At 33.2% G+C, this 267620-nt stretch overlaps 4 protein-coding genes across 8 annotated transcripts; all 4 read left to right on the forward strand.

Annotated features, from left to right (window-relative positions):
• The first annotated feature begins 21764 nt into the window (after positions 1–21764).
• Positions 21765–129866, forward strand: LOC129217605 (inactive pancreatic lipase-related protein 1-like). Of its 3 annotated transcripts, none has more exons than XM_054851930.1 (8): positions 21765–21898; positions 103644–103954; positions 107996–108142; positions 109798–109903; positions 112283–112402; positions 119110–119223; positions 122571–122840; positions 129692–129866. In XM_054851930.1, the coding sequence occupies exons 1-8, from the start codon at positions 21820–21822 to the stop codon at positions 129757–129759; spliced, it is 1215 nt and encodes a 404-aa protein (XP_054707905.1). In that variant the 5' UTR covers positions 21765–21819; the 3' UTR covers positions 129760–129866. The 3 variants fall into 3 exon arrangements, with proteins under 3 accessions (XP_054707905.1, XP_054707906.1, XP_054707907.1); XM_054851931.1 differs by lacking the exon at positions 21765–21898 and adding an exon at positions 102714–102851; XM_054851932.1 differs by lacking the exon at positions 21765–21898 and adding an exon at positions 103130–103264.
• An 8456-nt stretch (positions 129867–138322) lies between these two features.
• Positions 138323–170533, forward strand: LOC129217607 (inactive pancreatic lipase-related protein 1-like). Its single transcript, XM_054851933.1, has 8 exons — positions 138323–138445; positions 148783–149075; positions 152077–152223; positions 154803–154908; positions 156471–156590; positions 164328–164441; positions 167638–167910; positions 170379–170533. Exons 1-8 carry the CDS (start codon positions 138391–138393, stop codon positions 170444–170446), a joined length of 1176 nt encoding a protein of 391 aa, XP_054707908.1. The 5' UTR covers positions 138323–138390; the 3' UTR covers positions 170447–170533.
• Positions 170534–185703: 15170 nt separating this feature from the next.
• LOC129216749 (inactive pancreatic lipase-related protein 1-like) lies at positions 185704–193672 on the forward strand. Its single transcript, XM_054850966.1, has 5 exons — positions 185704–185793; positions 186793–186898; positions 189987–190106; positions 192929–193041; positions 193604–193672. The coding sequence occupies exons 1-5, from the start codon at positions 185704–185706 to the stop codon at positions 193670–193672; spliced, it is 498 nt and encodes a 165-aa protein (XP_054706941.1).
• Positions 193673–219589: 25917 nt separating this feature from the next.
• Positions 219590–255462, forward strand: LOC129217608 (inactive pancreatic lipase-related protein 1-like). 3 transcript variants are annotated; one of them, XM_054851934.1, is made up of 8 exons: positions 219590–219726; positions 227999–228294; positions 231096–231242; positions 232835–232940; positions 236738–236857; positions 239151–239264; positions 250059–250325; positions 255262–255462. In XM_054851934.1, the coding sequence occupies exons 1-8, from the start codon at positions 219672–219674 to the stop codon at positions 255318–255320; spliced, it is 1164 nt and encodes a 387-aa protein (XP_054707909.1). In that variant the 5' UTR covers positions 219590–219671; the 3' UTR covers positions 255321–255462. The 3 variants fall into 3 exon arrangements, with proteins under 3 accessions (XP_054707909.1, XP_054707910.1, XP_054707911.1); XM_054851935.1 differs by lacking the exon at positions 239151–239264; XM_054851936.1 differs by lacking the exon at positions 232835–232940 and having other exon boundaries at positions 236770–236857.
• The last annotated feature ends 12158 nt before the right edge of the window (positions 255463–267620 follow it).

Consider the following 267620-nt stretch of genomic DNA (forward strand, 5'->3'; position numbering starts at 1 on the left):
CAATACGTTCAATTGAAAACTGATTATATTATGATAAACTGTTTGCCAAAAATTTTGTTCCAAATTGGTATGTCTAACCTAGACTAAAATATTGTATTTGGTATGTACACTATTATTTGCAGTATGTAATAATTATTTTATTTAACCAATATGTATGTACATATCCTCGTACATATCCTCGTCCCTTTTGCTCTTGTAACACGTCCCTCTGAATTGTAAGGCATTCGCATATCTCACCTCACTCCCTATTCATACGTTCACCGTGCACCCGATCTGGGTCCGATTGGCTTCCGTTTTTGTTTCAAAAAAAAAAAAAAAAAAAACTCCGTTTTGTAGGGAAATGTGGTAATGCCACATATTCCTATCTCGCATCGGGGTGCCGTTAACCGCATTTTCTGATGAACGGAGCCCACACTCTCGTTTCCTTATAACATCGCCATGGGGCTCCGTGGTCCTCCCCTTGACCTTGTTCGGCTAGGGGTGCGTTTGTTGCGCTCCCTCTCGTTGGTTCCGGTTCCGGGCTCTTGGAGTCCCTTCGCGATCTTTCTGGAGGGTTCTTGAAAGTTAGCGGAGCGGAGATGACTTCCGTTTTCTGGGCTTGCAACGCCTTTTTCCGGAGCTCGAGCGGCAGTTGGGGATGTGAGAGGTGAGTGCGCGGTTGCTGGTGTTCCTCGCTTCATCGGATTACTATGATGGCTATACGGGTGAGCTCTTTTTGATTATGTTTCTGAAATAGCAAATTGGATTTACATGTTGATGTGCTTTATGAAGAGTCCATGATAATAAATGACACGGCGGATAAGAAACTGGTCTTTTTTTACCCCCCCAACTTAACACCTTCACAATTTTTAACCCCCTTCCCCCCTCTTTCGTCACAAATTTCGTTTTACAAGCTACTTTTCATAAACATATTCGTTTAAAAAGTGCTTGATGTCACACTTCTTACTCTTTCCTTCTCTCTTCTCACAAAGTCACCATTTCACCCCCCCCCCCGCCTGAACATCATTCTTGCTGTAGTAATCCACAAATACTTCTTTATTGCCCACCAGGATTGTCGAATTCGTTGAGGAAAGAGGAAGTGCGCGATTCTTTCGAGTCAGTTTGAATTTTGTGAATGACAGCTGTTCCATTTTTTGCCATGTAAGAGCATGTTTGTAATTCTGTAACTTTTGATTGGTTGAATAAAATATAATAAAATAGCATATCAAATTGAAGGAAATTAAAAGCTCCACAACTTCGTCACCGACAATTTTCATGAATACTGGTCCTGGGTGGCACTAGGAGCAAATGGTTGACAGAAAGAGAGAATTTTTCCGAAAATCAACGGAGTTTTCTTACATATACCAGGAAAGCTATTGGAAATTTGACAAATATGTGTAGAAAAAGTTTAATAGGAATTTTATTTAACTTGAATTTTTATTTTAATCTCATTTTTTGAGACATTTTCTCGAAAAACCCAAAGTTTTCTTCCCACTCACCTCCTGCCTTTAGCTCACCCCTAGGGGCGGGGACTTTTAGTATGTTTACTTTCTAACTGCTCCTAACAATATTCTGAAGCCAAAAATTATCGCATATTCCAAGCACGCTAAAATGTGTTCATTGACTGGACTATACAGTTTGACCAAGGATTATATGGAATTGGCTAACGCCCAGACAAGACGACTCAATCTGAATGAGGGGGAAAAGTAAAAAAATTGACACGTGTTCTGTTCATTTGAATGTGACTCTGCTTAATTTAACGGTATGCATACATCCCTGAAAACGAGTAGATCCATCCATTTCCGCCTGTAAAACGGAAGTTTGCTTTTACTTATGGAAATGCCTACCCGTTTCTATGAAAATACGTTCCCCTATCTCACATTGCGTAATTTTATCAATGGATGTAAAGCACAAATTTTACTGACGACACAATTTTATCCATCAACCTGTACTTTAAAGCACTCAATTGCAAGTCAATTAGAACCAACAAAAAAATTATTCACTTTACAAGTAAGAGAGTTTAATTAGGGAATAAAATTGCCAAACACTTTAATCGGCTTTCAAAATAAATGTGAACTTTCGGAGTTAGAAGTAAGAAGTTGAAGCATAGGAATGAATACAGAAAGTATTTGTTTTGTTATGTATTGTACGTTATTTGTTTGCACTTACACAAGAATTAGATTCGTCTTTGCCTTAATTACACTTTAACTCTATTTAGCGCTTAAGAGAACAATTTATTGCTTTATGTTTGTTTAATACTAATGTTTGTTTGATGTCTCAACAGTTGAAAAACTGCCTGAGGGGATATTTAGACGCAGGATGTTATTAGATTCAAAATTTTTTAATGAAACAGTATGAAATGAGCTTGAAGAATATTATAGAAGCAATAGTTTCTCCTAATATAGAAATAATAGTTCCAATCATTGCCTTTTATTAGGCTGAGAGTTCGATTTAAGGTCTTTCAAAAGATTGAGAACATAACATAAAGTAACTGTTAAGACAAAACGTTGAAAATATGCTTCCTTCATCATTTAATATTCTTCTTTAGTTATAAAAATGTTAAAATTACAAACGTAAGCAGTCTCAAAAAGTTTCGTGCTTTTACTTTCTACAGCAATAAAATAGTTAAAGATGTTGTAAATCAGCATATTTCATATATCCAATCCAGGAAGGCGCGAAATAGATTTGAACGAGGATATCATTTTTCGTTCGGGATATCGGTATCCCATCCAGGGTTATTCGAATTAGAACTTAACCAACATTGTTATTATGTTCATCATAAGGTACCTGTGTTTAAAGTCAACAAACTTAATCATTCATAGCTTAAAATTATTTTAAAATATTGTTACGAGTTCAGCCACTTCAAAAATTCTTTAAATGACGACACAGTTCTTAAAAAAGCACAGGATATTTATTTACAACTATGTACAAGAAATATCGTTAGCAACTGCTAAATTAACCATAGCATTTAGGCAAATATCAATTAACACCGTAAGCTCAGCGGTTACACACGTATTTACATTCAAATACGCGAAAATACAGCGCAAAGGCTAATAAACACAATAACAGAGCTAAACACTCAGAGAGTTTAAAAAGCAAAACTAACTCTCCCATTCACATGCCAAACGCCTTTTATACTGCGTTGGAAAGTTCTAAGAGCTAAAGAAAAATTCTACAACTTTCTCATATTTATTTTTTATTGTATTCCCAAATCTAATAATTCAGAAATGGAGGGACCGTGAACTTCAGTCGAATTTTAGGGGATTATATGTACATTACAAGAAACTATTTACAGGTTACGTCACTAAGACAATTTTAGATGAAAGATAATGGAATAAACGCCAAATTAGTCAGATTACAACAAATTAATCACAAAAATAATTACTATTTACAGAATTTGTAACAATATTAATGATGAATGGTATACGTACAAGATGTCCCAGCATTACTTCTCAGATTAATAGCGGAGATAATGGTACACCAAGAGAAGCCAAAACCCCACGTCACTGAATATATGGTTCCTTAATCCACCTACATCAGAGGTTTCCACTAAATGTCCCGCGGGCCAGATGTGCCACGGGAAGTCAAATCATGTGGCCCGTGTTTTTGTTCAATGATGCGAAACGAAACCACATATTCCGGAACCTTCGAAAACAGCAGATAGTCTTTATTCGGCACTACGAATGATTTGTGCAAATTTGAGGCCAAATAACTATAAATTTGCTTCTAAAAAGCAGACGGAAATTTCGTATTAATAAAATAAGCATGTAGTAATGATCAGCTCTTGGTATGTAATTTTTTATCCTTTTCTGCGTTTTCCCATATTATCCATAAAAAGTGATTTTCATACATTTTAATTTCATACGTGTTCTGGATCCTGAGATTCATTATTGTATGAGGTGCGGTCCTCGGATAAAAAAAATGTTGAGCACCACTGATCCATATAAATGTTATTTAACACAAAAAAATAGGCATTAAACGATTATAAAAACTGATCATTATTTATTTTTACTCTAAAATTTGAAAGCAGTTAAGCTTCTCAAATTTTTTTAAACTTTCTTAATCTTCTTGAAAATCAGCAATAAAGCACATTTTTGCAGAAAACAGTAATTTCAGAAAAAAAATAGCTTTTCACTAAAGAACTCAAGTCTACTTTTGACAATAAGAAAAAAGAAAGTTAAATCCTCACAGGCGAAACTTTAATTTATATGAATTTTTAAAGTTGATGTTTCCTTTAAGGAACATTGGTGCTTAAAATGTTAATAAATAGACAGTGTTCACAAAGACAAGATCTAAGCTTGAAGCAATTTGAACCGTGGAATCACATTTATTTAATCAAACATATCCGATCTGATTTGTCGCATTTTAGAATTTATTATTGATCATTGGGAAAATTCATTTTTGCGGCAGGTATTTGACATCTTAGACGAATATCTGCAGACATTTTCCTCAAAAATATTTCTTCACTTTTGTATTATTGTTATGTGATCCGTCGAACGAAAGCCTTGATAAAAATAATGGAAGAGATGGACAACAATAAATTTCATTTTCAAAAAAAAAAAAAAAAAAAAAATCACGATTTGTGATGCATCCAGAAACAAAAAGGTATGTTAAAAGGAGAAACTTGAAACAAAACCAATTATTCTTTAAAAGTAAGTTTACCGCTTTGTGTTTCATATTCCACTCATCTTTCTTTTCGACGAATTGAAGAAATAAATATGACATCCTTTCTGCGAATTCGATACCATATTTTTAAGAATGATTTCGAAACTTTCGATTCGTGTATCGTTTGGATTCTTCAATTATTTTTTTGAAGATAAATCACGTGATAGCATAGAGAAATCATATGATAAAAAAGTTGATTTTTAAATAATTGTTTTTAAAGTTCACAAACAATATCACAAAATTTTTACTGCTGTGTAGTAGTAATTTAGTTTATGTTTTCCTTTTATGTAGATAATACATTTAAGATGAGTTTTTGAAAAATTCTAAAGTAACTACACATTACGTTTCTATTCTAAAAAATAATACCGATAAAGTTGTAACATGTTTAAAATTGATTTTTAAAGTTTTTTTTTTGTAAAACATACTTCTTTCTCATTTTTAATTTGACATGAGACGAAACCAAAACTTTTATTTTGTATTTTTGAAACTTTTAATTGATATATTGTTACTAGTGGGAAACAAAACCTTAAGAACTGTCTTCAGTTTACAGAACTATAGGTTGTAATCTAGATGTATACTTCCAATTGCAAAAATGTTCAAAATCAGATGCAGAGTTAATGTATTGAATGTTTAAAGTAAATATTAAAATGAGTCAAAAATACAAAATTTAACTTTTTATACGGGCCCCAGGTCCTCTAACTTATACTTCGGGAAATAATCACCATTGAAAAATAGTTCCAACACAAAATGGTGGAAATTAGTACGACCAATATTACCCGGGATATGAAACGTAGCTTTTTGTGACTTACACCAAATTTCACTCGCTGTCAATATCACCTTTTGGGGGGAAATATAGCTGTTAACACGTGTTTAAAATTATATGTGTGCATAGAGTGGTTTTTTAAGTTGTTCGAGGTTCTGTAGTGTATTTTTGCGTATATCACTGCATAACATTTGCATTTATTTTTGAATAGCAATTAAAAATGTAAATACCTTGTTTTTTTTAGTTTGACGACCTGCCATTCTTTTAAAAGGGTGATAAGTTCCAATCTCATCTTCCGTGTGATCCCTTAAAACAAATGTCAAGTTTTTTGTGTCAGTTACAGTTTTCAGTGGAGATTCATCATCATCATCATAGTTGGCTCGACAGCCCAGGGTGGGCCAAGGCCTTCCTTTGGAGAATCTTCCAAGCCGTCCTACTTTTTGCCTGGGTTTTCCAATTTTTAACTTTGAGAATATCGAAGTCAGATTCAACAGAATCCAACCATCTCATTTTTGGTCGTCCCCTTCCTCGAATTGTCACAGGTTTTGCAGCAAAAACTTTTTTTACTGGGTTTTCTTCGTTCATTCGAGAGACATGGGCCGCCCAGTTCATTCTCCTAATTTTGGAGATTATTTCCCTAAATATAAGTTTAAGCACCTAGGACCCGTATAAAAAATTAAATTTTGTATTTTTTGACTCATTTTTATTTTTGAATGAAACTTTCAAAATCTTAACTCTGCATCTAATTTTGAAGATTTTTGCAATTTGATGTATACATCTAGGACTAACAGCTGCGAAAATAAAGGTCTTGCAGGTTAAAACGGAACACCCTGTATAGCCCGTTACACAATTATTTTGCTTGTAACAGTTTTTTTACTCTATTGAATAGCACACAGTTTTCCATCCTACGTTTACAACAAAAACTGCTAACGAAACTAAAGATCATTGAAAATAAATATCTCATAAATTTAAATGCCAGTGTACAGTACGTAACCTCTCTGTTATCTTTACTAATAATAAAGCTGAAAATCTCGATGCCAAGATCTCTGTCTGGATGTCTGGATCTCTGTGACTTGCATAGCGACTAGACCTTCCACCAATTTTCATGAAGTTTGGCACACAATCAGTTTTTAGCATAGGGATGTGCACCTTGAAGCGTTTTTTTTCGAATATTCGATTTGTTTTTTTTTATTCCAATTTCAAGAAAATTTTGATGAGCGAGCAAATTACCATAACATGAGCGAGAAAATTAACATAGCATATTGGCGAGAAATTCATCACCCATTGTTAGTAAATATACAAGTGAACAGCAAATGACCTTTTAATTTTCTATTACGGGCAAAGCCGTGTGGGTATTTAAATAGATAAACAAGCGGTATTGTGTAACAGAAGGCACAATTATTTACATTCAAGACTGATGTTTTCTATTCAGAAATTTAATTAGCTTAAATACTTGAAATTGTTTGATTTTCATTTGAAAATAATTTCTAAAAGCAAGTATCTCAATTGAAAAATCTGTTAAATCAGCATTCATTGAAACAAGATTTCCAAATATCAATTAAATAAAAAAAATCATGCAGAATATTTTTGATGTATTCTTACAAAATATCAAATATTTCCCACTTACTCCATTTTGCCCCACATTACACACACTTTTTTCTAGTACATCCTGTATAAGTTTAAACTACGAAATAAAAGAATTTCAAAATTTTTAAAAAGGGCAAACCATTCTTACTGATGAAGTGTAGTCTATTAAATTGATACTCTCTTGTGATAAAACTTCTTTTTACTGTAATTTTATGAGCATTTACAAAGAAGAAAAACGAACCAGCCCAGAAGAAAGTACGTTTTTGATGCATTATATCGAATTCAAATTTGCACCACCTGTTATTTTTCGAAGAAATAGAAAAAGAAACAGAATAAATGTAGGAAGAGATTCTTCAGGGAGAGAAAAGAAAGTCAATGAATGGCTTAACAGTGATTTAAAATATTTTTTTGAACTTTCGCTCTCTTTATCTTTTGTCTAAAGTTACTGTTTTTATTATATCTCGTTTTTGCATCTCGTGGACCGTTTTTTTTTTTCGTGATTTTTTAAAAAGAAAAATAATAACTTAATTTTGATTTAAATTATGTAAAGTGTAACGTTGAGCAAAACCTTAATTTTTCATCTTTTAAAATGCCAAAAAAAAAAAAAAAACCTGTCAAATATTAGAATTTTTTTATTATGTATGAAAGTATGATCTCCACCAAGGTGTTGGCAGAAAGAAAAGAATTACGTAATGCATGTTTAGCTCACATTTTGCAATCGGCCCAACTGTTATCTTACTTGTCAATTTTTTAGTATGAAGATCAATTTTCTTCTTATAACTAATCTACGTAACAGAAGTAACAACTGTTCTTGGAATTTTCTAATTATCCATTACCTTAATGTATTGATCCCTTTTTGATGTCTATTTTATTCTATGTGGGAGTTTAAAGCCATGATCTCTGATTCTTCCTACTGCCTAAAAATTATAGCTTATCAATATTTTCCATTGAAATATATTTATACAGTCAAATTATTACCCCTTTTACTCTATTTTGCCAGACACTATTCATCTAAAGTATCTTAAGTCAAAAATCATTATTTGAATATAGAAATCCGCTTACTAGTCTAGCATCCCTGCTTTTGAGCCTCAAAACTCGGGACACACCCACTTAGTGATAAACTCCATAGATTAGCCCGAGTATTCTCGTACTTGCAGCCATTAATACTTTTTTTTAAGGTTACTTAACATATAGCGATAAGTCCATCGGTTTGTAAGTGTGTAGTGAGATGCTTAAAGTAAGGAAGTTAATGTCCCGTAAAAGGAAGAAGTGTATTTTCTTTACAGTCGGTGAACCATTTACTAACTTCAAATTCAATTGCAGTAGACTTGAATAACTGAATCCTTATGAGTCTTATGGATAGATTCAACACCAAATTGAACCTCAATCAGATACAAAGTCTCGATCGAAGGCTTTTTCAAAATATCAGATGGCTTTGGTGTCCGGTTGAGGTTCAATTCGGCTGGAGAATATGACAGTTACAGTGCTGCAAGTAAGATTGGTAACTGATACATGTGACTGATAAAGCATGATCGTGAGCTTCACTCCACACGTACCGAATCGAGTGACTCAATGTCAAGATTTAAAATGAATCTAATCGTACTTACTCTTTACTTTCAGTGTTGTGACAAAATAATGAAAAAGTAGTTTGTAAATAGACTAAATAATCATATCCATAGTATCTTTAAAGAAATGACGAAGTATGACTGGTACTTCTTTGCTCGAGACTACGCATACTAAGCCTCTTAGAGTGGTACTCATAATCTAAATATAAAAGTCCACTCACCTAATGTAAAAGTTTCCCATCCTTCAACTCTTTTCTAATATGGTGATTCGACATAAAGTTCTAAGTCCGTTGATTCGAATGAGCATAATGTTCGAAGTAAAGCATTTGATATATTCAGAGCTAAAAAGAAAAAAAATAGAGCATTATTTATATAGTTAGAAAACAATAACTGAAAGAGCAACGTTAGACAACGATGTACAATGCAATATATTTGATGCTTCGTAAAAGCCTAAGCAATGAATAAGTATCGAAAAAAAAATATGCATCAGAAAAATAAAAGTGAAGAAAGATTGTAATCCTAGCAGATTAACCTTTATCAAGAGGATTTTGACTTTTCCCTCGTACAGTATAGTTAATTTTCAACCATAAGGGACATTTAGCAGTGAGTTACCACCTCTAAGCCAGGGCTAAGCCACATGCAAAAGAGCAGACGACCCGATTATCCCGTCCAGAGAGTGCTGTTTCATACTTGTTATAGAATAATCCATCTGGATTAGTGAAAACCGAGCTGGAGGTAGATGTCATCTCATTGAAGCTGAGAGCACCTACGAAGTAGTAGATAAAATTAATTTATCTCAACGCACCATGGTGCGGACACTCGCTGGTGAGATAAATTTATTGTATCTACCAGTTTGTCAGCGCTCTCAGCTTCAATGAGATGACATCTGCCTTCGGCTCGATTATGCTCTAATCTAGACTGAAGAGGTCTTATAAAAACGAAACTGTCTCTGGATATGGTAACTAGGTTGTCTTGGTATTTTATATGTCATAAGGGACATTTAAAGACATGATAAGAATTTAAAAATTTATCAGTTTGAATGTTGTTATAGATGGCATACTAAATTTCATGTACATCAGCTTTCAGCTACAACAGCTTTCATTTACACATTAGCATTTTTTTCATGGCAGTCACACGATTTCGCAATGAAGTGGGAATTAATGCTCAATACCATGAATAAAACTTGATACGCATAGTTTACTTGTAGAATTTAGTTTCATATACTTTCAATTCCTAAATTTCATATCTTTAGGCAATTTCTCTATTAATTATACGCAAACGTAATCATCTGAAAATAAGATCTAATCATCATTTTCAATCAAATACAATTAAAAAAATAAATAAAACGATATGGATAACTACTTGAAAACACTACAAAGTGAGTTAAGAATAACAGATTAATTCTCAAATGTATACGGAAATTCAATAGTATTAACTCTTTTAAGATAAAACTTTCTTTTAAACTTTCCAAAACAAACGCAATTTAATCATCTCCAATCATATACAGTTTTTTTTTTTCAAAAAATAAAACGATGTGTATAACATTTATTTTATGACAGTATGAAGCCAATTGAGTTTAGCAAATTCATTCACAGATCAATATGGAAATGTAATAGTATTAACTCTTTCAGGATAAAAGCTTACTTTTAAACTTCCTAAAACAAACGCAAGAAAAAGTGTAGTGAGAATATGCTGTACTATTTCTTCTTGCCCTATCATAAATTGAGCCTTGCAGAATTTCCGGAAGCGCCAACAAGTGCCACGTTCAGCTCTTTAAAAAAGTGTTTTAACATTTTAGGGGAAATAAAGAAAAAAACCCTTTGTTCCACTTTAAGAAAACGTGAAAATTGAAAATGAAATAAACTTTTTGACTTTGCTTTTCTTACTTTGGGTTCAAGCTTAGGTAAGAAAAAGGAAAAAGAAAAACTTTTGTTGCAAAACATTTTTAATGGAAGACGGGACAAATCGGAAAATCAATTTTTTATCTAAAAATCTTAAATACGATATTTAAGTTTGGACTTTAATATTGATAATTAATTTTTATTCCTCTAGAGTCTAGACCGTGTCAAATTAAAACAACTTTTTTTTTGTTTTAAAAAATTTTAAAGCAATGTTTCTTGCCCTTTTTTCTATTTTATGGTACTTTACTTCATCTAACAGAACATTTTAGAGACATGGTGTTTATTTATAAAGTCTTATCAGTATTTATTAGTTAAACAACATAATCTTACAAAGCAACATTAACTCCATCAAAAGAAAAACTTCATATATAAACAAGTAAAATAATGCCCAGAACACCATCTATTATTTGTCTTCAGTGGAAGAATTACTCCTTGATTTATTAGTTTCTCTAAAAGAATCGAGACAGGAATAAATAACAAAATAAGGTTCGAAATAATCTGGAGACAGTGTCTGTACTGTGCTCAACATCGTTTCCTGCAAGTGTTCCAAATCATTTCCATTTATCTTCATTGAGCCACTTTTCTGTCGCTGTTCTTACTCCGTGTCACTGTTTTTTCAGTTCTGTAGTTATTTTTTCTAGTTAAAAAAATCATCATGAGATTCCTTTCAGTTTCTTACTTTTTTTATTTTTATCTCAGAGAATCACTTAGACGTAGTAACATCTGAGCCGGTAAACCCGTAGCTAAAGGAAGATTGGGATAAAGTTCTCAACTCAGTTTAGTGTACACAGTGTTTTCTCATATTCATAGGGCATATATACTTGTGAAAATAAGTGCGTCATTTTATTTAAGTTTTATCAATTAGTAATGAAAAAAGTTTTTAGAGTAAAGGTGAAAATATGGGCATTATCTTTAGTTTTCGTTTTAAAGTTCATTTCAATTCGAAAACTTCTAGGTTTTTGTCTTTCATACACAACTATAAAAACTATTCTAAATACGAGGTCCCAAAACAATGATTAAAACCAATGGTTTCATTTCAAAAACGAAATTAACAAAAAGCTTTAAAAGAAGCCTCTGAAGAAATAGGGTTCAAATATGGGCCTTCTTTAAAAAAGTCACCAACAATAATTTAAAATAGGAAAAAAATATACAAAATGGTAGAGAACTTATTTATTACAGGATAAAAAAAATCACTGAAATCGTAACTGGCTTTTTCAGCCCCGTCACAATCTAAGGTTGGACAAATTTGGTATACGACACATTTCCCCAACACCTCTCTCTGAGTGTCTTTACATATATTTTCATCACGAACGATGCAAATTGCTTTACTTGAAATTTTTTTTTCTTTTTTTTTTTAAAGGTGGCTTAACTAAAGGCACTTTTTACATGGGGGCACGCATTTACACTGACTACACATAAGAAAAATGGCCACTATCATGTGTCATTTAGTCTTCTCCGACAGTCTTCAGTACCTTTCGTAGCTCTTAGTTAGGGATGTTTATTTTTACACCTGTGCCCGTTTTCACACCTTTTCCTCTATTGAAACAGATTGGATTAAAAAAAAAAAATCTGACTATTACAGTGCACCCAATTATCCGGACTAACTGGGACGAAAGACAATCCGAATGACTGAAAATATTGATAATCCGGACAGTATGGGCAGTACAAAGCAAATCCTTCAATAAGACCAACTTTTTATTCAAAAAACGTAGAAATATGAATGGTTTAAAAAATATAAAAAAATATCTTAACAATTTATAACAGAATTTTTTAACAAAGAGTTGGTCGAATGTCTGCTGCTTCAAACACGTGTGTCGTTTGAATAAAACACGGTCAATCTAATACTTTATTACTATAACGGGGATGCAGTGGTGTTTGTTAAATCACCATAATTTACTGTACAAACTAAGCAAGAGCTGTACTTTACATAAAAATAAAAGCAAATGTTCCTCGTATTTGCAGTTAATTTCCTGCTCTCCTAATTTAACATTATTTGTATGAACATAAACTTTTATTAAATAGCTACAAATTCGATCCAGATAATACAGAAATCCCGAAAAACAAGGGCCGGATAAAAGAATTTCTTCTGTAGTTGTAAAGACCTGCATTAATCAAAATTTACAGTCATAGCATTTTTTGCTGCAAGTAATCAAATAAAGTCTGTTCCAACCTACCTTTTTTTTTTTTTAATTTTTCTCTCAGTTACTTCTAAAAAGAATTATTGGCGATCGTTATTAAACAATTAATCCTTTATATTTTTTCTGCACCGTTGCATGCATGAATTATTCATCATGGTTTTTATTTCCAGTTATTTAGCTAGAAAAATAAACTTCCGTCTTTTTTGTGAAGCATTATTTTCATTTATATGTCTCTTTTATTATTTGTTTTAGTCATCCTGATGGAGCTAGTTTTTTCATTTCAATTTCACATTTTTTAACTTATATAATTCTATGTTACATTAATAACAGTTTGCCTTGAATTAAGTCAACGCTCACATTTTTTCATTATTATTATTATTATTATTATTATTTTCCATCTATAAGGCAAAAAATATCTATATCTTCGGTGTTTCTGATGCTTTTTTGAGCGAAAGGTTTTCAGCTTTTTTTTTTTTTGCATTTAGGGGAAATTAATTATTCAGATTTTTGATTTACTTGATTAAATAAATATTACATTTCCCTTCTTTATAAATGCCGTTAAGTGGGATTCTCTAGAAGAAAAAGACTTTACGATCTGATAACATAAGGTAGTAAAAATTATTACTCTAAGAAACTTAAGAACCGTTAAAAATAGTTGTAGTTATGTATTACTACATCAATCATACTTTAAGAAATTAAAATATATAACAGTTGATGCAGAGCTTGCAATATTAATAAATTGAGGAATTGTTCAATATTAATAACTTTATGCAGAAAAAAATCAAATGCATGTAGAAAAAAGAAAAGAAACAATGCTAAGTTTTTTTTAGTGCAAAAAAGAAATAAGTATTTAATTTGTGTAACAAAAGATAAAATCAAAGTAGTGAGAGCAAGTATTTACAAAGAAGAAAAAGATCATATTCTTCATAACTGTAGTTTAGTATTAAGTGCTCAAACGTGTTTCTCTACTAAAAACGAAGATCTTCGTTATGAAATCATTCAGGCAACATTTTTTCACATTAAGGCTTTAACAACGAAAATTTAATTATTTTGTTTTATTCTGTACAAAAGAACGCATCTTCTTTTCAACATGTGATAAACAAACAAAACGGCAATTGTATAATATAATAATGAATACGTTACCCGCAAAATTTGAACGTTGGCAGTCTATAGAATGCCAAGGCATTGTATATAACGCCTAACATTCCGTGCAATGTATGAAACGATTCTTATTTCACGCATTTCCTAGTCATTTTGCAAAATGCCAAATGAGAAATCAGCAAACATGAAATGCATCTCCGATTCGTATCTAATGTCACATGGTAAGGCATGTGATTTTTAATGCACTCCTCAAGCTTGAAATATGTCAGCTACACTTTATAACTTGTTTATAAATGTCAAAAGACGAAATTTTATGTAAATTTCTTCGACAAAAAAAATTTTTTTCGGTGTGCAATATGAATTTTTTCTCTACTGCCGAATAGTTTTAGGCATTACTTACAATTTTTAAGCATTGTTCAGAATGCAGAATTTTTCTTTTAGCCGGGCAGTGGCTGCCGGTAACCCGTCGTTCGCGATCAACCGGTCGATCTCGAGCCACTTTTCAGTCGATTATGACAATATATTTTCCTTGGTTTCTATCGGCGTACCATTTTTTAAAACAGATTTAGGTTTGACGTCCAAATTATTTGAAAAATTTCCAAACTTTTTATGTTTAGTGGAACTCAAGACACTAAACATAACGGAAGACTTAGTCTACTTTGTTTGTAAAAAGTTAAATTTATTTCTGTCGTAACTTCTGGTTCAAGGCTCAATAAAAATTAGTTAAAGATAAAGACAACAAAGTCGATTCTAAGTGCTTTAAGAGTCTCAGCGAGTGCAAAGTGTATTTATTCTGAGGGCTCTAAAAGCTTCGAGGAGAGTGTTGAAGTGGGTCATTGTTGTTGGAAAATCACAACTTCCTAATTTGGTTACTGTTAAGCCGCGATTACAGTTAACACCGCCTGTACGGCAATCCAACCCTAGTCTTTGAGACCAAGATTGGTTAAAGTAGCGTAGAAACTACTTATTGGTAAAACCATGTAATTTTACGTCTCTTTAACGGACTCTTACAATCTCTTTTTTTTAAACTGATACTTTTGAGGCACTATTTTTGAATCGATGTATTTGCGCTAGGTAGTACAATAACTGCATGTTTCAAAAACATTCCTTATTTTTGTATTTTAATAGACTATTTCAGAAAGTATACAGTACAGGATATGGCAAAAAATCAGCAGAAGCAATTTTACACACATTTTTATTGAAAATAAATAAATTAACAAAACACAACCAATGATAATTTGAGTAGACCTTAAGTAATCAATAAATTAATCGTTTGCAAACTGGTCGCCGTTTGCAGTTCCACACGAGCGCAAACGCTTATTGAAATTTTTAGCCATTGGCCGCAAGTCTTTTACCTTTAATCTATCCTATTTTCGCCACAAAAAAAAAAAAAAAAAAAAAAAAAAAAAAAGATTACGAAAGTCCAAACTCTAGTGTGATTTAGGGCAGACCCTAAACTCTAAAATAGGCCACATACCATAATCCATGGGATTGAGATCTAGCCATTAGAGAGCCCAATCTACAGATATCATATCAGGAAATTTCACCTTGCACTTTTTGGCTTGCAATCTTGTCGTTATGGAAAAGAAAGCTGGTTCGGAGTTACTAAAAGGATCGTTCAGTCTACACTGCCAAAGTGCGTTTTGGCTCACATAAGTACAACAGCTTCTAAAATGCCCCACTGACACGCTTTTTGATTCATTTTAACGCTCTCAACCACAAAAACCAGAGATTGTTTTTGCTGCTTGTGCAAATTCCGCCGCACAATAAGGTCAACTTCGGATTTTGTCGCTTTGCAACATTTGTGAAGATGCATTGAGTGTCTAGTCTACAGACCAAATCCAATCGTTCTGAGAGTTATGAGTATGAGCTGGTTTAACAGTAAAGAGCTGTTCATCAGTGAAAGGAATATCTCCCCAGCAAGGCCGTAGCCGGGATATTTTTTCGGGGAGGGACATGGTTGACGCAAAGGTGGTTCCAGGACATGCAATTGGGAAAATAGCATAAAAAAATTATGTTTATCATGTTGTTTGCAAAAATTAAACAGCAATGTATTTAAAAAATTCGTATCAAATAATTATTTTAATTAATTACTTCATTAATATTTGATAACTAATTTATATTCCATCGGAATATTTTATTAGGGAGTTTACAAAATAAGAGGATTGCGTACGCTTTTACGGTCTATAACACTTGATACAGTGTTTATTACATGTTTGCAATTACAAATGCATGTGTCGGGGGCTTTTAGAATAACTTTCACTCAAATAAGGGAAAATAGTCACAGTTGAAAAGTAATCTACACTCACCACGTCAAAAAAAAAAAAAAAAAAAAAAAAAAAAAAAAAAAAAAATTAATATTCTTAAATGCTTACTTTATTAAAATCTACAAAATTAATCAAAAGTATGATAGGATTAAAATGATAGTTTTGATCATGTAAATATGTTACGTCTCTTGTTGAAGTGTATATCAGAAATGTTTTTAAAATGCAATCTGTAACAAGAGTCATTAGCAATCAGTAATGGACCAAGGAGTGAAAAAATGAGGACTTTTTGGAATTTAAAAAAAAAAAAAAAACTGTATGGTGGTGTGGAGGGAGGTGCGAAAAGAAGAGGAGGTCTGAATGAAAGAAGATTTGTATAATAAGGTCAAGTGATAGTTAAGGAATCCAAGGAAGAGTTTTGATTAGATAGTCTTCGTTTCTTTATTTTTTGGAGATAATTTGAAATTTCGGGGGAGGATTTGCCCCGGCGGTCCCTGCCCTGTCTACGGCCCTGCTCGACAGTGCTGACTTGCGGCCCGTCTCAAAAGTTTATATCATCTTTGGAGCAGCACGAGTTAGTTTTCTTCGGAAAAGGCTGAACTTTTTGGAACTTGTAAAGAATCTGTCTGAGCTCTGTTTTTGCTCTTAGTTGCAATGATCGGTATCATATTCCCCGTTTCACCAACGACCTCTACATGGAAACCCGAGGATTTCATTGAACTCTTATTTTGTTGGCCGTACGATCAACAGAAGTGTTCACTGTACGTTTTTGAACATTTCCTGGACGTCGATTATCATTTTCAGGCTCCTTGAAACTGCATATTTCAACAAACTCTGTTGGCCGATGTACATCAAACAAAACTCGTTCTTCTTGGTTAAACAGCTTTAAAATGCCAGCTATTTTGCTTGACATTGTAAAAATGCCTAATAAATGCCTAGTAAAAATTGTAAAACTAGGAGATAGATTATGAATTTTGTTTTCTAAGTGAAATGAGAGCCAAAACGAAATGAACACACTCAGTAAAAATAAATTAGTTTACTTCCATTCGATGATGCAAACTTTGTCCGAGGTTTTTTTTTTGCCGCACCCTGTACAAAGAAATTAAGTAAGTCCTAAATTCTAAACTTAAATGAAGCTAGCCATTTCACAAGATTATAAGTTTCATAAGGATGTAAAAAATCTCCCAAGTGTATAAATGAGGTCAAAAAATTGTTAGAAGCTCCGTCAATGTGCACACTAATCCACATTAATCATTATCATCAAAAAGATATAAAACGCTCGAACAAGTAACTATATCAAGCCATTAAAAGTTTCATTGAATTAAAAAAATAAGGTATTAAGAACAAATATGACAGCATATTAAAAGTATATAATTATGCTTCTGCCAAGATAAATAGTGATCAAGATGTCAAGTGAAATCTACAGCGTGGCTTTAAAGTTATTATCAAATTGGTGACAAATACCCAAAAGAGAGTTCACACAACAACTACCGAAGTAGCGAGCTTCGGTTCTTAACGTGTTAAAAGGTGGTTGTCAATTATGTGAAAACTGCAAAGGAAGTAAATGTTTCAAAACGGTTGTCAATTGACAACTACTCAAAATGAGTTGACAAAAGAACTAACCAAGTAGTGCACTTCGTTTCGTTACGTTTTGAAATGACTGTCAACGCTGTGACGGTTTTAAAACGTTTAAACTTTACAATTGCTACATAAGTGTAGAATATCCGTGGCCTGAAAATATCGATAAAAATATATTTAAATAACAATTTAAGTATATGTTTTTAAGTATAATTTTTTGAGTGTGCAAGGTAGTCTGACACAAAAATGTACGTGGAAGCACGTTTTAATTTTTTGAAATTAATTTGTCAGAAAAGCTAGTACGGTTCGGCTTCAGTTTTTTTTGGGAGGGAACGGGGGTATGAAAAATTTATTATTAATCTTGTCCAGTTGATGAACATGTCTAACTTTTAAACAAAAGCAACATTTTCTAGTCATTGAACACATGGAATTTTTTTTTTTAAACCTAGGTTTTATGAAGGTTTCCTTACAATCTCAATTTTTTTTGTAGACGCCTTTATATTTATGCGCTTTTCCTATTACTACACACTATTCTTGATAACTCGAACTCCCAAGGGACCGGCAAAAAACTTGGAATTATTTGTAGTTTAAATTATGGGAAGTTCCAAGTGTCTTCTTAGGAGTTCGGAGACACATAAAAACTTCAAAGTAACGGAATGTTTGAATTTTGAGGCTCGGGATTTTTGCGTGATGATTGCACTTCTTTTTTTTTTTCACTGTTTTCAAGTTTTCTAAATTTTTGTTTTAAAATTTCATTTCTTTTCTCAAACATTATTTTTCCTTCATTATTATTACTTTTTATTTTTCTAATTGTATAAGGCAAAGTTACTATTGCCCATTCACACATGAAAAAAAAAAGTTTTTTTACCTATTTCTTTTATTAACAATTACATTTATTGGTTATTAACGAACCTAGTTATTTTTGGGACGCAAGGTGCTGGATGATAACAGGATTCTTAAGCCAATCTAGAAACTAGTTTAGCTTATGTACTTAACTTTTTTGTGCCAGTTTTCTTTTTAGTACGTTAACCCATCTTCACATAGATGGTTATATTCAATAACAATTTATTCCTAATTATTTAAATTAACTTTCTCTGTTTCCTTTAGGAATCACTCTCTTACGGTTACTAAACTTTCCATTCCTGATCATTACAAGATTGTCATTCCCAAAACCATTTTTGCCAAGAAAACCAATTTACCTAACCAAGTTACCGATAAACCAACTATTCCGGCAAACCTTTTGGACGAAGATTTTGACTTCGATTTACATTGGTTTAAAACTTATTCCGGAATCCACGACCAAAGATTATTTAATTTAGAAGAACAATGGAAACTACATCGGGAGAAAAAAAAGGCAAAAATGTCAAGCCTGGGAGAACTCTTCCGGAGGTAAATAGTTTTTAAACGTTTATAAAATTACTCGATAGCATTCATTTCTACATTTTATCTCTCCATTCCGCTACTTGCTATACATGTTTATAACTTTATTATTGAAAATAATCAAGCCATGTGTTTGGTATTCATGAAAAAACTGTCTGTTACGCATATGAGTATTATTACTTTAAGACGGAGAAGTTTTAAAAGAATATATTTTAACGATACAAAGAAAAAAACACGAACTCTTTTCAAAGAATTTCTTAAATTGTCCATCTGTAATACTGATGTGAAGATTTTTTCTAAAATTCCTTGTTATTAATTAGAAAAAAATAAATAAATAAGCCTAAGAAATAGCTCAATAAATAGGAGTCATTTTGCCTTTCGTCACATTATTTTGCATAAATTTTATCTAAGTCGATTTGATTCCTATGGTCGACCTCACTTTGGTGAGAACTCGAAAAAACTACAGAAATCTGTACTTTTAAGAACGCACCGCAAGCAAATTGTATGAGCAAACACTGTTACTTCACATCTTTCTAAAGAATCCCTGTTACAACTTTGCTTTAGCAGCTCTGTCAATCAGTTTCGGAACGGATTCACTGAAAATAATGCCAACAACTGTGGGTCGGAGTATAAACTATTCGTTGTTATGAATATTTATTTTATTAACTCAAAGTATGTCTAACTAAAGTCTTTTTCATTATTTGTAGAGTAAGATTAAAACTCCAAGGAAGAGACGCTGCGTGGGACAATTGGATTAAAATGTAAGAAAAGACGAAGGCCTCAAATAAAAAGGCGGATATTTAAGAACTTCGACCACGACTCCCTTTTACTGATTATGACTACTGACTTAGACAACTAACTGAGACTACTGACTGTGATTACCGACTTTGACTCCTGACTGTGACTACCGACTCTGACTCCTGACTGTGACTACTGACTTAGACAACTGACTGTGACTACTGACTGTGACTGATGATTGTGACGACTGACTTTGACTACTTACAGCTACTTTACTGACAAATAAAAACTGAATATGACTTTACAAACTGAGACTAAGACATTACCACAGAAGATGCAATGTGCCGATCTATCTTTTCCTGTGAAGACTGCTTTTTAATTTAAATCAAAGATTTCTCTTTCTTCCAACAAAATGAAAAAAAAGATAAGACCCCACTTTAATAATATATTTAAAATATATTTAAAAAAAAATCACCGATTATATCAAAAGGTTTTATAAAAAGATTAGACCTATTATTTATTTTTCTACTTTTTTGGATTAATAAACATCATTTATTTTGGCAATTGTTTTTTATTTACTTTTTATTTGCACTTGAACGTTCCTAACGCTGTTAAATAAAGCTCCAGTCTGCGACTTCTGACTAGCAGCCACTGGACACAAAAGTCACGAAAAATGATAGCCATTTTTGCACTTTTAGGGAATTAAAAAAATACATTCGCAACGCAAAAAATTACATAATCTAACTGCTATTAGTAATATTAACTACAAATTAAAATAAACCTAAAAAAATTATAAACGAAATTTCAGTGGATATATGTTTTTTAATATAAAGATAGAAACATACAACAAAAACAAGTATTTTAAAGCGTTTTAAATATAATACAAATATAGACACTTATAACTGAATGAAAGCAAATTTAGAACGCGCACAAGTTATCTCTGATTTAGTAGTCAGAAAACTTTTGCCGACTGACGAGATTTTTTTCCTGGGAACTTGGAATTGTAAAATGTCGTAAACACAAAAACAAATCATTTAGCAAACACACACATACACGCACACAACCGTTAAAACGGGAAGGTTTTAACATTAGAATTATGGAAAAAGGTCATTTTGACCGCAAGCAATTTTTTTTTGCTAATTGCTCCTTGTATTTTCATAAAAAGCTTAATAATTTTTTGAATTTTCCTAAATCATCGTGCTGTGTAATAATATAAAGTTTTGTAGAAAATGGCATTGTTTTAAATACCCAAACTAAAGGGTTATGCCAAGCAGTCTAGGCAGCTGTCAATTTGACCCCTTTGAGGAAAAAATAAATAAAAATACATTTACTAATGCATAAAGATAGCAGAAACTCAAAAACGCTTCTTGGAACATATTATTTCCAGAACTTGAAGTATTCATAATATTTTTGAGCATTTATACAATTAAAAAAATGTTTTAAAAATTCAACAAAGCTGATCAGGATTAACGGGGGTGATCAGAAAAAACGAGGTTCTGTTCTATCTACAAATTTTCGTTTTTAATTTTTGTTCAAGCAATCAGGAATAGCATTTTGCTCTTACTTGACCGCAGTTGATGACCCTTTGATTTTTGAACCTGGTTGAACACTACATTCCACCGGAAACGGCCGGCGGACTCCCTCACGGACTTCCTCATGATCGGTGGCGTCCATGTCCTACACACTCACGCGTCTAAGCACACACCCAGATGCAACTAAACAACCTTTACTTTGCTAGAGATCATGAAAAACATAGCTGTCTGCTGATTGGCTACAACGCAAATACGTCCTCCATCTTTTATTGCTTGTTTTGCATGCTCTAGTTATTCTTTCATTTCGAAACCAAGATCTTCTAAGCATTATTCGATTGCAGGATAGGAGAGGAATTTTAAAAACATCTTAACGTAGATTCAGAACTTCTAAGGAACGAAATTTGTTCACATGCGCTGAATGACGAAAAAAAAAAAAAAAAACATGACCGATGCATTTTTGTCGGCTGATCAATCAGGAGTCTCAAAACTATTACAAGGTCCCTACAAGGTCAGAGTAAAGGTTGTCTATATGCCACCCGGATACACAAACACACGCACTACTGCCCAGGAGGAGGAACATGTTCGTGGACGTTTCTCGTGAGGTGGATGATGTTTTTGTCTAAAGAGAATGGGTGATGTCCAGAGGGCCAGGTCCACTGCAGATTCCGTGGGACAAGAGCTGTTTGTAGAAATAAGAAACTCAACAAGTAGGATTCTATCGCAACTTGTGATTAGGGAAACACAATTTAAATTCAAGATGCCACAATTCAAATTAACTTTTATTTATTGATTTGTTTATTGATCTCAAAATTATTGTTATTTACCAGTGTGTTTTGTTCATGTTACGTTACCTTTCACTTTCATAGTTTTATATCTGCAACGAATTTTCTTTAGCTATTTATCAAGATGTAGGGCTTGCAGCATTGAAAATCAGTTGTTCTATTTAGCTAATATGCGTAACATGTAAGACTATACTTTATGCTAAGCATTTGTCAAAGGGTTTCCTGAACTTATCCGAAGAGCTACTTACACACTTAGCATTGACTCAAGGTCATGACTCCTTTCATGCATTTTGGAAGACTGGGTTGCTTGGTCTAAGATGTAGGATAAAGCCACCCTTGGCAGCATACGGTGTTTGTATTTCCTACTGTACTTTAAAATAATATGTTTTAATATTGATATGAAAATATTCATTCAATAAATTACCGATTCTTATACTTTCCTTTAAAAAGTCACAAGATTTTAACATAATATTTCGAATTATTTTCAAGTCCAGCACTAAAAAAGTTCCACTGGTATAGGAAACAGTGGTGTATTCCATGCGTTTTATAGGAGAAAACAACAAAATGCTTATGAAAATCGTAATTTTATTATGTTCCTAAAATCTAAGGTGATCGATTGCCAACCCCCTCCCTGTTGATCGTCGAAATGATGGTTCAGATTGTATCACAATGCAACATTACCGCTCTATCTTTTAATGATAATGCTGCTTGTCCTTTTAATGCATAATCTGAAATGTATGGACCCAAAGTTTGTCGTAAAAAAATCCTTCGTCACGTAGTCATGCTGGAAGTACTGGTTGATATAAATATACTTACAAAAATAGTGAATAACATAATATGCGGCTATGGAGGGACTTCAATGCAGCTGGATGTGAGAAACTAGCATTTACTTTAATTGTTTCGTTTCTCCAATGTTGCTGAGGAATAATGTAAAATATTACCTTTCTTATAAAGAGAAATCATTGATGATGCATACAATCATTTTGTCAAAATTTTATCTATAGTTGTTCCTGCACTAACTCCAGTAATCAGTGCATTTAGCTAATCATTCATTTCGCATTTTTTTAATGCTCTGGTTAGGATAATTTTAAAGAAACATTAAAAATATTTAAAATTTTTTTAAAAATCAGTACTAAGAGAGGTGTGTTTAACAGCAATAAAAACGGAGATTCAAAACCGTTACAGGGTTCATACTCGATTTGAATGAAAAAATTCCATGACTTTTCCAAGACTTTTTCATGACTTCAATGAAAATTTTCATGACCTCATTACACAAAGAGAATAGCACTATTTAATCTCAAACTTGCTAATTTTTGGAAATGAGCATTATCAAAACGTTTACAGGAATGCCACAGTCTCACTGAAGCACTTACTCATAATGAAAAAAATGTAAGTGTACACTTAAAAAACTAAACTTTTCTTATTTGTCTTCATCATAAATTTAAGTAAAGTTAAAATGCAGTGGAACAAATATGGTGATGCTTAAATTTCTGATATTTTTTTTTTATAAACAGGCAGAATGATATTGAATGGGGCAAAGGTTGAATGAGTCATCACTAAGTTTCAATAAATTTGCTTCTAAAGTTGCCTTTTAGTGTCAACAGTGCATTTAATCATCCACATGACAGTATTTTGGTTCTTTAAAGTAAAGCCACATCAGAGCCGTGTCCAAGAGGAGGGTTTTAGGGGTTAAACCCCTCCCATTGAAAGAAAAAAAATCAATGAATCATTAAACGATTTTCCAAAATGTATTTTAAGTTTTAATTAATTTTAGAGTTAAACTCTGATACAGTATTCACCCTCTTTAATATTTCCCCATGTTTAACAATTAGAATTTTCCTCAATTGTAGGATTCCCAAGCCCCTTCGCTTCTAAGTACTTGAAAAAAATTAACGACGGGGAATGGCTGAAGAGTCCGGCAATGCTGTAAGAATGCAGGGGAAAATTATTTAAAAGAATATTAGACAATGACGTAGCCCCCCCCCCCCAAAAAAAAAAGAAAAAACTTAGGGGCAGGGAAAATGATTACTTTGCTTACTGTTAGGTTTTTTTTATGGTACGCCTTTAGTGTTGGATGAATTAGTCGTTTCACACATTAGAAAAGTGTTTCTATGCGAAACAGTAATTTCTTTTAAATAAAATTTTTATTTTCATTAAATTCCTGTTCAATGTTATTTGATGGAAAAACAAAAGAAAAAAGAAAGAAAGAAAGAAACTAGCATTAGTTGGCATAAAAGAAATGTGTGCTTTTACAAAATGTTCAACTGTACAAATATGATTTCATTAAAAAAACACACAAAACGTATAAAAAAAAAGGCCTAGTTATCGAACTAAAATGAACTATTCAACACGCGTAGTTAGTTTTCCTTTGACAACGTAAGTTACAAAGGTAAAAAGTTTCAACCCCTCCCTTTATGAAATCCTGGACACGGGCCTGAACCACATAGTTTTGTTTTTTTATGTTTCTAAACCACATATTTTTTGAAAAAACCATTCAGCTATGAATCAATCTTTTGTTTCGAAAGTATGCTTGTTTTGTTTACTTCTTTGCACATTTTCAAATGCATATAAATTATTAGGTTCAGAAATTCCAGAACATGTTTGATTCCTGACATTGAACATAGCAGTGGGTGGCATGGATTAGTTTTGCAGCCCGTATGTTGGGCACTACTGTTTTAGAGAATTATAATTCCTCTTTTTCTGTATTCTATCGCCTGACTAAATATCTTTATTTTCTCAAACCTTCAACAAATTAAGATAAACTCTGATAAATTTAATAATAAAGTTCCTATGAGTGATGGAATCGAACTCGGATGCAATTGAATTGCATTTTTTTTTGAGTGGGCGGGGCAAAACTAAAAACTTAAATTTTGCTACTACAGAATATGAAACATAAGAAATGCTGAAAATAACAGCAAATTCAAAATAAGTGATCTCCAAGCAGTAAAATCACATTGCATAAAAAGGCAAGCGGCTGCTACAGAAGTGGATGCAATGAGATTTCAAAATTCAGATTTGATTTTGGGATCGTTCAATTTTCCACTTTCAATAGCTTTTATGAGCTATATTGTTAAATCACTCAAGATTTCTAATGCTCCCTCAGTTACTGTTACTTTCTCTTTGTTCAGGACATTTTTCCATGACTTGAAATTAATTTCCATGACTTTCAATGAAAATTTCAATTTTCCATGACTTTTCCAGGTCTGAAATTAGCTTATTTTTTTTCCATGACTTTCCAGGATTTCCATGACCCGTACGAACCCTGCGTTAAAAACCTTCTGGATAGGTGAAAATATTTTTTGTGAACTGATAAATATATGTAGAGAGGCTTTTGCAAAGATACATTTAGTGCACTTTGAGCGTCGGCCAAGAAAACGTAAACATGGTCTGTTAAAGAAGCAGGAGTATGCACATGGAATGTATTAGTTGCATTGAGTCTTCGTTTTATGCAGCTTAAGTTATTTTGAGTGCACATACAAATATATATATATATATATATATATAGATACAGTGGCATGCACAGAAATTTTGGTGCCCGTCGCAAATGACTGTTACGGGCCCTTCATATTGTTTAACCCCTATGGTTGTTTTTAAGAACTGTCCTTTACCAAATAATGTTGGCAACCAAAGCTAAATATTTTGACCGCAAGATCACTGCAGCTGTAACAACTGATGTAATTCGAAAATAATAAAGACGAAAACGTAATCTTTAGTTTACGAAGTTTTATTACATAAAAAGCTTAGATTAATATTAAAAGCTTGCAAATATTTTATTTTACGCTACGTTTCTACACAGGGGAGGGTGGCCCAAAGCGGGTATGTTTTCAAAGAACGCTCAAAAATTGTAGTTTTTGGATTTTTATCGCAACAATTTCGCTTTTATTTCCTAGCAGGGTTCTTGAACTTTAAAATAAAAAGATTTCTGTATTATTTCAAACCCAATATTTATTTATTAACAAGTATTACAAACATTCGAAAAACCCGCTTTGCCCTAAAAGGGAACCCAAAGCGGGTAAGATTAACTAATTAAGGTTTGGTACATTTGCCGATCAATTATGAAGTTATAAAAGATTAAAATAGTTGACTAGCTGCCTCTCATTATATAAAAAAATATAAAACAGTTTTGCTTATCCAGTTTAAAGTCAACACATTTGTTTATAGAACATACAGAAATAACTGATTAAATTAATATAATAATTAATGCCATCCTAAAAAATAACTTTTTAAAGTTATACTTATCCTATTGAAATAGAAAATCCTAGTCAGCACACGACTCAAGAAATTATAAATCAATATATGATTAAATCCTATACCCGCTTTGTCCTGAAGGCACGTTTTGTGTATTTCAATAATTATAACTTTAAATTTAAAAAAGAAACAAAAATTTGTAGGTGGATAGTGTCATAAACATATTATTGAAAATCATAAAAATAAACTGGCCTTCGACTAATCAGAAGTTACGAAAACTTCATTTTTTTAAGAATGTACAATTTTTTTATTTTGAGTCTGATTGCGCCATGCCGCTTCTCTGCTGCTTTGTTGGGACTGATTAAAACTCGGGGGTGTTCATGTAAACATGACATACGTATGAACCTCCGCTTACAAACCATGGGGGAGGGGGCATACGAATGCCTACCCGCTTTGAGCCACCCTTCCCTATATTTCACCCCACATTTTAAAAATCCCGGGCCCTCTTTAGGCTAGGGTACGGCCTAACAGGTGTCCCTTCTCCTCCTCCCCCCGTGCACGCCCTTGCATAGATACCAAATATATATTGCAAATATGATCCCAAAAGTAACTATCTAAAATCTTTTAAATATTTTACAAAAGCTATAGTTTTTTTTCCCCCGCATAAAAGTGCCTTTTATGCTACCTTGCTATCCTATTGATTTTCGAGTTCTACTTCAAACTTTTTCCAACAACATTATAAAAAAGAATGCTTTTCACTAGTCGGCAAAAAGCAGCAGCTGAAATAAATTTGATTTCGATATAATACAAAAGAGAAGAACAAAAAATTTGTTTCCATTCTTATTCTTGCTGGAAAATATCAGGTCAAAAAAAGAAACTACTCTTCGAAAAGAATTTCTTTCTGTTCTACTTCCTTGGAACGATGGAAGAATGCAAAGTTCAGGGACTCCAAAAATTATTACGCACTTTTATATGATGTTCATAAATGATGAACTATCGTAAAGAATGGTGAAGAAATTTTGTATTTATTATGTATCCACGCGGATATTTTTAAGACAATAAATCAACTCTGTTCACAACTAGTTACTGGGAATAGTGCAGTAAGAATCATTGATATGATAAATGAACAAAGCGTAAAAGTTTTGCATCTGAAATAGTTTTTGGAGCTAGTGTGCTTCAAAACAATTGTTAAAGATTATTCATTGATTTTATTTTCTGAAAAAGTTTAAGAATGTTCATAACTCAAATAAATATTCGTATGCATAATTGGCTGAAGTTTATTTTTTTAAGTCATAAAATGACGAATGATTAGCTCCTTCTTTAGAAGTTTTTTTGAAGATATTATGAAGGAGTTTCAACGAAAGAACAAGCTAAGTAACAAATTGTTGCTGTAAGTTCTGGATTTTTAAGTAGATATTTTTGTTCAAATGTTCCCAAATTTTTCATCAGGGCTATTCAATTTATATTTAAAAGCTGGCAAGAGAAAACCGTGTATTTGAAGGTTTAAAGGGGTATTCAAATGAAATGTGGTCATTAGCCTAAAAAAACGGTTACGATTTTATTAACTCAAAATAAATCGCCAAAACATTTATCCCATTGCAACACTAGGCGTTCAATTCCGTCTTTGAAGAAGTTAGTAGGTTGCTATAGGATCCAGAACTGAACTTATCATCCATCATTTTCATCGTCCATTGTGATATCCGCGATATCCAGTGTATCATCTGCGAATAGCTTGTTTTAGAGGTCCAAGAACATGAAAGTCAATAAAGTGAAAGGTCTGCACGGTGAAAGAGTGCACGATGGATGTTCCAGCTCCAGCACTCCCTACTGAAACTACTGCGATGTTGTCTTCACCGCATTGGCCGTGTGTGGACGCCTTTGGACAACATGCCTGGCCGTTTTGACTTTAATGGCTCGTCTAAGGCTCTGTAAAGTGGCTTGATAATGCTGGGTATTTATGGTGGTTCCCCGTTTAAGGAACTCGACAAGCAGTGGGTCCAGGGAGTTTGCTCTTGTGGTCAAAAAAGGACCTGTACTGTAGTGGACGATAACTTTGTGCTCACCTTCTCTTCGGCGTTAAACCACACTGTCACTGTGTAACATGAAACGTTGCACATGCGTCAATCTCTCCACTTATGTATGGTGTCTCCATACATGCAGTTACGTGGCATTATCTAACGTCTAATGTAAAGTTAGAAGCATTGACCTGGTTTCATTTGAATGAACCTTATATAATAAGGTGCAATAGAAGGTAACGTAAATTTTTTTGTCCGATTTAGAAACAATGCTTACATAGGGATGATCCTAATAATGAAAACAGTAAGGTTAGTTTTTGTAAATTTTAGTATGCTACTCCAGATGAACGGGAGAAAAAGAGAGTACTTTTTCAACCAACTTCAAAAAAGAGTCGGCTATCAGTTCATACCTTATGTTTTTTTTTTCTTTTGTCCAGTTATAGCGTCTCACATAGTGGACCGATTTTAATGATTCTTTTTTTAATAGTTTGGGGATAGTCGAACTTAGGTCCCATACCTTTGATTTACCATATTTGTTCTTCGAAAAATAAGTTATGGGCAAAAACAGTAAATTCCATGTAATTTTCCTACTCACGGCCCCCCTAGATGGCGATGACATTTAAGCATAGGCGCCATCTAGTGGGGCCATGTTATAGTGTCCAGAAAGAGTAGCACGCTACTTTTGACGGAGTTTACACTAGTAAATGCTGGATAAAGTTATAATTCAGTTCTGCGTTAGTCTTGTTCCACCACATTTCGTGAAAAATGTATGAAATAGCTTGAAAACATTTTAATGGACTCAGTTAAGCTCCTGTTGCGGTATTGTTATCTCATGCCAATGGTAGATAACAAGGCCAAAGTAAGAAGACATGAGATTTTCATCACGATTAACTTGTATTTATGTGAAATATAAATTAGTTGGGGTATCCTTTTAGATGCATTGATACGTCTTTTTAAGTATAGGATATTTATATGACGTTTCGTGATGGTAACATCAATACTATTTCCGAAACACATTTACACTAAAAAGAGTAAAATGAAATAATGTTTAATAAAATAAAAAATGGAACCGACTTCAAAACTGCAGCTGGAAATTGCTCTAAAAGATAAAAAATATTTTTTTCTTTGAACATTATCGATAGTACTTTCAAACATATATGTTTGAAAGTACATCTTTTGAAGTCGGCGCAAACACAATAGATAAAATAATACTTAACCAAAATGTAATTGCAAATGTAAATTGTAATGGACCCAGGTTCTTCAGTAGAATTCGCATACATTATATCTATAAAAAAACTTTGTATAGCGGTATAAATGTTTCGTTCTACATTTTGAATGGTTTTTTATGAAAAATGCATAACAAAAAATGGTTATACATCATTTTCTCTTTCGTTCTTGCGCCGACTTAAAAATGTATATTTGAAAGTAGTATCGATGATGTTCAAAGAATAAAATTATGTTTTACTTTTTAGAGTAATTTCCAGCTGCAGTTTTTAAGTCGATTCTATTTTTTTTATTTAAGATTAAACGTTACAAAACATGTCTTTTTGCTAAGCTCTTGTATTTTCAAAACCTTTATCAATTCACATTTCTTATCCTCTTTTTTATTTAGCTCTTCTCTTGTCTAAATTAGTTCACATTTTTTAAGCTTACGTTATTACTATTACGTTATTTAATATTGCAAAGCTAGAAAAATTGTACTTTTCTTTGAGAAATTAAGTGCACTAGTAATTATATATATTTAAAAATAAGGGCAATGAAGCACAAGGCATGAAAATTGCAGTGCACACTTGTTTCAGGGTTACAAGGAAACCTTTAATCAATGTAGACAACGTAAGAAAACGTGTGATTGTACACCCCCCAAAGGAGTCCTATGTCCATAAGTTGATGTCTTCTGCAATGAAATATGCGTTCCTCTTTAACTTCGAAGCATTTTTATGCAATTATTTGAAATTTGCTCCTTTGTTAGTGTTATTTTTTAAAAATTATATATTATTAAAAAAGTGTTTTTGATTATGATTATTACAACCACAATTATAAAACATATTTACCCGACAAATGCACACATTAAATGCAACGCAAAAAATGTAATAAAAAAATCCATAGGGAGAGGGAAAAAATAACTATTTTTGGAAACTCTCATTTTACATTATTTAAGAATATGATTATCGCAAAGGTTTTTGGGTGTATCTGTATAATGAGATTAAAATGGGGAAAAAATAAAGAGAACCAATGTTTAAAAATCCCCATTTCTTCTAGAAATATCAAAGACCACTCAAACCATTGCGTTATTTCTACAAGAAATGTTATGGAGAAGAATTTATTCGTGGGGTACACCCTTCACTGTGATATTCTGATTTCATTTGAAAATCGTTACTTAAATTTCCTAACGTAAAAATGCAAAGAGCACAATGTAAAAGTAAATGAAGTCACAGACACTCATGTACTATGATAAATTGCATTACGAACCCTATACGTTTAACGGATAGTACTGCTTGTGATGCTTTAACCCTTATAACTTCTTGTTTCTATTCAGAAATTCTATTTCCTTCGAGTAGATAAGCTCCAACATATTTTGACGTAACAGATCATAATTGATTCCCCTTGTAAGGATATTTTCGGATTTCTAGAGCATTGTAAAAGAATGTTTTATGCCAGCGTTGTTATTTTTTTCGGTTTTGAAGAGAACTGTTTCATGCTTGCAGCAGAAAGAAGGGTTGTTGGAGGTAAGAATAAAAAAATGATTATCTCAAAGTCAAAGTGTAAATACTTTTGCTCTTCAAATTGGAGAATGACGGATAAACAGATGAAGAGACTTTACTTTTTTCTGACGATTTTAGTTTATTCGTTAATCTTTAATTGTTGTGTGAGAGAGGCGTGAACTTTTGCTTTGAATTGTCACAATAATTTTTCATATTAATTCTCAAGCATGCAAAAGTCATTCCTTTTACCAGAGGGTAGGAGACAAAATGCTGCCATTCTAATGAAACATTCAAGATTTAAAATAATCTTTACTTATTTAAAATCTTTAATTATTTTATTCCAATTTGAATTAGTTTGTTATGTTAAGTGTTAGATCACATGTTAGAGAACCATCCATATCGCATTTTATCTTCTTATTTCTCAGTTAAATCATATAGTAACAAATATGTCTATATCTGAATGTCTTTGCTGTCTTCTTAGTACGAGTGCAGGTCATTAAGTAGGATGACACAGTGAATAAAACGAACATAAACCAAAACACGTACTTGAAAACCGTGTTTCTTTCTCTAACACCATTGTCAATTACTGTGTTCAATTTCTATCAAATGTTTCTGAATTTTCCAATGTCTGCTGCTCAAAAAGCATTAGAATGCTGTCTCAGAAATCGTCTGCATCAGTTTTCGAAACGCCTTGAACAAGATGCAACAGACATTTCTTTATTTCCGGTTGGGTTTTCGAGCTGTATGCGACTTCGCGTTGTAGAGTTGAACACTTTTCATCGTAAACAGAAAGTATTTCTCTGTGCATGTCCTTAAACGGACTCTGGTATTATTTCCATCAGTATCTCACAACCATTTACTTATCTTCAAGTTCCGACTTCCTCGAGCCGAAATTATTAAATAGGGTCACCCGGGGTAAAATGGGTATAAAAAACAGCATTTTTAATCTCAGTGACCCATAGCATAAATATCATGAAATATAATTGTGTTTTTGTTGAATATACTATACATTGTGTATCTTAGGTCTAATTTGGGCATAGTTTGTGTTAACTTTTTGCTTTAAATTTAGTGTAAAGGGGTATACCTATTTTACACCTGTGTATACCCATTTTACCCCGTGCTTCGGGGTAAAATGGGTATACACCGGGGTAAAATGGGTATATGCTGTTTAAAGTTGAACTACATTAACTAATGGAGAATTTTTTTTTTTAATTGAGTATAATTGCATTGGAGGAGAAAAACTTTAATCCAAAACAACCACAAAAAATGTTTACAGAACCAAATTTATGAAAAAAAGGCGCATTGGCAAAGACTTGCAGTTTGACTGAGGTAGTATTTTTACAACTTTGTGATGCCTGCACAACATCAATGTCATCTTTCTTGGGAGCACATAGGATAAATTGGCAGATGATTTTCTAGTAAACTTCTCAGTATATTCACCTTCAGCTGAGATTTCAGTGATTGAACCTATGAATTCCACAAATTTAACAACGGCCCCGTCGCCAATTGCTGGAATTAACAACTAGGAGAACCACTAGTTTTCACTTTTACTTCATTAGTTATTTTATCAATTATTGTTAATGTTTTTTTTTAAATTTATTTATTTTATGTGTATTTATTTTTTCTGCTTTTGTTTGTCTCTTGCCTGTTTGTGTACAATCTTGCAGCAACATGCTCTGTAATTACAACATCTCTCACCTTTGTTTAGACTCTTACTTTTTTTTTTTTTTTTTTTTGTAAATTCTTACCAGTGCTAAAAAATGGCTGTGAACCAAGAGGTATAGTAGGAGAATTTAGTTATTCAGTACAACTTTGCTATGAAGCATAAGAATTTTGTTGTGATTGTATGTGAGGTTGTACTTAGACTATGTTCTGGGAATGGGGTTGGTGGTTTTAAAAGAAAATTAAAAAGACAGCATATTAGCTATCAATCTTACTATGTTTTATAATGTGTAGCAATGAACTATATACATAATAAACTTACAGTAAATTACTAACCTACAGTAATCATGAACTATATCGATAATAATCAAAAAATATAATACCTTTAAGTACTAATGGCATAAGTTGTAGTAATTAAAATACAACAAATAAATGAAGAGTAATTATTTATAAAACTTTTTAAAAGCATACTTTTAGTTTAAAAGATGAATAATATGTAACATTTGTCTTGCAAAGATAATTAAGTTTTTTAATCTTCATGCATTCAATGTCTTTAACTCGAAAATGTTGGCTATACCCATTTTACCCCGTGCAACTAAAAGTGCTACAAAATTTTTGTAAATATTAAAATTTACTTATTTTTTGAGTTTTCTGTTAGAAAAATTCTTTTTCTATCAAATCCAAATAAAAAACTTCCAAAACTCTTCCTGTAAATTTTTCTAGAAAGAAGTTTATCACTCACTATAAACGCATTGCTTTGTGTTCTGAAAAATAAAATTGTTGCTAAGCCTGGTAAATGAGTTGCTGGATTTTTTTCCTCAAGTCGAAATATTGCCTGATATGTAAACATTTTCATCATATTTTTTTATTTTCAAAAAATGTTGTCCAGTAGAATAAAATCAAGAAAAATGCAACTATACCCATTTTACCCCGGCTACCCATTTTACCCCGGGTCCCCCTATCTAATCTTGTGCAGTTGTTGTCTGCCAAGTTCAAGCAGTTTTATTGAGCAACCTTTATGGGAATTTTTTAAAGCAGTTTACTATTAATATTTATAATCTCTGGTTAGTAGCTTGTTTTCTGACTCGAAGAACTTAATAAGTGTAACAGTTTGGTACTTTTGTACCAAAGAAGGAAGGAAAAATATTTTGCTCAAAAAGAAATGAATATGCCTTATTTCATTAATATATTTAAGAAAAAGTTATCATCAGTTTTTCTTAACTAATCAATATTTAAATATTTTTGATCCAGTCAGGATCCAAATAAGCTCCAAAAAAATAGCCTCTAAGACAGTAACTCTAGATGCATTGGTTAATAATGCGTTGAATCTAACTTGTCATAAATCCCAAAACCGAAGAAATAGAACAGTTTTTTCTTCATCATTGCTCTTTAAACTAAAACGAAACAACCAATCAAAGCAACATAGTCATAATGCATACAACAATCATAACCAAATAGTTATGAACATAACAATTAAAACATCTTAGTCATGAACAACAGAAAATAAAGTACGATAGCTTTTCCTTCAATTTTACGCTATTGCTACGCACAAGGCTAAAACAAAACAAATAGTTCCGACTTTTAAAAAAGCAAAACAAGTAATTACGGTATTCTAGTCATGAATCACAAAACAAATAGAAGAGCTTTTTCTTCAATACTACGCACTAAGCTAAAACATAACAAACAACAACTTAATTATGATTAACAAAACAAGCAATTTCAATATCTTAGTCATGAATCAGAAACAAACAAATACAACACTTTTTCTTTCAATATTACGCACTGCGCTTTAAGCCACCAAAAACATATTTTTTTTTAAGTACATCTTCCAAGTTTTCACACGAGATAAACTGTAAAAAGCAAACAACATCATTAAAACTTCAACTAATACCAATTTTTTCAAGTCCCCACAACAGTAAATAATCTTTTACCATTCCTCTTGATGCTTAAATATATTTGATTCCTACACAATACAGTGTAAAAGGCAATGTTCAATTTCTTTTTCTACATGCATTGTTTTTCAGAGAAAAGCAAAGATTGACTTTGATAGAGAAAAGCTCTATCCTAGGTGAACGAATAGTCTCCTTTTTGATCTCATTATGGATGAATACATTACTTTTATGCGCATAGTTCGAAAGAAAGTTTTGAATATGTAAGAACTTCTTTAACAAGATTAAATTTTCTTCTTCTCGTGTTAAAAAAGTTATGTCTGTGATTCAGGATTCTTTTCATAGCAGGATTTTTACGAGAAAACTGCAATAGATTTGCTTCTTTTCCAAAAAAGCAAATTTGACTGTCATTTCTTTTCTTGAACTGTGCATTTAATAAAACTGTAAAATAGGTACAGTTTATGACAATTTAGCATTTCACAATAGTTCAAGACTTTTATGCTTATCTTTGTGAATTAAATATTAACTCTAGCCAATCTGAAGCACTGAGTAAAAGCTTTTACCCACAGAAAATATCTTGAATATAAGCTTTAAAAGAAGCAAACTCATTTTCATATGACTAGTCATTTTCATGCTTTATAAAATTCATGGGAGCTTTTATAGTCGGGGGCTACGGGGGAAGAAACTGCAAATTGTGATAAAATTATGAAACTTGGCATGCTTGTAGAGATTGTATAAAAAAAAATTTAGGAAGGGGAGGCATTCCAAAATCCCCCCCAAAACCCCCCTGGCGGCCATTTTTTGGTCCAAAACCAAAAAAGGCGATTCTTTTTAAATTTTCGTTATTTTAATTTTTTAAATCATTGGTTGTGTCATTCTATGGATGTTTATTACATTTTTTTACTATTTAAAACTCCAAAAAATGTCTAATTTCAGAAATAACTTCACAAAAAGTGTTTTTTTTTAATTAGATATTTTTAAATTGTGAGTTCCCTGAAGTGATTTTCCCCCATAACATAATTACAGGTTTCTGAATTTGAAGATACATTACATTTGTGTTACATCAAAGTAGGGCTCCAGTTATCCGAACTCTAATTCCCCTAACTGTCCAATGATCCGGTCATGATGCCCCTCGTTTTAAATGACTGAGCACACATAATTGCAACTATTTGCGAAGGGTATAATAGAATAAGGACTTGAAGAAAAAAGGGAGATATTAATTTCAAGACAATATAATTCTAATAGAAAGAAATTTAAAGTTGAACTTCAAATTTCTGTTCATTATTATTATTACTATTGTTGCTGTTGTTAATTCTCCGTCACCCAATTGATCATCAGTAAGCTTTTTCTCATTTTATATATATAAAAAAGACATATATATAAACAAATTCAAGTTTTGGAGCACCGTATTAAAGCTGGTGCTTTTAAAATTAAAGTTTATTAGGTCATAGATATCAACCAACTTTAGTATCTTTACTGAAACTTTGAAGGAGTTGATTTTGTGTGAGTGTGTGTGTTTTTTTTTTTTTTTTTTTCATTTTAATGCTGTACGCTATACATATACTTTGGCAACTCTGATGGATGGTTACCAGTTTTTATTCAAAATCTTTTTCCTTTACCCACAAACCTTCCAGACGTACACAAAGATTTTGAAAAAGAAACGTTTATTGTAAAAAAGACAATGAACGTGTTTTCTGTAATTGGATCGGACCATGCTTCGCAAAACAATGCGATAGTGGAAAGAGATGGTGGGGTTACTGGTCTTTCACAGATCCAACTGCGTTAAGAAGATGGATGTTGGCTGGTCTTTAAATTATCGATTTAATTACACAGTTTGAAAAAGTTACCTCTGCTGATTTAAAGAAACGCTGTATATGCGCAATGAAGAAATGTTAAGTTTCCAAAGCATGTTTTCAAGAAAGGTCTTGAAGAGAAATAGCTAAACATGAGATCCATTTTTAGAGTCATCGAAAGATTTGTTCTCATTGGAGACGAATGTAGCAGTAGACGAAGAATATGTGGAGCAACTGATGAAGACTGGGCAAGTTGAGGAAAAAAACAGTGCAACAAATTTATAGAGAAAAGAGTTGTGACTCAAAAGTCACTTTGTGTTCACGGGTAGAAAAACAATAACTTTTTAGCATTTCATTTTTCCAGAAAAATCAGTAAGTCCGCTCTTTTACTGAAAAGATTAAAATCCGATACAGATTCGTTTTAAAGCTTTTCATTATTTGCAATACCGTAAATTTCAACCTAGTTGAATTTCTCCTCTATGAAAATCAACCTCACCCTCCATCGATTTCAATAAATGGAGCTCTTTGAACGGGAAATAAGTCTGGTCAATAACATTCCTGCTCAGTGAATTAAATTATAGTATTCCTACTGATGAAAACAACTCGAGAGAAGAAGAAAACGAGTTAAGATGGGATGATGAAGATGCAAATGGTGAATGCTAATTTTAAAATAAATGCAATGGAGATACATTGTGACGCTATTGTCTATGATGGTTCTTTCATCGTTCACATAAAACGACTTAGGACAGAAAATTTTTCGGTGGAGTATCTGCATTCTTTTCAGGATAAAACAAGTAAGTCATATAAGAAGAATAAGAGAAAGATATCATTTTAGAGAAAATGGTTTGCTTTCTAAGAACTGGTTCAGTTTCTACTAAACGCAGATAAGAGAATTGTTTTCCATGATTGCACTAGCTATATGATCCTTTGTTTGCTCTTAATGTTGTGACGGTGATTTTCATCGAGGCATCTCTAGTGCCATAAAATCACGAAGAAGGCAATTTCTGGATCTTCGTTCATGTTTTGCATGCTGCAATAAGAGGACACATGAGCATATTCGTTGGAACTGTTGACAACGATGCTTCCATCAGCTGTACAAAAAGGGGATAAAGAAGATTTTGGAGCTGGAAAACACTTTCGACTTATATTAGTCCAAGACTTAGCGTACAAATTCGGTCAGCAAAAATCAGTTGTTCTGAGAGGATTCCACTCATTCTCAGTGGAACTCTCATGGTTACCTCTTTTCTTGCAGGTCGGAAAAAAGTGACGATGTGGAAATGATGAAAAGACTATCCCGATGTTATTGGTGAATTTTCATATATATATCCTAACCTAAAAAAAATGCACACCTAATTAAAAATTTCAAATATCTTAGCGATTCATTAATCTTTGCTACTACTCGTCTGCATGCAATTTGCCGTCCATAAATGAAGCTGGAAACTTTTTCCACCAGCGAACAATGATCAATGAAAAACTTACCACCCACAGCTGAAGCCCTAAGGCAAGTTATTTAGTGCTTATCAAAGTGGACATCAGTGGGGCAGTATGTCCAAAAATTTAGCCTTAACTTCAATTTATGATTGGGGTTTTACAGTAACTGATGAAAAGCACGTTCTTATTTGTTTGAGTTTGCCCGAACTTTCAAGTTATTTTTGAAAGCGAATTTACGTTATGCAAGTGTAAAAAAACCTGCTGTTATTTTACTTGTGGGTGCTTCAAAAATGAACTTATCTAAACACCTACATGTAAATACTGCAATGGAAAATGTTATGTACTCGTGTAAATTACTTGTATATTCAAACGTTTAAAATTGCCTTCTATATAATCGTTGTATGCATCATTTAATCAGATTTGTATTGCAATTTAGTTGTAGTTTTTGTAACAGTGAATTATATTTCAATAAATAACAATTTTATTAATAGTAAAAATATTGCTAGCTTTATTAACATAACACTAAACTTCTTATTGTAGCAATTAAATATTTCTTCCTCTTACATGGTTTAAAACATAGAACAAACGCGTCAAATCGTCGAATGAGAAAAAAAACTTGAAACTTGTTTTAAAGCGTTTAATAATAATAAAGATTGGAGTTCTGTAAAAATAAAGTCCGTGCCTCCTCCCCCTTATTTCAAGTGCGCATATGACTGATAAAACTGCAGAATGTGAGTGAAACTTCCAAAAAATTGCGTACTTCATTTCCAAGTGTTTGAAAATTTTTTTTTTCACCGATAATGAAAATTGATTACGTTTTAACTAATCAAAGTGCTGTATTTATTCTTAAACAACAATTCAAATGTTTGTTTAAAGTTTTGAAAAATTACTAGCTTTGTTTATGGTTTTTAATTTCTAGTTTTATTCTTAGTTTTGTAATCAATTTTTAATCGTAAACTCTAAAACATAGGTTCGGATTTTCTGATGTTTCGGATTTCTGGGGTTCGGACTATTGGGTTCTACTGTAAATGAATTGATTTTCCTTAACACAGTGCTTTAAAATGCATAAAAAAACATTCTTCAACGACCAATCAAGAAATGTTAAAGACTTTGATTACTTCAAGTTTTGTTTCAAAAAAACAAGTTTTTAAAATTAATTTTAAAATTAGGAGATTTAGAGATATTTTGATGACTTTTTACGCTTTAGTAAGCATAATAGAACTCCCAAAAGAAGATACAGTGGGTATTTTTCAAAAAAGAAAAAAGAAAAGTAGTTTTGGATTTTTGACCAAAAATGGCTGCCAGGTGGGTTTTGGGGGGGGGGGGGGATTTTGAATTGCCTCCCCTTCCAAAAATGTTTGTTAGTACATTGTCTACATGCATGCCAAGTTTCATGATTTTATCACAAAATGCAGTTTCCGGCTATATTTTCTATCATAGCCCCTCTACTATTATTATTTCAAAGCACAAAATTTATTTTCTTATAGTAAGCCATTTTGAAAAGTATCGGGAATAACTGATATTGTTTGCTATTTAGATGACCAGACAGAACTGTATATTTTCATTCTAATATATCTTTGACAAGTTTTTATGTTTAATCAACTGTGCGATAAATTATCCCACGTTGTGATTAACCTTTTTACATCTATTGTGCTCTAGTTTGGATTTTGTTTTCTGTACTATGCGATGGGCAACTGGACTGAAAATTTTGCTAGTTTCTACCTGCAAAGCCTAGTTTTTTAAAAGGTCACAATATTTACCTTTTTGCCCTAAATGTCAGCAACACCAGGCATCACCTAATCGTATCTTAAACTGTCCAGGACGGGTCTAGGAAGGAATTTATACTTCCTTTCTTTTGGTTGATCTTCATAAGGGTCAAAAAAATAAGTTTTGTTCTGACAACGTCAGTTCAATGGGATATTAACAGCAACAACAACATCTGACGTGCAAAATTCTTACACCAGATCGATAAAAACTAATATATTTGAAAGAAAAATAACTGGATATGGCATTTTGGATATTAGTCATTGTTATGCTTTACGTCACTTAGAAAGTGTAAAGCAATTGAAATAAAAAGAACCATCAAATACTTCTGTTTGTTTTTAGTTTTCTGGTAAGTTGAATTAGCTCTGGATACTGGGGTTATCAAACCTTAATACAATTGTTCAGTTTTGTGCACTAATATTGCTTCTGCATAATCCTAGACGAAGATTATAGTCGGGGCAAACCTAACATGGCATCATTGGGAAGGCTACGCAGATCCTAATCACAACATTAAAACGCTGTCCGGTTAAATTTGCATCAACTACAGGTTCGCTGATTTTACTCTGTACTTTAGAATTGCACAAAACTATGTTAAAGTGTTCAATGTTACAGTGTGCAAATATTTTGCCACTGCCTTTGAAGTTTAAAAATGTTTTTGTTGTTTCAAAAGATGTTGAGCAACTTTACAGTGAACTATTCTACTTTGAGAAATTTAAAAAGTGTATTGGTTATTAAGACACATAGGAACACAGTATTTTATCTAAATAGTTGTAGTTCGTTATCTTCCTTACCAGAAAGAAAGTGCTAAATATGTTCCGTTTTTCCGGAAGTCAGATATATTTTTTAGCAACCCCTTTATATTTATTGCCTTCAGATGTGGGAAGTTTCCTAATTGTCCTAAACACCACAAGAGGCAGACATCCCTACAATATATCCTGTACTGTCTGGATATAGATAATAGAGAGGTTCTGGAGATTCCTCTTCTACACTGTTAAAACCAGGAGTGCCACAGGGGTAAAGAGTTTCACCCTGGGGTGAAGAAACAGTGCCTCAGGGTGCAACAGAGGCTAGGAAGTGTCGTCAAGGTGCTTTTGGTTCCTCAGTGGGTGAACGACGTTAACAAAAGTGCTAAAAGACCATTCAATGGGAGAGCGACTCGTTGCGCATGCGCTCTGACTTATCGTCCAACGACAACTTCAGTTTGAATGGCGAACGAAGGAAGTTGCAACGAAATTTACTTTCACATTGAATGAAGTACAAAACTGAAAATTTCGTGGATTAATCTTCGAAATCTCGCGTAAGTAAAGGCATTTGATCATATTGCAGCACTTACAGCTTTCGAACATATTTAAAGTGTTTAAAGTATGTTGACAACTGCTTATTGTTCCGTTTACCTCATTAAATGTTTAATATCTTGCTATTTATATCCTGCAAAATTGTTACCTAAAACTATCTATCAGTACTATCTTGAACAACAACAACATTAAAAATAAAAACATTTAGATCAGCTGTTAATTGAATTGCTAATTCCGGAATAAAAATGCATCGACGTGAGCAGCCTATATACCAATGTCTATTTCTTCTTAATGAAATAACTACGTAGTGAAAACGAACAGAGCAGCAAAGACAGAGAGAAAAAAAAAACTGCGTGAAAAGAAATCTCTCTCACTCAGCGTTTGATTCATGAGTTTCACATCGTGTTTTGGTTAACGTATCTTTCTTAGGCGTTATTGCATGAAGCGAATGTAGTTATCTACTCGTTTTTATTTTTAATCTGACGGAAAACTTGACATTGGAAAGAAGGGCTTTTAAATTAGTATTTATCTTGTACGCATAAGGATACTCGAATATCGAATCTTATAATAAACATTGATATGTTTCGCTCGATTAAAATTTTAAACGTTTATAAAACGCTTTTATTTCCTATGTTTCTAATCTTATATTACCTAAAATTTCTGGTTGTTCAGGCAAATGATTGATAAATACCTTCCCTGTTCATTTTCAATACGGATCATGCAGTAAAAGTTGTCAACAACATATTAATTTCTGAGCAATTCAAGTCATGACACTTCTAAACTATGTTCGAAAGTTGAAATGTGATCAAATGCCTTCTTATATATAAATCAAAATAAATAAAACACAATTGTATTCAAAAACGCACACAACACGGGGGGGGGGGGGGGATCCCTATAGGAAGCAATAAAAGTGCCATTTTTCTCACCTAGGGTACCATCTTCCACCTACGGTGCACGTTGGGTGAAGGGAGCCAGTTTTTCACCTTTGTTAAGGGTGCAATTTCGGCTCCGTATTGGGTGCCGCTGGTGAACAAGCGTTTCACCCCAGAAAGGTGCCAAACGCAACCTGTAGTTTTAACAGTGTAAGAATGGGGTGTTTTAGAATGAAAACGAGCTGATGTGTGCATCACATGACTTCCTTTTGCGCCAATTTAATGATAATAGCGCCTTGGAGTAACGCTAAATGTTTTGAGAAGTTGGCGACGAAACTTTACGGTCAAAATTTTGGCGATATATCGCCAAGTGTTTGACAAATTATAATACCACTTGAGTTAGCATTGAAATTAACAATGATTTTCCCCAAAACAGTGTAAAAGACCCCCCTTATAAACATTATAATGCAACCAAAAGGGAAGGTGCACAACGAGACCCCACTAGGAGTCTACGTACTGAATTTCAACTTTTTAGGGCATACCGTTTTTAAATTATGCGAGATACATACACACATACGCACATACATACGTACATACGGACGTCACGAGAAAACTCGTTGTAATTAACTCAGGGATCATCAAAATGGATATTTCGGGTGTCTGTACGTTTCTAGGCATATATCCACGTGTGGTCGGGTCGAAAAAAAAATCTCAATATTCATTGGGGGGTGAGCAAATTGGAAATTAAGGTTGATTTTTGAATAAAATTTTTTTCGCGAATACAACTTCCTTTTTTGTAAAAGGAAGTAAAAAATCGCGGGCATCGTTGAGTTTCTCTGAATTAATGGATTAGGAAGGGGAGGAACAAAAACATTAAAACAGGCAAAAATGATTCATTAGCATGTATTTCCGTGACTTACGGCAAAAATTGAATAATTTTTTTTCAAAAGTTAACAGTTAAACATTATGGATCATTTCAGTTACTGCCAAATACGAGTTAAAAGACTTAAAGTACTAAAATATGAAATATATTTTTTTAGCTAGCAATTTTTATCAACACAGAGAAACAAACCAGGTTTAAGCTAAGAGCAATGCTTTGTGAACTACAAAACTTTTCTTAGTAACTCTTTTACCAGTTTTTCTAGATAAAGTTATGAACTCAGTGCAAATTCCAAACACAGATGATTCATATAATACATGGGCACACCACACAAAGATATAAAGCTGCAATCACTACTATTCCAGTTCAGTTACCAAATTTAATATATTTTTTCGTAACACGAGATTCTCTTTGCAAATAGGATTTCCGACAACAAAGAGAAATTATTATGCGTGGAAAATAAAGAACTCACGCACTTCGCCGAAACCCTCTTGAGGTAGTTATAAAAAGAAAAGTTTGTGCATCGATTCTCTTTAAAATGCGAGCTATATTAAACCAACGCATATTCAAAATGCAGAGGCAAAAATATGGATTTCTGACTTGTAATTGAGTTTTTGAACAAAGAAAATAGAGAAGGAGGCTCGGTGAGAATTCACCATCGTGCTAACTTGTCGAAATTTAAGTCGGAACCATGGGGGAAAACTACGTTATTCTATATTCGAAGCATGGAAATTCATTGCATGTTTTGCTGGAAATATTTCTTACAGTTTTCTACAGATTTCGAGAGATTCCCTTATGTTAAATAAATTATTTAGAGGACAAGATATGATAAAATGAAAATAAAAATTACCAGATATTTTATTGCTTGCTTTTGAAAAAGTCTGAAATCGTTTTAAGTGGATGATAGAAAGAAAAAATGTGGCGAGTCGAAAGCGATTTAGAAAAACTTCCTAAAAAAGACTAATGTAGTTTATTTTCAGTAGAAATGAAGTAAAAGTTATTGTATGATTTTTAAATACAGCATTTTTAAGAAGAATTCTGTAAACCTGGCAAAAGAAAAAACTCCTAAAATTAGTTTTTTGTTGCAATCATTATTGGCGAGTAGCTTTTGAAGAACTTATGATTCAGGGGAATAAGAATGCATGATAAAATAATCATATTCCAAGGACGGATATAAGGTCCAAGGAAAAAAAACCATTGCAATCCATCTTCGACGACGTTGAGTAAAAACACGAGCTGATGTCATCACATGACTTCCTTTTACTCCAATTTAATGTCATTTCCCCCATTATTGGCATTTTTAATATGATTTAATAGTTGACTCTCTAAATATCACCAACAGTGGCCAATGTTAGAATAAATTCGAAAAAAAAATCGCCAAATGTGTCGGCAAGTTGACGACAGGGCGACCAAAATACTGGCGATATATCGCCAATGTCCGCCGAATTATAACCTCACTTGAGTTTACATCGAAATTAACAATTATTTTCCACCAAAAAGGGACAAAAGGCCCCTTTAGAAACACCCGAATGCAACCAAATGAAGAGGTGCACAACTATATCCCACTAGCACTCTACGTACCAAATTTCAACTTTCTAGGACTTACCGTTCTTGAGTTATGGAACATACATACGCACATACATACATACGTACATACAGACGTCACGAGAAAATTCGTTGTAATTAACTCAGGAATCGTCATTATGGATATTTCGCATGTCTATACGTTCTTAGGCACTTATCCACGTCTGGTCGTGTAGAAAAAAAAAACTCAATATGTATTCGGGGGTGAGTAAAATGTAAATTAAGGTCGATTTTTGAGTGAAAATTTTTTCGCGAATACAAAATACTTCCTTTTTTGTAAAAGGAAGTAAAAATGGTATTCGTAACTATTTCAATGGAATTTTATCGAACTTGAAATTCCAAAGAATGCAATTTTAGACAATCTTTGATGATTCTTGGAGAGTAGGGGTTCGAGCCACATCTCAAATGTCTCACCTTCGATGATATTATGGATAAGGGGAAGGGATTCGGTGTCCAGCTCCAGAAACGCTTCGGAATTGATGACCGAAACATTCGTAGTCAAGGTATGTAGACTAGGAGGACATGCAGTAAAGGGTAAAAGATTAAAATCAATCATTCTTCCCTTGAAACATTTCTGGATCCACCCTTGAAGTCTTTATATGCCAATATCTAATCAATATTTGCAAAGAGCATTTGAAGAGCTTCTGATTCTGCACAGTATTGAATAAAGTCTTCAGGCACTGCTAAACCAAAGAAGCTAATGTCCGGAATTACGATGTTCGGCAAGGGAAGGAACTTATGCACCTTTGATCAGGGCAACTTTTCTCCCCTATCTAAAGCTGATTTAGAAAAGGAAAAAAAAAAAAAATAAAACATGAAATATGGGATGCAATACTGAAAATTCAGCCATAAGAGAGCAACCAGCAAGGAAGTTTTATGAAAATTCGGTGCAACTGACAAATCCAACGAGCAATAACCGGATTTCTCAGTAACCCCTTAGATCTATCTCCTTCACTAGTGCAACAAATTTTTTTTCTAATTGTTCTGAAAGCATCCACATGCAGGCATCGTCAGAACATAGCCTGGACTGTCTAAAACAGGAAAAAGAGATGCTCTGGATACTTTTTTTTCTAGTAGTGGTCTATTTTAGAACTCATGGTTATCGGTTTGCTACGGTGAAGTAGGGCATTAAGAAAGAAAAGAAGAATGATGAGAGGCTGACTACACATGCCTTAATTTCAAATTAGAACGTTGGCTTTTAACAGCTGTGTTGATAGTCAAGCCGAGTGTGGAAGTTAAGCTATACGAGGAAATGTTCTACTTCGCTTGGCTTCACTTTCTTGACAAAGATTGTCCGTTTGAAATTTGTTCCTCTTCTTGATCTCGAGTTTAAATCAGCATATAACCGGCTAATATGCAAATATTGATCAAGTTACATATAATAAAATGCAAAAAATTACTTTATAATGCCGTAATAAAGAGAGAGAAAGAGAGGAGAAAAGATGGACAGTTTTATACGCAGCTGAAGACATTGCATCTCTAACGGTAATCGTCAGCGTGAATATTAATCCTATAATCCGGAGCTGCTATGACGTAAAATGGTGAAAGGTGGAAGGTCAAACTTTTTCAAAGTGAAAGAGAAGAAACAGTTATATTATATTTTAGAAGCTAAGTGAGATGTAGTTACACCCAAGAGAGGATATTTGATTTTACTGATTAAATGATACTACACTCCTTTTTGCGACACAGTTACTAAAACTGGAGGTAAACTGAATGATGTGGTAATTCAATATTACAGTTTATAGTTTATTTAAGTAGTAGACGACTTGGAAGATATGATTTCTAATGAAAACTTATACGAAACGCAAAAGTTACGATGGAAGAGAGACTTTTGACGATATATACGCACACACCGAGTGGCGAGAGTAGAAAATCTAGAGATAATTTCCGCGAAAAACGGCATGAAAGCACCCAAATAACAGCGATTGCAATGAAGTTGGACGCATAATTTTTCAGTTTATTACTTTCCAGGTAGCACACGTAGCGTTTAAATTTTTCCTAAACGTTTAAAAAAAGTTGTCACAAAGTTAACAAATTTTTTAAAACGTTTATGTAAGGACACACGCTATTTAGGGTAGATCTGTTTTAGAACATAATATGCACTTTACCCAAGTATTTTCTCATTCAAAATCAACAGTTGTTCTCACCGGAGGACCGTTATTTGTAGGCTTTTACCAAAGAAAAAGTAATGAATTAACATAGGTCTGTTTTTTGTGTGGTCTATAATGGGTCAACAGAACTCTATTAATTAATTTAAATGATCTCTCGTGCTTCTCCGGAGGTCCATTATTTGCGTCGTCATGGAATAACGCGATATGTTTCACTCTGCCTGTCAAGGCAAAAAACTGCGTCTGATGTTAATTGATTTACACTTGCATTAATTGTCAACACAGACATAGTCAATCGTCTTGGTAGTCGGGGAATTAACAATATTGTGTCCATATTTATATTTTCAGCACATTATGAAAAAGATCATTAGATAAATTTTTATAAGGTAGCTATCATTTAAGTTTTAGCATTACTAAAAACTGGATAAGTTTGTATACATAATGGAAGCATTAAATAAACATCCTCGTAAAAATTTTAAAACCACCAGCGTACGTTTCTCATTTAGGTAATATGTTTAAGTAACAATCATCCATTTAGAAATTACACGACTTTCAAAAGGTTTGTTTGGAGAATATCTTCTTATATGCTAGCTGTATTGCTCGGCGTTACATGGTGCACCACAAAAATAAAAGTTGCGCCAAGATCAACAATAAGGGTTAACAAAAAGTAAAATTTTCCACCAACGTGTAGAAAAGAGCAATTTCATAACTCTTAATTCAAACTTAGGCCTCTTTGAATTTTTTTTAGAAATCCTCAGTCTCAGAAAAAAAAAAAAAAACAGTCATTGTTATTAATAGGCGTAACAGTCTGTCCCCAAAGACTTTCTAGCATAAATTTGTGTGTGTGTGTGAGGGGGGGGGCTATGTTACTTTTTGAGCATCAAAGAAGATATGTGCCAAAGTTGGCAAAGATTCGAAGAAAACTGGATTTGCATAAAGAAACCCCCATGTGTGTTTCGCCCCCCCCCCCATAGAAATGCAATCCGCTCTGTGACAACTCCTGAACATCTCCTCTGTATCAAATTTGGTAAAGAATCGACGAAAACTGGACTTATATAAGGAAAAGAAACATAATGGGCGATTTTGCCCCCAACAGGGGATGAAAACAAAACTACCCTTTGTGAATTTCGTAGCATCAAAGAACCTTGATGTCAAATGCGGCAAAAATTCAAACGTAAACTGTATTTGTACAAGAAACATACACAAATAAACATTAATTTTATTTATAGCTATATATAGCATATAGATTCAGCTACATTTAACCCATGCAAATTTTCGATATTAAGGAACAAATAATATTACAAATTTCACTATGTGCACAAAATGCTATTGAAACATACAGTAAAACCTGTGAAGTTCACCACCCCTGTAAGTTGAGCACCTGTATAAGTTGGCCTTTTTTTAGGCACGGAATTAGCCTTTATCACATAAATCAACCTCTGTAGTTTGACTATCTGTTTAAGTTGACCACTAAAGTAGTGCACCGCAAGTGTTCAACTTACACATATTTCACTGTGTGCTAAAACCTGCCGTTTTCTTAATCAATTCGTATTTTTACAAGCCAAAAAACAACGTAATTGCAAAAATATCGCAATGACTTTTAATTAGTACTTTATTGTTTTTTTTGTTATTGTTCTTGTACAAAAGCTAGCTTATTATTTCTCGTTTCAACTTGGGTTGATTATTGTAGAAGCACATTTAACTTAAAATAAAAAACCGTTAAGTTTTCTGAAAATTCATTCCCAAAATAATCTTTTAAACACAAGGCTCAAATGTTCTAGCACAGATAATTGAATTAATGACCTATTCCAAAAACTTTAATTCATTTTTTTTATCACCACTGTATCCCATTTCTTCCAGTCATATTCATTTTATTTATCTTGTTCCATTTTCTTTATTGCGAAGAAGAACGTTTAGTGTCATAAAGCTTTGTCATGTTTCTTATTTCACAACACATTTATCCAATTAGTTGAAATTGCCAGATATCGATAAGATTGCGGCAAGATATACTAAAAAGAAAGATGAATGGCACATCATTTTTGCCGAGATTAATTCTAGCATGAGATCATTAATTTAGTATTATCACCGTCCTATCATAACTCAATTTATTCGAAAAAGTTTTCGATTATTAAGTTTTGTTCTTCGCCTCGTTCTCGAATTAATGTACGTTCATTATTTGAAAACCATTTCAAAAAACATTTTTTTAAAATTAAAGTTGTTCAGAAAAATTTTAATTTGTTTAGTGCAATGAAAGTAGTTAATTTTGGAAAAATAGCATATGATAATGAATGTTATGAACAATTTAGAAATAAAATGCGTCTTTTGCATGAATTTTATGCACTTTCAGGTTTAATGAAACCAAAATTAAAACCAAAATTAAATCATAAAAGACCTTATTTCTTTTTATTTTGCTTAACATTAAGCATAAATGTCATTTAGTAATAAATTGGCAGATAGTTGGTGTAAAAGCAGCACCATAACTCAATTTGATTGAAAAAGGGTTCCTTTAATCAGCTTGGTTCTTTGCAGAAAATTGTCAGCCAGAATGAAAGTTTGTATTTAAATAAAAAAAATTTTTAAAGCATTTTTGTAAGAAAAAATATATAAAAATTGACATTTGTTAACATCAATGAAGTATTGAACTTGACAATGTTTTTGATGATGATGACTGCATCTCTTAGCGAAAATTATATTTTGTAAAATGATAATAAAGAATATTTTTTAAACAGTTTAAAGGTAAATTTATCTTAGAAATAGATTTTTGAACACTTGTTTTCATTGAAAAACACAAAACGCAAAGCGTGGTGAAAACAGCTTAAGGGGATCCGGACAGCAAAATCGTCAAATTTTGCATTTTTTTTAATCATTTAAAAACTTTCTCCTTTTTTTCCTGCCTAAAAGGAATTTTGAGTCTTGTTTCTACAATTGTTATATCTTTCGTTTTAATTAGAACGAAAGATATAACAATTTTTGTTGCATGGATGTAATTACCTTTTTAACTTTAAAACTTCAAACGCGTTTTTCTCCTTAATGCATTTTTTCAAGATTTTTCGCATTCAAACTCCTTTAAGTCAAAAACTGATAATGATAAACTAATGAAATTTGGAGCATATCTTTTTCAAACAGTTTAATTTAATTTTTATATTTTTATTCGGTAAATTTGAAAAAAAAAGTATATATATATGATTTTTGCAGCAAACGTTTTTTTTTCCGAATTTTTCAAAATATTTCTTCTAATATTTTCAGTTTTTTATTAATTTAATATTTTTTAAATCGCCGAATAAAAATTAAAGCTTAGATATTTGTTGTGCATGGTTTTTTGGAAAAAATTTGAAAATTAACGAAGAATGTTTCGAGTTTTAGCGATTTAAACAACCCCATTAAAAAAAAAGTGTAGAGCGACGCACGTTTACGCAGTGACCTTTTTTCAAAACGAATTATAACTGGAGAGTCAACAGCATAACAGATTGATGCTACTTCCGTAGCAAATATTCTCACAAGTTTTTGAGTATCAGTCGAGCTTCAGTCCAGCATGCAGAACGAAAAATTTGTTTTTTACCGAGTTGGGTAAGTTCTGTGTTGAACGTTTTGAAGCTTATTGGGAATAAATAATTCTTAGTTAAGGAAGAACAAATATATAAAAATTAGCAGAACTTTATCCTTTTTTGAGAATTGTACTTGTATGAACTGAAATGTTATTATTTTTTTTCACGTTAAAAATAAATTCAACTCTGGTGACGGGGCAAGTTTACGCGTTGACGTCTGAGCACCTTTACGCACACGGTGTCTTACTTCTAACCCAGGTCCCAGACAACCACAATTGTCCCTTAGACATCCAAAAAGGTCCATGGCATATCCAAATATCCATTGGATTTGCCACACAGCTGATGGATATCCATATCTGGTTATGTCTATGGATATGGATTTCGGATATATCTTCAAGACATCCAAACGGTTACATGTTTTGGATGTGGATATTCGGATAGCTTATGGATATCCAGATTTTGGATATGGATTTTCGTAAGTCGTCTAGCTATCCAGAGTTCTACATGTTTTAGACATAGATATTTGGATAGCTTGTGGATGACTGTTCAATAACCTGAATGTTTAAAATAAATATCCATCGAAGTCTCATTTACGGATATCTGCTAGATATTTGACTGTTGGATATTACTTGATTTGTTTATATTCAGGTCTCTGCGACAAAATTCTTTTAATTTAAAGTTTTGTTGATGTGAGGTGAGTTTTTTTTAAATTCATTTCTTTTTAAAGTGTGGTGAACTGAGAAAACTAACACTTCTTCTAAACTTCATTGTTTATCAACAAAATCGCGATCGCGATACGGCGTGAGTTTGGTGGATAACAATTTTGTACTGGATACTTTTCTTTGTTGTTACTACATTAATTAATGTAGATGTTCTTTTCTTAGATAAGTGTTTCAGATGTTGCTGATTTTTTGTGTTTTTCAAATTTTAGAACATTTGTTGGTCAGCAAAAGGCAAGCGTTTGTATGTTACCTACCGCTTTTCCGTTTGATTTGAATGTCGGCCATTGCTACTTTGTTTGCTGTTTTAAAAATTTAGTGGAGTATTAAACTGTTTTGACGTTTTTCTTTTCTTTATTGGTATGTTTCTTTGTTTCTGGTAAATGTATTTTTTTTTTTACTCTATGATAATTTTTTCACTAATGAAGAGTTAAGTTCACAGGTACCCTAACTTTGATTTCTGTTCGTGAATGTTCGATCTGCATTTCTTCCACAATGTTAACTTTTCATTTTTTTAAATATAAAAATCTATCTTGCAAGTAGACTAGGTTATTAACTTAAATTTCTTTGCATGTGTTGTGTTACTTTGCTGAAACAATTAAAACTCTAAAGTTGTTTTGTGGAAATGTTTAAGGCTTATTTTCTAGAAATTTTTATGTTTATGAATGTTCAGTTTAACCATTCAATTTAAGCATGCATTCCCCCAAAACATCTATCCAGTTTGTTAATTTTTTCAATTGCACATTGCTTGAACATGTGTTTGCATTATAAAGATAAAGATTGCATTTTTTCTTTCCCCTTGTTGTCGGATGGCACAAAAAGACCCAATGTTGGGTTTATTATTTGCATTCATGTTTTAGCACCTCATCGTTTACATTAGCAAGATGTGCACTACTATTAATATTATTTCTCTCTAAAAGCTATGAAATCTCAATATGCTGGAATTTTGATTTTACCAATGTATTCCAAGTGTCTCACTTACTCCTCCTTAATAATAAGCATTTTTTGGCATGATTTTTTTTCAATTTCCCAATTGTTTTATTTAAATTCAAATGGTATTATATTTGCTTGAAAACTCAGCCCACTGTTGACTAAAAAATGGTTGCGTTTAAAAATGCCAGGTTAATGAGAATGCATATGTAAAGTTTTTCTCTCAGGTGTTTTCGTCCTGCCAGAATGTAGATGAGTTTTCTGGATTTGATGGGGTTATTAAGTATCAAGTTTTTGGAAATCTACCATATTAAAATTAGCGTAATGTTTTATAAGTCTCTGAATGCTGTAAATTTTGCAACAATTAAATATGAATCCAAGTTAGCCAACTATTACTCATAAAAGTCTGGCTTCAAAATTCACATTGTATGTATTTGATGTGTAGTTTTCACTAGTGCCGTACCAAGTAGCTCTTAGTTCGAGTTCAGAGCATCAACCTTGTTGACATACACTTTACCGAGGATGTAGAATGACGCTAATACTCGTAATACAATATACAAATTATTCTTTTTCAAATATTTCATTATTTTATAGTATGAAAGAGAAAATAGAGAATGAGAAACATCCAGAGAGGAACATTTAACAGCGACTACCTAATAAAATTGACATAGTTTCTTTTTTATGTTCCTTCTCTGTCAAGCCAGTTTTTTTTTTTTTTTAATTGCAGTATCCTGTGTTTGTCAAGTATGTAAATATATAATTCATAAATTGTTATGAAAAACAAGATAGCAAATATTTATTTCTTTATTTTAGCAGAAGAAAAAAACCAAGCGGAAAAATTACTGAGAAAAACATTCAGGAGGAACTATTTAAATTAAATGTAGTTTCTCTTTTATGTTTGTTCTCTGTGTTTTCGACATCTTTTAAAATTATATCCTTTAACGCTCAAACATATAAGGTATGTATATTTTATAATTTAATAATTCCAAATGTGAAAACACATGCTTTATGCAGCATCAGTCCATTATTTTTGCAATTTTCTCATATTTTGAATTAAAAAGTTTTCTTGGCTGTTTTTCAGAACAAAAATTAGAAAAAGGAGATGTTTAATTCAAATATTTTGGAACAGTTTGGACTTTTTGGTGAAAAGGTCTTCACGCTAGTTACATCTGCAATTGTGGTTATGGCTGCAATTTTCTTGAGTATTGTATACTCGACTGCAAGTTTACTTGACAATGGAGAAATAAGATGAGACCAAATGAAGGAAATAGTTCATTGCGTCTTTTCCGATATTGGGGTGAAATTGTGCTCTACCGTTTAAAAATAAGATTTGTTCGTTAAACCCATGCATACTACCTTTTTTAGTCTTAATTTCTGTCAATCTTTAAATATTTTCAATTTTACGAGCAAAGCAGCGAGGAACATTAAAACCATTTGAATCAAACACGCTAGCCAGTAGCAGCTCATACACAGGTGGTGATCTCCTCTTATTCGTGAAGCAGGTAAGGTGAGGAAGCTAATAAGTGTGACGTTTTATCTGTTAACTCGGTTTTTCTTCTGTGTGTGGTGATGATGTCACTGTCCACTTAAGTTGCAGACAAGTATAGTTCCAAATGTCATGTTATTGTAATTGAAATTCTAAATTTTTGCATTAAATTCTAAGTATTTATGTATGCTGTAATATGTAGTAACAAAGTTCCAGATTGCATTGCCAAAATAAGTACTTTTATAAATTGGTTTTCTCCCAGTATTAATCAAAATTAGGGCAACAGGTTCTGCCATGAAAGTTGTGGTTAAAAAGTAGTTGCAGCAAATCAAAACCTGACTAGATAAAATCAAATAAATAATAATAATAAACCTGAATTTTTGACATCTTGAATTAAAATGAAGCTTTTTGCAATCATGAGTGTGCATGTGCTGGTACGTGTGTTTTTGTGTAGGTATGTGTAAAGATATGCGAATGTTTGAAGGCGTGTGTATGTGTAAAGACGTGTGTATGTTTGAAAGCGTGTGTGTAAGATACAGAAGCAACCGCACAGCAGGAGCGGATTCTGGTGGTCAGTGCTGCTGATGGAGACCGTGCTTGCTGGAGAAGCAGGAAGCTGAGCCAGTCAACAGTGGTGCTCCCGAGGCTCCTTTCCAAAAATCAAAGGACTAACATCATTCACCGGTGAAGTGAAAACAAGAAGCAATTCGTGATTGCTGAAAACAAACATAAATGTTTTGTCCCTGTCAAATTTTCATGCATTTGTGATATTTTGTTTGTATGCATTTTTTAAAATGTTAGTCAATAAAAATATTTTACATTAATTTTGATGACATTAAAGCGTTTTTCACTACGTAGAATTTAGTTTCAAAAAGTAGAGATTGCTGTGTGTAACTCATGTAAAGGAAGGAGCATATAAAGGTAGGTCATTTTGCCTAAAAATATCAAAATTTTATTGTAGTTCAGTTTTCAGATTTGAAATTCGACATCTTTTAAGAGATATGAAACAAAATAAATATTTTCATATTTGTCTTTTTTTTTTTCTAGATTATACATGCATTAATCACAATGCATCATAATATTTTAGTGTGATAGTTAATTTTTTTTGAACACTTATCAAATAAACTAAACTTTATTAAGTATTATGCATTGTGTGAAATCCTTTTACTTATAAATTATATTTGAGCCACGAGTTTCTAATAATATATTATTGGATGTAAAAGTTCAAATTGGTTGCAAATAAAGTGAATTACTAGCTGAATAAAAAAAATTTTTTGTGTGTGTATGGGTGAGGGGGGGGGAGGTTGCATATTTATTAGTAAAGCTACTTTAAATTACCAAGTATAATTTAAAAGATTTAATCTAATACAATTAATGACATAAGGTTTATAAAATATATAAAATTGCAGTAAGGAGGTTATTGCTTAGAGTTAGCAATTATGATTTTATCAAAATAAAGTAAAATATAAGTACACATTTTAAATTTGACATTAGTCAAAAAAATTGATGTAGTTATTTTTATTTTTTGATCAAACTACTATAAAGTGTATTAAACCTATAGCATTTAATATCTGAGTAAATATAGGTTGCATTTTTAATATTAAAAATGTTAAATTTGTCTTAAGTAAATATTTTAAATGAGTAGTAGTGAAAATATATAAATTTTAATAATCTCTGTTTTTTTTAAAATGATTTAGTATTTAAAATTTTAAGGATGCATTTTATGTCCAGATTTATTTTGCTTACAGGCTTAGTACACAAAGTAAACAACATGGATATTCTAGATATCTATAAACTATCTAAATAGCTATCTCCCATGGCTATCTAATGCACGTAATCGACGTAAAACGCATATCTCGTGGACATCTATCGCAAATCCATAACAACCATTGGAGATCATATCATATCCAAGAGAGATCCAAATATCCAGACCTCCCTGGGATGTCTTTTAAGTGCAACCTTTCTGACCTCTGGTGGATATGGACTTGGATATGTAGACCACGCATGGATGTCTAGTGGATTTGGTGATGTCTGCTTGCTTTATCCAATGGATATCTTAAAGATGGCTTTTGGATTTGGTTGGTTGTCTGGGGTAGCATCAACTCATCGGATTTTACTCGACCGATCATCGACTCCTCCTAAACTCATCGCGTATTGCACGCTGATATCATTGCAATCAGAATCCGAGAACGGTTTTCGATGAGCTGTTTTTTATCGGAAAACTATATCCTTACGATCAAATTTTCCTATGAAAATTTGCCGAGCTGCATTTCATTGGAAAAAGAGATCGTAACAATCAAATTTTCCGATTAAAATTTGCAGAGCGAAATTTCATCGGAAAAAGAGATCGTAACGATCAAGTTTTCCGATGAAAATTTTCCGAGCGAAATTTCATCGAAAAACGAAATCGTAACGATCAAATTTTTCGATGAAAATTTGCTGAGCTACATTTCATCGGAAAAAGAGATCGTAACGATCAAATTTTCCTATGAAAATTTGCCGAGTTACATTTCATCTTAAAAAAAGTAGGTCGTTTAAATTTTCCGATAAAAGTTTTCCCAATCTAAAATTTTAGGAAATCTCCCAACTGTTAAAATAGGATAAGTTTTATTATTCGAATATCCGACTATTGATCAAACGTAAGGCTAAACGGATCAACATTCAGGGTTGAGAATCGGAGGAAAAATGAGAGAGACTTTGACTACGAATCCGACTCCTGGATTTTGGAAGGATTTACTCCGATTTGCTGCAAAATCAATTCAACTTGAACTCCACGATTCCAACCCCGATTACCTCGCTATAATTGCGAGCAAAATGAGACTCACTCTTATAGGATTTCTCTCTATCTCCAAAACAATTCCACTCCGTTCAATTTGACTCCCAAAATCACCGACTCCGACTCGGTTTGCGGGCAAAATGATCGACTCCGACTCTTCACTAGCAGGAGCCTGGATCCACAAGTATATTCACAGAATAAAATTCTCACTTTCCGTTCAAAAATCTGTCATGGCCTTGCCCCCCGATAGATGGCGCCACAAATGATTTTCCATTTAATAGCATATGAATCTCGTATTCCGGAGGTTTAGGGTGCAATTCCCGGCTATAGCGACTTAGATTGCGCTCATGAATCACGTTCATCAAACGTTGTTAAATTAGGAATTAATTAAACAAGTTATAAAAAAAACTAAAATATATTAAATAGTTGTCCCAAAGGACGTCATCCGAAAATACCCCTCCTGAAAGTTTTCAAGATGGCGGAAGGGTCACGTGGTCATCCAAGATGGCGGACCCCCCTTCCCACTGTTAATTTTTTTCCCTCCTGCTTGTCCCCATATCGCAGTTATTACTTCTCATCGTATTTTCATTCTAAATTTATCGCCTCGGAACAGCACTGCTCGTATATTGCTCCAAATTTCATCGGTATAGGGAGTAAAATTCATCGAATTCCGATGATCGGATTCTACTATTGCCGATGAGACATATTGGAGCGATTTCCAATGAAAACTCATCGGAATCCGATCATCGCTCGATCATCGGCCGATCAAAGTTTGATCGGATTTCGATGAACGGCCGATGATCGACCGACGAGTTCCCAGACAACCACCTATCTTTAAAAGTCATCTATAAGAGATCCACTAGCTACAGAACTAGAGATGAGGCAAGTCCAAAAGATGACTATAAGATGTCCGAATGTCTAAATGAATATCTACCAGTGGTCGAAAGGTTGCACTTTTTTGACTTCCACTGACGTCGAAAATATCTAGACGTTCCGCGGCGATCTCAGAGATATCCAGGGGATATTCTGGATATCTCATAGACATCCGGAGGATGTTTCTTGCATATTCATAGGATGTCATGTCCAGATAGCTTTTGGATGTCTTAATAACTGGTTATTGATATCGATTTTTGATCCTGTAGATGTATAGGAGATATAAGAAACGATGTTTTATAGATTTAATGTTTTTAAATATATTTTTAAAACTGTAAACAAATTTACAGGTTTAAAACAAGCAACTTATTGTATATTAATAAATAAGTTATTTGTAAACATCTTAGTTTTACATTCTCAATGCAGTTATAAGATCCATTTTACTGATAATTATGAATAAAAGTGTTGATATTTGTAAATAACTTATTTCTTGATATATGAACAAAAAGTTGTGATTTTGAAACCAGAAAATTTGTTTACAGCTTTAAAATATATTCCACAAAAATTAATAAGTTATAAAGTCGGCATTCATTAGTTATTTATACTTTTCTTCTTTTTTCAAAAATCCGGATGGGTTTTCATTCTATGTGTACCAATGAAACATTTTTTTTTTGCATACTGTTCCAGATTTTCCCCAATTAACTCCGCCCCCCCCTCCTTGCTAAAAAACAAAGAAGCAAGATGCTTTTTTCTTCCTTGTTTTAAATTCAAGTCTCAGTTCTGTGACTGCTGGATTCAGTAGTCTTTTTTTTTTTAATGATTTATGTTTTAAAAAAATTTACAATTTAAAAAGTGGTAACTCTTTGGTGTTAATGAATAAATAATCTTTTAAAAACAACATTTTTGCAAATAATAATTTGGATGAATGTTGAGAACTGCAGTTAAGTGCAAAAGTTTTAACACTTTAAGTAACTTATTTCTGACACCATGAGTAACCATTTTTTAAACCCATAAAGTTGTTTACATTTTTAAAAGAATACATTTTAGTACAACTAAGTTTATTAGCAGTTTTAAATATTTAAGTTCTCTGTCAAACCTGTAAGATATTTTTTTCTATATTCCTTTACTACAAACAAATACCATACACAAGAAACAAAGTTTTACTTTTTCTAAAATAATAAATTTTGATTTTTTGCATATTGAAGAACTCTGCTGAAATTATGTAGCTCAAGCTCATCCATGTAATCATTGTTTGAAATAGTTAGCTTTCCTTCAACTTTTTAAAATATCAGTTCTGGTTAATATAAATGGGTTTTTACGAAACATTCCTTTTGATTTACATATTGGTGTTTTTCCAAATCTGTTACTACAATCTTCTCAACAAAACAATGTTTGAATAAATGTTAAGTTCACATGCTAAAAGAAACTAATATAACATGTATAAATGAACCCCCCCCCAGAGTGCATAATTCCCCGTTACTTTAAAATATCTGTGAACTATTTTTCTTCTCATATTCTGTCATTTCTGCATCTCATAATCTGGAAATTATATATCAGGCAAATGGTGAAAACATGTATTCATTTTTATCTTGAATGAAATACAGTATAACTCAAATTAACTATTGTCAAGGGACTGGAAAAAGTTATATCGAAGAGCATAGACGTTCAATGCAGTCAGATCCGGACCAGTGAAATGTATAAATAAAATTAGGAAATTGTTAAATCAAAGTCATATTGTATTGCTTCAATGTTGAATTTCGTACATGAAACTTTAACTTGAATTAAATGTTTACATTCCGATGCAGACCAACCTTTATATGCTCCTTCAAGTAGTACGCAGCAGCTTCTACATTTCAAAACAACATTCTATGTGATTAAAAAAGATGTAATGTCAACAAAATTACACTATAAAATATTTTTATTGACAAATATTTTTAAAATATACAGTATAAAAAAACATCACAATTCTTCTAAAAGTGATGAGGACAAAACATCTCCATTCCTTTTTTTTTCTCATCATTTCAAGCTTAGATATACCGTAACTAATTTTCAACTGCAACTTCCACAGCAGAATCTGTTGCGAGGAGCCTAATACTTGATTATTCCTATTTTGAGCAAAAACTAAGAAAAATATAAGTAATTTTAAAATATACATATTAAAAATAAATATAATGCTTGGAACTTACCTATTTTCTCTGAACACATCCATTTTTTCTGATTATTGTTCTTAAGAACAGTCAAGTAAACTTTTCAATTCAGAAAATAAGATTAAATAGTATAATGATGGATGATAATGTACAAAGCATGTGTTTTGCTATTTATAATGATTAAATTATGAGACATACTTACCTTACGTGCTTGAGCAGGATACAGCTCGGAAAATATAGACTTCACAGAGATGAAACATGAAAGAGATACTACGTCAATTAAACTAGTGCCTCTTACATGTTCTTCCCTGTGTGTTTTGCCGGGGCTTTCCTTTCTTACTTTCCTAAACTAAAACAGACAAATATTTTTATATGAATCAATTGCATAGCATTAGTGATAGCTTCAAAAATATCACTATACCGAGTACTTAGTGCATACTCGGCATGGTGTTCATGAGGCAATGGTTTGAAGCATTTCTGACTTTCAGTACACTGCCAAGTTGAGTACTCACCTAAAGTGCTATTTGGTACGGCACTTGTGAAATCAATTAGGAACATCAATTATGCAAAACGTGAATTTTGAAAATTTGAAAACACCACTGTTATGATAATTCATATTCCAACTTTATAAAATTTACAGCATTCAGATGTTTTCAAACATCTCTAATCTCAATGCAATAGCATCCCGAAAACCTGGCACCAGCCATAGAAACAAGAATTTAAATCTAGGTATTATAATGGCGTCTAGTATATTGGCGTCTAGTATATGTTTCTAGTCATTAAAACAAACAACCTCAACCATTTTTAATGAATCAACTATATGTCCCAAATAGAAAGCTCACTGTCAATAACCTCTCCTGTATACTACACACTACCAATAGTAGTGATGGCATAATCAAGAACTTTTGATAATCGAGATCTCGGTAATCGAGTACTTCTGATAATCGAGATCTCGGTAATCGAGTACTTCTGATAATCGATATGATTGATAATTGAGACCTTTCCAAATCGAGAACTCGAGCAATTGTTAAGAAACCTTTTAAAATCGATAACTCGAGTGACTGATACGAGAGCTTTTGGAATCGAGAAGTCAAGATGTGTCAATCGAGAACTCGAGCTGTGATAATTGAGTTCTCAAGGGATCTTGAATAATCGAGTGATTTGATTATGAGAACTATATTATGCCCATCACTAACCAATAGCATATTTCTAACATGCACAGAAAAAAATGGTTTTTTAAAAACAAAATTCGTAGCATTTGAAAGTTACTTCTACAAATTTACTCTTTCAATCACTGGTCCTAATCAGAGTCAGGAAAGAAAAGCTTTATTGAAATCCAAAATGGAGTCAAATTCGCCACCTAAGAGTTTGAAAATTAGGCATTGAATTAAAAATTTTCAGCCGCAAAATGTGACTGATGACTGCTTATTTTTAACACTGTGGTACTTGGTAACCCAACAACAAAAAAAAAAAAAAAAGAAAAGAAAACTGGACCACATTCCAGCAAAATGAAAAAAACTTGCACGCCCCGTTAAACTTTTGGATAGGTGAAATTCTTAATTTGCCAAAAAGGAATTTCAAACTTTGCTGAATTATAACATACGGTTATACACACATGCATACATTAATAATGAAAATCTTATTCAGATTCAGGCAATCAATAATGGAAATAATGTCGTTATATTTGCTAAATAACTAAACATATGCTGAAAAAATGCATAACTTCCCATCAGGGCTCCCCTACTTGCATGAAAAACTTTTAATGCCTACCCAATAACCCAGCATTTTAGAGCTACACCACTTCTTGGTCCCGCAGAGTTTTCTGGATTCGACTGTAATATCATTAAAGTGCAACAATCAGAAAATCAAACAAAATCATGATTAATACGGAGAGGTTTAATTAGAAGTATGAAATAAATACATTAGTTATTATAGGTAAAGTAGATAAAACAAAAAATTCTAACATATATGATAACATAACTACAGGAAGAAACCAATAAAAGTTACACATCGGACTAGTGTAAATGATGATAAGTAGGATATCAGACATAATATGAATGGCAAGACGAAGGGTTTTTCGGTTTTTATCACAGCACAACGACAAAATTTTCAATTTTTACAAATCAAAAGAATAGATACAATTTAAAGAAAGGATTCAGACTCTTTGATATTTGAATTCACATTGAGAGAAAACTCGAATTTGTGGAAATTGAGTTTGCTTTATCTTTTTAATGCAAACCTAATTTTGAGCAATGTATGCATTTGAACAATTTAATTAAAAGAATATACTTTTTTTTTTTGGAGAAATTTGAGCATAATACAAATCATTAAATTGGACATTCGGATACGTTGACACTTATAATATTAAACTCAATTTTAAGTTTTAGCATCCCATTTTTCATCACAGTTATGAGAGTTTAAATATAATTTACTAGCAATGTAACACAACAAAGCAACACAAGCATAGAAAACAAAGTACCTAACCTAGTTGTACATAGATTTTTAACATTTAACAAATAGCAACGAATGAAAGATTGAAGAAATGCAGACCGACCGTACACGCACAGAATCAAAGTTTGTTAGGGTTAAACTTGTAGTTTTGACTCCTCATAAATCGGAAAACAATCATTGAGTTACAAATTATGTTTAGAAAAATTAAGGAAACGCAAACTAAATAATAATGACTTGAAAACAAACCTTTTATAACTTAACACAAAGAAGCAATGGTGAAGTGATGACCCCCTATTCTAATCAAACCACTAATCATGATGATGAACACATCACTAACCTTTCATTACAAACTTCCGTTGAAAAACAAATTAACACCTGTGGAAATCAAGAAATGAATATCACCTTCACTATCAGTTTAATCTTGGGGGAAAGAAAAAAAAAGTCAGCAGACTTGAATCTCCGCATCGTCACAAGCGATCTTGAAAAAAATCAACAAAGTTTAGAAGTAGACGAAGTTAGAGTTTTCTCAGTTCACACAACTCGATTTTTTTAAAGAGTACGAATTGGGAAAAAAAAGAAATCACTTTTCTTCTATAAAATTTCAAAATAAAATAATTTCGCCGCAGAATTCAGAATACAAACAAATCCGGTCAGATCTAAAAGTCAAATATCTTGAAGTCATCCTGGAAGTAGACATTCGTGGATATTTATAATGCAACGTACGGGATATTGAGCAGTTATCTATAAGATATCCTAATATCTATATCTAAAACATGTTACTGCCTAGATCTCTGGAATACATGCACAAATCCATATCCATGATTTGGAGATACCTGGATATCCTTAGGATGTCCAAATATCTATGTCCATGATTTGGAGATACCATGATATCCTTAGGATGTCCACATATCTATATCAATGATTTAGACATTTTTGGACATTGTTCAGATGTCTAAGAAATCTAAAAGACGTCTGGACATGTTATAGACCTGTTTAGATGTCTTTGAGATATTTGTGGTTGTCTGGGTTGATGCTACTCGGGAAACGTGCCCTGACATTTTGAGACTCCGGACTGTCTCAAAGCTTTTTAGTATTTTCAGGCTATTTAGTTTTGAAAATCACCATTTATTTTTTAATTGAGTTACAAATTCGTATCTTATAAGTTACAATCATGTAGTTCTGTCTTCATGCCCATTCAGTTTTTACTTTATACACTATTCAGTTTGTAATAAATTTGCTTTATTTTAACAATGTTATGACATTATGTTCAAAACACTAGCAGAACCACGTTAGGTGTCAAAATAAATATGCGCATATGCGCCCCGTGTCCGGGGCAAGTTTACGCAACCGACTTGGACTCAAAAAAAAAATTGTTTAACGGTTAAAAACACAAACTGAGCCACAACTGAATATGCCAATTTTGACTCCTTTAACTGCATCATAAAATCGCCATGTATACATTTTTTTAAGTAAAACATAAAAATTAGAAAATTCATTGAAAAAATCCTCGTAAACTTGCCCCGGTGTACCCTAAATACTTTAAAAAAAAACATGTATTGAATAATGGTAAATCAGTGCAAAAAATTTCTAAACTATAAATTGTTTAATAGTTTTTTTTTTTTTTTTTTTCAAAATTAGTCCCGGACCCCCTTAAATTTTGACGAGCACAATATACACAGACCAGTCACATTAATATGTGACCACCACGTACTTTCCACGTCAGAGTTAAATAAACAATCACAGAAGGCAGGTGGCAGCACAGTGCAGTTGAGCGTATATAAAGGGTGTGTGAGGGCTTCGGAAAACATTGCAATCGTTGCCGTAATGCAGAAACGAAGCGATTTATCCGACGTCCAAAAGGGCATAATCATTGGCTTTCGGGCCAAGGGTGGAAGCATTTCCGAAACGGCTGAGTTTGTGAACTGTTCGCGTGCCGCCGTGGTAAAAGTGTACCGTGCATGGCAAAATGGGACTGTCCAAAATCAGCGACGTGGCAAATGTGGTGCACCACGGGCCATAGATGACAGAAGCGAACGACGGTTGCGGAGATGCGTTCGGGCAGATAGACGGGCTACCGTTGAGCAACTGATCACCAAAACGAACTAAGGGGCTACCAAAAGTGTCTCACAAACTACTATTCAGCGAACATTGCTGCGTCTGGGCCTCCGAAGCAGACGCCTGGTTCGTGCACCTATGCTGACTGCTGTTCATCGACGACGAAGGCTAGAATTTGCACGCCAGTACAGCAGCTGGACGTCCACTGAGTGGCGACATGTAGTTTTCAGATGAATGGCGTTTTATGCTCCATGGACAGATGGACGTTGGCGTATAAGGCGTGAAACCTCTGAAAGGAACCACCCTGCAACCATTGCCGGAACGGTCCAAGCTGGAGGCGGGAGCATTATGGTCTAGGGAATGTTTTCCTGGCATTATCTGGGTTCACTGATCATTGTGGAAGGCACGATGGATCAATACAAGTACGCATCTGTCCTTGTGGACCATGTCCACCCCTACATGCGCATTGTTTTTCCTCAGGATGATGGCATCTTCTAGCAGGACAATGCGAGGTGCCATACAGCTGCCAGTGTACGTGCGTGGTTCGAAGAGCACCAGGATGAGTTTACCGTTCTCCCCTGGCCAGCACACTCACCTGACTTAAACCCAATCGAGCACCTGTGGGACCATCTCGATCGAGTTGTTCGCGCCATGGATCCTCAACCACGTAATCTAGCGCAGCTGGCCACGGCATTAGAGTCGGCATGGCTCAACATCCCACAGAACACCTTCAGGGACCTAAGTGACTCTCTTCCTGCACGTCTCGCAGCAGTCTGCTCTGCGAAAGGTGGTTATTCTGGCTTTTGACAGATGGTCACATTAATGTGACTGGACTGTGTAATTGAACAGCCCATAGAATGTGTTTCTGTTGATGCCCACTTTCAAAAATTAATAAATAATAAAAATAAATAAAAAATTAATTTAAAAAAAATCGATATTAAAATCCAACGTTTTGGATGACACAAAAGTGATGTATTCCACTCCAATTCTACTGATTAGAAATGTAGTACATCTTTACAGTCCATTTCACGTACTTCCTCAAAAATTAAAATTTTAAATAGCACAATTTCAGTAAAAACTACATATGAATCATCAATCGTTTCACGATACTAAATATCTCAATGCAGATTTTAAATATATTTTACGATATTAAGTGAATAAAACAATTATAAGAAATTAAAAAAAAAAAAAAAAAAAAAAACTGTCAAATGGTGATAATAACGCATACGCAAGGTAAATTACGTTGTAACGAGAAAGCAAAAATCTTACACTAGAACCCCATTGCCAAAAAATGTAATCAGAAATATATTTGTATGTTTTCCGAACAACGCTGGTCCAAGAAACTAAGGGAAATTAAAACCAAGAAATTGGTAGAAAGAAAGTAATAGAAACGGTGATTGGATTTGTGAAATTTAAGATGTAGGTTTAAAAGGACATTTGAAACGGAACCAGTCGATTTCATAACAAGTTATAAAGTAACAGTGCGTTCACTATTATGTTTCTTATCAAAATAAAAATGTATTTTTATTTCCAAAACGCATTTCTGTATTTTTTTTTTCTTTTACAGAATTTTTCAATCAGCTTAAAATGTAATTTTGTGTTTACCTCGTGGAACTATTAAGTGTTGTGTTACATATTCCATTATTTTCAGGAAATAAAAGAACTTTAATTCAAAAAATTCTTACAAAAAGTTAATGAATAAAATTTATTTCATAACTTTTGAAAGTTATGTGTATTTTTAATTTTAAAAGTATGGTTAAACTAAAATAAAATAATTATAAAATACACTTCTGTAAATAAATGAACATAAATAATGCAGTTTTAATTCCAATCCTTCGTTTTTCAATAACATAACTGTGAAATTGTAATGCATGTCTAAAATATATTTTAATTAGATATAAATGTAAATACAGAGTCGGCAACAAATAAGTTACCCACTTCAGAAGGATCTAGAGTGGATTCCATCTGTCTAATTGAGATAAAATTTGAACTACAAATAATTTGAATGATTTGCATTAGAATTAGTTAATCGAGTATTTTAGTTAATAAAATCACCGATGGTTGATAACGAGCGCAAAAAAGCATTTAGTGTTTAAATGTTAAACAATCATTTAAAAAAATGAGCATATAAACAGCTCAATATGATTCTTATTCCGTTCAGGTTGTTAATATTAAGTCAATTTAAAGAACACTAGCTGCGTTGCCCGGCTTTGCCCGGTCTATTTTGTAAACAAAAATTGTGTCAAGTGACGTATATTCAACAATCAGGCATAAAAAAAAAATCATGCAAAATTTCAACTCCAAACAATGACGACTGATATTAAAATACTTTTAAGAAATTAAAATAAAATAAGAAAGATGGATTTAAAAAGCGTAAATATGGAAACACAAAATAAAATAAGTTTCAGAGTTGAAAATGAGAAAGATAGAAACAATGGATTCAAAAAGCGTTACCGTGGAAACGCAAAATAAAATGGTTAAAAACTTGAATAGAGAACAGATTTTTGAACTTCATTTAATTCGCTTGTAACTTTTTTTCTAATGGAGATAGAGAATTAAACTTCCGACCATAGGTCGAGTTAGATCTGAAGTGAAAAAGGTAGCTCTTTTTAATGGTGTCAAAACGAAAACTGTAGGACAAATCCTTTACTTTTTATTGATGGATTTAATGAAGAAAGTATTACCTAAATTTCAGCTAAGCCTAAACAAATTCGAGCTAAAAACGTAAATAACTCCCGCCGCAATTAAGTTAGAGCGTTGGAACAAATTGCGTAGAACGCGGAAAATTCTACCCTTTCTAACGATATGTAATATTACTAATTGCGAGTAATTTTTTACCCCCATATTCGGTAATTTATGTGAAAATTGGGCCTAAATTGGAATAAAAAAAGAACTATTCATCGAATTTGTTTCGAACTGGTCTGCAAACCTTCTCAGGACTTAAAGGAACAAATTGTGAAAATTTCAGCGAAATCGACCAGGTAGTTCTCGAGTATTGCGAGTTCAAACAAACAGACGCTTTTTGGACACTTCATTTTATACTATGTAGAGATCAGTCTTTATTACGCCATTGAACCCGCGACAAATTCTGGAAAAACGGTTACTTTTAAAACTTGCCTATATTTTTTTACAAAATAATTATTCAAAAGAGAAATTGTTTCTAATGTTTTTAGCTACCATTAGGAGCATGTTAGTGTTAATTAAAACTTTCACTTGTTGAAAAATAGTTTTAAACATTGCCTGAATTAAAATCTAGTTTTTCGAGGACAAAATAATAGATATACAGTTAGGTATACTTTTTTCACAAATGACATAAAATTGTACCTTGAAATTTTACATGTATTTTTAAAATAGTGCAACTGATGTTGCTAACATCACTTTATATTTTATTTTTAACAATTGAATTAAAAAAGAAAAAAACAGAGTTCAACATTCAAAAATGTACGACATTTTCATCATCAAAATGCGTTCTTACAAAAAATATTCATTAAAAGTTCTAATACTTTTAGGTTCACTAGAAGCATGTGGGTACTATAATTGTGCCGAATTTCAAACATATAGTAATAGTTCGATTTTTTGGTAATTTTTTTCGTCTTGGTCCCCTTACCACGTAAAGTGATTGGTACGGTGTACACTGATGCAGGGACGCATCGAAGGCTGAGATTTTGTGATATTTCCCCCTTCCAAAGGTTTAGCATATCCCTTCCTGTTTTTTCTTTATGGTACAGCACTGCTTCGGATTTTCTGCACCGTCATCCACAAAATACTAGAGCTGTTTTTTTTTCAACTTCCGATCGTGCCGCTAGACGGTAGGGCGAGCGGAATCGACCAGCAATGCGCGACAGTCGACTGCGCACCTCTCCCACTACAAACCTCACTCGTTTTCGGACGTCCGACGCCATAAGCGACGTATAAACATGGCTACCATGATAGAATCTCCTGCCAAGTGTGAAATTCACCGTAGAATGAAATGAGTATACGGTGAAAGCTTTATGAGTGACAGTGCAGTGCGTGGTTGGTGTAGGAAATTTAAAGCTGTACGAGGTGACATTCATGATGAAGGGGGCCAAGGACGAAAGTCGGTCGCAAACGAAGACCTCGTTGATCGAGTTGACCAAACTGTAAGAAGCAATCGGAGGTTTACGATTACGGACCTATCCGATCAGTTTCCTCAGATTTCAAGGTCAGCCCTATACACTGTCGTAACTGACAAGTTAGGCTACAAAAAACGCCGGAAAAACCCATCTCAAGTCACTGGCGGCAAACTTCTATGAAGAAGGTATTAAGAAGCTTGTACCCAGGTATGAAAAATGCCTCAATTTAAATGGCGATTATGTTGAAAGTAAATAATAATGTGCCTGACTTTTGATAATAAATTTATTTAGTTACTCTCTCTAGTTTTATTTTTATACCACTTCGGAAGTTGATAAAAAAACAACCCTCGTACTAGCAACTTTCTCGATCTATAGGACATTAATCATCACCTGCAAAACCACTTTGCAGTTACACACCAAATTGAAGACCGTAGTTTCTTTTTATTTTTTAAGTATCTCTATAAACATATTTAGTTTTTTCAGATGTAGTTGCTACTACTAACATGAAATTTAAACGTATTACATAATTACGTTTCAGTAAAATACTCGATTTGATACACACATTATAAATTTTATTTTAGAAATAAAGCAAATAATTTCAAAACATGTTTATAAATTTTTTTTGCTCTAAAAATATCAATTTCACACAAGACGAATTACAAGCATCATGCTCAATCTATAAAAAAAAAAACGATTTTTCAATCAAGTTTTCTTCTAGTTTCAGAAAAATGTAGGAAACATGACCTGGAGTATCGTTTTAAACTGTTACATGCCTTTTGGCATATTTTATCCGAGTTTTCTTTTAAACACAAAACCTAGAAAAGAGTTTTTCGTTACAAAATCGGAAAGGTAAACATGAAGCAGGTATAAAACTCTTTCACAATGCTTTGTAAATCTTAAAAATACTTTAGGCGACCATCAGTTATACTTTGGATGTCAGAATGTTTGTGAACTGTATATATTGAAGAAAACTGTATCTTGGATGAAAAAAAAAAGTTTATAACTTTTTATGATTTTTTTCTTAAACATAGAATGCAATTTTATTTATTTTAAACATATTTACTGCTAATACATATTGCTTATTCAATTTGTTATTGCTGCTAGATTTTCACGAGTTATTAATTTTTTTGAGTCATTGATTTTTAAAACAAATAAAATAACAAGCAGAATTAATTTAACTTATTACGGTAAAAACCTAAAGAATTATTGAAAATAAAGTTAGGAAAACAATTAAGAACACATAAACTGGTGGAAGATGATACAGTATAATTCCATACATAATGTCTTTAAAAATTTGTTAAATTTAAAACAGTAGTTTTCACCATCACATAAAAGTTCCAACATTCTTAAGATCACACAGTAGCTACTAATAAGCAATTTTAAAGTAAATTCATTTTAAAATCTCATTTTAAAAGAGGAAATTAGTTTTTTCTTATTTAAAAGGAAATCAAAATAGGGAAAAAAATAATAATCCGGCATCATTAAAAAACGATGTGTAGGAACATAGCGTCAAAAAGAAAAAGAACCTTCGCTCCTTTAAAAACGATTTTGTTTTTAAACTTAGGACAAAAAAGCAAATGAAGGCATCACGGAAAAAAAGTTTTGATCGCTCAATTCCAATGATGTTTTTGTAGGAATAAGGTCCCCTCCCCCATTAATTAGCAATAGGTTGCATACTACGACTAGACTATTGAACTGAGATGTCAGGAAACGTATAAGTCGAGAAAAGTGTTGTTGTGGTCATTTTACAAGGTATGTATTTGAAACTGTCTCATTTTGACCTTTCTGAAACCTTCGAGCAAGCTTACAGTAAACGTATTCTAATGCTTTATGCAGATTTTTTTATAAGTGTATACATAGGCGATGAGAAAATGTGTAGCTAAATGTTTAAGGGAGTTACAAGGAACGGAGCATCCGGCCGCAATTTTGACATGCACTCACAGCCAGAAACTGACGGATGTGAAACGTGTTACAAAAAAATGAAACATTATTACACTAATATGATTTTAAACTTCATTTTAGGAAGCTTTAAAGCCTTTATTGAAATATACTGTCTGCAGCTGTATTACATGAGTCGCAATGACAACGACTGGACCGTCGCAATGTTGAGTCATTCTGACAAATTATCATCGATCGCTGTGTCTTTTTAATCCAGGGATGCATTATTGTTATCTGCATTTAAATCGAAAGAGCAAAACATATCTCAAAAAATCCATTCATATATTTGCGAGATATATCGTGGGATCTATTTTCTTTAAAAAGCTGGTGTAAATAATATTTGGAGAGAAATTTGGTGGGAAAACGGTTAAGAGTACCTAAAGAACTGAGCCTGAGTTGTCTGGAAGCGAGATATTAAATGCATCTGGAATTTTTTGTAGGATGCTTTCACCAAGCAGTACCGTAAAACCGTAAAACTTTAGACCAGTGTTGCAACGTTAGACCATTAAAGAAATCTGGTAGCATGTGCCATGTTGTGGTAGTTGGAGGAAAGCTAAAGTCTTAAAAAATTCAGTAAGTTCGCAAGTGTGATCCAGCGAAGTTCATGTTGTTTACTCCAAGCTCCAGTAATATCATTCTCGTGTCAACATTCATTTGTGTTGGGAGATTTTTTGTAAATTTTGCTTCAGCTCTCAAAGTCTCCTTCGAAACCTTTATTTGCCGATTGAATTCTCCGAAGGTAAATTAATTACTTTATTAACTTTGGTATCTTAGATGATTTAGCCTTATCGGCGAATCTTGATGTTGCTTTGTTTACTTGTTTCGAAGTAAACAAAATGCGAGAATTCGAGTTGCAAATTTAGACCACATATTTTTACTATCGTGGTTCAATATTTTGTGAACATTTACGTATTGATTTGAGCAATTTTTTAGTTTCCGGATTTTCTTTGGTTTTAGACATGAATCCAGGAAAAAAAAACAGAAGATAGGCGGCGGTAATTACCTCAACTATTCGCCTGAACTGATGGAAAAGTAATTCAAGAAATCAGGAGCAACCAAGTGTCAACTTGGAAGGCAAAAAAGGGTGAATTTTGGTGTTGGTCTCATTCACCCGATGTCATTTGGTTAAAAAAAAAAAAAAAAAAAAGCCCCTGTAATAAATGATAAACAAAATGCCCTTGTAAAAAAATAATTAAATCCAGGAGTAGGTACCCTGTAATTACTTTTTCATACTATCTAACGTTCATATTTATATAGGTGAATAAAATATTTTATTTTTCACAATTGATTTTATTTAAGAGAACATGAAATTGACTTAAAAATAATAAACATTTTTACAAATCGGAAAAAGTAAGTACATTTTTTTTTTTTAAATTTACAGTGTGCGTGATTGGATCAGAACGATCTATGCATTGTAAATTTAGACCGGAGCGGTTTAGCGGCGCATATATAAGAAAATATGAGGTGGTTTAAAGTTGTCATCACCATGTACAAACTTTATACCACTATACACAAAATTTCCCCTCCCTTTGTTTGTAATTTAGAATTTTTTTCGAAGCATCACTCTGCAGCTGAGATGCATGGTAGTGTATGGTTGAATTCTCAACCTTTTTTGACAAAAAATAATGAAAATAGGAAAGAAAAACGTACATAAAGTGGTCTAAAGTTGTACAGTTTTACGGTATGTACCATGTAAGTCCCGAAGATGAAGTCAGATGCATTTGTATTGCTCTTCATGCTAAAGGAAGTATCTTTTCTTCTATATAATGCTACATTTTAGAATTTGTCTACATTGAACTATATAAAAGAGTTCCAAAAATTAGTTTGGGCTGCTACGTACAATAGCTCACGAAAACACATTACAACAGTTACGTCACATTTTAAGTATAACTAGTTTTAAGTTAGATCTTTGTTCCACTAAACGGCCTTTCAACGGTCCATAAAATAATTAATACTGGATTACAGAACGACTTCCGAATGTAAGTGGTGTCTAATCAAAATGAAGTTTATTTCAATTTGGATGAGCAACAAATCTAGCTTTCGAAACATTTTCTCACAGATCCCAAATGATATCTTTAAAAAGCATTGCACATCATCAAAAAAAAAAAAAAAAAAAAAAAAAAAAAAAACATTAATTTTCTCATTAAGTAAAATTTGTTTACGTAAGTTGAAATGATTAGAAATTGCTTTGATACCTGAAAAGCATTAAATATCTTAGCTTCTTATAAAATTGGTCATACTATGAGAACAATTATTTAACAAAGTCTATTGCTAGGAATCATAAGAGACTACTAATGACCGGTTTACCAAGGACTCAAAAAATTACAACAAGTAAGGCATGTGGATTGATTTACATTGCAAATTTCGACAACACGTTTTCAAGAATCTGTAAGCTACGGGGTTTTCCATCTCCAGAAATATAAATATACATTAATGCTACATTACAAGTATTTTTAATTTAATTTTTAATTTTACTTATATATGAAACTGTAACTTGAAAAAATATAAATAATGCTGGAAGTTTTTTTGCTGAGAATCTGCGGTGACACCTGTTTGCAACATGCGGTATTTCGAAGAATTTTAAAAGAATTTTTAGCATGTATTTTTTTTTCGGAGGTCAGGCACATAGAAGTGAGTCAGATACTTTGATTTCACACCGAAACTAAAGAGAAAAAAAATTGTAAAACACACTTGCGGACAAAAGATAGTTTTTTAAGGATTAAAAAAAAATGTTTAAGGGGGCTCCACTCCCATGCTCTCAACTTACAGCAAATGTAATTGCTTTTGAACTTTCCACCTCTTTAGCCCTTTCAGAAGAATGTTTAGTTTGAACATCGAAATAGATGATGGCAGATGGCACCACATAGAGCAGTAAAAGTATCTGAGAATAACTCGTGATAAAAAAAAGCAAAATAATAATAATAATTTGAATTCTGAAATTTTGAACTCAAATTAGGTTTTTCACAATCACGAGTTGCGACAGGACCCTACTGATTGGAGTTATTGTTTCTAGAAACGGTTCCTATCCCCCCAAACCTGCCCCTCCGCCTGTGCAGTTACATCTGTATAGATATGTGTGTGTGTAGGCGCGCGTGTATGCGTGTGTAGGCTTGTGTGTGTGTGTGTGTGTGTGTAGGCGTGAGCGTGTATTTTTGTGAGCGTGCGTGTGTGTGTGTAGACGTGAGCGTGTATTTTTGTGAGCGTGCGTGTGCGTGTGTGTCTGTGTAGGCGTGAGCGTGTATTTTTGTGAGCGTGCGTGTGCGTAGGACATGGACGCCACCGACCAGGAGAAGCGTATTGGGGGGGGGGCATTGTTAAGGACCAGAAGAGCCGGTGGGCGGTTTTGCTGCAGAGGCTTCTGGTCCAAGCTGAAAAAGGAACCACAACGCCAAGGACCGTCAAATGAGAACAATAAGCAATCGTGATTGCTCAATAAAAATCTTCTTAAAGATTAAACGTTTAAGATCGTGATCAAACAGGGTTTTATCATATTTTTCCTTTCATCAGCCATTTTTATGAAAATCACCGCAGTTATTTTATACGACAATTAGTCCAAGCTTCTGTAATTTAGACAGGTGGAATGAGATTTTTGTACGTTTTATAAATTGCTAATAACTTAAATAAATCCTTTCTATAGGGTAAAAATTCAACATTTGAATTTTATTTCGTCTAGAAACTTGTTTTTAAAATTTTGGTCACGCACTTTATTTCCAAAATTTATGAATGTGGGGAAACGTGAAGCGGTAAAATATTTTCACTGCTCACAGGGTCAACTTTTTAACGCTATTTTAGCTAATTTCTTAAACATATACTTGATTTGAGTAAAAAAAAAAAACTATATATGCAGTTCTAAAGATAAAAGAAAATAAAAACGTACGCCATTTCTAAAATTTGATACACATATTGTAATACTCTGCGATTGATCACTTTCGATTTTAGAAAATGATAATACTTTAAATGCTAAATGCAAAATCTTTAACTGAAATCTACTGCTGTCTATTGTAGTGTTCATTTAAATAATATTAGGCATGTTTTTCTTCAAATGCTTTATACAGTTTTTCTAGTACGCGCCGAGCAAAGTGAAACAATTAATTTCGCTTACTTAATCATTTATTTATTTATTAAATCCCTCATGCGTTCATCTTTTAATAACTTTATTTTCATGCATTCATTCATCAATTTACTTATTTTCTTATGCATTCACTAGTTTATGCACTCGTTTATTTTTTTATTATATGAACGTAACTAATTAATTGTTTTCCATTCGTTTATTGTTTCATAACTGTTTCATAACATTAATGTGTTCATTCATTTGATTAAAATATTTTTAATAACCAAATTAAAAAAACTGTGAAAAAATAATTTTTTTTTTCACTATGTAACATGCAAAAAAAGTTAAATTTTGCCATTTATTTTGAACGATCAAATTTACTGAAAAAAATTAAAAAGATTACTTCAATGCAAGTTTTAACACAAAACACAATGTTCCTTCTTTACGTAGGGGAACATGGGGCAAAATCAAATAGCGGGGTAAAGTGAAATGCTGGAATATTTACTCTGGCTCCACCCATCTGGTATTATTTTAACTATGTAGTATCACATGTACTCTGTTTCAGTTTGGGAAAATATACCGCCGAAGATTAAAGCCTTTGGTAATACAGGCCATTTAAAAAAAATTATACTAATATTGTAATATTTTGTTGTAAGTCAAAAATTATTTTTGTTAATATAAAAAGTTAACTTACTGTTATTAACATTTTAAATATTAATTAAGAACTAATAATATTCAATTCAGTATTAATTTAGTTAATATAAAGCTTATTTGTATTTTAAGTAATTTGTACAATATGAGTTAAGCACATGTGAAGCAAAATGGATGGGGCAAAATGAAGTAGTTTGTTTCATTTGCTCACTCAATCATTTAGTACAAATCACTTACATTTGCACTTATTAATTAATTCATTTACATTCCTACATTTAGTAATTCACTTATTTATTTATTCATTCGCTGATTTTCTTATTCATTCACTCTTTTACTCGCTCATTTATTTATCTTCATTCATTTAATTATTCGTTTATTCGTTTATTATCTTTTCATTTATTCATTCAACCTTTTATTTACTGGTTCTTTTGATGAAAAATACGCTTAGTAATTGAATAGAAAATATTTCATTGGAAAAATATTTTATTTTTCACTTTGCCCCATTAAAAAAAAGTGAAAAATTTCTCTTTTTTTTAATTCTTAAATTTACTGCCAAAACTAAAAAATATTGTTTCAACGCAAGTTTTTTTGTAAAATACAATGTTGTTTCTTAATGTACTGTAATTTTCAAAACAAATTACGAATTTGTTTACTTTAAAGAAACTCGGTCATCTCAACTATTTCACACTGCCTCGCATTCTTCTATATATCGTATTAAATCATATTACTTAAGTAACTAATATACTTGGTAATAGCAACTCAAAAGAAACTTGATTAATTTTATAAAAGATGGTTCCATTTTATTTTATTTTATTTTTTTTCTTACAAATTTATAAGTGACAAGGATTTGCATTCATCCAGGAAAAACGAAAGCAAAAAATACTCTTCCGCAATTCATCTTGGAAAAACATTTACAAAGTTCTCTCTTTTGCAATACTTCATTCATCATTGTAGGAAAGCTAGGAGGTCTGATTGTGACATATGGAAAACTTTTCTTAAAATGTGAAGAATTTTTCATAGATCATGTATTTGAAAGCCCAAAGAAGTTGTTAGTGTAATGGTCGAGACATATATTAATGATTTTTTTCTTTGCAGTAGTTTTTAAAACTTTCTTATTTGTAGAAAAGCATTTGAAAAATACTTAATTAGTGTAGGCTATTTCATCAAAACAAATTAATAATTTAGCTGAAATTTTGTTCAACAATTTAAACTTCAACAAACAAAAATTTTCGTTTTTTTTTAAATAAGTTGTTTTCAAAATAAAATAGGAAGTTGAATTTATAAGATAACAACATGAAAGATAACTTTGAATATACTGATAATATTTACAGAGGCGGTTTCGAGCATTCGTATCAAATTAAATTGTATGCAAATCGAGTTAAAACGGTTATGTTACTTTGGTAGAACTGAATTTTGAACTTTTAATTCATATTCTTAAAAAAAAAAAAAAAAAAAAAAAAAAAAAAAAAAAAAAAGAAATATTAAGGACATTTGTCATGTATATATAAAACTGCATTGAGTATACTTTTAGAAAACAAAAGGAGGGAAATGTTCAAAACGGGGACGCTAAGATGTTTTGACCTGCCAATTAAAATGACCACAAAGAATTTTTTTCTATTTCGAATAGGTCTTTGACTACGATTCTACATACAATGCACCAATGAACAGAAAATCGTAAATTTTGGATTACGTCAGTCTGGTTCCGAGTTACAGAAATGTCGAGAAATACTATCTGAATCTAAAGTATGATTTTGTCTAACGAAAGAAGAAAACAGTGCTATGACTTTGATTGCAAATGCATTTTTTCTTTTTATATCTTTTGCATTCAAGGCATTTTTTCTTTATAGGGCATTGTTCCTCCCCAAATTTTGGGATCATTTATTAATTTATTTTTTTTAATTTTTGAACATTATTTGGTGTTTTTTTTTAGTTTTATAGATTACATGGCCCTGGAAGTTTAAAGGTCGATTTTGTTTTTAAATGTTTTTAAAAACAATTTAATTGTAAAAAATGTCGGCTTTTATTCTTTCAAGCAAATTTAAGGTATTTTAAATGGGAAAAAAAAAGGAATAGAAAAATAAATTTCCGTAAGAGAACCTTGCTCTTTTTAAACAGCAAATTCTGATTTTAAACTTATTTATATAAAAATCAAAGGGGTGTATATATATATATATATATATATATATATATATACATTTTAAAATTTCTCTTTAACGCATAGAAAAGATAAATTAAAACTCAAAATTTAAATTTACACCCCTTTGATTTTTTTTAAACACCGAAAAATTAGTCACCGTCATCAAGAGGCGTAATTATTCCGTTTCACATATTTTTTGGCAAAAAATTCTTACAGGAGTCACTGTCCGTAGAGGGCAAAAAATCTCTATGATAATGCCGAGAACATCAAAGGACCTCTGTACCAAATTTAGCAAAAACCCGACGTAAACTGTATATTTGTATGAGGTACATACTCACACAAACATACGTAAGCATTCATTTTTATTTGGAGAAAACATTATAATGTAAGACGGGAATTTGCATGGACTTCAAATCGATGTTCAATTGTAGCGTTCAAATAAAATTATGGGCATTACTATTGTATATTTTACTAGTTTTTTGTGAAATAGAAAGTAGAAAACCTATAATCTTCTGACCATGGTGCAGTTTGCTCTGGGCTTTTTATGCACAGTAGATTGTTGAAATTCCCAACCAAGAGAATTTTCAAATTGTTCGGACATTCGAAAATAACCAAGAAAAGATCGTTTAGGAAAATAATGTGACATTTAATCAAGTGCAATGGTTATTTAAATATGTATGTCAATAACACCAACACAATACACACCGCTACAACTTTTAGCCACAGAAATTACATTTTAAACCAAAATTTAACTCTCATTGGTTACTGAATATAAAGGAAAATTTATAAATGATTCCTGGAGGGTATATTTAGATATCCCCCTTATGTTCAAATTTTGACCTTCTACTTTATTCCTTTGAAATAAAATTATTATTTTTTACGTTTCTAATTTTTGACGTTAGGATTTTTAACATTCCAATTTCGACGCTCTACAGTATTCTTTTGATGAGAAATAGATTTTTGACGCTTTGGATTTTTGAGACTCTACTGCATGAATTCTTCTGAAGTCAAATACATTCCATAACAAAAAAATCGTCGCACCAAGAATTAGTGATCCGATTGAGACGAAAATTGGTGGATAGGAAGACAATGCACAGAATAGTAAATAATTAAATTCTCAGAAGAATTGAATTATTTATGTCAGAGTTAGAGTAACAAGTTCAATAAGGTATTGACCCGCCTCTAGCCTGATACAAGCTGAAGCACGGTGTGGCAAACAATGATAAAACTCCCGGAGGGTGTCCTGCGGTATTTCTGACCAAATTCGCTCCAATTGTCGGACAAGGTTATCAACACTCCTTGCCAGATTCAATTGCCATCCCATCATATCCCAGACATGCTCAATAGAAGAGAGATCTGGCAGGCCACGGAAGAGTTTGACAAGCTTGCAGACAGTTCATAGCAACACGTGCCGTATGTTATCTGGCATTGTCCTGATGAAAACCTGACAAGGGTACTGCGAAAAGAACGGCAGCAAAATAGGTCTTAGGATGTCGTCGACGCACCACTGTGCAGTAAGTGTACCTCTAATTGCGACTGAAGGGATCCAGTTATCAAAGGAAATGGCATCCGAGACCATAATGCCTTGTTGAGGGTCAGTGTGGCGTGCAAAAGTGAAACCAGGATCCCTCCTCTGCCTTATGTGCCTCCAAATCCGTCTTCGATGATCGTCATGACACAGTTGGAAACGGGATTCGTCGCTAAAGACTATACGTCAGCAGTCGGTACCATTCCAACATGATCGAGCCATGCACCACTGTAATCTGGCTCGTCAGTGTGTAGGCGTCAGTGGCAGGTGGCGTAACGGTCGGCGCGAGCGTAGATTTCATTATCCCAACCATCTGTAAATGGTCATGATGGACACTGGTGTTTGGGTTGAATGTCTGATGGTTCATACAGATGAAGAAAGCGCTGTGACAGCTGATCGGACAATCACTCTGTCCTTCCAACCTGTTGTGACCTTAGTTTGACCGCTACCATCCTGACGCTGAACTATGCCGTTTTCCACCCATCCTTGCCAGCATCTTCGAATCGCCGCATCGCTTCGACTCAAATGACGAGCGATTCTCCGATTTGACAAACTGACCTCTTTCAATCCAATGATACGACCTCTTTTAAACTCTGACACTTGCTCGTAAAGAGCACGAACGATGCGGCAAGGCATTTTTAAGTTGTTGAAAGGTAATCTAAATCGCAATCAGTTTTAACAACTGTTGAAGAACTGCTCTTTATATATATCTGCTAGATGCGCAGTTTAGATGCGCAGGATATCAAACTTTTCATTCATTGGGCACCAAATTTTAATCATTTGCATATCTGGTCAAAACACTCATGCATACAAAATTTCAAAGCAATCGGATGATGGCTTCTTGGTGCGTTGATTTTTTTTTTTTTTTGTTAAGCACTAAGTTAGCCCATATCGCTCAAAGTAACTCTAAATGATTGTTGCATTTTCTCTCCATTTGGACAGTCCCTTAAAAAAATTAAAAGATTGTTCCAATTTAAAACTGCGAATGCAAAATAAGTGACATATCTTAACAACAACCTTAGAAGATACAAAGATCTTTGATTAGTTAAAAATACGGGTTAGCAGAAAATTTTATCTTTACTATCCAATTTAATGCGCTAAAATGATTCAATGTTTTTTTCTTCAGTTTAACTTATAAATTAATTGAACTTAATGGTTAACTATGTGTAGTTGCAGAGTGTTCAAAAATTATCTATATCTTTTTTGTGGTCAACTCATCATATTGTATATTAGTGGTACCCGCACGGTTTGCCCATAATAGAAAAAATATAAGGTCTTTTGGTTCGCCTGTACATTTACAAATAATGTATGATGAATTTTCTTGCCAATTGGCTTGTACCCATGTTACGGTTCCACGTTATGATAATTTCGTATCGCGCCAATTGGCTTGTGCCCATGTTACGGTTCCACGTTATGATAATTTCGTAATTCACTCGTCCATCTTATAATATTTTTGTTCTTAGAATTGAAATAGAGAAAGAACAACATCGAATTTTCAAAAAATCGCTTCGAGGTGCACATCCCAATGCTACAAACTAACTTTGTGCCAAATTTCATGAAAATCGGCCGAACGGTCTAGTCGCTATGCGCGTCACAGACATCCAGACATCCTTCGGACATCCAGACAGCCAGATAGGGAGACTTTCAGGTTTATTATTAGTACAGATGTCTCACAAATAATATAATTTTATATACAACTACGTCGTGTCTCGTAGTTTTTGTAGCATTTACATCTTGCTATGTTAATTATTTTTGAAAGAAACTTCAAAACAATGTGACGATATTGAAAGAAAGAGTTGTTTCTATTTTTGACCTGAACAGTCAATATTGAAATAAATTTGTTTTCGATAAAAAAGCTGAAAAATGGATGAAAATCGTTTTCATACTTCCTTTCAGAAAGAATATAAGTTAAAAAAGAAGACTTTTCGAAGAAAGTATCGTTCTTTTCTTTTATTTAAGGACAAAAGAAACGAGTGCTTGGTTTATCATTTGGAAAAATCTAAAGTATGCTCTAAATGTCTTTTATATACTTGCTATGTCTCTCATTTTGTTTGAAAAAAAAAAAAAACCTACGAGGAAGTTTTATGAAATAAATTAAACGGGTATCAATTTTAATAGCAAAAACAAATTTAAATATAAATTTATTTTACATTTAATTTTTAAATTAAAAGGTTTCGGCTTTTTTTTTTCTAAATCCTTATTTTAAGCATGTTTATGTTTTACTGCGTGATTTTATAATTGATGCATGAAAACTAAAATTTGAAATATGCGAGTATAATACTAAAAAAATTGTTTTGTTACAATTTCAGATATTAGTAGGGTCATAAAAATTTCCTAAATCATCATCAAACAGCAGCATAATTAATAGTAACTATCGTCACAATCGTTATTAAATTTGACAAAGAAAATACAAATTTAAACTTATTCAAACGTATTGGATTTTAGATACTTGAAACTTTTCAGGAAAAGCAAATGATGCAGGGTTTTGAGGCTCAGCTTGATAAAAGTCATGAAATGAGTTTTTTTTCTTTCTTTTCTTATACTTATTACTATCCGTTTCTCTTCGACGCGTTACATGGAAATAGAAAAAGAAAATTAAGTGCGTTACTTGCAAATTAAAAAGGAAAAACGGAAATTTAGGTACAGAGATAAATAGCTCATGGTAGTCCAACCATGTTCAGATATCCTGAAAGTGACCGGTCACTTACAAAATTAGTTACAATGTTCCTCAGCAGATGGCGCAGCAAGTATTTAGAGAAAGCTGCATGTGTGTCTGTTGAAAATTTACTATTTTTCCAAGCATCTTGCAAATAAACAGTGTAATTCTAACGCTGCCTGTTTTTTTTTTTATTGTTTTTTCAAATATACCGGTCATTTTGGCGATTTTACAAACTGCATTACCTTTAAAATACCTGCAGCCGCATCTGTTGAGGAACATTGTAACTAATTTTTAAAGTTTGTCATTATGAAAATTTACTGTTGTCCTAAGCCTATTTCAACAAACCGCGTCTTTCTATCTCTACCCGTTTTATTTAATTTCTAAAAGTGACCGATCACATTTGGGACACCCTGTATGAGACTACCAACTACCAACGTCTATTATCTACTTGGTGGAGAGCACAACTCAATGTATATCAATGTTGCAAATGTCAACTAGAGCAAAAGACTAGGGCATGGTTAAGGCTTTAATCCTGATTGTTGTTAAAGTATGATAATGTAGTTTTAGTTGATGGACATTCCACTTTTTTATCTGCGAAATTTTCAATAATTTTCAAGTATTTATATACTTTTTTGAACATAAATTGAAATACTATGCTTTCACCAGTTTTGGTCTTACTCACTTAGTTATGGGCATACTAAAACTTGTAATGGTCATGCGAGTTGAATTCAGTTATTTTCCGAAAATACACAATCAAGTAGGGGAAGCTGCTGTACCCACGGACGCTTGTACCTACGGAAGTTGGTCTGGAAATTTCGGATATTTTCGAGAGAGATCCTAATTAGGGTTCAACATGTGTGTCACAGCCGTCTCCACTACACCAGGAAGTTCCAACGTCGTCAAACGAACATTTAAAATGTTATCACATCTTTTCGGTTCTAGTAGGATCTGAGTAAAAAAAAAGAACATTTTTTTTTTTATTTCGTCCGTCGTGGATTGTATTCTTCATTTTTGTTGTAGGTATCATGATTCCCTCCATTTTGAAGGTTTTGTTTCCGAGTTTTAATGTTGTAAAACTGTGGTCCTGTCAATGTGACTGGCTTGCAAAACCAAAATGGCGTACCTTTGTACCCAAGGACGCATAACGGACGGCAATTTTTAGTCTCCTTGGGTTACACATGAGTCTTCTTACAATGTGAAGTACCTCAGAATAGTGCCATGTCATCAACGTCCGAAATTTGCGTTCAACAATGATGATGAATTTGAAGTAAGGCTTGAAGATATAGTGTGAAGTAATCCCGACCTGTTCTAGGATCTACAAAGCGTCAATTCCACCCGTTTTCATTTGAAGTCGGTTTAATGTAAGCTGATTTTTTTTTGTAATGGGTTAATTTTGGTTAAAGCTTTCAATTTGCATATAATCTAGTTATTTTTTTGTTTATAAACATATTAATTATTCATAACATCATTAACTCTCTTAAGAGTAATAACTTTTTTAGAGTTCACTGATGTTAAAAATTAAGGAAAATTTAAAAAAAAAAGGAAAAAACCTTCAATTAATTTTCAAACTTTAATTTCTATTGGATTTTTTATTTTATGTTATTTTTAATGGATGTTTGAAGTATTTCAATATAAAACGGCATATGAAAATGTATTGAGTATAATTGAGTTCCTCAGACCTATTTATATATTATTTTTTTGTTTGTCCATGGGTACAAAAGCACCTGTCCGCTGGGTGAACGGGGTATTTAACTCACGGACAAAAAAGATGGTTTTTAAGAAAATATTTTTGAAGTTGAAACTTTGAGATTTTCACTTGACACAAATTACCAAATTAGATGATAAGTTGTAGATTCTGCCAGAACATTTTTCCGATCGATTATCTATTCCCATAGACCAGCAAAAATTGAGAAGTAAATTTCGTCCGTGGGTACAGCAGCGCTCCCTATTCAATAATACTTAAACACTCTTTTTTCTTATATTATAATTAATTTCTACTAACCAATTAAAGCAACAATCAAAATTAAGAAATGGATAACGGGCTAATCGCTTTTGAAAAGTTCGTCTGAATAACAACAAAAATGAATGAGAAAATTAAACAAAACTGTTCTACTTCTACATTTTTTTATTTATCGTTTGCTGAATTTAGATTATGTTTTATCATAAATTCTAAACAATAATTCTGAGTAGGAATGGGCGAAAAATTAGTTACGGTCGCGTGTGCCCATAATTAAGATACCTAATTTTACTTAAATAGTTATGGATACATCAGCTTGAAAGGATCTTAAGTGTCTTAAGTAATGGAAGGAATATACCAATATATATATATATATATATATATATATATATATATATATATATATATATATATATATATATATATATATATATAATGCTATTCAATTAAGCTAATGAACGAGTACGTTCCAACAAAACTGAATCTGACAAGAAACAGAAATGTCAGGTTCTTAAAAGAAGATACCCTTTAAAAACGTAAATCAAAGAAAATTGCATTTTTTCCTTTTTGAACATTTTTTCCAAATAAAAGATGAAACTTATGTACTTATGTTAGTAAATATTAGGTGTGGATATTCTTAAATATTCTCATTTGAGAATCTACCGATGGTGTCCCTAAAATGTCGATTGCAAGCTTAATATTTGAAATACAAGATAAACCTGCCCATTACTAGTTGGGTGCCCATATCTAGCCATTTACCCTATTACCAATTTTTACATTTTAATAAAAATATTAGTTTTTAATATGTTACGCATTTAGTTTTAAATAAATGAAAGAAATATCCTTTTTTAGTTGTAGTTATCAAATAGTTGTTTGCAGCATAACTTTGATTCAAAGGCAATCATCCAGACTTATCAAGACCCCGAAAGAAAATGCAGTAAAAGGAAAAGAAAAAAAAAACTTATACAAAAGTTGAGTTGTTCAACAGAAATATGCTAAAAATATTAGAAGGTGAACAAAAAGGCAGCCCGGACGTGTTGAAACAATAAAATGTGGGAAAATTTCACCCACAGCGAAAATATTCTCACCGTAACATCATTTTATGTTCAAAGTCATAGATTTTCGCGATTCAGCAATATTAATACGTCTCTTCAATCGAAAAGGCATTTCATATTCAAATTTCCGAAAGGGAAAAGTAAAATATTTAGCTTCATGTTCCCCAAAATACTGACATTTTTGATTATCTTTGCAATGACGTCGGCTCATCCAATGCAAGAGCCTTTATGTGCTCTAAGAGATTTCTCATTTTACAAAAGCCACGCATAAATGGCCACGGGTGTTCACTTTTGGTGAAGTGTCCAACGGAATATCTGGAGAGCATATTTTCAGGAAAACGTGTCGTGAAAAAGAAATAAGATTAAGACATTTGAATTTCAAATATCAGTCGTGTTTTAGCACATTCAGCATTTTTACATGCTCTGGTATACTTACCCCTTTCGTTGAAGTTGTGATGTGTATAGATTATTTGTTAGGACCAGAAAAAGCTTTTTATTCGTTTCCAATATTTATTGTCGCGTAAAATGTTTGAGATCAGGATTTCAGCTTTCCCAAAACGTAGAATATTCGATTTTTTTTTTATTTAAAGGACATATTAATAATATTAAATTATCTTCTGCACAAAAATAGAATTGTTGAATTTTTCTAATTAGTTGAAAAATCTTATTTCCCCTCAAAGTTCAAATTTTCATTTTTTAGTGCTATGTCTCAGAAAATTCAATCACAACATATTTCTAAAATTTTAAAATGTAGTTACTACTAGATTTTGAAAACTATTTTATCATTAGCTATATAGATGAGAAACACACGTAGGGGGGAGGCTGGAGTTACCTGGTACACGGTGTCAATTGATAAATTGCCCCGGCGCTCGTTTTGTTGACAGGAAAAAAAAATGCTGATAACACTGGCCGACAAGGTTTCTATTCCTAATTAAGTAAGTGGTGGCTTTAATATTTTAGGCGTGCTAAAAAAGAATATGGCAATAAAAATATTCCATCATCCAAAGATTTTTGAAAAATCCAAAATCTTTAAAATCTTAATTTAACGACATTTGTTCAATACATGTACAATATTTTTATCATTTACCATTTTATGAACTCTTACAAAGCTTAAAACTAGTATAAACCACATGAAATACATATTGTTTAAAAAATTGTAGAAGAATGGAAGAGCTTTTTGACGTAAAAAATAATGATACTTGTGGAATTTTTTTTAAAATTTTCTTACTTTATGTAGCGATACATGCCTTAACGGCGGATGCTTTATTACTGGCACTAACACAAACTTAAATACGATATAACATTCTAATGAGATTCCAGCAATAATCCCGAGCATATTAGAAGTAAACGTTCCGTGATATCCTGCTTAACTTGCAGAAATATCCGGGTGGAAGCGCTTCCCATGCTCGTCGCTCACAACTCCCGTACTTGGAGGGGGAAAAAAATTCATTGACATCGAATATCCTATTTTTTTTGTAACTTTTTAACATGTCTGAAATTGATTTTTAGGACTTTATTATTTCCTAAAAACTGTGTCACAACATTTTAAAAATCAATTCATGCTGTTTTACTTAAATCACTTAAACTAGCTTGAAAGTTTGGTCCTTCATAAGCTTTTTTATCTGTGGCTCAATGAAAATACCATCCTGAATTTTTGCATAAATGAGTGATGTTCGCAGTTCTTACAAATATTGAAATCCACACTTTTTATCCATTGATTTAACCGAATTCTTCATCAATCCCAACTTTAATGTGTAAACCGTGGGGGAATATTTTTTTTAAATCGATTAGAGGAACGTTTTGCATATATTTGTTTTTCACCTGCAATATATTACTTGCGCTCTGGTCATTTCTTTTTTGATATAATATTCACGTATTGCCCTTCTGTTCCACTCACACAGAAAATAGCAGCATATTGTATAATCAAGTTTCATACCAATGAAAACGGTAATTACCTTAAAAAACTGCCCATATGCTCCAATTATGATGTGAATAGTCAATTTCATGAATTAGAGTCTTCATATTTTCGTAGGATTCTTTCATTATGCAAGAATGAGTTATGGGAACAGTTGGCAGAGCATTTTCACGCGCCGAAAGAAAATTTCAACTACCGTGATCTTGTGTAAAACCGAAATGATACGGAGCGCTTAGTCTCATCTGCTCAAAGTTGCATAAATAAAACTTTTCAAAGTGAATTCAGTTTTTTCTCTCTTGTTACATGTTCTATCGCTGTAATGAGTAAAAAAAATACGTGTCTATGGATCAAATGTATCTAAAAGAAAAATATAGTAAACTTTAATCTGCTATAAGATAGCATACATAATCCAAAACTTATGAACAATGAAATTTCTTAAAATTGGAGGGTGATAGAAAAATTTTGCAAACATATTCTTTTTAAGCACCTTGAAATCTATAAGGCACGCCCAAAATACATTGAGGAACAGAAAGTTTGTTGAAATTTGTTTTTCAGTGTAATTGGACGCCAAAAGACCAATCTACATTCGTTTCAAAAAAAAAGTGACGCATCAAGATGGAGGGGTTTGAATGAAAGGAAATTTTACGGATGTGAGGAGAAAATTGGTATGAAAGTGATTATAATATGAAAACAACATGATCATTTACTACTGATAAAAACCCGAAATGAATGATGGTTTTAGTACCTAGTTGACCCATTTCTAGCGTGAATGTTTAAGGTTATACAGTCGAGCATTACGACATAGCAATATCAAACAACGTCCAACGTCATCTCGCACCACCGTAACTATAAAAGCACCACTTATTCGATTGAACTCATAGGCTGTCCACCTTACCGTCCAAAATGATCCCAGATATGTTCGATCTGAGACATATCAGGGGATCGCCCAGGCCAGAGAAGGTGATATTGAGGAAGAGAAGGCCCCCTGACACCCTTGCTTTGCACGACCAAGCATTTTCCTCTTAGAAACTGGCTCCTTGGAACCACCCCATGAGTAGTGCCAACATCTGTTATTAAAGCCTTAAATGAAACTACTACAGTTGGCTCTCTGTTTAACGACTTTCAAGGGACCACAAAAAATCGTCCTTAAGTAGAAAGCGTCCTTAAATAGAATGTTTTTAACACTATAGTGGATCATCTGGGACCGTGAAAAGCCGTTGTTAAATAGATAAAATTGTTAAATAGAACGTCGTTAAACAGAGAGCCAACTGTATTTTTACTTTCTTCTATATCTAATATATAGAAGAAAGTATTGGATTCGTGCAAATTTTCGAATTTCGAATTTTGACGGATTCGAACGTTTTGAGGTGTGCTGAGTCCATTTCGACTATTTTTGGAAAATGTCTGTCTGTCTGTGTGTATGTGTGTGTGTATGTGTGTCACGTCTGTGTGTGACCAGTTTTTTGTGGGCCGCTCTACAGCAAAAACTACCGCATGAAATCGAACGAAACTTGGTACACATATGTGCCCATATGTGAACTTGTGCCCATTGGTTTTTGGCGCGAATTCCTCCAAGGGGGGTGGAGCAATGGGACGTTTTTTGAGTTACACGTGATTGCTATTCCTCAGGAAGTAACTGTCGGAATCAAACAAAATTTGGTCCATATGTTGCCAGTAACAGGAACAGGTGCTAATTCAATTATGGTGTCAATAACTCAAACGGGGATTGAGCTATAGAACGTTTTTTGTCGTCAATTGTGACTGCTGTATCTCAAGAAATAATGAACGGAATAAAAGAAAAATTTATCTGCAAGTAGCCCTTAGTGGGTATAAAAGCTGATTTTATTTTGGTGTCAACAGCTAAAAAGGGGGTAGCGCAATCGCCCGTTCTTTTTTTCCATTGTGAGTGCCCTATCTCAAAAAGTAATGCTACGTTCTGATTGAAATTTGGAATATATGTGAATCCATATGTAAATAGGCTTTGGTTCAATTTTGGCGCCAATCGCGCCAAGAGGTGCTGATTTATTTTTATTATCATTATTTTTTAGCGAATAAAAATAGCTTTATTAATGCAACAATAAGAAAGATAAATCGTAATAGATAATCGTCTGCTTATTTCTCGTGATTTTAATTGTATGGAAATGATCGGAAATATTATTTCAATGATTTAAAATTTTTAACCGTTGCCATCTTATGTTTGTTAACAAATAAAATATTTGGAATTAATTCAAGCAAGGCTTTTAAAATAACTTTAAATTTTCGCTCTTTGCTTTGCTTTTGCAATAATGCAGACATTGGGATGGTCGTCAAGTTTTTTCATGTGTAATTTTGTTTTTGTTGGGAATATTGCTTCCTCGTCAAGCATGGGGAGGGATCAGAAAAAAAAGAAAAACATAGAAGAAAGTTTCGTGATGGCCACAACATACTAGTTATGTCATTGTGATGGGGATCACATTAGGGGTAGGCATGTCTCGTGTATGGTAGCATTCCCACAGCTGTGGATGTGATGTGCCACTGAAAAGCATAAGCACCATTAAGGTGTGACACAACAGAGTCTCTAAGCGTACATTTGTCATCATTGGAGAAATTGAGTTCGGATTTGTCGCTGCAGATTATCTGGGTCAGTCCCGCTGCAGTCTAATCATGTCGGAAGCAGCCCCCATACAAAAGGAGGCGACTGTGCAAAAATCCTAATCGAGATTTTGTTCTCAGCGTCACGTGCGCTGGCACTTATGACAGGATTCACAGGTGCAATTTTTTAACAGAAAAATGCTTGACAACACAACAAGGGTGTCAGAGGATTTCCTCTTCCGCATTATCGCCTTTTCTGTTCTGCAATATCACTTAATTTTTTACAGATCGAGCCTTTTTGGGTTCAATTTTGACAATAAAATGGGCGTCCTACGAGTTCGTTCCAATTAGTGGTGCTTTTACGGTAAATTAGAAACGAGATAACGTAGGACATCGTACGACGTTATAGAGAGTACAATGGGACGTAGTTTAGCTTGTATAGCTATTCATGTTTCTAATGCTCATTTAATATGTTTTTGAAAAACAATCTTTTATGATTAGTTCATCACCCAGTTAAGGTAAGTCAAAATATCTCAATGCACTGACTAGCTTATAGTTACTTGTTTTCGATCTATTTAAACAAATATTTATACATATTTTGCTTTAAATTGTATTACATAATCTTACTCACATGCATTTCAAATAATCTAAAATAAATAAATAAAAGAAAAAATATCCTTTGAAAAAACTTCACTAATATAGAAAAGTTTCTTTTTGAGAAATCAAAACGGTAACTAAGAAATTTTGTTTTTGAAGGAAAACGGAACAACCGTAATTTCTGAGTTTAAATTGCTTACTTAATAAATTTTCATCAAAATTTAGAAACTAGACTTTACCACGCACACTTTCCACCATAATTTTATTTTCAGATATTTCCCAAAACTATCCAAGACACTCTCTTAGACATAGTTAGGTATCTTTTTAACAGAAATGGATTATTTACCAACTACGTCCTTCAATCTGTGGATTCAAAACATACAGCTAAGATCTCGTATCACTTTAATGCAGTATTTCAAGCTATCACACAAACAACTCAACAGCAAAACACTCCTAAAATGCATAACTTTGTTGGAGATTTGCTCCTTTACGTGGAACCAGAACTCTAATCAGGGAATTAGGACTATGACTGCTGTTAGAATTTAATTTGTGAGTGCCGACCTCAATCTGAATTCGAGTGGAGGCAAACATTTAATCTTTGCTAGGGGTGATTTACTTCATCCACTAGAGTGCAGTTTCTCAGTAAACACGTGGTGAATCAATACTTTTAATGAAATCGCTGTTGAGGCTTTCATAGATTCGGGCTTTCATAGATTCTCGTTCTGGTGAGTGGGACACGAATAGCCTCATCAGGACAAAGCAGTTGACATTGACATCGCCTGCGCTTTAGAAATGCTCAAGTTTCAATTCAGAACGGAAACATTCCTAGTGTTATGAACTACCCTATGTTATCTTACATTAATGCTTGCTAATCCTAAGGAATGTTTACAATTAGTTAAATTAATAAGAAACATATTCGATAGTACGGATTAAATGAGAAAAGTTGTGTGGTCATTTTTTAATCCCAATGGCCAAATTAAACAGAAAAATATGTTGGAGTTTACTCTTAACTCTAATATATGTGAAAATATGTATTTGATTTTTCAAGGAAAAATGTTTTGGAAACTAATTTTTATTTTAATGATATTCACAGATGTATCGATTAAGCATCGATTGAAGGCTACTTTACTTTAAGAAATACCTTTTAAGTTTTGAAGCAGTGCATACGATTTTTATTAACGCTTTATCACTAAAAGCTACAACTTTTTTTTTCTTTCTGACAGAACTTATTTCAAATAGGGCGAACGAAAGTTTAATCATTTAAATTGTACTGGACCATATATTTTCAAAAAAAAAAAAAGGCTTTGCTTAAAAGTCGACAACGTTGTTTTTTTATTTCAGTTTTAAGAGAAATTTTAATAAATTCTTCGCAATATGAGTGATTTACAACATTAACGTTTCTACCATTCATTTTGTCTGTTTGTTTTCTGTTTAAAAAGCCTTAAATTGACCTTACATTTTTTCCTTAGCCTTAAATTCATCCTGCTAATTAAAATATGATTTTTTCCCTCTAAGGCAATATGTTCTGACCAACTCACGAAATGATCATTCCATCTAGATGAATCCTAAAAGTTTTATCGAGCAAATTATCCTAACGTGGACGAATAAATTATCATAATGTGTACGAGCAAGCTACCATAACATGGGCGAGCAAATGAAACATAGCAAATTGGCGAGAAATTCATCATCCATTATTTGGGCGATGAATACAAGATACAGGCGATGTAGATATACAGGCCAACCAAATGACCTTTTAATTTTATACTACGGGCAAAGCCGTGCGGGTACCGCTAGTATATAATAAAATGAAGACCCTAAGGATGAAGTAATTAGAAAGGTAATATAGTTTTAGATTTAATCTCAAAAAGAGAGATATCTCAGATTATGAGACATTCGGCTTGGGTAGACATGATAGTATTAGGTAGTTACCTAATACAGTAGATCCTCGTTTTACACTGGCTTATTTTATGCGGATTTGATCATACGCGGTTTAAGATCTGACATCTTTGTTTCATGTTATGCGGATGAGTTCTGATTTTACGTGGATGCGACATTGCAAACATATTAAATATTCACCTCTTTCAAAATGAAAACTACTGAGGTTTTAGATAACACGTAATAATCTATTTTGGAGTACAAATAAGCGGGCTTGGGCAACTGGAGACATTTTTTGTGACCGATTCCAGAGCCCTTTCCAGAAGTAAAGTTACTAAAATCACACAATGCAGAGCTCTCTGGAAGAAGAGCCTTTAGAAGTGACAAAAGAGAATGAACCCAACGAAGATACCTACGTCCATGACACACAACCAAAAGCTTTTACACTGAAAATTTTGAGCCATTTCTTGACAATGGCAAACGAGGTAGTGAGAAGCAAAGGGATGTAAATGGACGTTTTCAAGTTTTGATTAAAACTCAATTAAAGATAACATCCTAGGTTATCTTTACTATCATCCATATACATCATTACATCCTATCATTGACTTTTTTTCTAAATCATGGCATACAGCAGCATCTACCAGGGGTACTAGTACTATCTCTTGCCCCAACACTGAGGAGAGGTACCCCTACTATTTGTACTGGTTATCTCCAAATTTTTAATTTTGCCACTTACATCCCTTTGCTTCTCACTGCCTCAAATGATCTTTCTGATTTGTTAGTGAATGCAGCTCCCGTCATGGAAACGATGGGAATGATCATGGAAGCGTTAATGCCACATAAAGAACTATATAGAAAAAAAGTCCTAAAGAAGATCATAACAAGCTTTTTTTTTGCATGTAAACACTAAGTTAATTTATGTTTTCTGTACACACGTTGTGCACATGTATCGGAATAAATACACATTCAACGTATTATAAATACGAGTGGGGACCCAAAAGAAACCGGACTAATGGCGCTATGCCAATTCTGGTTGTAGTAGAGTGTTCTCCAGCTAGATGGATCAAGTAGAGACCTTCACAAACCACCTGTGCAAGTGGCGTCAGTCTAGTTGATAACGTGTGATCGTAGTGGTTTTCTCAGGTGTTGTTTCTTTCCGCCTGCGAACTCATTATGACAGATCTAAAAAGAACAAACTGTAAAACTGAAATTTTGCTTCCTGCTTGAAAAGTGTGCAACGGAATAGCTTACCAAATGCTTCAACAAACTTTCAAGAACGATGCTATGATCCGTACACAAGTTTTCGAGTGGTTTGGGCGCTTTAAACGCGGTAGCATGAATGTTTAACGATCGTGCTCGCTCTAAGCACGCTTCAACGTCTCGAAATGATGAAAACGTTGAAAAAATCCGCCAAAAAATCAACGAGAGTCGTCGTTTTAAGATTGACGAAACTTTAGAAGAAACAAGAATGAGTTGGAGCTCGTGTGAGCGATCGGAAGAATGATTCCTTCACCATGATAACGCTCCCGTACACTTAATATTCACTATTAGCCGCTACTTGGCCTCTCAGGGGTGGCTAGTCGTTCCTGGACCCCCGTATTCACCAGACCTAGCACCCTGTGATCCTTTCTGTTCCCGAGGATGAAAAAAAATCTTAAAGTGAAGCGTTTTGCTGACCTAGAGGCTCTAAAAACTGCTTCGCAAAGGGCACTGTACATGGTCAAAGTTAGAGAGTTCCAGGGGAGCTTCTAATAGTGGAAAAAAAGAATTAACAAGTATATTACATCTAAGGGTGAACACTTTGAAAGAGACTAAAGAAATTTTGCGAATAAACTAATATATAAGTGTTTAAGAACAAAAATCCGATTATTTTTGGGTCCCCCCTCGTATTTATCTATTACAGTGAAGACTTTTTTTTAATCTATGAAACTGAACCTTTAGTTTAACACTACTATTACGTCTTAAATTATGCGGTTTTAATTTACGTGACATTACAGTGGAACGTAATCCCCACAGAACGAGGTCCTACTGTATATGCATAAGAAATAACTAAAAAAATAAGTAGATTATACGACAGGATACTTATAAATAAATACTTATATAAATATTTTTTCAAATTTCGACGATAATCGACTAGCATCGGTACAAATGTATTATTTTTATGCCTGTGACAAAACTTCACTTCAGTAGAAATTACAAACATGAGACATTTTAAGATTTAATGCATTTGGTGCATAAATTACTAATAGTAAATGAAAAAAAAACATTCTAAAAAAAATGTTAGGGTCATAAACTGCATGTTTAGCAAATCTTTAAACTATAATTAACATTTTTTTTCATACATCGTCGACAACGGTAGACGCAACAGTATCAGAGCAACAGTAAGATATCCTAGTGTTATTTCTGGGATTAGATGTCTTACTGTTGCTCTTAGGTGACGAATTTACAAAAAACCGCGTTGAAATGCCTATTCTATAAGATAACAAAATTAATTAAAAGCCCAATCCCCTCAAAGAAAGAATAATTTTCTGTAACTAAAATTGACTTCTCTTAAACCTAAGCTCTGCAGGCGTATTCAGTATAGAAATAAAACTTTCCAATCAGAAGAACGACAGGTGTCGCTAAAAGCTGCCGTTACAATTAGAACAAGATGAAAATCTCCTTCTCTCGGAAAATAATTTTAAAGACGTTTTATTAAAATACGAGTTATAGTACTATATTAATATACCCATCAATTGCGGGAAAAATAATTTATTAAAATACGCATTAACATCAGAGAGAAATTAAAACCCCTGAAAGGAAAATAAATTTAGTTGAAATCCGAATTATAATTAATGCAATAAAAACATTCTCCGAAGCTAAAAATGAGAAAAATCTCAAAAAAAAAAAACTATCTCTATTCACTAAACTAGAAAAATAAAATGGCCCCTATTGAAAGTCAGAACACGCATTGCAATTAAAACAAAATAAAAGTCAGCTCCCCTCTCTGCAGAAAGGAATTAATTAAGGTCCGGATCATAACTAGAACAACATTCTTTTAAAAACATCTCTCAAAGAAACAAAACACATTTTTTGCGCTAATTCCAACTTTTAAAAAAAAATATTTCAAAACTACCATTTTAAAATTTAGAAAAAAAGTAAGAAAAAAAAAGCTTCGAGGTGTACATGTCTAAAGTCTTCTGATCAAGAAAATTTGAAGTTTTCAGCTTTTAGATAAGACGAATGAAGGAAAGTTTTCTCTGTTAAGTTTTGCATTGTGATAAAATGCAGTGTTTTTTGTTGCTTGAAGTAAAAAGCCGTAGTCCAAGGACAATTGATTGCTATCTTAAAATAATGGTGTGAAGACAGTTTTAAACGATACATTTTTATTTCAGAAAATGAGGTGTAGTTTGTTTCAGAAATTTCACACAAAAACACATTTATTAATTTTTTTAAATGTAAAAAAAAGATTAAAAAATAGTTAAGTTTTATATTACGTAAAGGGAAAACCATTTTAAACACAGTGGCAGAGGCACCGTGAATTTCACATGACTACATTTAAGAAACAACTTTCTCTTTAAAATACGCAGCAGTATTCTCGAAAATAAAAGTTGAAGAGCTTTAAAATTTATGCTTTTTTGCTTCCTCAAACTGAGGGAAAATTGTTCGCTCACACAGTGGAACTAAAGTTCAAGAAAAGAATTTGTCAAAGGTTCTGGCTTCTATTCTATTTCCCAAATGTTTGTGTTGTAAAATGAATCACCCTGTTTTACTCCGCGAGAGATAATCCCATAATTTTTGGCTCACATTTTCCCTCTAGTTTTCCTTCTTTAATGCAGCAGGTTTCATAAAGCAAGTTGTTTCGGGAAGCAAATTAAACGAAGATGTGAAAAAATGAACAAGTTCATAAAAGAATTGAAAGAACACGAAACAGTAGAAAACGAGTTAAACTTTTTTCTCTCTCTCCAAAGCGTGGTATTCAAATTCTCTCATTTTTATTTAAAATTATATCCTCTTAAAGAAAAAGAGCACATTTGCGGTTGTTTCGAAGCTAAAAAAAAATATTTTTCTAAAGAGAAAGCTGAGATGGAAATGGATGCTGAATTAAATTCTGCACGGAATATGATTTAGCTTTTCCTTATTGTTAGTAGGTTATGCTATTTCTGGATGTGCGGTATTTTTAGCGAAGATAACAATAAAACATTTTTTTTTTAATTCCAAGGAATTTTTTTAAACAAAGTTTTCCCTTTATTCAGCATTATTTTTATACTTACATGATATCATCATTTATACTTTGCAATCTTACATTTTTTATCCACAATTATTAAATTGACTTTTGGTAGGATAATTTTCACCGAGTATTACATTTGGACTAATTTATCAAAAGAGAACATATCCATTTTCCAAAAATGCTCAGGAGGTGAGAAAAACAAATTAGGGTATCAGTAAAACAGTTTTATCAACTTCTCTGGGTAAAGAATTAGGCACAAAATCACATTAAATCATGGCCTAGAGTAAGAAATATTTGTAAAAAAAACGAGGAGAAATCACCATCTTAATTTTGGATAAGTGTTATTTTGAACGAAAACCTGAATATTGAAAATTCCAATATCACCAAAACTCTATTATTTCACATTCTCATCTTCTCTTATCGAAATACATGAAACTAAAAGTGGTGAATTAAAATTCGAGGATTTTGGACACGTGTTCATTTGGATCTAGGACTTCGTACTACAGATTTTTTTAGGATCTGTCCCTTTTTGTTCAAAATAAAACGTGATAAGGAAGGATTTGTTACATTTTGATCAAAAAGTCACACTTTATCCTTAAATAAAATAGGGTTTTCTACGCTTGGACTCCTTGAGAGTAAGTGAGTTGATAAAGGTCATCTTAAAGATTTAGAAAATGTTATAAAATGAATTTTTTTAAACAGTGGATGTGTTCCCTTTTGATAAATTGCTCCTCACTTCATCGGTACAAATAAAACTCACTCATTCATATGAATATTTGTTAATTTACTTGAATTATGATAACCTGTTAGTGAGATTAGTTTATGGACAAAAACTCGAAAGTGAGGATACAATTTCAAATTCTAATTTGTGTGCCATCTAGCCCCTTATACTAAATTTTTCATTTAACGATTAAAAGCCATTCCACAGAAAACTCGTCATGTTTTCAGGCACGCGACACACATTTACTTAAAAAGTAATAAAGTGCAATAAATTAAAATGTTTAATTAAGAAATCACACACATTCATTTGCTATTTCTAACGCAACAATAGTTTTTTTTTTTTTAATAAAATATATGAGCCGCCTTGAGCGGGACAAAATGTCTTTTCTTTCAGTGGAATGACCCTTAAGTGTCCATAAATTAAGTGGTCAAGTTAAGATGTCTACATTTTTTTTAAATGAATAAAACCCTTATTCATGTATTTGTATTTCACGTGCTTAACATTATCAAGTAAAGTTATTTAGGATAGCTTTTAAACTCTGTTAGTTAATTTTGACCCGGTTCATATTTTTTTAGAGCTTTTGATTTCAAAAGAAACTGCAGATGATACAATAGTTTTATCTGCTGGCAAGGGTATGATATTATCTTTTAACTTCGTTTTGAGACAATAGGCTGGCAGCACCGCAAACCGATTGTTGAATAATCTAATTTTTCAGAAGTAACTCTTACAGCTACCCTGAAATAATGATTTAGATTAGACCCGGTACATTGTACATTATACGCAATATACATACAGTCTGCTCCCAGAAGACGCGGGATCTGGCAAACTTCCAAGTTCGAACGATTCCGTCATAAGGAATCTAGCAGGGGAGTAGGGATTTTATGCAACTGCTTTATAATGTCACTAGGGACTTAATAATTTATTGCATTCTCCAAGTTGAAAAAGAAGGGAAACACAAGGAGTTTCTATGGAATTAACGAGAATGAAATTTTCATCATATATGCCGTGATATAACTGTCTTTTTTACAAAACAGCGTCTGAAATGTTAAGAGGCAAAAGACCATATCTGTAACGAACTAACTACCACCTCTGTAAACTAACAGATGGCTTCATTTCCGGTTATAAACCCGACCTTTGCTTTTCTCTCTTATCGGTAGTCAGATAGTACATTTTTGAAGAAATAAATGCACGAATAAAATTTGAAGAGGAAAAAATAAATTTTGATGAAAAATTCGCTAAAATTAACGAGTTTCTCAGTATCTAGAACATTTTGGTTTAAAGATGCATTACTTTTATTAAATAAATTTGTTTTAACCCTAGAGAAGTCGCGTATCCTTTTGTTACGCTAGTGCTCGCGCTTCGGTTTTCTCCCCGCCGCACAATAGGGTGAAAACGCCAAAAAGGTCTTAAAAGTGTTTTTAAATCACTCTCGCTTGTTTGTTTACACAGGCATGTTATAATGGATAGAAAATAATTTTTGTCACTATAATGTAAAGTCTAAACAAATGTCAACGAACTGTGATGTACAGTACAAATGAAAAAAAAAGCTAACTTAATTAAAATAATTAAAAATAATTCTAAAACACATCCAAAAAAGTGTTACAAATTACTTACGTTTTTACCACAATAATAACAGTTTTTTTTCCCACTTTGCTTCCAGTTATCTAAGTATGCAGAATGCGAGTAAGCATAATCAGTCCATTTGCAAGTCTATAACTCCTATACTAACAGCTGAGTATTTGTGTGTTTACTGTTATGAATTAGCTCAACTGTAAAATTTAAACTGCAATTTTCATAATAGTTCCGTAATTTCTCCTGATTAGGCATTTTGTTTGAATTAACAAGCAGGTTCATTATATTTAATTATTATTCTTAAAGAAAATGTGTTTACTTAATTAACCGTTAGGGAAGAGCCGAATTTTTTTAAAAGCAAAAAATATCATTCTCATCCTACAAAATATAGTTTGTAACGCGACATTCCATTATCTACTATGAATTTATTGATGTTTTATATAGTAGAACTTCAAATATAAACATTGTAACTGTCATATCAAAGATAACTTTTTTTTCCCGGTTTATTACTCTTCAATAGCATCAGTTTTATTTTACGCCAAGACATTTTTTGATAACAGTTTGCTTTCTACATGAAAATCGTTTTTTCTGCTACAAAACTGTCAACGCATTTGCCATCATTACTGTTATTGCAAAATATTTTATTGCATTAACAAGTCCGTTATTATTTTACTTGCAGTTTCAGCTGATTAAATATATGGTGGTTGAAAAACACATCAAAAGATGCATCACAAACAATAGCATTTCAGTGACTATATCCGTTCTGTTAGTGAAAAAACATTTTTTTTTTTTGGTAAAGGATTTTTAGGGGTTAAAGGCCGAACATTTACGTGCTGCGACTTATTACAAACGGGGAAAAAACATTGTGAAATTTTATTCAAGATTCGTTAAAATGTACATTTTGTCGGGAGTTTCAGTAAAAAGGTTTTATAAATACAATGTTCCGTTTAATTTAAACAAGAAAATAAAAACGGTCTATTAATACATAATAAAAAAATATTTACGTATTTTTTATTGACCGCTCACTTTAAGCAACAGAAAAAGGCGAGATGGATATGATATATTTTACATAATTTCAATAAACATGACGAATTAATTTAATCCTATTCCATGCTGCGAAAAAAAATAACACACGCACACAAAGACAAATACTCTCAAATTATTCTGTATTCCTTCTTCCAACATAAAATACTAAACCTGAAAAAAAATGTGCCATTTTTTTCATTGGCTAAATCAGAAATAAGAAACTTTAAGCAGCTAACATTTGTTTGGGTGAGCAAAAAATGACAGGATGTTGCTGACTGCCATTAACGCAGTGGATTGCTTTCTGCGTCTTAAGCCCTCCCTTAATCTTCATTTATATACGACGGAACATTTCTGCGTCTAGTCACACAACTAAGACGTTTCTTCTTCCTTTTTTTCTCCTCTCTTCTCAGAATTTCCATTTAAACTTCAGTTTTATTTCTTTCTACGCATCTTCCTTTATTTCTCCTTATCCACTTAGTTCAAATTACTTTTGATCTGTCTAAAGTCACTGTTTAAAAAATACAATGAAATTGATTTTTAGTAGCAATTTCCTAGCTCTAAGTTAATATGGCTTTTCAGTTTTACTCCTACATTGTTACTTTACTATGGTCATAAAAATATTTTTTTTAGTAAATAAGATTACATGTCTTTTCTAGAAGAATTGAGTTTCATTTGCTTAAAAGTATTGTTAGGTAAACCGAATTCTTTATTTCTGAAATGGAGAAGATTACAGGTAAGAAAAAATGTTTCGCAATTTTTCTAATCTACAAGCTAAGACTAAATAGTAATTGTTGCAGTTTTTGCTTCTACTTACAAATAAACAAGAAATGAAACGTGTATGCATAAAGTTTTCCACTGTCGCTATATCAATGTAAAGGTCCGAGTTTTTCATTTACTTTATTGTAAAATCTGAGAGCTGCTTGCATGAAATCATGTTGTATCTACTCAAGAGGTTATAAAAATACATAATTTGAACAATTTTTAGAAGGAAGATAAGATTCAAAAATAAATATTAGTATAAGGGTCACTTCCAGAATATTTACCAACCTTACCATCAACTGTTCTGTCATAACAATATGCGGCATTTATTATGTGCGGCACACACTTGGAGCAGCATTCCATACACTTTTTTTCTAACCATTTACGTATTAAATTGGTATTATTCTCACTGAAAGGAATTTCGCCAACCCAAGGATGTTTTCGGTCTGTTACCAAAAGCAGAATATGTCGGTCATTTCTCCAGAAAACGTAACTTTTGAACTCAAATATTTTTCAATTTTGAAACCTTTTGTTTTCTTTTTTTTTCATTCTTACATGAAAATGTTACCTACTAGAAGTAACCATAAACAATGGGCAACCAAAGTTCCCATTATTTTACTCATAAATAAAAAAATAGAAAATGCCTTGTTCACGAAAAAAAAAACAAAAAAAAATTTTAATGTTTGAAAATCGTGACCAATTTATTATCAAAGTAGTAATTTTGTTAATTGTACACACAATTAGCTGTTTTAATGATTTTTGGGAACATAATATTAAGCTTTCTTAATTAAAGTACACCTTAATTCGTAGTTTCAAATGTATGTTAAAAAATAGTATTTAGTAAATTTGAGGCTATAATTTATATTTTGGTAGAATGTCTATTATTGATGTATTTCCCCTCCATCATTTATTTTCACCTCAGAAATAATGACTTTGATAAGGTCGGTCACTGAGGTGAGGAATTTTCCATTAATATGGGCCTAACAGATACATTTTTCAGGGAAATTTTTTTTTCTTCGTTGCTACAATCTGCACATGTTAAGCATATGAAAACATGTTCACTTAAATTTTTACATTAATTTACATCTTTGAAATTCAAGTTCATGGAGGTGAGAAGTCAGAATAACCACACTAAGTTTTAAAAGCAAAATCTACTTGTTTTTCGACAAAAATCTCACAACTTTAACTATGGCTGAAAATAAACAAGGAGTATCATGGAAGATAAAATTTGATGTCATTACTGCCACGTGTTCATGAGGAATGGCATTTTGTGTTTAGGTAATGGAGGTGAGAATTGAATGTGTGACATGAATCCTTGTCCTACTAAAACTAACTAAAACACAATATTAAAAAATTAAATATACTTAAACAGTTAGTATTTGAAACACTTGTGAAAGGAATAATAAATAAATAAGTATATACTTTTAATGAAAGAAGTTATTAAGCAACATAAACAGTCACAGAATTTGTGTGACATGCCACGGCGGCGAGAATTCACATGTTGTGACCCAAAAATATACTAAAATAAAAATTATTATTAAAAAAATGTTGGTAGGTTTAATTAGATATATTTTTTAATGAAATTGAAAATCATTGTTAAATGAATTGTTCCTTAACGTTTTTACTGTAAAAGGCGTGTGACAGAACATTACACTTTTTGAAGAATATCCCATGTATGGAAAGATCCATTAATGTATCTTTAGGTGGTTACCAATAGTAGAGAAAGAACGCATCAATTTGCCATCGGTTTGTTACCGATAGTAGGAAGAAGATATCAATGTGTTGTCAGTCAAATAAAAAGTTAACACATTAATGTCATACCAGAGGAATAAATACTAAGTTAGAATAGGTTATGTCAACCCGTTAACTTCTTGTTCCAAGCAACTTTTTGAACACTTGTTTTACCCCTTTCAATAAGTGTGCGTTCTGATCTGGGGAATTAATACATTTATTTTTTCCTATTTGAAAAAAAGAAAACGTGCCTGAATGCATTGAAAAATAATAAGTAACTAAAAACAACTGAGATACGCCGTTTTATCTTAAGATAGCAGCCATGGACTTGAGTACTAGAGCATTGGCATGCTTAAAAGTTTTGTCAGTGCAGAAAATATTCTGGAAAAATATACTACTGGGCAATAAAATTTTTTGAAAAAGCTGATATACTTTATTACAAAATATGGTTAGACCATGTCTATTTAGAGTCAAGTACTTTGTATCCACCTGAAAATGGTTCTAAATTCATAAAAAAATCGTTTAATGCTCATTTTCTTTTAGCGAAATGTTATCGATTGCAGGAAATAAGAACTTTATTGCACATTTGCGAACTTCGAATGGCCAATTAATACTATTTCTCAATTCATGAACTAATTTTCAGTAAAGGTGGTAGAGAGTAAACTAATTTCGGACGACGCATTTAATCATTTAGTTTCAAGATGCAAGTAGATAGCTGTTGCATTACATTCTTCGTAAATTAGCAAACATACTTTGCCATTCACCGCAGCATATAGGCTGGAAAACAGAGCATGAGACTTGAAACAAGTGTACAATTATAGAATACTATCTGGATTATTCGGCACTTATGAATTATTGGAGTCTGATTGATTTTAGTGTTAAGTAAAAAATAAGTTTAAATTTCCCTGATATATTCTAGACTTTCATTTCGAAATTGAACTATTTATTTCAAGAAAATGCCGATTAGACATGCCGCTTTGAATCAGTAGCCATACGATGACTACGAGACTAACTGTCCGGAGACTTGAACTTAAACTAATTTCGAGGTTGAACTTAAACAAGTGTATATTTGTCCATTATTGGCATTTGAAACTTTTAAAATAATGCAGATTTTTGAAGATTTATTTGATTCAATTCGTCATCAGTTTAAAAGCGTAATTCACCTTGCTTAAGTTCAACTCTGAAATTAGTTATTTAAATTTTATTAACAAGGTTAATTGAAATTACTTTTATTTTTCATTGTTATTGAGAACAATTAAATAGCGAATTTCAAGAATTGTTTAGTTTTCCCGTTGTTTATAATCTATTTTCTTCATTGAAATATATAATTTTGAGTGTCTCCCCAGTTTCGCCGACACGCAATTCCACCCTCCTCCCTGCTTTTCAGTTAGAATAATATCTTTTGAGAGATTAAATGGGGGAAGAAATTTGAAATGTCGGTAAAACTGGGGATGAACCTAATTTTGTTCCGAATATGCCAAAGACAGGCGCAGAAAGAATAAGAGATTGGCATGAGAGAAAGCGTGCGGGTGAAGTGACAGTTCAGAATTAAAAAAAAAAAAAATAGAAAGAAAGTTTCATTTTTATCGCGTTTCTTTGCAACACACATTTCTTTTAAAATAATTATTTTTTTATGCGACAAACTTTTCTAATAACCTTAACATCTCTTATACGGTTTTTCATCAATAATTATGAAACCTATTGTTTTTACGCATATATGCGGAACTTTAGATGTTGCATATACATAAGTTTGGTCTAAAGCAGCGCATATTTATTCTGTACAACATAACCATTACTTTTTAAAATAACTTATTTGCACCTATTACACTAAAAAAAAAACCAGTCAACATAAACGGACTGGACTTAGGAGAGACTTTTGTACCTACGGTCCCTTTATTCAATTTTCCAATTGTCCCTCGAAAACTACACGATCCTAATTTTCTGTACATCAATATCGATTTTCTAACATTTCTGTCCCAATTTGTTTACCTCATTATCCTATCCAATTGTTTCACTTAGTGTTAGACAGATTGTGAGAAAGAAATAAATACCTTTGTGCGGAAAAGTAAACTGTGATCAACAACGTTTTGACGCACAAAATTAGCAGATTACTGCAGACACGTGTTTCGAGGTTTCAAGGAACTTCTTTTTTTCAATGCAAAATTAAAAAATCTTTCACTCGATGTCTTTTATTCCAAAAGCTCACTATTTGCATTGAAAAAGAGGTCCTCTGAAACCTCGAAACACATGTATGCAGTAATCTGCTAATTTTGTGCGACAAAACGTTGTTTATCACCATTTAGATTTTGAATTGCTCAAAACTAATACCCGCTTGGAAAATGAAATCAAAGATTAAAAAAAATGAAGAATTTGAAAAAGGGAAAAATGCGTGTCGAATGCTAATCATCTCTAGTTATTCATCTTATACATTTTCGATAATGCAGCTGATATAAGTAGTACATTTCGAGAAAAATAGCTCATTCTTTGATTCTGATTAGCATCGCTCAAAAAGCGGCGATATTTGAACAGAGTTTTCATTACAATACCGTGGACACGATATTACACAGAAAAATATTCGTGAAAAATATGCGTCTCAAACTACCTTTTGACGATGAATTTCCTTTTAGCTTTTCCTTTGTTATCTTTGGTTTTTAGAGTGACATCAGGTAATCAATACTAATCATGAAAATTATTACAATATGTTGTATTCGTGAATTGTGTTGGTTTATATTAGCTATTTTGTATCATACTATCTTATATGCTTCAAGTATTCTTTCAAATATCTGTTTTGTTTCGATTTAAATAATTTATTTTTCTATGTTTGTCTTCTTTTTTCAACAGCAAAACAACCATAGGAATTTCTTCAAAAATAATATATTTCATATTGTTTGTATTAGATCGGCTGCAAAAAGGAGATCGGTTATAAAATTTCACTCATGGATGGCATTTGTTCAATTGACCGTTCTATATTTCTATTAGTAAAAACACGTTAATAGCGAAAACTAAAAATTAAATTGAAATATTGAAAAAAAACTTGAAGCAAAGCTTTATCGTTCTATATTTGGCCGTTTCATTTAAAGTACTTGTAATTATCATTAAAGATTCTTTGAAAAGAAATAAACTGCTGAACATTATGTTTTCAAAAGTTCTACTTTCTGTTTAATAAATAATTCATACCGAATTTTCCTTCCGTCTTTGTCTTATTTATTTTTTTAACTGCTGAAATAGGATTTCTAAAAAACTATTTACTGTTTAATTATGACTTTCTTTTAGATTTGTTTGCTTTTACAGTTTTAATTTAATAGGAAGGAACAAAATATTCGTGTTAAAAACTCAGCAATTTTTTATAAACGTAGTTTTACATTTTTGTGCAATGTACCGTACATACGATTTCTTACCGAAATACTGTCTTCATGATTACTTAATTCAGTATATAACTCGATGCTTTACTTTTTTAGGTGATGAAAGTGATGAAGACGATGACTTTTTCAAACCTTTTCTGTCCCGATTTCAATGTTATGGGACAGATCAAACTGGTTGCAGTACAGACTTTATCGACGCTCATCCTAAACTATCGCTGGCTCACAACAAACTGACGAGAGCCGACACCTTTATGTATTTGTTCACCAACAACGACGCAGAAAAACCAGAACTGTTGCACAAGTGCTCCAACGTAACTCCACCAGAGACCAACTTCAATCCCAAATGCAAAACTGAAATCCTAATTCCTGCATCTTTTTCAGGAGCATGTAGTGTTGCCATATACCGGGTAAGTAATAATGAAAAAAAAAATATTTACTTTTGGGATTAGTAACGTTACGGGAATGCGGTTCATTGTTCTTAAAGTAGAAATTTGATAGTAAGGTAAAACTGAGTTGATAAAGATAAGACGGGAGTTTTATATTTAGAGTTGCCATTTATAGTTGGAATCAAAGTGTCTAAGGACTTGTATCTAGCTAAGGATGCTTGTATCTAAATTTCTATCCAAGCTATGTTTAAACTTTTAGTTTTGAATGAAAGTTGAAATTCTCAAAAAAAAAAAAAAAATACATGACAAAACATACATTTAAACAGCACAATTTCATGATGAAAAAAATTGTAAAATGTACTCTTTTCTTATGTTCGAAAATTAAAATTGAACCTCTCTCACTGAAAAATGCATGTATAATCCTAGTGTTAATTTTAAAGTATTGCTATAGACCTTCCTCAAAGCATGAACCTCAATTTAATTTTGTTTTAAATATTGTATTATTTTTTCAATTGAAATTTTAAAAATAAATGTCAAAATTTACCAAAGTTCTGGAATATGATTTTCAAGTAAAATTTAGGTTCAGATTATAGAAATAAGCCAGACAAATATAAAATTAAAACTGTATAAAAATCCCAACTTCAACTTCGCACCTCTGTAAATTATTTTTTAACGCTAATTTTTAGAACGCGTTGCGTATATCAATGTTTTGACACTATTCATTTACCTGTTGAAATGTGGTTATTGATTATGAAACGTAAGAAGAATTTCTTAAATAACTGCTTGGTTACATTCAAATGCTCTGCTAAGAAACACGAACTCCACCCCCTCCCGCTATTTGCTTAAGACTGCACAGCTAAAAAAACATTTAAGTGAGAGAATCGACACAGAGTTTTACTTAAAAGAAAATTGGTAGGTTACAGTTGATAGTTGGTGATAAATTATTGCATATAACTTAGGTAAAACGCGTACCTAATACAGAAAATAATAGAAGGTTTTTTCTTAAAAATATCACGAGTATTTCTAAATAAAAAGAAAAATAAATTAAAAGAACACGTGCTATTTAGAATGATTATCAAAACAAATCACTTTTGTTTTATTTGCAAGTTCATAATATATATTGAAAAAAATCTATAGTTGTAATCTGGGGCGTGCACAGAAATTTTGGGGCTCGTCACAAATGACTTTTACGGGCCCCTCTCCATATTGTTTACCCCTACATCAATATGTACATTTCATCAATCTTGGGCCGCTTCAGGTTCGGGCCCTGGCCAACAGGTGTTCGTTCTCCCCCACCCCCCTGTGCACGCCTCTGGTTGTAATCAATGCTTGGCGTCTTTTTTATACAGTTAAGACTACAAAACCGTTCATTTATACTTGCTTCAAGATCTGCAAACAGGTCCCACTACCCGTTATTGCCCGTCATGGTAGTTGAGATTAATACTATTTGAAGTTAAAGAAGAGAACACGTATATTCTTTACATCGAGTTTAGAACTTATTGGAATAAGCTTGAATGAATAATCACTGATTTTGGGAAAAAAAAGAAATCTATACTAAAATTTTGTTTTGTTTTAAGTTTATGCAGTACGTCATGAAGAAAGACTTCAATTTGTAACAACCATATCAAACATGTAAATCTTTATTTACTTCCTTAATTTATAAAGCAATTCATGTGCTTATGTTACAAATAAGTACTTGTGTTTCTTGATTTTTTTCCCGATTTTGACTGTCGGTTCTTTGATTTTCTGGACGATCTCTAAAATGGGTTAAGTATTTGGAACAATGTTACTAACACTTTAAGCCCTTCTTTAGAAACAAACTTAATTTACTATGTAATAAACTGCTAAAATAAGTTCTCCATTTTTTAACATTCCTTACAGTAACGTTTAACAAATAAATGCACACCGAAAATTTGATTTAATGATGAGACACAATATGATACAAAAATTAAAATTATACTTATAATTTACATGGTTGTAAGGTTCTTTTTACAGGTACTACTTGTTAAAAGATTTTAAAGATCTTGTACAACAGAATCTAGTTCTTTTAAGGATGTAACGTATTTTTAACATTCCAACGGACGCAACCATTGTACTAACACTACAAAGCGCGCTATCTCTCAGACACACCATTTCATACTTACAAGTTTTTGGCATACATCAGAGCTGAACCTCGTGAGCCTAGTGAACTTGTCATTTTGGATCATGATTTGAGATTTTTTAGATTTATTCAAATGTAGTACTTCAAATGTAGCTTAAATAAGCTTCTGCTACATTCGAATTAACTAACGTAGTTATCGTCTTAACCGTTAGTACGTACAACCGTTTAAACTGAGTTATTGGGCCATCCTTGAAAAATAAATAAATAATAAAATTAATCGAAATTCCAGTGAAGCAAAAACGTATGTAAACAGGTGCCCGTATTTTTCAGACACAAACAGCAAATGTGCAGATTGGTACTCTGAAGTGGACAGGTCAAGGGCAGTAACTGCAAATTTTACATCTTTATTTTTTTTTTCTTTTGCATTTTTGTCATTTATTGCAAGTTAGCTATATTGTACAAGCTTGCTTACTTGGATTCCGTTGAAAAGAAGGACTGACAAAAACGTCTGATTCCAACATTTCTCTATCGTTAGTTTTGAATCCAACACACATTTCTTCAAATATCTCGAAAACTCACATTTTTGAAGATACAGTAAAACCTGTAAAGTTGATCACCCTTGTAAGATGACCACCTGTCTAAATTAACCGCTTTCTTCAGGCACGGAATCAGCCCTTATCATATTAATCAACCTCTGTAAGTTGACACCTGTTTAAGTTGACCACTAAAGTAGAGCACTGCGAATGGTCAACTTACACAGGTTTCACTGTACTGCCGCTTACCTAACAACGGCATTACTGGTGTTAGAAAAAAAAATCACTGGTTGTAAAAGTAGGTCTAGAAAACCGGAAAAAAGCTCAAGTCAGACATAGGGGAGATCGGGGCAAGATGACGAATGTATTAATTTTTCTGTTTTCCACGAGGAAGAAGCATCAACTGGATACTACTGGCTCTCTTATCGTCTATTCGTTCAGCAATAGTATAGACATTGTATAGCCAATAGTATAGTAGTAGTAATAGTTTAGCCATTTTTTGTTAGTTCTGAAGCTCTAATTGTTTACCGCTGACACATTATAACTTTTATGCATGTGTAAATAAGCTCTGCTACAAATACAGGATTGATAGATAGTTTCTTTTTAGTATTTAATAGTAACTTAGTTTATCTACTGTGCATTACAAAGAATAAAAGTCATTTAATCGCCTTTCTGTATGGCAATGAAAACAAATCTTTTCTAACATGCAGTCGCAGCATGATAGGCCGAAACACGGGAAAAAATGACAAGACTTCCTCTTTACAAGTCCTGCTTGTAAAGAGGAATATTGTGACTCTCCAAAAGAAGGATGAATCCAGTGCTGCAATGCCAAGAGTGATGGCAGGAGGAATATTCCAATTATGAAAACGGCATTTTTATTTGTAACTGTTGTAAGCTGCACAACTAAACACTTCAACATTACGTTTCAATGCATTATTACGCTTAATTTGATACTGTATAAGACGTAAAAACACAGTTATTATTTCTTAAAACATATAACATATTAAAAAGATAAAATATATTCAACCTTTTTCAGTGTTGTCATCTCGCCCCAAGGCCAAAGTCATCTTTTCCCAGTACTGGGGAAAGATGACGATTTGTTAAGGTTATGAAAAAATAAAAAAATCCTTCATTAATTTCATTTGAAACATTAAATGGTAATATATTTAGTAACTAAAGCACTACTCTAAAAGCTCGTGTAAAATCAATTTTATTATCCTCAAAAAGAAATTAATAAACAACAAAAATTGTTAGCATAGTCATCTTGCCCTGGTCCGTACGTAGCTGTATATAGTGCATAGAAAGAAAAGTACCTCTTAGTCCACCTCGCTTGCCCGCTTGCTGGAAGGTAAAACAAGAGGAAATATTGCTGAAGTTATTATAAGGAATCAAATGCTGTCTGATATAAATAGTTCACTTTGTCCATAGGAAATTGTGAGCGAGTTATTGAAGAAGGGATGCTGCAATGTTATTCTGGTGGATTACATGTGGGGATATTCTGTTGATCTCGCAGAAGAAATGCTCAATGCAAAGATAGTTGCGAAGCAACTGGCAAAAGTTGTAAAGATTCTGAAGGTAAGTATGAAGAATTTGTGTATTCATACTGAAAAGAGCTTGTATTTTTTGTAAACAAGAACTGACCGATGCATCGGCCTGGCCGATGCATCGGTCGAGTCCTAGTGTTAATTATTGAACTTAAGTACTCGTTTTTTCGCATTTTTTTTAAATTTAGAGATGTCGTGCGTGTGATTTTGATACTTTTGCTGTCTCGTCCATACATTTTAATACCGATGTATTTCAGTGCACGTTTTTTTTAATAATCTTCTTATCGTGTCGTGTTTCCGTTTTAAATTTAAAAGTCGTAAAATCCCATACTATAGATGTATGAGAATACAGTTTTGATTCAAATTTTATTGAAGCATTAACCCGAGTTTAGTACGTTTAAATTTTTGAATGTTAGTATACTTATTTAAGTAGTAACAATTTTGGTTTGAAATGCTACGAAAATCGTACACATCATATTTGAACTCGATTTTTTAAATAACATTAAAATATATCATCGTAAGCTGGAACTGTATGGGGTTTTATCTTTTTTCGCTGTACATTTGATGTTGACTAAAAATCGTTTCGCATCTGAGGGTATTCGAGCAGGAGTTATTCAGCTTCTGATCTGGATCAAAAATCATGTCAACTAATTGCCGTCTTAGATGTCCAACTTTTTCGTGAGGTAATGGCGTTACTCTTTACTGCAGTTGAAGAACCAACAAGTTCAATTTTTACTATCAAGTATTTTCAAACGAAATTCCTGGAAAATGTTGAAAAACTCTTGTTAACGAAATTTTAGGAAACATTACTTTGGACAATTCTATTGAACTATATTGCAAACTTTAATTTGTCGCTTAATGGTACTTCAATGTCTTAACATTAACATTCTCGTTGTGCTCGATGTGTTATACCTACCATATCTATACTTCTAAAGTGTCTTTTTAGTTCTACTTTTTGGAATTATTCCTCAAATGGGGTTACAATAACTGATCATTCCCTCTCTGTGAGTGATTTTTTAACAACCACAAATGGCTTATTATACTCACTAGACCAAAGTTGATGTTGCAGTATTTTTTCAGATTGTTATGACGACGAGCATAAAATAACTCGTTGTTTTAATATTAACTAAATGGACAAACTTTCGTCGACATGGTTACACATCGTTTGCGTTTATTCTCGTTTTAACATAAGTAGATTTCACTTTTAAAAAGCGTAGGGGTGTAAAATTATTTTTTCGCTGGAACAAACCTAACATAGATAAACTTAAAAAGCAAAATTTCATCTAAATAAAAAAATTCCAGATAATTAATCCCCACCGTTTAAGATTGGTAAGAAAAAAAAACATAACATTATACGCTGCAAATAATCTTTATGATGAGTGTACTGGTGTACATAGGCCATAAAATCTTTATCTTTATTACCGCATCCTTTTTTTTTATGGATGTGCCTCGTATTGCCTCTTCTAGAAAATTACCAGTAATTCTATGGCGGGTGCAAATTTCTTGGTCATTTCCATTCCATTTGTAGAAGCAAGGAACTCAACGAAAAGGGTCCTATCATGATTGAGAAAAACATAATTTGGAAACAAGTCGTCAAAATTGAAATGGATGCTGTTTTTTTAAATTATTATTTTCAATGCAAACTTTTGCGTTTTTTACTAAATAAAGTGCCTTTTTCATTTCCAGAAAACTTATCATCTCAAGCGCAAAGATTTTATATGCACGGGAAGCAGCGTAGGAGCACACATATGTGGATTTATTGGGCAAAAGACACGTCTTGGCGTAATCAATGGTACGTAAACTCTTAGCTCTGGCAAACTCAATAAAAAAGTCTGCGTGAAACACGTACAGAAAACTTTATAATTTTATAGATGCAAAATAAAAATAAACCAATGGGCACAATTTCACATAGAGGCACCAAATTTTGTTTGATTTCATGCGGTTGTTTTTGCTCTAGATCGGCCACAAAAAAACCGGTCACACACATACGGACGGACGGACACACATACACACACAGACAGACATTTTTTAAAAATGGTCGAAATGGACTCAGCACACCTCAAAACATTCGAATCCGTCAGTTCGAAATTCCAAAAATTGCACGAAACCAATATTTTTTTCTATATATGTGATATAGAAGAAAGTAAAACAGGAAATATTAAATGTTTTCATTAAGTTTTAGAATGTACATTACAGACCATAAAAAAAAATAACGGGGGAAAAAAACATAGTAGCAGAGCCTAGCGTTATCGCTGGTTAACACTATTTTAGCAAGTGCACGAAAAGTTTTATTTACCTATTTAATTAAAACATTTGCATCAACAACTATATGCGTCTTTGAGTTTAATGCTACTGTTTGCATTACATAACTACGCTAAAGATTGTTGATGAGTGAATTTTCCATGGTTTTAGTCCTCTTGGCACTAAATAGGGAAGAATTCGATTTTGTAATTTTATGTTTAAATGTTATATTGACACACCTGAATATCTGTAACAAATTTTTGGCAATACAGTAAGTACTTTTTTTGAAATTAAGTCTTAAGTTCAAGCGAAATTGACGTCACTACACTGATTGCGACGCCATCGCACTTCCGCAACGAAGCGCTTGGAGGCTTAACCGGTGGACATTACAACCGTAATCCTAAAAAACGGGAAAAAAAGCAGTGTTGCAGAGCCTAGCCTAGCGTTATAGCTCGTTAACAATAGACATCGGCAGTCCATTGACAATCAGCAACAAATTAACAAACTGTAACAAATTTTAACAAATTTTTGGCGGTACAGTAAGTACTTTAAAAAAAACTTTTAAACTCACGTAAAATTGACGTCATTACACTGATTCGACGTCATTGCACTTCCGCAGCGAGGCGCTTGCAGACTTAATTGGCGGACATTACAATGGAACAGAGCGCACAGTGGGATGCAAAGGGAGTCTTCAGGGCTACCGTAATATCTAAAAGCCGCCAAATAATGAATTTATAAAGATCTGAATCTCGTTTTGTCGGGAAAAGTTTGAAATCATCAACACTGACACCTATGGCAGGTTATTGGATTGCCATTTGACGAATCTAATCTCCATAATGAAATATTAGCCCTAAAAAAATTGATAATGGCAGGAGGAAAATATCCCTGATGAAGCTAATAGCTGCGAATGAGAAGTCTATTTGGAAGGTTGAAGCGTGCAAGTGATGTAAAAGCAGCTGCTGACGTTTGTGGTCACACCGCTTTTTTGCGTATGGAATTTAAAAAAAAATCATTAAAAATCAGTCGTTTTCCGAATTTAGCGATGGTGATTTTTCCAGTTTTTTAAGTCTCTTAACAGTTTTTAAAAGTTGAAATAGAAATATTTGACAGGTTGATACTTCACTACTTTGAAATGTGGGAGGGGGCACACAGTTTAAAAAAAATTGAAAACGCGTGTTTTGTAGTTAAACACGTAAGTTGTAGTTAAATTTTTCGTGTTTTGTAGTAAATATGTTTGTAGTTGTAGTTTGGGACCCTCTCTTCAATGCAAAAGTGAAGTGAGCTGATGCAGTGCCGGATCTACGATTTTTTCTGAACATGGAAGAAAACTTGATACTGTCATTCTTATTCATCTTCCTGATTTTTTTATTGAGTTAAAAAAAAACCTTCACAAATAGGAAAAAATTTCAGCCATCAAAAGTTACCGCCTGGGGCAAGGCCTCGGTTTGCACCTCTAGATCTGTTGCTGAGCTCGGGTGTAAAGACATTCAAAAAAAGCCAAAGACAAAATTTCTTATCAGAAGTCTATATCAACAGGTTCAAAAATCTTTGCGATGAAAAAGGGGCTGCTTGCAACATCGAAGATTTTGCATATTTCTTTTACAAATAAGTGCTTGATAATGTCGTTGATTATCTTTTTACTATTTGCACAAACGTATGTCAACCCTCATTGAAACGGATTTTCAGACATTGTGGTTGCAAATAGGAACACGATCACATTAGAGAATTAAAACCATAAATTTGTAGTTGGTTACTGAATCCATAATTGTGATAAAGAAAAAGACAGAAAACACGTGATTTATTTCTTGAAATAGATAGTCCTGTCGAGGAAATTGGGATGTGAAAACCGGGATTCATAGTCTTAGTTAAATTTTCGCCACTTACACTGATCATGTTTGTTTTTTGAGTTCTATTTGTGCCTTTCTTGCAGGTCTTGATCCGATTGGTTCACCTATACATGAGGACACACCTGTTGATGAAAGGCTCGACCCTGGTGATGCTGACTGTGTTCAAGTTATACACACTAGTGCTGGGGGTTGTTTACCTTCTCGTAAGTAACTCCTTGGCTCTACAAAACATCTAAAGTAAAAATATTTTAACTTCATCACCTTTCCTCTTACAAAACTTTCTGATCTGAATCCGTTAATGTCTATTAGTTCATTTGCTTTTATGACCTCAAGCACGAAAATAAGTTTTTTAAGCACATCTCTTCTGTTTAAGACAACAAGCTAAGACAGTTTGGTGCCGGGGTAGCCTGATTAATTAGACACAAGAATTATTGCTGGAAGGTCTCGAGTTCGATATCGACCAACCAAAGACCCTCTGTATACGCTTATGGTGACTGGTGCACACTAAGTCCTTCGGGGTCATAAATTCTCCAAGTTCCGAATCCAATGCTGACTTAGGAGCTGTTCAACTTCTGGTTTTCATCCAAACTGTCGAATAATTGATAGATGGTGCTTCCATCTATGATAGAATATTTCAGGAAAATTGAACCTCTACCTCAGTGGTGCTAAGAGAAGCCGTAGATTTCAACCTTAAGTCGGATAGCAATGTGCACGCGGGCTCGGGCACTATAGTGGTTTAAGCAACGGCAAAAACAAATAAATTATTCTGATGTGACTTCGTTTCTTTCACTCTTGGTACAAGTGAGAACAGTTTTAGCTCCGCATGAAAGTCTGAAGAACTTCAAACACCTGAAATTCAGAATTTTCTGATCTCTCTTCCTAAATGTGAATCAATATCAGCACTAGGATAAGTACTACGATCGCTACGTTCATAATCAACCGACGTCTGCTTAAAACCTCCTTTGTGTATTCCCACACCCGTCATTACTCCTTTTAAATGAGAAAAAAATTAGACAATATTATTTATTTTCAGAGCTTCATTAATTTCACACTATAATGAGCCAAGTACTACGTTTTCTAAAAGTCACAAAGACAAAATAATCGACACAAAACCACGCCAAAGTGAGAACAATAAACAACCTTGATTTTTTAATATAAAACCCTTTCATTTTTTTTAATTTAAAACTAGTGGTACCCGCACGGCTTTTTCCGTAGTAGAAAATTAAAAGGTCATTTGGTTCGCTTGTATGTTTACAAATAATTGATGATTAATATTTTGCCAATTTGCTGTGTTCATTTAGTCGCCCATGTTACGATTTCACCTTATGATAATTTGATAATTTATTCGTCCACGTTATGATAATTTTCCCTGTAAAATTTTCTTAAAATTGGAATAGAAAAGAACAATATCGAATTTGCAAAAAATAGCTTCGAGGTGCACACCTCATGCTACATACTAATTTCGTGCCAAATTTCATGAAAATCTGCCGAACGGTCTAGGCACTATGCCCGTCACAGAGATCCAAACAGAGAGAGATCCGGACATCCATACAGAGAGACTTTCAGCTTTATTATTAGAAAAGATAACATTTAGAAATACGAGAGCCGTTTAATCGGAGAGATGTGCTTTTTTATAAGTTCAATAATGTTAGCAAAATTCGTTAGAAGCCAAGGTTTTTTAATCGCAATGAATGGCAAGTCTCATTTAAGGGTTTGTTGTGCTTATTACTCATTCTTCACGGATTAACTGGCTTTTTGATTTTCGGGATTGGCTTTGATTTCAGTTAGTCCGGATAAACGTGGATATACCGTAGTAAGCACTCTCAAAATTGCAGAATAATCGACTCGGAATCGTTATAATAATAATTGTCAAAATGCAAAACAATTACTGCTATAACTGCTCGGAACAGCAGTTATATTAATAATTGTTTTGCAAGCAATAAACATCATCTTATTTTCACTTCAACTCTACATTGCATTAATAAAATGCCTAGTTCAATTAAAACTATTTACATCAAGTCTTTTTTTTTTTTTTTTTTTTCAACTGGGTGCAATTTTTCTTGCGGCACTATTGACATTTGGTCAATACCCATATGGAAAAATTCTGCGATTCCGTGACTGTACTTACAATGTATCCACGTTTATCCGGACTGATTGAAACCAAAGCCAATCTCGAAAATCTAAAATCCTGTTAATCCATGCGGTATATGGTAATAAGTACAACAAATCCTAAAATGAGACATACCATTCATTACGATAAATAAAACCTTGTCTTTAAACGAGTTTTGTAGACATTATTAAACATGTAAAAGAAAGAGTCGATCGCTCCAATTCAACGGCTCTCGTATTTTTAAAAGTTATTTTAAATAACGAAAGAATCAAATTTTTTTTTTTAGTGCAAAATCAAAGTTTTTATTGTTCTCACTTTAGCGTGGTTTTGTTTCGAGTATTTTGTCTTTGTAATTTTTAGATAAAGAAATACTTGGCTCATTGTAGTGTAAAATTTATGAAGTCTTGAAAATAAATAATATTGTCTACAGGGTGTTCCGTTTTAACCTGCAAGACCTTCATTTTCGCAACCGTTAGTCCTAAGTGTATATTTTCAATTGCAAAAACGTTCAAAATCAGATGCAGAGTTACAATATTGAAAGTGTGAAGCAAAAATAAAAATGAGTCAAAAAATACAAAATTTACCTTTATATACGGGCCCCAGGTCCCCTAACTTATATTTAGGGAAATAATCTTCATTGAAAGATATTACTAACACAAAAAACTTGACATTTGTGCGACCAAAACTCGGGGAGATATTCCACTTTGAAGTTTTAAGGGACCATACAAAAGAAGAGGTTGGAACTTACCGCCCTTTCAGAAGAATAACAGGTCGTCAAAGTAAGAAAAACAAGGTATTTGTGTATATTTTTCATTGCTATTCAAAAATAAATTCGAATGTTATGCCGTGATTCGTAAAAATACACTGCAAAACCTCAAACAATTTGAAGAACCACACTCTATGCACAAGTACAATTTTAAACACATGTTAAGTGCTATATTTTCCCCCAAAAGGCGTTGTTGACGGCGAGTGAAAAGTGGTGTAAGTCACAAAACGACGTGTTTCATATCTCGGTGAATATTGTTCGTACTAAAGCCCTCAATCCGTCTCTTAAGTGGCGACACGCTCCAGCGTCCGCCATTTTGTGTCGTTCCACAACTTTCTCCCTATCTCAACAGTAGAAAAATACAGAGTCTCGCTTACTGAAAAGTATCTTTTAATTAACGAATGTTTACAGATTTTTAATTGTAAATTATGTAACTGATAATATACATACAAAAATGTTGAATTTTACCTTAGTAAAATATTTTTTTATTATTAAACCGAATATTAGTAAAAAGGTGTTTTGAAGAAATTTTCGACCATTTTTAAGAGTAATTTCTTTTTTCCCCCATATAGACCTTCTGAGTTACAAATTACTTGAAGTGTTTTAAATATGCGTTTTATTATAGAAAGTTGGTATAGTAGAGCCAGGGGCGGATATAGAAAAATCTCCCGGAGGGGACCCGGTAATTGAATAGCACCTCCTCCTCCCCCCTGCCACATACGATGTTTCATAACAAAGTTTTCATTACTTTATTTTAAAATGTCTTTTTTTTTTTTAATTTTTTTTAGGATCCCTTAAACTAACACTTCTAAGTACATACATTTTATGTACCAATATACTTTGAATGTGGACATAAAACATCTATAACGTTTCAAGCCAATTAAATACTAAACCATAATAATGTTACCGAAATGCTATACAATTAGCGGTTCTAATTTTAAGAACAATGTCGTAATGATTATAACACAAGGGCAAGGTTACTCAATAAAAAAATTGCCCATACCTTATTTGAGATTTTAATATTATTTTACAGTATTTTAACTATAAAATATTATTTAATTACTAAAATTATAGCTATTAAACTTATAAGTTTTACTGAAAAATTCAGGACAATTTCTGTGTGGATTTCAAAGCAGTTGTTGATTGTTGTTGAAGCCATGATACAGTTGAGATAACATATTCATATTACATGCCGCCTCCATTAATATCATGGTTTTCTCAAGAAACTACTACGATATGATTGCTTTCATTTTGCATTTTTTATAAGCTGAAAAAGAAAAAACTATTATTTCGCAAGTAGATTCCTAGATCAAAATAATACTTTTAGGCACGCCTGCACATTTTTTGAAGAATGTTAGCTATTGATTCCATCAAAGAAAAAATAATGGACGAATCGCGATATTACGTTCCGTTGAATTCAAAACCAGCGAGTTAAATGTATAAATGTATTCTGCCACTCTAGGACTCCAGTATGACTTCTTTAGCAAACAGTAATGCTATTATTCAAAATATGCTCTATGTGTGTTTTGTGTTCTGTTTAATCAACTATATAAAAAAATGCTAAGGAGAAGTCCATTAAAAAATAGTGAATAAACAAGTTAATTAAATTCATCCTTTGGGGGGGGGGCACGGTGCCCCCCCCCCTTAAATCCAATACTGAGTAGAACTGTAGTAAGCTAAATTAATTATGTCATAAATTATTTGTGGGCAACAGTTTGAACTTATTCATGCAAAGCAGTATCATTTATATTACTAATGTGTATAGTTTTCTTATGGAAAATTATTCACTTCTAAAAAATTGCAAAATTTCTTTTGTTTTATAAAGCCGAAATAAGGTTTTATTTTCGGCAGGACTCTTCCATGTTTTTTTTTTTTTTTTTTACATTTTACCAACACTTTCTTGTTTCTCGTGACGATTTTACATTAAAAAATGCCTTTCATTTAAACCTGATTTTTAAGGATAGTACTAGTTCTTAAAAATTCAACGAACTGATAATAAAATGCAACCAGTTTTAAATCAATATTAAAAAAATAATAATAATTGAATTATTTGATACCAATAGGAATTCAAATAAAAGAGTGCAGATTACATCTGTGACGAACTGTTATAAATAGTAATAATAAATTTATAAATTAACAGATACTGGGATAAATCATTATATATATATATATATATATATATATATATATATATATATATATATATATATATATATATATATATATATATATATATATATATATATATATATATATATATATATATATATATATATATATATATTTCAAAAGGTTTTCACATCAAAATAAAAATTAAACGAAAACAGATTTTTTCCGGGCAAAAAAAAAAAAAAAAAAATCCTCACGAAATTATATAACTTGACTTGAGTTACATGTTACTATAATTTCAAAGAAGCTTATTATTTTTTTTTAATGAATAATTTCATACTTTTAATATCTTAATTTTTATGCGCAAAATAGATAAATAATTAACTTGGCAACACACTGAAACTCATGGCTATGACACAATTAAAAGCAAAACGACGTGTTCTTAAAATAATTTTGCTACAGTTACAGACATTTTGAAACTAACTAAACAATAGAAAATTTACATTAAAAATAAATAAAATAATTAGTATTCGTTAAATTTTGACGGCTTTGTTATCTTAAACTCAGAAAAATCAGTTTTAAAAACAATGCAAATATTTTACTTCTGCTAGCAATTTATTAGGTGCCGTTACATAGTTGAGCTTTACAATATTCGAAGGAACTATTCATGATGATTTTAGTGAATGTCCTTATCATCCCATGAAAATTAACAAACCATCAGACAGTTTCATGAAAAGTAAAAAACATTACAATTTCAACAAGAGTTTCAAAAAGTCTGAAACTGCACAGCAGTATTGATAAAACATTTAAAATACATAAATAATCTTTCAATGTATTTCGATATAGTAATTTTGAACTGTTAGAACATCTTAATGCACTACACCAAGGCATCTTCACATTAAAGATAGCATTTAATGAAAAATACGAATATCAAAGAGAAAATATCTAGTATTTCGCACAGTGAAATCACACAGGCAACGACACGAAATGGCGGACTGAACCCACGTGACTGCCCGCCATCAATCGCAGTCGAAAGCGGCGCGCAGTGTGTGATCAAAGTGTGTCGCCACTTAAGAGAAGGATCCAGGGATTTAGTTCGTACTAATTTCAAACTCTTTGTGTTAGAATTGTTTTTCAATGGAAATTATTTCCCCAAATATAAGTTAGGGGATATGGGGCCCGTATAAAAAGTTAAATTTTGTATATCTTGGCTGATTTTTGTTTTCACTTCAATTTTTCAACATCTTAACTGCATCCGATTTGAACATTTTTGCAAGTGGAAGGATACATCTAAGACTAACGGTTGTGAAAATAAAGGCCTTGCAGGCTAAAACGGAACACCCTGTATTAACTTTTTTCTCATTTATAAGGTAAACACACAAGTAATGGCCAGTGCTTTAATAGTGTCCACTTAACGGTTTATATTTGAAAAAATAGGATTTCGAGTCTCCCAATCTATTCATTAGTGAACGTTTGAATCCATTGTGAAACCTGGAATCCTGTGTTTTTAAATACAAACCTTAAAGTGGCGACTAATGAAGCACTCACTATTAAGCACCGGCCATTACTGGTGTGTTTACTTTTCTTTTGGATTTCTTTCGCATAATTCTTTTCGTAGTTCTAGAGCTGGGATGGGCCACCTTCCAGGGATTTAACAAATCAGTCAAAAATAAAAGTATGGCTACTTGCCGAGGGTAAGACAAGTGTCTGATTGGACAATTACACGTAGTTGAGTCTTTGTTTTACCCTTTTTATCAGCTATTCTACAGACAACAGCGCCTCCTGTACTTTATTATTGGATTTGCGAATAGCAGTTATAGTAATAATTGTTTTTCAATAAACATCAGCTTATTTTTACATCAAATGTACATTGATCCAATAAATATTTATAATTCAATTAAAACTATTTACATGTATTTTTTTAGCTGGGTGCAATTTTTCATGCGGCACTATCGACATTTGGTTCAATGACGGCCTGGAACAGAAATCAGCGAAAATGGAAACAGTACTTGCTTTAATAAAGAGTGATTATGTCTATGGTGAGAAAACGTCCATTTAGTAAAAGAAAAATGGTAACAAAATTAGGTTTTGACACAAAGCTGAATTAAAATACCTTTATTATTAACGTAGGCCCAATTATAAACATTTTTTAAACTTTTGTTTACTCGCTGAATCTGTGGTTAGAGATTTCGAATATTCTTATATAACAACTATGCGGCAAAAAAGAAAAAAAAAATCTGATTTCTATAAGCATTTTTTGTTCGAATTATTGTTGAGAAAAATTTTGAATAAATTAGAAAGAAGTTAAGTTAGAACAACTATTGACATTGAAATACAAAGAGATATTTATTGCTGACAATGGGCGAAAAAAACATAATTTCATTAAAACGTTTCCATTACACTATCAAATTTATTTTGCTTTGTCACTGCGAAAAAAAGTGCAGTCGATAATTAAATGAAATAACACAAATGAATATTCCCATTTTAGACGATAATAAGTTGATAAATATTAATTGTAAGATACGGTAGACGAAGAGGGGAAAAAGCGAATAAGAAAAGTATTCAAAAAATACCTTGAGCAAGCAATCCACTATTAAGGAATTTTTACGCACCAAAAAAAGGTGCTAAAACAACGATTTAAAAACAAAAGTGGTAAGTTACTTTTTATAATTATCATACGTACTTTTAATTTATGTACTAATTACACTGCACGGCAAAAAAAAAAAAAAAAACCTTCAAAATTCTTCTGACACTTCGTCGGTTGATTCTTCTGTAAAATGACCCCTAAATCCGAATATGATCTCCGTTTTCTCCCTTATACGTACCAATTTTCTTTTAAAGGCCCCCCAGGTTTTTTCGATTTTCCTTAGTTTTAGAGCAAGTATTTATTTATTTATTTTTTTTGAGGTGAAAGGAGCTTTATATTAACTGCTAACATAGTTTTGGTGGGATATAGAGGTTTATAGTTCAAGATCATGGACACCTATCGCAAAAAAGGGCAATTGGTGGGGGATATACCTTCCAAAATATTAGAAAAATCACGAAAAAACGATCTTTTTATTCTGCTTTTTAAAAAAGATGTTTTAAAAAAATTCAGAGCAGAATGAGAGTATAAGACTCGCTTCTGTGACTCCCATGTCCAAAAAAATTTTCACGATGCAAAAAAATAAATAAATAAATAAAAAAAAACTGTCTTGTGAAGGTCGCACATTGCATACGAGTTGAATCGCAAGTCTTCATTCAAAAAGACATTCTTCTCGCTGATTCTTATGTAAAATGACCCCTTGTTTCCAAATGTGACCATCTACCCCAATTACGCCCCCGTTTTTAGAACCCTCTGATTCAGAGCCATTTTTTTTATTTGGAGGGGGAAAAGAGCATTACAATAACCATAAACATTATTCTGAATGACTAGAAATGTGCAAAGCTCAAAATCTTGTGCATATGCAGCAAAAATGAAAACATGCCCCCCCCCCCCCCAAATTCACTGTGCAGCAAAAAAAAAAAAAAAATTCTCAAATGCTTCTCAGGCTATTCCGGCTGATTCTTCTGCAAATTGACCCTCTGAATCCTAATATGATCTCCGTTTTCCTCCTACACGTACCGATTTTAAAAGCAACCCCCTTCTTTATAAGTTGGGGGGGGGGCAAGTTTTATTTTTTGCTACATATGCACAAGATTTAGAGCTTTGCCCATTTCTAGTCATTCATAACAATGTTTACGGTTATTGTAATGCTCTTTTCCCTCTCCAAATTAAAAAAAAAGGCTCTGAATCAGAGGAGGGGGTGAGGAGGTTTAAGAAGGGGGGCATGATGGGGGAAAGATGGTCGTATTTGGAAACAAGGGGTCATTTTACATAAGAATCAGCCAGAAGAATGTCTTTTTGAATGAAGACCTGCCATTCAACTCGCATGCAACGTGCGACATTCACAAGGCAGTTTTTTTTTTTTTTTTTTTTTTTTTTTTTTTTTTTTTTTTTACGCCGTGAAAATATTTTTCGACATGAGAGTCATAGAAGCCAGTCTTATACTCTCATTTTGCACCAATTTTTTTAAAACATCTTTTTAAAGAAGCAGAATAAAAATATCGTGTTTCGTGATTTTTCTAATATTTTTTGGGGGACTATACCCCCAAAACCCTTTTGCTATCGGTGTCCATGATCTTGAATTTTGAACCTCTTTTGCCCACCAAAACTATGTAAGTAGTTAATATAAAGCTATTTTCACCTCCAAAAAGAATAATAATAATTGCTTTAAACTAAGGAAAATTGAAAAAACTTGGGGGGCCTTTAAAAAAAATATTACGTATGGGGAGGGGAGCGGAGGTCATATTCAGATTCAGAGGGTCATTTTACATATGAATCAGCCGACGAAATGTCAGAAGCATTTTGAAGGGTTTTTTTTTTTTTTTTTTGCTGAACAGTGCAATCAGAGAAAAATGTATTTTAAAATAATTTAAAAATTATATCAATATTTTGTAGATACTTTGAGTTTTATATTTTTAAAAACTAAACTTCGGCCTAAAAAATCACTACCGCTTTCTAAAGGTGTCATTCACTATATATATTTTTTGAGGTTATTGAAACTCGTCAAGTTCTTCATGAATCACACTTTTTCTAGACTCGCTTGTTTTTTACTCATCGAACTTCTCAAACGCACTTTGAGACCCCAACCTTACATGAAAAAAAAGTTTAAACACCACTGGTTTTAAAACTCTAGCAAAATAATCTTTTTTTTTCATAACATTTGTTTTGAGTGAAAAGGATAGCATGACAAAGCTGTTTTGCATATCAAATTAATTTATTATCAGATTAGTGCGAAGCATTCACTTTAGAACGCACTCCACGCATAGTCACTGTATCGTTAAATCGTAATTAAATGCGAGATAAAGTCGTTTCCGAATTGTTCTGATTTCGATATTTCCGGACGAGTGATCGATTGTATGTAAAATAGCGTCGATACCACATTTCCCGGTTTCGCATTTGTTCTCCGTGTTTTTTGTTTACCCCAAAACTTGTAAAGGAAGAACAAAGACTTAAACTTTTTGATTCAATGCAAAGACATTCATAACTTTTTTTCTCATAGATGGCGCCCTTTGTTTATAGAGGAGAATGTTTTTTTAAGTGTAATTTTTTGAAAAACAACCGAAATGATTTTTTTTTTTTTGCGATTGCGGTGATTTTGCATTTTTTTACCTCTAGTTTAATCAGGTATTCAGAAACTTTTGCCGCACCTGCATAACCATCTTTGAAAAATAATATCATTTGTTCATGTTACTAAATTATTTTTCTCTTTATCTTTCTGCTTTTTTAATATTGAATGAAATTTTGACACATGTACTTTTTAAGACATTTTCTTCAGCTTAAAAATATATATATTTTTTGTAGCTACTCTGAATCTTGTCGTCGGATCTCATATTCAAGCTTTGCAATATTACAAAGCGTCAATCAGGGCAAAGGACTGCATATTTATCGCTGTGAGATGCAAAAATTATGACCACTATAAAAGCGGAATGTGCTCTAGCTGTGGAAGAAATGGAAACAAATGCATTTTGGTGGGTGCCGATGCCTGTGATTGCCTGCGTAAGAAAACCGTGAAAAGTAAACATAAGTTGAGACATTTTTACTTGAGCACCAGTGATAGATGTCCATATTGTAGTAAGTATATTTATACAACATATTATTCTTTTTTTTTTCGATTGTCCAAATCGTCTTTTCAACAGAAAGAAAAAAAAAATATGCAATGCAAAATGTTTAGAACCATATTAACTAAGCTTTATCTAAACCATTGGTTCTCAAATGTCTTTGTTTTGTGCACCACTTATCTTCCTTTGTAGCGTTTCACAGATGCCATTCCAGATATTGATCAATAAGAAGTAAAGTACGTTAATGTATTAATAACACATACCTACATGTTTTTTGGTGTTTTGAATTTTCTTAATGCTCTTAGCTAATACAAGTACGGTGATTCTGACTAAGAATTTGGTTTGAGCCCATCACGTCAAGATTATTCACAAAATTAAAAAAAAACCTTAAGAGATATTTTGTACTATAGCAATAAAACCTGATGTTGGCCTCCAGCAAAACCAAATATCCACCGCCAAGAAAGGCGAAAGAAAATAAACACGCAACTAGGGACAGTTTGCATGACAGAACAAGTTGGGCTTTTAACCTCTCTGTATCTTGGCCCCATGAAGACCTCCGGAGTTGATTTTTGGTATACTCAATCTCTAGTGACCCCTGATGAGGACTCGATACATTTATTAAAAATATTTTAGTATAATGTTATGTTTATTTCAACTCAGTGGGAACACTTTTTCATTTTCGCATCTGTCAAAGTCAACTTGAAGGCGCAGTTGTTTACGAAATAGTGTCAGTTGTTTGTAGCATTGAGTTGCGTTTTGTTTTTCGACTATTTAGTGCGTCATAATGTCATCAAGAAAGCGTAAAAACAGTCCAGATACATTTTGTTACTTGTGTGGTTACTTCGGTGTAAAGTTCGATGACCAGGACAAACGTTCGACTCCATACAAAGTGTACTTAGCTACTGAGCAAATGGACAAAAGATACGCGTAGCTCTTTACCCTTTGGCATCTCTATGGGATGTAGGAAACCAAAAAACCATGCAGACGACTGTTACTTTTGCTTCTGCAATGTCAAGGGTTTCACTTCAAAAAATAAACATGCAGTTCAGTATCCTGATTTACCGTCTGCTACACGACCTGTACCTCATCGATCGGGAATTCCCATTTCTCCACGATTTCCAACCATCCAACAGTAATCATCAGATGAAAGTTCAAACGAAAAAACCGACGAAGAAAGAGCGAAAAAAAAACCGATTTTATTTTAAAAAATCCCTACGCGTGTCTAACGTAGATAAAATTACATAGTTTTTTTGAGCAATCACGATTGCTTATTGCTTTCATTTGACTGTTTTTGGCGTGCTATCAATTTATTTTCACACCAGCACCCTCCGCACCATCACCGTCGACCGGCTCCTCTCGATGCTGCTCCTATAGCGAAAGCCGTCTCCAGGTTGCATCCATGTCCTACACACACGCGCATACATACGCGTGTGTCTACACACACACACACACTAACACATACACACATACACAAACACATACACACACGCATACATACAGACACCCACACATACACACACACATGTACACACAACTACCCACACATTCATGCCTGCACACAGACACAAAGACATATGCTTACACACACACATTCATACACACAACTATCCACACACTTATGCCAGCACACAGACACAAACACACATGCCTACACACATACACATACCCTCAACACACAAACACACATACCCCACACACAAACACCCCCCCCCCCCACACACAAACACACACGCCTACATAATTTGAATTCAGGATGTCAAAATTCAATTTTCTTTTTTTTTTCTTTTTTAATGAACAACTCAATTTTGTAGGAATTTTTTTTAATTAAATATAGTTTCAATAAATATTCTCCCAGCATTTTGGTAATTTCTATGAAAACTTTCAAACACATTTTTCTTGAAAACCTGACGTGCTGGAAAAAAACTAAGCTAAGATTCGTGATCAACACACCCCATTTAGTATAGGGCACCTATTAAACTTGAAACACTTTTTTATGAAGAAAAAAATGTAGGCCTGTGTAATTAAACTCTAGAAAGGTGAAAAATAAATTGATAAAGCTTTGTTAAAGCGGTTAGAAAAAAATGCGTAATAGTAGAATGTATGCAGTAACAGAATGAAACTGTCACGTGAAAATTGTAGATTTAGCTTCAGTACGAAATTTGAGGAATTACTGGAATTCCTTTGCTGCCACAAAATTTTAACATTTCCATCAAATTTATGTGGCGAAATAGAGATTTGCATATTTTCTCCAGTTGCAAGTACTAAGAATAGGTGGATACTTACACAAATTTACTATGTATGTTAAATTAATACGATTTTACAAATATAAATATAATGTAAGCACATTTATAAACCTTTGGAGATAACCTGCTTAATGTATTCAGTCGCCAAGAACCCTTAATGAAATCCCACGCCCTCCCCATTTTTTTTCTTTTGGACTCCTTGCAAGTCTGAATAAACCTCTTGGGCCATTTGGACCTCTTTGGAACTCACTTATATAATCAAATAACATAGTAATTATCTCGAAAACTTTAAGCAATGTTATTTCATGTTTAAATTAACAAAGCTTTATTTCCAAGCATTCGATATTTAGTTTTCTTTTTCGAATGTAAAGTGATATAATTATGTAAAAGCATTTTTTTAAAGATTCAAATAGATACAAATTTCCTTATCTGAACAAAATAATGCTTCATACCGTTAAGACTATTAGTCCCAACAATACAAAGCATTATTTTGTTCTATTAAGACTATTAGTGTGCTAAAAATGTTTGATTTGCTTTTTTCAAAGAAATATTTTTTAGTTTTTATTTTTAATAAATTATCATTAACCTGTTGCCATCTAGTGTGCAACTTTAGACCTCGAACCGATAAATAAAGTTGTTTTGGCGCAACGTTTTTGGAGATGGACTTTTGGATGTCAGCCAAATTTTCATTTTTTTTTTCATACAGCGATAAGTGGAAACGATAATTTAATGTTGTAATGTGGGGTAAGTATAGTAGTCTTAAAAGCCCACCGCAATTCATTTTTTTTTTTTTTTAAGTTGATCTTTAGCAGCGCGGTCTAGCATTAACATGTTTTCGATTCACTTATTTTCTGTTGATAATTTCGGGAATATGTTCTCCCAACACTGCATTTTCCTTTATTATGATCGCTATGTGAGAACAACCTGAAACATTGGTTAATAGTACACGGAGTAGGCTCATTACAGGGAAAACGGTCATTTCGTCCCGCACGTGACGCTTCACATATTTCAATAAAAATAATTTAAAATATTAATGAGCAATATTTTCGGGCTGAAATAAAATTTTAAACTTACGTGTGATCTCTAATGAAATATATGAACCATCACTTGTGGGCAGGGTTGCAGATTTAAGAACCGTAAATACGGGACAGGCTTCTAGGAGTGAAAAGGAGGGGGGAGGGTATTTTTGAGAGACGTCTGTTCATGATAAATCTGAAATAGTCAATTGCAACAAAGCATTAAACCTCACAAAATGTCGCCTATCTATATATAAAATTGTTTTCATTGTGATTGACGACGCATGCGCAGAGATATGTTTTTTTTATAATTATTATTTAGAAGCTAAACAGCTTCACATACATGGAGGACTGCGTGCCACGTGCCCACGTGCCTTGCCTCCGGACACACATAGGAAAGATTTACAACATAAGAGAAGGAAATAACAACCAGGGCACTGGCGAGAATCGAACCCACGACCTCCGGCTTAGAAGACGAATCTTCTACCACAGAGCCATCGAGGCCTCAGATATATTTCCAACATTAGTCAATGAGCAAAGATGAAGCAACTATTCAACTTCTCTGGGTATGCCGCCAAAACAAAACATGCAAACCAAATCAAAACAAAAACAATTTTGGCATTACTGCCACATTATATTCTTATTGCTCTTCATTTCACATTTTTAGTTTCACTTTATTTTTTTCTTTAAAATGATGTCTCGTTCTGCAACATATTGTTATCATCAAGAATACGGGACTTTAGCCGTCCCGTATGGAAGTTCCACGGGACGCGGGACATTTTTTCAAAATACGGGACTGTCCCTTGAAATCCGGGACGTCTGGCAACCCTGCTTGTGGGACAAAGGATTGTCTGGTATTAGTTGCAGACTATTTCTTTTGAAATCAATTGATCTTTATATGTCCGAGATTAGAAAAATGGCCGAACAGTTGATGTCGGATAGTTGCCAATACTTTTATAGCCAAAAAAAGGGGAAAAAAAGGAAAAAAAAAAGAATGAAAGACATGCCTTTACAGTCTATTCAATTCCTTTTATATCATTTACTTTGACTATTACCTACGACTTTTTTTTCCAAAACTTTTTTTTAAGCTACAATTACATATAAGCTAATTTAGTATTTTCAATGAACAAAAATAAAGTAATTTTACCAGCTTTATTACAATTAATTTAAACCGATAGTCTTCAGTTTAAATTATTTATTTTGATTGACAAATGAGAAGTTGTTTAAAAACAGCTTTAATATTAAGAACAATTACTCTATTCAACAACCACACTTTGTTAAATACACTCCTATTTGTAAAAATTGCAACACCATGAAGGAAGCATCAAAGTGGAATGAAATTTAATACACAGTTGAGTGGTAATGTTACAAATAAATGATTACATTTTCAAACCAAGCAAGCAAAAAAAAAAAAAAAAAGATAGAAATTATTATTTTGTGTGGCTACCACGCGCCGCAGTAAGAGCTTCAACATGACTCGACATAGAGTGAAACAAAGTTTGAATATATGCCTGCGGAAGAGTATTCCATATTGTTTGCATGCGCAACCGAAGTTCGTCTGTCGAAGCAACAGGACGAGCGATCACGAGCGAGACGCCGCCCAACGAAATGCCACACATGTTCAATCGGTGACATATCCGGGGAATATGCAGGCCAAGGAAGAGGCTGTACCTGCTGCGAATCAAGGTAGGATTTGACAGTCCTGGCGACATGTGGACGGGCATTATCCTGCTGGAATACAGCCATTGGCAATCCTTGCAGGAAAGGGAAAAACTTGGGGCTGTAAAACTTCGTTTATGTATCGGTTACTGTTCAAGTTGCCCACAACTTGTAGCAATTGCGATCGTCCATGATATGCTATGGCACCGCAAACCATAACTCCGGGTGATTCGTCCACTGTGACGTTCGATAATGCACTCCGGAAAGTGCTAATCACCGGCTTAGCGCCTGACACGAATTCAGCCATCATGGTGCCACAAATCGAAGCGGGATTCGGTAAAAAAGACGACCTGCTGCCAATCAGCACGTCAGCTCCTATGTACACTGGCCCATTGTAGCCACAGACGGCGATGGTTTTGCCTGAGAGGAATCCTATATAAAGGAATCCTTGCGCGCACCCTACGCTGCAGCAGACGTCTCCGAATTGATGAAGCACACAATGAAACACCTGTAGCTGTTGACCACTGTGCTGCCAATTGTCTAGAAGGTCGATCAGCGCAATACGCACCAGGTGTCTGTCATCGCGAGCTGACGTCACATTTCGGGGTTCACTCCCGGATTTCCGAGCTGTCCGATCCTCGTCTGTCCACTGCTTCCAAACACGCATGATTGTGTTGCTGTTACGCTTGCACACGAGCGGCTACTGTGCGATAAGACAATCCAGCTTCACGAAGGCCGACGATTCTTCCTCGTCAGTTAACGTTTACTTTAGCATATAACCACAGATAATCATACACGCCTCGCTACAGCCGTCTATTTATATTCGGGTCGATCCGCCGTTCAGAGGACGTTTCTCAGCATACGCATGCGCTACCGGTCTGTAATTCTAATCATTTGCATATCATGTCCCGCTTTACATTTTGGGAAATTTTCAGCTCACTCGCACAAGTCCTTCATGGTGTTGCAATTTTCAAACAGGAGTGTAGTAATTAAATATCAACAAAGCATGGAGAATATATTTTACTGTAAAATATTAGAAAAAAAATACAAACCTAGAAAAAACATCTTAATTTTTTGACTATGATAATATTAACGTGAAAATAATTACAGCAGCAACTACTAATGGGAAAAAACAATGACAATAATAAACAATAATGACACAAGTACGTATTCTTTTATTCAAAACTAATTTAAATAAAACGTTTAGATTAACGTTTAGACATCTACTTCGATTTGGATTTAACTCTAATGTTGCAAATTGTTTCCTGAACGCTACATTGATTTTGTATATTTATTTAACACGGAAGTGTCGTATCCTTCGTGTCCCCGATAGATTACTTGATTGTTATTTTTGTATGGCAAATAAAAAACCTTTTTTTTTTCTCACAGTCTTACAACTTCTTTAACTGTGACGTAATATAGAACTGATAAATTATACCCAAACAGACCAATGCAATAGCAACTGTCTATAGCAGTATCAGCAGCACAATAGCTGTAGGCTAATAAAATTACAACTGCTATTTTACAATAACAACTGTCTATTTAAATAGACGTATTTTGTTGACTTCTCAGACTCCTCTTTGTCAGGGGTGAATTCAAGTTTTCCAGTACCAGAATACCAATTAGAAGTAATTATATCCTGAAGCCTGACCAGTTTCACGTAAAAGGGAAATTTATTTTTACTGAAAAGCAGTAGAGGGCAGATTTTCGGCACTAGTTCACGAGTGCTTTTTGTGTAGTTAAACAGTTATTATTATTTATTTACTCTGCAATTATCAGTAAGTTATTTTTCTGCTTTTTGCTGTAATAGTCGTTCGTAGACATTGCTTAAGCCATTTCTGTACAAATCTGAATCTGACCCTTTGTTCTAAGCCAAATGTTCTATTGACGTAAACGAATATTACTTCTTAACAGTGCATTGATAATGTCTTATTTATTTTCTTTAGGCAATACTGGTTTGAATACAACTGGATTTCATTGTAAAGCTCCAAAACTCAAAGACTCACCTGTTTAGTTTCTGTATCCAAGAACAAATAAATTGCTTTTGAAGCAGTTCTTTCAATTAGAAAGAAAATAAACTAAAGAAATCATATTCAAGTGTATGACTAAGCATATTTTTCATACTTTTTTTAGATTATCATTAAAGTAGTTTTTATTTCTTAAGATTGTTACCGTATCTATCATTTTTCTCAAAGTTCAATCAGCAAAATCACTAATAGTAAAACGGACCATTTCAGATCCACAGGAAGATAAAAAAGCCTTTCATTAATTTAATAAATTTATTGTACAAAAACTGATATTATTTGTAATATGATTGTTTCGATTAATTATAAAGACATTAAAAAAAAATATTTCCATCTTTATTTTCGCCTCTGAAATTCATTTTGAGATGCTTAATGGTTCGAAAAATGTCAGAGTGATTTGAGTGTTTCTTCAATTAGGTTTTAAAGCTTGACTGTATTATGCTAGCTAACGATATATGCATGGTTTTAGAATGGAGAATAAATTATATTACTGAAACATAACTAACTAATATATTACTAACATGTCTGAATTTATTCTTTGCAGTTTTTTTACATCACCATTCTTTGGGGGAAAATATTTTTTCTCCCATTTTTTAATCATGGACCTTCTTTTTTTTTTTTTGCTTTCAATAACCTTAAGTAAAAATTTAACTAACTGATAGGAATATAACTTTTAATATACTTTTACGCGTGTAAAATATTTTTAAATCATCTAAACAAAGTATATTAACAATAATACGCTATTTTAAGCTAATATTTGTCAAAAATATTTTATTAAAAAGAATTGCCCACAATACTTATGTTAAAGCACAAGTCTCGCAGAATTAAAAATCTTTCTCGCAAAGACAGTTTTCCAAAGTTAGTACTCACATCTTTGAAACGGAACGAGATGTAGAAAAAAAAAGTGATTCGCAAAGTTGTACAGAATTGATAATTTTCCGAAATTCGCGTTTGTAAATGATTTCTTGAAGTTCGCTTTGTCAATATCAAATACCATTCTGGCAGAGGAAGAGCATTCTCTTTACTTGAAAACAAAACAGATACGTCCATATCACGTATGATTAGTAAGAGAACAGCAATTTTTTTTCGTCAAACAATCTTAAAATCTTTGAAATAATCATGAAATAAGAAGATGCAAGATGGCCGTGCATTGCAAGTTTTAAACATAAACTAGCTGCGTCGCCCGGCTTTGTACGGTCTACCTCGAAAACAAAAGTTGTCAAGTGACGCGTGTTCAACACTCAGTCTTGAACAAAAAAATAGTAAAATTTTTCGTTAGATTGCAAAAAAATAACCAAAAAGTAACCATTTTAAATTCCCTGATTACAAGAAAAGCCTTTAAAACAAAGCAAAAATTTTACTTGTTAATATTCGAGAAACAAAAATGGCAACAGATCTTACGTCTCAATGATTTTATTCACGATATAAATTAAAAAAAAAAAAACATTGTTGCGGAAAGTTGAGATGAAGCACTGAATAATAATTTGAATGGAGGAAAGACTTCGAAAAATAGGGATTTTATGTCAAAATATAAGTGTCATAAATAATAGTTTTTAATTGATATCTCCGCTAATTATTATCGGAGGATTATGTTAAATAACCAAACATAAAGACGGGAAGATTACGAATCCATTAATACCTGGTTCGATGGTCAGTTCACTGTCGTTCGGGAGAAGTAACTTGGACCAACATACATAGGTACATACGCTCAGGTTTTTAATTATATAAGATATTTTGTTATTTGATAACCACTAACATATGAACCAAATCAACTATCTACAATATTAACGCATCATTTTAAACGTAAAGTCACCGGTTGATGACACTAAGCTTTCCGTTCAGCGGTTTTCATCGATGATAAGAGTATAAAATGAGATGCGAAACTAAAAAAATATATTCTTAGTAATTTAGAATCGTAACATTAAAATTATTAAAAGTTACTAATTTTGAAATTAGCAATTTTGAATCGTAACATTAAAGTTTTCAAATGTTACTAATTACGAAATAAGTAATTTAGATTCGTAACATTGAAGTTTTTAAATGTTTCAAATCTGGAAATTAGATGTATTTTGTTGAAATGTTTGAAACGGAAAAGCGATTGATCTACAATACCTTTGCATTGTGCAGCGTAACCTGATTCGGATTTCTTCATGCTCACACGTGGTTACTCAAACGTGGAAGCTAACGCGTTAAACATAGATCTCACACAACACGAGTACGAAGATGGCTTTGCAAATTTTATGAACTGTATTGTTGTATCATAGTCAAGTGCTATAAGCAAACGAATGTTGATAAGACTGACGAGCATAGCTAATACACATTTTATATCTTTTGTTTTCTAATTTCTGTTTCGAATGTTATGTATCAAAATTACATTTAATGCCATTACTGATACTTTAACATCTTTTTTCACACGCTTTTATTAGTTCACTTGCATGTTTGTGAGTAACTCTCCTTTGGACTAAGAGCTAGTGGCTGGTTACTATTAGTATATTCCACCACTTTATGAGCGTTCGTAATCGAGCGGTCTAAGGCGTGGGTCTTTGCTGATGTTCACCTCCGGGAATCATTGGGCGTGCGTTCTAATCCCGTCTACACCGAAATTAAATTTACAATCTTGCAACTCAATTTTCGCCCACTTTTTGTGATCGGATTCTTTTAAAATTTGGAATGCAATCTCAGAGCTGATGACAATGCAATATTCCATAATCAAATTAATTTACTAACGATAAGTTGCTAGTTTATTCTAATCAATACGCTTTTATTAGCTCAACCTGTATGTTTGTGGTCCAACTTTCCATTGGAAAAATATCCAGTGGCTTATAAGAATTACCTACAACGTATAAGTCAGAGCTGCGAAGTGTAACAATGTTTGCCCATGAATTTACCAGAAAACATTCAAAATGTCTGATGTTAATAATTCAATAGAATACTAAGATACATTCCATTGTAATAAAATAATAGATTAAAAAACTTTAAAAAAAACACGGTTTGTTGCAAAATGAACTAAATGTAAAAAATTAAATAATAGTTTTAAAAACTAAAAACACACGCTGTATTATCAAAATGAACTAAAAAGTTAAAAATAATCTTTGGATGACAAATATATCAAGTAATTGACCAAACACTTAATTTAATTGTAATGGAAAAAAAAGTGGGGGGGGGGGGCTCCTCATCAGTTGTCTTAAATTTCTTCCTATTGTTATCCATGCAAAATGAAAATAGGCAGCCCACCAAACTTTTTTTTCTATTACAGTAAAACTAAGTGTTTTGTCAACTACTTTATATACTTTTCATCCAAAGATTATTTTTAACTTTTTAGTTCATTTTGCAACTAAAGCGTGTTTTTTTAGTTTTTTAACACTAGAACGACTGACATTTTCTGTATACCTAGAAAGACTGAAGGGGCCAGTGTGGCCCCTACCCATTTTTGGAGTGAATTCTTTTAAAAATTCTTCCTGAGGGAGTCCACATGCCTGATACACCTTCTTTCATGACTAAATAAAAACTTAGTAATTAATTATTTTTAGTTTTTCTTTCTATACTGGGAAAAAGGTTGAATTAGTTTTCCTTTCTAAGAGCAATGGTCACCGTTAGGATGGTAAGCAGTCGGTACTGTTTATAGCATTTGGATATCCAATCGGCTGCATAAAGAGGAAGTTACAGGTTAAACTAGAGTAAATGGCATTTTTTTATGCTACAACAATCAGGAGAAAGAAAAAAAAATTGTCAAAATGCTTAGGGACCACTGTGGCCCCTCCCGTCTTTCTAGGTATAAGGATCAGTATTAACATTACTATGAGGCGAATGATTAAATGATTAAACAAGCAATTCAAATAGTGTCATATACTGAAAAGTCAGAAAATTCCATTAAGTTCCGTTAGATATTATCCGAGTTATTAAACAACCAACTACGCGAGGGGCCACACAAGCCCCTCCGTTTTTCTAGTGTTAAACTATTATTATACCTTTTTTTTTTCACACAAAAGAATCTGATTTTTTTTCTTCAAAATACGTCAACCTGACTCAACATTTCTAAAAATTGACACAGAAATGAATGAGCGATTAAGCTGACGTTATAAGCAACGAAAAGAATTTTGAAAGAATTGGAAAAAAAAAAAAACTCTCCCACAAAATGTTTGTAGTGTTGATACCCGTAAATTTGATCTCGCCGTAAAGTACGCCGTTCAAAATATTTCAAGAGGAACTTCTTTCCCAGGTGTTTTTGGTTATATTGAAGCATTAAAAAAATAATTCAGAGTATTCTTAGTTAAATTTTTGGAAGCTATCAACTTGATCCAAGCTTCGTCATTACGTTAACTCAAAAATAGTGAAAAAACAGCTTCGAAAACAAGCAACTTCTACTGGGAAAAATCATTTTTCCTATTCAAGAAATGCGGCAATATATTTTCCACGGTTGCAAGAAAAGCACCTTTTACTACGGTTGGAAGAACAACTATAAACTTACTTTGCTTCACAAAAAACACGTTGTTACAAATAAGTCTCGAACGAAATTAAAATAATTATTAAATAAAAACGAAAAACCCGACTGAGTAAAAAAAATAATTTGAATTTTGTCATCTTGAATTCAAAATATGTTTTTCGCAATCATGAGTGTTGTATATGAAAGCGTGTGTTTGTGTGTGGGGGGGTATGTGTGTGTGTGTGTGTGTGTAGGCATGTGTGTTTGTGTCTGTGTGCAGGCATGAGTGTGTGGGCAGTTATGTGTATGTGTTTGTGTATGTGTGTAGGTGTATGTGTATGTGTGTAGGTGTATGTGTATGTGTGTAGGTGTATGTATATGTGTGTAGGTGCGTGTATGTATGCATGTAAGTGTAGGATTTTGACGAAACCTGGAGACGGTTTCCGCTAGAGGTGCAGCATCGTGAGAACCCGGTCGACGGTGATGCTGCGGAGGGTGGCGGTGGGGAAAAAATCACAGGAACGTCAAAAAACAGTCAAATGAAAGCAATAAGCAATCGTGATTGTTCAAAAAAATAAAAATAAAATAAAAAGGAAAAATATAAGCCCAGTAGTATTTAGAATATTATTAAGTATTACTGAATAACTACTCCATTGAAATAGTTTTATAACCGATATATACACATAAGACAAATCATAAATTCAAAAACAGAATAAAAGGATCAGCAGTCGGGATCCATTTCTCTTTGACCAGTTAAAGAACCCCGTAGAATTTGAATGGGCCCCGACTGTTGATCTTTCTATTTTGCTTTTGAATTTATGATTTGTCTTAAGTGTATATCGGCTATACAACTATTTCAATGGAGTAGTTATTCAGTAATACTTAATAAAATTCTAAACTACTGGGCTTACATTTTTTTTCTTTTCAGCTTTTTTGGTTTTTACTCAGTCGGGTTTTTTGTTTTTATTTAATAATTATTTTTTTATTTTATCCTTTTTAGTTAATTTTCATTGACTTAAGACCATAAGATGGCAAACTTCGTAATCTTCTCATTTTATTGAGAAAGTTTATATCGTGAGGATTATTAAGTAACTTGCGGTGGTCTAAACTACTAATTATTAACCATCTAGGGACCTTACTCGGCTTAAAGATACATATGCTTTACCTTTAGCAAATATGCGCGAACTTAAGTTAACCATAGCTATATTAACAGCACAGAAAAGTTCCCCCCGGTCAGTCAAATCTTTCTCTCAAAACTAAAAAATCTCGTCAAAAAAAATACACGTCGCGAAACTTAGTTCCCTGAATCACGACAAAAACAAATGCACCATGTTGCAGATGAAAATCGAATTAGTAGATTTAGTAAACAAAAAATTCAGGCAGTGAAAATGCTACCTGCATTTGTCGCACGCTGTGTGTGGTAATGCCACATATTCCTATCTTGCATCGGGATGCCGTTATCCACATTTTCCGACGAACGGAGCCCGCGCTCTTGTTTTTTTTTCATCCCTGTGCCCACGGGGCTCCACCGTCCCCTTAACCTTATTCGGTTGGGGGTACGTTTGTGCGCTCCCTCTTGTTTTTTCGGTTCCTGGCCCTTCTAGTTGCTTCGCGATCTTTCTAGAAAGGTGGTAATGCCACATATTCCTATCTTGCATCGGGATGCTGTTATCCACATTTTCCGACGAACGGAGCCCGCGCTCTTGTTTTTTTTCATCCATGTGCCCACGGGGCTCCGCCGTCCCCTTGACCTAATTCGGTTGGGGGTACGTTTGTGCGCTCCCTCTTGTTTTTTCCGGTTCCCGGCCTTTCTAGTTGCTTCGCGATCTTTCTAGAAAGTTCGTGGGGCGGATATGACTTCCGTTTTCCGAAATCGCAACGGTTTTGTTGAACCTGGAGCGGCAGTTGGTCATGGGAGTGTGTGCAGGAGGCTGATCGGCGTTCCTCTCGTCCCTGGATACTTCTATGGATTACCATAAAGGCCATTAATCTGGGTGAGCTCTTTTTATTATGTTTTTCTACATTGGCAAACCGGATCGATATATGTAAATGTGCTGATGAAGATTCTTTAATAACAAAACTCACGGCCTATACGAACCTGATCTGTTTTACCCCCAACTTAACACCTTCACACTTGCACAAACGTACCCCCAACCGAATTAGGTCAAGGGGACGGCGGAGCCTCGTGGGCACAGGGATGGAAAAAACAAGAGCGCAGGCTCCGTTCGTCGGAAAATGTGGATAACGACATCCCGATGCAAGATAGGAATATGTGGCATTACCACACTGTGTAGCACGCAAGTAACATGCGTCACGATCCCGTTGTGGTAATTTGGCGATTGGTTGTTGATATGGGGAATTTTGGTTACTGTCATGTGTTTAGTGACAGTCCCAAGGTTTAAGACAAATCGATTGACGTAAGATTTATCAAAATCGGCCAAGGAGTTTAACCTGTAGAACGCCACATAGGAACAAACATACATACAGACTCAAACACATTACACTCCTTTGCGTAGCGCAAGTGCATTCGGGTAAAAAGGCAGTTTCTCCGAATTGCGCTTGTCAATCTCGGTAGCGTCTTCAGAAGACTCAGTTCTGGGTACATATGCACTCAACAGTTAGAGCTCCTGTATTATTTTAATACATTAAGAAGGGATAAAAGGTGAATATAAGCTTTTCACTCTTGAAGAAAAGATGCTCTCATTTTTGAAGCATAGTTACATGAGAGATTTTAAAGCAACGTATTGGAGGAAATCAGGTTTCTGTTACTAGTTGGTGCAAAACGAGTCAACGATTCGATGCAGTTGAATCACGTGAATTGCGATCTTTGTGTCAGCTTCTCCTAAGCCAATGATTAGATTTGATCCCTCTAGTCACTAATTAATGCTCAAAGGTTTAACCCTGTTTCAGCTGTGCCCGGTTGTCTCTCTCTCTTTTTTTTTTGTGCGTACTGCTTGACCACCCTCTTAAATAAAAAAGCGAACATCCGATTTACTGGTGGAAGTAAGGATCTTTTAACAGCATCTACTATTAAATCAAATGGAGGTCAGTTTAGAGTAATAGATGTGTGTTAGCCTCTGAATTGAGCAGAATCGCAGTTAAATGAACGAAACACGTGCATTAATTCACCCCTCCCCCTCTGGATCAAATGCATTCGTCTTAACTGACTGCTTGCCAATTCGATGGCAAACGTGGTCAGAAAGTAGTCGCAAGGAATTTGCAAAAGAAAGACTATTCCACGACAACGCTTTAAGTTCTTTTTGAAGTTTTATTGATTGATGTAAACGAAAAAATAATTTCTCCTATTCAAGAAACGTGGCAATATTTTGCTTAGTATAATATAATCACATAAACACCCCTTACCACGGTTGGAAGAAAACTAAATTTACTGTGGTGCACAAAAAGCACCTTGTTACGGTTAAGTCTCAAAAAAAAAAAAAAGGCAGATTCTCCCAATTACGCTTGTCAAACTCGGGAGCTTCTTAAGACAAAATTAGAGCCCCTGTATCATTTTAACCCATTAAGAAGGGATACAATACAACCACAGATTGTATGGAATTGGCAAACGTCCACTTGTTTTTACCTCACAAATAACCGCTCCGGCTCCGAAGAAAACCGGTTTAAAAATTACCCGTTTGCATGGAAAAAGAGGTTTTCCATTGTACCAGAGAAATTGGATTTTACCCAGCAAGTAGACGAACTTGTTTTGCATAATGCATTCTGGGTAAAAACTCCGCTTTTACTCTAGAAAAAAGCAAGAGGAGAAAAATTCCACATACACCCCGCAAATAACCGAAATGCCGTGAAAAGTAGGTTTTTTATGAGGTCGAAAGTGCCCATGGAAACGCGTCTATTTGAATGAGACTCTGGTGAATTTCGAGTCTAACATACATTTGCAAAAGCTGACATTCCTAAAAACTCATAGATGCGTCCATTTCTGCTTGTAAAGCAGACGTTTGCATTTCCATACATTCCGTGATCAGACAGTACCTACTTAATTTCCTTTAAAATTCACGATTTCCCGTTTTTTTTCCATTTTCATACGATTGAGCTAACACAGGATAAGATTATATTTCTGAGGATTAAGGATATTCATAGACAGCTGCACAAATCAACTTAAAAAGGAATGAACAGTAAGATTTTAGTTATAAAACATGAGTAGCGTTCTGTAAGATTTCAGGAAAAGCAAGCGTTTAACATGAACATTCTTTCAGTATTTCTACTAATGTGGATATTGATTAAGATGACCAAAGGTATGTCCATAGAAAATATTATTTAAATAGTTAATGATCTTTCCGTGCATTTGTTTGTTAAAAGGCAAATTTGCGTATAATTCTTCTAGAAACAATATTTCTGTATTTATAAATAAATTTACGATTGAAAATATGATGCATTTATCTTTAAAAAAAAATAATAATATAGTACACTATAAAGGGATAGTTAAAAACTGCTTCTATGATTAAAAAAATCCAAAGATTATGTTTATATATTGTTACAAATTCTGTAAATAGTAATTATTGTAGGAACGTAACCTGTGAATAGTTTCCCGTAATGAATATACAACCCCTTTTTCATATGGCTAAAGTATACGACCCCTATTTCCTTTTTGTTCATTGATAAAATTTGATAACGGTCTACTACTTTACAGAAGCGTGTGGAATATTTGAGAAATTTCTTTTCGGTTTCTATATAAGCCGTTAGCGATGGATAAACAGTCAGTTTCGATTGATATTTCGAGCTGAGAGCATTTTGCTCTGTTTATAGCGAGGCATTTCGCTGTGTTGTTTTCGTATTTGGAAGTAAATACGTGTGTAAACGTTGAGTTTACGGTGTTATGTGATAATTGCTTAATTGCTGATGAATAATTTAGCAGTTGTTGAAGATCTTTCCTGTACATAGTGTAAATAAATTTCCTGTGTTTTTATCAAGAACTGTGTTTTCATTTCAAGAAAGTGGAAGTCGCACCGAATCCGTTACAATTTGGCGCCCAACGTGGGGCATCGGAGCTGTTTTATCCCAAGAAATTGACGGAAATGAACATGTCATCGCTTACTGGAGCAAATGCTTATCAAAGTCGGAGCGAAATTACTGCGTCACCAGAAAGGAGTTACTGGCCATAGTGAAAGCTGTAGAACACTTCCATCATTACCTCTACGGCCGAAAGTTTCTGCTTCGGACAGATCATGCCTCGTTAACTTGGCTTTTGAACTTCAGGAATCCAGAAGGCCAGATAGCGAGGTGGATACAGCGGCTCCAGGAATATGACATGGAGATCAAGCACCGAAAAGGGTTGTCTCACGGTTATCCAGACGCTTTATCAAGGAGAACCTGTCCGGAGAACTGCAATTATTGTTCCCGAATCGAGAAACAGTATGGAATGACTAGCCCTACTGCCTATCAGGTGACAGTGACTCCAACATCTTCAGAACCTGATCCATGGAGTGACGACCAAGTTCGAAAAGATCAACTTGAAGACCCCGACATAAAACCAATTTTGGAGTTCATGGAGAGAGACAGTCGGCGACCTAGCTGGCAGGACGTTTCCATCTTTAGTCCTGCAACAAAAAGATACTGGGCTTTATGGAACTCGCTCCATTTACGGAACGGCGTGCTACACCGAAAATGGGAATCTGATGACGGCAAAACGTCTAGGTGGCAGTTACTACTTCCCCGATCAAGGATTTCAGATGTTCTGAAAGAAATACATAGTAGTGCGACTGGAGGACATTTTGGTGTGTTGAAAACCCTCAATAAAGTTCGGGAGCGCTTCTTCTGGAGCAAGGCGAAGGATGACGTGGAGAAGTGGTGCCATTCTTGTGACGCCTGTTCTGCTCGTAAAGGACCGAAGAAGAGAAGCAGAGGGAAGCTACATCTGTACAACGTTGGAGCTCCTTTCGAACGAATTGGGATCGACATCCTGGGTCCTCTACCAAGAACTGCTGATGGGAACAAATACATTCTTGTTTCCATCGACTACTTCACCAAATGGCCGGAAGCATATCCCATTCCAGATCAAGAGGCTACCACCGTAGCAGAGACTCTAGTCCAACATTGGATCTCGAGATATGGAACACCTTTGCAAATTCATTCCGATCAAGGGAGGAATTTCATCTCTGCTGTGTTTAAGGACCTATGTCAAATTTTCGGAATTGAGAAAACTAGGACAACACCACTACACCCACAATCGGACGGCATGGTGGAGAGATTTAACCGCACAATCCTGAACAATCTCTCGCTTATGGTATCCAGAAATCAACAGGATTGGGACAAGAAGCTACCTTTGTTCCTGCTGCCCTACCGAAGTGCTGTCCACGAGACTACCGGATTTGCCCCATCTCAGATGCTCTTCGGACGAGAGCTTCGGCTACCTTGTGATCTCGTCTTCGGTCGTCCTCCGGATGCGCCTTCATCGCCTGAGGAGTACATCCAGGATCTCCAGGCCCGGTTGGAAGACGTTCATAACTTCGCACGAGAGCGAATCAACATCGCGGCGGAGAAGATGAAGACCCGATACGACACAAGGTCTACTGGACATGAATTCAACGAAGGCGACAAGGTTTGGTTATGGAATCCCATCCGACGGAAAGGTCTGTCACCCAAATTGCAGTCGCATTGGGATGGACCCTACAAAGTCCTTAACCGACTAAATGACGTCGTAGTGGGGATCCAAAAATCACCTAATGCAAAACCTAGGGTTGTACATTATGATCGGTTAGCCCCATACTATGGCCATAGTTCATGAGTATTACGTAAACAACCATGGTTGATAACATAAAAGTTGTAGATAATTTTTTTGCTTTTAATGTTTAGTAATATCTCTTGTTATTATTGTGTTTCCTATGTATCTGTTAGTTATTAATTAATGTGAATATTTGTAAACTTTTGATAGAAGTTCGACACCCTTTCTGGGGATTGTACTGCCCGGGACGTGCAGTCCTTAGGAAGGGGGCAATGTTACAAATTCTGTAAATAGTAATTATTGTAGGAACGTAACCTGTGAATAGTTTCCCGTAATGAATATACAACCCCTTTTTCATATGGCTAAAGTATACGACCCCTATTTCCTTTTTGTTCATTGATAAAATTTGATAACGGTCTACTACTTTACAGAAGCGTGTGGAATATTTGAGAAATTTCTTTTCGGTTTCTATATAAGCCGTTAGCGATGGATAAACAGTCAGTTTCGATTGATATTTCGAGCTGAGAGCATTTTGCTCTGTTTATAGCGAGGCATTTCGCTGTGTTGTTTTCGTATTTGGAAGTAAATACGTGTGTAAACGTTGAGTTTACGGTGTTGTGTGATAATTGCTTAACTGCTGATGAATAATTTAGCAGTTGTTGAAGATCTTTCCTGTACATAGTGTAAATAAATTTCCTGTGTTTTTATCAAGAACTGTGTTTTCATTTCAAGAAAGTGGAAGTCGCACCGAATCCGTTACAATATTCTAATCAGAAATGAAATTTTCCGACGCTGCTTATAAAACTGCTTTTATGAGAAAATATTGCGAGTGAAGTTTATTTAAATGACTTTTAAAAAATACAAATTTATTAAAATGAGAACAAGTAACAGCATATTAACGAAGTTTTCAGCTAACTTTCTTTAACAGTGTAAATGGGTGTCCAGAAAGAAAACAGAAAAGTAAGAAAAGTAACAAAATATGTTTCAAACCATCAAAATACATACTAGGGTGGACCGACCAGTGAATGAACAGTTAAGCATGATTTCATTTAAAAAAAAAAAAAAAAAAATGCTAGTAATTTTAAATTCTATAATATACAGATCGTGATAGTTGAAACATTTTAATTGATCTGTGTAAATAGATCAAAAAAATCGCGAGAACTTAAATGTTACCGCTTCCGACTTTTTTTAGGTGTTTAAAGAAAAAATGGCACAATGACCCAGTGAATGAAAGCCTCCGACCAGTAAATGAACACAAAATGGTCCTGTGAATAAACGTGATAAATTTTGATTAAAAAAGGAACTGTTTCTTTTTGAGATCCATCTATCTATCTATATAACTATATATATCTATTTACCTCTCTACTTATATATTTATCTACATATCTATCTATCAATATATATATATCTAACGTATCTATTATCTATCTCCTTATCTATCAACTAATCTATCTACTAATCTATCTATCTATTTATCTATCTATACACTGTTAAAACAAGGAGTGCCACAGGGGTAAAGAATTTCACCCTTGGGTGAAAAACCGGTGCCTCACGGTGCAACGTAGGCTAGGAAGTGTCGTCAAGGTGCTTTTGGTTCCTCAGTGGGTGAACGACGTTAACAAAAAAGATTCAATAGGAGAGCGACTCATTGCGCATGCTCTCTGACTTATCGTCCAACGAAAACTTCAGTTTGAATGGTGAACGAAGGAAGTTAACGAAATTTACTTTCACATTGAATAAAGTACAAAATTGAAAATTTCGGGGATTAATCTTCGAAATCTCGCGTAAGTAAAGGCATTTGATCATATTGTAGCTCTTAGAGCTTTGAAACATATTTAAAGTGTTTGAAATATGTTTACAACTGCTTATTGTTCCGTTTACCTTATTAAATATTTAATATCTTGCTATTTATATCCTGCAAAACTGTTAACTAAAACTATCTATCAGTACTATCTTGAACAACAACAACATTAAAAATAAAAACGTTTAAATCAGCTGATAATTGAATAGCTAATTCCGGAATAAAAATGCATCGACGTGAGCAGCCTAAATACCAATATGTATTTCTTCTCAATGAAATAATTACGTAGTGGAAACGAACAGAGCAGCAAAGGCGGGAGAAAAAAAAACCCGCCTAAAAAGAAATCTCTCTCACTCAGTGTTTGACTCATGAGTTTCACATCGTGTTTGGGTTAACGTATCTTTCTTAGGCGTTATTGCATGAAGCGAATGTAGTTATCTACTCGTTTTTATTTTTAATCTGAAGGAAAACTTGACATTGGAAAGAAGGGCTTTTAAATTAGTATTTATCTTGTACGCATAAGGATACTCAAATATCAAATCTTATAATAAGTACTGATATGTTACGCTCGATTAAAATTTTAAACGTTTACGAAACGCTTTTATTTTCCCATGATTCTAATCTAATGTTACCTAATATTTCTGGTTGTTCCGGCAAATGATTGATAAATACCTTCCCTGTTCATTTTCAGTACGGATTATGCAGTAAAAGTTGTCACCAACATACTAATTACTGAGCAATCCAAGTGTGAATATAAGAAAGTTAATGCACGAACAGACAAATTAAAGTCATGAACACTTCTAAACTATGTTAGAAAGTTGAAATGTGATCAAATGCCTTCATATATATAAATCAAAATAAATAAAACACAACTGTATTCAAAAACGCACACAACACGGGGGGAGGGGGGGGGAGAATCTCTATAGGAAGCAATAAAGGTGCCATTTTTCTCACCTAGGATACCATCTTTCACCTACGGTGCACGCTGGGTGATGGTAGCCAGTTTTTCACCCTTGCTAAGGGTGCAATTTCGGCTCTCTATCGGGTGACGCTGGTGAACAAGCGTTTCACCCCTGAAAAGTGCCAAACGCCAACCTGTAGTTTTAGCAGTGTATACAAACATACATACATATATATCTACCTATATATTCTCGCTCTTTATGTATATATTTCTATTTCTCTATGTCTCCATCTCTCTATCTACCTGTCTATCTATCAAGAGAGATAAAGATATAGATAGATAAAAGATAAAAAAACTCAGTAAAAAGTGTATTGTTTGCAAAATCAAAAATAAAGAAATTATAAAATATATAATGAAATGCATACATATATAAGCACATAAAACTATCTGCATTACAAAAAAGTACAAAAATGAAAATATCCCAAAGAAGCTTCAAATTTCTTTTTAACTCAAAAGAAATTTTGCCAGTGTTCATTCGTTGGGTTTTCACAATTTTTCGTACCCAGTGACTGAACACCACTCTACCAGAAAATCGACGCATTCTGCACTGAATGATACAATTTAAATCCATAGCCTAAATAAGTATACTTAATTTTTCTTTCGTAGAGTTAAAAAATAAAAATTATCAACAAAAATAATATTTACCAAAATAATTGCTAGCACGAAACCAGCCTTATTATTTTGAAAGAGAAAAAGAACGATTCACGGCAGTAAAAATTTCAATTTTTTTTTCAGGAAAAAAATACGTATTCAAAGTGACCAATCAGGTGTCAGATAGCTTAGAATATCAATAAAGAACGCTTTTGTAGTGAATTTATTTAGAAATGTTTTTTCTTAAACTTTTACATAGAATGTTCTGAAATAAACTTGTAAAATTTTGAGAAGTTAAATAAAAAAGTAAGAGACAGAAAGAGAGAGAAAAAAATACTCTTAACGAAACTTAAGTAATTTTTTGCCTAACAGGCAGATCAGGTAAACTTTTTGAATAATTTCTTTCGGTAGGTCAGTTCATTTTAACAAATTTAGGTCTCTTCCTGCACATAACGTAAATATTTTAAATTTGAACCTGCCCAAAAAAATTTTAAAATATTTAAAATTACTTTGATTTCGCAAGTATTTTTAACCAAAAATAGTATTAATTATATAAAAACGATATGCTTCGTTTCAAAGATAATTAATTAATATGCGCCTACACACATGCACACGCCTACACTAACACGTCTACCCACACGCTCTACGATTACAGACACACACCTGCGCACAAACACACACGCGCCTGCACACACACTGCATTAGTGATTGCGAAAAACATAATTTGAATTCAAGACGTAGCAAATTCAAGTTATATATCTTACTATTATTATATATGCGGAAATTTGTCTGTATGTGGATGTTTGTTACACTTTCACGCAAAAACTACTGAATGGATTTTGATGAAACTTTACAATAACTTAGTTTATGCATCAGAATAACGCATAGGGTAGTTTTCACCCTGTTATGGGGGACAAAACCTCCCTAGGGGAGAGATAACCCAATTTTCGTATAAATTCTCTAATATGAGGATGAAAAAATACTTGCACATATTAACATTATATGTCCATCGAAAGCTCTGATTTTTCTGCTGAAGATGGCACCTGTTCGAAATTCCTAAGTAGAATAAAAAACGAGTTATGAGCGTTTTAGTTCCATGTTCGAAGTCTTTCCTCAACACAATACAGTATTTTGGGTATCATCTCAACTCTCTGTCGGTAGGGACAATTGTTGTATTGTTGACTATTTTTGCTTTTCGTCTCACTGTTCAAGGCTTTTTTCAAGTCAAATTTTAAAGTAAGATTTTTTGCACAAGATAAGCAAATAATACATGGATTTGGCTGATTATTTTCCAGTTTCGCGCAACTTTGAGGCAATTAATGATTTTTTTTTAAATTTATTTGTGTTGACTGGGTGCTTGATCGACCAGCAGGAATCTCGTCAAACTTTTTTTGCGGAATCATTCCAATAGCTAAGGCATGTGGCAATTTTTTCAATTGTCGCCGTTTTTGAAGCTAAAAACTACGTGAATACTGTTTCTCGGTTTCCCCCATGTAACTAAAATATTGCCATTTCTTTAATATTTCGTTCTTTATATCATTTGTTAACATGTAAAATGATCCGCCAACAAAATTAATCAAATCCATAAACAGCACAAGTTTGCGCACAATTTGCCAAACTCTACTACTTATTTTGGAAACATTTCGGATAGCATCATTTCATGGTCACCAAAAGTATCTCAGTATTTACAACACTATCTCTTCGATAAAATTAGTAACACACAGTTTTATAAAGTAGGGAGGGTGAGATTTATCCAAGGTATCCCAAAACGATTACCGCAAATTTCGTAACATTTTAAATCGCAGTACGGGGTTACGGCCGGCTACATATTTTAAAAGTTTGTACTTCAATAGCGATATAAAGACGATTTTAGAATATGTTAAAACAAAATAAAAAGGTAAATCGTATTAAACAAGTGAAGTTTAAATTCATATTTTCGAAATTCCTCAATTTTGTATATTTTTAAATGTTGTTTTTTCGTTTCTAAAAGAATGCTATTTCGTCCTTCGAATTTATTGCTATTCTACTTTTATGGGTAAGGAAAATGCTCATTTTTTAATCATGTCAAAGCGGTGTGTCTTGAGTTATTTCAGTTACAGAAGAAAACGAATACAAGTAACTATATTGTTTCCCACAATTATTAAACACGGCAACGCCGGGTATTTTTGCTATGTACAACAATTTGGTAACTAAATAAAGGAAGTTATTTTATAGAGTCTGCCCCGCTACCCCCAGTCACCGTCGAAAAAATATTTATTTTTTACCAGGAAAGGCCAAAAATACATGCAAAAAATTTTCTTTGTAGCATCTTCTGTTCGGAATTAAAATTCATATCTTATGAATGTAGATTAAGCAAATATTTTACACAGTTTTATAAACTTTGCAAGTCTCTGGTGAATGTATGGCACTGTGGTCCTTTTTCCCATAAATTATGGATTTGGATTATTTTACATTTTTACGCTGCTTTTAATTGCAAAAATGGATAATGAATTAGATTGCATTCTTTGAAGAAAATTAATTTAATTTCAAAAAAACAAAATGACATTTTAAAAATTTATTCAGTAGGCAGAGTTGTGGTATCGCAGTCGGGACGAGTGTTCAAAAATCTTGGCTCTACAGCCATTACAAAATTTGCATTAAAATGTAAAAACTTCGCCCAAACTAATTTTGGGAAACATATCATTTAATACTATGTATAGGGTATTGCAGTTAAAAATAATCCACCAAATTAGTGAAACAACACGCTCAAATAACATTAAAACTGCTATTAAAATGTAAATTAATCCACCAAATCCATTTTATACCTCCAGACTCATCAGGTGACTACGTTAGCGCATTGGCGAATTTTTTTTTAATTTTAATGAAACTTTTAATTTTACTTTTTCTTTCTTTTTTTTTTTTTGGTGTGTGTGATTTTAAGGATTGATGGTGCTAATTAAGGTTTTGTGGAATCAATATCCCTTCTTTAATAACGACAATAGAGAGTATTGTTCTCTTTTTTTTTAATTTGTTTTTTATGCTATCGGACCTGTACTGATGAAGATTTTTGGAATTCATCGTGAAGAAGATCTTCAGAGGGAGATGTTATTTGAAAACGCTGATATCACCATTCTAATAGAGACTTTATAGAATGTTTCTCATTCCGAAATGAGAAGTTTTTTGTACTATTGTCCTCATTTAAATGGGAACTTAAAAAAAAAACTGTTGTGCTTACTCTGATTTTAATGGTAATTTTACTCATAACTTTTTTGGTATTTTAATCAGGACTCTTTACGTTGTTAAGAAACAGTTTATTTCCTTCACGTGGGGGATTTTAAAGGTTTTATGTTCTCACTCTAAAGGGACATTATTAGAAGCTGGATTCGTAGTGACTGTTGACCCTATTTTGGGACCATTTCTCCGGTAAGAAGCTATACAATAATTTAGATAGCAGGTGTAGCGCTGGACACCATTTGACGGGGATTATAAGGGAAATGGTTGACTTTATTAAAGAATTGTTGACCTCACTCGAATAGGAATTTGAGAATTACCCAAACTAACTTCTTTACAACTCCTGAACGTTTTCCTTATTTATGTTGTGATTTTTTGGGTGTTTTCCCAGTTTCGCCGACCTTTCATTTACCCCCCCCCCCCCTCCCGTGATTTTCAGTTTTCATCGTTCTTTTGATATATTAAAGGGGGGGGGGTTGGAGGCCATTTTAAATGACGGCGAAACTGGGGAGAAAGCATTTTTTGATAACTATTTGACCTCTCACTGTGTTGACCATTAACTTGAATCGATTGAAAAAACTACATCAAACATGAGTGTAGAATCAGCTTTTATATTCTCTAAGGGCTACTTGTAGATAAAATTTTGTTTGATCCTGTTCATTATTTCTTGAGATACAACAGTCAAAATTGACGACAAAAAACGTTCTATAGCTCAACTCCGTTTGAGCTATTGACAGTATGAGCTATTGACATCAGCACCTGTACCTGTTAGGGGAAACATATGGACCAAATTTTGTTTGATTCAGACAAGTTACTTCCTCGGGAATAGCAAGCAAGCATAACTCAAAAAACGCTCCATTGCTCCACCCCTTGAAGGAATTCGCGCAAAAACCAATGGGCACAAAATCATATAGGGGCGCATATGTGTACCAATTTCGTTCGGTTTCATGCGGTAGTTTTTACTGTAGAGACTGGTCGACAAAAAACTGGTCGCACACATATATACGCGCACACACACACACAGAGAGACAGACAGACATTTTCCAAAAATGGTCGAAATGAATTTAGCACACCTCAAAACGTTCGAATCCGTCAAAATTCGAACATTTGCACGAATCTAATTCTTTCTTCTATATATGCTTGAAAACAAATGAGTAGATACTGCTCTTTACCTTCTTATTGCACTCTTCTCCGGATGGTCGGAGACAAATGACCGATCGTGCATTCATAAATAAACTCTAAAGATCTTGACCGATCTGAGAGCACATCGACGCGAGTTTGTTTCACAGAAAAAATAATTACAATACTTTGACGACGCGCCTTAATGTTGTACTGTATTTTGCTTTAGGAAATGACCCTTTCGAGTCTTTTCTGATCCGTCCTCAATGTTACGAAATGAATCAGCCGGGTTGCAGTAAAGACTTTATCGATGCTTATCCAAAACTATCGATGTCGTATAACAATCTGACGAGAGCTGACACCTTCCTTTACTTGTTTACTCCCAAAAACATTGACCAACCTGAATTGCTACACAAGTGCGATGACGTCACTCCACCACAAACAAACTTCAATCCTAAATGCAAAACGGAAATCATAATGCCCGGATTTCTCACTGGAGTTTGCAATGTTGCTGGTTACCGGGTGAGTATCAAATCTATACTATACATAAAACCAGAACATGGACACTAAAAATAATAGTTAAAAAAAAATACGCTTTAGTATCAAAATGAACAACAAAGTTAAAAAAAATCTTTGGACGACAAGTATACATATAATGTAGTTGACCAAACACTTAATTTTATTGTAATGGAAAAAAAGCGTGGGGGGGGGGACTGCCTATTTACATTTTTGCATGGATAACAAGTGGAAGAAATTTAAGACAACTGATAAAAAGCCCCCCCAAACCTTTTATTTCTATTACAATAAAATTAAGCATTTGGTCAATTACTTTATATACTTGTCATCCAAAGATTATTTTTGACTTATTAGTTCAGTTTGCTACTAAAGCGTGTTTTTTTTAGTTTTTAAAGCTATTATTTTATTTTTTACTTTTTAGTTCATTTTGCTACAAAAGCGTGTTTTTTTTAGTTTTTTAAACTACTATTTTTTTACAGTGGAATGTATCTTAGTATTTTATTGCATCATTTGCATCAGACACATTTTGAATTCCTTTTGGTAAATTCATGCGCAAAAATTGTTACACTCTGCAGCTCTAATTTGTACATTGTAATTCTAATAAGCCACTGGCTATTTGTCCAAATTAAAGTTGGACCCACAAACATACAAGTTAAGCTAATAAAAACGTGTTAATTAGAATAAATTAATAACTTGTCGTTAATAAATTAATTTGATTATAGAATATTGCATTGTCATCGGCTCTGAGGTTGCATTCCAAATTTTAAAAGGATCCGATCACAAAAAGTGGGCGAAAATAGAGTTGCAAGATTATAACTTTAATTTCGGTGTAGACAGGATTAGAACGCACGCCCAATGATTCCCGGAGGTGGACGTTAGTGAAGACCCGCGCCTTAGATCGCTGGGCTACGAACGCTTATAAAGTGGTGGAATCTACTAACAGTAATAAGCCACTAGCTCTTAGTCCAAAGGAGCGTTACTCACAAACATACAAGTGAAGCTAATAAAAGCGTGTTAGAAAAAGACCTCATTGAAAATCATCGAATGGCAACGCTTGCAAATTGACCAATCATTGCAGCTAAAAATGTCGTGTGTTAGATGTCGGACTTATTTTTGGGTAATGGAGTCGATGATTTAAAATTTTCAAGAAGTGGAGTCAGTCATTTTCCCTCTGTGTCTGAATGTTTTCCAAAGCTATGGAGTAAGATTCGGAGTAGGGGAGTCCGACTTATTTTGTGGTACTGGAATCGGGGTTAGAGTTGACGGCTGCAAACTTCGAAGAGTTGGAGTCGGGAGTTGATCACCAAAAGCTATTTCCAACAAAGTTAGTTTGAAGCAAATCCGCCTCTAAGTTTATAATCTATATTGACTTTTAGTTTGTTTAAAGTGTTCAAAATTGAACAGAGAATTATTCAAACCAAAAAGATATTTTCTTTACATATTCTTCATCAAGAGCTTTTTCCATTAAACTTTGTAAAAGCAAAATCTCCTCTACTCGGTTGAGATTTATATATATACCTTGAATTTCCTCGTAGGCGCTAATGTTAAATCTTTTTGAAATGGACAAAATTGAATAAAAAACTGATCAAAACAAAAAGTTAAATATGGGAATGAGGTGTCCTCGCCAAGATCTTTCTAACAAAAAAAAAGTTTGTTCAGATCTGACAATTCACTTAAAAGTTATGAGAAGAGCGGGTGGGGAGCAAACAGACCGACAGACACATTCTTCCCATTTCAATCCCATACTTTCTAATCTTTAAACTTTCAATATTTATTTAAATATTTTAATTTTTTTTTGACTTTTGTATTGTTTTTAACGATATTTTTAGATGCACTAAGCCTTATTTCACGCTTTTTTTCGTCTTTCTTTTGCTAATTTGGGAAATAGAAGCAAATGGAATTATAGACAGTCTTCGGTTATATTTTGCAAAGGAATTTTACTCAAAGAATTTTCGCAATTTTTTACAAATGTGGCTTTAAAAATGCACTTTAAAATAATATTTAGTTATATTAGGGGGAAGAGAGTTTTGAGGGCTCGCCCACGGCTAATTTTCGAATTGAAATCTTAAAAATACGATTCCAATCATTCTGTAAGGCTAGAATAGGCGAGAAATCAAAAGTATGAGCAATGCGACAAGGAAGGAGTATTAAGAGGCATGCCCCTTCAATAATCTTTTTTCTGGTTGGGGGGGGGGGGGTCACTTATTTTTCGAGGTATCGGCTTTTCCTCGTTAAAGCCTCGTATCCAAAAATATTTTCAAGTAGTAAAAAGAAAAAAAAGAATATTAAAAACTTCACAGGTTGTGTGCAAGCTGCATAAAAGATCGTCAATAAAGAAATTTCCATCATTTTTGATATTTATTCAAGTTACATTTGCAGTTGTAATCTTTGCTAATAATAAAGCTGAAAGTCTTTCTGTCTGGATATCTGTCTGTCAGGATCCCTGTGACGCGCATAGCACCTAGACCGTTCGGCCGATTTTCATGAAATTTGGCACAAAGTTACTTTGTAGCATGGAGGTGTGCACCTCGAAGCGATTTTTCGAAAATTAGATTAGGTTCTTTTTCTATTCCAATTTTAAGAACATTTTCCCAAGCAAAATTATCATAAAATGGACGAGTAAATTACGAAATTATCATAACGTGGAACCGGAACACGGGCACAAGCCAATTGGCGAGAAATTAATCATACGTTATTTGTAAATAGACAGGCGAACCAAAAGACCTTTTAATTTTCTACTACGGGCAGGGCCGTGCGGATGCCACTAATTAAGATTTAAAAGTAGATTAAGTAAGTTTATAAGTACGGCACAATGTATCTTTACATTTTTGGGATTGCAAAGCTCCCCCCCCCCTTTTTTTTGTCAGTTTTTGATAATTATCATGCACTTATTCGTTAAAAAATATCAGATATTTTTCTAGGCCTAGTGATGCAATAAAAACACGAAGTGAAAGTTCTAATGTTTTCTTCTTATAATCCAAATTAAGCAGTTCAATTTGTTCATTAGGAAGTTAAGAATGAACTTCTGAAGAAAGGCTGTTACAATGTTATTCTAGTTGACTACATGTGGGGAGATTCCTTTGATCCTACAGAAGGCATGCTCAATGGAAGGATAGTTGCTAGGCAACTGGCAAAGGTTATACAAATTCTGAAGGTATGTAAGAAAACGGATGGTAGAATCCATGTCAATTCAACAAGGGGTGTAACATGATGGTCTCAGATTTTTTTTTTTGAATTTAACATATGTTAAATTTTATAAAAATTTCAGAAATACGTTTTTTTTTTTTTGGCCCAAAAAATTTCTGGGCCGAGATACAGGCCGCCAAAGATGGCGGTCCTGCCGTGATTTCTCACCTGGGATTTACGTGAAAATTTTTAAAGTCCATTATCTTAGGAACGGTAGAACATATTTTATTGCGGTTTGTTTTATTTAAAAGGATATTTTTTCTTGTTTAAAAACATATGCAACATTTTGAAATATGTTCTTTAGTTTTTTTTCAGTCTTTAAAAAAAAAAAAGTTAAAAAGAATTTTTTAGATTTTTCTCAAAAATGCCAATTTAAATTTTTTTATTTTTTTTACAGTTTATTAGTACCACTGAGAACTACATTCCCTGAAAAGGAGAGCTTCCACTTTTTCGTTTAACAGATTTTAGAGGCATTTGAAAAAATGATGGTTTTTAAGGAACTCTTTACATATAATGCAGACCTGAAAATTCAAAAAAAAAAAAAAAAAATCACAAAAAGTGGCCAGCAAACACTTTTAACTCAGTCATATAGCGAAACTTTCATTTTGAGTCGCCGTTTTATTCAGGATATTGAATTTAGTTAGAACAAGATGGCATCGTGCTTAACGATTCTTTCGGCGCTACGCTGAAAGGTTGCGTGGGGAAATGCAGGGAATCGGCTGGAGGCCGCGTTTTTGTTTTCATAAAAAATCAAACTTCTGGATAAAGTGGAGACTCAAAATGAAGATTTCGCTATATAACTTAAATAAAAGTGTTCTCTGGCCATTTGTCGTGATTTTTTTTTTTTTTTTTTTTTGAATTTTCAGGTCTGCCATTACGTAAAGAGTTCATTAAAAACCCTCATTTTTTTCAAATGCATCTAAAATCTGTTAAACGAAAAAGTGGAAGCTCTCCTTTTCAGGGAACGTGGTACTCAGTGGTACTAATAAACTGTAAAAAATAAAAAAATTTTAAATTGGCATTTTTTAGAAAAATCAAAAAAATTTTAAACTTTTTTTTTCAAAAGACTGTGGGAACAAAACTAAAGCACATATTTCAAAATGTTGCATATGTTGTTAAACAGAAAAAAATATCGTTTTAAATAAAACAAACCGCAACAAAATATATTCTACCGTTCCTGATATAATGGACGTCAAATCTTTGACGAAAATCCCAAGTCAGAATTCATAACAGAACCGCCATCTTTGGCGGCCTGTATCTTGGCCTCGGATTGTTTTTTGGACAAAACAGAAAAAAAGGTATCTCTGAATTTTTTATGAATTTTAACATGTGTTAAATTCAACAAAATCCGAGACCATCATGTTACAACCAACCCTTGTTGAATTGACATGGATTTTACCGTATGTATTTCGACACACTACAAAAACGTATTTTTTTTCTTTGCCTTATAATTCTTAAATCTGATAAAATTCTTTTTATCAGAACAGGTACGCTTGTTACGATTTTTGTCAACAAATTAAATGCTCTTGGTTGTAATGGTGCAACAATGATATGTTTGCTAACATATTAGGCAGTGAGAAACAAAGGGATGTAAATACCAATATTAAAAATTTCGAGATAACTAGTGCAAAGGTTAAGAGAGCCCTTGCTATGTTATAGGACAAAATATAGTACTAGTAGTTCTGATAAATACTGTGATACACCAAGATTTAGAAAAAAAATCAATAAAAGCCTACCTAGGATCTGAACTTTAAACGCGTTTTACTCGAAACTTTAAAAAGTCCACTTGAATCCCTTTGCTTCTTAATGCCTCATATGACCATTGATACAGTCGTGGGACATCTGTAAAGCTTGACCAAGGAGAGATGTCCCATGGACTGTAAGCAGAAATGGACCACTTCATTTTGTATGAAGAAGGATCAGCTGGAACGCAAAACTACTGCTTGCGCGTTCTCACTGACTTTGCCTATTACAAAATGAAGCGATCCGTTTTCGCTTCCAGTTCACGCGTCATCTCTTCTTCATGGTCAAGAAGTAGTGTCTGTTCTGGTGCTAGTTTGAACGCATCCCAGTGAATAAAGGATTTTTGCTGGACTAGCAACGGATAAGTTGAATTTTTGTCAGTTATTAGTAGATATTAAGGTATTGAGTAGATATTAATAAAACTTTCGTGAATACCAGTTTGAGCTGTAATTGAAAGCAATGTTTTGACAAGAAGTATCTGACATCTTAAAACAAACTAATTGAGCGATATTTTAACAGACATTATTCTACACATTTTCTATAAAAAAATATTTGAAAAGTTGTTGCATCCATGAAACTTCAGCGCCTTTAATTTGACCCTGAAATTAAATAAGCGTAACAGCTAAACTCCATATGACGTCATTTCAAGACCATTTCCTCTGAATTACCTTTTTAGCTTTATCTTATATAATATTTCCTCAGCTGGGCAATAGTTTAATATATTTTGTCTAAAATAAAAATCAATATCTTAATCTAAAATTATTTTAAAAACGTTTATTAATGAAACTAATTTTACATTTTCAGAAAAAATATCACCTTTCCAGCAAAGATTTTGTGTGCTCGGGTATCAGTCTAGGAGCACATATTTGCGGTTTTATAGGTCAAAAGACCCGACTTGGTGTTATTAATGGTAAGTTGTGTCCTTAAGTTTGCAAAAAGTCCAAGAGTTTGTTTCCGTCTACCCCGTGTTTCCTCTTACCTCATCAGATCTTACACATTTTGGTAATATTTGAACCTATATGGTTTGGCTCTGAGAAGCATGGTCAGCTAGTTTGTTCCCATTGACCCCATATTTTCTTTTACCCCAACCGAGCTCACAGCAAAACCGGAAATCGAATTTACTAGCTCATGTCAGTTAATGTGACAACCAAACGGCACAACCTTGAGAGTCACGGAAAAAACCTCTGCAGTACTTTTCTACTGCGAAATATTTTTTCCAACAATAAAAAATGTTGGCAAACAATATAGTGTAGTCAACGCTAAAAATTGTTTTTCAAACATAAGAGGGTGAGAAATGTGATGGCCTTTTTATTTCGAACGGTGATTCTGAACGAGAGGCAGGAAAATGATTTATTTGAAATTTAAAACTAATATTTTGCATTTTAAAGGTAGAAAAAAAAATTAAAATGTAACACAATAAAACAAAACATTATCGATTTTTTATGTTTATAACCATTAAAAAAAATAAATACAGTTGGTTCTCTGTTTAACGACTTCCAAGGGACCACAAAAAATCGTCCTTTAGTAGAATACGTCCTTAAATAGAATGCTTTTAAATCTACAGTGGAGCAACCGGGACCATGAAAAGTCGTCTTTAAATAGAGAAAGTAGTTAAATAGAGCGTCGTTAAATAGAGAGTTAACTGTAATTTCAAATTCAACATTATTGCTTTTGAGGGACCAAACTAGCATTTTCGGACAACCGCACAGTCTAGCGAAAACGCTAAAAAGCGCTTAAAAGTGTTTTTAAACCTCTCTCGCTTGTTTGTTTACACCGGCATGTTATAATGGATTTTTGTCGATTTGTTTGGGCTCACAGTCCAAAGTTCGCAGATTTACGCAGCTAATTCCTTTTCAGGGTCTTTCTGCAGACCATTTATGATTAATTGATATTAATTTCTAATAGGACATAAGAGGCCGTTTTTTTTGTCGAGTGTTTTGAAAAAATAACTTTGAATTCCGAAGTTTTTGGTGCTTATCAAAACCGATTTTCGATTTGAGAATTTAATTACTCATTTTTTTCGGCCTATTACTATCGATGGACACGAAAGAAATTAAATATACCCGACTTTAATGATAAAAAAGAATATAGACTGCTTAAAAGCAATTTTTGTAAATTCCCGCACTCATGGTTCTTCAACTTTCTGCAGGCTCCCTTCAGCTTTGTAGTGGACCAAGGGCTCTGAAATTCCAGTTCTGAATGCCTAAGAGGTAGGCCAGTGCAAATTTATTAATGCTCAATTGGTTTAGAATAGGAAAAAAATCCCATTAATAAGCGCTTTTTGGCGTTTTCGCCCAACTGTGAACCGTTGCAGTCGAACGGTTAACGGACAGTATAATCTTACGCAATCAAACCGCTTTCACTGGGCTCATATATAGGGCAAATAGTACCCAAATACAGAATTTTATACAGATCCGTGACGCTCAAGGCCAAGATATCTGATCGTAAATTATTTCTGTAATTTTCTTGTAGGACTTGATCCAAGTGGCTCACCTATACAAAAGAAGACACCTCTTAATCAAAGGCTTGACCCCAGTGATGCGGACTGCGTTCAAGTCCTACACACGAATGCTGGAGGATGCTTTCCTGCACGTATGTATTTCCTTGGTAGATAGGAGGACAAGAAGTTCCTTCCAGAACTAAGCGAAACTTTCCCGTATACCAACATCAACTCTCTATTATCTAATCAATATTCTTATTAACTAGTCAAGACTGAGAATTATGTCAAACATGTCTTTTTAACATTCTAAGTTGATTTCTAGACACAAATATGCCTCTCTCATCTGATGAAATAGTGATATGAAAAAGAATATAAATAAACGAACAAATAAAGTGGCAGCACCTTTTAAACAGCATAGCTAATGTATTTTTTTATTAATAAAAAAAATCCTTATATAAAAAAAAAACGTTTGTCAAACTCTTTCTTCTGGGTAAAAATGAAGCACCTGGTATTTTTAATTTTCCCCCGTGCCAAAAAAACTGTTGCAAGAACGAATAGAAATGCAGAGTTTTTATTGACCTGGTGCAGAGGATGCAAGGATGCTGTAATTATTATTGAAGATGAAGTCCAGTATGATAGTAGTTTTTCCTAAGTACACTTGAACCGCTTAGTCATTCCAATTTATTTTTCAGCGTATAGTTTTGCCTAATTTACCAAAATTGACCTTAATTAAATGTATTACGTTTGTTCAACACACATTTATATGTTAAAAGTAAAGTATGTACCTATAGGCTTTCAATAAATTTCACAGATGTAATTATATTGTTTTTTGTTTAAATTTTTTTGTCATACAGATTAAAAAGACAGTAAATATATCGTAAATAGATACGTTTTCAAAATAAATGATTCATATTTAAAATTCATACTTTATCAAGTAAAACCTCCGTACCCCTTTTTTAGACATGCTTGATTTAAATGTAAGGAAGACGACCCACTTATCCCTTATTACGGGCTAAGTGGGACATCTATCTGACTTTTAAAAAAATAAAAACGTTAAGAATATTTAAAGCATTATTTTAGAAAATAATGATAAACTTTAGTTCATTAATAATGTCCGAGATAAAATAAGACAGTATGTTGATTTTTTTTTGTTTCAAAACTTTTGTATAAGGTTGCAAAAACGATCTGTTCTCATAAGGGGCCTTACTTACCCAAACCAACCCTACATATTTTTCATCAAAAGCTTTTCCTAAAATAGTTTGAAGCAAAATTATCTTTAAGCACATTTCCCCGTAGGCGTTGATGCTAATTTTTTTCTGAACGGTTAAAAATTGAACAAAACATTGATCGAATCAAAAACAGAAATATGAAAATGATGTGTTTCTTCCGAAGAACTTTCTAACAAAAAAAAAAGTTCGTTCGAATCGGTCCGTTCGCTCAAAATTTATAGAAGGGAAACAGACAGACCGACACTTATTTTCCGCCGTCTCGAAACCCTTCTCTCACATTTTTAAATTTTCGACATAACTTGAATCATTGAATCTACTTATGACTTTTTTTGTTTTTAAGATGCATTAAGCATTTTTTTTCGTGACTTTTCTTCATTCTTTAATTTTTTTTACAGGAAATTAGGCTAAAAAACTGATGTCTTGAAGTTGACTCATAGTCAATCTGAAACATCCCGCAATATGTTGCTCGTATTTCAGTTTTATATTCAAAAAGAGAAAGAAAATCTGGTGGCACCGAAGTTTTTAGGATTAATTTGCAAGATGTATAATATTACCTGATCACGTGCTTATAGAGCATTTTTTATTTAGCTAACCAGCCTTGCTCCGAACCTAGATTTTTAGGCTTTGGTTTTCTACTATCCCTCTGTTCGTTCTATTGCAGAAACAGAGTGAAAGCTGGCTACCACAACGTGGTCAGTGCAACTCAACAGCACCTTCTCATTCAGATCGGTAAATACTATAAACCATGGACTTATACATTTAAATTTCGTTTACTAGCTATATTAAAACAATAGAAAAAACGGGAAAAAATTATAAACAAGCTCATGCAATAAACAAGGCACGTAAAATATACCGCAAGCTCAGTCATTCAATCAGTGAACTGCAATCCTCGGATGGAATGATTGAGCTGGCGGCCTATTTTATGTATTTCTGCCCTGGCTATAGGGCGGCAACTTACTGAAAGATACATCATGCTTTATTCGTTACACAAGATATTCTTTAACTTGAAATAGATATTCGTTATGTATTAGCCATAGTAGATATTCGTTAGATACATATAGAAATTAGTTAAATAATAGGTAGTATGCAAATTCGCTTCATAATAGGTGTTCGTCACATAATTTATGCTAATATTCAGTCATCATTCTGGATAATTTTTACGGTGAAGTGACATTAAACAAATGACTTCATTAATATGTTTATACTGCACTTTCAGATTAAATATTTAACTTTCTTTTCGAAACGATTTTTTTTTTCTTCTAGTTTCAAAAAAATGACATCTATTTAGGTGTTATGTTTAACCAACTGAAATAACATTTATAAAATGATAGGCTTATTGAATTAAATATGCGGTTCCCAATCTTTTTTAGCGCATTGCCGTCCTTGGGAGTTTGACTGAGATCTATTACTCCCTCCCATTCTTCCTTGAAGAAAAACATAAGTTGCTGCTAGTGGACATCGATCGATATTATGAAATTTATAAATGCCTAATTTTTATAAGTAGTAACACGTATGTAATAAAACAGTTTTATACAATTTTCATTTACTACGAAGCAGAAGGAAAATACAAATTAGGCAGTGAGAAGATAATTGAAGTTCTTTTCAAAAACATACGCTCATCCTCTATTTAAAAAAAAAAAAAAAAAAAAATGAATTCACTGATTGAGTAACGCTCCGGACCATCACCAACAATGAAATTCGCGTCACAGCATAATTTGATAATATTTTTTGGTTCTATTTGAAATGTTAGAAAATGCTTTATTGTGACAAGGCTGAACTGGATCCGGCAACTTAAATGTTTTACTGGTAAGAGTGTCATTTTAGGAGAAGGAAGAAACAAAAAAGTGGTTAACAATGAACGCTATTTACTGGAGCTTAGGGTTAATCCACTGGAGTTACGGTTGAAATTTCAACTATCGGAATATTACTAAGCAGGCAATAGCTTCGCTCAAATGTGGAAGCAATATTCACCTATCATACCTTGAAGGGCAATTTTCTGGTTTTTGTGAAATTATTTTCGAATCTAAAAACATTCACACATGTTACATGAAATACACCGCTAGCTCAGTCATTCATTCGAGGATTGCTTATTAGCACTCATCAGCCCGGAATAGGAATTGACTAAGCTGGAGGTCGAAAACCTCTTAAGGAAAGCAAGAGTGCGGAACAAACTGGCAGCTAATATAGAATTAGCACTGACCAGACGAGTGACAGAAGCAATAATTCGGTTCAACTCAGAAGATTGAAGGCAAAGCGTGTTATTTTTAGTAAGTTACCCCCCTATATACCAAGTCTGAAAATACCATGCCTTGACTTCAATCTTCGAGTTGAACCGAACCATTGCTTTGGTCATTCATCTGGTCAGTGCTAATTCTATATTAGCTACCACTTTGTTTGGCACTCTTGACTTCCTTAAGAGGTTTTCCACCTCCAGCTCAGTCAATTCCTATTCCGGACTGATGAGTGCTAAAAAGCACTCTGATGTCCTAGGATGACTGCAGTTCTCGGATAAATGACTGAGCTGGAGGTGTATTTCATGCATTTCTGCCTTAGCCCTGGCTATAGGGCAGTAACTTACTAAACAATTAAAAATTAACACATGTTTTATTAGAAAATAAAAGTTATAATATGTACGAAATTTGACGATGAATGATGAAATAAATAATTCATTATGGTGTAAACCGAGAGTCTGAGGAAGGAAGCTAGTCTGTTCCCTTCACAATCCATTTGCTATGTCTTTTTAATAACGATATTTTAGTTAATGTTTTACATTTTAAATTCTTATCGCTCTTCCCCTATTTCTTATCATGAACTTTGCCCCTTGAGTACTAAAGCATCCCTTTTGGGGCGAGTGCCTCCAGGTTTGGAACCACTGAATGAAATAACATACATAATCCTTATGCCTTTGCAGCATAAGAAATCTAGAACATTTCTTGTAAATATACGAAATATAGTAGTGCAATTTAAAAACTGAAAATTTTGGATATAATCTCCCATTTCTTTTACTTGCATTTGATTTCGGCTTCGCTTACAGTATTGCTACCTAATGCTTATCTATATAAGCAGAAAATAAAGTTAAACTGCGATTGAGGGCATTAATGCAGAAATCAGGCAGGTCCAGACTCACTCATTTTTGTGGTAAGACCAACAAATAACATTAGTTGCCAATAGAAACACTATTATCTTTCCCACATCATTGACTATAAAGCAGACTTCTGATCTTACTATTGTGCGTCGTTGTTGCACCAATCGGAACATCTATATTGTCTACACGCAAAAATACATTAAAAAAATGATAATACAAATCTGGACTTACCTGATTTAAGGCCCTCAATCATAGTAGATATTCTTTATCTTTTCCAATAAATAAATGTTTATATGCAATAATTTTTTTAATAATTATAACTTTAAAAAATGAACATTAATAAAAATGAACTTTAAACACAAAATGACAGCTTAAAGAAATGTATGTTCCGAAATTACTAAAAATAACATTTTTCTGACTAGACGAGTTTATTCTCGGTTTTTTTCTTCTGTTTAATTTAAATAGTCAAAACAATATAAAACTCAAAAAATCAGTAATCCAACGTCAGAAAGCACAAATATTTGAAGATATTGCAGACACGTGTTTCGGTGTTACAAGGAACACCTTTTTCAATGCAAAGAAATGTGAGCTTCTGGATGAAAAGTCATCCGAGAAAAGCAACACGGTGGAACAGGAGACAGTATAAATATCAAAAACTAGAAATTAAACAAAACAAAAAAGATAAAATGACACCATGGAGGCAAAGTTTATTATATAATTCCATCAGGAAAAAAACCGTTAAGTAATAAATTTTCCAAGAAAACCCATAAACAATGCAAAAAGTCCAAAAATGAAACCACTCTGAATAAATTAGCAATAAATTTACCAGCGGGAAAACTATGTATGAAAGCAATGTATCAAATGGAGAAATGCATTTAAGAACAAAGTGAAGGATAAACATATTGGAATTAGTTAATCACCAAACGAAATAAGAAAGCAAAAAATGAAAAAAAATAAAAGTAAGAAATGTACGACATTTACATAAAAAATAATATGAAAACTAAACCAATTTTAACAAAGGAGTCCACACAGAAGAAAAATAGGGAATTGCAGTAAGATCATTGACTAAATTAGAACGGTTCCTCAGGATGTGGAAAGATTCCCAAAAATCAAGATCCAACGAATTGGGGCATTTTTGGATAATTTGATAAGAGTTAAAATCAAAAGAATGATTTGATTCCCAACAGTGTTGGGCAATACTGGATTTATTCAGCTGTTGTTTCCTCACATAGTTTTGATGTTCTTTTAAGCGAAATTTCAAAGAACGGCGGGTCTGTCCGATGTATCCGAGTCCGCAATTGCAAACAATTTTATAGATCCCACAACAATTAAGAGGATGAATAGGATCCTTAAGAGAAGAGAAAGAAAGTTTATTAATAGGAGAAAATACCACTTGGAATTGGAATCGCTTCAGAATCTTAGCAACCTGAAAACTAATACCAGGGAAGAAAGGCAGAACAACTAAATTCTTAGTGTTAAAAGTTCTATTAAGAGCAATATTTTGAGATTTTTTGCAAAGTTTTTTATAAATGGAATCAACTAAGGTGGGCGGATAGTCTCTATCAACAGCCACAGCTCTTAAATAGTTGAGTTCCGCATTAAGAAGCTCAGGGGAAGAACAAATATTCATTGCACGATAAACAAATGTGTTGAAAGCTGAATATTTTTGATTAGGAGGGTGAGACGATAATCTATGTGGGGGTAATGAAACAGCAAAAGGTTTGCGATAAACTGTAGTTTCAAAACCGGACTCAGTTCGTGAAACGAGAACATCCAGAAATGGAAGGCAATTATTCTTTTCTTTTTCACAAGAGAATTGAATATGTGGATCAATGGAACTATAGGGAAACTAAATCCTTACTCATACTTGTCTAAAGCAATGTTCCTTTGTTTTTAATGCTAAATTTTATATAATGTCGGATGGTTTGGCAATGGGAAACCCACTTAGCCCCATCCTTAGTGATATTTACATGCATTACTTTGAGCTCAAGTTGTTTCAGAAACTACAGTTTCAATTCTATGTTCGCTATGTTGATGACTGTTTTGTTCTTATGAATCACGATCAACTAAGCATTGATGATGCTTTATCTATTTTAAATTCCATTGATCCACATATTCAATTCTCTTGTGAAAAAGAACAGAATAATTGCCTTCCATTTCTGGATGTTCTCGTTTCACGAACTGAGTCCGGTTTTGAAACTACAGTTTATCGCAAACCTTTTGCTGTTTCATTACCCCCACATAGATTATCGTCTCACCCTCCTAATCAAAAATATTCAGCTTTCAACACATTTGTTTATCGTGCAATGAATATTTGTTCTTCCCCTGAGCTTCTTAATGCGGAACTCAACTATTTAAGAGCTGTGGCTGTTGATAGAGACTATCCGCCCACCTTAGTTGATTCCATTTATAAAAAACTTTGCAAAAAATCTCAAAATATTGCTCTTAATAGAACTTTTAACACTAAGAATTTAGTTGTTCTGCCTTTCTTCCCAGGTATTAGTTTTCAGGTTGCTAAGATTCTGAAGCGATTCCAATTCCAAGTGGAATTTTCTCCTATTAATAAACTTTCTTTCTCTTCTCTTAAGGATCCTATTCATCCTCTTAATTGTTGTGGGATCTATAAAATTGTTTGCAATTGCGGACTCGGATACATCGGACAGACCCGCCGTTCTTTGAAATTTCGCTTAAAAGAACATCAAAACTATGTGAGGAAACAACAGCTGAATAAATCCAGTATTGCCCAACACTGTTGGGAATCAAATCATTCTTTTGATTTTAACTCTTATCAAATTATCCAAAAATGCCCCAATTCGTTGGATCTTGATTTTTGGGAATCTTTCCACATCCTGAGGAACCGTTCTAATTTAGTCAATGATCTTACTGCAATTCCCTATTTTTCTTCTGTGTGGACTCCTTTGTTAAAATTGGTTTAGTTTTCATATTATTTTTTATGTAAATGTCGTACATTTCTTACTTTTATTTTTTTTCATTTTTTGCTTTCTTATTTCGTTTGGTGATTAACTAATTCCAATATGTTTATCCTTCACTTTGTTCTTAAATGCATTTCTCCATTTGATACATTGCTTTCATACATAGTTTTCCCGCTGGTAAATTTATTGCTAATTTATTCAGAGTGGTTTCATTTTTGGACTTTTTGCATTGTTTATGGGTTTTCTTGGAAAATTTATTACTTAACGGTTTTTTTCCTGATGGAATTATATAATAAATTTTGCCTCCATGGTGTCATTTTATCTTTTTTGTTTTGTTTAATTTCTAGTTTTTGATATTTATACTGTCTCCTGTTCCACCGTGTTGCTTTTCTCGGATGACTTTTCATCCAGAAGCTCACATTTCTTTGCATTGAAAAAGGTGTTCCTTGTAACACCGAAACACGTGTCTGCAATATCTTCAAATATTTGTGCTTTCTGACGTTGGATTACTGATTTTTTGAATTTTCAGCACAAAGGTATTTATTCGTTAATATAAAACTGTTTATATTTAGCTGTGTAATTCATGCGTTGATCCGAGAAAAAAATGTATATTTAATATCACTTACATGTATTTCTTTTCAGTTGGATGCAATTTTTCATGCGGCACAGTTGACATATGGATTAATGGCGGTCTTGAACAGAAAGCTGCACAAAGGGAGGCTTTAGTTCATTTTCTTAAGGGTGATTTTGTCTATGGTGAGAAAACTGTAGTTAGTTCTAGAATAAAATCGTTTAAATAATCGTATTCAGGTGTTAACAATAGAGTAAAGTAGCCATATTTCACCCCCGAAGTTTCTCTGGTTTAATACTAGGTGTAGCCACCGTTGATATTTTTTCTGGATGCCATCAAGAATACTTTGCGGAAGTTTCATGAGTCTGGTTCGCTGTGTTGGTATTTAGAAACAATCATTACGATTGTGAATTTTTTGAGCTCTTGTAATACTATTTGTAAACGCTCTTTTTTAGTTTACTAGTCTGTGTTTAGTTGTATTTGACATTTCTGTTTAGGATAAGATATAAACTGAATGATTTGAGCGTTTTGCCATGCTAGGTTCATTTACGTAGAACAGGAAAACACCATACAGGAAAATATGAAGTTCCTAGTTTTGTCCCCTACCAAGATTGCAGTAAAAGACGTTGATGCAGACTATAATATGTGTCAAAGATATTTTTTTATAAAAACAAACATGTATGAATATAGGTACGTTGTCCTCAATACACCCCGTGGCAAGTACAAAATTTACTTTGCGGCGAAAACAAAAAAATTTAAAAAAAACATTGGTAACGATTATTTACAGGCTTGAAATATCTATCTTATATTTGTTAAGTAAATATTTCTTTATAGAAGTTTGCAATTCGTGATGTTTTTCCTTAATGCAATTCTTAATCCGTAGTTAATAGTATTACTTATTTTTTTCTACCCATTATTAAGCTTTTTTTGAATGTGTATCGGAGAAGGAACGAAAATAGGATAACAATATTCAAATCTGATAAAAGTGCGTTTTTTATTTTTTTTTTTTTAACGTAAAATAAATGAGCTCCGTATATTTCAGCTTAAATACCTTGCTTGTGTTTAGTTCATGGTGTAAGGTGGTAGTAAAGTTAGTTGGTAGTAAAACTTAACAATTTGAGTTTTATATGCTTATTAATAATTAGCTGTGAAAATTTTGGGATGTTGTGAGAATTCGAATACAAATGATTTTTTGTTTAAATGATGTAACGTATCCTACTCAGAGGCCAAAAAGCTTAGAGGGGATGAATTATGGCGATTTTATTCTAATATTATTTGTTTTCAAAATGTCATTCGTATTAATAGATGACTATATACTGTTTATTAATGACATTATTCAAAACTCTTCTTAAAGATCAAAAGTTCAACAGCTAAAGTTATAAAAAATGTGAAGATCGTTTCACTAATTGGCGATTTTCTTTAATTTTCAAAACTACTGCTGTCCATTTACATGCAACAATTTGAGTTTTATATGCTTATTAGTAATCAATTGTGAAAACTTCAAGAATCGTCGCCTCAGAACAACAATAAGATATCTAATCCCAGAAATAACACTAAGATGTACTACGGTTGCTCTGAGACAACGATATAAATTAATACTGCCGTGGAAAGGTAAACGACAGTATCTGCAGAAGTGATATTTGAAGAAGTGAATTTTTCGAGACATTTGAAGAATTGTGTGTTGGATTCCATACTAACAATAAGAAATGGTGGAATTAGACGGTTTTTCGCTCATTTTTTCAGCGGAAGCAAAATGAGGAAGTATTTACAATAAAGCTATGTACAACAGATGAAAAAAATACAAAAAAAAGTCCAGTTACTGCCCTTTATCTACGCACGGTATAATAGTGTCTTCAATAAATGTCAAACAAGTTAGAAAATGCAATGTCCACTTAATAAATTATATTACAGTAAAATGTAATCTTTATTGCATCATTACGTGCTGTAAAATCACTTACAGCGTTGCTTTTCGCGCGGATTCAATTTTCGCAATTTTCCCAAACAGCGAAAAATTAAAAGAAATTGTAGCAGATTAAAGAAAAAGTATTAAGCCCTGCAAAATACTTTTTTGGGGCGTATTTTTCAACTTTTGTTTCTGTTCATATAAAAGTTGTGAAATGTTCAGTCAGCAAAATTACCGATATTTGCATTTTCGGGAAATTTTCAACTCGCAAAAATCACCTTCATTTTCAACTCACCTTCACAGTATTCAGTCATAACAGCATTTTTTGTTCTTTAACATTACACATTAAGATAAGTAGATAAAGAATAAATACTAAACGAAACATTACTTTCAGATTCAATCACTTTCGAATTTAAATAGCACTTTTAAAACTTGCTGTTAGTTTTGGAAACGAAAAATATGGTAGACCCTCGATTTACGCGGGGGTGACGTTCCACGGAAATGCCGCATAATCCGAAACCGCGTAATTTGAGACCTAATAGTAGTGTTAAAATAGGGTTAAGGTTCCATGGATAAAAAAATGCTTCCTTCTAGTGATGACCAATTGTATAATAAGTTTACTGGTACTTACATCGATTTCTTTGCACAACATGCATAAAGAATAAAAATAAATTTCATGTGCTGTTTATAAAGATGCACTACTGGCTATGATAGTCTTTTGGCAGTCTTAAGATTTTTTCTCTGTAGTTCTTTGCAGAGCATTAACGCATCCATGATCACTTGCTTCATTTCCATAATAGAATTTTCCTTCACTTACAAATCAGAAAGATCATTTCTGTTGTCTAGGTGTGGCTCAACATTTTCAATGTGAACGTTTTGGTTGTGCGTCACCGACGTCGGTATCCTCGTTGATTTCGACCTCCTTTTTCACTTCTAAAAGCTCTTTTTCCAGTGAGTTCTGTACTGTGTGAGTTTAATAACATACTTCTGGAAACAGCTCTGGAACGAATTGCATAAAATGTCTCCAGCGGTTCAAGCTCGATTATTAGCACGCCAAACTGCAGTTGATTACGCGTAATCTGCAATCTTTAGGAGTTTCGATTTTGTAAGAGGCAAAAATTTTATCCGTTTGCATTGCCGCATCCGCGTAAAACCGAAACTATTCCGCGTAAATTAAAATAAAGGTGACAAATCTTTAACCGCGTATAATCGAAACCACGTAAAATAAGATCGCGAAAACGAGGGTCGACTGTAATAATAATCACACATTGGTGAAAGAAATAACCTGATAATTTTGGGTTTTCTGTAAAAGTAGCTGCCACCGGTTATTAGTATTTCAGTTAATTAAGATTGTACGGTGCTTTCTTTTCTGCTGCATTGCGCTCTTTTTTTAACCTTTACTTTTAATTATTGAAACAAATTTTGACAAGATGAATTTCTAAAAATAATTCATTTACATAAAAAACGTCATTTTACAGCTACTTTGAATCTAGGAATTGGATCCCATCTTCAGGCTATGCAATATTACAAAGCGTCTATCAACGCTAAAGATTGCAAGTTCATAGCAATAAGCTGCAAAAGTTATGATGATTATAAAAATGGAAAGTGCTCTAGCTGCGGAAGGAAAGGAAATCAATGCATTTTGGTGGGAGCAGATGCCTGCGATTGTCTGCGCAAGAAGAAGAGTACCAAAGTTAGAAAACACAGAAGAGGCTATTACTTGAGCACCAATGAAACGTGCCCTTATTGCAGTAAGTATGCTTAAAGCCACGCGTACTATGAATTTATTATTTTTTAACAATTTTCTTATAAAGTGCCCGTAAGTGAGCGTAAACCCTTTTCTTTTCAACCTGATGCCAGTTCAGGTAGAATGTTTGTTATACTACACAAATTCTTTGTAATCTTAAGAGTCATGGACATCTTTAGAGAACTATCCATGTTGCAACATAGTTGAACTCCGCGCCATGTTCTCGCTGATATTTTGCGGAGTTTCGGGGATTCGGAGCCTTTGCAGAAAAATATCTGCGAGAAGGCAGCGCAGAATTCAGCTGTGTTACGACATGGGGTGATGTTCTACCGGTGTTTGTTATTCTTAAGGCTTCATGGTAACTGTGCATACTAAAAATTTGCGTGCAACTAACGTAAAGTCTAAAAAAAAAAGTAGGCTTAGTTTCGCAACACTATGTATTAAGAATTAAAGTGAATAAATAAAAATAATAAAAATAAACAAAATGCCTGCGTGTCGCAACTAGATCTTAAAACATTTCCCTGTACGTTTAAAAAAATTAAGAATACAGTAAATCCCATTGTCGTGATACCCGGATTCCACGACACTTTTGATTTCTCGTCACTTGCTCTAAGTCCCGGATTTACGGCATCTAATTTTTATGTTAACCGGCTGTGGATTTCACGACAGTGTTTTATTGTAAAACTCCAGCTACTGCGGCAGTTTAGGCTGCTTGGACAAGATCGAACTATATCTTTACATTCGAAATATTTTTAGTAAAGAAAATGAAAACATCTAGAAACGTTTATTATTGGAATTTCTAAGAAGCGATAAAAGATATGCGTTATTGTAGCCCATTCCATGACACCTAATGAATTTTGGGGCATGTACGAAGGTCTGAAAACAACAGTTTTTTGGCTTTGACACAAGTGACAACAGAAAGGAATGCAAAGCAAGTGGACTTTAAAACTGGACCATGGAAGCAGCTAGAGAAGAGAAAAACTATAGCTGTAAATTTCAGCTGTAGTTGATCTTGATCATTGCAAGTGTGTTTTTCTTTCTCCCATGGAAGACAATACCTTTAAAGTATGGAAAAAAAAACAGCTTTCTTTCACTTTCAAAGGGTAAAGATTAGCTATCAGATTCTTTTTTCACTTAAAAATCAACTTTGTAGAACACTTTTTGAAAAGTTTCGGAGTGAAACAAAAAAATGGAATGAAGCATTACTTTTCTCATGATTTTAGCCTTGTCTTTCAATAATTCAAAAGCTGAAACTAATTAACAAATTAAACGTAATTAATCATTAAATATGTAATTTTATCAATTTACCGTTTAACTATGTACTATTTTAAAACTAGTCTGGTAAAGACATCGCTCCGGCTATAACTACATTTTGTAGAAAGAACCAATAGTGATGTGATAACAAGGTCCGACTGTATTTTAAAAAAAAAAGCCTATAAAGAAATTTAATATTTTTTGTGAAACACATTGGTTATCTTTTTTGAGAAAACTAAACGCGATTTGAGGAGTCTTACAGGCTTGCTTTCATTTACAGCTCATCTCCTTTCAGTTGAATCTCTCCTATTTAATAGAGTTATTGCTTCTATTGGCATTAAACGGAAGAAAACTAAATTTAGGAAGTAAACCAACATTAAGATAAGATATATATCATTTTCGACATTTTTTATAGTTAACCTGGTTAAAACTTCTGCCAGCTGGAGTAATTTTAACCCATGTCAGACTATTAGAGAAACAAAATTATTTGATTGCAGTTGTAGAATTTTGAAAGAGGCAAAAAACATTCCTAAATGTTGGGAAATAAATATCACTAAATTTACACTAAACTTTTTTAAAATCATCTTCGACGGCTGGAACAGTCAACAGACTAATATATTGAATCAAAATTGCTCTTTGAAACTCATAAATTTGTTAGACCGTGGTCGCCTGATTAGTAAGGCGTCGTAACAGAAAGGTTACAGGTTCGATGCCAGCCTTTCAAACATCCTCCATTTTCGTTGGGCGCGATAAATATGTCGTGTTGATAAAGTCCTCAAAGTGAATCAATACCTTTTTGGCTGATGAACCAAGAGTTCCCCTTCTGGTTCGATACTAAGGTCAAAATTTACTTCCTGAGCCAAAATTTACTTCCACTCTGATGGTGCCCTATAAATGAAGGTCATTTTTATGCCTTAAATGGAACAGCTCAGATACCGGAGTGGTATCAGCAACAATCAGAACATGAATTGGTTACTTCTCTTCCTTTTGCTGTTAAAAGTTTAATTTAGGCATCGAAATTAATGAACTGGTTTTATTACTGATTTTTTGTTTTGATATTTCAAGTTCGACAACGTAGTTTTTATGACTCAACTACTCAGAGCGGAATGTGACCCTATACTTCAGACTAGATACTTTTCATCTTGATGGGCACAGTGATATTTCTCTTTTTGGTAAAAGCCTTCCTAATCTAATGTAATATTTATTTATTTTATTTAGGTAATGCTGGTTTGAATACAACTAGATTTCATTGCACATTTAGAAGACAAAAGCACAGAACTGCTTAGGCTGTTGTTACCAAGATTAAGGCTGAGCTTTATAACTTGCTTGGAAGGAAATGCACTTTTTGAAAACCTCTAAATAAATAAATGAATATAAAAAACGTTGAAAGTCGCAACTCTTCTTTCACTGTTTCGGTTCTGTTTTGTTCTTAAATGTTACATACCATATACATTTGTATTTACCATATACAAAATCATAAATTGCAAAAAAGACCTGCTCGCAAATAGTTATCAGAACTGTTTGACTTCACACACTCTGCAGAAAGTCCCAAAAGGCACGTGATAACGAGATTCGACCGAGCCTCTAACAAGAACTTTAATCTTTTTTAAACAATATATCTTTTTAAAGAAAAGTGAACGGGATTTGAGGAAGTTATACAGGCTTACTTTAATTTATAGTTTATCTCGTTTCGGTTGAACCTCTATTTTAATAAACAGTGGGTAGCCACATTATTAGGTACACTGCTCAAATTCGCGTGTTTTCAAGATTAGGCTCACTTTTTGAAGAAAAAAAACCAAGAACCAGTTTTTTTTTAATTCTAAATTGCTAATGGTATCATCATTATTGTTTTTTAAAAGTTGCAACTACCAGCCTGCGTCATTTTTCTAAAAAGTGAGGGTTCTCGTAGCATACAGCCAGAGTGCTCATAAAATCCTCTACTCTGCCGTGTGCAGGTAAAGGGCCGTAACTGCAATTTTTCATTTTTCATTTTTTTTGCATTTTTGACATCTATTGTACGTTATCTTTATTATACAAGCTCGCTTATTTGGTGTCCGCTGAAAAAAAGGCGCGAAAAGTTTCAACATTTCCCTATTGTTAGTATTGAATCCAAAACACATTTCTTCAAATCTCGAAAACTCGTTTCTGCAGTTCTGCCGTTTACCTGTATACGGCAGTTCTGATTACAATATTTTGAACTGATCAAAAATTTATAGCTAAAGCGATGCTTGTTTAAATCGTTCATTACGTTAGAAATGAAACTATATGCAGCAGTAAAGTTTAGGGGGAAGCTCTTAGGAGAAGAATGTGAAAAAAGTGTTTAAATATATTCTCGTCCCACATTTTCTGACTATTTTTGTAGCATTGATTATAGGAATTTGTGGATAAAATTCTCCGTGAAGATGGTAAAAATTTGAAGTTTACAATAACAAGTGATGCGTTTTGTAAGTTAGAGAAAATCTTAGATAATGTCTTGCAAGAATTCGAAAGCAGAAGGGATTACTCGGGTTCCTTAAGAATATTGCATTGAAAAAAAAAGTGTAAAATTGACAGGCGGGGGATGGTATGTTGCTTAGAATATGATGCAAAAGTAAAGTATCACCAAAAACTAAGAAATAAATTCGGCAAATATTGTTAAACGTGCTGCTGTAATTGAAATTCAGTAGCTGAATTTAAAAAAAAACTTCTTATGAAATGATGAGGTGGGGAATTGCATGTGTATGTGGGCTGGTTTATGTAACCCTCTCTTTACTTAAATCGGGGCTCTAGAGTAGGGTGGTTCAAAAATACATGTAAAAAAAGTTCCTCCTAGATAACAGGACACCCCTCAATATTTTTCGACTTGTGGATAGTAATAAACAGGAAAAATTTTAGCTTCCTGCTTCAACTGGAAGAGGGTGCTCGCCCCTCCCCCAAACTTCATGGGGATTAAAAAATACAATGAATTAAAAAAACAATGCTACATACTATCATATATACTATGCATATACATGGCAATAAAATAATTATTTACAAAACAATAGCTGGATAAATTAAATGTTTCTAAATTTGTGGCGTTTTATATGCTGCGGCTAATGTTAAATTAAGGGGTCCACCCTCTTAAAATTTGAGTAAGAAGCTAAAACTTTTACAACATAATACTTCTAGTAAGTCTAAAAAAAGGCCTGCACTCTAGCTGAAAAGAAGTTTTTTTGAACCACCCAACTCTGGAGTCTGAATGGAAATGACTGACTAAGCTTCGACTCCGCAGTTATGGCAGAAATGCAGACTCGGAGGGAAAATTTAAAAAAGGTGTTATTGGCGATGAGTGAAAAGTGGTGTAAGTCATAAAGCGCCGCGTTTCATATCTCAGTGAATATTGGTCGTACTAATTTCAAACTTTTTGTGTTGAATTATTTTTCAATGAAGATTATTTCCCTAACTATAAGTTAGGGGACCAGGAGCCCGCATGAAAAGTTAAATTTCGTATTTTTTGACTCATTTTTATTTTTACTGCAAACTTTCAATATCTGAACCCTGCATCTGATTTTGAACATGTTTGTAATTGGAAGTATACATCTAAGACTAACGGATGTGAAAATGAAGGTCTTCCAGGTTAAAACGGAACACCCTGTATAATAGTTTCAAGTGAAAACTTGTTTAAGTGCGTTGGGTATCTTTTGAGATGAGAAAAAAACAATATTTCTATAGCTTGATCACGAAAAGAAGGCGGGATGACCTTGAAGCAAACACATAATTTCTATCATTTGTAATAGTTTTTTTTTTGGTATTATTTTGGATAGATAGGATTAGCGAGACGGTACCTCTTACTATTCGGTACTTTTTGGCAGGTTCTACCTATTACGAATGATACAAATGATGTTTTGCTTCAAGGTCATCCGCCATCTATTCGTGATCAAGCTTTAATATCGGTAAGTTATGTGTTTGCTTTGCCAATCTGAAAATGGACAGCTAATTGTAATGGTTGCTGTTTATATTTCACCATCTATGAACGCAATACAAGAATTTCTGAATGAAAATTTATTTTTTCTGAAGATGTTTCTGCTTTACTTCAAAATAAAATAGGGAAGAGCTTTGATGATATGCCAATGATTTTGGGGAACTAGGGGTTTAGGGAAACTAAAAATTCCTACTTTTAGTTGTTGTTTTTACCTATTCCTTAAAAAAGTTTTAAAGATCATCCAAGATATCTAAATACGGTGCTAGCATTGCTGGTACATATGAAAATAAATTACAAGATTCATTTAGAGTTTAATTTATTTTTAAATTAAATCAAACTGAAAGTTTTTTTTTTAAATTTGCGAACGGTAAAAAATCAATAATGATTGCATTCTCAATAAATCTGCAGGTTTCATGTCAAAAAAAAAAAAAAAAAAAAAAAAAAAAAAAAAAAAAAAAACAAGTTAAATTCACTTTAAACAAGTACAGTTGAGGCAGTGAGAACCAAATGCATGTAAGTAGCCATATTCAAAATGTGGAGATAACCAGTACGGTAAAAGAAATTCTCCTCTGTTCTATAACAGGAGATGTTACAAGTAGCTCTGGTGTGTGCTGCCATACAAAAAAATTTAGAAAAAACGAGCTGATAACATGACTTCCTTTTACAAAAATTGAATGTTATTTCTCCATTATTGATAATTTTAATGTGATTCAATTGTTAAATCTCTAAATATCACCAACAGTGGCCAAATTGAAAACATATTTCTAAACAAATCATCAAATTTGTCGCCAAGTTGGTGAAAAAACTTGGCGACCAAAAGACTGGCGATATATTGCCAAGTGTCCGCTAAATTGTAACACCAGTTGAGTTTGCCGCGAAATTAGCAATGATTTTCTCCCAAAAAAAGCAAAAGACCCCTTTAAAACACCCGAATGCAACCAAAAGGGGAGGTTCACAACTAGACCCTACTAGAAGTCTACGTACCAAATGTCAACTTTTTAGGACATACCGTTCTTGATTTTATGCGAGATACATACTCACATACGCACATACAAACGTCATGCAGAAACTCGTAATTAATTCGGGGATCGTCCAAATGGATATTTCGGGTGCCTATGCGTTCTTAGGCATATATCCACATGTAGTAGGGTTGAAAGAAAAAACTCATCATTCCTTCGGGGGCGAACAAAATGGAAATTAAGGCCTTTTTTGGGTGAAATTTTTTTCGCGAATACAATACTTCCCTTTCTATGTAAAAGGAAGTAAAACTCAATGAGAATCTATTCATTAACTGAATCTTTAATTCGTTTTACACGAAACTTTAAAGGTCTACTTATATTCCCTTTTTTTCTTACTCTATCACTTGAAGTTGCGTCACCAACCGATATTTTCAAAAAAGAAAAAACAAAGTGAGATAGAACAGCAGGGAATGAGCTCAAATAATAAGCGCGCTGTTAAGATCCAGAATGCAATTTATCAAAATGTTCTTTTAGTATTCACTCCATTTAGTAAAACCTTCCATATTACAATAACACTGTCCACATTATCGTAAATCTCAATTCATGCATGGTTTACATTAACTTATCGTATTTTCAACTGTTCACCTGCTCACAGGATTCTGTTTGATATTGATTAGTTGAAAATACCTCTCCTTTATTCGCCAGAAACGAGAACTTCATACGTGATTTGAAGATAAAAAAACATGTTTTTGAAAGGAAAATTACTTTCAACAAAATTTGCTCTTGTTAATTTCTACTAGACAGTGAATATTGTTCTAAGTCACCTGGCTTTTGTAAAGAAAAAAAAATCTGCTTCCAGCTTAGATGCCTCAAATTAAAAAATGGCGTGGCTTACACTTTTCACTTTGATCTTTTTCATGTTAAAAGAAATAAAAGGTAAGTTGTGAATTTTTAATGCTTACGCTATTGGTAAAAATATTGATATCCCATTAAATACGAATTCCTATTGATTAAGAAGCATTGATTATGATATTCATATTGATACAGAAGTGTCTGATTTGCAATTGGAACTTTTTGAGAGAATGCGGAAACACTGTTTTTGTATTCCATTATTAAGTATTTTTTAGTGAATATTATTCTTTGATTTAACAGTGTACTGATTACCATTTTTGTGCTCCATTACTAAGTACTTTTTTTAGTGAACATTATTCTTTGATTTAACAGTTTACTGATTAACATTTTTGTGCTCCATTACTAAGTAATTTTTTTAGTGAATATTATTTTTGTATTTAACAGTGTACTGATTACTTCTTGATTGTTAACCGATTCAAATCAGGTTTCCATGTTTTTCTACATATGTTTCTAACATAAAATGGTGGCGAAAATTGTTCAAAACAATGTATCCTTTCTTTGAATATTGCCACACATTGTTTTTTTTTTCCTTTTACCACATGTCACGGCTTAAAATAAGGACTGATGTAAGACTAAACTTTAAGTAAAGAAAATTCATTGGCAAGTTACAGTAGAGAAGTAGGAATAAAAAAGGGCAAAAACATTTAGACATTAGTTTGTACATTTAAAAATGTACAAACAAATCTCTCAATTATTTGTTTGTTGAATTTTTTTTAAGAAAGAGAAGAAGGTTAATGATAACTTTTAGGATCAATACGATCATAAGAGAAATAAAAGTTACTGAAATATTTCTAGGTTTGGGCACATTTATAATGAAGATGATCATGATCGGCAAATTGTAATTTAGTTAGTGGTGCCAAGCAAAACTTGCATAGGACTTCTTCTTCATCAGCACAATAGCCTGGTGCAGGCTAAGGCTTTCTCCGTCTGCTTCCTCCAGGTGGTACGACACGTTGCCAGGTTTCTCCACCGGTTCACTCCCAAAATTTTTAGGTCCTTCTCAACACTATCCAGCCACCTTGTTGCTGGTCTTCCCCTTCTCCTTGTACCCTCAATCTTCGAAAAAGTAAGTTTTTAAACCGGGTCCAGATCTGCACGCCTAAATACGTGCCCCAGTCATCAGATTCTATTGGCTTTAATTACTCTTAAGATGTTGGGTTGTCTGTATTTATGGTATACCTCAAAGTTATATAAACTTCTCCAAGCATCATTTTCTTTTACTGCTCCAAAAATTGACCGAAGGATCTTTCTTTCAAAAATGAGAAGTCTGTTTTCCTCTGTTTTATTAATTGCCCATTTCCACTATCGTATAAAATGATCGGTCTTATGAGGTTGCATAGGACTACTAATTCGAATACGCCCTTCTAACTTGTCTCTGGATTTGACACAGATATTTTTCTGCGGTGGCATGTCAAGTAGAATGTTTACAGCACCAAAATAGCTACAGTCGATGAGTTAGAAGGAACCTTGAGAAGGGATGTGCCCAAATACAAATTGAAGTGATCAGAAAAGTCTTGGCTTTCGTTGGTCAGCGCATAAGCAGTACATGGACCACAATGATCAACTATTCAAAGACCCGTTAAACGGCTAGTTTCTATGTCGGACAACTTAACATTTAGCTTTAATATTTTTCTGTATCACACTATTGTTATTTACAATGTGTGTCTTTTTCTACGTACACTGTGTATTCATTTATAATGTAAATGACTTTTTTTGTTAGTTTACGCATAACCACGTTACAACATTCAAAGTTAATGCAATGATTTATGAAGGTGAAATCTATTCGATCATTCTGGTACGATTAAAAAAAGTGGCAAATAACCAATCTGAGTTACTTCGTAATAGTAAGTTACTATGTGTAACCAAATTTAACGACAAAGAATCATCGAAAACATAGTTATGCTTGTTTCTTTGATGAATACAACCAAGCTGTGTTTAAGCAAATGAATAAAACCTAATAATACTTTAGTAGTGAAACAATACTTACGGATTTAGTTTATTAGTTACAATGGAAAAAACTAGTTTTTCCGCTTAAAACAGGAACATTTTTGGAACTTCCAAGTATAGATTTCAAAATGCAACCTATTGATGCACATTTTAAATACAATAATAATCCTAGCACATTTTAAATACAATTATAATCCTTTCTTCACGCTATGGTGTCCACGCTGTTTCTCCAACACTTAAAATCTCCCCCAAGACCCCTGTTTTCAAAGTTTCAATCTTACCTATTGATATATTTAGAGGGTGATGATATTTTAAGTTTTAACGTAACGAGGTTTAAATCCATGCGATTGGTAATGATTTCATTGTTGGTCGACAAGAAGAGAGCTTAAGGATGCAAAATGTGTATGTTGCCAGTTTCATTTGTGAAATAAAATGCTTTTAATTCATTTTAGTCTAAAAGAAATATTTTTAACAATATTTTTAATTTTCACTCTTGATTCTGATTTAGAAACTAGAAAATTTTACTAGTTGCGATTAATTTGGTTTTTCGTACTTTCCATGTCATATAGAAAAAAAATAATGTTTTGAAATTCTATGTATGTTCTGACCTGCGAAATTCCTTTTAATTTAATTTGGCAAATCAAAGTCTTTTTTTTTTGGGGGGGGGGGGGGAGGAATCACGAATTGCTTATTATTTTCACATGACAGTAGTTGACTTTCCTTTGGTTTTTCCTGACAAAGAAAAAGTCTAGCTCGCTGTTTTTAACATTATTTTACCGACTATTTTTTGTCGTCATATTTACAAATTGTTTACTGCTTGCGCTCGTTCTTTTTTAAGGCTTAACTAAAGCAGGTTTTATATTGACTTATTGGGGCATTTTTAAGTAAAATAATTTATTTTAGGAAAAAGACCCAAGACCCATGTAGAGGAACTTAAACTACAAAACTTCATACTGATTCAAAATTTCCAGATTACTAGTTCACATCACTCAAAACTAATAAGATAGAAAAATATGGTGTAGATATATTCCTTATGATAAAGTGTTCTTGTTCAAATCGACCATAATTGCCAATTGGTCTCACTACCGAACGGCACGACCTTGAGGGTCACGGATTTAGACAAAATTCTAGATAGAGGTCAATTCCTACTAGGTATGAGCTCATGTTAAGCGGTTTGACTGCATAGGCTCTAGTTTGGCTGCAACAAGGGTTCAAAGTTGATACTTTGGACCCAGAGTTGCAATGGAGTTTTTTTAGAATTACCCCTTTTACCCCCTTTTCTGCTGTTGTACCGCTGTATGAACCATTTAAATGCACTTACCTTTGAAATAATTACGTTGAACACCAATTTTTAATAAGTGATTCTCAAATTTAAATTGGACACTACTTGCAATTTCAATAAGTTGAATGCCAAAATAACATACATAGTTACAAGATATTTATCGTTTGCAAATGAAACTAATTATTTTTGTTTTATATTGATTATCTGCTAGTGAAAAGTATTTATCGTTTGCTAATGAAAACATTCAAATGAACTTTATATTTATCGTCTGCCATCAAAGATATTCCACAATGATAAGCAAAAAGTGGGAGAGGAGAAAAAGCTTCAATTTATTCAACATGGCACATAAAAAAGCAAAAATACAAGATCGTTTCGATTTTTCAAGTAATTTAAATAACTCCAATGAATAAAGAGGTGTTCTTTCTTCCAGTCGTTGTACAAATAAAAGATACCAAATGTGTTGGGACAATAGTGTCGAAGTCTGAAATTTAAACGGAAACGCCATTACATTTCTGGGGCTGAACTAGCTACTTTGGACCCTCGTTGCAGCCAAACAACGGCCTATGCTGTCAAATAGCTTTACCTGAGCTTATATCTAGCAGGGATGGACTTACATCTAGAATTTTGTCCAAATTTGTGAGCCTCAAGATCGTGCCTTTTGGTCGTCAGTACTTTTCTGGCGTTGAGGAGCATGCGAAAACAGCTCTCATTTTAAAAATTCTAATCTAATAAAGGAACTATTTTGGCAAGTTGACTTTTTTATGACTACAAATACACATATGAATATGTAATATAGTGCCTTCAAATTTATTTCTCATTCAAAATGATTAAGACCATGATGCAAAACGTAATATGATTTTTCTCCAAATTGCGAAACTTTGCTCCGCGCATGTTTCTGACTTTATGGGCGCATGTTTCATAAAGTTGGCTTAAATTACAGCCAAGTGTCACAGTAAGACGCCATAAATACTTTTTTCTCAGCTCATAAAGTATTAACTTTATTTATAACAATTAATAGTAAAATTTGTACAAAAATCGTAATTGTGATGTAAAACCTGTCCTTAAAAAATGTTGTTCTACTAGTTTGACTTAAATTGAGGTATAAGTCCTAGAATGGGTCCCACAAAGTATGTAAAATTTCAGAGCAAGAGAACAGTAATTTGTTCAAATATGATGCAAGCAGAAAATTTACGTTTTGAGAAAAACGCGTCTAAAGTTAGAACTCACAACGGTCCCCAACGTAAAGAGTCCCTGCTACTGTATTAATAACTTCGGAAGTATTTTGACGATCATTAAAAGTCTGGTTTTGAACTGTTCAGAAAAGTAAGGATAATATTTTTTTTTTTAAATCATGGGTCTTTTTGAGGTTAAAAAGTCCTGAGACCCCTTATACAGCATCCTAATTAGTTTATTTTTCTAATTAATATTACATACTATGAATTGTATTACCTAATCTAGAAAAGCACCAGTCATAATATAGGTGGTGCGAATGTCTTCTCCATTTCCATTCCATTTGTAGAAACAATAAGCCAAAGGTCGTATCACAACTCGTGATTGCGAAAACATAATTTGAATTCAAGACTTGAAAAGTCAAATGAGTGTCAGATCTGGACATTTTCATTATTTCTTTATTATTATTTTGAGTTTTAATTCACTATTAGTTTTCGATAATATAGCTTCTAAAATGGTAAAAACAGGACACAGAATTTTCATAAGACACTTCTTTTACAGGTGGAGATCCTTTCGAAGACACTTTGTCCACCCGTTTAGAATGTTACGGTATGGAACAACCTGGTTGCACTACTGACTTCATTGATGCACGTCCTAAACTGGCAATGTCTCATAACAATATGTTAAAAGCAACTACGCACATATACTTATTCACTCCAAATAACGTAGAGACCCCCGAGCTATTCCATAAGTGTCCCGACGCCGTGCCTCCAAAAACTCTTTTTAACCCGAAATGCAGAACCGATATATTAATACCTGGATTCGTTTCAGGTATATGCATCTTTGCTGTTTTTCGAGTAAGTATTTTTTTTTATTTTAGTTTTAATGAAATATACGCTTGCTGAATAGGTTTTGACAAGAAAAAAATTAAAGTGGATATTATCTGGAAACACCCTCATAAATAAAGAATTAAAGATCGTTTACACCAGGGTTGGCAAAAACCCGGGTTTTTTTAAAAAAGCCCAAGGACCCAAGGTTTTTTGGGGGTTTTTTAAATAAAACCCAAAAAAACCCAACTAAAGTTGGGTTTTTTAAAAGAAATGTGGGTTTTTTTGTCTTTTTTAGGGAAAATGTGGGGTACTTGTAGCATATTGTAGTGTAAGTATATGGACAAAGTGCAAAAATTATCTGCGGGTAAAAAGCTGGAAAACTAGTTAAAATTCAGAGTTTTCTGAAGAAAAGTATAAAAGACGAAAAAACCCAAGAATGTTAAAGTTTCAGATTTTTTGATTTTCATTATTGCCAACAGTTAAGGCAAAGTTACTTCTCGAGTGATAAAATCTATTGTTGGTTTTTAATTACTACATTTTTTTTTTTGCATTTTGCTTTATAGTATTTCATTTTGTTATGCAAAACTACTGTAGAACCTCAATTAGTTTAAATCCCTTTTTACTGAAATCCAGCTTAATCAAGACATTTCTTTGAATTTTATGTTGCCTGTTTTTCTATTTCTGTGTACAGGGTAAGAAATATTAAACTTTTTTGTAAAATAATGAAAATACTGTACCTGTTCTGTTTTCTGTGGACCGTTTGAAAAATCTGTTTATTTCTAAAAAAATTACCTTGTGTTTATTCGAGATTTGTGACGTGTTGGTTAGCAGAAAATAATTCACATGAAAGTCTTTTAACTAGATTAGTTTCCTCTGTACAATCTACAAATATTGAGAAAATCAGACGTGACAGGACTTGGTCAAGATAATTTGAGTTATTTATTGACCAGTTAAAGAAAAAAGTTAAATACATTTATTTAAAATCTTTGAAGTATATTTTTAATGCCGTTAAGAGTTAAGAAATACTATTAAAGCTCAAAATTCATTTTTTATGTTCATTGTCTGTGGTGAAGAACAAATAAAAAAGAAGTTTTAGTTGTAAAAGTATTTAAATTAATTAATTTTTTTAAAAACTTCTCACAAAATTTTAAAAAACCCAAAAGTGGGCTAAATAATGGGTTTTTTTAAATGGGTTTTTTCAAAAAAACCCATTGGGTCCAACCCAATTGGGTCCAATTCGGCCAACCCTGGTTTACACTAATCTTGAATAGTGTGCTTGGGCCATAAAATTATTGTAACTTCTACCTAATTAACATTTGGTGCACCGTTCTAAGTTTTGATTACTTCCAGGATATTTAAAACATGGTTTAAGTAAAATATAAAAGGTATGGTACTCGATAAGGCTCAAAATTTTATCTCTATACGCTGCGTTTGTATTCCGCTTTTGAAGCATCCACGGAGAAACTGAGGTACCTAAATTGGAAATTTAATATAATAGAGTATGCGGCTTAAAAGTTGTTTATAAATTTTTTGGGGCTACCTGATACACATGTAACATCGTTTAATTATCATGGTTGCAATTCAGCATATTAGTGCTTATTTTACGTTACGCTATGTTTTTTGCTTCTGTGTAGACAAAGATAAATATAAAAGGCTTTAAAAAAAAATAAATATTTATAAGTTTAACATCAACAGTTGACTTTGTTAGATTCGCCTTTGTTGTTCCATTTTAGGGCTACGAGAAACGGATTATCGGGAAATAGTTTTAAACAACTCGTGGATCAATGCACAAAGTTTATATATAAATCAATAATTCTCACAAGAGTTTTTTTTAATTTTTTTTTAATTATCGAGTAGTTCACTTGATCGTTCAAGCTCCATAATCAAATGACATGACTTACATTTGAAAGTCCAACTTCTCGAGGCAACAGCACCTAATTTTTACTTAATGTTTATTAACAATGGTTACGTGAACAACATCCGATGGAAAAGCAAGTAACTGTTTGGAATGATGGGTGTGCTTTCTCACCCGATGTGTATTACTTTAGGGGCATTCCACGGTATTTTTGACATTTATGTAGAGTCCGTAACGTGACCTTTTTTGCCATAACTTTTTAATTTACTGTTTGATTAGCATATTATTTTATTTTGATCTTTTCCTACCAATACACCAGCTAATATTAAAATAATTTGCAAATCAACCGGTAAATTAAAAATTTATGGCAAAAAAGGTCACGTTGCGGACTCTACATAATGTGAAAAATACCGTGGAATGCCCCTTTAGGCCTTTATGAGAGACGTTCCGTCCAGAAACTGTACAGCCGTGGGCACGTTAAGGCAACAGCTGCAAATTTCTTTTCTTTTTTTTTTTTTTTTTTGCATTTTTGTCATTTGTTGTGCGTTAGCACAAGCTTGCTTATTTGCTTTTCGATGAAAAAAAAGGTGAGTAAAAAAGTCTAATTTCAACATTTCCATATGGTTAGTATTGAATCAAATATACATTTCTTCAAACACCTCGAAAATTCATTTCTGCAGATATTGCCGTTTACCTATCCACGGCAGTATATTTCTTAATACTCCTATGTTTATTCTGGACCTTTTTGGTACATCGGTTGATACAACAAAAGAACCACTTCAAGACCAGTGGCATAATTTAACTTACACAAGATGTTCCGTTTTAACCTGCAAAGACCTTTATTTTCGCAACCGTTAGTCCTAGATGTACAGTGGCTCCCAAAAGTGATCGTACACTTTGAAATTTTTTAGTAAAACAAAAATAACTCGAAACTAAATTCGAATATGAAGTCCAATATTTTTTCATATCATTCCTATGTCATTCTAAATATAACTCATTAGTTTTTTCAAAATATTCACGGATCTATTTTTTTAAAAACGAAGAGACAGAGAAATAACACACCACAAAAGTCATCGTACACTCAAATATTTTCGAATAAATTCATGATTAAAATTATCATGTGTCATTTTATTATTATTTTTGTATTGTGTTGACCCTTAAAAGTCATTCGGCATGAATATTTTGTTTATTTATCCCTTAATATTGTGCTTATTATTTTAAAATGGCTAGTATTCGTAAAAAACCGCAAACACCATTCAAAATTTGAATTTTTTTCCCCACAGTAGCGGTAAATTGGTTTGAAATGTCTCTAAATTAGTTAATTAATTTATTTGTATAGTAAAGTGCTTGATAAATGCTTTAAAGAAAGGAATCGGACCGAAAACAAGGTGAGAAAAGGTCAACCGGCAAAGTTGACAAAACGTGATGGGAGATTTTAAGTTAAAAAATTTATGAAAAATACATATTTGAGTGCTGTAAAAGTTTCTGCAGAGTTAAATGAAACATTTTACATTTAATTTTCACCTAAAATGGTTCAGCAAGTTCTCTGATTAGCTGGATTAAATGGGACCTCTTCCCGCAGAAATTTTCTTGGTAGTGCGAAAAACGGAAAGCTTACGCTTTTTGTCGCAAAATAAATGATAAGTAAGCTCCAAAGTGTTTTGAAATAACGTCTTAATTACAGATGAAATTAAATTCAACATTTTTGGTTAAATTGTTGTATAATTGTTAATAGAAGAAAAAATGAGGAACTTGATCTTAAGAACTTATTTGGATCAGTTAATCAGGACAGTGGAGGTGTTCTAGTGTGAGGGTGCATATCAGCATCAGGACTTGGTAGTTTGTAATTTTTTGATGAAATAATGAATCATGCTGTTCCTTTAAATATTTTAAAAACCAATTTTGAACTCTTAGCCAAAACTTGGTTATTGGAAACAACTTTGTTTTTTTATCAAGATAACGATAAGAAGCACACGGCTTTCAACGTTTGCGTCTAGTGCCTCGAAATTTATCCTAAAGTTTAGAAAATACCCCCTCAATCTCCAGATTTTAACTTAATGTAACGTATTTAGAGATATCTAGAGGCTAGATTACGAAAATACGGCTTTGAAACGAAAATAGAGTTAGAAACAGTAAGACTCGAAGTGTGGTTGAACACTCACTCAGAAATTACGCATAAAAAAGAAAGAAAAAGAATGAAATCTATTCCCAGATGAGTCAAAAAATAAAAAATTTAACTTTTTACACGGGCCTCAAGTACCCTAACTAGTATTTAGGGAAAATCTCCATTGAAAAATAATTTCAACACAAAAAGTTTAACATTGGTACGACCAATATTCCAAGAGATATGAAACGTAACTTTTTTTGACTTGCACCTTTTTTCAGTCCCCTTCAATAACACCTTTTATGGGAAAATATAGCGGTTAACAAGTGTTTAAAATTATATGTATGTATAGAGTGCGGTTTTTCAAATTGTTCCAGGTTTTGTAGTGTGTTTTTGCGTATCACGGCATAACATTTGCTTTTATTTTTGAATAACAATGACAAATATAAATACTTTATTTTTTCACCTCGACGACCTGTCATTCTCCTGAAAGGGCGATAAGTCCCAATCTCATCTTCTGTATGGTCCCTTAAAACTTTGGACTGGAATATCTCCTTGAGTTTTGGTCGCACAAATGTCAATTTTTTTATGTCAGTAATTGTTTTCAATACAGATTATTTCTCTAAGTTTTAGTTAGGGGACCTAGGGACCGTATACAAAGTTAAATTGTGTATTTTTGGACTTATTTTAATTTCTGCGACTTCAAACTTTCAATATCTTAACTCTTCATCTGATTTTGAACATTTTTGCAATTGGAAGTATACATCTAGAACTAACGGTTGCGAAAATAAAGGTCTTGCAGATTTAAACGGAACATCCTGCATAATGCACAGACATTGCACTTAGCTTTGTGCTGCATATTTCAAGCCTTTAACCCGCGGCGTTAGCCTATCTTAAAAATATACTCGGCTACGTTTCTACACGAGTAATACGATTTCCAATCATTCTAAAAAGCGTTTTCCTTAGCTTTCACCATATCATAGAAGTACATTTTGAGAGGTAAACTTTTTTAAAACAATGAATAAAGCATTAAACAAAGGTAGAAGGTTTTGACTATAACCTGGTTTATTATGTCCAGAAAACTTTCAAGAATTTTTTTTTATGTAATTCTATATGTAGTGAAATGAATTGCGCAGAACCTGATTTAAATTCTTTGATGCATTTAAAAGAGTTTAAAATGACACAGTATATCCAGAAAACTATTAGAACTGAAAAGTCGAATCAAATGCTGTAAAGCATTGAAAACATATTTTATAGTTGCATCGTTATACTTGCATTTGTGAATTAATTTTTTTAAGGAACTTTCGTTGTCTTTGTATCTAGTGACTTTCTCAGAATGCTTACACACATAGTCTTAATAACTCCTGGGTTTTGCTTTAATGTGGAAGTGAATAAACATGTTGTAAAATATCTGTCTTTAAACATAAGTTTAGAAAGACGTACCTCATTACCAATACTGTTGAAATATTTTTGTTGCCTGTATTTTCTCAGGAAATAAAAAATGAAATGTTGAAAAAAGGTTGTTACAACATGCTTTTAATTGGATGTGGGGAAATACTTTTGATCCACAGGACACTTTTTACAACGCCAAACATGTTGCCAAACAAGTTGCTGCTGTGGTAGATATTTTGAAGGTAAGAAGGCAGAACTATTTTATAAAACTTTGATTGTTTTGGCTTATCCCATAGTACTTTAGATTGGTTTCTGAAACATAAAACTCAACTTATCATTTATAAAACCGTTTGATTACACTTGAAGCATAAAAAAATGGTTTTTCTTCTAAGTATGTGTCTATCACTTTTTTTTCACTTCCTTTTACAAAAAAGGAAGTATTGTGTTCGCAAAAAAAATTTCACTCAAAAATCGACCTTAATTTCTATTTTACTCACCCCTGAATGAATGATGAGGTTTTTTTCGACTCGAGCACGTGGATAAGTGCCTAAGAACGTAGAGATACGCGAAATATCCATTTTGACGATTTCCGAGGTAATTACTACGAGTTTTCTCGTGATGTCTGTATGTACGTGCATATGTGCGTATGTATGTCGCACAACTCAAGAACGGTATGTCCTAGAAAGTTGAAATCTGGTACGTAGACTTCTAGTGGGGTCTAGTTGTGCACCTCCCTTTTTGTTTGCATTCGAGTGTTTCTAAAGGGGTATTCTTCCCCTTTTTGAGGAAAATCATTGTTAATTTCGATGAAAACTCAAGTAGTGTTACAATTTGGCAGACACTTGGCGATATATCGCCAGTCTTTTGGTCACCAAGTTTTGCCGCCAACTTGGCGACAAATTTAGCATTTAAAAAAATGGTTTCAACTTGGCCACTATTGGTGTTATTTTGAGAGTAAACTATTGAATCACATTAAAATTGTAGTAATGAGGAAATAACATTAAATTCGGGTAAAACGAAGTCATGTGATGCACACATCAGCTTGTTGATAAGCTGAATTTTTTCTTGATATAGTTTCTAACGGCATGAAGAATAAATTGAAAATTGTGAGCATACCGGGTTCCAGATTCCATTTCAGCTGCACTTGAGCAACATTGCTAATACTGTAGATTAAATATTGACGAATCTTTTAGTTGTGGATTAATTACTTACAAGCTGTTTAATATTGTGCTCTATTTCAGGAAAATTTTAATCTCACCCATAAAGATTTTTCATGCACTGGTCATAGTTACGGAGCACATTTATGTGGATATCTAGGGCAGGAAACCCATATTTCAATCATTAACGGTAAGACGGAATCAATGAATATACTATTTCAAACACTTGTAAAAGCAATACTGTCTTCAATAACTCTTCTGAGAGGCCAACCGGAACCTTTTGATAAATCAAGATGAGGAGTAAAATAATTTTACTAAGGCTCAAACACATAACGGGGACAAATATTAATATTTTTTTTATATTAAAAAGAAAAAACGCTTCAAACTATGAGCATTGTGAGCAGAGCTTTAGTATGGTCATACTAACGTTTGCATAACTAAACAAAAATATAGTTACCGCGATTTTTGTTTTATTGCCAAATGAGGACAGTGCGAGTACAACACAATACTGCATGTGATAGGATTGAAATCAACTATTCTTAACTTTTAAATTAAAGTATTTAGAAAAAATATATTAAACTTAGTAAAAATGTTCAGAAGAACTCCGTTTATCCGGCCCTCATTTACCCGAATCTTCGAAGTATCCTGATCAAATTTGTAGCTATGATAGCAAGGACATAACTATACGCATGCCGATCATTTGCTATTTATTTTTCTGAAAAGTAAAGCTCCTGCACAGATTGAACAATAAAGTATGTTAATACACTAGACCCTCGTTTTACGCGGGGGTTACGTTCTACGGAAATACCGCGTGAAACGGAACCGCGTAAATTGAGACTTAATAATAGTGTTAACATATGGATTAGGTTCCGTAGATGAAAAAAAAATCCATTCTAGAGATCGATAAATTTATATAAAACGCTTACTGGGTACTTATTCCAATACATAGTCACAACGTGCATAAAGAAAACATGAATTAACTTAGTGCTTATTAAAAGAGTTGTTTCTGTAATTATGTGGGCCCCCTTACCATAAAAAAAGTTTTCTCTGTAGTTGTTCTTTGTGGGGCATTAACACTTTCATGATCACTCGCTTTATTTCCATGACCGAATCTTCCTTCACTAATAATTCGGATCATTTGCCATTGTCTAGGAATGACTCAAAATTTTCAGTGTGAAAGATTTTGGTTGAAAAAAATCTGTTGCAAAAGCTCGTCTGTTAGCACGTCAAAATGCTGTTTATTACTTGTTATCTGCAATCTCAGGAGTTGAGATTTTGAAAAAGGGGAAAATTTTATCTGTTTCGCAATGCTGCATCCGCGTAAAATCGAAACTCATCCGCGTAAAACAAAATAAAGGTGCCAAATCTTAAACCGCGTATAATAGAAACCGCGTAAAATAAACATGCATAAAAAGAGTGTCTACTGTATAATATAACAAACACCACTGCAGCTGATGAGTGATAAAGCGTCAGATTAAACCGCGCTTTGTTTAAAAGTAATACGTGTTTGGCTGAAAGGACAGTGGACCGACCGATTCTTGGTTTAAAAAAATGTTTGGTTTAAAAAAACTTTATTACGTCTTTGAATAATTCTACGTAGTCTTTTTTTTTTTTTTTTGTCATGAACTGTAAATCGGCTCAATTTAGGAGTTGCTTTTACTATTACCCATAATACTCGGATTATCCGGATTTTCGATCGTCCGAATATCTCTTAGTCCCAATTAGTCCGGTTAAACGAGGTTGTACTGTACTATAAAAAGCGACAGAAAGAAATTTTACCTATGTTTCAGAATTAAAATGAAGTTTGATATAAAAGAACGTAAGAACAATGAATTCCATAAAGCTGAGATCGAGAAGAAACATAAAGCGCAAAAGTAGTAACGTTAATTACATTTTTCAATTGCTCTCCGCATAGTGTTGTTTTATACTATTGTTATCAGTTTACCTTGGTCGAGAAACCATAGAAGTTGATTGGAGCCTTCTTAGAGCAAATCAGAAAGCTTATATTAGTGGATTGGGTGTATGACGAAAGCTCAGACCATCTAATGAATGGTACCAATAAGCAGTTCTTAATGTATGGCACTTAAGGACCTAAGTAATGTGTTTAGTGTTGCGTGGCCAAAATGAGAGAGAGAGCGCATTGTTCCCTCGTGTGCTTTAATTCAGTTTGTATCATACGAATTAGTGCTTAAAATCTGTAAAATTATTCCAAGTACACCTAAATATGTCAATTCATGTTTTTATGTTTTAAATGTGTCAGTCCTATAGTTGTGCCACTGAGATATTATGAACTGGAAGCGAAAGCACACTACTTCATTAGATCGGCAAAAACTGGCAAGCAGTAAGAATTTCACTGCTTGCGAATTCTCGCTTACCCTACCTATTACGAAAGAAAGTAATTTGATTCGACTTCCAGTTCATCAGCCATCTTTCCTTGCACAACGATATAAGAAGTTGCAACAGCTAAAACTAAGCGCGTTCGAATTCAACTTTGTGCACTGCAGGTTTTCATTCAGTGGAGTAAGAATATTTCTTTTGCACTTTTATTTGAGCAATTTATGTGAATTAAAATGTTTACATACGTTTCATTAAAATTTTTTATTTTTTTGGTGTATGAATTTATTTTAATGACAGTTTATAACTATTTAAATGATACGTTTTTTTTTTCATTTTTCCTTTTAATTTTTTTATAATGAGCAAAAATCGAATTAAAAAATTAAAACACAGGTGCACAAAGTGGTCCGAAAGTGAGCTTATCCCTGCATTATTTTCATTTTTCTAAAGTTATGGCAGCATGTTTGTTATACAGTTACCTTGACGTCCTAAGAGTCATCAAAATCAGTAGAACACTCTCCGTGTCATAACACAGATAAATTCGACACCATGTTTGTGCACATGTTTTGCGGAGCATTGGGAATTCAAAGTTTTTTGGCCTCAAAACATGTACAAGAATATGCGCAGAATCCAGCTTTGTTACTACATAGATGGTGTTCTACCGATGTTTATAACTCTGAAGTCTTCAAGGTAACTGGGTATAAATACATTCCACTGTAAATAATGTTGAAAGGAAAGGGTGTGGTAAGAGAAGAGGGCATGCCTACTTTCGGACCACTCTATACATAACACACTTTCTCAGTATAATATTGTTGTAACCTTTATTATATTCCTAAACATCAAATTCAATCCATTTTTTCATAGCTAAAAAACTGCTCGAATCGTGTAAAGGAAAACTAAGTCTTGCTTCTGTCAAAGTACATCTTTTTTCTTCTTTTATTAAGCTCTTGAAGCTAACGGCGTCCTTTTAACCCAGTTCACGTCATTAGATGACAGACTGGACCCTGGAGATGCAGATTGTGTTCAAGCCATTCACACGAACGACGGCCAATGTCTTCCCTTTTGTAAAATCTTTCCTGCTTATTAATATGTTTACAGTAGCTCGTTTTTGTCTATGTATTCTTTTTGAACAAAGACATACCAATTGACATATTGGAATAAAATGTAGTATTAAAATATATCATCTGAGAAAGGTCAAGCGAGATATAGGTGGAAGTTTCTAGTTTTGTATGGTTTCATTTGAACACTTAGCACTCATTTTCGAACTTGTTCAGTAATATTCATAATACCCAGGTAAAGGGCAGTAACTGCAAAATGTTTTTAAATTTTTGCTTTTATTTCTTTATTTACTATCATTTTTTCCCTTGCATTTTTGTCATGTATTCTACGTCAAATTCAATGTACCAGCTTGCTTATTTGGTTTTCGCTGAAAAAAAATAACGTTAAACAAACGTTAAATTCCAACATTTTCCTTTCGTTAGTGTTGAATCCAAACCACGTTTCTTCAAATATATTCAAAACTCACTGTTTTTGCAGATATTGCTTTTTACCTGCTCGCGGCAGAACTAAGCAAGAGCTATTAGAGAGCAATATATGCCCATCGAAATTATTTCGAATTGCTCTTTATACCTGAGGTCGATTACATAAGTTGCTGACCATTGAAGAAGTAAACCGAATTATAGCAATCTGATATTATACATTACAGTAGTTCCCAAACTGCGGTACGCGGCCCCTATGTGAATCTTATCCATGTAACCGTTTATCATGTTACAAATCGAAAATTTTGTTCTAGAAACTTTCAAAACGACTAGTCATCTTCATTCTACAATAAGAAGGATTGTTGCTAATTCAAAACCGAATGATCGGAACTTTTTTTTCTGAAAGAGGGCTGAAACTTTGCATTTAGTAGTGGTACCAACCATTCTTGGTTTACAACTTTCTCTTCCTTGCAGTGTTTTCTCATTTCATTTTTGAAAAGAATCAAATACATTTAAAGTTTATATGTGTTCTAGTCAGCGAAATTCATTTTAATATGAGGTACGAACCTTGGGTATAATATGCTGGGGCACAACTAAAGTACACAATCAAACGTACTGTTAACTTTACGACTTCAGCCCTTATAAAAAGAGTATGCATCTCTGATTTCCTGAAAGTTTCAAAGGCAGATTTTTAAGTTTCGTTATGGACTTACAAGGTTTAAGGGGAGTCAATACTCCCTATACAGTCAATGTCAAAATGCACAGGTTCATGTACCTTTTTCTGAAAATCTATTTAAGGTACATTTATGAAATTTTTTCTGTACCTGAAATAGATTGTTTTCTTTATACTGAAGTAACGATTTACAGAAAGGAAGCTTAGTTTTTTTTTTCTTTAATTCTAATGAGTAAGTCACTGTATTTTTTTTTTTTAAAATGCCATTTTGTAACACGAAATCATCTCTATAAAAAATATTTTTGGAATATGAGAAAGATTTTACTTCAGTATATGCAATTAGATGTATGGAATAGGTGGTAAAAATTTCAAAGCCTAACACAATTTAGTTTCTGAGAGAAAGGAACATTTAATTTCAAAAATACCATTTCGAGATATTGCAATTTAAAGGGGAAAATCATACCTTATCAACATGCGTTTAAATTTTTTTAAAGTTTATTTTAACTTACTTCTAATATGAGCACGATCAAGAAATTTGTATCATTAAAAAGGTATTTAAATGGAGCTTCAAAACATATAAAAATCAAGAAATCAAATTTTTGAAAGTATTTAGGGTACTGACTCCCCTTAAAAAAGTATATACAGGGGCAGAAAGCATATGCTTAAAACAGTTCACAAAGCATATGCGTAAAACAGTTTACAAAGCGCATGCTTCGAGAAAAGATTAAAAAGAAAATCACACTGGTGTGTCTTTTAAGCAATATTTTGTAACGTAGAATTAACAATTTGGCGAGAGTTAATTTATAAAAAAAATAAAGTTTAATGCCATCGTGATCTAAATGAACTAATCTACCAGCACGGCGTAGCAAGCATGGCAGAATAGCGTGTCTTCGTTGGAGCAACATTCCTTCATTGTTAGGATTAATGATTTCAAATGCTATCCTGGTGTTACAATTTAACTAATATATGACCTTACAGAAGCAGTAACATGTTTTATATAAACTAGTTTTCGTTCACTAAGAGGTAAACCTAGTTAAATAACTTATTTCCGTTAGCCGTAATTTTTGCAAAAATGAAGATATCGGTAATTTCGCTAAAATGTTCTCGAATTTTATACGAATAGAACAGTAAATTAATTATCTGTAAGAAGTGGAAATATTTCGTGAGGCTTAATCTTTTGTGATTACGACAGGATCGCGAAAGTGGCGTATGTTATATTGTATAATATGTTGTAATGTGAGTGTTGTTAGTTTTACAACTTTTAACGAGAAATACAAAATTACAAATAATAACGTACTTGAAATTCCATCTTAATGAACTATTCATGAACTATTTGTTCAATGAAAAGCGAAGGGGGGGGGGGGAGGTTATTTTATATTTTAAATGTTCTTAAACCGTAAGGTCAAATCTTAATGATTTTGTTCGAAGATGACGATTATTATTTTGTGCAACAGCTGCGTGTTCATCCAGGGAGGAATATTCCTTCCCCCACACCTAATGTAAGACTAGCTGAGTATCAACAAACCCTCAAATATTGCGCTGGACTATCTTCGCCCCACAGATGTCCAATTAAGAGTTTTTCAGAGTCAATGTATGCAAACATATAAATAAAATCTTTTGTAAAAAAACTGTAACTTTTCTTCCAAATATCAACAAGTGCTAAAATGTTTTACCCATAAATAGAATTAAAAATACTGTATAAAAAATGAAAGAAATTTTATGATTTGTTTTTCAGTTGGAATAAATTATACAATTGGCACAGTTGATATATATTTAAATGGAGAAAAATACAAGACGCATCTATTCAGACTACAAAAAATGCTTTTCTCAAAGGAGACTTCGTTTATGGTAAGAAATTTTATATGTGTATTAAGAAAGCAATAATATTTTTTTCCTATTAAAAGAATGCGTTGAATAAAATAATACACATTTGAAAAACAAAATATAAAAGAAAGATGATAATAAACATTTCAAACTTATGAAGGAATAAGTATAATTTTTAAATATCCCACTTCTACACGAAAAAATATTAGAAGGTAATACACAGATTTAATGAACATGTCCTGGTATAAAAATTAAAATTTCATACAAAGTTTTTTTCTGAACTATTGCTCTCATTTACTCTTTTTCTTTTATTCTCCTACGGTTCACGCTCATCATTTTAAACTACTTGACGATACTTGATTATACCACAAAATATCATCCATGACTACATAGTTATGGAAGTATTTTTACTCAGTTCAATGCAAAAAATGTACACATCCATTAGAATAGGGCAATTCCAGCCCCCTTCTCTTCCACCCAAATTAAAGCTTTTTATCAAATGAAACTTAAAAAAAAGCTCTACCTTTAAACGAACTAAAACGTTAAAAGCAATGTTTTCATTTGAACTAAAAAAATATACAAAAAGGTGTATGCTTTCAGGGCAGAAATGCTGGAGAACTTCGTTTATCTGGCCCTTGTTTATCCAGATCTTTAAAATTATCCGGATCAAATTGGCTGCCTTATTAAAAAAAATAATATATTCGCATAGATAACTTCAATGATAGTAACTATAAGTACGACGATTATTCGCTTTTAATTATGATTAATTGTACAGGTTCTGCATAGATTGTACAAAGAATAAAATAAGCTAACAAACACCACTGCAGCTGAACTGTAATAATAAAACGTTTGGACGATCGTGCTTTTTTCAAACAACTCTGGTGTTTGGCCAGAAGACAGTGGAATAATCTTCTGTTGAGAAATTATGTGAAAAATTGTTTTGATATTTTAAATGTCTTGCAAACAGTTTTACAATGTTGTTACACATTATGGCTTTTTGTCTTAATGAACGGCAAGTCTGCCTATTTAAGGATTTGCTTTGCTTATCCATATACTTCCCAGATCGTCCTGATTTTTGACCATTCGGATTGCTTTTGGTCCAGTTAGTCTGGATAAACGAGCTTGTTCGGTATACATTTGTTTGCATTTTAATAGATTAAAAGTGGCTAGTAAGGTGTACAAGTCATTAAATTTTGCACAATGATCATACTATAGGGAGATTCTATAGAAATGTCAACCTCAGCCTCAGAATTGTTTTCTCCATAAAGCCCTAATTGTGACTCATCGTTTTATTTAGCTTATATTCTAGTACATAAATCCAGTAACAAATTGTAAAAATTTCATTCGGTGTTTTTCTCCTGGCTCTAAATGTGCGAGGTTGTAGAAAAGGCTTAGCATAAGCAAAAAACACGAGTCTAAGTTTCCGTGCGTAATGTAAAATTTTTTGCAAATTTTTAAAAGAACTATGTTTATTCCAAAAGATTCGATGTTGGTCCAATAAAATTGACTGTTCTTTTTCATATTTTTTTAACATAAGTATTTTAATTAGTTTAGTTATTTTACTGAAAATATTTGCGTTACGTTAGTCACAAAAATGTACTATTTTCTGTTTAAAAAATAAGCAAGATGATTGAACCAAACAGCACTTTTTTTCCTTACATTTGTATCATATATAATTATGAGGTGCAAAATATTTATTTTAGATACAGTAGATATGAAATAATTGGTGTGGCTAACATAACAGTTGAGCTGTGACTAACGTATCAGTTTCGCTGTGACTAACGTAACATTTCAAACATTTCAATTAATATTTAAAACTTATTTCATTTCATTTAATGTATATTTTCATGCACAATTTCGAATAAGTAGACATTATACATTGATTAAAAAATTTTTGGGTGAAAAATTCCTCGACTAATGTTACAATGTAGACCTTCTGTCCACTTAAAAAGGATTTTTTAAAGGTCTTCTCTAAAAAGAAACAATTTCAATTAAAAAAAGAATTATTATTTGTTTACAAAGAAGGAAGAGTAAAGCAAAATGAGTACTCTGCAGAATATGCATTCAGCACAAGAATCCAAGCTAAAGAATTACGAAAATAGAAAGACTATCTTAACAAAGGAGAACGTTTCTATTTTTTAGAAAAAATATCTCCACTTATTATTTAAAAGAAGTAATGGCAGCTCGTTGGAAAACATTTGATGATGTTACATGATACAGCAACAAAGGCTAATGCAGTATATTACAGAAATGCATGAATGATCATTTAGCAATTTGAACATTTGCGGTGATATTTGGAATTAAAATGCATTCTAAAAAAATGTTTGAAATTTTTTTTCTATTTTACACATTAATTCAGGACGTACAATACCATTTGTTTGATGAATCAGTAAATCTTGAAAAATAATTTGTCGTTGAAAAGTACTACGAAGTTTCTTATGACAATATCTAGTGTATTGGCAGAATACCAGAATTTGGTAAAACTATTGACTTGTATAAAGTGAGTTTTAAAAAAGAGAGAGAAATTTAGGATTTAATTAATCCAAAAATGATGTTATTCAGTTAGTAAAATCATTTTTTTTTTTTGGTACATTTAAATCCAGTTAACTGAACTGAATGATTCCATTCAATTTTTTACACTAATGTAGAAAAAAAGTAAATAAAGAACGATAATGCAACTTAAAATGAGAGGATGTGCGCATCACATAACTTCCTTTTACTCCAATTTTAATGTCATTTTCCCATTATTGGCAATTTTAAGGTGTTTCAATAGTTTACTCTAAATATCACCACCAGTGGATAAAACTAAAACCAGATTTAAAAAAAAGAAATCGCCAAATTTGTAGCCAACTTAGCGACAAAACTTGGCGACCAAAAGACTGGCGATATATTGCCAAGTGTCCGCCAAATTATAACACCACGAGTATACATCGAAATTAACAATGATTTCCCCACAAACATGTCCAAAAGACACCTTTAGAAACTCCCGAATGCAAACAAAAGAAGAGGTGCACAACTAGACCCCACTAGAAGTCTACGTACCAAATTTCAACTTTCTATGACATACCGTTCTTGAGTTATGCGACATACATACGCACATCCGCAGATGCGCACATACATAAATACTACGTACATACTGACGTCACGAGAAAATTCGTTGTAATTAACTCGGGAATCGTCATTTTGGATATTTCGCGTGTCTATACGTTCTTAGGCACTTATCCTCGTGTGGTCGAGTTGAAAAATAAAACGGGGGGATTCATTCGGGGGTGAGTAAAACGGAAATTAAGGTCGATTTTTGGGTGAATTTTTTTTCGCGAATACAATACTTCCGTTTTTGTAACAGGAAGGAAAAAGGTTCCCAAAAAGTGTAAAAGTAATGTAAGAGCAAGTGATTCATTACAAAAAGTTTTTTATATGTATACATTGCTGGTTATCGATGTTTAGGTTAGTCACACAAAATCTTTCGTAAAAGTACCTTTAAGAGTGAAAAAAGATTCAGCTGTAATTATATATTTTAAAATTGACTGTTTACCTGTTCAGCCAATTTTAAACGCTTGCGTAACTTTCAGAAAAATTTACCTCGTAACATAAGCAATGTTTCTCAGGGTTTCAAAAATGTTACATTAGTCACAATGCCTCTTTTGCGAAAAAAAAACTATCAGCGATCATGATGCTTCAAATTCTTGTTTTAAATGAAAAAAAGTCACCATGCACATTTTGAATCTGCACATTAAACCAAAAAAACTTCCTTTCACTCCCGGTTTTAGGTAAAAAGAGTTAAAAAATAGCGAGAATGTTACGTTAGTCACTATGGAATGCCCTTACAGTGAAATGAGTCTGCTGAACTAGAACATAAGTAAAACTACTCTTAGAATTTTGGCAACTCTTGCAAAAAGGTTGCTGACTCTTGTTCTAAATATACAATTTCAAAACAGAAACACTAGAAATTTTTGTGTTTTTCAACTGACTACACTTATTCATTTGCTGAGTTGTTGCTATTTTTCTTCATTTGCCTCGCACCAAAACCTGAAGTTAAACCACGTTAAATCTCCTGGTTTTGTCTTAATAATTACACATACGAACGCAAATGCATTTGATGCCTATGCAGTTACAACCCCCACCCCTCCCAACTGTTTTTTTGAATGTCGCATTATTTTAGGAAAATTAATTTTTCTTTCATGTTCAATTGTAGGTCAGATTACACTAATTATAGTTTTTTAGGTTGAAAATTGTTCTATGTCTAATGTGGGTCTACTCACACATGGTTGCACCACAGGAACAAACCGTATAGTTTTAATGGCTGGAGCAAAATTAACCTGGCAGCATTGTGAAGGCTACTTATATCCTAATCACAGAGTTACGATGCTACCAAGTTAAGTTAACACCAACTTATAGTTAATAAGACAATTTCATACAATTTGTGTGTACATTTTTTAAACGAAATTCTTACCAGTTTTGAAGACACTAATATTTTGGTGTCAATTAAAACTGCTATTGGTTGTAAAATATTCATACTGGTTTTTTTTTTTTTTTTTGCTTTCATTTATTTATTTACTTTTACACATTTGAAAACAAATAAAATTTCTGAAATCATAAGACAGAATTAATTCTCAAAAAGAAAAACTAACAGAATAATTTCATGATATATATGAGTATAAATTTAAAATACGCTTTTTCATAGATCAAAGAAACATAAAATGCAAATATCTTTTCAAAGAGTTTTTACCTAAAACCGAACATTGTTAGCTGTACTTAGAAAACATAGTTTTGAATCTTTTTCTGCTCATATATTTACAAATTTATTTATATTATATACATATCTTCAATACCATTTTTTACGAATTCCACAGGTATCGATTTAATTCTCACCGGACATCATCTTCAAGCTTTAGAATATTATAAAGCATCAATTAACGCAGACGAATGCAAATTCATAGCCGTGAAATGCAGAAACTATGGATATTTCAAAAAAGGCAGGTGTGCCAGTTGCGGAAAAAAAGATCAAAACTGCATCTTAGTCGGCCCAGACTTCTGTGACTGCGTTAGTCCATCCTTTTTGAATAGAAAACGCACTCGAAAGTATTACTTGGATACGGATGTCCATTGCCCATATTGCAGTGAGTTGTGATTTTTTCAAGTTTCTTGATTTTTTTATTGTTTGCAGTCTCTGTAGTTTTCTCTTTTAAACCAATTGTATTGTTATTAATTATCACACACTATTTCTGGCGTTTGAAGTTTTGTTTTCGTGAACTGAAAACAGTTTTAGAGAGCTTCTTTTATAAATTGCATCTGTTTTTGAGAAACCAATCTCTGAATAACTGGAAATTACAATTGTTTTTTCAGTTCAAATGTACAGATTACTGCAGACATGCGTTTCAGGGTTTCAAGGAACCCTTTTTTCAATGCAAAATTGTTGACTTTTGGATGTAAAGATTTCCGGTAAAAGCTTTCTCCTGGTTTGGATGTCCTTTTACTGGATGCATTTACATCAAAAAGCTCACTATTTTGCATTGAAAAAGGGGGTTTTAAAACCACGAAACACGTGTCTGCAGTAATCTGCAGATTTTTGCTCCAAAAGTTTTCTTTTACTTCTCGGCACAAAATTTTTTTTTTTTATTTCTCAGTTTTTGAATATTTGGCCAAAGCTGTAATATTAGGTTGGTCACCACGTTCAGATGATAAAAAATTTCACTTATGGAAGAGAGTTCTTGACAGTGATAAAAGCTCTGAAAAGTTATGAAGGAGACTAATAATAATAACCCTTTAAGTTTCCTTTTTAAAATGAAGAAATATTAACATTCTAAAACCGAACTTTTTTTTTCTGTGAACCACAGTATAGTGATCTCAAGAAGCGATTTAAGACCTGTCTGGATTTAACCTTCAGGGTCTGTGAGCTTTTACGGTCAAAATTTCTCTGACAATAAACACAGAATTGTGTTGGGTCGAATTGTGCGTTATGTGTCTACCAGTGGACTATTTCGACCAGGTTTCGAGCTAGGGTGCGGGATAGTGCGACTCCCGAAATTTTTTCAAAAATCATTTTACCTGGTTGAGTCAAAAGATTTTTTCGTAATTACCCTGTCTTGGATTGGCAGGCCTGAATGTAACACATGCAAATTACAGTTCCTGTGCAGCTGATCTAAAATGGTAGAGCGGAGTTTAACCTTGATAATCCTTACCAGTTGCAGTGATTTCTCGTACCTTTGTATACGTTGTGGGCTCTTGAAATGGTGGGATGATAAGCTAGCTATTCGTATTATTTTGAATTTCCTCTGGAAAAAAGGTCTTAGCGCAAGGGCAGCAGCAAAAAGAAATTAATGATGTTGAGGGTCCAGGGTCTGTGAATGAGCGCACTGCTCAAAATTCGTTTAAGGGTTTCAAGAAAGGTGATACGACCCTTAAAGAGAAACCAAGATCTGTTGTCGATAACGAAGTTTTGCTGGAAACTATCCAACACCAACCGAGTTCTAGCACCCGAGCTTTATAAGCAGAACTTGATCCTTCCCAAAGTACCATCAATCGATATATCCACCAACTGGGGTTCGTTGTGCATTTCTTTAGTGGGTGAAAAAACTTTTGACTCAACCTAGTACTCGATAAACATCTATTCGCTCGCTATTCCCGCTGTTCACCGTGAGGGGACATATGCTAAAAATGTAGTGAAGATTTTCATCTAGACTTTTTCTATTCTTCAAATTTACTTTAAGATTTGAATGATATTAGAGGGATTTTAACATCGAGGCCCATGTGTGAAAATTTTCCGAAATTGTAGTCTTTAAAAAAACTATGGACCATATTTTAATGTCAGGGGCTCGACATGTTTTCAAAATTGTTGCTCCAAAAAGCAATCCTGGGTCCATGTTATCCATGTTGTAAGAAATCGATGTGTTTGTTAGTTCTTCCTTGAAAATTTTACGAAATTGAAACCGTGGAAACGAGATTTGAGACCCTCTTTAATGGATGAGGGGCTCATAAAGTTGTAGTATTTTGAAGACTTTCTTATTTTTAGACCGTTCAGGAAAAGGGAAAAAAAGGGGGTGGAGGTGGAGGAAGAGGAAATTTATAGGAACTATGGGACGTGATTAACTGATCAATAATCAGAAGCAGTCGAAAATTTTTATTTTAAGGGTTTTTTTTAATATGTTTTTCCCAACATTCTATATTTTTCCAATCAAAATCACTTACTTTTCCCAAGACACGTTCGTTTCTTCTCCTTAATATTGTGGAACGATTTTGAAAAAAATATTACAGTCAATTCCGGTTAATATCACCACACCATTGGGACAGGACCATTTTGGTCCTTAAGACTGACAGTTCCGATTATGCGAACAGGACCTGTGTAGCTTGACCGAACATGTTATACACAAAACATATAAATGGCCTTATGATTATCGTGAGCCCCATGTTTATGGTGAACATATAAAGAAAACATACTATTTACGAATTTTTTCCATTAAAAAGTAAATTAAAATAAAGCGAATCATTTTTTTACACTCATCCCAGACCGATTCTGTTTTAGTTATTCCTTCCAGTCAGTATCGATTCAATTCAACAATTAGAAGTAACTAAAAATGGGAGAGTGAAAAATGAGTGCTAAAAAGTACTAATCGGTCATTAAAAATTTCCAATGAAATGTGAATAACGTATTTTACAACTAAATTGAAGAAATTTTAAATTTCACTGAAATTTTGATTTCTGCTGGAACAGAGCCGCCATGAAATGGAAGTTTCATTAACCATTTTTTTTCCTGTAAATATCTGATTTTAATTGAAAGATAAATAACTATTAAGTGCGTTGACCTACTTGAAACTCGCTTCAAATGGGTGATTATATATGAATAAACAATCTAAATAAAATTGAAGATGCAAAAAGCAAGAACATAAAAACGAAAAAAGGTGAACCAGGGACCAACACTTTCTCAAGGGGAGGACCGGTCCCTAAGAGAAAGTGTGGTACCTGGTTCACCTTTTTTCATTTTTATGTTCTTGCATTTTGCATCTTCAATTTTATTTAGATTGTTTATTGATGAATATGTTGTACTGTCTTCGTTTCTAGCAGCTCTGCGCTGGCATTACAGTATACTTCAGTATTTTTTCTTTCATTTTTTCAATGTCTTAGAATTTATGTTTAAAACATGTTCTTAAAATGTATCTCATGTTGTATATATAACATGAGAACAAATTAAAATATATATATATATATATATATATATATATATATATATATATATATATATATATATATATAAATATATATATATATTTATATATATATATATATATATATATATATATATATATATATATATATATATATATATATATATATATATATCTGAACAAGCGGCTGGTTCGATTAACCGATGGTTCAGTTAAGCGAATTCCACTGTATACTGTCTTTTGGGAGAGAGGGGGGCACTGGTTTCGCCACTGGTTAATATGAAAACTATTAGTTGAAAAGTGACGAGTTTCACAATTACATTCAGAGATCATTTTGCAGATCTAATTTAGCGATAGTGAAATAGACCTTTAGAGAACCGTATGCCCACCCTCATACAAAGAAAGACTGAAAGAAAATAGCTCGAAAAGGGACCAGGATGTGCCATTCAATTAGGTACAATCAAATATTTAAAATTGTACTAGTAAATCTTGTTTAGCTACGGGGAACCTGTAGAGCTCCTTACAGCAACTGCTTGTAAACTGCTTGTTCTCCTCAGTATTGTTGGTCCTTGGTAAAGAATTTTAAAAAATGAAAATGGGGACGGCAATAAACATAAGCAAATAAAAACTTCCTCACTGCACATGAAAACATTTTATTATTTGAGACAAATCAAAAACATGTTATTTCCATTTTTTTTCTAATGATTTTTGTGTATATATTTTTGGGGAAAATAATGGTTTATTTATTAATTTTTCTTTTAATTACAGACAACTCCAAAGTGGACATTTCTGGATATCACTGCGAGACAAAATACACAAGTGTTTGATCGCTACAGAATTGGCTACATTATTCATTTTCAAAATAAATTATAAATTGATTTTACCCGTGTAATTTACATCTAGTAGAATTAAATTTGTAACCGAATTATAATTTTCGAAATTGTTCGTAAATATGTGTAAATAAAAGCAAATGTTCACTTCCACAAAAATTGTACTTTTGTGTCTGCATCTTTGCATTTAATGAATACTTCACACTGTTTTGTAAAAATCATTAAGGCTACAGTGGATACTAAAATTGCTGAAAATTTAGTAAAAAATAAAAAAAATGTTTTTAGCCTTTTTTTAGTATTATATCAACCTATGTATTCAGAGCAACAAGTTTTTTTTTTTTTCTTTTTTTTCATTCCATGCATTATTTAGTGAATTATTGGTTAGCCTTGTTTTGCACCACAATATTTTTCGAATTATAATGAAATTTCGGAAACAATTTTGGATAATATCTAGTTATAGTTGTACGCATGAGTTTCACTAATGACGGTTATGTAAAATTAGAAATTCAACTCTTTTGTTGTTAAAATCACCGTATTTGCTGAAATTTTCACACAAATTCTCTTTTTCAGCCAGTTTTTATAAACTGTCTCACAAAACGTTATATGTAATGCGTACATTAATATAATTATGCCTAATGATTGAAAAACAAGTGGAAATTCAAAGTTTGGAAAAAAATTGTGACGTATGGAGCAATTTGAAACTTTAATTTTTCACTAAAATTTTTTATTTATAATTTCTGTTAAGTATTTTTATCTGCACCATTTTTTTTATTGTTTTTGATGTAATAAATATACAAGTACACAAAGTTTTAGGCATTGGGATCAATTATTGAAAAAAAAAAAAAAACACTTTTTTTATACACTGTAGCCTTAACACCTATTACTGGAAATAAGTCAAAAAAGGGGAATAAAACTATCATTGTATCGTAGTGTCCGTTCCGAAAGCAAAGACAAGCACTTGGGATGCATTCCATTTTAAAAGGAGACGTTATTGAGATTAGGCACTTTCCGCTCGCACGTGCTATTTCTGTCTTTCTCGACATTACTTTGGATGAACTGCTGAACACGTTATTTTTCACCTTTTACTTCAAGGTTTACCTCCCTATTTTGATAAAATCGGATCGACTCGACGCATGCGCAAATAAGAGGGATGTCTCAGCTAAGGAAAACAGACTGTACTTGAAATTTTATCACAAAATATAACATCATTGCGAACTAAAATAGCATGCTCACATTTTGAAAGTAACTCATCAGTAGATGCTTTGAACTTCTGAGTGAGAAATTCATTAAATGTTATTAATTAAAAGTAGAAAACAGTACAAAAATGTGATTTATGAGTCACAGGACTCGGCAATGAAATTTAGTTGGTAACTTCCACTTCAAATCCAACGAAGCTTCACTTATGCTCATAAGAGAAAAAAGACTTGAGTGTATGGGTATCATGTGAAATGTTTGTTTCTAAAAACTGCAAAATTCAAAGAAATACGTCTAGTTTAAAAATTAAGAATGAGCTATAGCTTTAAATTTTTCTTGAATGTACTAAGGGTGAGAAAAAAACATTACAAGGGCCAAAAAACCCCCTTTGGAGCATCCGAATGCAACCAAAAAGGAAGGTGCACAACTAGACCCCACAATATTTTTACTGTGAGCAATAAAATTTAATGATAGTTGGTACTGTGTAAAATATCTATTGAAGACGTAACAGTCTTTATTGTTTGACAGTATTGTGGAAGCAAGTTCTCAGTAAATTGGATATCAAATGGTGATGAAATAAGTTATGACCTCAGGTGAATATATGTTATTTAACAGATTACTGCAACTGGATATAATCTTCAGTTTATTGCTATTAAGAAACCTATGGTTTTGTAATCAAATTCGAAAGCTAGTCGTGTCAGTTACTTTGGTTCACAATTTGCATTTGGTAACTTTTTTTGCTACTATGTCAAGGAATTTCCGTAAAATTATTTTCATATGGTAAGTATATAAAATTTTGAATTTGAGACATTAAAATTTGTAATTCGTTTCTGAAATTGAATACTTCAAGAAAAAATTATTAACTATACAAATATATGTATATATACAGTTAACTCTCGATAACTCGAAGTCTCAAGGAATCGGCTAATGCGTTCGAGTTATTGGTAGTTCAAATTATGGGAAGTTTTTAATCAGTCTCAGGAGTTTGGAACCCGATGAAAAGTTCTAGATAAAAGAATATTCTATCCATAAGCTTCGAGTTATCGAGAGTGTACTGTATATATATATATATATATATTTTATACTTATTATACAATTTATATATATATATATATATATATTTTATATTTATTATACAATTTATATATATATATATATATATATATATATATATATATATATATATATATAAATTGAACTTGTTACAGTTAAGTAAAACTCGCATGCAACTGCTTTAAAATATTTTGATGAAAGTACTTAACATCACCCGTAATTGTAGCTGAGACGCACTTTTTGGTACCAAAAATGAAAATAAAAAGAAATTTTTCAATGATTTTTTCGTCAATAAATTTAAATGGTACAACTGAATGAAACCCGAAAGACACATACATATACAGTACAACCTCGTTTATCCAGACTAACTTGGATCTGAGGCAATCCGAATAAAATAGGTGATATAGGCAATAAGTAAAACACATTCGTAAAAAACGAAGACTTATTCTTTATTACAGCAAAGAAACGATGCTTTGTAACAACATTTTAATGTAATATTACTCGCAAACCCTTTTTATCATTTACAGTTCAGATGCAGTGGCGTCAGACTGACAAACGAAATGAGCTATGTTGTTTATTTTGATGACTATAATTTATCGCGCGATCTATCAGGAGGTTATTAATTAAATTAAAAATTAAATAATTTTAATTATTATTTAAGTATATATATAATTTTTTAACTCTATAAATCATATTCGGATAAACCGGAGGTCCGGATATGATTGGAAATAATAATTCTAGTTCATTTATCTGGCCTCCATTATTAAATGGAGGCCAGATAAATGAACTAGAATTACACATAAAGCCGTATATGTGAACATAACGAAGTGTTGAAATGCGAAATCCCAATCTTTCTAGAGTACAATTACTCCATCTCTCGAGGCAAGAGCTAATTATGTTAAAAAGTGTCAACCTTTAAGTAATTTCTGAAATGTGGAAACTTTTCGCCATGCAAAGTTTCACAAAACTTTGAAAAATCACAAAAACTACGATCTTTTAACTAATCTGTGTTGCGTCAAAGCAGTATCGGATTCTTTCACAAAAAACCTCAACGAAAAGTCTAACAAAATCGAAATGATTCAGTCTCAATAACGCAATTTTATACAAGAGATTTACAAACATGCACACATACAAATGTCTAAGAAAATATTTGTTCATTGCCAAAAACAATCAGTAAAGAAAAAACAATCTCGACGAAAAGTCGAACAAAATCAAACTGGTTTAGTCTCACTAATGCAATTTTATACAAGAGATTTACAAATATGCACACATGTCTAAGAAAATATTTGTTCAATGCCAAAAATCGGTATTTTCATTGTTAAACATTTCACTAAATTGCAACTCTCAAAACTTTACATTTGCATTATAAAAAGAACCTGAATGAACATCATTCAGAAAATGGAAATGATATATTTACTCCCCCCCTCCCTTTCAATCACCACTAAGGAAATTACAATATTCAATTTTGATGTTGATAAGTGTTTGCTTCAAAGAAGCTTAAGAAACGTTACAGTAAAGTTTTGTATTACTTTGCAGCATATATTTTCAAATATTAACACGTATAACAAGGAAGAGTTACTGATTTTGAGTATTAGCTTTTCTTAAGTAAGGTTTACGAATTCTTGGACAATCATACACTTAATAGTGTTGAACTTTGAGTTAAGATACTTAGAAACGTACAAATGTTTTTTAATGCTATTTCAATGATAATAATAAAGTGAAAGAAGCAATATAATATTTCCAGTAAATATTTCTTCTAAATGCGCAATGGAAAACATTTTAGTTTTAACGTCAAAATAATAAAATTATAGAAAACTATGCCCCCGATGCTTTCTACTTTTTTGTAACTCAAACGAAAGACAACATTTTATCCCCAGATCAGTAGAAACAGCACAAAAATCTAAAACCTCTGCTGTTAAACAATCTCATTGGAAAAAATTAAAATTTTAAACAAGGCATCTAAAATGATTTTTGATCTGGCTTCATATGCTGTTTCTGTATCAATAAAAGTCATTTTTACAGCTGTTAAGAAAAATGCGTATTCTGCCTTTTTCTGGACGAAGAAGTTAGAGTTTTATCCTGAAAGTCGATCAAAAATAGAACTTTCTAAAATATGTGCTGTTAATGGCAACGAATCAAAGATGCCTAAGGGAAGATTAGATTACTCCTAACTGGTCGTCATAATTATGTAATTACGAAAAAGCTAGTGAGATTACAATTTAAAACAAACTTTTTCCACAGAAATTCCAAACTGATGACAATTGATTTTAATATGTTATGAAGGAACTTTAATTCCATAATCATCTCGAGAGTCGTCATTCTTTTTATTACACTGAACACCCTGTAAACTTAATAATATGCACTTGGAGTAAAAATTGTCGGAATAATCAGAATGCAAAAAACCATCCCTACACTTAGAAATTCAAAATGCACATGTCTGTTCGTGGCTAAAATGATACAGCATTTGCAAATTAATTATATTAGCCTTCTCAGTAATAGAATTTATAAAATAAAGAACATAAAATGTTATCACGTATACCCAGGAACGGTTACTGATTTTGAGTATTGACTTTTTTAAGTTAGGTTTACAAATTCTTCGACAGTTATACACTTGATAATGTTGAACTTTGAGTTTATACAACTCAAAAATGTACAGTTTTTTTTTAAATATTATTTCAATGGTAATAAAAAATAAGAAGCAACATCATTTTTCCAGTAAAATGTTTTTCTAAATGTATAATTGAAATGAAGATGTACTAAGTAAAACAATTTTTTTTCTAAATCGTTCTTGGATATTTTATAATACTTCCCAATATTCAGACCATATCAGTTACTAAAAACAAAATATTTAAAAGCAGCATTTATTAAGTATGTATGAGCAGAAGTGAACTTCTACATTAAAGTAACATAATTAGTTAAAGGAAAATATTTTATTTACATGGCGTGATAACACCTGTAGAGTTCCTGTAAGATTTCTGTCTAGTTTTTAGGAATTTGAAATATGCATGTTCAACATTTAGGTGTCATTACATGTCAAAATATTAATCAAGAAATATCAATTTAAACAGAAAGTTATTTGAATTCGTAACTGAAAGATTAAACATTCAATAATTGACATTCATGAACCTTTTTGAATTGTTTTTCAATTAGAACCATCAGTTCAATTGGTTTCATATTAATGTATTCGAATCACTTTTGAGTTTAAGTACTAAATAACACGAAAAGTCTAATAATTACAGACCAAAGATACAAAAATGTATTTTCTGAAGATTGAGCAACATGTCTTTTTTTATCGATATTAAAACATGCTTCACTAAAAACAAAATGTAGCTGTCTGCCAAGTTTCCATTTATACATTAATGTTATGCCTCTATATTAAATATTTATATACAAAGTAAAAGTCCTAAAATATACAGCTATTTATCAAAACAAGAAACAATCACAATTAAATAAAACATATGCTGTGGTACAATGCGTCATAACAATTCATATTAAAGTCTGATCGTTTTCGTCAGTGTCCCTCATATCTATGAAAACTTGATACAAAGCAACAAAAAAAAAGTTTGAAAAAACAATTTTTACTTACGTGTGCAATTGGAAGACACGTTCTACCTCTAAACCATCACTAAAAATCTTACGTCACTCAGAAAAAGGAAGAATAATACAACTAATTTATTTTAAGCGCATCGCTTATCTATTTAGCCACAATAGTTACTGAAAAATTGTCAGGATCTCTTCAGTGCAAACTTGTGTACCGAATCTCTTAGGATACGGTTATAAGTTCTCTTAAAATATCACCAAAGCTACTATTCCTATTCCTATTCAGAGTCACAACTGACTACAACTGTATTTATGTCGAGGACTGCATACTAAGTGCCTTGCCTCCATTATTTTTTTATACCGATAGATGGCAGCACCATCACCGGATCGAACAGTTAATGAGAATTTAGAACTAGTCCAGGAGCTAATAGCTACCTGGTGCTAGCACCCCCAGAGGTATCGTTTTACTGGGATGACATTTAGACCACGAGCATATTTAACGTCGCCCAGTCCCCTTTAATGACGACGGTGGGTCTTCGACCATCGAGGTTCGAACCCAGGACCCTACGGCCCCCAAATCCGACACTCTACTGATCGGGCTACCACGGCCCAACAAAGCTACGTTTGGAAACACGCCGCGGTAGCATTGATGCCACCGCAAGCGTTCGGAAACGGAATCAGCTGATTTTTGGTGCCACCGACCAGCGTTCGAAAATGCTTGCGGTGACTCTCTAACGGTCCACCAGGTTGCAAGAGCTGCCACCACAACCTCGACGTGGTTAGAGAGATCACGTGGCATTTTTTGGCCAATCCGATCATGTTTCAAGTTTGACACTCTCTGTAATTGGAGTGGCGTGTGCTGCTGCTCTATAACTACCGTGCTGTAATCACCAGTGTTCGGAAGCACAGCTGTTCTACCGGCATCACGAGTAAAATTCCAGTGATGTCATAGCTATGGTCTGACCAAGCGTGCTGATCAACCGGGGAGGTGTTTCCGAACATAGCCCAACAGAAGACGGTGTACTGAAAATATCACAGAGTTAGGCTGCGTTCGGAAACAGTCTAACGACCATTTTATCACGGACGTAAACATCTTCCAACCATATCCTAGAAGGCTTCCAACCGAGTGGTCAGAAGAAAAAGCTCCAACAGCTGCCTTCGTGCAGTGTAGATAATCGCGGGTTTGACTTCGATTTCGCGACTTATTTCCTTCCTCCAGTTTTTTCTTTTTCTGAAGTTTTATTTTTAGAAATCCTTTTCTGGTCATTTAAAAGTAATATTACGTAATAGTCTCAGTTATTTTGCTTACGTGTTGAGGGCAGTTACGATTCTTTCGAAAACAGGCACTGGTCGAACCGGTGCCAACGCAAACGGTCGAAACGGCAGATCCTAAAAGTAAACACTTGGGGACCCGTTTCCAAAGGCTTGCGGTGGTACCTATGCGACCGGTGAATGTTTCCGAATGCAACGTATGCTCTTTGTGTGTGTGTTCTTTGTGTTTCATTTTTCAAGGAACTTGCAACAATAAAGCAGGGAAGCTACATCCGGAGCAAGGGAAGGAGTCGAACTTGCCGCTTCTAGTTTGCCAATCAATCGCTTAAACGATTGATGTATTTCTGTGCGTGTTGTTTACGACTTTTAGCATTAAGAGTACGAAAGAAGATTTGTCTACTGCTTACCCTCTTTAGAGCAAAATAAGCCATATGTGATGTAATGTCACAGACAGAGATCTGACAATGCACTGTTGAAAAGCTCTCAACTCAAAACACAAAACAGGACTAGGTAAGAACTAAAGGTAAAACATTATAATATTTTCATTCGCATATTTCGTATCATCGTTTTTATTTTATTTAGTTACTGTTTTATACGTGTCACAGGGAATAAGTTAAACGGATGTTTAATGTTAAATCGTAAAACATTCTGGGTTTTATGTTGCTCTATTTAATTAGATTTGATTAGATTCAAGCCGTTTCATTTTGGGATTCTTTTTTTCACAGCGAACTCTAAAGGACGCTAATAAAACGCGATCAAAAAATGTGATGCATTAAAAAAAGGTATAAAATTGTTCGTGCTTCTCTTGTTGAATGAGCTGATACGAGTGCTTTGAAAAACTAATAGCAATGCATACTGTTTTTAAGTAGAATTCCATCAGACCCAAGATATGTTGTATAATAATGTTTAAGTACGACAGGTTTGCTGCAATTTGATGAAGATATAAGTAATAGTTGCTTTCGAAGAAGACAAATTTATTCAAAACGAAGATTACAACGCAGATTACAACTAAGCCCAATGAATACATACAAAATATAGAAGACAAATTATTGTATTTTTTGTATATATTCATTGGACTTAGTTGTAATCTGCGTAAAAAATCCTTTATTCGCTAAGTTATTTATGTTTGCAATATGCTTTTGCAATAGTTGAGAAGTTACAACTTCTAAAATGCAATAATGATTCTTGTCAGTTCAATACCAATTATTTGCAAACACTTTTTCAAAGTGTAAAACGGTACTTGCGATTGCCTGATCAGCTAAATTTGCTTTTTTAAAGTTCTTAGACACTATGAAATTATCTTCACTGTCAAACCCCTATGTTTTTTATAAAATCATTTTTCATACAACAACTCATTATACGATATTTAATAATATTTCAGAAATTGTAATAACAGTTTTAAAATACACGAAACGAGATTTTCATTAGGATATTTACCAATCGATGTAGTTCTACTTCAAATTTAGAAAATAGTTTTGTGGGTCCCCACCGGACAAATTAATTTCAAATTTGCACCACATATTTATTAGGTCAAACCATTCAGAACAAACCACAGTTGCATTGGTCAAACTGCAGTTGCATTGACGCACTTTCAAAAGGATACAGCTAAACATTTGGATTTGTTGTGTATTGATACGAGTGACACTACATCAGTTATTTCCTTCAATGGAATGGTTTAAAGGGTAACCCAGTTTAAAGGTAACCCAATTATGGTTTCAACTAAGAAAATTTACGTGTCGTAATATACAGGGTGTCCGAAAACTCCCTGACACATTTAAAAAAATTATAGAAATGCAATAAATTGTCGTATGAATGTGCAGTTTGCCCCATAATACTTTGCAAGTTCAAGAGTTTTTTTTTTTTTTTTTTTATAACACCATAAAAAATTGTAATAATAAAAGACCTAGTGCTGCACTTTCACGGTGAGGTATCGAAATACGTTTCGTACTTTGTATTTTACACAAAAAAAGGTTGACATTGTTGTGCATGTTTAAGCATTTAATAGTTCTGAAGTTACTGTTTGTAAGTTATTTTTGAGGTTGTTGAAAGTTTTCTTCATACATTGCTATTATAGCAGTGTATGAAGAGCAAACATAAAGAAATGTGAAACATATCTACACGGCTGTAGTATTTATTATTAAATATTTATGACTAAATATTTATTATTCCATTTTTTACAATGTCATAAAAAAAGCTCTTGATCTTGTAAAGTATTATGGGGCAAACTGCAAATTCATAAGACAATTTATTGCTTTTCTATGATTTTTTTAAAATGTGTCAAGGAATTTTCGAACACCCTGTGATTTAAAATCAAAACACTATATATATCTCCTTCCCCTGGAAAATTTTCCAATGACGGCCTGAGGAAAAGGTGTTCCTCTCAATTCATCTGAAGCTGCATTATTTTGTCCTAATTTTTTGAATGAATCAACTTTTACGTTTCTAACCATAGTAATCTAAAATAAAAACTGTTCTGAAATATATAAAACTTTACAACCACCCGTGGTACATGAAACTGAAATAAAAGTTAATGAATGAGGAAAAAGGTCATGGCCACAACAGAATACAGCGATTGTAACAAAGCTTTAAACATCCCCTTGAGAAATCGACTCCCTCAAGGTTAAATATCGTCTTTCTCAGATAATGGCTACATTGACTTCCTCTTTTCAGAAATTAGTCAAGATATTGACCCAAGGATTATGATGATAATTTCATGCTTGCAAATTTTAAGCTTAGTAATTTTTTGCTCAGTTATCCGTGCTTTTGAGTTTTTTTTACGAGTGAGTTTGAAATCGGGCAAGCGTCAGTTGATATATTCCTGCAAGTAAAACGAGAAGATGGCTGATTTTTAAGGAATCGTTTACATGTTTTCCTCTTTGTAATAAGGCTGGCACAATACGTTACTCACTGTTATTGTAGTATTCTGTTTTTCTTTAAGAAATGATATAAGATACATTTTACTTGATAGGAACACTAAACAAAAAAAAAAATTTATGTGTCTAAAAACACTTTTTACAAATAACATTTTTTGATGATGTTTAGACATTTAAAAAACAAACGAAAAAACAAAAAAAAAATGAATTCTTCACTATGCTGCTAAAACTTTAAACTTAAATTTTTGATTGAGAAATGTCTCTTTAAACCTTGCACAGAGTGGCTCCACCTTAAACAACGCTTGTCCTTTATGGTAAAAAAAAATCTGTAGTAAAAGGTCTCTGTAGCGCTCCTAACAAATATCTTTTTTTTTAAGCATAAAAGAACGCACAAAGGACTTTTATCGTAAAACCAATATTAATTCAAATTCTAATAATTTGACTTGTGCGTATCAATGTCCAGGTGGATATTTTGAGCTATGAGGAATTCTATTACTAAAGTATTGATAAAAAAATCCTAATAAGCCCAAAGTTAATGAAAAAGACGTATTTAGTAGTTTTTTCCCAACTTAACTATATTAGAGCTAACAACCGATTCCATGATGTTTACATCTATGCTTGTGAGGAAATAACATTTAAGAGAAACGACTAATTTTTACGTGAATTTGTAAGTAAGAGACATAATAATTTGATTTTTGAGTGTTTTTATGGCACTCAGAGGTGCCACATACGATCGGGAAAAAATTAATGCAACAAACACTTGAGCAATTGAAAGAGTTTTTATTATTGAAACTTAATGATTATTTTCGTATAAAATTGTTTCATCAAACAAAATACCGAACATGTGACGAAGGTTTAATAAGCACTACACATGAATAATAACATTTTTCAATTCTTAGGAAATTTGTTGCCAAACACTTACTTATACTACTAGTTTCTTTAATTTCACCGTACAATTTTCTGATTGCCTTTTCAGTCGGCAGAGCAGTATCGGCAGAGGTATTAGACGTTTGAAGTAAATTTCCTTCCGCTCCAAACTCAAATCCAAAGGTGTGGAAGCTTAGATAACTTGTTGCGCCATCTTTCTGTGTGGGAAACTAGTTATGGAAGATCTTTGTTAGGGACAACGATAGTTTGTATAAACTAGGTTCTTCTTGACTGTAGAACATGCCTATCGTAGCACTGAAGCGCGTATGCTACATAAGCAATTAGTCATCCATAAGTGTGTGCAGTACATGCTTTCGTTGCATTATTTATTATAACACAAAATTACTTTCATGTTATTTTACCTTCAGCGAAATTATTTGCAATACAGCCTAAATAACCTGAAAGTAATAATTTACAACGCTATCAAATTAACCATTTTTATTAGCAAGAATTTTTTTTTTCCTAACATGATATCATCTGCTAAAAATAAATTTGAAGGGAAGCTTTTACTTGCCCTTGAGACCTTGAGAGAATCCCAAAGCGACCTTGTATGTTCTTGTATTTGAAATGAGTGGTTTTATTTATTAATTGTTTTGATTTTAATATTTTATTAATTTCTTGCAATATGCCGACGCACCTGTTATACCATCTAGTGACTGCAGTTTCGTCTTTGTTGTAAACTCACCAGAATATATTGTAGATAACAACCGATCTGAAGGCAGATGTCATATCAATGAAGCTAAGAGTGCCAGTAAACTGGTAGCTTTGGTAAAATTAGCACACTAGCGAATGTCCACAGCAATGGTAAGGTTACACTGAAAAACTGAAGGCAAATCATTGTTATAAAACAATAAGTTTTTACACCTTTAAGCCAAGGGTAAGTCAGAGCTACATGCAATATACCGACTGCCCAGCTATGCCACCCAGAGACTTGACATGGCATCTGCTTCCAGCTCGGTTATTGTCTATTTCAGTCTGATGCGTTCATAAAAAATTCAGTAAGCAAACAAATGCAAAACATTAGCAGTAAACTTCCGCTTATCCGCGAGTCAATAAACAAAGAAGGAACATGTATTTTCGCCTTAAAAGGCAAAAACCAATGGCGGTTTTTTTTGTCGAAAAATTATAAATTTAAATTCAGTTGTTATTTATTTATTTATTTTGCTTTCTTCACCGTATATGCACTTATTTTATCTTGAAGTTAAATTACGTTGTGCAAAAATGCAAAATATATTTATTCTATTGTATTTTCACTGTTTGAAGAAAGTATTATGAATCAATGCAGCTAAATTTTTCATGAATTGCAATTTTTACCGTATTTCTCCCTCCCTTTAGCCTTTTTGCGGTTTATACGCAATTTTCATTATCTGCGGCACTTGTCCCACCCAATTCCGCGGATAAACGGGACTTTACTGTGTAAAAAGTCCCCAGAAAATCCGTGAAAAAGGGATGTTTACGTCTGTTGATAACAACGTCTGAATCTAGATCTAAATTTAAATATTGAGTCAAAAACTTTCTACTCGTTGACGGGGAATTTTACTCTATCTCTTTTTTCTATAAACCTGATTGTTACACATGCGTCCCTTGACACAACTTTTATTTTCAATGCCGAGCAACACAGCTAGTAAAAGAATAAAAAAATGCTATTGATTAACTATGATGACCTATTGATTGAATTTCGCAAAAGCAAGGATTCGCTACAAACGCCCAAGACGAATTTTTGCCGTTATCAGGGTCATTGTGAATCCTGCATGTTGTCGTGTATTCTGTCGTTTGCAGGTAAAGGGCAGTAATTGCAATTTTTTCATTTTTTGGCATTTTTGTCATCTAGTGCAGTGCTTCTCAACCTTTTTTACTTTTGCGGCACACTTAAGAAATTTCTAGATCAACGGGGCACACTGAAGTTAATTTCGCAATGGTAATACAGAAATGTTTATCATTCACTGGTAAAATGACGGGGAAGGAGGGGAGATGGACTTTTTTCATATAAATAAAACAATTATAACAAACGTAGTGTATTTAAATTTATTTAGAAAGCAGAAATATTTCGAATGTATTGAGCTTGATAATGCACAACAAAACTATAAGTTATTTACAGAAAATTATGCTTCATATGTTTCAAAGCATTTCTGTCAAACATGTCATTAAAGTGCACACTGCAGTTAAACGATTTATCAAATAATGTTTTAAGAAAGAAGCAAGCTAGAAATTAAAACCAAGCACTTAACTTCCGTTTGACACTAATTTTCGAAGTTTGATGTTCAGCTCTATGCTGGAAAGAGCTACACGAAAATCTTGATCCAGGCTCTTTAGAGATGATCACTTGCTGTTTTTTTTTTTTTTTTAATATATATAAGTGCGAAGGCCGAGAGGCTAAGTTCGCAAATATATGTAGTTGAAAATGGTAGCAGCACATCAATAACAAGACAAGAGATAGTGGGATACTAATTTTTAACCAGAAACCAAAATTCGTCCAGAGGCACTTCGCTCAAATTAAGTTTAAGAGTACGGTCGCTCTTGAGGTCCATCAATTTTTCTCGCGCCTTGATTGCTTTTTTCGAACTGATGCATCCGCAGATGAAGAGAATCGATCGCGAATCCAGTCATACTGTTCCATGTTACTATTCTTGAAATGGTGCTCAAACTTGTCCTGAAGTATGACTGAATGTTCTGCCACCACATTCAGCAGCTTTTCTTCCATACCATTTTCTTCACATACCATGTTGACGGTCCGTTTGAACATGTTCAATGAGCCACGAACTACTTCTTCTCTCCACAGCTGAATTTTTGATTTGAACCCATTTGGCTTGTCCATACATGTAACCCCAATTCTTTCCTTGTCTTAGAATTTTCCGATTCGATTTGTTAAGGTTTTCAAAAAATGTCAGCCATGTGCGCTAGTTTTGTGAGCCAATATTTGTCTTGCAACAAACTGGCGTACTTGCATTTCGTGTTTTACTTCCTTTTACAAAAAAGGAAGTATTGTATTCGCAAAAAAAAAAAAAAAAAAAAAAAATCACTCAAAAATCGTCTTTAATTTCCATTCTTCTCACCCCCGAATGAATGTTGAGTTTTTTTTTTTTTTTTTTGACCCGACCACACGTGGATGTATGCCTAGGAACGTACAGACGCCCGAAATATCCATTTTGACGACCCTTGAGTTAATTACAACGAATTTTCTCGTGACGTCCGTATGTACATATGTATGTGTGTATCTATCTCGCATTACTCGAAAACGGCAGTTCCTAGAATGTTGAAATTTGGTACGTAGACTCCTAGTGGGGCCTAGTTGTGCACCTTCCCTTTTGGTTGCATTCGGATGTTTGTAAGGGGGTCTTTTGCCCCTTTTTTGGGGGAAATCTTTGTTGATTTCGATGTAAACTCAAGTAGTGTTGTAATTTATTGGACACTTGGCGATATATCGCCAATCTTTTCATCGCCAAATTTTGTCGCCAACTCGGCGATTTTTTTTTTAATTTTAAATCTGGTTTCAATTTGATCACTGTGACAGATTTAGAGAGTTAACTATTGAATCACATTAAAATTCCCAATAATTTTTTCTGAAGATGTCTCCGCTTTACTTCAAAATAAAATAGGGACGAGCTTTGATGATATACCAATGATTTTGGGAAATTAGGGGTTTAGGAAAACTAAAAATTCCTACTTTTAGTTGTTTTTACTTATTCCTTGAAAAAGTTTTAAAGATCATTCAAGATATCTAAATACTGAGCTAGCAAAGCTGGTACATAGGAAAATAAATTAAAATATTCATTTAGAGTTTAATTTATTTTTCAATTAAATCAAACTGAAAGAATTTTTTTTTTTAAATTTGCGAACGGTAAAAAATCAATAGTGATTGCAGGTTCCCTGTCGAAGTTAAATTGACTTTAAACAAGTACAATCGAGGCAGTGAGAAGAAAAAAAAATGTAGGTACCCATATTTAAAATGTGGAGATAACAAGTAACGTAAAAGAAATTCTCCTCTGTTCAAGAACAAGAAATGTCACAAGTAGCTCTGGTGTGCGCTGTCTTACAAAAAAATCCAGAAAAACGAGCTGATGTGTGCATCACATGACTTCCTTTTACACCAATTGAATGTTATTTCTCCTTTATTATTTACTACCAAATAGATATTTCGGGTGTCTATACGTTCTTAGGCACATATCCACATGTAGTAGGGTTGAAAAAAAAAAAAAAAACTTAACATTCATTCGGGGGGGGGGGGGTGAGCACAATAGAAATTAAGGCCTTTTTTTGGGTCAAAATTTTTTCGAGAATACAATGCTTCCTTTACTATGTAAAAGGAAGTAAAACTCAATGAGACTCTATCTATTAACTAAATCTTAAACGCGTTTTCATGGAACTTTAAAAAGTCCACTTATATCCCTTTTGTTCTCACTCTATCAATTGGTGTTGCATCACCAACCAATATTTTCAAACGAGCTGATGTGTGCATCACATGACTTCCTTTTACTCCAATTTAATGTCATTTCCACATTTTTGGCAATTTTAATGTGATTCAATTCTTTACTCTCTAAATATCACCAACAGTGGACAAAGTGAAACCAAATTTAAAAAAAAAATCGCCAAATTTGTCGCCAAGTTGGCGACAAAACTTGGCGACCAAAAGACTGGCGATATACAGTGAAACCTGTGTAAGTTGACCACTCGCGGTGCAGTACTTTGGTGGTCAACTTAGACAGGTGGTCAACTTATAAAGGGCGGTAATGATTTTTTTATTTTTTGTCATTTCTTGCACAATATATTCATTTTTTGAGTAATTCCCCCTTATTCTTTCTATTCAACTCACTTTCATTGTTTAACATTATTGAAAGTGAAATTTAATATTTTTTATTTAACCATAATTAAAAATACTAATCAAATAATTTTGTTATTTTTTCTTTATTTTTGACTATATTAGACACTGTAATTTTAGAAATTCGATATGTGCCGGCTAATTTTCTCTGGCTTTCTCCATTTTCAATTAATTTTAATATAATATTGCATACTTTTTATTAATCTCAAGTTCAACTAACTTTCTTTTTCAAGCCTTTTTTGTACAACTTATAGCACAAAGTGCAATAAGCGCGACTCTCCCAGTTCATAAAGGCAAAAATAAAATGTCCTATCTCTTAATCCCTTGCACCAGAAACATGTAACTTTACTCATTAGCAGGCTCAGATCTGCGTGAGAGCAGTGCGAGGGGCCCGCGTCCTTAAAGGGGCTAACGGCCCTAGAAATTGAAGAAAAAATAGAAAAAAAACTAGCTTATTCACTTTACAAATAGACACTGCTGGCCACTAAGGAGGGTCCCTACATATTTTGTTGCCAGGGTGGCCCAAAATATATAGATCTGAGCCTGCTCTTTTTAGCACAATTCCTGTGTTGCCACAACATATTGCAACTGAAAGAAAAGACTTAGAACTTTTCTAGTGACAACTATTTTCATTGAACAGAGTACAAAAAGCTATCTCAAATAGAACAACAAATGAAAAACAAGTTTGGAGAATAAAGAACAGCATAAGTTTTATGCTGCTGTTTAGTTAATAAAATGCTAGTCTGTCATCAAAGCATTAAAAACATTTTTGGAAAGCTATCATAAAAAAATAATAATAATAATAAATAAATAAAAATAAAATAAATAATAATAATAACAATGATTAATAAATAAATAATAAAATAAAATAATTTGCTGAAGAAAGTTTTAAAAAATAAACCAAGTGGTCAACTTACAAAGGGCTTTTTACATTACTCCAAACCAAATTTGGCGTACATTAGTGGTCAAGATAGACAGGTGGTCAAGATAGAAAGGTGGTCAAGTTACGGAGGTTTTCCTTCATTTTATGAGATAGGACTAATTCCGTTCCTGACAAAAGCGGTCAACATAGACAGGTGGTCAACTTACAAGGGTGGTCAACTTTACAGGTTTTACTGTATCGCCAAGTGTCCGACAAATTATAACACCACTTGAGTTTACATCGAAATTAACAATGTTTTCCCCACAAAAAGGCGCAAAAGACCCCCTTAGGAACATCCGAATGCAACCAAAAGAGAAGGTGCGCAACAAGACCCCACTAGGAGTCTACGTGCCAAATTTCAACTTTCTAGGACATACCGTTTTTGAGTTATGCGAGATACATACACACATACACACATACATACGTACATACGGACGTCACGAGAAAATTCGTTGTTATTACTCGGGGTTCGTCAAAATGGATATTTTGGATGTCTCTACGTTTCTAGGCATATATCCACGTGTGGTTGGGTCGAAAAAAAAAACTCAACGTTAATTCGGGGGTGAGCAAAATGGAAATTAAGGCCGAATTTTGAGTGAAAATTTTTTTGCGAATACAATACTTCCTTTTTTGGAAAAGGAAGTAAAAAGAAAAAACACAGAATAGATAGAACAGCAGGGAATGAACTCAAATAATATAAGCACTGTTAAGATCCAGAATGCACTTTATCAAAATGTTATATAAGTATTCACTCCATTTAGTAAAACCTTCCATATTATCGTACATCTCAATTCATGCATGAGTTACATTAACTTATCGTATTTTCAACTGCTCACCTGCTTCCAGGATTCTGTTTGATATTCATTAGTTGAAAAACCTTTCCTTTATTCGCCAGAAACGAGAACTTCATGCGTGATTTGAACATTAAAAACATGTTTTGAAAGGAAAATTACTTTCAACAAAAATTTGCTCTTGTTTAATTTCTACTAGACACTGAACATTGTTCTAAGTCACCTGACTTGTGTAAAAAAATCTACTTCCAGCTTAGAAGTCTCAAATTACAAAATGGCGCGGATTACATATTTCACTTTGATCTTTTTCATGTTAAAAGAAATAAAAGGTAAGATGTAAATTTTTAATGCTTACGCTATTGACAAAAATATTGATATCATATTTAATATTAATTCCTATCGATTATCAAGCATTGATTATGATATTCATATTGATACAGAAGAGTCTGATTTGCAATTGGAACTTCTTGAGAGAATGCGCAAGCACTGTTTTTGTACTCCATTATTAAGTATTTTTTTTTAGTGAATATTATTCTTTGATTTAACAGTGTACTGATTACCATTTTGTGCTCCATTACTAGGTAATATTTATAGTAAATATCATTCTTTGATTTACCAGTGTACTGATTACCATTTTTGTGCTCCATTAATTAATTTTTTTATTGAATATTATTCTTTGATTTAACAATGTACTGATTACCACTTTTGTGCTCCATTACTAAGTAATTTTTTTAATGAATATAATTCTTTGATTTAATAGTGTACTGATTACCATTTTTGCGCTCCATTACTTAGTAATTGTTTAGTGAACATTACTCTTTGATTTAACAGTGTACTGATTAGCATTTTTGTACTCCATTACTAAGTAATTTTTTTAGTGAATATAATTCTTTGATTTAACAGTGTACTGATTACCATTTTTGTGCTCTATTACTTAGTAATTGTTTAGTGAATATTATTCTTTGATTTAACAATGTACTGATTACCATTTTTTGTGCTCTATTACTTAGTAATTTTTTAGTGAATATTATTTTTGTATTTAACGGTGTACTGATTACGTCTTGATGCTCAACCGATCCAAATGAAGTTTCCATATTTTTCTACATATGTTTCTAACATAAAATGGTGACGAAATTGTTCAAGACAATGTATCCTCTCTTTGAATGTTTGTTATTGCCACAAATTTTTTTTTTACCTTTTGCCACATGTGACGGCTTAAAATAAGGACTGATGTCAGACGAAACTTTAAGTAAAGAAAATTCATTGGCAAGTTACAGTAGAGAAGTAGAAATAAAAAAATACAAAAACATTTAGACATTAGTTTGTGCATTTAGAAATATACAAATAAAACTCTCAATTATTTGTTTTAAGACAGACAAGCATGTTAATGATAACTTTTAAGATCAGTACGATCATGAGAGGAAGAAAAGTTACTGAAATATTTCTAGATTTTGGCACATTCATAATGAAGATGATCATGACCGGCGAAATGAATTTAGTTAGTGGTGCCAAGCAAAATTTTCATACGACTACCAAAACCTCCCATGGTTTGGGGTCAAAATGTCGCCACCAAAATGTCGCGGGATAAAATGTCGCGGCCAAAATGTCGCCGGTCCAAAATGTCGCCGGTCCAAAATGTCGCTTGTCCAAAATGTCGCCGATCTAAAATGTCGCCGATCCAAAATGTCGCCAGCCCAAAATGTCGCCGGGCCGAAATGTCGCCGGGCCGAAATGTCGCCGGTCCAAAATGTCGCCTGTCCAAAATGTCGCCGGGCCAAAATGTCGCCGATCCAAAATGTCGCCGGGCCGAAATGTCGCCGGTCCAAAATGTCGCCGGGCCAAAATGTCGCTGGGCCAAAATGTCGCCTGTCCAAAATGTCGCCGGGCCAAAATGTCGCCTGTCCAAAATGTCGCCGGGCCAAAATGTCGTAGAACCAAAATTCGCTCATTCAGTTGGTAAGAAAAATGCAAATGTACAAAAATGCTGTTTAACACCAAATTTGCAGAATTAATGATTACTGCCTTTAATGAATGTCTTCGTTAAAAATGGGACTGAACTAACTGAGTTTCTTGATGAATTCTAAAAAGATTATTCCGTTTTGATTCGCAACTCTCGGCTGTTTTTCAGCAAACAAATAGAATACAAGTGTTACGTTATCTTATTTCTTGTGACTCGCTATCTACCAACTGTAAAACGTTCTGACGGCGTTCAGTTCTGACGTTCGATAAATTTTTTAAAACTTTTCTTCAAGAATAGTGTGCGTTTGTATGTGACCGATTTTTTGGGGCCATTCTACGTCAAAACCTGTGGTAAGAATTCGAACGATACCCGCAAATACCCATATATGATTTAGGGCTGCGTGGTTGTTTTGCGTCAATTCGTTCAAGATAGTGGAGTAACTGAACGTTTTCATCGATATGCGTGACTGTCATTGCTCAAAAAATGATGAACGGAATCAAATAAAATGTTAGGAAGCAGCAGGGGGACAGATTTTGGGGCCAATAACACCAGAGGGTGGAGCAATCGAATGTTTTTTTTTTCCTTTCTTTTTTTTTTATCTGTGACTGATATATCTCAAAAAGTAATACAGTAGACCCTCGTTTTCAGCAGGTTTATTTTACGCGGTTTCGATTATACGCGGTTGAAGATTTGACACCTTTATTTTATTTACGCAGATGAGTTTCGGTTTTACGCTGATGCGGCAATGCAAACAGGTAACATTTTCCTCTCTTTCAAAACCCAAGCTCCTATAGATTGCAGATTACTCGTAACTAACTGCATTGTGGCGTGCTAATAATCGAACTTGGGTCCTTGGAGACATTTTATGCGATTGGTTCCAGAGCTTTTTCCATTATAGAAGTAAAGTGATTAAACTCACACAGTTCAGAACTCACTGGAAGAAGAGCTTTTAGGAGTGACAAAGGAGGTCAAAACCAACGAGGATACCGACTCCGGTGACACACAACCAAAAACGCTCACATTGAAAATTTTGAACCATTCGTAGACAATAGAAATAATCTTTTTTCTGATTTGTTAGTAAAGGAAGATTTTATCTAGGAAATGACGCAAGTGGTCATGGATGCGTTAATGCTCAGCAAAGAATTAGAGGAAAAATTCTTAATGACTACCAAAAGACTATCATAGCCAGCTCTTCTTCATAAACAGAACACGAAATTAGTTTGTTTTCTTTATGCATATTATGCATAAAAATCGATATAAGTACACATTAAACTTTTCATACAATTAGTCATCACTAGAATGAAGTATTTTTTTATCTACGGAACCTAATCCCTATTTTGAACCCATTCCCTATTTTTGATATTAGGTCTCAATTTACGCGGTTTCGATTTACGCAGCATTTCCGTGGAACATAACACCCGCGTAAAACGAGGGTCTACTGTACAAGGGTTAAGACAAAATTTGGTCTACAGGTATATCTTAAAGGGCGAGTTGCTCATTTATTTTTGGCTTCAGTCATCCCAAAAGGATGGATCACCGAATATTTTTAATCGTTTTATGTGACTGCTATATCTCAAGAAGTAATGCGAGGATTCATACAAAAATGTAGTATGCAAGTGAAATTAAACGAAAACAAGCCTTATTTTCGTTCTAAGTTGAGTTTCGTAATCGTTTACGTGAGTCAGTGTAATTAAATAAACAATGAAAAATATACTGAATATAAATATGAGAGGTTGAGCAAGATATCAATAAAATCTAAATTAGCCGTGTATTCCTCTCATTTTTGTAGCACTTTAACTAGCGTGGGTGTTAAATAAAAACTGAGTTTGCATTCTTATACAATTTGCGTAGTAAAAATTCAATAATTAAAACAGCATTTTTTTCTGAGAGGGGAAAACTTATTTGTTTATTATTATTATTATCAGTATTCTTTTCTTTCTGAATTACCAAGCTATATTGAGCTAGAACTATTACTTTTTGAAACTCATTTTAAAAATAAGTCTAGGTCAAAATTGATCTGAATAATCTCATTGATATCAGTTATTTCACCCTACATTGTGAAATTTTTTCTTTTCTATTTAAAATTGGAAAATGTGATTCAGCTGACAAGCGCTACTTCGCAAGCATGAAAGTATCCTCTTGAAAACCTCTAATAAAATAGCTGTTCTGAAATTGTCCCCCTTGATGTTCTATCGAATATATAAATTTCATGAATGTTGAGAATTGAAAATATTTGTCATCGCGTAGAGTCGTTTTTAAAAATCTGAGTGAAAGACACCTGTTTTAGCAATTACGGGTTTCATTGATTTCAAAAGATTTGACGGTGAAGATTTCGACGTAATTTCAGAATTTTACTCATAAGACAGAGTTTCCACGGCAATAATCTGTCATCTCTGTTAAACATTTGTTTTACTGTCCCAAAATCCCGGTCGCAAAGGACATACAAATGTCCTCTCAGAGGAAGGTCTCGAGCAGTCTTGTTAAACTTCTTCAGTTTCATTTCCAGAAAAAGTCTCAGAACAGTTTTGATCTTACTTTAACCAACGTATATCTCACTGAAAACGTACGGTTTTTTTTTTTTTTTTTTTTTTTTTTTTTTTTTTTTTTTTTTTTTACAGTTCTTAGGGTGATGTTAAAAAATCTATGAGAAAATTAAATTTCATTAAGATACCTTTCTACTTGATTTCCACCCTGGCCCGTGATTTCGAATTTTTCTAGTGAAAGGAGAGAGGGAGGATAACGGGCATATAACCAATGCAAATTTCATAGGATTGCTATAAAAAGCACTTCCACTTGTATGTATAAAAAAAATTCAAAGTCGGGGGCCATTCCGCCTGATCCCCTAAATTACTGACTTGTCGCTAAGGTAATAATATGCTAGAGTGAAGGAGTTATTTGTTTTTACTTCATTACGCCAAAAAATACAAACCGCCTATTCTCTTGCCATATTCACATAGCGCCTCACTATTCTTTCATTCGCCTTTAGAACAGTTTAGTTTTACTTCCATACAAATTTTTTGTCTGAATCCTTGCGTTACATCTTGATCCTTTGCTTTACATCTTGAGTATTATTATTAATCAGATTAAACGAGAAAGAGAAATCCGTTGCAGCAGCCTTTCGCATGTTTACGTTCTTAATAGTATACAGAAAAACGTATGTTTTTCTGAAAACTATTAATTTTCTGGAATTAATCTGATGCTTACGAATTAAGACAGGAGAAAACGTTTGGAATTTTTGAAGGAACTTACTTTGAAAGGCAATTAATATTCTTTCGCAACTTTTATGCTGAAAAGCATCGACGTACATTTAAATTTTTCGTACCAATTGAACTAGCGAATTTTGGGCCGGCGACATTTTGGACTGGCGACATTTTGAACCGGCGATATTTTGGACTGGCGACATTTTGAACCGGCGATATTTTGGACTGGCGACATTTTGGGCCGGCGACATTGTGGACTGGCGACATTTTGGACTGGCGACATTTTGGACTGGCGACATTTTGGACTGGCGACATTTTGGGCCGGCGACATTTTGGGACGGCGACATTTTGGGACGGCGACATTTTGGACCGGCGACATATTGGACCGGCGACATTTTGGGACGGCGACATTTTGGGACGGCGACATTTTGGGACGGCGACATTTTGGACCGGCGACATTTTGGCCGCGACATTTTGGCCCGCGACATTTTGGTCGCGACATTTTGGGCGTATACCAAATCCCATACGCCCTTCCACTTTTCTCTGTATTTGACCCTGATGATATTTTTCTGCGGTGGCATAATTTGTAGAATGTTTGCAGCACCAAACCAGCTACAGTCGATGAGTTAGAAGCAACCATTGAGAAGGAATGTGCCCAAATACAAATTGAAGTGATCAGAAAAGTTTTGGGTTTCATTAGTCAGTGCATAAGCAGTACCTGGACCACGATTTCAACAATTCAAACACCCGTTAAGTGGCTAATTCTTAACTTTGGCAAACTTAACTTTTATCTTTAATACTTTTCTGTATCACACTATTGTTATTTACAATGTGTGTCTTTTTCTATGTACACTGTGTAGTCATTTATAATATAGGTAATTTTTTTATTAGTTTACGCACAACTACGTTACAACAGTCAAAGTTAATGCAATGATTTATGAAGGTGAAATCTATTCGATCATTCTGGTTAATTATATGTGACTAGTCACTTATGATTAAAAAAAGTGGCAAATCACCAATCTGAGTTAGTTCGTAATAGTAAGTTACAATGTGTAACCAAATTTAACGACAAAGAATCATCGAAAACATAATTGTGCTTGTTTCTTTGATGAATATAACCAAGCTGTGTTTAAGCAAATGAATCAAACCTAATAATATTTTGTTATTAAAACAATACTTGCGGATTTAATTTATTAATTACAATGGAAAAAACTAATTTTTCTGCTTAAAACAGGAATGTGTTTGTAACTTCCAAGTTACACAGATTTCAAAGTGCAATTGAAGCCCTCCCCCCCCCCCCAATTTAAATACCATTACAATCCTAACAAATTTTTAACACAATTATAATCCTTTCTTCACGCGATGATGTCCACGCTGTTTCTCCGACACTTAAAATCTCCCCCAAGACCCCTGTTTTCAAAGTTTCAATCTTACCTATTGATATATTTAGAGGGTGCTGATACTTTAAGTTTCTACGAAGCGAGGGTTAAACCCACGCGATTGGGAACGATTCCATTGTTGGCAGACAAGGAGAAAGCTTAATGATGCAAAATGCTTAACTGTTGCCAGTTTCTATTTGTGAAATAAAATGCTTTTATATCATTTTAGTGTAAAAGAAAGATTTTTAAAAATATTTTCAATTTTCACTCCTGATTCTGATTTAGAAACTAGAAAATTTAACTAGTTGTAAGTAAATGGTTTTTCGTTCTTTAAATGTCCTTTGAAATAATTATGTTGAACATCAATTTTTAATAAGTGATTCTCAAATTTAAATTGGACACTACTTGAAATTTCAATAACTTGAATGCCAAAATAACATACATAGTTACAAGATATTTATCGTTTGCAAATGAAACTAATCTTTGAAACTAATTTTTGTTTTATATTGATTATCTGCTAGTAAAAAGTATTTATCGTTTGCTAATGAAAACATTCAAATGAACTTTATATTTATCGTCTGCCATCAAAGATATTCCACAATGATAAGCAAAAAGTGGGAGAGGAGAAAAAGCTACAATTTATTCAACATGGCACATAAAAAAGCAAAAATACAAGATCGTTTCGATTTTTCAAGTAACTTAAATAACTCCAATCAATAAAGAGGTGTTTTTTCTTCCAGTCGTTGTACAAATAAAAGATGCCAAATGTGTTGGGACAATAGTGTCGAAGTCTGAAATTTAAACGGAAACGCCATTACATTTCTGGGGCTGAACTAGCTACTTTGGACCCTCGTTGCAGCCAAACAACGGCCTATGCTGTCAAATAGCTTTATCTGAGCTTATATCTAGAAGGGATGGACTTACATCTAGAATTTTGTCCAAATTTGTGAGCCTCAAGATCGTGCCGTTTGGTCGTCAGTACTTTTCCGGCGTTGACCAGCATGCGAAAACAGCTCTCTTTTCAAAAATTCTAATCTAATTAAGAAACTATTTCGGCAAGTTGACTTTTTTATGACTACAAATACACATATGAATATGTAATATAGTTCCTTCAAATTTATTTTTCATCCAAAATGATTAAGACCATGATGCAAAACGTAATATGATTTTTCTGCAAATTGCGAAAAGTTAATACTTTGCTCCGCGCATGGTTCTGACTTTAATAATGGGCGCATGTTTCCTAAAATTGGCTTAAATTACAGCCAAGTGTCACAGTAAGACGCTATAAATACTTTTTTTTTCAGCTCATAAAAAATTAATTTTTTTATAACAATTAATAGTAAAATTTTGTATAAAAATCGTAATTGTGATGTAAAACCTGTCCTTAAAAAATATTGTTCTACTAGTTTTATTTAAATTGAGGAATAAGTCCTAGAATGGGTCCCACAAAGTATGTACACAAAATTTCAGAGCAACAGAACAAGATCTTGTTCAAATATGATGCAAGCAGAAAATTTACGTTTTGATAAAAACGCGTCTAAAGTTAGAACTCACAATGGTCCCCAACGTAAAGAGCCCCTGCTACTCTATTAATAACTTCGGAAGTATTTTGACGATCATTAAAAGTCTGGTTCTGAACTGTTCAGAAAAGTAAGGATAATATATATTTTTTTAAATCATGGGTCTTTTTGAGGTTAAAAAGTCCTGAGCATCCTAATACAGCATCCTAATTAGTTTATTTTTCTAATTAATATTACATACTATGAATTGTATTACCTAATCTAAAAAAGCACCAGCCATAATATAAGTGGTGCGAATGTCTTCTCCATTTCCATTCCATTTGTAGAAACAATAAGCCAAAGGTCGTATCACAACTCGTGATTGCGAAAACATTTTTTGAATTGAAGACGTGAAAACTGAAATGAGTGTCAGATCTGGATATTTTCATTCTTTCTTTCTTTATTATTATTTTGAGTTTTAATTCACTATTAGTTTTCGATAATATAGCTTCTAAAATAGTAAAAACGGGACACAGAATTTTCATAAGACACTTCTTTTACAGGTGGAGATCCTTTCGAAGACACTTTGTCCACCCGTTTTGAATGTTACGGTATGGAACAACCTGGTTGCACTACTGACTTCATTGATGCACGTCCTAAACTGGCAATGTCTCATAACAATATGACAAAAGCAACTACGCACATATACTTATTCACTCCAAATAACGTAGAGACCCCCGAGCTATTCCATAAGTGTCCCGACGCTGTGCCTCCAAAAACTCTTTTCAACCCAAAATGCAGAACCGATATATTAATACCTGGATTCGTTTCAGGTATATGCAACTTTGCTGTTTTTCGAGTAAGTATTTTTTTTTATTTTAGTTTTAATGAAATATACGCTTGCTGAATAGGTTTTGACAAGAAAAAAATTAAAGTGGATATTATCTGGAAACACCCTTATAAATAAAGAATTAAAGATCGTTTACACTAATCTTGAATAGTGTGCTTGGGCCATAAAGTTATTGTAACTTCTACCTAATTAACATTTGGTGCACCGTTTTAAGTTTTAATTACTTCCAGGATATTTAAAACATGGTTTCAGCAAAATATAAAAGGTATGGTACTCGATAAGGCTCAAAATTATATCACTATACGCTGCCTTTGTATTCCTCTTTTGAAGCATCCACGGAGGAACTGAGGTACCTAAATTGTAAATTTAATATAATAGAGTGTGCGGCTTAAAAGTCGTTTATAAATTTTTTGGGGCAACCTAATACACATGTAACATCTTTTAATTTTCATGGTTGCAATTCAGCATATCAGTTCTTATTTTACGTTACGCTTTGTTTTTTTTCTGTGTAGACAAAGATAAATATAAAAGGCTTTTTTTAAAACAATAAATATTTAATAAGTTTAACATCAACTGTTGACTTTGTTAGATTCGCGTTTATTGTTCCATTTTAGGGCTACGAGAAACGGATTATCGGGAAATAGTTTTAAACAACTCGTGGATCAATACAAAGTTTATACATATATAAATCAATGATTCATTCTCACAAGAGTTTTTTTTAATTATTTTTTTTTAATTATCGAGTAGTTCACTTTATCGTTCAAGCTCCATAATCAAATGACATGACTTACATTTGAAAGTCCAACTTCTCGATTCAACAGCACCTATTTTTTACTTAATGTTTATTAACAATGGCTACGTGAACAACATCCGATGGAAAAGCAAGTAACTGTTTGGAATGATGGGTGTGCTTTCTCACCCGATGTGTATTACTTTAGGCCTTTATGAGAGACGTTCCGTCCAGAAACTATACAGCCGTGGGCAGGTTAAAGCAACAGCTGCAAATTTTTCATTTTTAATTTTTTTGCGTTTTTGTCATTTGTTGTGCGTTAGCACAAGCTTGCTTATTTGCTTTTCGATGAAAAAAAGGCCCGTAAAAAAGTGTAATTTCAACATTTCCCTATGGTTAGTATTGAATCAAATACACATTTCTTCAAATACCTCGAAAATTAATTTATGCAGATACTGCCGTTTACCTATCCACGGCAGTATATTTTTTAATACTCCTATGTTTATTCTGGAACTTTTTGGTACATCGGTTGATACAACGAAAGAACTACTTCAAGACCAGTGGCATTATTTAACTTATACAAGGTGTTCCATTTTAACCTGCAAGACCTTTATTTTCGCAACCGTCAGTCCTAGATGTATACTTCCAATTGCAAAAATGTTCAAATTTGGATGCAGAGTTAAGATATTGAAAGTTTGAAGTAAAAATTAAAATGAGTCAAAAAATAAAAATTTTAACTTTTTATACGTGCCCCAAGTCCCCTAACTAGTATTTAGGGAAAATCTCCATTCAAAAATAATTCCAACACAAAAAGTTTAAAATTGGTACGACCAATATTCCCCGAGATATGAAACGCAGCTTTTTTTGACTTACACCTTTTTTCAGTCCCCGTCAATAACACCTTTTATGGGAAAATATAGCTGTTAACAAGTGTTTAAAATTATATGTATTCATAGAGTGTGGTTTTTCAAATTGTTCCAGGTTTTGTAGTGTGCTTTTGCGTATCACGGCATAACATTTGCATTTATTTTTGAATAACAATGATAAATATAATTGCTTTGTTTTTTCACTTCGACGACCTGTCATTCTTCTGAAAGGGCGATAAGTTCCAATCTCATCTTCGGTGTGGTCCCTTAAAACTTTTGACTGGAACATCTCCTTGAGTTTTGATCGCACAAATGTGAAGTTTTTTGTGTCAGTAATAGTTTTGAAAGGAAATTATTGCTCTGAATATTAGTTAGGGGACCTAGGAACCCCATAAAAAGATAAATTTTGTACTTTTTTACTCTTATTTTTGCTTCAATCTTTAAATATCTTAACTCTGCACCTGATTTTGAATATTTTTGCAATTGGAAGTACACATCAAGGACTAACCGTTGCGTAAATAAAGGTCTTGCAGGTTAAAACGGAACACCCTGTATAATGCACAGACATTGCACTAAGCGTTTACTAATCATGTCAAACCCGTTAGTCTACCTTCAAAACATACTCGACCACGTTTCTACACGAGCGAAACGATTTCCAATCATTCTCGAGAGCGTTTTCCTTAGCTTTCACCATATCGCAGAAGTACATTTTGAGCGGTAAACTTTTTTAAAACAATGAATAAAGCATTAAACAAAGGTAGAATATGCTTTGGCTTTAACCTGATTTATTATGTCCAGAAAACTTTCAAGATTTTTTTTTTCTATTCTATATGAAACTGAATGAATTGCGCAGAACTTTATTGAAATTTCTCAATGCATTTAAAAGAATTTAAAATGACACAGTGTATCCAGAAAACTATTAGAACTGAAAAGTCTGATCAAATGCTGCAAAGCATTGAAAACATATCTTATATTTGCATCGTTATGCTTGCATTTGTGAATTTATTTTTAAGGAACTTTCATTGTCTTTATATCTAGTGATTTTCTCAAAATGCTTACACAGATAGTCTTAATAACTCCAGGATTTTGCTTTAGTGTGGATGAAAATAAACATCATGCTGTGAAATATCTTAGTTTGTCTTTAAATATAAGTTTAGAAAGCCGTACCTCATTACCGATACTATTGAAATATTTTTGTTACCTATATTTTTCAGGAAATAAAAAATGAAATGTTGAAAAAAGGTTGTTACAACATGCTTTTAATTGACTGGATGTGGGGAAATACTTTTGATCCACAGGACACTTTTTACAACGCCAAACATGTTGCTAAACAAGTTGCTGCTGTAATAGATATTTTGAAGGTAAGTAGGCAGAACAATTTTATAAAACTTTGATTGTTTTGGCTTATCCCATAGCAATTTAAATTCGTTTCTGAAATATAAACTCAATTTATTATTTATAAATCCGTTTGATTACACTTGAAGCATACAAAATGGTTTTTCATCTAAGTATGTGCCTATCCCCCCCTTTTTTTTAACTTCCTTTTACAAAAAAGGAAGTATTGTATACGCGAAAAAAATTTCACTCAAAAATCGACCTTAATTTCTATTTTACTCACCCCCAGATGAATGACGAGGTTTTTCTTCAACCCTACTACATGTGGATATATGCCTCAGAACGTATAACCCGAAATATCCATTTGGACGATCCCCGAAATTATCACAACGAGTTTTTGCGTGACGTCTGTATGTGCGTGTCTGAGTATGTATCTCGCATAACTCAAGAACAGTACATCCTAGAAAGTTGAAATTTGGTACGTGGACTCCTGGTGGGGTCTAGTTGTGCACCTCCCATTTTAGTTGCAGTCGGGTGTTTTAAAGGGGTCTTTTGCTGTTTTTGGGGGGGGGAATCATTGTTAATTTCAATGCAAACTCAAGTGGTGCTATAATTTAGCAAACACTTGGCGATATATCGCCAGTCTTTTGGTCGCCAAGTTTTGTTGTCAACTTGGCGACAAATTTGGCGATTGTTTTTTTTTTTTTAATTTGGCCACTGTTTGTGTTATTTTGAGAGTAAACTATGGAACCACATTAAAATTGCCAGTAATCTAGAAATGACAATAAATTTGGGTAAAAGGAAGTCATGAGATGCACACATCAGCTCGTTTCTTGTATGATAACGTATTTATTCTTTAACTATAAACAGTAAAACCAAACTAAATTTTAAAAAAAATGAGATTAGATTACGTTTCCTAGCATCTAAAGTACCCAATGCTTAGAGGAATAAGTAAAACGTTCGTATAAATTTCTGGTGAATTCCATGAGTGACAGAGGGTTTCAATGATCAGTTTCAAAAGCTAAAACAACGATACTCGTGTAAACTTTCTGTCTAAATTTCTCTCGCAAGAGTATGGTTGTTTGTTGCAAGTTGAAAAGTTTCGTATGTGTAAAATGAGAACTTATCCGAATAAAATTAAAAAAAAAATTCGCATGTGTATTTTAAAGGTCGGATTATAAAAGATTTTGCGAGATTCTATGTAGCTGCGGTGTCTTGAATTAGTTTTACGAAGCAATTCCTACAGTTATTTTGTAAGTTTTTGGGTTATTTTCTACGTGCGAAATTTTTAACGTCCTGTATAGTTAGTTCAGAGGAATTAACGTTGGTATTTAGTACTAAAATTTCCTGTATATTTAAGAGATTGATAAGCTGAATTTTTTTTGGTACAGTTTCTAACGGCATGAAGAATAAATTGAAAATTGTGAACATACCGGGTTCCAGATTCCAATTTCTGAACAAGAGATCTATTTTGAAATAATTGTATCAAAAGTTAGTAAATTTGCATTTCAGCTGCACTTGAGCTATATTGCTAATACTGTAAATTAAATATTGGCGAATCTTTTAGTTGTGGATTAATTACTGGTGTCAAGCTGTTTAATATTGTGCTCTTTTTCAGGAAAAGTTTAATCTCACCCATAAAGATTTTTCATGCACTGGTCATAGTTACGGAGCACATTTATGTGGATATCTAGGGCAGGAAACCCATATTTCAATCATTAACGGTAAGACGGAATCCCTGCATATATACTTTTTCAAACACTCGTAAAAGCAATACTGTCTTCAATACCTCTTCTTAGAGGCCAACCAGAACCTTTTGATAAATCAAGATGAGGAGTAAAATAATTTTACTAGGGCTCAAACACATAACGGGGAAAACTATTAATATTTTTTTATATTTTAAATAAATTCTTCGAACTATGAGCAGAGCTTTAGTATGCGCATACTAACGTTTGCATAACTAAACAAAAAGATAGTTACTGCGATTTTTATTTTATTGCCACATGAGGACAGTGCGAGTACAACACAATAATGCATCTGATATGATTAATTTAAAAGTTAATAGTTTATCTTAAAGTATTTAGAAAAAAGATATTGAACACCGTTAAAAAATTACAGAAGAACTCCGTTTATCCGGCCCTCATTTACCCAAATCTTCGAATTATCCAGATAAAATTTGTAGCTATCATAGAAAGAACATAAATATAAGCATGCCGATCGTTTGCTTTTTATTTTGCTGAAAAGTAAAGCTCCTGCACAGATTGAACAATAAAGTATGTTAATACACTAGACCCTCGTTTTACGCGGTGGTTATGTTCCACGGAAATACCGCGTAAAAAGAAACCGCGTAAATTGAGACTTAATAATGGTGTTAACATATGGGTTAAGTTCCGTAGATGAAAAAAAAATCCATTCTAGTGATCGATAAATTTATATAAAATGTTTAATGTGTACTTAGTACAATACATATCCACAACGTGTATAAAGAAAACATGAATTAACTTAGTGCTTATTAAAAGAGCTGTTTATGTAAATATATTGGCCCCCTTACCATAAAAAAAGTTTTTTCTGTAGTTGTTCTTTGTGGGGCATTAACACTTTCATGATCACTCACTTTATTTTCATGACCGAATCTCCCTTCACTAATAATTCAGATCATTTGCCATTGTCTAGGAATGGCTCAAAATTTTCAGTGTGAAAGATTTTGGTTGAAAAAATCTGTTGCAAAAGCTCGTTCGTTAGCACGTCAAAATGCTGCTTATTACTTGTTATCTGCAATCTCAGGAGTTGAGACTTTGAAAAAGGGGAAAGTTTTATCTGTTCCGCAATGCCGCATCCGCGTAAAATCGAAACTCATCCGCGTAAAACAAAATAAAGGTGTCAAATCTTAAACCGCGTATGATAGAAACCGCGTAAAATAAACATGCATAAAACGAGGGTCTACTGTGTAATATAACAAACACCACTGCAGCTGAACTATGAGTGATAAAGCGTCAGACTAATCGCGGTTTGTTTAAACGTAATACGTGTTTGACTCAAAGGACATTGGACCGACTGATTCTTGGTTTAAAAAAATATTTGGTGCATTATAACGTCTTTGAATAATTCTACGTAGTTTTTCACTTCCTTTTACAAAAAAAGGAAGTATTGTATTCGCGAAAAAAAATTTCACTCAAAAATCGGCCTAAATTTCTATTTTGCTCGCCCCCAAATGAATACTGATTTTTTTTTTCACTTCGACCACACGTGGATACATGCCTGGGAACGTATAGACACCTGAAGAATCCAGTTTGACGATCCCCGAGTAAATTACAAAAAGTTTTCTCGTGATGTCCGTATGTATGTGTGTATGTATCTCGCATAACTCAAGAACAGTATGTCCTAGAAAGTTGAAATTTGGCACATAGACTTCAAGTGGGGTCTAGTTGTGCACCTTCTCTTTTGTTTGCATTCGGAAGTTCCAAAGGGGGTCTTTTACACCTTTTTGGGGTAAAATCATTGTTAATTTCACTGTAAACTCAAGCGGTGCTATAGTTTGGCAAACACTTGGCAATATATTGCCAAGCTTTTGGACGCCAAGTTTTGTCGCCGATTTGGTGATGAATTTGGCGGTTTTTTTTTTTTTTTTTTTTAATCTGGTTTCAATTAGTCCTTATTTAGAGAGTTAACCATTGAATCACATTAAAACTGCCAATATTGGGAAAATATATGTATAAAACCTTTTCTTTGCTTCGGTTCGCAATAGACTTGGAACGAAAGTATTTAAAGTGTTTTTTGCCCACTCCGAGGCACTATTATCTTTAAATTGGAGTAAAAGGAAGTCATGTAATGCACACACACATCAGCTCTTTTTTTTTTTTTTTTTTTGTCACGATGAACTGTAAATCGGCTTAATTTAGAAGTTGCTTTGATTATTACCCATAATACCTGGATTTTCGATCATCCGAATTGCTTTTGGTCCCAATTAGTCCAGTTAAACGAGACTGTACTCTACTATAAATAGCGACAGAAAGAAATTTTACCTATGTTTCAGAATTAAAATGAAGTTTGATATAAAAGAACCTAAGAACAATGAATTCCATAAAGCTGAGATCGAGAAGAAACATAAAGCGCAAAAGTAGTAACGTTAATTACATTTTTCAATTGCTCTACGCATAGTGTTGTTTTATACTATTGGTATCAGTTTACCTTGGTCGAGAAACCTTAGAAGTTGATTGGAGTCTTCTTAGAGCAATTCAGAGAGCTTATATTAGTGGTTTGGGTGTATGACGAAAGCTCAGACCATCTAATGAATGGTACCAATAAACAGTTCTTAATGTATAGAACTTTAGGACCTAAGTAATTTGTTTAGTGTTGCTGGCCAAAATGAGAGAGAGAAAGAATTGTTTAACCGTGTGCTTAACTCAATTTGTATCATACGAATTAGTGTTTAAAATCTAAAATTATTCAAAGTACACCAAAATATGTCAATTCATGTTTTTATAACTTAAATATGTCAGTTCTATAGTTGTGCTACGGAGATATTATGAACTGGAACCGACAGCACACTTCTTCATTTAGTAGTAGATATGATCGGCAAAAAACAGACAAGCAGTAAAAATTTCACTGCTTGCGAATTCTCGCTTACCCTACCTATTACGAAAGAAAGTGATTTGATTCGACTTCTAGTTCATCAGCCATCTTTCCTAGCACAACGATATAAAAAGTTGCAACAGCTAAACCTAAGCGCGTTCGAATTCAACTTAGTGCACTGCAGGTTTTTATTCAGTGGAGTAAGAATATTTCTTTTGCACTTTTATTTGAGCAATTTATGTGAATTAAAATGGTTACATACGTTTCATTAAAATTTTTTTATTTTTTGGGGGTATGAATTTTAATGACAGTTTATAACTATTTAAATGATACGTGTTTTTCATTTTTCCTTTCAATTTTTTATAATGAGCAAAAATCGAATTAAAAAATTAAAACACAGTTGCACAAAGTGGTCCGAAAGTGAGCTTATCCAAGCATTCTTTTCATTTTTTTAAAGTTATTTCTATGTTATACAGTTACCTTGACGTCTTAAGAGTCATCAAAATCGGTAGAACACCCTCCGTGTCATAACACAGCTAAATTCGACACCAAGTTTTTGCACATGTTTTGCGGAGCATTGGGAATTCAAAGTTTTTTGGCCTCAAAACATGTACAAGAACATGACGTGGAATCCAGCTGTGTTACGACAGAACTGGTGTTCTACCGATGCTTATGATATTTAGGACTTCAAGATAACTGGGTATAAATACATTCAACTGTGACTAATGTTGAAAGGAAAGGGTGTGGTAGGAGAAGGGGGTATGCCTACTTTCGGACCACTCTATACATAACACACTTTCACAGTATAATATTGCTGTAACTTTTGCTATATTCGTGGACATCAAATTCAATCCATCTTTACATAGGTAAAAAGCTACTCAAATCGTGTAAATGAAAATTAAGCATTGCTTCTGTCAAAGTATATCTTTGTTTTCCCCCCTTTATTAAGCTCTTGATGCTAACGGCGTCCTTTTAACCCAGTTCACGCCATTAGATGACAGACTGGATCCTGGAGATGCAGATTGTGTTCAAGCCATTCACACGAACGACGGCCAATGTCTTCCCTTCCGTAAGTTCTTTCCTGTTTATTAATATATTTACTGTAGCTCGTTTTTGACTATGCATGCTTTCTGAACAAAGCCATACCAATTGACATATTGGAATAAAATGTGGTATTACAGGGTGTCCAGCAAAGGACTCCCTGGTTTCAAAATTAAATATTTCGGAAACAAAGGACGATATTGGAATAAAATAAACGGTATGTTTATTGTGAAACCCATAAAAATCATATACAGGAACTAATAAATTAGTTTTCAAAAGTTCTAGCAGGTGGCGCTGCACGCTGTAATTGCAATAAAAATCTCCATGAATAGTGCTGCGAAGAGGTTCAAGGATAATTTCTAGCGTATATGTGAGCATATCTGAAAGACTAAACTGCTGCTGAATGAACAAACCTCTTCACAGCACTATTTATGGAGACTTCTGTTGCAATTATATTTTGCAGCGCCTCCTGTTGGCAGTTTTTAAAACTAATTTCCGTATTCCTGTATATGATTTTTATGGGTTTCACAATAAACATACCGTTTATTTTATTCCAATATCATCCTCTGTTTTTGAAATATTTAATTTTGAAACCAGGGAGTCCTTTGCTGGACACCCTGTACATCATCTATGAGAAAGGTCAAGCGTGATATAGGTGGAAATTTCTAGTTTTGTATGGTTTCATTTGAACATTCAGCACACATTTTTGAACTTCTTCATATATCACTTGTTCAGTAATATACATAATACCCAGGTAAAGGGCAGTAACTGCAATTTTTTTTATTGAGCAATCACGATTGCTTATTGCTTTCACTTGACTGTTTTGATGTGCTATCATTTTATTTTCCCGCCAGCACTCTCTGGAAGCATCACCGCCGACCGGCTCCTCACGATGCTGCTCCTATAGCGAAAACCGTCTCCAGGTTGCTTCCATGTCCTACATACATGCGCATTACATACACTACTACACACACACACATACACACACAAACGCATACATACACAAACACATACATACACATACACCCACATACACACATGCATACATACAGGCACCTACACAGAAACACACATACACATACACACACACAACTACCCACACATTCATGCCTGCACACAGACACAAATACATACGTCAACACAGACATACACATACCCCGCCCCCACGCACACAAACACTCATACACACAACTACCAACACTCATGTCTGCACACAGACACAAACACCCATGCCTACACTCACATACCCCTACACACAAACACACATACCCCCCACACGCAAACACACACGCCTACATACACACACACTCGTGATTGCGAAAAACATAATTTGAATTCAAGATGACAAAATTCAAATAAATTTTTACTTTTTAATTTTTACTTTCATTTCTTTATTTATTATCATTTTTTCTTGAATTTTTGTCATGTGTTGTACGTCAAATTTAATGTACAAGCTTGCTTATTTGGTTTCCGCTGAAAAAATAGCGTGAAACAAACGTCAAATTCCAACATTTCCCTTTCGGTAATGTTGAATCCAGAAAAAAAAAACGCGTTTCTTCATATATCTCCAAAACTCACCTTTTTCTGCAGATATTGCTGTTTACCTGCTCACGACAATACTAAGCAAGAGTTATTAGAGAGCAATTCGAAATTATTTCGAATGTATTCAGGTACAATAACGGCCCAACGATACTTAGATAATGTGCTGCGGCCGGTGGCAATCCCTTACCTTCAAGGGCTACCTAATGCAATTTTTCAGGAGGATACGCCCGACCACACAGTGATCGCACTGCCAACATGCTCGCCAAGGCATATGCTTCCCTGGCCACCATAATCTCCTGACCTGTCACCAATCGAACATGTGTGGGATGTGATTGGGCGCCGTTTGCAGCCTCTGTCCCTGCCTCGTTCAGAAGACGAACTGTGGCAAATGGTTGAAAGGGAATGGAGAGTCATCCCTCTGGACGCCACCCGCAACCTTATTGACTCTATGCCTAGTCGTGTTTCTTTGTATATCGCTGTCCGCAGTGGTCCTACATCCTACTGAGCCAACGCCGTTCTCGCTCTGTATTCTGCCTATCATTTTGAAATTGAGATCATTTATTATTCCTTGTTGTCTCTGTATTTTTTCGAAATTACATTACTTTCTGACCTCTCCTTCCCGGTGTTGCATTTTCAGTGTCGAGCAGTGTATAATTAAAACCTTTTGTAAAAAAACTGTGGCTTTTCTCCCAAATATCAGCAAGTGTAAAAATGTTTTACCTAAATAGAATTTAAAATATTGTATAACAAAATGAAAGAAATTTTATTTTATTTTTCAGTTGGAATAAATTATACAATTGGCACAGTTGATATATATTTCAATGGAGGAAAAATACAGGAAGCGTCTATTGAGACAACAAAAAATGCTTTTCTCAAAGGAGACTTTGTTTTCGGTAAGAGCTTTTACATGTGTATTAAAAAAGCTGTAATATTTTTCTTCTATTAAAAGAATCGGTTGAATAAGAAGATACGCATTTGAAAAACAAAATATTGTTACGAATTCTGTAAACAGTAATTATTTTTGTGATTAATTGTTGTAATCTAGCTAAATTTGGCGTTTATTCCATTATCTTTCATCTGAAATTATCTTAGTAACGTAACCTGGCAATAGTTTCTTGTAATGTACATACAACCCCCTAACTTTCGACTGAAGTATACGGTCCACCCATTTCTGAACGATAAGTTTTGTGTTTGGAATAAAAAGAAGATATGAGAAATTTGTAGAACTTTGTAGGATTTTCTAAATATTTCTTCGAACGGTATAAACCGCCGGTCGTCTTGGGAATGGAGGAGTTAGTTGGTTTGCTTTCTAACTGTTGAATTTCGTTTCTCGTTGCGCTTCGCGCTGTGTTATTGCGTATTTTGATGTAAATACGTGTTTTACCGTTGCGTTTACGGTGTTAATTGATATTTGCCTAATTGCTATGGTTGATTTAGCAGTTGCAACTACATTTCCTGGACATAACTGTAAGTAAATCTCCTGTCCTTTTTTCAAGAACTGTGTCGTCATTTAAAGAAAGTTTGGAAATTGCACCGGACTTTTAACACTATAAAAGAAAGATGAGAATAAAAATTTCAAACTTATTAAGGAATAAGTATAATTTTTAAATATCCCACTTCTACAGGAAAAATTATTAGAAGGTAATACACAGATTTAATGAACATGTCCTGGTATAAAAATTAAAATTTCATACAAAATTTGTTTCTGAACTATTGCTCTCATTTACTCTTTTTCTTTTATTCTCCTACGGTTCACGCTCGTCATTTTAAACTACTTGACGATACTTGATTATACCACAAAATATCATCCATGACTACATAGTTATGGAAGTATTTTTACTCGGTTCAATGCAAAAAATGTACACACGCATTAGAATGAGGCAATTCCAGCCCCCCCCCCCATCTCTCCCCCCCCCCAAATTGAAGCTTTTTATTAAATGGAACTTTAAAAAAAGCTCTACCTTTAAACAAACTAAAACGTTAAAAGCAAAGTTTTATATTTGAATTAAAAAGTATACAAAAAGGTGTATGCTTTCAGGGCAGAAATGCAGGAGAACTTCGTTTATCTGGCCCTCGTTTATCTAGATCTAAAATTATCCGGATCAAATTGGCTGCCTTATTAAAAAAATTAATATATTCGCATAGATAACTTTAAATTATGATAGTAACTATAAGTACGGCGATTATTTGCTTTTAATTATGATTAATTGTACAGCTCCTGTAAAGATTGTTCAAAAAATAAGGTAATCTAGCAAACACCATTGCAGCTCAACTGTAATGATAAAACGTTTAGACGATCGTGCTGTTTTCAAACAACTCTGTTGTTTGGCCAGAAGACAGTGGAATAATCTTCTGTTGAGAAATTATGTGAAAACTTGTTTTGATATTTTTTAATGTCTTGGAAACAGTTCTACAATGTTGTTACAAATTATGGCTTTTTGTCTTAATGAACAGCAAGTCTGCCTATATAAGGATTTGCTTCGCTTATCCATATACTTCCTAGATCGTCCTGATTTTTGATCATCCGGATTACCTTTGGTCCTGTTAGTCTGGATAAACGAGCTTGTACTGTATACATTTGTTTGCATTTTATTAGATTAAAAGTGGCTAGTAAGGTGTACAAGTCATTAAATTTTACGCAGTGATTATACTATAGGGAGATTCCATAGAAATGTCAACCTCAGTCTCAGAATTGTTTTCTCCATAAAGCCCTAATTGTTATTTATCATATCATTTAGCATACATTCTAGTACATAAATCCTGTAACAAATTGTAGAAATTTCATTCGGTGTTTTTCTTCTGGCTCTAAACGTGCGAGCTTGTAGAAAATACGCAAAAAACACGCGTCAAAGTTTTCTTGCGCAGTGTAAATTTTTTTGCAAACTTTAAAAAGAACTATGTTTATTCTAAAAGATTAGATGTAGGCCCAATAAAATTGATTGTTCTTTTTTATATACCATAACATAAGTATGTTAATTAGTTTAGTTATTTTGCTGAAAGTATTTGCCTTGCCGTTTGTCACGAAAATGTACTATTTTCTGTTTAAAAAATAAACCAGTTAATTGAATCAAACATCACTTTCTTTTTCTTACATCTGTATCATATATACTTACGAAGTAAAAAATATTTATTTTAGATACAGTACATTGAAAATAATTGGTGTGACTAACGTAATATTTGAGCTGTGACTAACGTAACATTTCAAAAATGACAGCTAGTATTTAAAACTGATTTCATTTAATGTATATTTTCTTGAACAATTTTGAATAAGTAGACATTATACATTGATTAAAAATATTTAAGGTGAAAAAGTCCTCTATGAATGTTACAATGTAGACCTTCTGTCCACTTAAAAAAGGCTCTTTTAAAGGTCTTCTCTAAAAAGAAATACGTCCAATTAAAAGAAGAATTATTACTATTCGTTTACAAAGGAAGACTAAAGCAAAATGAGTACTCTGCTGAATATACGTTCAATACAAGAATCCAACCTAAAGAATTACGAAAATAGAAGGACTATCTTAACAAAGGAGAAAATTTCTATTTTTTAAGAAAAAATGTCTTCACTAATCTTTTAAATGAAGTAATGGCAGCTCGTTGGAAAACCTTTAAAAATGTTACATGATACAGTGACAAACGCTAATGCTGTATATTACAGAAAATGCATAAATGATCATTTAGCAATTTGAACATTTGCGGTGATATTTGGAATTAAAATAAATTCTGAAAAAATGTTTGAACATTTGTTTTTCTATATTACACATTAATTCAGGATGTACAACACTATTTGTTCGATGAATCAGTAAATCTTGAAAAATAATTTGTCGTTGAAAAGTGCTGCGGAGTTTCTTATGACAATATCTAGTGTATTGGCAGAATACCAGAATTTGGAGAAATTATCAACTTGTATAAAGTGAATTTAAAAAAAAGAGAGATTTAGGATTTAACTAGCCCAAAAATGATGGTATTCAGTTAGTAATTTGTTTATTGGTACATTTAAACCGAGTTAACTAAACTGAACGATTCCATTCCATTTCTTTCAATAGTGTAGAAAAAAAAGTAAAGAAAGAACGGTAATGCAACTTAAAACGAGCTGATGTGTGCATCACATGACTTCCTTTTACTCCAATTTAAAGATAATTGTGCCTCGGAGAGAGCAAAAAAACACTGTAAATGCTTTCATTCCAAGTCTGTTGTGAACCGAAGCAAAGAAACCGTTTTATACAGATAATTTTTCCCAATAGTGGCAGTTTTAATGTGATTCAATGGTTAACTCTCTAAATATGACCAACTTGAAACCAGATTAAAAAAAAACCAAAAAAACCGCCAATTTGTCGCCAAGTTGGCGACAAAACTTGACGACCAAAAGCTTGTCGATATATTGCCAAATTATAGCACCGCTTGAGTTTACATTGAAATTAACAATGATTTTACCGCAAAAAGATGTAAAAGACCCCCCTTTGAAACTTCCGAATGCAACTAAAAGAAAAGTTGCATAATTAAGACCCCACTATGTGCCAAATTTCAACTTCCTAGAACATACCGTTGTTGAGTTATGCGAGATACATACGCATATACGTACGTACATACAGATGTCACGAGAAAATTCGTTGTAATTAACTCGGGGATCGTCAAAATGGATTCTTCAGGTGTCTATACGTTCTTAAGCATGTATCCACGTGTGGTCGGGTTGAAAAAAAAATCAATAGGGTAGACCGACCAGTGAATGAACAGTTAAGCACAATTTCATTTTTGAAAGATCCTAGTATTTTTAAATTCTGTACTATACAGATCGTGATAATTAAAACATTTTAATTGATCTATGTAAATATCTCTAAAAAAACGCGGGAACTTAAACGGTACCGCTTCCGACTTTTTTACGGGTTTAAAGAAAAAATGGCACAACGACCCAGTGAATGAACACCTCGAACCAGTAACATGATAAATTTTGATTCAAAAAGAAACTAAAGTTTCTTTGAGATCCATCTATCCATATAACTATCTATATCTATTTATCTATCTGTCTATCTATTTATATAACTGTCTATATCTATCCATCTATTTATCTATCTACTTATCTATCTATTTCTATTTCTATTTACTTATTTTTCAATCTACTTACCTATTTTTCTGTTTATCTACTTATCTACTTATTTATATATCTATGTACTTATCTGTCCACTTATCTACTTATCTATATACTTATCTATTCACCTATCTATATCTATCGGTCTATCTACCTGTCTATATATCTACTATCTATCTCTATATCAGTCTCTCCACCTAGCTATCTATATCTATATTAGTCTATCTACATATCTATCTACCTATTATATCTCTATATTTATCTACCTATATATCTATTTTCCTCTTATTTTTTATCTATCTATCTCTATATCTTCCTGTATCTATTTATCTATATACAAACATACATACATATCTACCTATCTATTCTCTCTCTTTATATATATAGATATATTTCTATTTCTCTATCTCTCCATCTACCTGTCTATCTATCAAGAGAGATAAAGATATTGCAAGATAGATGTGTGTAGGTAGGTTAATATACAGATAGACATATAGATAGATAAAATATAAAACTCAGTAAAAAGTGCATTGTTTGCAAAAACAAAAATAAAGAAATTATAAAATATATAATGAAATACATTAATAAATAAGCAGATAAAACTATCTGCATTACAAAAAAGTACGAAAATGAAAATATCTGAAAGAAACTTCAAATTTCTTTTTAAATCAAAAGAAATTTTGCCATTGTTCATTCACTGGGTTTTCGCAATTTTTCGTACCCAGTGACTGAACACCCCTCTACCTGAAAATCTACGCATTCTGCATTGACTGAAACAATTTAAATCCATAGCCTAAACATGTATACTTAATTTTTCTTTCGTAGAGTTGAAAAATAAAATTTATTAATGAAAATAATATTTATGAAAATAATTGCTAGTACGAAACCAGCATTATTATTTTGAAAGAGAGAAAGAACGATTCACGGTAGTAAAAATGAGAACATTTTTCCAGTAAAAAAATACGTATCCAAAGTAGCCAATCAGGTGTCAGATAGCTTAGAATGTCAATAAAGAATGGTTTTGTATTGAATTGATTCAGAAAAAAAATTTTAGAAGCTTATTTTTGTTTTAAAAATGAGTGAACACCACCATTCACTGGGTGGTGTTCACTCACTGGTCGGTCTACCCTATTCATTCGGGGGCGAGCAAATTGGAAATAAGGATCGACTTGAGTAAAAATTTTTTCGCGAATACAATGCTTCCTTTCTTGTAAAAGGAAGTAAAAAGGCTTTCCTAAACAGTGTAAAAGTAATGTAAAAGCAAGTGATAAATTACAAAAAGTTTTTTATATGTATACATTGCTGGTTACTGATGTTTGCGTTAGTCACTCACAACTTTTCGTAAAAGTACCTTTAAAGGCCAACAAGGATTCAGCTGTATTTATATATTTTAAAACAGATTGTTTACCTGTTCACCTGTTACAAATATATCTGCCAATTTTAAATGCTTGCGTTAGTTTAAGAAAAATTTGCCTCGTAACATAAGCAATGTTTGTCAGGGTTGCAAAAATGTTTCGTTAGTCACAATGCCTCTTTTGGTGAAAAAATACTATCAGCGATCATGTTGCTTCAAATTCCTGGTTTAAATGGAAAATAGTCACAATGTACATTTCAAATCTGCACATTAAACCAACAAAAATATTCTTTTCACTCCCGGTTTGAAGTAAAAACAGTTAGAAAATCAGCTGCGAATGTTACGTTAGTCACGATGGTATGCCCCTACAATGAAATGAGTTTGCTGAACTAGAACATAAAACTACTCGTAGAATTTTGACTGACAAATTATAATTTCTGTTATAATTTACGTGCATCAATTGATATAACCATGCGGAATTAATTCTTTTGAATTTGAAAAATGAAAGATATAGCAGTCCGGTCAATCGATCAGGGGATAAACTGATTCAAGGGAGTTTAGAACATGTATGTTAACCCCCCCCCCCCCGGAAAGAGCAGTAGTGCACCCCCCCTTGCCAAGTACAATGAAATGCTCCTAGAGGAAGAGTCCCAAAAGAAAATACCCCTTAAAACACTCTCCTAAAAATGTAAACTTTAACAGTCTGCGTACACTGTAAAAAATCTCGGAAAACTCTCTGAATATATAAAAAAGTTTTCCGTAATACACAGATTCGTACGCCCTCCGCAGTTTTCTGCTATAATCAAAAACGTTTCCCGTATAGCAAGAAAGTAAGAGTCGACGCATGCGCAGCTCGCAATTTTATAGTCCAGCAGCAAATCTAAACTGAAACTTTCGAAAGCACGCAATGAAAACAAGTGCTGACTCATGTATGCGAAGTAAAACTCATCAAGGGGATTAGTAGAAGTTTTGTTCCTCGCATGAATTCACTGAAGATAATTCTAAAGTCTTATATTTTCTTGCATATGTATCGTCATAAGATTGAATTTGAAGCTATGTCACTTATTTTTAAGTACGAAGTGCAAATTCTCGACGCATGCTCGCGGAAGGAATACAAACTGAAATTGAAAACCAAATAACTACCATGAGGACGCCATGTAAATTCATTGCGTCGCATAACTTGTGTAGGTAATTTACTTTTTCTTGGATACTTTTCTTCTTTCTACCAAATGGGTAATTTTTGTTGGCAGAATTTTATTCTGTCATAAAAATCACCTTTTTGGTGACCAAAGCCTGCAAAAGACCACCACCGACGAATAGGTAAGTCGCTTTGCAACTCTATTACTTTAAAGAGATTTAGTTCATATAAATCTCGTTAAAAAAAAACTATTTTCTTCAGCATTATTTTTTCGTTGTGAACTATTGCAATTTGAAAATATTTTACATTACATAGAACACATATTTAAAGTGCAAGTGTGTCTAGTTTTATTCTGTAAAATTTATGAATTGAAGATTATAAAAAAATTTAAATATGTGTTATTGTGTACTTTGTTTTTATGTGTCAATCTCAGTTAATATTTGGCTATGTATCAAGCATTATGAATTAAATGTTATAATATGCAAATTGTCAGGTTTGATAGTTCGTCTTTAAGGTTGCATGTTTTCATTCTCTTGTAAACAGTGTAGCTAGATTGTATGAAGTAAAAAAAAAAACTATCTCTTGTAATTAGGAACATAGTGCTTCAGTATTATCTAAATGACGATATCTCTTTAAATATTTGCATTAGTGAAACGCTTTAAATTAGTTAAATGTGTATTAATTTATTTAACAAATAGATACATATATGTATTTAAAAGTGTCTTCATTTTTTTCGTTTTACGAGCCTCAATTTTACCAAAAGCAAAAAAAAAAAAAAAAAAAAAAAGAAAAAGACTTAATAAAATAATTTTGTATTTTTACACCATATTAAAGTATTTGACTTATAATTTATATGATACTTTGATTTATAATGTATGTGATACTTTGATTTATAATGTATATGATGTTGCTTTTTCAAGGGGGGTGGGCGCTTCATAGCATTTTATGGGTGCACCATCACTTTTATGGTGGGGGAGGGGTTATTCTCGTATATATGAAATGGAATAATCATGTAATAGAGTTAAATGTTTTAATAAATAAAATATATAATGCATTTTGCGCACACTGTAAAAATAAAATCAGTAACCTATTTTGAATAAGTATTTATATTTGTGATGAGCTGGAAAAGGGCAAGAACAGAAGAATCAACCCGAATGGTTCCAGCAGGGGGACTTGGTGTCATATTTAAATTCATCAATTTCTCTGTTGGTACTTTTCGGTACACTTTGTTCGTCAGAGAAATTGACTTGAGGTGAACGAATTCCGGAACGCGAAGGGTAGGTAAGTCCTGTCAAATTTTATCCGAAGATAAAAGCTATCAAGTTTGATACAAGATATGTTTTTAAGTTCTGCATTAAAAATACAATATGTTGATAGTTTTGTCTTGAAAATATTGAGAGAAAAACTGAAGTTTAAGATTGTTTAACAAACAATCCCCACTTTTCAGAAGGTGCCCCCACTCCCCGACGATTTTGTGATTAGGAATGAAACTACTAGATTATATCATAATTTTTCAAAAATTTATAACTGTGCATATGTTATGCTGTTAACCATGCTATTTGTCATTAGAAATTCAAAAAAAAAAAAAAAAAAATCCACGAATAATTCTAAAATTGCTTGTATTATTGCTCTTAGATATGAAAGAATTGAAACTGATATGGTATGCAATACTATAATAAAGAATTATGTTTTAGAAAAAATCACGGAAAAAGGATTCTGAAATTCTCGGAAACGTTTTTGAAAATTGTTTGCAGAATTCCGAAATACTCGGAAACGTTTTCGAAACTTTCATGAACCACAGCTGCACAGAATACTCAGAAACATTTCTGGAAATTACGGAAAGAGGATTCCGAATACTCAGAAACGTTTCTGAAAATTATAGAAAGAGGATTCCGAAATACTCAGACACGTTTCTGGACATTACAGAAAGAGGATTCCGAAATACTCAGACACGTTTCTGGACATTACAGAAAGAGGATTCCGAAATACTCAGAAACGTTTTTGAAACTTTCATGAACCACAGCTGCACGATATACTCAGAAACGTTTCCGGATTTTTTTTACAGTGTAATGACGAAGAATAAAAGCTGTAAAGAAAACATTAAAGTAATGTTGCTTACCTTTTTCCGGTACCTAACCAGAGTTGTCAGGGTTTAAAAGGTGCCCAAAAATGACCCTCATTAATGTATTATTATTTACCCTCATGGAGTTTCCCCATAAGTTATATAAAATGAGCTGATGTGTGCATCACATGACTTCCTTTTACTCCAATTTAATGTCATTTTATCATTATTGGCAGTTTTAATGTGATTTTTGAATGTGAATTTTGTGTGTGAATTTTGAAGACACTAATATTTTGGTGTACATTTTAAACTGCTATTGATTGTGAAATATTCATACTGTTTTTTTTTTTTTTTTGCTTTTATTTCTATTTATTTATTTACTTTTACACATTTGAAAACAAATAAAATTTCTGAAATCATAAGTGAGAATTTATTCTAAATTAAAAACGTAAAAAAAAAACACGCTTTAGTATCAAAATAAACTTAAAAAAATATCTTTGGATGACAAGTATATAAAGTAATTGCCCAAACACTTAATTTTACTGTAATAGAAAAAAAGCGTGGAGGGGGGGGGAGCTGCCTATTTACATTTTTGCATGGATAACAAGTGAAAGCAATTTAAAAAAAAATTCTAATTTAAATTCCGAAACTTTGAATTCAAATTATGTTTTTCGCAATCACGAGTTGCGACAAGACTCTACTGGTTAGAGTTAGTGTTTCTAGAAATGGCTCCCCCGCCCAAGCATGTCCCTTCTCCTGGGTGCTTACGTGTATATAGTTGTGTGCGTGTGTGTGTAGGCTTACGTGTGTGCACGTAGGCGTGTGTGTGTGTGTAAAGGCGCGCGCGCGTAGGCGAATGTGTATGAGCACACGTGTGTAGGACATGGACGCCACCGCCCAGCAAAAGTGGATTCCGGGAGACAGTGCTCAGGACCAGCCGCGCCGCCGCCGGTGGACGATGGTGCTGCAGGCCTGGTCCAAGCTGAAAAAGGAACCGGAACATCAAGGACTGTCAAGTGAGAACAATAAGCAATCGTGATTGCTCAACAACTGATAAGAAGCTTTTTTTTCTCTTACAGTAAAATTAAGTGTTTGGACAATTACTTTATATACTTGTCATCCAAAGATTATTTTCAACTTTTTAGTTCATTTTGCTACTAAAGCGTTTTTTTTTTCTTAAAGTATTATTTTAATCATTTTTGTTCATTTTACTACAAAAGTGTGTTTTTTTTTTTTTTAGTTTTTAAAACTATTATTTTATAATGGAATGTATCTTAGTAGTCTGTTGCATTATTTGCATCAGACATTTTGAATGCTTTCTGGTGAATTCATGTGCAAGCATTGTTACACTCCGCAGCTCTGATTTGTACGTTGTAAGTAATTCTAATAAGCCACTGGCTATTTGTCCAAAGGAAAGTTGCACCCACAAACATACAAGTTAAGCTAATAAAAGCGCGTTAATTAGAATAAACTAATTACTTATCGTTAATAAATTAATTTGATTATAGAATATTGCATTGTCAGCGGGTCTGAGGTTCCATTCCAAATTTTAAAAGAATCCGCTTACAAAAGTGAGCGAAAATTGAGTTGCAAAATTATAAATTTAATTTCGGTGTAAACGGGATTAGAACGCACGCCCAATGATTCCTGGAGGTGGACGTCAGTGAAGACCCGCGCCTTGGACCGCTCTTGAACGAACGGTCATAAGTGGTGGAATGTACTAACAGTAATAAGGCACTAGCTCTTAGTCCATAGGAGAGTTACTCACAAACATTCAAGTGAAGCTAATAAAAGCTTGTTTAAAAGAAAAACTCAATCATTTCCTGATTTACAAATTATGTACATGACATGAGTATAAATTTAAAATACGCTTTTTCATAGATCAAAGAAACATAAAATACAAATATCTTTTCAATGAAATTTTACCTAAAAACGAACATTGATTGCTGTACTTAGAAAACATAATTTTGAATCTCTCCTCTGCTCATATATTTACAAATTTATTTATATTATTACATATCTTCAGTACAAATTTTTACGAATTCTGCAGGTATCAATTCCATTTTCACCGGGAGTCATCTTCAAGCTTTAGAATATTATAAAGCATCAATTAACGCAGACGAATGCAAATTCATAGCCGTGAAATGCAGAAACTATGGATATTTCAAAAAAGGCAGGTGTGCCAGTTGCGGAAAAAAAGGCCAAAACTGCATCTTAGTCGGCCCAGACTTCTGTGACTGCGTTAGTCCATCCTTTTTGAATAGAAAACGCACTCGAAAGTATTACTTGGATACGGACGACCATTGCCCATATTGCAGTGAGTTGTGATTTTTTCAAGTTTCTTGATTTTTTTATTGTTTGCAGTCTCTGTAGTTTTCTCTTTTAAACCAATTGTATTGTTATTAATTATCACACACTATTTCTGGCGTTGAAAATTTTGTTTTAGTGAACTGAAATTAGTTTTAAGGAGCTTCTTTTATAAATTGCATCTGTTTTTGAGAAACCAATCTCTGAATAACAGGAAATTACGATCGTTTTTTAGATCAAATGTACAGATTACTGCAGACGTGTTTCAGGGTTTCAAGGAACTCTTTTTTTCAATGCAAAATTGTTGACTTTTGGATGTAAAGATTTCTGGTAAAAGCTTTATCCTGGTTTGGATTTCATTTTACTGGATGTAATTACATCCAAAAGCTCATTATTTTGCATTGAAAAAGGGGTTTTTAAAACCACAAAACACGTGTCTGCAGTAAAATGCAGATTTATGATCCAAAAGTAATTTATTTTCTTTTACTTCTCGGCACAAAATACTTTTTTATTTCTCAGTTTTTGAATATTTGGCTCCACAGCTGTAATATTAGGTTGGGCACCACGTTCATATGATAAAAAACTTCGCTTATGGCAGAGAGTTCTTGACAGTGATAAAAGCTCTGAAAAGTTATGAAGGAGACTAATAAGAACCATTTTCGGAGTCAAAAAAACCCCCCAAGTTTTCCTTTTAAAAGGAAGAAATATTAACATTCTAAAACCAACCTTTTTTTTTTCTTTTGTGAACCACAGTGTACTGATTTCAAGAAGCGATTTAAGACCTGTTGGAATTTAACCTTCAGGGTCTGTGAGCTCTTACGGTCAAAATTGCTCTGACAGTAAACAGAAAATTCTGCTGGGTCTAATTGTGCGTTATGTGTCTACCATTGGACTATTTCGACCAGGTTTCGAGCTAGGATGCGGGATAGTGCGACTCCCGAAATTTTTTCAAAAATCATTTTACCTGGTTGAGTCAAAAGATTTTTTTCGTATGTACCCTGTCTTGGATTGGCAGGCCTGAATGTAACATATGCAAATTACAGTTCTTGTGCAGCTGATCTAAAATGGTAGAGCGGAGTTTAACCTTGATAATCCTTATCAGTTGCAGTGATTTATCGTACCTGTGTAGACGTTGAGGGCTCTTGAAATGGTGGATGTTAAGCTAGCTATTCGTGTTATTTTGAGTTTCCTCTGGAAAAAACGTCTTAGCGCAAGGGCAGCGGCAAAAAGAAATTAATGATGTTGAGGGTCCAGGTTCTGTGGATGAGCGCACTTCTCAAAATTGGTTTAAGGGTTTCAAGGAAGGTGATACGACCCTTAGAGAAGACCAAGATATGCTGTCGATAATGAAGTTTTGCTGGAAACTATCCACCACCAGTCTAGTTCTAGCACCCCAGCTTTATAAGCAGAACTTGATCCCTCCCAAAGTACCGTCAATCGACATATCCACCAACTGGGGCTCGTTGTGCATTTCTTTAGTGAGAGAAAAAACTTGTCTCAACCTAGTACTCGATAAACATCTCTTTGCTAGCTATTCAAGCAGTTCACCGTGAGGGGACAAATTCTAAAAATATAGTGAAGATTTTCATCTAGAATTTTTCTATTCTTCAAATTTACTTTAAGATTTGGATGATATTAGAGGGACTTCAACATCGAGGCCGATTTGTGAAAATTTTCCGAAATTGGAGTCTTAAAAAAACTATGGACCATATTTTAACGTCAGGGGCTCGACATTTTTTCAAAACTGTTGCTCCAAAAAAGTACTTCTGTGTCCATGTTGTAAGAAGGCGATGTGTTTCGTAGTTCTTCCTTGAAAATTTTACGAAATTGAAACCGTGGAAACGATATTTGAGACCCTCTTTAATGGATGAGAGGCTCATAAAGCTGTAGTATTTTGAAGACTTTCTTATTTTTAGACCGTTCAGGAAAAGAAAAAAAAGGGGGTGTAGGGGGAGGAAGAGGAAATTTATAGGAACTATGGGACGTGATTAACTGATCAATAATCAGAAACTGTCGAAAAAATTTATTTTAAGGGTTTTTTTTTAATTTTTTTTCCGAACATTCTATATTTTTTCCAATCAAAATCACTTATTTTTCCCAAGACACGTTCGTTTCTTCTCCTTAATATTGTGAAATGATTTTGAAAAAAATATTACTGTCAGTTCCGGTTAATAGGACCACATTGCACGGGACCATTTTGGTCCTAATAACTGGCAGTTCCGATTATGCGAATAGGACCTGTGTAGCTTGACCGAACATGCTATACACAAAACATAAATGCCCTTATGATTATCGTGAGCCCCCATTTTTATGGTGAGCATATGAAGAAAAAGTACTGTTTACAAAATTCTTCCATTAAAAAGTAAATTAATGTAAAGCGAATCATCTTTTTACACTCGTCCCAGAGCGATACGGTTTTAGTTATTCTTTCCAGTCAGTATCGATTCAATTCAACAACCAGAAGTAACTAAAAATGGGAGAGCGAAAAAATGAGTGCTAAAAAGTACTAATTGGTCATTAAAATTTCTAATGAAATGTGAATTACGTATTTTACAACTAAATTGAACAAATTTTACATTTCACTGAAATTCTTATTTCTGCTGGAACAGAGCCGCCATGAAATGAAGTTTCATTAACCATTTTTTTCCTGTAAATATCTGATTTTAATTGAAAGTTAAATAAGAGTTCGCTGACCTACTTGAAACTCGCTTCAAATATATATATATATATATATATATATATATATATATATATATATATATATACACTGGAGTGCAAAAATTAAGGACGAGACGGTTTTTTCAATATAACTTTATACAAAAGCTTTCCAAATTAACACATTTAATACCGTAAGATCCCCAATACGTAAGGACATGTGTAATGTAAGCAACACTTACTAAAAGAGAAATCAGAGGGATAAAAAGAAGCTTTATTGAAAAAGTAGCATGGAGCGCAATGCGACTGAAGGCCGAAACATCCCTGTGATGGGTGTCCAGCAAGAAACATTCGGTCTTTAGTAGGGGATATGATCTCCCCCGACTGCTAGGCAGGTTTCACAGCGTCTGCCCATGCTGAGAATGAGGGTGTCAATGAGTTGTTGAGGCATTGCTGCCCATTCGTCCTGCAGCGCCAATCGAAGCTTCCGAATCGTTACTGGTGGTAAGGTACAAGCTGCAAAGCGTGTGCCTAGAAAATTCCATACCTGCTCGATGGAATTGAGATCCGGAGATCGTGCCGGCCAATCCATACGTTCAATATCCTCACTCTCTAAGAGCTGTTCGGCAGCTACTGTGCGACGACATGGTGCATTGTCGTCCATGAAAAGAAACTGCGGACCCATAGCGCCTCTAAATAGACGCACATATGGAAGAAGAATCTCGTTACAATAACGGGTTCCGTTGACTGAACCTGCGTCGAAGATGTGAAGGTCTGTACGACTACCAAGCATGATGCCTCCCCAAACGAGAACACCGCGACCTCCATACCTGTTCCTTTCAATGATGTTCTAGGGATGATTGCGGCTTCCCCGCTCTTTCCAGAGGAGTATGCGATGAGAATCGCTACTCAGACTGAATCTGCTCTCATCTGTAAAGAGTACTCGTCCCCATTCATTGTCTCTCCAATTCCGTGTTCCCGGCACCACAGAGAACGCCTTCTCCGATGGGCAGGCGTTAGAGGTACACACCGTATAGGGCGTCGTGCAAACAGACCACCACCGTGCAGTCTTCTGGCCACGGTAAAATGCGATATCGGTCGTCCAGTCGCCTGCGTCGTGTGTCTAGCGATTTCTCCCGCTGTCTGTCGCCTGTTTCTTCTGGCCTGTGAGACAATATACCGGTCATCTGCGGGTGTGGTTCCTCGTTGACGACCACTACTGAACCCCCGGATAGCTGTTCCTGTAGTTTGAAATTGTCTCCAAAATCGTGAAACGATGCTGTGAGCGATTCCGAACTCTGCAGCCACACTTGTCACACTGGCCTTCTTCCAACTTCCCAATGATTCGACCTCGGGTAAAAGCATATAGATGTCGTCTAACAGATTGATTATTTACCATTTCTCGCTGAGGCAGCAACTCGCTGTGATTTTAACTGCTATACGGCGTGCAATCTCTTTGCCAGAAATACTGATCTTACATTGACAACATGCTTTATACTACTCTGACACTCCCCCATTACGTCTGCCTACATATCTGCGCATGCGCTACCGTACATCACCTTACTTAATCTCCTGATTGGTCTTTCCGTCCGCTCTGCCTCTTCGTTCAGCTGATATGCTAATTTTTCGACTTCGTCCTTAATTTTTTCACACCAGTATATATATATATATATATATATATATATATATATATATATATATATTTGTTCTCATGTTCCTTGGTCCGATTAACCGATGGTTCAGTTAAGCGAATTCCACTGTATACTGTCTTATGCGGGAGGGGGGGGGCACTTGTTTCGCCACTGGTTAATATGAAAACTATTAGTTGAAAAGTGACGAGTTTCACAAATACATTCAGAGATCATTTTGCAGATCTAATGTAGCGATAGTGAAATAGACCTTTAGAGAACCATATGCCCACCCTCATACAAAGAAAGACTTAAAGAAAATAGCTCGAAAAGGGACCAGGATGTGCCATTCAATTAGGTACAATCAAATATTTAAAATTGTACTAGTAAAGCTTGTTTAGCTACAGGGAACTTGTAGAGCTCCTTACAGCAACTGCTTGTAAAGTGCTCCTCAGTACTGTTGGGCCTTGGTAAAGAATTTTGAAAAATGGAAATGGGGACGGCAGTAAACATAGTAAATAAAAACTTCCTCACTGTGCACATGAAAACGTTTATTATTTGAGACAAAGCAAGAAATGTAATTTTCTCTTTTTTCTAATGATTTTAGTGTACATGTTTCGTGGAAAATAATGGTTTATTAATTAATTTTTCTTTTAATTACAGACAATTCCAAAGTGGACATTTCTGGATATCACTGCGAGACAAAATACACAAGTGTTTGATCGCTACAGAGTTGGCTACATTATTCATTTTCAAATAAATTAGAAATTGATTTTACTCGTGTAATTTACATCTAGTAGAATTAAATTTGTATCCAAATTGTAGTTTTCGAAATTGCTCGTAAATATGTATAAATAAAAGTAAATGTCCACCTCCACAAAAATTTTACTTTTGTGTCTGCATCTCTGCATCTATACACTTAATCCATACTTCACGCTGTTTTGTAAAACCATTAAGGCTACAGTGGATACTAAAAATGCTGAAATTTGAGCAAAAAATCGTAAAAATATTTTTAGCTTTTTTTTAGTACTCTATCAGCTACTGTATTCAGAGCAACAAGATTTTTTTCATTCCACGCATAATTTAATGAATTATGGGTTAGTTTTTTTTGCGCATCCATGATCATGCCCCTTTGTTTACATTTTGCAGCACTCATACACCGCTGTCATTATTTACATAAAAACGAACTCAAAATGTTCCCATGCACCACAATATTTTTAGAATTATAACGAAACTTTGGAAACACATTTGGATAATATCTAGTTACAGTTGTACGCATGAGTTTCACTAATGACGGTTAATTAAAATTAGAAATTCAACTCTTTTGTTGTTAAAATCACCGTACTTGCTGAAAATTTCCCACAAATTCGCTTTTTCAGCCAGTTTTTAAAAACTGTCTCATAAAACATTACATGTAATATACTAATGATTGAAAAAACAAGTGGAAATTCAAAGTTTGGAAGAAAATTGTGGCGCATGGAATAATTTGAAACTTGTGAATTTTTCGCTTTTTTTTTTTACATAAAATTTCTGAAAATTATTTTTTTCTGCAACATTTTTTTTTATTGTTTTAAATGTGACACATATACAAGCACAAAAAGTTTTAGGCACCTGCATCAATTATTGAAAAAATAAAAAACGTTTTGTATACACTGTAGCCTAAACACCCTATTACTAGAAATAAGTCAAAACAGTGGAATAAAACTATCATTGTATCGTACTGTACGTTCCGAAAACAAAGACAAGCACTTGGGATGCATTCCATTTTAAAAGGAGACGATAGTTTGAGATTGGGCACTTTCCGCTCGAACTTGCTACCTCTGTCTTTTTCGACATTACTTTGGATGAACTGCTGAACACGTTATTTTTCACCTTTTACTTTCAGGTTTACTACCCTATTTGTAAAACTCCAGAGCAGACTCAACGCATACGCAAATGAGAGGGAGATCTCAACTAAGGTAAACAGACAGTACTGAAAGTTTATCACAAAATATATAACATCAGTGCAAACTAAAACAGTATGCTTACATTTTGAAAGTAACTCCTCAGTAGTAGATGTTTTGAACTTCTGATTAAGAAATTCATTAAATGTTATTAATTAAAAGTAGAAAATAGTAAAAAAAAATGTGGCATGTGAATCACAGGACACGACAGCGAGATTTAGTTGACAAATGCCAATTCATCAATCCAACAGAGTTTCACTTACGCTTACAAGAGAAAACAGATTTGTGAGATGAGTATCATGTAAAAAGTTTGTTTCTAAGAACTACATAATTAAAAGAAACACGTAGAGTTTAAAAATTAAAAATGAGCTATAAATTTAAATGTTTCTTGAATGTACCAAGTGTGAGAAAAAACATTATACCTTACTTTAGCGTTTTAATAAATGAGTGCGTGATTTAAAAGAGTATGCTTGAATTTCATTCTTTTCAAAATTGCATTAAATTAAATCGAAAATTTCCACTACATTTCCTATATTTTTTTTCCTTTTATTTACTTCCTGCAGTTAGCTTTGTTTAAAAACGACGCAAAAAAACGCCATTAAAAGATGTAAAAAAAATATATATATAGTATAATTCCTTTATAGTAAACCGATTGCGAACCATTTAGTAGCTTAGTACATAATAATAGCTTTAGTGTGATTTAAAAAACACTTTAAATAATTACACCCTTAGTTTTTTGTGAGTCAACGCAGAAATGCTTTACAGAACTTCTTTCTCTAAGTTGTAACTATTTTAACGTGATTCAATGGATTATTTGTTAAATATCGCCAATAGCGTCAACTGAAACCGAATTAAAAAAGTCTTTTTTCGCCAAATAGCCTCCTACTTTATGATATATCGCCAAGTTGGGGAGGAAACCTTGGGGGCGAAATGTTCGACGATAGATGTTGCAGCAGACGTTGTATAGAAGTTGCAGCCAAATTATAACATCACTTAAGTCTACACAGAAATTAACACTGATTTTCCCAAAAAAGTGTAAAAAAAAAACCCTCTTTGGAGCAACCGAATACAGCCAAAAGGGGAAAATGCACAATTAGACCTTACTCTGTCTAGATCAAAAGTTAATCTTTCTACGGTACACAAGTTTTGAAATATGGGAGATGCACATGCACATATGTACGTACAAGGTATGATTCAGAAGTTGAAAGACTTTTTTTTTCTAGAAGAGTGCACAGATTATCTCGGATAGACTGGGGAAGTAGTGGGGGTGTCGGTGAAGATGCGGCTGTTGGCCGGAGAGCGCGAATCGCTTGCTGCGTGGGTGCGTGTCATTGACCTCAGCCGTAAAGTAGGAGAAACACTAATGGAGCATAACTTAGAGCACTCCGCCACTAGAGGAATTGTGCCCACTGCTTCAACCAGGTGATCAAAGGTGATTGGATTCTCCACCACAACAACGAACCCGCTTACATGTCACTAGTCATCGACGAAGTTATGGTCAAGTTCAAAGTAAAAGCACTGCCGCAGCCACCCTAACGGCCCTACTTGGCTCCAAGTGCCTTTTCCTCTTCCCCCGAATCAAGAGAGGCATAAAAAGAAAGCGATTCGACTCCATCGACGGAAAAAAACCAGTCCAGCTGGCTTCGACGAGAACCCTTGACAGCATGTCGCCCGAGGACTTCCAGAAAGGCTACGAACAATGGAAGACGCGCTGGTAGCGCTGCGTTGGTGCTGAAGCATCATATTTTAAAAACTTTTAGTCCGCTGTACCTAAATGTCCCAATATATTTCTAGTTCTGAGATCAGTCTTGAAACTTTTGAATCACACCCTGTGCTTACATTCACACATGAAAAGAAAAAATGTGATATCTAACTCAGGGATTGTAAAAATGATTTTTTTTTGCCATCCATGCGCTCTTAGATACGCATGTACATGCGACCGTGCCGAAATAAATCCACTTAACATTCTGAGATAAGTGAAATTGAAATTTAGGTCGAAATTTAAGGGAATGTTTTTTCGTGATTACAATACTTCCTTTACTATGTGAAAGGAAGTAATAATGTCTGAAATACGTCAATTAAATAAAGCATGTGAATTAACAAGATTAACATATCCATTTCAATGCAAAATATTCAATGATTTTTTTTAATGCTATTATATATTAGTACAATAACTTTGAAAATGAAATTATTTGAAGTTTGAAATTGAAAAAAAAAAATAATGCAAAACATGAAAAGCTCCATTAAAATGTAAAATTAAAACATGAAGAGCAATTATGACATCAACGTAAACTATACTTTTCTATTTCTCACAGCAAAAGAAAAAGTTAAAGAAGTCACCATACACACAAGCACTACCCACACTTGTACCCAGTTTTTCTATCGGTGGCGGATGCATTATTTTTATTTTACAATTAAATTTGTATTTCTTGTGACATTTTCTGCTCTTTTACCAGAAATTACAACGGTTAAAACACATTAGTGATACGCAATAGTGATGAAATCCAATGCCAACCGATGTTGTTTTGAAGTGATTTAACATAACATTTATCACAATTTGTCATTGGTGAACGTTTGAAAATTACCTTGAATATTTTTATTGCGAGCAATAAAATTTAATGATAGTTGGTACTTCGATAAATATCTATTGAAAACGTAACAGCCTTTATTGTTTGACAGTATTGCGGAAACAAGTTCTCAGTAAATTACATATCAAATGGTGATGAAATAAGTTACGACCTCAGGTGAATATATGTTATTTAACAGATTACTGCAACTGGATATGATCTTCAGTTTATTGCTATTAAGAAATTTATGGCTTTGTAATCAAATTCGAAAGCTAGTCGTGTCAGCTGCTTTGGTTCACAATTTGCATTTGTTAACTTTTTCTACTGGAATGTCAAGGAATTTCCGTAAAAAATTTCTGACATGGTAAATACATAACATTTTGAATTTGAGATATTAAAATTTGTAATTCATTTCTGAAATTAAATATTTCAAGCAAAAACTATTAAATGTACAAATATATTATATGTATTTATATATATAAATATATATATACAGTCAAATTTCTATAAATCCAAGTCCCAAAGGAACGGCTAAAGCGTTTGAGTTATTGGTAGTTCGAGTTATGGGAAGTTTTCACATCAGTCTCAAGAGTTTGGAACCAGATGAAAAGTTCTAGATGAAGGAATATTTCAGCTATAAGCTTCGAGTTATCGAGATTTATATATATATATATATATAATTTGTTATGGTTTAGTAAAACTCGCCTACAACTGCTTAAAAATATTTTGATGTAAGTAATTAATTATTTAATTTTAACCCGCAACTGGTGCTGAGACTTTTTGGTTACAAAAAAAGCATATAAAAGGAAGTTTTCCCAATGATTTTCCCGTTAATCAATTTAAATGATACAACTGAAAGAAACCCGTAAGACACATATTTAGTACGACCCCGTTTATCCAGACTAACTTGGGTCTAATGCAATTCGGATAAACTAGGTAATATAGGTAATAAGTAAAACACATTCGTAAGAAACGAGGACTTGTTCTTTATTACAGCAAAGAAAGTATGCTTTGTAAAAAAATTTCAATGCATTATTACTCCCAATCCCTTTTTTATCATTTATAGTCCAGCTGCAGTGGTGTCAGACTGACACTCCAAATGATGATTATTTGATGACTATAATTAATTGCACGACCTATAAGGACATGATAAATTAAATTAAAAATTAAATAATTTTATTTAATATTTTAGTGAATATAATTCGTTTTAACTCTATAAATTTCATTCGGATAAACAGGAGGTCCGGATAAATGCATACGAGATAAATGAGGTTGAACTACACATAAAGCCGAATATATAAACATAACAAATTGTTCAAATGCGAAATCCTAATCTTTCTCGAGTACAATTACTCCATCTTTCGAGGCAAGAGCTAATTAAGTTAAAAAGTGTCAACCTTTAAGTAATTTCAGAAATGTGTAAACCCTTCGTCATGCAAAGTGTCACAAAACTTTGAAACAAGTACAAAAACTAAGATTCTTTAACTAATCTGTGTTGCGTCAAAGCAGTATATCGGATTCTTGCACAAAAAAAAAAAAAAAAAAAAAAAAAAACCAATCTCGACGAAAAGTCGAACAAAATCAAACTGGTTTAGTCTCACTAATGCAATTTTATACAAGAGATTTACAAATATGCACACATGTCTAAGAAAATATTTGTTCAATGCCAAAAATCGGTATTTTCATTGTTAAACATTTCACTCAATTGTAACTCTCAAAACTTGACATTTGCATTATAAAAAGAACCTAAATGAACATCATTTAGAAAATGGAAATGACATATTCAACCCCCCCCCCCCCCCGTCCCTTTCAATCACCGCTAAAGAAATTACAATATTCAATTTTGATGTTGATTAGTGTTTGCTTCAAAGAAGCTTAAGAAACTTTACAGTAAAGTTTTGTATTACTTTGCAACATATATTTTCAAATATTACTAGTTACAGATTTTGAGTGTTGGCTTTTCTTAAGTAAGGTTTACGAATTCTTGGACATCCATAGATCTAATACTGTTGAACTTTGGGTTACGATACTTAAAACGTACAAATGTTTTTTTAATGCTATTTAAATGATAATAATAAAGTGAAAGAAGCAATTATAATTTTTCTAGTAAATATTTTTTCTAAAAGCGTAGTTGAAAATATTTTAGCTTTAACGTAAAAATAATGAAATAATTGAAAGCTATGTCCCCGATGCTTTCTACTTTTTTGTGTCTCAAACGAAAGACAACATTTTATCCCCAGATCAGCAGAAACAGCTCGAAAATCTAAAACCTCAGCTGTTAAATAAAGTATCTCATTGGAAAAAGTGAAAATTGTAAACAAGTCATCTAAAATGATTTTTGATTTGGCGTCATATGCTGTTTCTGTATCAATAAAAGCCGTTTTTACAGCTCTTAAGAAAAATGGGTATTTTGCCTTTTTCTGAACGAAGAGGTTAGAGTGTTTTATCCTGAAAGTCGGTCACAAACAGAACTTTCTAAAATATAAGCTGTTAATGGTAACAATGATTTAAAGATGCCTAAGGGCAGATAATTACTCATAAGTGGCCGTCAAAATTATGTAATTACGAAAATTTAGAGATATTGCAATTATGGGCGCCCATATGCAAAATTGCAAGAGGGGGTCAAATATTTTCCCCGTGGTTTAGCTGGATATTTCCCCCGTGGAAACTCATTTCAGGACAGATTAGAGTCATTAAAAATTGACATTTTTAATAACTTATTGATTAATAGCTGGAGAGAAATGTTTTTACATTTTTGCAAAGAAAAAAGTACTAAAAGCAAGGAAGTTCTAATTTCAAAAGATGGGGTAGATCGAGCCCCCCTTGCCCCCTATATGGGCGCCCTTGATTGCAATTAAAAATAAACTTTTCCACAGAAATTTCAAACTGATGACAAGTGATGTTAATATGTAATGAAGCGAACTTAATTCCACAGATTTGTCATCCTTTTTTTACACTGTACACTCTGTCAACTTAATAATATGCACTTGAAGTAAAAATTGCGGGAATAATCATCATACAAAAGAACATACCAGCACTTAGAAATTTAAAAGGCACATGACTGTTTCTGACAAAACTGATACAGCTCTTGCAAACATTCTATCAGCTTTATCAATAATCGAATTTATATATATATATATATATATATATATATATATATATATATATATATATATATATATATATATATGTTCAAATATTATCACGTATACTGAATAGGAACGGTTACTGATTTTGAGTGTTGGCTTTTTTAAGTTAGGTTTACGAATTATTCGACAATTTTCACTTGATAATGTTGAACTTTGAGTTATGTTACTCAAAAATGTACAAATGTTTTTTTTTTTAAATATTTTTTTAATGATAATAAAAAATAAAAAGCAAAATCAATTTTCTAGTAAATTTGTTTTCTAAATGCATAATTGAAATAATTTTAGTTTAAACGTAAATATAACTAGCTGAACATATTTCAGAGCTACAACAGTGTTTAAAATCACCGCTTGTAAAATATAAAACGAGCAGAAAAAAAAAGTTAACCAATTTTTGTTTCATTAATTACAGGTATTTTAAAAACTTTTAAAAAGTACTTTCAAGCTACTTTCACCGTTACCGATGTACGATGCAAAACACTTTTTTTTCTAAACAGTTCTTGGATATTTACTTCCCAATATCCGAATCATATCAGTTACTAAAAACAAAATGTATAAAAGCAGCATTTATTAAATATGAATAAGCAGAAGTAAACTCGTACATTAAAATTAGGCCACATAATTAGTTAAAGGAAAATACTTTATTTACATAGCGTGATAAAACCTGTAGAGTTCCTGCCAGATTTTTTTCTAGCTTTTAAGAATTTGAAATATGTATATTCAACATTTAGATGTCATTACAAGGCAAAATGTTAAAGTATAAGAGAAAGCAATAATAATAATAAAAAAATTTAAGTATTCATAAATAACGTTTAAAAATCCCCTTTAAAACTTTCATTGTAAACAGAAGGTTACTTGAATTCGTAACTAAAAGATTAAACATTCAATACTTGAAATTCATGAATGATTAGAATTACTTTTCAATTTGAACATTCAGTTCAATTGGTTTTATATTAATGTATTGAAATCAACTTTGAGTTTAAGTACTAAATTACAGGAAAAGTCTAATAATTACAGACCAAAGATCCAAAAATGTCATTTTCTGAAGATTGAGCAACATGTCTTCATTTTAGTGATATCATAAAATGCTTCAATAAAAACAAAATATAGCCATCTACCAAGTTTCCATTTATGCATTAATGTTATGCATCTACGTTAAATATTTATATACAAAGTAAAAGTCCTAAAAATGCACAGCTATTTATCAAAACAAAAAACGATCATAATAAAATAAAGCATATGCCGTGTCACAATGCGTCATAACGATTTATCTGAAAATTCGATCGTTTTCGTCAGTGTCCCTGATATCTACGAAAACTTGATACAAAGCAAAAAAAAAAAAAAATAGGTTGAAAAACAAATTTTTAGTTACGTGTGCAAATTTTGTCCTAACATTGGAAGACACGTTATAACTCTAAACCATCACTAAAAATCTTACGTCACTCAAAAAAAGGAAGAATAATACAACGAAATTTTTTTAAGCGCATCGCTTATCTATTTAGCCACAATAGTTACTGAAAAATTGTCAGGACCTCTTCAGTGCAAACTTCGATTCCGAGTCACAACTGACTACAACTGTATTTATGTCGAGAACTGCATACTAAGTATGCTTTGCCTCCATTATTTTTTTATACCGATAGATGGCAGCACCATCACCGGATCGTACAGTTAATGAGAATTTAGAACTAGTCCAGGAGCTTATAGCTACCTGGTGCTAGCACCCCCAGAGGTGTCATTTCACTTGGAGGACATTGAGACCACGAGCATATTTAACGTCACCCAGTCCCCTTTAATGACGACGGTGGATCTTCGACCATCGAGGTTCGAACTCAGGACCCTCCGGCCCCAAATCCGACACTCTACCGATCGGGCTACCACGGCCCTGAAATACAGCCAAAGCTACGTTTGGAAACACGTCGCGGTAGCATCGATGCCACCGCAAGCGTTCGGAAACGCAATCAGCTGATTTTTGGTGTCACCGATCAGAGTTCGAAAATGCTTGTGGTCACTCTCTAGCGGTCCACCAGGTTGCAACCGCTGCCCCCACAACCTCGGCCAATCCTTTGGCCAATCCGATCGTGTTACAAGTTTGAAACTCTCTGTAATTGGATCGGCGTGTGCTGCTGAAGTAGAACTACTGTGCTGTAACCACCAGTGTTCGGAAGCACAGCTGTTCTACCGGCCTCACCAGTAAAATTCCAGTGATATCATAACCACAGTCTGACCAAGCGTGCGGCTTAACCGGGGAGGTGTTTCCGAACATAGCCCAACAGAAGATGGTTTACTGAAAATATCAGAGTCACTCTGCGTTCGGAAACAGTCTAACGTCCATTTAACCATCGGTGTACACATCTTCAATCATATCCTAGAAGCCTTCCAACCGAGTGGTCAGAAGAAAAAGCTCCAACAGCTGCCTTCGTGCAGTGAGGATAATCGTGGCTTTGACTTCGCCTTCGCGACTTATTTCCTTCCCCTTGTTTTTTCTCTCACTGAAGTTCGATTTTCAGACATCCTTTTTTGGTCATTTTAAAGTAATATTTTGTAACAGTCTCCGTTATTTTGTAGATGTGTTGAGGGCAGTTAGGGTACTTTGGAAAACAGGCACTCGTTGCACCGGTGCCAACGCAAACGGTCGAAACGGCAGATCCTAAAAGTAAACGCATGGGGACCCGTTTTCGAAAGCTCGCGGTAGCACTTATGAGACTGGTGCATGTTTCTGAATGCACCGTATGCTCTTTGTGTGTGTGTGTGTTCTTTGTGTTTCATTCTTCAAGGAACTTGCAACAATAAAGCAGGGAAGTTACATCCAGAGCAAGGAAGGAGCCAAACTTGCTGCTTCTAAAGTAAGAAAAAACAACGTTAGAAGAAGCACAAATTTGCAAATTACAGCAGACACGTGTTTCGGCGTTACAGGGAACGCATTTTTTAATGCACAAAATAATGAGCTTACGGATGTCATCCGTAAGAGTACGAATGACATTAGAGAACTTTAAGAGTAAGAAAGAAGATTCGTCTACTGCTTAGTATTTCTTACCTTATCTAGAGCAGAATAAGCCATATGTGATGTAATGTCACAGACAGAGATCTGACAATGCAATGTTGAAAAGCTTTCAACTTAAAATACAAAATAGGACTAGGTAAGAACTAAAAGTAAAACATTATAATATTTTCATTCGCTAATTTCATGTCATTGTTTTTATTTTATTTAGTTACAGTTTTATAAGTGTGACGGGGAATAAGTTAAATTAATGTTTAATGTTAAATGGTAGAACATTCTGGGTTTTATGCTGCTGTACTTAGATTCGGTTAGATTCAAGCTGTTTCATTTCAGGATTTTTTTTTTTAAGCGAACTATAAAAGATGCTTATAAAACGCGATCAAAATATGTGATGCATTAAAAAAGCATAGAATTGTTCTTTCTTCTCCTATTGAATCAGCTGATACGATTCTTTTAAAAAATTAAGAGCAATGCACACTGTTTTATAAATAGAATTCCACCAGACCCAAGATATATTGTATAATAATGTATATAAATACGACAGGTTTCCTGCGATTTGATTAAAATATAAGTAATAGTTGCTTTCGAAGAACACAAATGTATATTTTGCATATATTCATCGGACTTAGTTGTGAAGTTTGTAAAAAATCCTTTTTACGCTAAATTATTTATGTTTGCAATATGCTTTTACAATAGTTGAGAAGTTGCAACTTTTAAAATGCAAGAATGATTCTTATCAGTTCAATAATAAAAATTTGCAAATACTTTTTTAAAGTATAAAACGATACTTGGAATTGCCTGATCAGCTAAATTTGCTTTTTTAAAGTTCTTAGACACTATGAGATTATCTTCACTGTCAAAAAGTGTACGCCTATGTTTTTTATAAAATCATTTTTCATACAACAACTCATTATACAATATTATAATGAGAATATTATAATTCAGAAATTGTAATAAAAGTTTTAAAGTACACAAAATGAGATTGCCATTAGGATATTTACCATTTGATGCGTTTATACATCAACTTTAGAAAATAGTTTTGGGTTCCCACCGCGCAAATTAACTTCAAATTTGCACTACATATTTATTAAGTCAAACCATTTAGAACAAACCACAGCTGCATTGGTCAAACTGCATTTGCATTGACGCACTTTCAAAAGGATACAGCTTAATATTTGGATTTGTTATGTATTGATACGAGTGACACTACATAAATTATTTCCTTCTATTTGTTTCAAGGTTTCAATTAAGAAAATTTACGTGACGTAATATATTTTAAAATAAAAATGCTACATCTCTCCTTACCCTGGAAAATTTTGTAATATCGGTTTTCGGAGAAGATGTTCTTCTCAAACCATCTGAAACTGCAGAAATAAGTCTAATTTTTTTGAATGAATCACCTTTTACGATTCCAACCATAGTAATCCAAAATAAAAACTGTTGTTAAATGTATCAAACTTCCCTTTACAACCACCTGTGGTACATGGAGCTAAAATAAAAGTTAATGAATGATAAAGAAATTCGTGGCCAACAGAATACAGCGATTGTAACACAGCTCTAAAACCCTCGTTGAGAGATAGACTTCCTCAAAGTTAAATATCGTCTTATCAGATAGTGGCTACATCGACTTCCTCCTTTCAGAAATTAGTCAAGATATTAACCCAAGGATTATGATGATAATTTCATGTTTGCAAATTTTAAACTTAGTTATGACTTACTGAATTATTGCTCAGTTATCCGTTCTTTTGATTCTTTTTACGAGTGAGTTTGAAATCGGACAAGCGTTAGTTGATATATTCCTGCAAGCAAAAAGAGAGGATGACTGATTTTTAAGGAATCGTTTTCATATTTTTTCCTTTGTAATAAGGCTTACCCAATACTTTACTCACTGTTATTGTAGTATTTTTTTTATTCTTTGAGAAATGATGTACGATAAATTTTACTTGATTGGAACACTAAACAAAAAAAAGTTTTAAATGTGTCTGAAAACACTTTTTACAAATAACATTTTTTGATGATGTTTAGACATTTAAGGAACAAACGAAAAAAAAAAATTAGTTATAACTATGCTGCTAAAAATTTAAAATTGAATTTTTGATTGACATACGGACGTCACGAGAAAACTCGTTGTAATTAACTCGGGAATCGGCAAAATGGATTCTTGAGGTGTCTATACGTTCTTAGGCACGTGTGGTCGGGTTGAAAAAAAAAATCAATATTCATTCGGGGGCGAGCAAAATGGAAATTAAGGTCGATTTTTGAGTGAAAAGTTTTCGCGAATACAATACTTCCTTTTTTATAAAAGGAAGTAAAAATGCTATTGATTAACTATGATGGCCTATTGATTGAATTTTTCAAGAGCAAGGAC

The sequence above is a fragment of the Uloborus diversus genome, chromosome 2, assembly GCF_026930045.1.
Source record: "Uloborus diversus isolate 005 chromosome 2, Udiv.v.3.1, whole genome shotgun sequence".
Lineage (NCBI taxonomy): Eukaryota > Metazoa > Arthropoda > Arachnida > Araneae > Uloboridae > Uloborus > Uloborus diversus.

What these genes read in the sequence shown, in the direction of transcription:
- LOC129217607 (XM_054851933.1), top strand. Translation starts at nt 138,391, where the DNA reads ATGAACATTCTTTCAGTATTTCTACTAATGTGGATATTGATTAAGATG. An exon ending in AGGTTATACAAATTCTGAAG is followed by an intron (nt 152,224 to 154,802) that starts GTATGTAAGAAA and finishes TTACATTTTCAG; the next exon opens with AAAAAATATCACCTTTCCAG. An exon ending in CCGACTTGGTGTTATTAATG is followed by an intron (nt 154,909 to 156,470) that starts GTAAGTTGTGTC and finishes ATTTTCTTGTAG; the next exon opens with GACTTGATCCAAGTGGCTCA.
- LOC129217608 (XM_054851934.1), top strand. Translation starts at nt 219,672, where the DNA reads ATGGCGCGGATTACATATTTCACTTTGATCTTTTTCATGTTAAAAGAA. An exon ending in CCATATTTCAATCATTAACG is followed by an intron (nt 232,941 to 236,737) that starts GTAAGACGGAAT and finishes CCCTTTATTAAG; the next exon opens with CTCTTGATGCTAACGGCGTC. An exon ending in CGACCATTGCCCATATTGCA is followed by an intron (nt 250,326 to 255,261) that starts GTGAGTTGTGAT and finishes TTTTAATTACAG; the next exon opens with ACAATTCCAAAGTGGACATT.
- LOC129217605 (XM_054851930.1), top strand. Translation starts at nt 21,820, where the DNA reads ATGGGTGATGTCCAGAGGGCCAGGTCCACTGCAGATTCCGTGGGACAA. An exon ending in GTAGTGTTGCCATATACCGG is followed by an intron (nt 103,955 to 107,995) that starts GTAAGTAATAAT and finishes CTTTGTCCATAG; the next exon opens with GAAATTGTGAGCGAGTTATT. An exon ending in TGATAGATGTCCATATTGTA is followed by an intron (nt 122,841 to 129,691) that starts GTAAGTATATTT and finishes TATTTTCTTTAG; the next exon opens with GCAATACTGGTTTGAATACA.
- LOC129216749 (XM_054850966.1), top strand. Translation starts at nt 185,704, where the DNA reads ATGTGGGGAAATACTTTTGATCCACAGGACACTTTTTACAACGCCAAA. An exon ending in CCATATTTCAATCATTAACG is followed by an intron (nt 186,899 to 189,986) that starts GTAAGACGGAAT and finishes TCTTTTATTAAG; the next exon opens with CTCTTGAAGCTAACGGCGTC. An exon ending in CGGCCAATGTCTTCCCTTTT is followed by an intron (nt 190,107 to 192,928) that starts GTAAAATCTTTC and finishes TTTGTTTTTCAG; the next exon opens with TTGGAATAAATTATACAATT.